The sequence below is a fragment of the Pseudopipra pipra genome, chromosome 3 (genome assembly GCF_036250125.1).
Source record: "Pseudopipra pipra isolate bDixPip1 chromosome 3, bDixPip1.hap1, whole genome shotgun sequence".
Lineage (NCBI taxonomy): Eukaryota > Metazoa > Chordata > Aves > Passeriformes > Pipridae > Pseudopipra > Pseudopipra pipra.
In genome coordinates this window covers 43,790,153-44,078,510 of record NC_087551.1, presented here as the reverse complement: position 1 = coordinate 44,078,510, position 288,358 = coordinate 43,790,153, and the positions used below count along the sequence as shown (strand labels likewise).

Here is a 288,358-nt window from a genome sequence, read left to right as displayed (position 1 = left end):
TGTTAAACTCCTTTCTTTCTGATCTCCCTGATATCCTTATTCCAGGCTCTATACCTTGGCTAGTTATATTCTGTTTAGGGTGGGATAGTCTCTTTCTTCCCATTAAAAGTTTCATTCTGAAGCTGGGAAACTTTACCCAACAAAAATTATGTGTGAATATTTTGGTGGAGGAAGTGAATTCTCATGAAAAGTGATGATGATGCAGCATTTCCTGACAAAACCTCCCCTACAGCTTTCAGAGCACTGTGGTATTCCCCTACTTTTGTGGGACATAGGAGTCAGCTCCTGCTATGGTCGTGGAACTGGGGGTAAGCAGAAGTCACACAGGGTCTACTCATGTCTCAAGTACATGGAGCTGGTGAGTTTGCCAGCTATTATTAGCATCTCTGTAGCTCTCCACACAGCTGCTGCCATCTCACAGCCTTACACATATGTCAGTCTGAAGGACTCACCAGCCTCCCTAAATGATCTCTCACCACTGTGTGCCTGGGAGAAGAAAACAGCTCAAATGAAGAGTATTAAAAATTTTCTGCTCTAGGTCAAAACACACTCCCCAAATTTATCCTAGCTCTTCTTCATTCTCTGAAATCACTTAGCATCCTCTACTGTGTTTGAGGGGTTGGCAACAGCTCTGAGGTAGGAGACTTGCAGTGAAGTGCAAGGGAGTAGCAGGTGTAGTATGTAAAGGGCTTTTCTGGGGTGCAGGAAGAAAGGTAGGAATGGGCAGATATGGCGATAGTGACTGGTGGAAATCAGGAACAAAGCCATATCTATATATAAGGCTAGCTTGACGGGACAAGGAGAAGAGAAAAACTTTGGCAAATTGCCTACTTTAGAAAGTCAAGAGTAGGCATTGCCTCTGGGATAGATAGAAGTGCTTCCAGAAAAGGCAACTGCAGAGATTGTGGAGCACTCAAAATGGAACCAAAGTAGGGATCAGTTGTAAATATGGTTGTAAAGAACTGAAGAGGCAGGTTTCCTGCAGAGGAAGATGAGATCTTGGCAGTTAATAGTAGTTATGGAAGGATGTCTAGGTGTGCTAGGGATGTTGCTTGCACACAGAACAGTGGGTGCCTTTTAAGGTGGTGGCACCTTAAAAAGAGAGAACCAAGGAGAGGCCAGGCATTACAAAGACTCTAGCTGCGAGTAAGAAAATGAGCTTCAAGGATATCGAATACCCTGGGCTGCAGACAGGCATGGAAAGGAGAGGGGCTTGAAGAAGCAGGTGTCTGGGCAGTACTTTGACAGAGGAGGTGGTAACTGTCAAGGAATCAGAGAATGTTTGCTGAAACAAATTTAATTTAAAAACCAACCACTTTTCCAATAGAAACGTTTTCTAGTAATGTATTGATTTCAACAAGCTTCTGGTAAGATGCAGGTAGTTTCTTTCTAGCCCACCTGGAGGAAAACTTATGGCTGTTGGACAGCTCTGCTATCCAGATGTTTCCAGAGCTTTTAGGCTTCCTGTTATATTCATAATATGCCATAGTTTGATTCCAGCCTCGTTTACATTGAGCAAAGGAGGTCTGTGGAGAGAAACTGCAAGTAGTTCTAACCCAAGCTAGGGCACCCACCTGATAGTGTGGTGTTGCGCAGAGGCAACAGACTGTGGCCCAAGGCATTAGTACAGGGTCATATCTGAGGTGATAAATTCACCCTTTGGTTCTCCTGGTTGCGCAACTGGTTGGGGAGTCACTGGACCCTGCTCCATTAAGTGGGATAGATATCTTCCTCAGCATTTGCTGACACCTCCTTGGCCACATGGCCACATGGCCACATGGCCACATGGCCACATGCAAACAGTGCAATGGTACAATGTGCCATTGCCAACACTTCTGATACAGGGGTAAAAATCACATTAATTTGTTGCACGTCATCAAAACTATTCACATTTTATTAATTAGTTTTATCTTTATAAACGTGTAATACAAGCTTTCTATGTAATTGCTGAGAAACAAATAACCTAACTGCCTCCTTATATCTCTGCTTGCACAGATTTACATAGCCATAGGAAAAAAAAAGGCCAACAAGAAGTTCATTGACACGTGGTCAAGGTTATAACTTTCCCTGCTAATCTGTCCCCAGAGAAGCTGATGTTCTCCTTCTAGAGAGTTTTGTACCCTGCTGTGATAAGGAGCCAGAAATTTTTAAAGCTCTTAAATCCTTTGAAGTCAGGAATGATGATGAGTTATTAGCAGAATATCCTAAATCTGGTGAATAATTTTTCTCAACTTCAATTGAAAGTATTATAAGATGATCTGTAAGTATTTTAAATGAAATCAAATGGAAAGGAGTGAAATAAAAATGAAATTAAATGAAATGAAAAAAAAAATCTTAATCTACTGCTGAGTGACCACTAATAAGAAGAAAGTGCATTGAACTTGTGTATGTGTGTTTGGATAATATATTTACTTTAATTCATAATTAAGAGATTGGAAATTAAAAAATAAGCAATAGAAAGTTACTGTGCCCAAAGCAGTCTTAGACTGGCCTCCATACCTTCATAGTATGGGTGGAACTCAGTAACTTCTTCTTCAAATCAACCAAAATCCACCTCCACTGAAGGGGAAGAGCTTTGGGGTTGGAAGGGGTATGGGAAGCATGACCATCGAAGAGCTCAATTCTTCTTTTCCACTACACCCATCACGCGCCAGGGCTATGTCAGGAAGAGTTTTCACTGACTGCTGAACCTGTTCATCTTTCCTTCATGTCAGATTCCTGGGCAGGGAGAACTGGAACAGTGATGGACTGGGTCAAGTAACATTGCTGTGAGGTGCAAATGGAAGACACTGAGATGTCATCACTACACTTGAAAGAGTTATTTCCCCGTGGTTTGTGTGAGAGATCCGTACTGAGATTTTATTATTAATTAGTGGTTGGGGTGAATAAGTTTATCTGCAAAATGTAGATCCAAATGAGAAATATAGAAGCTTCTTCAGCACATTTCTTTCAATAAAGGATTTTACTTTCAGTTGTAATTTTTTTCATTGCAATTGCATGGTTTTGTTTTAAACAGAGCTTGCACTTTGTTTTTCTGAAGCATTTAGAAGGAAATGTGAATAATGTAGCTGCTTATAACCAATAGTTTTCTGTATGCTGTACTTGAAAACTGAGAAGCAGACAGAATTACATGCACTTTAATGGCAAGTACATCCATCCTCAGGTAATGTTAGTGCTGCCTCTCAAGCACTGGTACAGAACTGCCAAATAAGGGAGGAGAGTAACTAAAGTCCAGTGCAGTGAAGTCCAGAAATAGATCTTGAAAACTGCACTTTGGTGAAATGAAGTTAAAAGTAGGCAACCACTGCTGGTAGTTCAGTTCAAAGGGAATTGTTTTAACACAAGAAACTGGATAAAATGTCACATTCTCCCAGTGTAGTCAAACCAGATAATTAATTGTTCCTTTTGGACTTAAATCTGTATTTTGGGTACTGATGGAACTAGATTAATTGTGGAAATGCTTTCTGCAGAAGATGGGTAGGTAGCAGGGAGTCTTCACAGAAATAAATAGACTTGCTAGGAACAAGGAACAATAAAGCATACCCAAAGCAGTGGAAAGTTTGAGATGAAACTGAGGGCAAGGCAGTGCTAAATGCAGGCAGGGAGATGATTTTCATTGAATGGCAGAGTTATCTTGCCTATGTACCCTTGCTTGCAGACACACTACTGAATTTAGTACTGTGGACTTAAAAGCTTAATCTCCATGGATGTGGGGTCATCTGCCCTGTCCTTCATTGCACCCCTTGATCTACTCCAGATGTATGCTTGAAGAATTTCCTAGCATTTCTCTCCTCATTGATCACTGCTGCTGGTAGAAAAAGAGTGTTGATTAAGAACTTTTATTGCTCATTTGTTGAATACAATTCAGTAGTAGTTATAAATGAGAGGCCAGAATTCTCCCCCTTAAAAGCAGTTGTTAGGACAAGTGAACAGAAGTGTAGAAGACAGCAATTTGGTTTCAGAATGGTTGTGTCACTGAAGAGCATTTTTCACACCTTGAAATACTTGTAGAAATGGAGTCTTGAGATTTCATGAAACAAAGGCAAGTTTTCAAATATTACTGCTTGCTTAATGCAAATTTAAAATCAATATTAAACACTAACTTGCACAGATTTTTAGGTAACAGCACAAACATTAATGATCCTCTTTCTCCTTAAGAAAACAAAACCAAGATGTCAGGTGTTAACAATTGTCAAAATATGGATTATCCAGTGTGACATAAAACTGGAAGAGCAATGAGTTCTAAAACAAAACACAGAGAAAGGTAGTATAATGCTGTGATTAAGAACCTGTACACCTAAGGGGTTTAAGAAAGGAACAGGTGAATCCAATATGAAAAATAATATAAAGTAACTCTCATTATACAACATTTGCACAAGTAGTGAAAATTATATCGTCCATAAAATGGGAGATACACATTTCTTGGATTTTTTACAGGAGTTTTTCACTGTCTTTCTTTGGGCTTTTCAAAAATCTTTCTTTTGGGGTCTGACATCTAAAAACTTAAGTTGTCAGCAGGAGAAGGGCTGTTCTTTGGGTCTCATGCTATGCTTCTTGGCATGATAGCTGAGTGTCTTTCAAAATGAGCAGTAAATGAGGTAACTAATAGCAGTTGGTTTAGGGTTTTTCGCATTACCATATGGAGAGGAAACGTTTGGGTGTGTGCTGATTATAAAGAAAATCCGTCTGCTAAACAGCACAATGCACATCTGAACATCAAAATAACAGCCCCCAGATATTTGGCTGGTGTCCATATGTGAAATTAAAAAAGCAAAATAAAACCTAGCTTTGTATTCCAGGCTTAAATACAATGAGAGCTCCAAAATATAAAGGATGGGAATGGGGGGTTGATGCAATTGTAATAGTCAGCCTTAGAGCTGTCTGTTTGACAGCTTGTACCATAATTTTCATGTGACACCATGGGAAAGTGAACACGTCACTGTCTTAATTTTTGGTTTGATTGTTTTTGAAAATAATTATTCTTGCATTTGAAGGTCCTGCTCATCAAGAGTTTCAAAACATTGCATCTGAACCTGCTTCAAGGTTAAGCAAGACTTGTCCTGAGGGGTAAAAACCAGAAACAGTTCTTCACTGGAGGCAGCAGCAGCAGATACAGAAATGTAATGTTAGCCAGAGCACTGTGTCATCGTGGTGCAAGAAATTCAGAAAAATGGAGAACACTAAATAGAAATAATAATGCAAAAATTGGTAACTTTAATGGATGACATTGTCCTTGAAGGCATTCTACATTTGACAAAAGAGCCAGCTTATATTTGACAGAGTCATGTCCTCCTTTATTACACAGAGCCATCACTGTCAATAATGCAAAATTCAGCCTCCCTCTGTGCTTAGTACAGTGTGAAAAGTTCACTCACAGGAAGTTCATTAATTCCAAAGAAGGACAAGTGTTCTCGTGAGCTTACTTATTACAGTTCTGCACAGCAGGAAGAGGCTTCTTCTCAGCAGATGAAAGCACTATTGCAAAGACTCAAAATCTGTTCCAGTGTTGTCCACATTTGTTTTTCCTTCTTTTGTTGTTTTCTCCTAATTCATCAATCTTTCAAACTTTGCAGCTACTTTTGAGACAGATGGGATTATACTCTCCAGGTAGCAACAGCCAAGATTACTCTTCTTTCCACCATTTTTATACTTCTTTCATAGTTTCTCATTTTCTTTATAATGCATTTATATAGAAAAATTGACAGATATTTTTCTTTTTCCTGTGGAGACCCTTTAAAAAGTTTAGCACAAGGTGATGCAGTTGCTCAATGGTATTTTTCTAAAGCCATTTCTTACCTATTTAATTGTACTTTCCAAATATCATGGGACATACCTGCAACAGATGCAAAGAAAAACAAAGAGGTGGCAGGTGAAAAATGAAACATGATGAAGAAAAAATGGATTATTCATATCTTGAACTGGGAAACTCAGGTAAGTCCCACATTATTACAAGCATTCTGCCTTTCTTTGAACCTCCTCACCCACTATACCACCAAGAGCAAGAGCTGCTTCAGCACTCCTTGAGCACAAATGAAAGCAACTGTGCCCCTTTGCCAGCCCTGAGACAGGCTGGTAGTGGTGGCTGAAAGCTCTTCAGCTGGAGAGATGCTCTTGAGTGGGTAATGGCTATTCTGTTCCATAAGTGTGCCAAGAGACATTGGTACTTCAGGGAGGCAATTCATGACTCACTTTAGTTGTCTGTTTAGGATGAAAAGAATGATGCCCTGACAGCGATTGCATCTCTTCACTGACTGTAATGGGGTCCTTGGGGAACTAACTCACACACAGAGCTGTGGCCGCGCTGCAGCTATTCGTAAGGACATCAGCTGAAATGCCTTGCTTTTTAAAGCTGGAATAAAAAGCAACTTATACAGTACAGAGAAAGCCTCAAGTTTCATGGGTCCAACTCACTATGGAGGGAAAACTTGCGCTTTTGTGGCAGCTCTGGCCATTTATTCATAGACTGCCAGATACAACAGTATTAATGAATTGATAATTCCCACAGATCAACATAGCCATTTTTGCTGATAGCAAAATCTTTATTAAGAAGTTGTTTCACTGCTCCCGTTCCATTTCTTCCTTCCTGCAGTCACCAGTCTTGGTGTTTGTTCTGTAGTATCTGTGATTTCCCAAACTGATCTTGAAAGCTCACCGTCTCTGTCTCCATTGCTACTCTTAGCTATTCTCTTCCTTACTTCAGTTCTTGAGTTCAGTTTCACAGATGCAGTTATTCTCTGCACCCTCTTAACTCTCAAGACAAATCCAGGCTGCTACAGAGGGATTATCTTTTCCCACTTCCAACTTAGATGACACTAGAAAATTTAAAAAAAAGCAAGGCAGCCATTCATTTAATTATTGGAAGAAAGAGGAGACTGAAGTTTCTCTGGATGTCCAAAACCCTTGTTTTGTTTCCTGAAGAAGTTGGGTTACAATGGGATAAGCTTTGAAAGTTCCTGAAAGACACATGAGAAATTTTATGAGAGCTGTGCTGGCACTCTGTGATTTCCAGTGGAGCAAACAAACACTCTGAGAGCTCCACACTTCTGAGCTGCAGTCTGGTTAATATCTTGGAGCTTCTGTTTGCACAGTTAGGAAAGCAGGGAATAAAATAAGAACATTCAAACTACTGGAAAATGTTTTGGGAAGTCTAACTGAATTTCCCATTACTCTGTTAAATATATTTCCAGCATCAAGCTTGTCCAAAGACCAAGAAAAAATATGTTCAATGCCAGTAATTTGCAGTGTATCACCTATTATTTTTCAGAACCAGATTCTGGGCATAAAAAAAATTACTTTTTTTTTTTCTTCTAGATCTAAGTAACAGGAAGTAACACCTGTTACTTAGGGTTAATGTGGGACCCTTAGTAAATTCTGGTCTTGGGAAAAATGCCAAGAAAAGTCATGGAGAATGAGAATGTTCTCCCTTCTGCAAAGACACATTACCAAAGATACAAAGGACAGCAGGTAGATTTGCCCCTCAGAATACAAGATTCATGTAAAGTCTCATCTGTAATCTGCTTTTCTCTTTTAGGTATCAGCAGTACAGCTGATGAGAACTTTTCTCATGAAACAAAGTTTGATCAGAAAATATTCTGAAAGGCTCTGGGTCAGTTTTATAAGAATACTATTTCCTCCGTATCTTTACATACAAATTCACTAATACTATGTCATTAGTTTTATTCTGAATTCTTTCTGTATTCCAAACTGGGTTCTCAGAAATTATATGTATATACATTCTATATTGTCTATAAACATTAGTGTCCCATGCCAGTAAGACTATGTAAGCATCAAGGTAGTGTTCATCCTGTGATATTTCAAGTATGCTTTATATGTATCAAATAGTGAAGATCTGATCTGGGAAATATCTGTCCTTGGCGATATTCAAAAGCCGTCTGTGCACAATCTGGCTCAACCTGGTGCCAAAGTCACCAAAGGTAACTGCTTTGGCAGTGGAATTGGACTAAATGATCTCCATGGGCCTTCTCCAACCTCAGCCATGCTGTGTTTCTGTGATACAATGTGGGCAAAGCTGTCCAAACAAAATCTCTATTGAATGGGCTCAAATATCTGTCATAAAAAAAACCAAAATGGGCTGGATCACTGCTTCCAAATTGCTGATACTTGGCTATTTCAGCAGCTGAACTGTTGAAAAAAGGTTTCCTTTTTCATGCTAAGAACCAAATATGTGACAGAAGGTTTTACTTCTGATTGGATTGCAACTCTGCCCAACATTATCAGGAGACAGGACTCAGCTCTTCTGCTCCTTACTGCTCTCATGCTCTGTAGTAATCTGGGCTTTTATGCAGGATCCTGTGTTGAATGACAAGTATCAAAGTCAAATTTCTGCTCCTTACCCCAGTGATGAACTTCAGCTCAGCTACCTATGCAAATAAGGCAACAGTGGGCTGGTGGTAGCTGTAGTTTCCATTCTGCTAAATTTATGTCCTTTATATAATAAGTAATGATAACATTTTATGTAGAGGAAAATTTTTATGTTATTTTACTGTTAAGCATGGAGAAGAAAATAAAACTGGATAAAATCCATGTGATTTATACTATGCTTATTAAAGCTCTAACTAGGGTAAGGCTTGAAAATTTTTGTTATTTTAATCTTTTGAACATGCAGAAGAAAACAAACTGGATAAAACTCATATGAATTATACCGTGCCTATTAAAATTCTAACTAAGGCAAGGCTTCAGTCATGACTTCAGTAATTAAGTACTAATCATAGTAGCCATAAAAAGGAGAGAAGAAAACCATTTTTTCACATACTTAAAAATGGTAAGATCATTTTTTCTCAAATTCTCATAAAAATATAGCCTTTGGCAAAAAGTCAAATTCTTAGTCTTAAAGGCTTTGGAATGATTGACAGAATTGACATGATCCATTCTTCATAAAATAATATGAAACAGTACTCACAGACCCTACAAGTACATCCACCTAGAGCAGGCTAAACCCCTCTATTTTTAAGTATAATTATCAGCTAAGCAAACAGAACAGTGAACTAAAAGGCCGAAAACTGATCCTTTCACCAACTGTAATCTGAGAATGAGATTAATTGTGTCCTTTAAACAAACATTGCATAATATAACATATATTGAAGCTCAAGCCATATTTTAGATCAGATATTTTATTTATGCATTACAGGATAAATATTGATTCTGGCTAGACTCCTGTGACATGAGGCCAAGTTAAAATGAGTCTTTAAGGAATGTGGGACCCTAATATCAGTCGTAGAATGGAGTAAAGTAGCATTTAGCTATGTGTCCTAGGTACAAGTGTGGACAACAGAATATCCAGCATATAATAATAATTCCTCAAAATTGCTTCCCAGTCTCCAATAACATGTCACCTAAAGGCAGCTTAAATCTTGAAGTGCTTGTATTTAACAGCCCTCTGAGAATTTCTCTTCCGTAAGGTTGTTGGTGCCCTTTGAAATCTTGGCTATCGGTAACACAGTGTCCTGTGGCAGGGTTTTCTTTAATTGGTTACATAGTTCTATGATGAATCGAGCTATGGTTACTCTTACTTCTAGCACGGAAGCTCTTCATTTATGTAATACTTGAAATTATAAAATTCTAGTCTAGATTGTAGCTCACCATTTAAAACACTTACATATGGATCATTGGTTACAGAACATAAACATCTTAGTTTAAAATATTGCTGATACACTTACCCCATCCTTGTGTATCAGATCTGCTATCACCTTTCCATTGCCTAAAATGACAATAAAATATTGTCTAGTTCATAGGATGGTTTGGGTTAGAAGGGACCTTTAAAGATCATCTAGTTCAACTCCCATGTTCTTCAAGCTGATCATACTTTTTAGGGAAAGGCAGATGCCTGAAAAAGCACAGTGAACACTTTTCTTAGAACCTGTTGCTCTGCTGCCTTTATCACACCGAGCCCATTGATCTGACCCTCAGTGACACTGCAATGAGTGCCCAGTCTGTCAGCCATCAAATCTCTTTTCAGGGCCCTGTCATCATGCTGATATTCCTGCTGCCTTCCCCCTTCTTCTGGACCCTCTATACTTTGATCTACATACCCAGGTCAAAGCTCTGGTGTTGCTGAAGTAAACTGAAAATGGACCATCACAGATAGTCTTGCACTGTTTCCCAAGTTTGTGTGTTCTAAATCTCCTCCCTCAGATTATTTGAAAAACAAACAAAACAAAACCACATTCTTCTGTGAATATTGTCATGTTCATTTATAGGCCAAGTATAAAGCCTAATTTCCCTTAATTATCTCATGTCCAATGAACATATGCCAGAGGCCAGGTTAACAGTGATGAAATTGGAATAGGTACCTGATGATATATGTTGCATGTTAGCTGTCTTTTGAGTCATCATTAAAAACAGATAGATTCCTTTATATTTCCTCTGGAGTCTATGGATTTCTAAGTGAGGTCAGTGAGACAGTTTGAGTCACTCAGTCAGAGTGACTGAGCTGCAGCTCATTTGGATCTTTTTTTCTGTGAAGGGCTGTAAAGGGTTGTTCTTTACCTTACCTGGGAAGGCCCTTTTAATTAAGAAGCACTCACAGATACAAATAATCCTTAAATAAGTAACCTGTGTCTTCCTCTGCTGCCCATGATTATTACACATCAACATGGAATTTTGGAAAGCAAAAGAGAAGAGAAAGGAATAGAAAAGTCTAAACCTGACTAAGCTGATGTGTTGGAAAAATCAGTGATTGCTGCTGACAGACTGGAACATAAAGACCTTTTTTTTCCTGTTTTTTACTTACAAGGAGACTGCCTACCCCACTACTCCTTGCACTCTTGAAGTATTTAAAGCTATGATGTCCTCTGAAGCCAGAAGAAATGATGTTATCCTAGCAAGCTTTCCTAAATCAGATATGTTTTTCTTGCTGCACAAAGAGAGTTGCCATAATAATGCTGATAATCAGAACATATATATCAATAGCAATAATAATGACAGTAACAATAACAATAATAATAGTAATTACTACTACTAATGTCATTATGATGTTGCATTTGCAACTATGAAGTCTTTATTTCAGGTTTTATTTGAGATGAATGAGAAAGGACAATGGCCTTCTTATTTGAAAATTAAAAAAGATCCCACCATAAACTTTGTCATAAAGCTGTCTAATTTCTTTTCATGTGCAATACTGTATGTTGTAGACTTCTCCCTTCCAACAAACTATAACCTATGTAGAGGGATGTGAATAATGTTTCCTGAGAAAGTAAAAAAAAAATTATTTGCATTAACCTTACAGTGTCAATAAGGGTTCTTTTTAAGTGGTGTTAGCTATTGGAGGAAGCTTTTTGAGGGAAAGCATAATTTGGAAATGGAGAAAGTGTACAAGGAACGGTTAATAGCAAGCACTCCACATTAAAATATAATATGTGTTGCAAATCCTGAGAGATAAAAGAGAGCTGTTAAAGCAATCATTTATTGAACTCTAATCGTGAATGCGGTTGCACAATACGCAGGACAAAAGTCGATGCTCCAGATAGGTGTTGGACTACAGCTGCCTGTTTAGTGGCTGCAGTGTATGTCAGGTGTTAATGCTAAATGTAAGACCTTTGACATACTGAGTAGTTGTTAATTTACTGAACAGTATTATAATTGATCACATACAGAGGAATCTAATAGCTGTGCTTCATGCTATGCCTTCTTAATGGAAGAATATATTTCCCGTTTTATTATTGAATTCCTCAGTCTTTTTAGAGTAGTGAAGTGTATTATATACCTAGAGACCTTTCTAAAGACTAAACTCAGGTCACTTCTTGGCTTGCTGGCAAAAAGTTTCTGCCGTAGTTAGGTTTTCATCCAATTATATTTCAAATAAATGGAAATTTTTCATTGATTTAATTGAAATCTGAATTAAATCTGCATTAAACACTACTAAGAAAGAAGCTCATGACACATTAGTAGCTCAATCTGTTTCAAGTATAGTTATCTTTTTGAAGACAGAATATCAACATCTGTCTCCATAGCTTTGGGTAATGCTGATGCATATCTACTTACAAAGGTTGCTTTGTTAATTCTCTGCCAGGCTTTATGCTTCTTTGCAAGTCTGCATCAAACAAAATCTGAATCATATAAACATGTATCATGGCTACTTGAGCCTCCTGATTTATTATTTTAGCCTAATAAAAATGGTTGTCATAAGGCAAACAGATGATGTTTACATGTGTCATTCCTAGATGCTGCTTTTGTTGTTGGTTTCGTCACTATACAGTAAAGCTACAGTTTAGAGCTGCCTTTGCCTTTGTTTCATGGATTTCTAACACGCCTCCCAACCTGTCTTGCTCTGAGATTCATTCCTGCTCACAGAAGCAGGAGGTGGACCCTTAACCATAATTTCACTGTTGACATCACTCAGTGGTGTCATTTAGTCACCTACAGGTAAGAGCTTTTTTGATGGGAATATTTGGGATCATCAGTGGTAGCTCTATGCATTAAGACACTACTGCAAGGAACAGACATTTATCTGGCTGGCATGAATGTGGAAAAGTGATGGGTAGATGTTCCTGCCCTGGACTTTAGTCTTGGCTACTTTTTCCCTCCACTCAGGTCTGCTCTGAAGTCAAAAGTGAAGCACTGGTCCCAAACTTTGAGACTTTCCCCTGAATGCTGATGGGAGCTCAAGGCAATTCACTATGCTGTGTGTATGGTAGTTAGAAATTTTCTGTGGGAGGGATATGTCTTTGCTCTGACTATGGAAGTCTACTGAGGTCTGCTCAGGGCCTTAGCCTCTTGAGCTTTTATAGAAGCTCAGAAGAAACTTCCCAGGTAAGCTTTAGCTACTCTTTCACAAGCACACCCTGCCTGACCACAAAAGGACTTGTAACAGCTGCTTGTACCATGAGGTCAGTGTGATGACCTAAAGGACGCCTCTGTCTTCACCAGAGTCTATGTCATGCCTTTCCTGGGGAGTGAAGGACCATCTCTGCAGCCTTATGCACCTGACAGAACTCAGCATATACAAAACTCGTGCAGTGACCGAGCAGCAACATTTCCCTCCAGACCAGGATTAAAGACTCTCAGACAGATTTTTTTCCCCTGCTACTGGCTGCTGCAGATAAAGATAGGACACAACTCTGAGCCTGAATATAGGAAGTGGTCCCAGGAATGCTTTTGTCCTGCCTGTTCCCTCCAGACTAGAAGAGAGGGCTTCCAAGAAATCTGCAAGGCACTTATGCAAATATTCTTCTTCAACAGTTAGTTCCCCACATAGCAGATGACAGCTTTTGCTACCTGCTCTTTGCATGTGTTGCATTAACATTTCTTTATATAGTTCACAAATCAATTAAATATTCAATACTCATAAAAATATATATGCTTATTAATCTAAGAGTGTTTTAATATATAAAATCTATTGTCTCTCATCGAGGCATTTCCTCAGAGCTGCTCTTTATCCCTCTCTTCAAAGTTATGTTTTTCATTTCTCCCTCACCCTGCAATTCTCCAACCTGGTAGTATTCAGGTCTGGGGAAAAGGATATTTTTTTGCATTTCTACCACTTTTCTTCCATAACTTGCTTTTATTTGGTATGTAATACCTTAACTAGAGATCACTCTACTCTTATCCTAGCCTACAGCTACTACAGGTTAGTGAGAACCCAGCTGGGAAGAAAGGTAAGTGTGGGGGTTAAGACCTAATGAGTGAAACAACAGTTTTCCATGATATGATCTGGTCTGTGTATAATAAAGCCTTCACTGAGGAGTTGTACTATTTAACCTGAACTTCTTTATATGATTTAGTAATCATACTTATTTGGAGTCTCTTTCAAATAATATCTACTCATAACCTTAAGCCTTAAGTATGTCATCAATTCATTGAGGAATAGAGTGATCCAGCAAAGCTAGTCCTGGTGTCCTCTGGTCAGTGACCACTCCTTCCTACAGCCATGAAGGATCCCAGTTACCAAGCACCTCTTGCTGCTGGTCACAAGACAGAGATTAAGTGTGAGAACATCACTGGAATTAATGAGGAGTGAAAAATATTATACTAACTTGGCACTCTACACTAACAGGGGCCTTTTTGTTGTCTTGTTGCACTGCCTTCTAGATCCTGGCAATTCTGATAAAGTCAGCAGTTACAGCTGTTATAAAATTGCTACATAAAATGGGAAACACAGGTTTCAAGCCATATGGTGAGACAGATTTGAAACTGGACTGGCCTCAGATGTCTGTGCTATCTTACCATTCATGGAGGAGGACTCCTCCATCACTGGCTGGAGGAGAAAGGCCTGGTGGACTGAACTTCAAAAGCAGTTCCTGAATGGTATCCCTAGTACATCAAGGAAAATTAACATCAGTTTAAGAATACTTTAAAATGGAATGGTAAAAGCTGAGGGTATTTAGGACTTTTGTCATTAACTATTTGTATTTACTCTTCAAAGGCAGCAGCTGTGGAGTTACTGTGATGCAGAACAGCCATAACTATTGACAGAGAATTACTTAAATGAGATAAATTGCTCACTTAAAGTAAAAGGAGACAGAAATTTTACCTTTTCTGAATGATATGTGGAAATATATTTCGTGAACAGATTAGTCAGTCTGGTGACCTGTGCTACTGCTGATTATTTTTGTCTTGTTTTGGATGTAAAAACCCGTGAACCTTACCCAGTGAAGCAAATCTCAATACAGGGAATGGACTCGACCTAGGCAATGTATAAAGAAAGATGAAAGCTGAAAGATCATGTTAGGATCAAAAAGGGGAATGGTGAAGATGAGGGAGTCTTGAGACTAAGAAAGAAATAGGGTAAAATAGAAAGAGGGAGAAGCTTTCATGTTTTTGTATCTCTGTTTTTCCTGACATCAAAGGATACTGGGTATTTTGATTAAGTCTAAGCTATAAAAGTTCCTCAGATTGAAGATTTGAAGAGACAGTTGTCCAGTATCAGGTACATCAAGTAGAATATGAATTCCCCTTTCCCCTCTAGGAATGAATCTGGAGGCATTGAATGGAATCTAATTAAGGAAGATGAGAGCCATGCAGTCCTGATTGAGCTCAAAATAATTAATTTATGAAATTACTCAAACCTGCTGACCATATAAAAGAAGAGAAAATCATGAGAGGATAAAAAAAGTGGGTTTTTAATTAAAGAAAAACAAACCTTTTGATGGACCAGGAGAGTAAGAAAATGGTAGAACATATAAAAAGGACGATGAGGAGGAACTTTATGGTGAGCACTTGACATTTGGCCCATGGTGAATTCACTTGAGTAGAGCCCCTTAGTAGAAAGCAGAGCACTCATGGGAAACAGGCCAAGAGCTAAGCAGGCACACAAATGTACTCACTGCCTTTGCTTTGGGGTTTACTTCTGTTTATGAAGAATGCACATTACCTGGGCATTGCAGAGGAATTTCAGATAGTCTGACACATATATCTTTGCAGAAATAATCTTCTGAATTCATTAGCAATGGGTTTCCTCAGGAAGAAAATGCAGTGCAGGAATTTTGTAATTTGTTAATGATGACATGCTGCATGAAGCAGGGAAAGACAGATGGGCAATTATGAGATACCTGTGTTCAGACTTGGGAAGTCTGATTATATGGCTACCAGAAGACATGCTGGGAAGCCAAATACTGATACAGTGGCTTTGTTAGCCTGTGTCTTGCAGGGTTTGAATTGCCTGTTTGGCATCAGCTTTGTCCCTGTGGAAGTGGTTAAATGTCTTTGCATTGGGCTTTCCATGTGCTGCTTCTAGGAAAAATTGTTTGCTAAGGCTCAGTGCTGTGCAAACACTGGAGCGAGGTTGGATACAGCACTCACCCAGAGCACTAGGAAATGCAGTACAGACATCTGGAGAAGCTTTGCATGGAACTATGTCTTGTTTCTCAGGGTTTATTAGAAGCAATACTACCAAAAAGAGCTCTGCTGCGAAGTTTACCCTGGAAGCAGCAGAAAAGCACTAATCACAGAGTTCTGTCTGAACTTTTGACTCTTGTTCCTCTGCTAGCTGTTAATCTTCAGTCTGGCTAAACTGCCCATAGAGAGTGGTGAACTGGGTATTTCAAGGGAAGAGATGCTCAGAGTATTGTTCCCTTCTCTATTTGTTTACATCAACTCATGTTACTATTCCCTCATCTCCATACTCTATGGGGGTAGGAGGGAATGGATACAAAGCTCTATGTCCTCCCATGTCCCACCTTTGCTTCCAGCCCTTTTCTTTCTCCACAATACACCATGTGGAGCTCAGTTAGCTCCCTTGGTCCTTCAGAGGGCAGCAGGAGCTGAAAGAATTACTGGGTCATGGGCCAAGATCATTGGGTGTTATTGGTGGTGCCCGTCTTGGCCTGGTAGCCAGATAATCAGCATCTGAATTAGCCCACAGGCCATTAGCCAACAGTTCTTCTTTGAACTTCCTAAAGGATTAATTTACAGTCATGGACTGGGACTCAACAAAATCCACAGAGAAACATTTTGAAATAAATTAAAGAAAAACACCCTGTAGTTCTTTTGCATGACTTTCTGCTCCTAATACCATGATATTTGAATAAAACTAAATGTCTTTGATAAATTAAATGGAAAAAAATCCAGTTCAAATATGGGTTTCAGAAAAAGAATTAAATTAAATACACAATTTTTACTTCGTGCTTAAGACCAGAGCTGCACACTTCCAGCTCCTGTACCACTATATCCGCTGATGTCTCATATGCTCTACTGAGCTAGTCACACTGATAATACTGATTTGTGCATTCAAATTCCTATACTGAAAATTAAAATGGCTTTTTTTTTGCATGGAATGCAAAAATGTGACACGACTAATTTTTTAATGCACCTTTCAATTTTCAAATGCCTCTTTAATCAGCTTTATTTAGCATATTTTACATTTGCATTTTATATTCAGCCTCATTTGTATTGGCATGTAACACTCTGTATGACGTAATAACTTCTCTCCTAAAGGCTCTAGGGCTTTGATTATTTCAGGGGCATAGACTAGAAGGAGATTAATGACAGGTTTGGAGGAAATAGGACATTTAGTGCATTAGCAAGAATCAGAAAGTCCTCCATAACATCAGTGAGTGTTTTCTGACATTCTTTGCTCCTTCCTTCCTGTTTCTTCCTCTTCCTCTTTTAATGTCAAGTTGTGTAGATACACAATGAGGCAACAGAAGACTTCTTGAGGTCACTGGCCTGGCTCCTGACATTTATATAATAATAAAGTTCTAGTCAGAGAATTCCAACTTTTTACAGTAATTTGACCAATATAGTTGGGAGAGCTCACATAAAACAAACAAGCAAGGAAATTTGTTTTGGTGTATTGTGATTTAACCCTAGCCAGCAATTAAGTACCACACAACTACTCTCTCACTTCCCCACCCTCCACTGCCCCTGGTGGGATCGGGAAGACAATCAGAAAGACATAAAACCTGAGGGTTGAGAAAAGAACAGTTTAATAACAGAAATAAATTATAATAACAGTAACAGTAATAATAATTAATAATAACTAATAATTATTCAAAAAAGAAAATGAGAATTAAAGCCAGGACCAACAAGTGATGCATGGTACAATTGCTCACCATCTGCTGACCAATGCAACAGCCCATGCCTGAGCAGCGGATGGCCCCTCTAGGCTAACTCCCCCCCATTTATATACTAAGCATGATGTTCTGTGGTATGGAATATCCCTTTGAGCAGCTTGGATCAGCTGTCCTGGCCATGCTCTCTCCTAACTTCTTGTGCACCTGCTGGCTGGCAGAGCATGGGAAACTGAAAAGTCCTTGACTTGGGATAAGCACTAATAGCAACAAGCAAAACATCAGTGTGTTATCAAAATTATTTTCATTCTGAATCAAAAACATAGCTCTGTACCAGCTGCTGAGAAGAAGATTAACTCCATACCCTCTGAAACCAGATGTTGGCTTGGGCAGTCTGTTAACACACATCTGACATCTTCAAGTTAGTGTAAGAAGATTATTTCTCCATCGTGTGCTGTGACATTCTCTGTATTTACTGGCTTATTCTTTCATATTATCTAGTGGAGTATTAACAGGAGGGAGAGGGTAGGTAACCATTGAAACTTTGGGAACTAGCCAATACATTAATAAAGATGATGAAAGCTGTGGAAAATTGCTTATTTCTTACTTTGTTCCAGAGTGGGGATTACAAGAATGGAAACTCTCCAGAGATAGCAAAGCTGAGGATGAAAAAAAGCTGTAAGAAGAAAGTTTAGAAGAGATGTGGAAAGTTTTGGGTAGCAGAAAGACCGAGAAGGGTATACTTCTGTAGAAGTCTAATCTGATGTTGTCATGAGCTTCATCCTGGTTAGAGAAGGTGACCGTCATGAAAAAGGCTGTGCATTTCAAGAGGGAAAAAAAAGATAAAGGAGAATTCAAGAAAATTTTGCTCCAGATTAGTCTGCAGCCCAAACAGTATTTTAGAGTAGTCAAGAAAATGAACCCTCAAATACTGAGGATTAGTTATTTTTTATCTCTATTTCAGTACTTCCTATATCGTAAATGCTAATAGTGTCATGCAAGCTGGTAAATAATTTGTTTCCTGGTAGTTGTCTCATACCTGTCATGTAATACTTACATAGTAAGTCATGTAATCCTTACATAGTAAGTCATGTGCAATCATGAAAGGCTCTTACCTGGCATTCTTTCATGTGCCTATACCCTGAGATAGCAGTTTCTGCCAGTCTTCAAAATATTCTCCAGCACTGATCATCTTGATGGGTCACCTTCACACCAGTATGCTGGGGCTAAAGCTTGCCTGGGATGTAGAAGGGACCTGGACAAGGTGTCCCTTCGTAAAAGTCCTTAACTTGGTCTCTGGCCTGCCTGAGCTCCTCTGAGGTTGTGTAGACAGGCCTTTGGTGAGCCAATGGCATGGGAGTATCTGGTCAGGGTATTATTTGGGCTCCCTCTCCATTGTTTTGCTGTGCCTCTTTGTGGGTGTGCAGACAAGCTTTTATCACATAACCTAAGACACCCTACTACCCTGGGCTGTGTTTGGAGGCTTTGACTCCACTCTGATCAGCCACATACTGAATTATTCAAAGGAGAAAATGCCAAATATGGCATTTTCATTATAGAGCCAATTCTGCTTCAAGCCCTACTTTTCATGGGCTCATTCGTAGAAGCCCAGAGAATGTCCTTACTCCTTCAGGCTTTTCTTTTTTTGCAGATGAATGATCAGGGGAGTTTTAACATACCTTCTTGAATGGATCAATCTTAATGGATCCATCTTAAAACTTATTAGATTATTTTAGAGGAATAATTTATGGAATACTCCTCCAGAGTTTTACTGAGATTAATGCAGATCATAGGAATCATTATAAAACCCCATCTCTTCTCATTTACCACATGAAAGCACAAATTTCGAGACTATGCTTTGTTGTTTCATTTAACAGGGAATGGATCTACATAAGCAGATCAGTCCACTACACAAGGGCCAGATGGCAGTGTCCTGTAGCTATCACAGAAAAGTCACCATCCTCCTTCTGTAAAGCTCCACAGTCTGGAAAGACCAGGTCTGGTAAGCGTGGTGTGGTGGTTTGGAAAAACCTTTCTCCCCTGGGGCTGGTGATAGTCTGCCCCAAGGGGTAGTGTTTTTTGATACTGGACCAATTAAAATTTGATGCACCCTGCGGAAGTTACATACAAAACGGGAAGAGAAGACGTTAATTTTAACTGCGTAGCTGGAAGCAGAAGCAGCCATACCTTGAAACTCCACATGTTAGAGGGGGGCCGGGGGACCAGGAGCAGCACTGAGTGAAGCCCCCTCTGAAGCTGGTGATCGAGGGGGACCCCGAAAGATTGGGAAGACCCCCTGGGTTGCATCTTCTTCCCCCCCTCGCAGTGGGGGGGAGAGAAAAGCAGCGGCAAAAGCAGCACAACAGAGAGCTGTGGCCGTGAGCCAAGACGGGCTTCTGGCCAAAAGACTGTGCAAAGGAACTCCAGGAGCAAGAGAAAATAGCAGATGAGCAGCAAATATGGCATGGACCAGACTGAGAGACGGAGGGACATCCAACAGAGAGAGAGAGAGAGAGAGGGTTGGAATTAGTTCTAGGGTAAGGACTAAACTAAAAGCCCTTAGAACTCTTTGACTCCAGGGAGGAGGGGTAGAAATCCCCAAAGAAGTCTCCTGAGAGCTCATCCCTGGGGACCAGAACCTTCACGGAGCAAGAGCAGGGGATAAAGACTTTAAACTTCAACTGCTTGCACTTCGTGCTGTAGACGTGGTGACACAGGTGTTCCCCTGAAACCCATGGTAACACCCTTGGATGAGGTGGCCGAGGAGCGAGAAGTGGGGGTAGACCCCCCACAACCCTTAGAAGAAAGAAGAATTCTAATTGAAACTGCTGCCTTAAACATAAGAGACACTTCCAAGTGCCACAGAAATTAATTTGGAAGAGCTGTGGCCTGAAAGTGAAAAAAAGACTTCTTCTTTCTTTCTGGACTTTTTTTTGAAGGAAAGGAGAGATGGTCTATGTATATATATTGTTTCACCAAAGAAGAGATAGTTAAAATTGTTATATATATGTATATATATGTATTATAGTATTTATTGTGTAAGTAATAACTTGTAATATAATTCCCTTCCCCCATACTGAGTTGTGCCTGTCTGAAAACTTCTCTACACACATTAGAACAAATTGTAAAAAAACTTTTGAAATTAGCTTTTTAAAATTGTTTTTCCAAACCTCCACACATGGGAAGCCAGAAGCCTTTAGAGGAACTGTGGTGGCTTGAACAACAAATACCATTAATCTGGAGATTATAAAATCCTTTAATCTGTTTTTAATCTCTGTGTTTTTTAAGCTGCTTCTTAGAAACTTTAAATCAACTGATACTTTCCGTCAGTCTCTTGGTTCAGTATTAGACAGGATCGGAGGGTCTTGTGTAATGCATATGGGGTGAGGTACACTGCTCCCATCTCCCAGCTCAGCTCTCATGGCAGGTGCCTATATCAAAGGCTCATATTTGTAAATCTTGGTGCTGCTACTTTTTTTGCTAAGAAATTTATCTCCTCTCAATATCACTCCTCATGACTTATGTCTTCTAATTGTTTTTTCTCCATTAATACATTTATTGATTTTTTTGTTTTTTGGTTGGTTGGTTGGTTTTTTTGTGGGGTTTTTTTTTTTTTTTTTTTTTTGGGTTTGGTTTGGTTTTGTTTTGTTTTGTTGGATTTTTTTTTTGGTTCCTAGGGATAAAACATGCCTCCAGAGAATAATTGGCCTGACTGCCCTCTCTTGCAAAAATACACAGGAAACCCTCTGCATTTTTGCTATCAAAATTTTGTTGGATTATTCTGTGATAAGTGAAGTGTAGGATTGAAATGAGCTGTCTTTCTGTTATGGAAATCCTACTCCAACGCTATGCTATTGCATGAGATACATTAATAATTTACATACCATTTTCTCTCTTTTTCCATCCTGAGGGAGGACTGTCCCAACTAATTTTTTTTTTTTGCCAGCAGGTAAAAATACCAATTAAACACATTTTCTTAGTTTCAGTCCACAACAGTTTAATGCCAAGGGAATGTAAGGCAAAAAAATAAGCAAGCTGCTTTTTGTTTTGCTAGGGTGACTGGTTATACCTCAAGAATCAGCAAAGGTGCTATTTCACAGTTCAGCAATTCTTAGCTAACATCAGTGCAGTGATGCAGGTGGGGCCAACTGGCTGCCCTTTGGCCCAGATCTCGTTCAGCAGATGGATCCAGGAAGAGCCACGTGTTATCCACTTGTTTCAGATCATGCCTGTACATAGGTAGTCTTTCTATGTTGATACGGCCATACAGAGAATAGGAGACGAAGGGAAAAACAAAAGATTTTGTATGGATTGAACAAAATTGAAGCAAAAATGTAGGGCTACGTCATCCCATGCCTCAGGGACCAGGTGTGAATCCCTCAGAGAGAGCAAATGGCAAAAGTACACAGGTAGGTAGTTGCTGGTCCTTGTGCTTCAAGTGCCTAACAGCCAGCATTCAAAAGCTGGAGATAAGAAAGCATGGTATTTAAGTGCTTGGCATAAAATTTTTGGAGGAGCTATTTTCCTGTTCCTTGTGACCCATCCATCCTTTTGACAGAGACTTGAGTACTAAAACCTAGCACCAGTTTTTCTGCTGAGGTCAGTGCACTCAGAAGCTCATCACCTTAAGTACATTATAAATGCTAATCATTGTTGCTGAGGTTATATTATTACCAACTGAGGAATGACTGATCAGTTGTTAAACAATGATTGAGCTCATTAAGGAAATGTATAAATAAGTTATTTTTGTGGAACCACCAGAAAAATAGAATTCTGTACCACAGTCTGAACAGTGGCCAAGGACTGCATGTGCCCCTGTGCCGTCCTGGGCGCCAGCTGGAGGAAGCAGTCTGCCACCCTCACGGGACTGCCCACAGCTCAGTCTCTAGCACACTGAACATTTCCTCTCCCAATCTCAACAAGTTTGATCTAACTTTGGTGAGATAATAGAAAAAAAGAAAATCCCAGGAGAGTGAGTACTGGAAAGAGATTAATTGCCTTTAGGATTTTGATTTTGACATTTAAATTCCAGTCTGCAATTCATGTAATTCTATTTTGTTATATTTTTTTTACAAACTCTGTGTTGTAATCATGCATTTTTGTTGGCAGTATAAGGTGATAGGTAAGGCCACACAAAAGAAGAAAAAGGCTCCTGATGGTTTCCTGGAAAAACCCATCACCAGGGGAGACATTCCCAGGAACTGATAAAAGGGTTAAAACAAAGAAAGGAGTGATATGGAGATAACACGGCCTTTCTTCCTGAACATTCTGGCCCCCGAACTTGGGAAGTGGACCCTTGGGCCTATTTCATCTGTCTATCACCCCAAAAATTAGTTTATTGAGTATAGCCACTCAAACTGCCTAAAGAAAAAGGTATAAAAAGATATTGGGCATGAGCAAAAATCAGGGAGAAGTTCCATCAATGCTGCGGAGGTAACCGAAGGGCTACCTTTCCTCCCTCCACCTTCTTGGAATGCCATGAGATTAGCGATTGCTTTATACATATGCACTAATTTTACTTTTGTTCCATACAACTTTAAAATTTTTACTTATTACTTCATTGTAAGTTGCTTTTGCTTTAGCGTGTGGGCCTATGCTTTATATTATTGTTATTACTACATACTATAAGTGTGCTTTTTTTGCAGTTGGACCCTATTCCAGGCACAACAAACCTCATATATTATCACAGATATGTATTAATAAACATGTTATTTTGTGAACTGTTGGAGTGAGTTCGTTTTCAGGTGCTGACAGTTTTGTTGACAGTGAAATAACTCATAGGAGAAACCTGCTGAGGAGTTTTTTTACCGCTGTTAAGTGCAGTCCCCATATAAAAGGTATCAAATGTCCTATCCGTCCTGGTGAATCTGTTAAGCCAAGGGTCTCATTAGGTGAGATGCTAAAAGACTGTTTTGGATGTTAAAAGGCTTTGATCTCCTGGAGGACAGTGATAGCCAAAAAAATAAATTAATACAGGTTGGACAGAAAATGCTTCTTTTCTGCTCCTTTTCATGTGACAGGCATGATATTTTGAAATTATCTAAGCCCTTTCTCCTAGAATGCAATTACATTTGGTTGTTTATCTTGTTTATGTTCAACTTTTATTGATTTCAAAAGGTCCAAATTACTCTTTGGAGTGGCACAGTTTAGAAAGAGTGATAAATTATTATCATAGGGTCCAAAAAACCTCCAAACAAACAAAACTCAAAAAACCCCCAACAAATCAAGCACCTATAAAAAGGTAACATGTGGGTTTCTTTTTCTACATAGCATTTCACACTGTGTCAGAGCCTGTGTGTGTGAGAGAGAGAAGTAGAATGGATAAGTCCAGGAAACATTTTACTGATCTTATAGATAAAGGAATAGCGGCTGCCAGTTTACTGCCTCGTGATGAACTGCTGTTTTCTTACAATGGAACTCTCTACCCTGTCACTATTTGTAGTCCTGAAACATTCAGAGCCTTGGAGTCCTTTGAATCCAGAAGTGATGATGTTCTTTTGGCAGGATACCCTAAATCTGGTGAATATATTTTGCTTTTTTGTTAAATAATGTAATATAATTGCAAATAGGTGGATTTGTATTAATATATGCAATATATATGATATAATATATATTATATTAAATAATTGTATTTAGAATGTTCACAAAATTTTGTGAAATGTATTTTGTTCTCAAAAAGCACAAGATAATTAATTATGAGGATTTTATGTAGGAAATTTTCCAAAAGACAGAAAAACAATCTGATTTCTTTTCTATAACATGTAAAGGTTTTTGTTATCTTTACTTTTCATAGTTATGAAGTTAAATGCATGAATTGGAGAGAATTAAAATACACTGATTTACACCACACATAATGAGATCCCTTGATATTACAGGATCTGCTGTCACATTTATCTTTGTAAAGTTAACAGCTTTGTATTTTTACACGGAATTGAGCTTTCCGTACCTTCCCATGCCGTGCAGCATTTTCTTTAGTTTGTTTCATATAGATGTCAGGAAATAGCTATCAAAATATTTTTTAGCACTTGAAATGATCACATTGTTCAATGCTTATTAGGAAATCAGGAGGAGATCTTTGCTAGGAGTGTAAGTTTACAACCTTTGCTCCTTTGCTCCTTCTGCCTGAGAGCACCCTGTGCTGCCCCTTATCAGAGCCACAGGTTTGGGTCAGATGTGTCTCATATCCATTTTAATCTAGTAGTTTCTCTCCTCCAGCAACTGGGTTTGCACTGTCTTAGAGCTGAAAGGATTGCAAGGTTTTTGATTTTTTATCATATTTTCTTTTTGAAGAAATGCTTGCACCAGACTGCAGTTGTTAAGACTGTAGTGAGAAAGATGTAGGAACCCAGTATCCAGAAGTCAGGAAATGGTAGACTAAAGATGGGAGTTCGCTACAGACTCTTTGGTATGTTTTGAGAAAAATATAATAAAAGTGTATAGGAAATGTCACTTCAGAGAATTTTTTTCCTATTGGCAAAGCAAATGAGTACATACAGCACAGAGGACCAAAGGTAGGACCCTGACAGGTGATTGTCCAGATAGTCAGCTGTGATTGTATCACATGAAAGGAGACCAGGTAACTCACCTCGTAGTACTACCTTCCTCCTGGCTTTCCTGGAAAATCCATTTCTGTTTATTCTAAAACTTTTACAAGAAATTCTGTATTTTTCCTCTTTCAGGCACAAACTGGCTAAGTCAAATCTTAACTGACCTGATAAACATATCTGAAAAGAAAACACAGGATAGAGAAAGCAGTGTGAATGATGAAGAACTAGAATTCCCCTACCTTGAAGTTGGAGATGCCAAGAAATATGAGGTGGGAACAGAATATGTATAAAATTATTGAAATTATGTGCTTCAAATACTGAATATATGGAGTGTGAAATATTCCACTGTTTGAAAAGAACTCTCCCACTTTTCTGTATATGGTATCTGGTCAGGATGAATCTCGTCATTGCCAAATGGTGAGGAATAAATGAACGCTTCAGTGAGTGACAGGAGCACTTACCCATTAGATACACAAGAACTGCAGAAATTCAACATAGCATCTTCTGTGTTAAGGAAGAGCTTCAAGAAATATCAAATAATGAAATACTAGCTTTTGTGTCCTTTACTAGCTCTTCCTCCTCACCCCTGCATCCAGTCCTTGAGATCCTTCAACTTTCACATATATCCAGTTAGAGTCTGTATCTTACCTTCAGTTTTGAGCCCTTGTCTAACAGAACATGTCAAATTCATTATCACTAAAGAGAATTAACAATGGATAGTCTTTCTCTAGTCACTCATTCTCAGGGGTTTTTGAAGATTAGAGCTACTCACAGCAGCCCACTAATATCCCAGGGTAAAACATACACACACAGAAAAGTACTTTTATCAGCCAATAACTTGATAAGTTTAGCAAGGCAACATTTTAGAATAGGCTGTTGGAAAGAATATTTGTACTAACTGAACTGTCCACTCTCCTCCTTCCAATTCCTAAAGCGAATGACCAAATTATCTTCTCCAAGATTTATGGTTACTCATCTCCGTCCTGAAAACCTTCCCAAGTCTATCTTCAAAAATAAAGTCAAGGTGAGTGCTGATTTTAATGTCTTGAAAGCAAACACTTCAACAGCTTTTTTTTTTATAGCCAATGAAGTACTTTTCTGCCAATTTTCAGAATCACTCTTATACGTAAGTGTTTAGCCTGGCCATTTCTACATGCCTGTTTAAGTATTGCCATTCATCTCACTTAACCTCTGTTTGTCCTTATTGGCACCTTTGTGACAGTCTCCATAAGGGAGTTGCAGGGCTTGAACAAATCCTCCAGAGGCAAAATGCATTTTGACACAGTTTCCCATGGGAGACATTTTGTGGTGTTGCCACAAGTGAGGGCTTCAGTGTGTCAAGTTTCAGAGAGAATTTGCATTTTTGTGATTTTTTCCTTGCTACCTAAATGATGAATTATGCTTGTATTGAGCAAAACATACTTAGATTCTGCATAATTAATTTGGTTAATCTGTATAAAATACTTTAATAATTAAAGGCAATCATCTTCACATGGTTCCAAAGCAAAGTTAAATACTTCACCTTCTTAATTTGGAATGAAATTGCTATGTCTGCAAGTAGCATACAAGATATTAGAAATTCCCCAACTGCAATTATAAAATATATTATTATTGTTTTCATGCTATAGTTTGTTACATCTTTCTGTACAAATAATTAATTTTTTTTTCTAGATATTGTTATTGATTCGTAACCCAAAAGATTTAGCTACATCTTTTTACCATTTTTCCAATGGCCTGGCTGTTCTTCCCTCCTATGAGACCTGGGATGATTTCTTCACAGATTTCATGACAAAGAAAGGTACAGTATATTATTCTGGCTGTGTCAATTATTCAGTGCTTTGTCTTTGTCTAAAAAAGCTTTACTTCAGTAAATCAGCTTCACTAGGAATTTTTGGTTTACAGTACAAAAGCAGAGATTAAAGAGAGAAAGTTAGACATTTGCACTAAAGTTTACCATACTTGTCTTACTGCTTGAGGATAAGTCCCTGTCAAAACTGCAGTTCCACAAGCTGCTTTAACTTGTCTAAACTGATATTTTTTCTGGAAGAAAAGTCCATCATCTTGTGTCCATACAGGGATATAAACACCTACATGCCAAATAGGATGAAAGGAATTATTTGGACTAAGTCTAATGCATTAAAAAGGAGAGAAAATAATAACACTAGTTTAAATTGCATAAGTTTAGCATAGCACACGGCCAGCTGAAGGGAGGGTTACACAAGGTTTCAAAGTGATTAAGGGAGTCTGCAAGATGGTTTGAGTACTGATAGCTCTTTGGTGGAGTCCCATGTGCCCTGAGATACTAACAAGTTTTACTGTTCCAACTTACAAATTGTATCATATCCCTGAGACTTGTGCATGTGCCAGAACAGCCTGGAGCAAAACCTATAATTTCCACAGAAGGGTGTAAACTCTGCCACAAGGCTGAGAGATCAACTTAATGAATAAAATTTAGTTTATTTTTTAAGGAGCTTGTCTAATGTTCATTTATGACATATCTTAGGATTCTTTTGTTCTATTTAGTGGTCTGGGGATCCTACTTCGAATACCTTTCCAAATGGAACAACTATGCTGATGAAGAAAATGTTATGACAATAACTTATGAAGAGCTAAAAGAGGTGAGGTTATCAATAATTACAAATATTTTATACTTCAAAGAGCATTTTTTCCTAAACCAAGTCACCATTATATTCATGTAGGGTATGCAAACTGTGGGGGATAGATTCTTATTTTACGTAAAGAAAAGGTAAAATGCAAACTCAAAAACCTTTTAAAATTTCACTTGAGAAAATTATTATTGTTTTTTATTTAGCTGTGCTATAAGCCCAAATAATTGTAAATCAAAATCCCCAATAATTTTCTGGGAGGAGCTTTTATATATTTAACAGTGTAGATTTTGTTCAGCTGTAAATGGTGCACAGTCTTTTGTAATCTATAGGGAAACAGCTCATATCTCCTCTAAAATAATTATGGAGAAGAGAAACACTATGTATTACTCTAGTCCTAATGAACTCTATTAATATTCCATATATGTAGCTAGCAGAGAGATGTAGGGAATTGTAAACGTCTTGGAAAGCAGTGTAATTTGCTTGAATGTCATGTGGTATGTTACATTCCTCTTTCCAGAATCCTGTCGTGGGTGTGAAAAACATAGCTGCTTTCTTAGGGATTTCAGTGACTGAGGAGGAGCTTCAGCTTGTGGTAGAGAGGAGCAGCTTTCAGTCAATGAAGAAGAACTCACAGAAGACCCATGGGGCATTAGGCAACATTCTCTTTCGCAAAGGTAGGAAGCTCCAAGCGGTTCAGAGGTAGAAATGTCACATTCTCAAGAACTCGGGCCATTCTTTGCTTCTTTTTTTTTGCACACATATTAGCATTGCAAGTTAGTATCAAGCAGGTTATCACTATTTCACTTGAGAAAGCTATTCAAGGAGCACTGGTGAAAAAGATACCCAGCAAGGCTCTGGCAACAGAGCAAATTTTATAGGCCCACAGACAGCTGTCAGGAAGGAGGAACTGTCATGTGTCTGAACTCCTCTTCACCTCTGTGCCTATGTCACTGATTGTTCAGCCATTAGAGGCTTATCCGAGCAGGCAGCACTGGGCCAAACTCAACCTGAGTGGCACGATCACACTTTTTAGGAGGGCCACTGCCAAACCCCTGTTCACTCTTACAGGTTAGGACTAAGTCAAGCATGCAAGAATCAGGTACACAGAGGAGGGGCAACAAAAGGGAACTATTTTTGCAGCACAGTGTAGGGGACACAGAAATGGGAAGGCCAACTGGCTGTCAATCTATTTATGCAGTTTACATTAAAGAAGTCATTAGATAAAAACTCTAGCTGCCAAAGGAGCAGAAACCCAGCTCTGCCTCCTGCGAGATAATTCTTAATCAATTCCTCATGATCTTTCACTTTGTCAGTCATAACTGACTGGAGTAGGGAACTGTAGGGGACCAGGAATTTAGGCTGCCTTTTTGAACACAGTCACCGGAAGAGGAGTATTCTCTTTTGCATTGTAGCAGTTTCGCAGATATGTAGCTCCATCGAGTTCACAAAATTATATTGGTGCAGAAATGAGTAAAGTTTTATCTGGAAAAATAGATCAACAGTATTTAGTGCACAAAGGAATAAGAATGACAGACGTATAGAAAATTTTTTCTTGATTTTCAAGTTTCTTTACTTCTCTGAAGGTGCTGTAAATGACTGGAAGAATCTTTTCAGTGAAGATCAGAATGAGAAAATGGACAAAGCATTTGAAGAATATGTAGGAGGAACTAAACTTGGAACAAAGTTAAAGTATGAAGTGTACTGTAAAGCCTGAAGAGTAATAAAATGTGGTCAGAACAAGAACTTCTCGAGGCACACACTGATAATCTGAATACTATATACTGGAAAATTAGATCAAATTATCAAAGCACTATTAGAATTACTGTAATAAACACATTGCAGCAGCCTTTATAGTGACAATGATGAATAGTAGGCTTTAGTTTTATGGTGAGATCTTTGGCTTGCTTTGGCTACACCCATTTGCTGCAAGATGTGTCAACTAATCATATTCACAAAAATTCAACAGCCCTGTTCCAGTAGCTGCCACCTGGAGGGAAATGACCCTTTTCTTTCTAGCCAAGCCCCATCTTTCTAGGCTATTTTGTAGTTATTTACTGTGCAGATAATTTTTTCTTCAAAAATGTTTCAAATCAAGCAACATCTTCACAGAAAAGATTACTAGCAAAAATATGGATCTGACACAAACCTAATGACAAGGATGTCTTCCATGACTTCAGCACAAACTGAATCAGAGCTAGAGAGAGAAGAAAGAAAGGGAATGAGGATCAGCATTCTTAAGGATTTTAATCTCTCTGAATGTAAAATGTGAGGATGGATTTCAGATTATAGGCTGGTGTCAACCGGAAAAATTCACTCAGAGTCACTGCTTTTATAGGAACATAGAACAGCCCAGGATGGAAGAGAGCTTGAAAAATGATACGATCCAACCTTTCATGAGAAAGGGAGCCTAGATGAGATTATTCCATCTTGAAGACCTCCAGTGATGAGGACAGACTCTACCGCATTTCTGGAGAGGTTGTTCCAGTGAATGATTGTTCTCACTGTAAAAAATTTTTTCTTATATTAAGATGAAACCCCTCCTCATGCAACATGAACCCACTGCCTGTTACCTTCTCCATATGGCTCCCTGTGAATAGAGAACCTCTGTCCTCTTTGTTGCTGCCCTTTACTGAAATACTGTGATGACGTTGTCCCTGAGCCTTCTCATCTTTGTGGTCCTCCTTTGGAACCCCTCCAGTTTGTCAGTGTCTTTCTTGAAAATGGTTCTGTTGAGAGAGTGGGAGTGCCAAGAGTGATGGTGTGAGACATTACTATACTCAGCTATATTGTACTGCCATTGCTATTTGGCTCTGTGGACACAGTATTTCAGACCTGTCCAGGGACTAACTGCACTTCAGCCACCTGTTCTGGGAAAAGAAGCAAAATTAAGTTCTTTAAGTACAGTTGAATTAAAAATAGGAAAAACCACACCCAATTTATAGATTCACCACTAAGCAGATAAGAAATAGAAATAAAATATACACTAGGGAATAATAAAGTGGCTTTTTGCTTCACTCTTTTAAAGCTTGTTGGTTCTGCTTGGACATATGTAGACATGTATAGTTTTGGGAAGAAATAGGAATGCTTAATATTTAGAAAAAATGAATGAATTCAAAGGCAGAGCAGCTGAAAATCCTGATGCAAGTCATCTTTGAACAGCTACAAATTATCTGTAAGAACCCAGAAAGGTACCAGATGCCTTGGAGAACATATGTAATAGCTGTGTTAAAAACTTGAGAAAGAATCAAAATAGAGCAGTCACCTTAACTTGATACCTGGAAATGCACTAGCAAAAATGATCAAGCAACCCTCCATGAAACATTTTGAGGATAATAAGGTAGTAAGTATAAATCATGTCACAGCTGTTTGTGTTCCTCCTTTAAAAGATAATTTACCTCTTGAATAAGCCATAGACAAGAGATACAATAGGTGACAGCATCAGAAAGGGTCTGAAATTATATGACAGAAGAGAAAATGTAAATCCAGAAACGTATGGCCTTGTATGTGGAGATGGCAATGTACAAATGTGGTTATAGAAATGAAATTGAAGTACTGAAGGTAGGTTTGTGTTCCTATCAATTCATACAACAGCTACAAAAGGCATTCAGAAGCAGGAGCACCAGCAGCAATACTTTCAGGAATATCCACTTGTTTACATGGATGTTATGAACTTGGTTGCATGCTCATGGTCAAACTGCATATACTGGATGACAGCAAAACTGGGAGGTCAATTAAAGCAGTATCCTCTAGTGGTGAGTCCTGGTCATATTCAACATTGTTCTTAGCACTGCTGGACAAACTAATATCACATACTGTGTCATAAATGATTGGCTTTTAAGACTGGAGATCAGAATAGACGGCTGAAAGTACTTGAGAAAATGGGGAAACATTTTGAAACAACATAGCAAATTGAAAAGATTAGCAAACACAAAGATCAGTAAAGGTAAGTGTAAAACACTACATTTAGAAAAGAGAAAGCAAAGGCACAGGTACTCAGTGGGGGTAAACCAGTGATACAGCAGTTGGCATGAAAAGACCTGAGGAATCACACTCAGCAGGAACTAACATGGTGACAGTGCTGGAAAAAAAATGGCCAAATCTTATTTAGGTCTACTGTAACAGGAGTACCATACCTAAAACACAGGTAATAATTATTACAGCCTCTGTTTACAGGTCAATCTTAACTGGAGAATGATGCTCTGCACAGACTGCAAAGAAATTTCATCTGTCAGGGAAAAGATAATCATGCTTGATACTTTAGCAGTACAAGGTGAGGGCTAGAAATTCACATAAAGTCCTTTCTAGATCTATACTTGCAAGGCATCTTGTAATATAGCAGACCAGCTTTCTGCATTCTTACTGATCCCCTGCCCGTGCCCCTTCTTGCATGAATTATATTTTCACCAAACACCTCAGTTTATGGAACAGGCAAAAGTCTATCAAGTCTGACTTCTTATGTGATAATTTTCCCCCAATTAGATCCACACCAGATTTTAGAGTTGCATTCTGGATTCTCACTGAATCCATTTGCAGCTGAATCCCATTGCAGCTTCATGGCAGCTTTTGGGTTTTCAGACACTGACACCACACAAGAGCCTTCCCTTGCAGTGAGGCTTTCCAGGCACAATGGACTTTGTGAAGTAAATCTGCATATCGCATTTATTTTAGTTAAGAAGGTGAAATCATTAATCTTAAAAAACTGTTACCTTTGTAGCATTTTTGGGTGAGAGATTATGTAGGTAGTTGTTACTGAGTCTGGAAACAATCTTTGCAAACACTGGATGCTACACGGCTTCCAGGGGAAAGACAAGCTCTCTGGGTAATTCCTCAAATAATAATACATCACCATTACTCTATTGAACTAGATTAAAATTAGTTGGAAAACACCTAAACTAAAATAAAACATAGACATGTCCTCACTGATCTGACAGAAAACCAGACCATGACCTGTTTCTGCAGTTTATCCTCTCCTGAGTCATCCCAAGGCTTGGGTTTAGTCTCTTTGTGTCCTTACAGTCTCACTCTGAAGGACCGAGCTATTGAAGTAGTAACACCTCACATGCTTTTGCCCTGTTGAAGATACACTGTGGGCCCTTGCATTTAGTGGAGTAAGGAGGTGGGAGAGAAGAGGATAAAGAAGGCAAGCTGCCATGTTAGAAAATTAGTGTAGGCAAGGAAACTTGATGGATGACTAACATTATGAGAGACTGAAATGTCAGCAGAGGTGAAGTCAGTGAGTGTGAGAATCAATTCAGAAAAATTTGGGAATCTCTTTTCGGGTTAAGATATAATTGTCTAACACAATAGGAGTGGCTTTCAAACGTTATTACTGCTAGATCCTTACCAATCTTCAAAATAAAAAAAAAAATTATCTTTCTTTTTGGTCTAGTCTTTTTTGTTACTTATGATTCCTGAAATGATGTATTTCCACTGAAGGGGATGCTTACATTGTATTTTTTGCTGTTTGCTTTAAGAAGATGAACAAACCAGAAAAATTCTATCAACCCATCTCCTACTTCATGTCTTTTCCCCAATCCATTTTTCAAAACAAGGCTAAGGTAAATCTTTGGCTAAGGTGAATTTTCTCTTTATGTTGTACTGCAAATGCTTTTGATATCAGCATTTCTATCCAAGGCAGATTTTCCTGTAGGTAACGGAACAACTCAGAGTTTTGCCTGGTGACCATATGAGCTGTGCCATATGAGTCAGTCACCTGCTTATCCTGAGACACTGGCTGTTGGACAGACAGCGCTGGGACTGGGACTGCCGGCATCCTCAGGGCACCTGGTTAGCCCTAGTCTCTCCAGAGAGACAGGGCTGCTCTGAGCCCTCACCTCTGCAGCTCCTGAGCAGACTGACAGGTGGCTGTGACAGCATCGAGCACCCTGCTCATAAGCAGAGATCAGAGTCTAAGGGTTAAAGGACCTGGAGGCACCTTTGTCCCCAGTAGCTCAGGTGACAAGTTGTTAAATTTCATGTCGAGGTCTTATCTGGTTCCCTCAGGATTCAGGTGGCTGGCTCCAAAGACAGGAGAAAAAAAGTTTTAATTTCTTGATGCTCTTTAGTATTGGCAAGGGGAAGGAAATTTTCCTTTGCAACTCAGAGTAAACACATGGACAGAAAACTGAAAACAATAACAAAAAGAAAGCTGGCAGAGAATATAATGTATGAACAGTCTCAAAGTTTTATGAGTAAAATAGCACTGCTAGAGAAAATATTTCCAATAAAATGGTCCATTTTGATGGTTCTGCATTTTGAGAAAAAAAAATTTAAATTATTGTTTGTAAGTAACTTTTATCGATCTTCCAAGTCTTATGGTTATGCTTTTGATTTTTCATCTCCTCATGCTTAATTAAACTTGTGTTTAGATTTCCTAAGTGAGTGTCTAACAGCCATTTATGATGAAAGAGACAAGTATGTGATGCAAGGGTTTGATATATGGATAGTGAACAGGGCTCATACTATATTCAAGGGCATGAAAAGAACAGTGAAAGGCCCTCTACAGGGCAATTAAGCCTTTCTATATTGTCTGTCTGTTTGGATGATCTGTGGAGATATCTACTTTTGCACCTCAATACTATTTATCTTCTAAAAAGGTATCAGCTAGAATACAAATAAAAGCCACATAAAGAACAGTTTCACCCAAAGATTAAATTATGGATGTTAGAAGAGAGAAATGGAACTGAAGTAATACAGGTAGAATTTGATTCACATTAATGCAGAACCTAAGTATTGATCTTCACATGAAAGTGACCCTCCTGTAGGATTTGGTGACGTAAAAGTCTCAAATGTGAGTATTTCATCATGAGAATTCTGACTTAAATGGTACTTGTCCTTAGCTCTGCAGATACTGCCTGAAGTGATGATGTTACAGGGAGTGGCTTCAGGACAGAGCCACCATCTGTAAGGAAGCCATGGTGGATGTGTATCCACCAACGTAGTCAATAAGCCAGGTTGAGATTCACTGTCCACATGTGCACTACATGCCACTTGTCCAGTTTGCAAATTGCATTGCAGTGCTCAACAGTTAAAGATATTTCAGGGATACCTTGCTTTTGTTTCATTTAACATTTTGAATGTTATTAGTTGTTGCCCCAATATATCCTCTTCCTAATATCGGCTGCAGCAAACACCCTATGCCTCCATTGTCAGTCTCCAGTCTTGTAATGTACAAAGGGGTTAACAGAGTACAGAGTTAATCAGTGACTTGTACCTTCAACCCTGAGTGAACACCCGGTCTGAATTGCTAACATGTTGCATAAAGCTTTCCTGCATTGTGGAAAGACAGTCTGTATTTGTTTTGGAAGAGTTACAGAAGGATACAAACATGACCAGAAATACTGAAAGAAACATTGAATTAATGGACAAATATCTTTCAGAGGGTGAAAAGATTGCCCCAGAAGACATGCTGTTTTCCTACAGAGATATTTTATTCCCTACTTCAGTTTGTAGCCCAGAGACTTTGGAAGCTCTGAAATCCTTTGAAGCCAGGAGCGATGATGTGATTCTAGTAGGCTATCCTAAATCAGGTGAGTCTTGTTTTTTTCATCAGTAGTCAAATACAAAGTGCTGCAATCTAGAAGTTTGAGCCATCATTTAGCACAGTAGTAATTCCCGAGAAAAGCTTATGGTAACATCAGAGTTCATAGGATCATGAATTGAAGTTGTAAGGCATATCTGGAGGTCAAACAATACAACCTCCTGTTCAAAGCCAGGGAAAGAGCTAACCTTCAAAGTTAGGTTTGGTTGTTCAAGGCCTTGTCCAGAAGAGTTTTGAAACATTTGAGGGTGGAGATTCACCACCTGCTGAAATCTTTTACAGTGCTTTCCTACGACAGTGTTTTTTTGGGGAGGAGTGGGGGGTTGGGATTTTGTTTGTTTGTTTGTTTTTACATCAATGCATTCATACATCCTTGTTGTGATAAAGGCACTGTCTTCATTATAAGAGCAATGGAGGTGTGCTTCTGCTTCTACTGAGGGATGGGATGTGTTTCTGAAGCAAGCAGGGTGGCACTTCATAGTATCTGCTTGACAGCTCTGTCCCTGTTGGCTTTTGTCATACCCTTGTTTATTATTGCCCAGTGTCATGACTTAACCTCAGCTGGCAACTCAGCCGCACAGGGGCCACTCACTAATTCAGTCCTGGCAGGATGGGGGAGAGAAACAGAATGGTAAAAGTGAGCGAAGTCATGAGTTGAAATACAGACAGTTTAGCAGGTCAAACAAGAGCCGTGTGTGCAAGCAAAGCAAAATAAGGAATTATTTCTTAGTGGCAGACAGATGTTCAGCCATCTCTGGGGCTCCATAACATGTGACGGTGACTTGGTAAGACAAGTACCATGACTCTTAACATTCCCCTTTGGGGAATATTCTTTAGGTCAGTTGGGGTCAGCTGTCCCAGCTGTGTCCTCTTTTAATTTCTTGTGCACCTTCAATCTGCTCTCTGGTAGCTCATTGTGAGAAGGCCTTGGCGCTGTGTAAGCATTGCCTGGCGTAACAAAAATGTCTCTGTGTTATCAACACTGTTTTCAGCACAAATCCAAAACATAGCCCCATACCAGCTACTATGGGGAAAATTAATTGCATTGCAGCAAAACCAGCACACATACTTGTTGAAAGGCTAAAGTACAATATAGAACAAAACTGGTTCACATGGAACCAGATTGACAATATATCCTGTCAGCCAGGTTTACATGGAAAAGTGCAGTTGAATGAATGCACTTCTGGTGTCCTTATCCTTTCAGGAACCAACTGGCTTGAACAAATGGTGCAGGAGTTGGCAGATGCCAAATATACAGAAGAGGAAAGAAAAGAGAGAATAAATGCTGAAAAGAAGGTAGAGGTTTTTCAGCGTCTAGAATTTGGAGATCCTGGAATATATGAGGTAAGCAGGAAATGAAAATATTGGCACTGCTCTACTTACAAGTAGTAATAGCTGAAAGAGAATTGCTGATCTCAGAGGTAATGAAGAGCCTAGAGCCTTAACAACAGCTATGTTCTACACAAGTAGCATGTGCTATTGCCCTTGGTGTCTCAATACAAAGGCATTCAGAGGGCACACAGGGCTGAGAAGCCAGAGGGTGCTCCTGCCCTGGAACCAGTGGATTTGATCAGTAAGACCTTTCTTTTGGGTGTCCTGTCCTCAGGCCTGTCTCATGCGAAATGATGTTTGGTGGCAGAGGCTGGCAGAAGCCTACACCACCAGTGCATGCATTCCTGTGAGTTTTCCAAGGGATAAGATCCTTATTCTTTGGACCCACAGTTCTGAAAAGGCACATCACTGAATAAGCTACTTCTGTCTTGTCACCTTTCTCCCTACTTTCTTTAAAGAGGATGAAGAAACTGCCTTCCAGAAGAATTATAGTAACCCATCTGACACCTCAACTCTTGCCTCCATCCATTTTCCAAAACAAGGCCAAGGTGAGTCTTGTCTTTGCAGCACACTGCAAAAGCTTTTTCACCTCAAATTAACTTCCCTCTGTGTGAGATGGGTTTTCTGCTTTTTCACTTGGGCTGGTCAATACACAGGTAGATTTCCAAGGTTTAAGGGACAGCTCTGTGAGCTAAGGCTGTGAAAAAACATCCTCTCCCAGCGGCATCTTTGCTGACTATTATGGCTTGACCCTGGCCAGATGCCAGGGGCCTATTAAAACCACTCCACTACCCTCCCTCCTCCCCCTGCAGCTGGACAAGGAGAGAGGAAGAAAAAAACAGCAAAGGAATTTCATGAGTAGAGATAAGGATTGAGAGAAGGCAGTGTTAAAAGGCAAAACAAACTCAGAGTGAGGATAAAACTTAAATTTTTTACTAACAGAATAAGAGCTAAAGAGTAAGAAATAAAACAGTCTTAAACACACTTTCCAACCACCCCTCCTTCCTTCCATGTTCTCCCTCCTCCCCCTGCATCAGTGCAGGAAGAGAAGTCTACCCATAGGGCAACAAGTCATCCAAGTCTGCTGCACCTGTGGGTCATCCTTCCGTGGGCTGCGGGGAGCAGCCTGCTCCACCATGGTCTTCACCACGGACTACAGGGGGGCTAAAGCTCTGAGTCCTTTCCCTGTCCTGTGGGGTCCTTCCCACGAGAGACAGTCCTTGATGAACCTCTCCAGTGTGAGTCCATCCACCCCTCAGGCAACAGTTCTGTTCAATCTGTTGCCCCGTGGACTACTTCCCCAAGGGGGCGCAGTCCTTCATGGGTTGAGCTGTACCGATGTGGGTCTCCCATGGGGGCCACAGGTCCTACCCGGAAAAAACTGCTCTAGCGTGGGCTTCCCTCTCCATGGGTCACAGATCTTCAGCAGGACTTTGCTCCATTTTGGGCCTCCCACAGGGGGTCACAGCCTCCTTCATGTATCTTCCTGCTCCAGCATGGATTCCTCCATAGACCGCAGGAGGGTTTTCTGCACTCCAATGGTTCTTTATGGGCTGCAGGGCCTTCAGCTCTAAGTCTTTGCCCTGCTTCTGGTGGAGGGGGGGGAAGGCCTCCCTGTCTGGCTGCACTGACCTTGGTGACTGCTCATTCTCCCACAATGGAACTTCTTCTGCCCAAGAACCTTCTCCTCCCCCGTTCTTAAATATATTATCACAGAAGTGCATCTCATTGGCTCAGCCTTGGCCAGCAGCAGGAAATCCCTCCCAGAACTGACTACCATTGGCTTTTCATAGGACAGTGAAAGGTTCTAGTAGCTTCTAACAGAAGCCACCCTGTTCCCCCCCCTCCCCTAAAACCCAGCCACAGGTTAAACCCATGACACTGGCTCAAGAGGGCTGTTGGTGGGTTTGTCTCTGGGTTAACTGTCCCTTCAAATCTCCTTCAGAAAGGTGCCTCCAGGTTTGTGTCAGACAACTGAGCAAGATGAGGAGTTTCTCTTTTTGTTTTGACTTGCTTCCAAGACCAGGGTACTTGTGGAAAAGCCACCACAGGCTGAGACTAAGATAATCTTAAATGGGAGTTGTTGCAGAGTGAAGCTGTGGAACTTCTACAGCTTACTTGTGACTCTCTTGTTCAGTAGCCCATGAGCTCATTTTTCTGGAGTGGAACTAGGTCAGAACTGTCCCAAGGGAGTCACTGAAAAGCTTCATTTTCAACCTGAAGCTCACATTAGTGGCAAGTAACCTGCCAAAGCTCTGATTTCTTCTCAAGAAAATGAAATTAGACCAGTATTATATAGTCTGGTGGGCAAGTAAATTTGCAGACAACATCAGTTTGGGTGGGAGTGTTGTTTTACTGGTACTCTCCGTAGAGGGATTTGGACAGATAATGGGCAGAAGCCAATTTTATGGGGTTCATTATGGTAAGTACTGGGTCCTACCCCGTAACAACCCCATGAAGCACTACAGGCTTGGGGAAGAGTGGCTGGAAAGCTGCCTGGTGGAAAAGGACCTGGGGGTGCTTGCTGACAGCCAGCTGAACATGAGCCAGCATTGTGCCCAGGTGGCCAGGAGAGCGAATGGCATCCTGGCTTTTATCAGAAATAGTGTGGCCAACAGGACAAGAGAAGTGATTATCCCTCTGTATTTGGCACTGGTGAGGCTGCACCTTGAATACTGTGTTCAGTTTTGGGCCTCTCACTATCCTGTTAGAAGGATATTGAGGTGCTGGAGTGTGTCCAAAGAAGGCAACGGAGCTGGTTAAGGGTCTGGAGCACAAGTCTTATGAGGAGCAGCTGAGGGAGCTGGGTTTGTTTAGCCTGGAGAAAAGGAGTGTCAGGGGAGACCTTATTGCTCTCTACAACTGCCTGAAAGGAGGTTGCAGCCAGGTGTGGGTTAGTCTCTTCTCACAAGTAACAAGTGACAGGACAAAAGGAAATGGTCTCAAGTTGCACCAGGGGAGGATTAGATTGGATACTAGAAAAAATTTATTCATGGAAGGTTGTTGAGCATTGGAACTGGCTGCCAGGGAAGTGCTTGAGTCACCATCCCTGGAGGTATGTAAAAAGTGCTTAGGGACATGGTTTAGTGGTGAACTTGGCAGTGCTTAGTTAATGGTTGGACTCAATGATCTTAGAGGTCTTTTCCAACCTAAATGATTCTGTGATACTATGACTCTATGTGATGTGTTGAGAAGATGGTGTTTTGGTCAGCCATCAAATCATAACCACATTATGTGTTTTCTTCCTCTAGATCCTTGTGTTAGTTCGGAACCCCAAGGACACAGCAGTCTCCTATTACCACTTCTACAACAACCTGACACTGCTGCCATCCTTTGCCTCCTGGGATGAATACTTTCAAGACTTCATGAATGGGAAATGTACTTTGCCCTGCATCCTCTGGCATTCCTCCTTACATGAGGGACGTACACAGAGACATGTGCATGGGAATCCTACTCTAACATACCTTGCCAAGGCACTCCCAGAACAGACAGACAGGCCCATATTATAGCAGAAACAGGGAGTACCAGAGAATCAGTTTTGCCTTCAACTCAGAACAGAGATCATGAAAAAGTTTTAACTTTTCCATTCCCACAGCAGAGCTTGTGGTTTGGTGCTACCAAATGGTCATAGGTGGGGCATTCTGCACTGACCTTAGGAGAAAGAACAGACATGTTGAGCTGGTCACTACTTCACCATCCCAGTGCCATGCTTAGAGAGCTGTCTTGACTGACTGATTTGATTTAGGGCCTGTTTTGGGGAGTACTCTACTCAGCTATACCTCTTCTTTCTCTGCAGTGGCCTGGGGATCCTACTTTGACCACCTAGTGGAATGGAACAAATACATCGACAATGAGAGGATCATGACAATAAGCTATGAGGAACTCAAAGAGGTGTGACATTTCATCCAACTCTTCCTTGATGAGTGTATTATGCAACCCTTCTGGTATATATGTGTGTGGGGAAGTAGAAACTCTTGAGTCAAGCCTGTCAGCCCATTTGGAAGGGTGTGCCTTTTCGGAGCTACTCTTATGTTTGGGGGAGGCCTATGTGGGTTAGAAGGAGGATATTCTTGCCTGTTCGTGAAAGGAGTCATATCTACCAGAGGCACACCTGCTTTGAGGAAAGAAGAAAAAGCCTTGAAGCTGAGGGCAGTATGTGTGGATTTCCTCTCTGTTAGAGCTCTTAGAATTCCTTGGTGACATATGTGGGAGACAGCCTCCTCTGCTGTACTTCCTACTGGATTCTGGCTCCATGCCACAGCCACACTGTCAAATCTTTTGTTTTCAACTCTGTGCTATGTGCCTTTGGGCAGGACCAGGTACAGGGGATGAAAAAGATTGCTGCCTTCCTTGGATTCTCCCTCTGTGAGGAAGATTTTTCGAGAATTGCCAAGAAGACCAGTTTCAAAGCTATGAAAGAGAAATCCAGTGAAACCCATGGAAAGTTTGGGGATGTCCTCTTCAGGAAGGGTAAGTCTCTGCAAATGGAGAATCTACCTTCTGAAGTATAACTCTAGAAGGAGTTTTGAATATGTTTCCTCACTTAGCCATGAACTCACTGGACTGTGTAAATTCTCTCCTGTAGCACCTGTACAAGTTTCTGCCAGTGATGGGATTTGGGGGCTGTTTGTGAGAAATTTGTCAGAGTGCCAGGCTTAGTGTTCTCAATCATTGCTTCCATGTTGCTCTTTTTTTGTGTAGCCCTGGTTAGTTAGGCAAGTGAGGTGCGAAGGTGCAGGCCAACGCTGGTGAGGTTATGCCAACAACTATGCACCAAGTCTGCCTGGGCTCTATGGTTACTCTGTGCAGAGGGGTTGTGGTGTGGCCTTTGCCTGTTGGTCAGGTGATAAGGCTGCACATGTCACTCCATAAAAGTCCCCTTCAGGAAGAGGTGTGCTAATGGGACAAGAGTCTCTTGAACCTCAAGGGAATGCATTGCTCACTGCTCTGCTGGCCTCATAGGCATCTTCTTGTTACCTATTCAGTGAGAGCTTAATGTCTCCTCTCAATGGATGTGTCAGTGGTGACCGCAGAGATGGTCCCTCGCAGACCTGGGGCCAGTGTCAGAGCTTTGGCAGCCCACCTGCTCCCCGTGGCATCAGGAGTCTCTGGTTTCTGAATACTCCGGGTATGGGCTTGCTTTAATCCCTTTCCTTCACCCCTCCTTGGAGGAAGAGGGATTTAGCCACTCTCCTCTCTACCACCTACCACATGAAACTTCCCTCTTCAGAGGAAGCCATTCATGAATGAGCTTTCCCTTGTGACAAAAGCAGATTCTCCTCTCTTCTGTGTAAAAGATTCATGAAGCCACCATGGAAGCCCCTCTGGAGGGGGAGGGTTGGCATGCAGGCAGCCCACCAGCAGTGCTCCCTGTGGTCTGGCTATAGCCTTTCATTCTGATCTTTGCTACCTTGCTTCTCCCAGGCAATCAGACTTCTCAGGGGAATAAATCAGATCCTGCCTTGTGTAGGCAATGACTCTGTCCCGTTGCTGTGTAGGTATTATTTTCTCCCAGGAGCATCTTCCTTCAGTTTTTTGTACTTGTTTTACACAGGGGTTGTTGGAAGCTGGAAAGATCTCTTCTCTGAGGCTCAGAATGAAGAAATGTACCGGAAATTTGAAGATACCCTAGGAGGAACAAAGATGGCAGCAAAGATAAAATATGATGTGTACTGCAAGGCCTGAAAATAAGCAGAAGAGTAGCATGACAGCAAGTCATGTTCCAAAGATGTTTCTCCAAACGTGGATAGTCCCCATTTTTCTTTCCCATGAGAGAACAGAAAAACCCCTTTAAGGACTATCTGGTATCTCCAAGAATTTGGGTGGTAATTCTTAGGTGGGTCCTGGGTCTAGGGCATGTGCTTTGCTTGACGTAACCAAATAAAATGTGTGTATACCTCGAGTGAATGCCTGGTGTTCTTCCGGGAGGGATGTGGTGCATAAACATCATAGCACCAGTCTAGTGGCCTCCCTGTGTCTGCTCCATGGCCTGAAATGGTTAATAAGGTCTCTGCAGTGCTCAGTGGTGAGGCAGAGAGACCAACACAGAGTCTCTCCTTCTGACACACAGTGGACTTTACATGGATATATGGTGTGGATCTAAACCCACAAATGTCTGTGTACAGGGAGAACATGATAGTCTGGTTTTAGATCTGACATGGCTACCATGGTGTTGACAGGTCAGAAAAGCCTTTGGCACTTTGGCTTCACACATTGATGAAGGGTGGGGCTTCTTGAGCTCTTACAGTCATGAACTCTTAAGCAACGAACAGCTATATGTTTTCTGAAGTGTTTTGCTCCCATTGGCCTCTCTGGGAAAGTAAGTGGCAAGTAGGAAGGACCATGACATTCAAATGAGAGGATCAGGGAAAGAAGCCCCTTGATGATCCTGTAACTAAATTAGCGCAAAGTGGCTTTATTCAACAATAAATACATTTATACTACATAGTTATGTTTTCCACACCCTCCTTGCTTATGTCAGTGTCCTTGCTTACATCTATGCAAAACTTGCTGCATGACCTTGTTGAGAAAATCTTAGATGATGCAGGACATATTCTGCATCAGGCCTGCTTGCACAATCCGGCCTGCGTGCCGGACGGCAGGGACCTGTGTTCTCCAGCAGCAGATGTGTGTCCTTGAGCAGCAGATATCAGAAAGCTGCATAGAGGAAAACAAAGAAGGAGGTTGTTATCCAGGATGTGAGAAACCAGAAGATGGGGGGGCCTGAAAATGTGCCTTGACTAGTAGAGCCAATAAAGTTACAGATATAGTGTGTGAAAGTGAATGTAACCAATAGAAAGTTAGAACAGAGCGTGTGAACCCTGTAGGACCCTTGATAATGTGTGTATTTTTGGAATAAAGTTAGAGCATTGCCTGTACCTCTATGAGGATGTGTCTCTGACTCTCGAGCTCGTTTTTTGCATCTTCTCCTTTTATCTGGCGCCCGAAAAGGTGATAAAAAGCGCGAAACGGTAGAAGAATGCGGTTAGCCGGTTGATCTCCGTGCGGTGAGACGCGGTCGGAGACGCGAGAGGCTGAGCCGGTTGATCTCCTTGCGGTGAGACGCGGTGGGAGACGTGAGAGGCTGATAGAAGCTGGACAGAGGCGTTTCGGTCGTGGGCCAGTCGGCGCGAACCGAGGTAGGAAGGGTCGCTACCTTCCCCCTGTCATTCGCTGCAAGCATGGAATCGGAGTTTGCTGCAGCTAAAAAGCTGCTGTTAGCTATCCTTGCTAAGCGAGGTGAAACAGTAGCTGAGAAGGTGTTTGACAAGCTTATTGCTTGGACCTGTGAAAACGGTCTCTTTAAAGTGCCCCCTCTCCTTTTCGCCTTTGAGGAATGGCGGGGTTTGGGAGATAGACTTTGGGACTTGATAACCCTCACTGCTACTACGAAACTTCTCGGCCGTGTAGGCATCCTGCTGAAGGGGGGAGTGCATCGCGGCCTGGCACACACTGCCCCGACCGAACCGTGTGAATTCGAACCGTGGCCGCCGCCACCCCGTGCAGAATCGTGGTGCAGACGAACACCAGAGAGCCGCTATGGCCGGGAGACCCTCACGGCGTAGCAGAGTAGGGCGAGGCAGCGCCGCGGGGGTAAAGCAGGAGCACCCGAGAGCCGGCAGGAGAGCAGCCCGGCCGCAGCGGTGCAGGAAAAAACCAGGAGCGACCCCAGAGGGAAACTGGGATGGAGCAACCCCGGAAAAGTATCACTTCTTGTTGAGAAGGGGAGCAGGCTAGAAGGCTGCTTTCCCGTGTTTCTGTTAACTTTCGTGTTGACTCTGTTGTCTGTCCGGTGTGTCGTTGTTGGCTCACGGTGTTGTTAAAAGCAAAATCTCTCTTTTTAGTCCTTCTACTCACTTGTACATAACTTAAACCCAAAGACTTGCGTTTACCTGCAAGCTAGTATGCAGACAGTTTTAGGGAGTTTTTCCGGGAAATTAGTATTTGTACGAAAATCTTAGTGAAATGCCTTATTCTTAGCTGTATTTAACCCCTATAAAACCCTTCTGAAAAAACATCGTATTCAGAAAACAAACAAACAGAAAACAAACAAACAAAAAAAAGCAGGGTTTTGACAAAGAGGATAAAAAGCCCTCTTGCAAAACTTTGCCTTTGCCTTAGCAGAGAAAGAGATAAGGTGTTAGTGGCTCACACAATAGAGATAGTTTGTTGCCGAGCAACGTAGGAGACCTCCTCTGGCCAAACTCAGAAAAAAAAAAAAAAAAAAAAAAAAAAAAAAAAAAAAAAAAAAAAAAAAAGGGGGGTGTAGAACCCTCCTGCTTTATAGAGGCTGCAACTTTGCAATCTTCTGATTGGGGAAAATTTGAAATTCTTTTGTGAAAATTGTTTAATAGTCTAGGCTCTATTTTGCAGAAATTCCACAGATTCATTCTGTAATCCGAACCCGTGAGATTAAACACTCCTGTTCATCTATTCCAACTTGGAGATTACATCTACATTCAACAGTAGGATGCTGACCCCCTGTATGCTGACTGCAAAGAGATTATGATTACCTGCAACCACGGCATAGCATGCAAGTGACCCTGGCTGACCCAATGAAGCAGGAACAGCTAGAGCCTATTCTGATCTCTTCACTAAAGATAGATATGGTTACAAAGATATTATTGTCTACCCTTTTACTATTAGTCCTTTGTTGTAGATATTCTATGTTGTTTTCCTTGTTTTTCATCAATATGCTGCTTAACTTGTTCAACAATGGCATGGTCCAACCACAGACCATGCAGTGGGAATGTATTTGTGCTTAATTGGATGATGCAAGCGCTGATAGATGGGGACTTCATCCCTGACACAATCATCTTGGTATAACTTGAGATTAATTGGTATTTTGCTATTAGTTGACAACTCTCCAAAAACATTTGACAGAAACAGTGAAAAAGAAGATGATGTTAAGACAGACCCCTGAGATACAGCACGCCACAGGCAAATCATATAAAGACCTGTCCTTGCACGGGACACTAAGCTCAAAGTCAACAAAGCTAAGCTTTTTATTTGTGCAACAACTAACCTAACAGTTTAATTTCAGTACAAAAAAAAAAAAAAAAAAAAGGGGGGGGAGAGTGAGGAAAGATAAGTTCATGAAATGGTCTTGCTGACTGTTACTTGAGGTTGCTTGCCTAAATAGCCAGAATTGTTTTAAACATGGTGGAGAAGAGGAGCTTTTGAAGTTTTTGTAGTGACTATTGACAAGTTCTCTTTGAAGTCCAAAAGCCCATTTGCATAGAGAAGTGTGTGTTTTGCTTTAAAAATATGAGTATATATTTATCTTTAAACTATAAGAATGTTTGTATGTATTTGGGTTTTGAATTGAACGTGAAGCAGAAATATGTTTATGTTTTAAACATAAGTTATGTTAACTTATGTTTAACAAGTTATACTTTCATAAAAACAAGAAATGCATAATTAGATCTTACTCAGATGAGGGCAAAACACAAGAATGATAATTTCTCAGTTCACAACCAGAAAACACAGCAAAATACAACTCAAAAGTATGTTTGTGTGAGAGCATGAAGTGATGGCCATCACGCATGAAAGTTGTGTGAATGTATGCATATGAATGTATGAATATATGATTATTAATATATTCTGGTTTTGCTCACAAATGCGTAAACCATATTACCTTACATATGCATAAGCACCTTTGGATAAAGAGTGGGAGGCACATAACCCTGAGTTAAATGAAGTTTCATTTGCAAAATAAAAGTTCTCAAGAACCACATGGAACAAAGAGATGAACCAAGCAAAAGACCATCAGTCAGGCCTGGATTGTGCAAAAGAAAAAGGGGGAATTGTTGAGAAAATCTTAGATGATGCAGGACATATTCTGCATCAGGCCTGCTTGCACAATCCGGCCTGCGTGCCGGACGGCAGGGACCTGTGTTCTCCAGCAGCAGATGTGTGTCCTTGAGCAGCAGATATCAGAAAGCTGCATAGAGGAAAACAAAGAAGGAGGTTGTTATCCAGGATGTGAGAAACCAGAAGATGGGGGGGCCTGAAAATGTGCCTTGACTAGTAGAGCCAATAAAGTTACAGATATAGTGTGTGAAAGTGAATGTAACCAATAGAAAGTTAGAACAGAGCGTGTGAACCCTGTAGGACCCTTGATAATGTGTGTATTTTTGGAATAAAGTTAGAGCATTGCCTGTACCTCTATGAGGATGTGTCTCTGACTCTCGAGCTCGTTTTTTGCATCTTCTCCTTTTATGACCTCTTGTCACAACCATTCTTTTGGGAAACCAGAAAAACTAAGGAAATGTCTGTCTGGCAAAGGGAATTCAGTTCCTTGGAAGAGGGATTTCTCTGACATATTCCCAGACAGATCTATCTGTCGGACACTTACACTGAACTAAGATTAAAAACAGAGCAATCAGCAACCAAAAATATAATTAAAAAAATTGGAAAATTGTTAAGTCCCTGTCCAAGTGGTCCTCAGGACTGCCCCCACCATGCCCATGACCCAGGATCCCATATCAGCCCCTGAGGTTGTCATCCCCTGCTCCAGTGATGCCTCAGCAGAATCAGACTTCAACTCCTCACAGTCTACGCTGTCTGGCCAGCAGCCCTGCCAAGCTGAACCCATCCACAGACCCACATGCCGACCAATCCTCAGCCCATCACTTTTTCCCAGGAAAGTGTTCGATGCCTTTGGCTGAGGCTTGCTGCCCTGGTGCTCCCAGCTGCCCTGCACCTGTCTGGAGGATGGGATGGGCACTAAGTGCTGGGCCCTGCCTCATGCCTCCCTGGCAGGAATAATGAGAAGTGCTGTAGATTTATCTTTGATGGGCCACTCACAACCTGCTTCCCAGTCAGATTTTCTAAATGTCTGTGCAAGAGCTGCCCATGTGAAATTGCTTTGCTTGGAGAGGTATGTTTGTTCGAACTTGACGATTCTGGGTTTGTAGGTTTTCATTTCCAGAAGAGAAGGACTTCATCTTATTCTGGGCTTCTGTGGATAAAAAGACACAAGCCACCATGACCCATAATTTTGGAATTAATAACATTTTGACCTAATACTTAGTACAGGTCCTTTTCTATTTACTACATGGTGATATCAAAAGCTATCTAGATAACAGAAAGCAGTGTGCAATCTCAGTGTCTACAAGGAGTTGGACAAGGAGTCGAACAAAGGAACAAGACTGACAAAAAATGGGAAACCATCCCTGAAATATTCAAAAGGCTTTTACTAAAATGAAAAGGGGACATCTCAAGATCTATTGGTTTTTTTCCCTGCAAAGACATTTTGCAACCTGAGGGGCCTTAGCAGCCCAGAAACTTTGGAAACTCTGAAATGCTTTTAAACCAGGAGTGATGATGTGATTCTCACCAGCTTTCCTAAAATAAATCTTTCTTGCTTGATGAAGTGTCCACTGCTGCAGTCCAGAAGTGTGTAACTGCACATGACAGAGCAATAATGCCCATGACAGGGTAATAGTGACTTCAGACTGCTGCGAATGCATAGGATCAGGAGTTGTTCCATGAAGGAGGGCAGAAGGACTTATGTTTCCATAGACTTCCTCTTGCAGGATGTAGGTCTTTCCTAGGTGCTGGCTGGAGGTACAGGCACACCTGCCACCCAGAATCTTGGACCCTTTTCCTCTCCCTTCCGATGCCTTTTAATCCCAGCATTTGGGATTACTGGTTACCTTTATGTTTTCTCCCAGTCACTTAGAGAAAAAACTTAACAGGTCATTTGAAGAAAAAATAAAAAAGAGGAGTTTATATTTGATCTTCATTACATCCACTTAATGCTCAACTTGAAATTTTTTTTCTCACACAGGAAAGGTATAAAATTGTGAGGTCTTATGTAAATATCAAAAGTGTTTTAAAGATAATTTGATCTCTGAGTTGTAACATCTCAAAGTTTCAACCAGTCTTAAAAGAACTGTGTTAGAAAATGCTTTATGTGACTCATTTTAAATGTAACATGGCCAGCATTCAACTCACTTAATTAGATGATGTGATGGTGAATGATGACTAAGCTTAGAGAGATGCAGCCTAACTTTTAGCTCAACAGAGGGAAAGGACTTCTGGCTTCTAAAACAACGTTTATCACAGAAATTATTGCAATATGACTTGGACAGATGAGCTCAGACTCTCCTGATTGTTAAAAGGCCAAAACTGGTTTTGGTTATTAGGAGATAATGTTTGCACAGAAATACCTCTGAAGAGCAGTAAAAGCTTTGGATGGGACTTGAATTATCTAGCCTGTGAAGACTGTCACTTTTAACTGATTCCTCCAATTTTTAAAATATTTTCTTTTCAGAAATTGATAAATTATACTTTCTTTTGACTAAGTTGTCATTCCAGGCTACTATCCATTTGTTTCTAGGCATATAGTAATCAGTCTTTTCTGATTTGTGAGATCTTCTAGTTTCTCAGCTGATGTTACCCGACCCTACTTAAAGGATTTCCTTCTTCTGACCTCTCAGCCTATTTGTGCTTCTGGGTGTACATGCTGGAAACCTTGACTATAATAAAAGTCCCTTCCTAAGACACACAATTCTTAATATTTTTCCTTGCTTGGTTTTTTAGTTTCATTTATAGTTCACGGAACTATCTGTTTCTAGTAAAATGTTTATTTTGTATTTGCTTCCAATCCCATTAAAGAGAAGAAAAAATTATCTTCCAGAAGATTGATATCAACCTCATGTCCTGCCCCATTTGTACCTTTTCAAATCAAGGCTGAGGGGAAAACTTTTTGCTTTAATCTGAAACTAGTTATTTATAACATTTTCATACAGATTAGCTTTCAATTTCCTGTGTGTCTTTTCTGAGTCTGTATGTAGGCTTTAGAGTGGTAATACATTTCTGAATGTGAAGTGATAATTGCTGTTTATAAGGATTAGGGACACACATTCTCTTTAGGCACCATAGGTTGTTGTTGCCTTCACTCATCTCTGCAAAAAACAAATGTTCCCTCAAATTTCCTTGGGGAGCTGCTCCCCGGCCTTTTTCGTCCCAAATAATCCAGACTAGGATATCTTTAAGCTAATTGTGAAAGGATCTTGAGTTGTCCATAGCTTAGAGGTAAGCCTAACTAGACTGTTTCTTTACAATGTACACACCATAATCGCCTAGAGGGCTATAAACTTCTAAAGGCTACATTTACCTTTAGCTAAACTAGGGCAATCAATATTTAAGATACAGAAACTCAGTTTCAACTGAGTGAGAACATAACAATATAACAGACCTTTCTACTCACAGTTCTTTGTCTCAGTCTAGCAATATTTTGTGGCATTTTGGGTTGCATCAGGCCCCACACAGGCTGAATATTCCTGAAAAATTTGATCTCATGGCTGCTCCAAAGGCTAGGCTTACTTCCCTCTTCTGACTGCAGTTGTCTGCTCTTTCTTTTGCATGAGCTCTTGTGTTTGTCTGACGCCCCCAGCTTTTTGAAGCAGCACAAAATACACACTTTCAGTGGCAGCAAGCTGTCAGATTGTCCCAGATGTCTTGCACAACCTCACCCTTGGTGCCTCTGAGTCACTAAGAAAGAAATTTTTCTATTGCTTCAGAGACTTGGATCTGTCATTTTCTGCTTCTTTCAGGCATCTCCTAATATCTGCCCTTCCCGCAGGCTTCCTCCCTATGCGGTCATGCCTCCATGCTCCAGAAAATTCAGAAGACTTTCCCAGCTCAGGGCTCTCCTTCACCCAGAGCAGGGCAGGCACAGCAAGGCAAACAGGCAACCCCCTGGCTGGCCACTGAAAGGGAACAGGGTAGACACAGCACTCTGTGCATGCACTGACATACAACCTCCCTCTCCCTCATGCCTGGACAGGGGCAGCAGTGGTTGTAGATATGCTGGAAGTCGTAGTATTTTGGCTAGAAGGGAAACTGGACTTGTTTCTCTAAGAGGAACTTTGGACCTAAAATCCAATGGTGATCATTTCATGTTTATTGCATTCCCTTTGTTTTTTTAGCAAGAAACACGTTCAATAATTGAAAAATATAGAATTTGTATCTTTGCTGTCAAGACACAGCTTACTAGCAAAGGTGTACATTAATTATTTTTCAAAACAGTATTGACAATTTAAAAAAATGTTAAAAATATATATTTTCTGAGTATTTAAGATATTTTTTCTGGCCGCTGAGTTGCATAATTAAGTTTTTTTCATATCCAGAACATCAAAGATAAAGCCATTTTTACGTCTACTTTTACTTGTGCTGCTAGGATGAGTACTTCACATCCTTATGTGAGAAGGTACTTCGTGAGAGGGGTACTTTCCATTGTCTAGAAAGATATTCTGATTATTAGTGTGTACAGGTAAAAATAGCTGTAGCTAAAGTGAGTCTAGTTTTTTTTGGCAATTAACAAAAAATTAGGACTTGACCTTGTGTTTGGCAGAAACTCTGTTTTTTGACATAGTGTTATTTATGTCTTTCCAACAGAAATGTATGCAAACACTTCATGTATTATTTCTAAGGTTCCAAAGGCAGAGATGTGATGAGGTTCTGCAGCGAACCTCTCCTAGCAAGTGACTGAGCCAGTGTTTAATGACAGGGGCTGGTTTTGTGCATTTGGCTTCTTCACTCCCACTAATGCAGTGCATGTTGGCTGCTGCAGCTGGAACCTGATGAAGGGAATTGTGTAGGGAGGCCACTGTACCCTCTTCAGTGATTCCTCTGTGCCTCACTACCTCTATCTGACATTCTGATGGCTGATAAGAAGCAACTCTGGGCTGCCTGAGCAATGTTCATTTATCAGAGAACTGCTCTGCCTGGGATCCAAGGGAAAAGGGAAGGATGGACTGAAACAGGTTGGATGTAGTCCTCAGACTTCTTGTTGGACAGTTGATGAGTAGGACTTATTTTTTGCAGACATGTAACTGTTTACAACCTGTGCAAAGCACAACATCACAGCAATCAGACTGGCGTAATTGCCTGGACATTTGCTTATATTAATAGAAACAAAAACAAACAAACCAACCCCATAAAAAATGTTAGTTATGTATGATTCAGTAAAAGTTTATTAAAGTCTTGGGTTCATAAGAAAAATTTTCACAAGCTAAGACTGGTTTGTGGTATGGACAGTTTCATTCATTCATTTTCATTGCTTGTAATAAAATATCAATTACCTATCTTTGAGGCTTTGTTGTTACTATTTGTAAAAATTCCAGAGACAAGACATGTTGAGTACTATATCCTGCATAAAATGGAGCAGTAAAATTCTTGAGTGGCAATTTTTTTGAGAGGAATAAAGTGTAACATGACAGTGAGAAAGACTGTTATCAGGAAAAAACTCACACTACATTAAAATATACAGAGATGGAAGGTTCTGAGAGAAAATGTTCTTACAGGCATAGATGATGATAATTATTTCACAGACATACATGCTAAAATATTTGAAGTATTCTTTTGGAAGGTTCTTCCTGAATTGAAATCTAATAAAGCACCTCCTGAGTATAATTCTGCTGGAGGAGAAGGAGAAGGAGAAGGAGAAGGAGAAGGAGAAGGAGAAGGAGAAGGAGAAGGAGAAGGAGAAGGAGAAGGAGAAGGAGAAGGAGAAGGAGAAGGAGAAGGAGAAGGAGAAGGAGAAGGAGAAGGAGAAGGAGAAGGAGAAGGAGGAGAAGAAGGAGAAGGAGAAGAAGAAGGAGAAGAAGAAGGAGAAGGAGAAGGAGAAGGAGAAGGAGAAGGAGAAGGAGAAGGAGAAGGAGAAGGAGAAGGAGAAGGAGAAGGAGAAGGAGAAGGAGAAGGAGAAGGAGAAGGAGAAGGAGAAGGAGAAGGAGAAGAGGAAGCTTTAACTGTTGCTTAATACTATTTTCTCTTCTACAGTGGCTGTGGATTTGATTTCACTGTGCAACTGAGTGAAACAGGCATTTCAGTGATGAATATCTAGAGTCAATAATCTGTGAGGAATCAAATGTAGTGGGGTTAATTATTTCAAATAAAGCATATTTCAACTTTTAGTCAGAGTATTACTAAAATCATGTACAGCAGGGTCATAATGACCCATTAAAGTCAGTTCAATGATGCTGCAAAACAGAAATAGTCAGGAAATTGCTGTTCCTGCAAGTAACATTAAAAGAATGTATATTCATGCAATATACATGTATATTTATACTGGCTTTTATTGAAACTTGAAATAACTTGAAATAACAAATTTTGGGGGAAAAAAATGGAAAACTTTGCATAAAATTTCTATTCAGTCAAAAAGCCTTTTTCTTCTTGGAAAATATTTTGGCAGGAGCTCTTACCATATACATTGAAATGCATTTTGAAACACTAAAAATTAGGTTTGAATATGACATAATTCTAATGAAATCCTTTGGAAAAAGAGGAATTTTGCCAACAAAAATGTAATAAAGAAGTTAGGCTTTATAAACAAAAGCACTTTATATTACAAGCCATATGTCCAGTGCCCTCTCTGATGATTCTTGGCATCCAAAGTATGCATACCTACACACAGATGTAAATCCCCAGTCTTTTGACCAAATCAGAACAACACTTAGAGGTTCACTTTTATTCCTAAATTATCTGGAATATGTTGGCCATGTATGAATACAGTCAGTGACCTCATTTTAAAAATTACAGAGCATTTATTTTCCATGGGTATCATTAGATGGTGATAGCATGGAATAGCTCTTAAAATCAGACCCGATAACATCATCATAAAGATACATAAAGATACTTTGGACAGAAATTTTGCCCAGTATAGCGTTATTTTTTTTAAAGTTCCAGTATGTTGTCATGGAATTTAAATTACAGGACTGAATTGAAGAGTTAACTATAAAATACATATCCTATAGATGGAGTTGAAAACTGCATTGCAGTAGTGTGAAATATTATACATTTGGCAAAAGTGCTTAGCTACTGCTTGCATGTGTCCTTTCCTATTGGTCTTACTCCAGATGAAAAATGTCTTCTAAGTGTTTCTTCAAGAAGTCTGAAATAGATAGACATACAGGGGATGCTACCCTGCCATCAGATAGCCTGCTTCCTTAGTTCAGTATCTCCCCATCCACTGGGGTCAGTTCCTTGGGAAGTGTGCTTTTGGCTCATACCCTATATCATCCCAGAAAACTCATTGTTACAAAAATGGAGTCATAAGCTGTGCCAATGAGTCTACCAGTTTCCTGGAAGTTAGTAGTAGTACAGTGTTTCCCACTTGCATCATTTTGTATGGACAATGTAGCCTTGCATGAGGGGAAATGTCTGCCCACTGCTTCCCTCTCTATTCTGCCTCTTAGATTTCCTCAGTGGAGCTGGGACCCAAAACCTGTGCACAGCAAGCCCAGGGAAAACTGTGAAGCCAACAGTAACGCTGCTAAAACTCTGCCAAAGGTAGAGCTAAAATATAATTCTGCATAAATTCTGCATCAGAATAAAATGCTGGGAATCAGAAGAGTAGCTAAATTCCCTGGGTTTCCTTGACTAGTGGAGATTGAAGCAGCTGCAAAGAAGACCATTTTCAAAGCTATAAAACAGAAACCCTCAGAAACCCAAAAGCATTTGGGAATATTTTTTTTCAGAAAAGGTGAGCTGACAATTCTTTGTAGGCAGCTGTAAAAAAATCTGTTCTGTTTCTTAGTACTAATATATCTCACAATTGTGCTTATTAACTCGCGTTACACAGAAAAATATGTGTATTCATTTACAAAATTATACCAAATACCATTGAGGTTACCTAGGTTCAGCTACTTAAAAGTTAGATATCTATGCCACTTATTTATGTGTGTTCCCAATGGAAAGAGGGAAACGTTTGCAGCAGAAAGTTCATTACTCTATTGTTAGACATCAGTGTTGGGGCATTGCCTCATAGAGGTACCCACTCTTCCCTGAGACTGTTTTGGTCTCTGAGGAAGTCTCATCCAAAATTACAACAATTTCTGTATCACTTATTTAAGAGAAATCTATTGAAGGGTTATGTTATGGAAAAATAGGCCATATTTAAAAATAAAAAGTCAGCTGAGCAATACAGATCAGTTACTGCAGATTCCTAGTGATATTAATTGTAGGTTTTCCTCACCAAGGCTAAGCACAAGTGACCTGCTCTATTTGACCTCGGTGGAGCAAGCTGGAATCTTACCATTTTGTCTGCTGGTAAATATGACATAAAGTTTCTGTGAACTAAAAGAAAAATCACTTGGATTTTTATATCCTGTTGAAAAATTCCATTTACTCCATGAATGTTATCTTTGCTTTTAGATGAAGCTCAGGCACATGGTGTGACTGTTGGGGATGGTCCTATGCAGGGCTAAGGGCTGGACTCAATGATCCTTGTGGGTCCCTTCCAACTCAGCATATTCTGTGATTCTGTATGTGCCTTATTGGATCAGAAGAAGTATTTAATATCTTGAATGGAGTCTAAGCAAGAATTAAAGTACACAAATGTAATATTTTTCATCCTGTAAACCACAGCTCAGGTGCTGCCTAACCCCAGAGGTGATACAACTCCATTTTTGTCTTAAAGGTCTCTAGACACCCAAACTCTTCTTCAAGATGTGCCCCAGAACTCTTCTGTCTTAACAGGCTCTGAGCCCTGGGGCTTCTTGAAATCATATACAGCTCATTTGAACTTCACAGTTAGATCTCATCTTTCCCTTATACTCAGCACTTTTGAAATATGAGTGCTCTTTATGAGTCTCCATCTGGACCTCTCCAGATGGAAACAGCTGAAAACGCTAACAATTTTTACAAACCTTTTGCAAAGCATGTAGTGTTGATTCTCCAGAACAGCATTCAGTACAATAAAATGCTTGCTAATTCTGGTCTGCCTACACAAGCCCAGGAGAACAATCTTTATTTTGCTAAAATTGTATATTTAGCCTGTCACTTTTAAAATGCTTTCTTCACCTCGGAATTACTTGGAGGCTGAAAGGCTCACAGCAGCTCTTCTAGTAATTGCAACCTGGCTCAAAGTCCTTGGCATTGGGCTGAGGAGAAATGTGCCAACCTGGGAAGCAGGGTCTTCTGGTGGCCTGAAGGGAAACATTGGCAGAAGGCTAAGGCACTATGGGGAAAACATTCGAAAGCTAATGGCATATGAAACAGTGCTTTATGTGTTGGTTAATATAGCACAGCATAATTTCGGTTTTCTCTGCAAAAATATTCAAGGGAGAAAAAAAAAGAAATTCCCATTTTCTTCCCTGAACTTAAGTTTACAGACTTCCCACAGAAACTTAATTTAAAGGCCAGTTATGAAAGCCAGCCTATGTTTTCCACAAAGTTGTGTCTGAGTACAATTTTTCAGCTGCTGCTTGTCTGGCATGCTGAGAAGAGCTGGGCAGTTCTACACAGGAGTTGCAGTTTCATCTCATTTAAAGATTGTTTGAGTAACATGCACTTGGGGCAGCATCTTAAGCCCTCTCTATAGTTACTGTAAAGCAGTAAATCCCACTGAGTCGCAGAGTGAGTCTGAATTTAGAAGCATCGAATCAACTTCTGGCCTCCACTGGCACTACAGCAACTATTTTTCTACTTGACATCCTGCAGATGCAGATGAAGATGGAAATGAATTCTGTCCAACTGTGCCCAGTACCAGCACTGGGCTCACCATATCATCATACCACTAGGAATTATTGATTCTGAAGTGAGTGAGTTTAAACTACTGGGATGAAAGGGAAAGCAGTCAGGCTCCACATGCATGAGAAGGCAGATCATTAGGAATTTTGTTGTCAGGAGACCAGAAGTCCAAAGTGTTTCTAGCTGTAAAGGTTACACCCCCTAATACATTTTTTTTTTCCGTCTTCCTGTGTGCCTTTTAATGCCACTTATCTCCAAGAACACATCGCTTAGAGTAAATCTTATCATTCATGTGCTTATTTTCAACTTTTTGGGCAGTATGGACTTTTCTCTATCAGCATAGACTCACTCTTTCACAAAGATATTTTCAGCTTACCATTAGAAATGTTCTTGCCTAGTTTTCTGCTAGTTGGGAAGGAAGAAAGGAGCAGGTGAAACATCCTTCGGGCTTCAGTGGATGGTCAACAATGGCTTCCACCTGTATGAGGAGTCACAGTTTAACCTGTGTGATGTACATATACACAAATGTGGAGCAAAAAGACTGTCAGACAAGTAAACTCAGCCGAAGAATCAGCTGGAACATATTACTTCAACACTTTTCTTTTGAAATGCACAGTTTTTGCACCACTGCAAAGCCATCCCAGTAAATCATCTTTGAAAACACATAGGGTATATCCAGATGTGTGTGCATTGTCAGATTTTACAGTTTGTGCTTCATTCTACTTTAGGGGCATTTAATCTGTACAGTCTCTGAAAGTCTTCTTGTGCATGCCCACACCTCTAGCTAACAGGGGGGATGAGGACCTTAGAGGCAGTGTCTTCTGAGAGGATGGCTTGCTCCTTGTCTTAGACACAGAAAATATATGCTGCTATAGCATCACTATGCCATGGGCAAGAAAACTTACCCCAGGATGTAGATCTCCCTGGATATCACTGAAAAATATTTGGCAAGGAATTGAATTGTGCTAGGGTTTATGTTGGAAGCAGTTTTGTAACTTAATTTTGTGCAGCTGAAGACATCACTTGAGACTCCTAGTGGGAATCAAAAGCTTGGGAAGGGTCTCCTAGCCCCACATGACTGTTTTAACCTGTTCTAGAATCCCACACAAACGCAGATAGGATAATGGTACTACATAGTCTCTATCCAAAAGGACTGTGATATTAACATTTGCAAACTAGTTTTAAAAATACCTTTGATACCGTATCTTTTACATTTTTTGTGTGGTTTTTTTTTTTGTTGGTGCTGTAACTAAATTTATCAGATGAGAGTTTTCATGGTATTAATAAATCCATTTATTAGCAAATATTGATAGAATATGTAGGCAAATGCAGCTTTCATTTTATCCCAGTTTTAAAAGATGATAGTATTCACTGAATATAGAAAGTGTTCCTAGAATTTTATAGGGATGAAAATAAAAGAGTTCCATAAAGTAAACAGGAGAGTCATATGAGTTATTGTAAAAGCAGAGGGAAATGTATCCTCTCCAGAGTCTTTGACTGTTTTTTAAAAAGTCAGCCCTATTGAATTCTGTAATGAGAACAGATATTTCTTGTTAAATATTTGCAGAAAAAAATATGTAGGACACAGAAAATTAGAAGAATTTTCAGCTGTGCTGTGAATACACAACTTCCACCAGCACTGATGGTAATGAGGGCACTAGCACTCTGGGGAAGCAAGCCCACTGAAATAGCTAGCCGAGCTCTCAGACAATAGCGAATCTAGTGGGTAATGCTCTTGTTTCTACTCTACCTACAGGCAACACCCGTTTGTGTCTCAGGGATCTGCATTAGTTTCAAAAGGGAGAGGCAGAAGCCCTTAGTGTCACTTCCATATCCTTTGATAACCTGCTGGCATTTTGATTTCAATAAAGACTTGCCTTCTCTGTGCTCTAGCAGTAGCAAAATAACCTGCACATTTTTTGATGCTTTTAAGAGATATCCTGTGCTCCTAAATTGTTCTCTGTGATGTCTCAAAAAGGACACCAGAGGGCAGAAATGATTGACTGCTTTCCAGAGCCAGACTGGCAGGGATGCGGAGCCCAGCGTGCCCCTTTGTCCAGGCATGAGCTATGTTTGGATGAGGCTGATGTGGCCAGTGGGGTGACTTTGCACGGACAGACCTCTTCCAGGCTGGTACGCTGAGCTGCTTCTCTACCGTTGCACTGGAGACAGGTCCTCCCTCACCTCCTCGTGACTAAACTCAAACCAGATGGTACCTCCCAAAGTGAACAGACATTTCTTTCTTCATTTAGTGCAAGAGTAATAGATACAAAATGTTAAAAATGCAAAATACAACAAGTGGCATGATAAATGTTGTTCTGTGTCAGAGTCACTCAAGTATGAAACGACTTGTTAGACACATCTTGATAAACAATCAGGCAGCTTTAAATAGCCTTACAAGGAAAAAAGAAATTAGTACATTTTCCCTTTGAAGTTTTGACAAGGGTAGCAATCACAGATTGCACTATTTTTACTAACCTCACTAAGTATTTACATGCCTTTTTTCCAAATGTTTACTTTTTTTTTTCTTTATCCAAGACAACTATGAGCAGACACTTAGTTACTCGCACTTTTGGGTACTCTGCAAACAGAAACGTTGGAGAGCCTTTTGGGTATATCCTTGCACTGTATTCTGCGTCACAGTGCAACATGTCGGCAGGATTTGCTGTGCCAAAAGTACCAAGAAGATTCTTCTGTGCTATTATTGTCACCAAGAATAACTGATTCTGTTGGCAATGGAAAATGTAGAATTTCAGCCATGATAGGTCTGATTTTTTTAATCTCATACTTGTACATGTATGTACAAGTATGGATGTATGGAGGGTACATGTGAGGAAAAATTGTAGCCACATCTGATTATCTTATGTACCATTAGATAACAGAAAATGCAGTGCTTTATAAATCTGTAATACCTAAACCAGAGGTTTTTGTAGGGCAAAATGAGTTTTCTCCAAGCCAGACTTGTACCATTGGCAGCTGGTGGCTCTCTCTTCGTAGATGAAGCCTACCATTTGTACTGCCTGTTCAGCCAAGAGCTGAGAAAGTACATCATGGATGTTGTTTCATCTCCAGATGTTCTGTGTGACAAGTCCTTGCCACAGCTCAACTGAAAATCTTTAAGGCCAAAGCAAGACAATCTAAAAGAGTGCTGCCAATTGTATGAAAAATGCTTGACGTATTTTACATAAATTTGAACATCTGTGATGCTCAAGGAAGATTTCATGGAGTTCTGTAAATCATAGAATTGTAAAATCATTTAGGCTGGAACATGTAATTAGCTTCACAACATTATTGCATTTTTATCCATGGTTTAAATCTAAGGAGGTTGGCACAGGAAAGATAAGCAATTAGCCCTTGGGAAAAAAATATTTTATGCCCAAGAGGGAAGCAGAACCCAAGCAAGTCAAGAAGTAAACCTGCCCGTATCTTATTTTCCGTGACATCATTTTGTGGAACTACTGTTTCCAATTTGGAGGAGTTGGCAAACAGTTCAGGGTTACAAAGGTGTTGTGCTTTACAGCAATAAAATGAGAAGGGAAATGCATTTCTTCCCAGATCTCCTTCTTATAGGTATCTAATAGCAATTGACAATTCCAATAACACAAAGCATAATTTCATGAAATTAATTTTTCAGGCTTCAGAAAGAAGGAGATAGTTTTAAAGACTGTGTTCTTCTTTTTAAAAGGGTATTTGTGTCTTTTACCTTCCAATTTTTGATCCTGTATGATACATTTAAAACATATTTTTAGCTTTTCTCCACAACTACTAGAATTAGAAACATCGCTATTGTTGAGAATGAGAGCTGAAATCCCTTTCAGAAAGGAAGTAGGGTTTTCTGGAAAAGGCAATTTCTATGAAGATTGTCACAGCCACCTGGCTCAGTATCATTTTTACTTCCCTAGGTTAGTGGAATAAAGTTTTAAAATGTCCCTACCTCTTCATGGGCAACATGGAAACTAAACAGGATCTTTCTGCTGCTTTCAGATCACATAGCTTCTAGCTCGGATGTTCAGTGCAGGTGTCTGGGTTCTAGCTGGCTGACTGACCGGGCTGGAGACATCTTCCATGTACATGACAGTCCCTCCTGGCCCTGGCAGACACTGCAATGCTCAGGGGCAGTGGCAACTGGAAGAAAAGCATCCTTCTGATATGGCTTGAGGATCCCATTCAGGATGTCCTAAGTTTTGTAGTACCACAGTTTAGGTGTCATTGATTTAGGTGAAGAAATTGGTGCTGCTCCTTATTAGAAGTTGTGCCTTATCACACCTGTTCAGTCTTTGCTGTTGCCTGGAAATGCACAGAAGCAACTGGGCTCTGAGCAGTAGAGGTTAACACAAAAGCAGCAAGTATCCTGCCAAACATTAAGACAGTCGTCCCAAGCTCAGGGGAATGCGGCTTTGTTTCCAGATCCTAGGCTGAGCTTTGAGGCTGTTAACAAGGAACAGATTTTTTACAAGTGTCGTAATAGTAAAAAGGCTTTCAAATTTGTTTTGAAACTTTTGACACCCACCTGAAACAGCATAAACCACCTAAGAACAGATGTGTAGGTCTTCCTGCATTAGAAGGAGTGGTCCCAATGAGATGGTTTATCAGTTGAAGGTGAAAGATGTCTGGATTAGCTGTCTGCTTCACACAGCTGTACTCAATTTTACCCTTGCTGCAAGGATGAAAAGAGGTGAGGCAGAGCAGTGGATATTTCTGTCTGAATTCAGATGCTTCTACACACTTGTGTGGTGGGGGAATGGGTAGTGTGGGTGAGAGGTCCTACAGACAGGACCAGGAATATCATGATAGTGGTGGATGGGCTCCAGGGCCCTTCTGAGACTTCAGAATTGCCATGATGGGCCAACAGCCCCCCACATCATTCTCAGTCTCACCAATGGCAAATGGCACCATCTTAACCTAGCTGAAAGAAGAAGGTGATTACAAATTCAGACCAACTTTCTGGAGCCAGTGGTCAAGGAGTGTGGTACAAAAGCCCTCTTGGAGGGCTGAGTCCCATTTTGGATGTGAGGCAGTGTGTACCCTTCTCAGACTGTTTGGGATGTGAGCAAATGATCTGAGCACAGGTGAGTTTTACAAAAAATGTCAGGCAACAGGCAAGCATGGTTACTTCTGTGAAGTTTGTGCACGTAATGCAAGAGCCCATACTAGGTTCACAATCGATTCACAATCTATTTGAAAGCATACTACCCAGTTTCAATAGTTGATAACTCCTCTGTTATCAAAATTTACTAATGAACTAACAGTACTTTGGGGGAATTTTGTGGGAAGGGAGTGATTGTAATTCAAAAAACCCAAAAGAATCAGAAGAAATGGCACCTAACGATTGGAGATAACATGTTTCACTGAGATTTTGTTTCTATGGAAGGGAGAGAAGCAGAGCTTAGTGAGGTAAACGCATGCAGTCTCACCAAGAGTTCCTCTGCAGGGTGACTTTCCAGCTCTGTCAGATGGAAGATGCTTTCTACGGGATATCTGTAGTTATATGATTTTTTTATACAGGATACACTTCTGCCTTCCTCATCTTTAAGATACCAGCCACCCATTAATAGCAGGAAACAAAGGTGAAAATATAGAGGTCCTGATTTTGTTTGTGATTTTTTTTGGAAGAAGAGTAGAACCTCTGCTGGTTTTTACCTGCCCTGGGCAGATTCCTGGTAACTTACACACCATTGCATGATGGAGATAGACAGAAAAGAAATTGCGGAGATGTATGCACTGGTCTGGAGAGGTGAAAACGTTGGTTTTACAGCACTGAGGACAGTGGTTGCAAACAGAGATGCAAGCTAGAAGAGACCAGCTGGTTAGTGGTGTCCTGCTTTTTCTGAGGCTCGTTCTGACTAGCTAGTGTCCAACATACACAGTAGCAGCAAAGTCATGACCAAGAACATAGTGAATTCCACTGGAGCTACTACTTTGTAGACTACACGATAAATTAAATTACAGATACTCCAAAATTTTCATTCTTTTTTATTAAAGATTGGATACTCCTTCAGATGTGGCAGCCTTTGGACGTTATAAGCCCTACATTCAGGGGTTAATTGATAGCCATTTGGAAGGCCAGACCTTGTCAATGCTGTTTGAAAAGCCTCCCTAAGCCAGGAACCCAAGTGTTGCTTTCATGTTCAGATGAGATGTGGGCACATCCCACCTGCGTGACAAAGATGCTGTTGCCCCTGTCCTGCCTTCGGCCAGTACTGCCTCAACAGAGACTATCAGATGATATACAAATGTTCACATTAGAAGAACTTCCCAGCCCCCCGCAGACCTAAACCATTATAAATAAAGTGGTATGACTGCATTAACGATCTTGACATTGTTGTTTGGCAGTGTGTAATAATGAGAAAGCATTTGAAACCGGACAAGCCAAAAGCACAGAATATTCTCGCCTTAAGGGTGTAGGCGCTAGGTGTCACTGCAGCCCAAGGAAAAGGCAGCATCCCAAGGGTCCCAGAAACTTCTTCCCAGGGAAGAAGTAATTTTTTTACATTTCAGAAAAAGTTGATTTTGATGATGGCAAAGAAATAAAAGAAAAATAAAATCATGTTATAAATACTAATTTAAGTATAAATATATGATTTTTATGTGAATAGCATCTTTTATTCAGAAGAGAAACAGATGATTCATATAGTAAATTGCTTTCTATTCTGTGATCGTATTTTTTAGCATACAGTGATAGACCTCTCATCTCGTTTCAGCTGAAGACTCCCATCTTGAAAAGGTCTGCTGTACTGGAACTGGTCAGTATTATTTCCCTAATTAGCAGCAATTTTGGATAACTAATATAACACAAATGAAACAACAAGTGGGGCACAAGAAATTAAGGAACACCATTATGTAAGTACAGAGCATACTAAACCATAAACAAGCCTATGGGAAAACAGCCATACAACTCCAACACCTCAAATTTCCTTGTTCACTCATATTTCTTAAACGTTTTAATCTTTTTCCCCCTATTACTTTCTCTCTGCATCCTAAATATCCTCATTTTTCCACTATCACAGTCTAAATGTGTTCTGAAATATTTGCAGACATTGTGACTTGCAAAATTGAGAGTGACAAGTAAGCAATACAAATTTATATTCACAGCCAGTGAATCTTTGTATTTCTTTATGTCTGGATTTTATTCTTTGCTGATTTGTAATGTAGAAGAGCAGTGTGAATGAGAAACAAAGTTCTGGCATTTTCTGTCTTTTGGCAAATGTTGGCTTCTGTCAAAAGAACCTCCCATAAAACCTTACAGAGCTCCCTTTTGAGTCCTTCCTGTGCCAATTAAGTTCAGATGAAATGTAGTGGCTTTCTATTTACTTTTTAAAAAATTTATTAAATGTGTCCAGACAGTCTCTGGCTACCATTAGAAATATAACAGACAGCTTATTGGTCTGTGTCAACTCAGCTCAGAGTCCCCTCCAGGATAAACTAGACATGTTCAGTACCATGTCCTTAGGCAAGGGCCTGAGCTAACAGATGAACCATGCATCCTGCCCAAAAAAATCAACAGTCTGGGATACTGGCAGAGCAATGGAGGAAATGATATTCAGAAGTAGACATCTCCTACTACTGAATAGGTAGGAGGCATTTCCATGCTCAAATGTTCCTGCTAAAAATGACAGGTAAAGGACTATCCCTGCTTATCTTCTGCAAAGAAAGGGAGGGGAACTGGGAGGTAGTTTGGTATCTGTCATGCTTTCTCCCAGCAGTGGGCTCAAAGATGAGTTCTGCATTGATAGGAGTACTTTCCACTGGAATAGGTGGGTAATTATGCATCCACAAAGGTTCCTTGCAGAGGTGAATCGCAGGATTGGGGTGTTGATTTTGCAGTTGCAAGGAAAGGATGCAGATTTGAGGTGCTGGGTGAGTTGCTCTTGACCCTGCTTTGAGTAAGGGAGCTGAACTACAGACATCTGCAACTCCCCATCTCAGCTATGCTGTGATCCAGAAAGTTTTTCCATTTCTAATTCCTAGGTTCATAGGTTATGTTACAGAGAAAAGACAGAGAAGTTTGGATTCTGGTTTAAACCTTTGCAGAGGAGAAAAAACAGTGAGTTCAAAGATGTTGTAGTAGGATCAAAGCACTCTAAGAAAAGAATGTGACCTCATGATGGCCTACCAAATTTGCTCTAGTTTAGTTTAGAAACTTAGTCTTTTTTCACCCAGTTACTTCAAGTGTAAAATTATCCTCTTAAGAATGGGTGTTAGCAGGTTGAAGAGCTGCAGATTGATAAATGCAGATGTCCTCAGTCAAGCCTGATGAGAGGCATTTACATGCCACATGGGCTGCCAACAGGACAATCTATCAACTCTGTAGGTGTCCAGACCATAACTGAAGTAAGCTGGCAGATGACAGGCAATTTTTCATAAGCTGTGAATAACAGGATCTGTGACACACATCTAATACCAGATGATGCATTTTCCTTATTGATGTTGTAAAAAAAAGGAAATAAAAATTTAAAAGTGAATGGAAAGTTTTAGGTAGCTGGAATTGAGAGAGAAATTCACATAGTTAACATTAATTTAGCTTAAACCAATGTTTTTCATAATAGGTTGTGGTCTTTTATGTCAAGGCCTACAATCAGGGTCCAGTTCCCTGAGTAAGATAAATGTTTCACAGACAACTTGAAACAAATTAATTCTCCTTCTGACATTCTTAGTATAGAGTAGGGTATAGAGTAGTGTGTTTGGTGCCATCCCATCATTCTCCTTTCTTCTCGTTTCTGTCCCATACTTCCTCTCTTCTCAGCTTATTTTCTTTCCTCTGGTCATGTTCATGTCTTTTCCATAAACTTCATGTTCTTTCCTCATTTTTCCTCTCTCCTTAAACATAAGCTCTCCCTCACCAGACCCAATTCTGTAAGAGTCTGAGTCTTGCTGAATCACTGATTAATATCCCCACAGACTTCTCTTGAACAATCATTTCCAACAGCACATCAGCACATCCTGACTGCCAAAGAAGCCATTTGAATGGAAACAGACTTCGACTTAACATGCCCAGCATGACACCAAACACATGTGATGTCATTCCACAACCACAGGATTTAGTGTTATTTTATTTTGATTTTCCCCAACCACTGGTACTGGACTAGCAACTTCACAAAGAACAGTTATTTAATGTCAGCTATGTCAGCCAGAGTGTCTGAACTAGTAGCTTGAGAAAGTTGTGATTTGATTTCACCCTGGCCAGCCTGAAAGTCAGTGTCAAAGCATCTGACATTACACATGCCCAGACAAACAGAAGACATAAACAGTGATTTCATAAAAAACACTGAACTGTTATAATAAGCCTAGGGACCAAAAGATGAACAGCAAAGGTTAAAGAGAGCATGTGGAAGACACTGTCTACTACTCTTCCAGGATAAAAGGGAAAATATTTGTCTTTCCTCTAGCTTGGAGCAAAACAGAGCTCTCTCCTTACTAGGTAGGATGAGCCTCCTATCATGTACACTATCATGTACTGCGTATTATAGAGTATTTAACCTACTCCTTTTCAATAACATACAGCACAGCAGCTGAGAAGATATAGGTCAAAGTGCAGTGAGACAGACATGATTCTGTCTTCTAATGGCTGCATATCTGAAAGAAGAAATGAATAGACCCTACCATGCTAACTTTCCAAAGAAAAATAGACACTGTCATTGGGAATAAGTGGGTGAGCTAAGGTTAAGGAAAATAAAATTGCTATATCAACATATTCTTCTCTGCGAAGAAAACCCAAAAAGAGCAGGCACAAGCACATACATGTACCATCTTTCCTTTGACTTCCTCTCAGGACACAGCTCCTTCCAGAGTCATCCCCGTTTCTTTTTTGTCTACCCATCCGGTCGCCAGGCGTACATATTTGTCTTGCTTGCTTAGATCCATTTTAATTAATACATAGAAAGTTTCTTCTGAGGTTCCTAGGTCAATAAAACATCTAATGAAAATATGACAGGAAATGTTTAGCTTCTCTTATTCAGCAAATCGTAGTCCTCCTTAATAAAAGCACAAAAGCTTTATTTGTTGTAAATGCTGTTCCATAAGGCTTCCTCTGCTTTTAGTCACAGAAATTCTATCTGCTGCCTTGTCTTGCTGTGCCAACCCTATGCCTCTGCCATGGCCAAACATGATATTCCCAATATTTATGATAGATTGAAACTACAGTGACAATAAGTTCAGATGTGCTCCAGGCATGCCTGTACAAACATCATGGAAAGGCTTTGAGAAAAATTCCTTTTAAATGTTTCCTCTGTCACTCTGTGTTTTAGACCATTGCTAACAAGTCAGGATATAAAGTATTTATTGTTCTGGACATGTTCTCTTATTGTCAGGCCATCCACAGAAATATTGAAGTTTTCACACTGATAATTCCCGCTGAATATACTTGCTTCAAAATTTGTATTCCATAAACTGCCTATCTGCAAAGTTTGAGCCTGGTTGTGACAGTCTTCTGGCATCATATGATATCATTGCTGTTATCTGGGTTTGATAAACAGGAAAGCATTTCCTGCAAGAACTGTTGCACAGGCATTTTTCAGAGTAGTCTCATGGGAGAATAGTCAACCAGCTTTACTAATTCCTTTTCTCTGGTATTCATGCCAGTGAAATGCAATCACTTCAATGTTTAAGAAAAGATTGAAATGTCAAAGGGAAATAGAAAATGGCATTGCAGTTATAAAAGATTCTTGGATTATTTTTTCAGTTCTGATTTTCTGGAATTCAAAATAGATTAATGAATTGGTACATGCCCACAAAGAATAAAATCTCATTTTAGTTGCTCACAGAACTGTAATATACCCTCACAGATTTAATTGGTGCTTCATATTTCATCTCAGGTTATCAACACTAGAATCTGTGGGACGGAAATAGGAATGCCATGGGTTTTTTTAAAGACTGATAGGTTTTCTGCTGAGTTCACTAGATGTACAAAGAAATATGCCAAACATCTCTGTATTTAAACCACAAATTTGCATTTTATCATTACCTCATTCCAATTTGCTTGTTTCCCTTTCTTTCTAGAGGCCAAATGAAAATTTTCTCTTATAAAGAAAACATACTTCTCATCAGAACGTTTTAAAAGCCATCAAAAGAAAGCATTATAATGACAATTTAAAAATACCTGCTTTGGTTAGAGAATGGACTATAATCTGTAAAAAGGAATTAATTGAATTATGAACCAAAATAAATAATGAATAAAAATACATTTTAAAGGTTCACATGAATTTGACAGCAATTTTCTATCCAGGTCAACATGTAAGACACTTGCAGTGTTGCCAGTTCACATAAATTAAGCTTTAAAGTTTCAAAAGTTGGTGTTCTGGTATGAAGCTTGAAGCTGGCCTATTTGCAAGCCTTAAGATGAAATATCACCAACATATTGAGAAGTGTCCACTGAGTATGCAAGCACAAAGTGTACAAGTTCTTCAGGGACAGAAATCATGCAATTGAGAATAGAAATAGTATCAGATGAATCAGTTTCAAACCAAAGTAACCCAACAGCAAGTATTTACAAATTCCTAAGTGGAGAACATGTAACATATTATCATTGAAAGTAGGAGTGTTAAAATCACTGGGTACTGCACTTGCCCCAAACAATATGAAAGACTGGTGCATAAAAGAGTTAAAAAACCTCAGAAAAGTGTGTGTCTTTCCCTTCTACAAGTCAGAGCAAAGGGAGAAGAGAAGTTAGTACAGGGCTATTACTATCCTATAGTATAAAGACACTGATCTCTCTGTCTGATAGAACGTCCATCACTAGAGCATGACAACAGCTAATGCACCTCTGCATTGGAAGTTGTGTTATTAATGGCCCTGCTAATAGCTGGTGACAGTAAGAGAGTGAATTTCCACAGTTCACAGCCCTTTGTAAGTCTTCTTCTGGAACATTTCTCTCCACTATCATCACCCAGACTCCCCCTCTGACCTCTTTATCAGTCAGTGAGTGGTACCAGAGGCTTAAGACACATAATCACTGCAGTGTGCCATGTGTGCTCTGCAGAGCAGCACAACACAGAGGGAAAAATTAGAGGAAAAAAAAAAAAAAAACAAAACAAAGCCCATTGCTTTTAAAAATGCAAGTTCCTGTTAATACTTTATGAGGTAGTGATAATATTTTCACCTTTTCCTTTTGTACTTACTTACTTCACATGAATTTTCATATTTCACCTTCAAGTGAATCTTCTTATTTACAGCTATGCAACCTGATCTGGAATTCACCACGGGCAGTGGAAATGCTGCCATCGACTTCAGTGAACTTCAGACCAAGCCCTTATCTACCTTAGAACTCTGTCTCCCTTGACTCCTAGCAATGAAATCAAAGTCCAAGCCTGGCTTATCTATTTAGTAGGAATACAAAAGTAACATTAAAAGAAAACATTATTATGTTTGCTTCCATTTCTCTCTTCCTTTCAAGAGGAAGAGAAGTAGTTGCTCATTTCAGCACATCTGCAATTAAAAGCAGTATCGCCAGCAACAGGTTACAGTTTATTTCAAGCATGTGTTGTATTCAGCAAACCTTAGAAAACAAGCTTTCTGCCCCTGCTTTTTGCTTCACAGACCAAGTGGTTGAATGAATCCCCATTGTTCGGTACAGATAATGTTATAGAGATGTTGCTAAAGACAGTACTGGCTCTTGGACTGCACTTGGTGTCTGCAGGAGCATCTGGAGCCTTCCAGGGCCTTTGGAGCCTTGCACTTGACTTTTCACAGAAACGTATCTAAATACAGTGATGCTGCTGGTGTCTGTAACTGGAAAGGTGGCTGTAATGTTGTAATCTCCTGCTCCATGTGAGACAGCAGAGGCATCAACTCTCACTACTCCAACTCTTGAAATTGCCAAAGCTTCTTTGAGACATTTCATTTACCATTTCCACTATTAAAAGTTTCTGTACTTCCACGGAAGCCTAAGTTATGAGATTAGCAAAACCATACTAAGTATCTTCTCTCTAAGAAGAGACAATATGAGAACAATATAAGTACTTGACTATCAATTCCTCGAGTAACATAGACTTTGAGTTTGCATTTGATCTGTTCAAAGAGGTTTAAAACACTTCTCCTTTTTTCTTCTTTCTTTTTTTTTTTTTTTCAGCAGCATGCAGGAATTTGTATTGCATAGAAATTTCTATAATTTCTATAATTAAAAGATCAGTGAAGCTTTTTTCAAGACTGCTTTACTGTAGAAGTAACTTCAATCTTTCTGTTACTCTTGGTGTTTTTCAGCCTTGAGCACTTGAGCACTTGAATGAAATTTATGTATAATTCAAATTCAGAAAAGCTGTTCAATTAGCACAATGCAAAGAACGGGCTGCAGAATATTGCTGAGCAGTGGTCAAACAGGAAGAATTTATATACTTTCCCCCTCTTTGTTTTGCTTTGATTATTAATCCTAGTGGTTCCTTTTGGCTTTGTTGGGAGCCCTGGGGAATCAAGGAAGTACCTTTTTCTTAGTTTTATTTTCCCCAAGAGTCCCAGGTTTAAGAATCAAGTCAATATATAATGCACTCTAATAAAAGACACGCAGTACCTAGAAGTTGTTCTGGAAGTACTAAGACTGGCTGTCTTCCCGAGAACATGTCATATAATTGAAGATGATTTAAATATTTCAGCAGTTGGAGGATCCCTTGGCCCTTTCTCCGTCTTATTTCTGGCCATCTACTTTAATGAAATTTGGAAGATCTTAATTTTTTCAGTTATTGTTTTTACTCTATCAATTTCATCAATGGATTCAAAGGAGATAGGGCAGGAGGAGTGGTGAGATGCAGAGACATGCAGATCATGACAAATGTCTCATTTCTCTAAGACATAGTAGAGAAAGTCATCTATCATATTATATTTTAAAGGAGTTTAGATTTCTGCAGATTCTGCATGGGTAGGATACAGCTCCTTGGACAGGACTGGCAGCAAGAAGCCCAAGATAAATGGTGGTTTTCAAGCCTAGCTTCTCAGCAGCTTCATGGGGAGACACAGGCAGCTGCTCTGAGCCAGCCCCTCCTTTGCCCGGGACTAGACCTTTCCAGGTGCTGCACATGCTGGCCCCACTCCAGCAAAGCACTTAAGCACATGCTTAACTTTCAACGCATCAATTACTCATGGAGAAGTCAAGCCCAGAGAAGCTGCTGCAGAGATAGTGGTGAAAAGGAAATGGGGAGGTGGTGACCTTATTGCTTCTCTTTCCCAGTGGACCTGTCTGCAGACATCATTCAGGGCCTGGGGTAAAATGATCGCAGAGGCTAATAGGTCAATGACCTGCTACTCTGTTGTTAGCCTAGCCCCAACCTTTACAAAAGAGAGGGGAAGGGAGAGGGGAAGATCTGTACAGTTTGTCAGATGTTATCGCACTTGATAAGACAAAGCTTTCCTTTCAGGAATTTTTTCTTCTCTGGTTTGCTATGAAAAAAGATGGCAACTTGTGGTGGCAAAGAGGAAATTCATAGTCTTTTGTTCTTCCTCTGCCACTCACATCTGTGACAGGTTTCCTTTCTCCCTTAAGCTATTCCAATTTCTGGCTCTGCATGTGTCAAAATAAGCTTCCAAAACAAATCATGAATGTATGGGGTAATTAAAGCTGTCATTTTGTGTCAGGGGAAGGCACTCCCCTTCCTCAAGAATAGTACACCTCCTTGACAACAGCATATTGTAGTGAGAATGAAGAATTTCACACTTGTTTCTTTGATTAATTATTTCTTTTTCTTTTCGCTTGAGGGATGGGATAAGGAAAAAAGAAGAATTGCCTTATGCTGCTGCCATATGAGCCCTTCTCTGTTTAAAAAACTCTTGGAAAACGGTGTTGAGAGGTAGACAACTTTGCATAAGCACTAAAACACACATAAGTGACCTTAGAGTCACCTCTTCAGGTATGTGATCTACCTGAATTTAAAGAAAATTTAAAAAAAAAAATTCAAAAGTAACTTTCAGAAAAATTGAAATACAGAAAATTGAAAGATAATATTTGTTTCTTAAGATCTCCAACAACATGAAAAAGTTTTTCCAAAAGTTTGGAGGAGTGTCTTTAAAAAGGCACACAGGCCAGATCCTCACTTTTCCAGGGAGTACCTCAGGGACACATCTGAAGCTTCCTTCACAAGACTAACACAGTAATGGCATGCTCACATATTCTCAGCTGTTCTAATAGATTTTTTTTAATGTGAGCGTTCTGTAATAATGGCAACATATATAGAGATAAGTATTTCAAAAACTCCTTCTTTTCATTGTGAGAGTTTAAGTGCACTCAAAAAGAAATTATTTTTCAGTCAAACTGCCCATCCTTTGTTTCATACAGCTGTGCCATACATGATTCGCCAATTTTTGTAAGTCAGTTTTCTCCAGGGCACATGCACACTTCACTCATGGGAAATTTCAATTAAAATGGAGTCAAAGCTGTGTTTTAGATGCAAAAAGAGCAAAATAGTTGGATAGGTATCTAAAATGTGTACTGCAGCATGAAAATGAGCTTTCTAATCAAGGTGCAGGACACCTGCACTCGGATTTGCTCTCTTACTGCTGCCCAATCCACTTTTGGTGAGTGATTTACTTCTAGTCCCTCTAGGTTCCCAGCTCCACAGTGGGAATCACTCTGACTCCTTACTCCCATCTTTCCTGCATATTTTGCAATGTGACATTTTATTATTGTGCTGGTAGTAACTACTGTGGAGCACTGGGCACGGAGGGAGGGCCTCTCTGAGGTGCAGTTCAGTGGAGGGGTTTGCTGGTGAACTCACTTTAAGGACTTCTGCCCATTTCACCTGCTTGTCCCTGCCTGTGTGCTGCATTTCACTGCCCTGCCAGTTGTTCCACTCTGAATTTTTCTAGAAGATCCTGAAAGCATATCAGGAAACTTATCTAGTTAAAAATAAGTCTCTCCTCACCAACATAATTTCTCATTCATGTCGATGTATCGATAAGGACAGTGTGGTCCCAACAACAGATCCTAACACAAGTAAGTGGACTGTGAGATGTAGCACAGGGGTGGAAACAAAGATTTTGAGATAAATTAGTTTAGCCATCATTTCATTTCACTGCAGCCTGAGTACAAGTTTTAGACTGGAGAAACATAAAGTGTGGTTATATGAGTCTCTGCTGCAAGTCCATTGTGAAATTTTGCCCTTCTGCAGGATTTCAAGTACCATGATAGCTCTTTGCAAACAGTGTGTCCCTAACACACCTGGCAGGCAAATACAGTATCCTCTTATCAGATGGGCAAAATGAGCTGCACAGTGATCATGACTGGCTCAGACATGTAGCACGAGCCAACATGAGAGGCAGCAAGAAGCAGAAAGTCCTATTTGGCTGGACTGGTGTTTGAACTACTTGGCTTCTGCTGGAAACTGATGGCCACTCATGGTAACTGCCAATACAAAGAAGCTTCAAGCAGCAATAGGAATGGGTGAGGAGTAGTAATGATACAACTTGCATATGGCTTTCATTAAATGAGTTTTTATTGGATTAAAGACATAATTTAGAGTCTACAGTAAAACTGCTTGAAATAGTTTAATCTAATCTTGAAGAGGCTTTTTGACCAAATCAAACATTTTGCTGTGAATTTTTCAACTCCACTGAAATTTCCTGAGGTATTCTGGTTTTGAGATGAACAATAAAAAATGTAATTTCAAAACAGTCATGTTTCTTAGTTTTATCACTGAAAATGAGATATATTTTATAGAAAATGTATGTTTATGCTTCTAAGAATAACTGTTATTTTTGCTAGTTCTTATCAGCAGAAGCTTTGTCACCGACTATCATGAGTGACTGACTGAACTATACACAATGTAAGAAGCAAAATGGTTTTCAGTGTTACAGTAGTCACAAGAAAATACTTATTCCAGTGATGAAACTAGTGGTGATCAACTTTTCCTGAAAGAAAGCTTCTTTCATGCTATATTTGCTCTCTTCAACCTTTAAAAATATTCTTGTTTTCATAGTAAAAATTATTATGTACAATCCAAATAAGATAATATACAGGATTACAGCTCTATTTCCTACTATATTCTTAGATGTTCACGTAAGTTTTCTGAAACTTTTCTTTTTGGGGATAAATCCACATAGGTAATCTCATGGATAGACACTGAAGCTATGCCTGAACAAGGTAATTAAAAGTTTGCCTTCTTTGAATAGTCAAAGTAGGAATTGCCTTACTAGGTTTTTGAGCTTGTCTGTGATTGCTTCAAAACCCAAACCAACTGAAATTTTAGTTGCACTTTCCTTCTAAGTTCCAACTGTTCAAAATTAGCTGGGTATCTCAGGCTCCAAAACTCACCTAGGCTGACTCCTCAAAGGCCAGAGAAATACTTTCTGATTATGGTTCCTAAAAAAAAAGATTGTTTATAAGCATGGAAAATAATATTCATATTTTAATAAATGATGAAAACAAGTTGTGAGGAAGGTTAATGGAAGGAATGGAGCTTGCAATTCTAAAGCAAAGAACAAAAAGCAAACCAGCAACACTACAAAAGATTCAGAAGTCCCATCAGACCAAAACCAAATGTTTTCAAAATCTGCTGAAACCTTCTGGTATAAAATAATTTCAAGTTTCAATGACAGTGTGGTTGGCAATAAACTGTAAATCATTGCACACAGAGGTTTCTAACTGGCAAGTGGCAAACACATGAAGGCTGTTTCTCCATGCTTTTGGCTTATTTGAATACAATTTTTGAAGTTACTCATAAGAAAACAAGATTTATATAATATTACTGTATTTCTCAGCCCTTTCAATCTCTCTGTTTTCCACTGGATAACTCCAGCCCAGGCTAACAGAGTGCTAGAGGCTTGAACTGATTGTGGTCCTAAATGGTCTGTGAATGTCACTGCCCAGGTACTGGAGAGAGGCTCAAACAGAGGCACAGAAGAGCTGTGGTGGGAGATTGACTGCATCACCTGCCACTAGGAACATTGGAGAGGTGAGACCTGTGGTGGTGCATGCAGGGAAAGTTGTGGCTGGAGCTCACAGATCACCAGACATGGGGTGTTTCAGCTGCAGAATTGAGGCCAGAGGCAGAGTCTGCTGCTTACTGAACAAAATCAGTCACTTATTTGGGGAAAGAATGTCTGCTCGCTGTTAGGTCTCCTTTTACTCTGTTGGTTTATTTTTTTCACTTTTCTCTCCTTTAGCTTCATCTTGACTGAAAAGTTAAAGAACAGGAGCTAAGCAAACGTACCTATGGGCACAAGGATGTGGGCAGTCAGATGGTTTTGTAACAGCTGCTGTATTGCTTTCTCCTTCACCTTCCAGGAATTCTTTATCCCTCAGTATTTCTACCAACAGAGTAAAAAATTAAAGCATATTCCCCCTACCTGCAGCAGTCACTGCTCCAGTGTAAGCCTCTAGTGGGGCAGAACCCTCCCAGAGATTCCTCCTGGAGACAAGAAGATGCTTGGCAAAATGTTTTTCATAATCTTCCTCTCTCTTAATCTTCTGTGACAACATTTCAGCCACAGGCAAGAAAAGACTTGTCTTCCAGCAGTGGATCCATATCTGATAGGGACAGGAATGGAGAAAGGTGAAAACATGGGGCAGTAATTACCTGTATTACACAAGCCTCTGAGGACTCTTCCATAAGGGCTCACGAAAGTCAGAGTTCCCCATCATACCTGGTGAATCAATTTTCAGACACAACCTGTACATCTACATCACCAACACTCCAATATAAATGTGTTTTGGTTGCTACCTGCTGTATGGTGCAGAACCATCTGCAGACAGGACAACATTCAGCACTGGCAAGTCATCTGAGTGTTTAACAGCTTCTCAGAAGATTTTGAAAAAATCTGATTCAGGTTCAGCCTGCAGCCAGTGATATTCCTCCTAACTCCTGACTCCAGCTGGTCAGGAGCTTCCTGCAATCTCACTGCCACATGCAATGAGTGTACGGTCAGGTGTGACTTCGAGGTACTAGTAGTCATGGGCAGGCATGGCAAATACCAGGAGCCTGAACCTTGCTTCAACCCATAGTGAACTCTATGCTCTAACAGACTGTTCAGAAAGTGTATTTATTGTTTTGGAGTGGGAATAATTATCACAGAGAAAAAAAAGATGACTGTGTACACTGATGCAGATTTAAATGCGGGCAAAGAGACAAGCAAGAGAGAAAGGATACTCCCCAGGAGCATTCGACTGAAGCTCTACATTAGGGGACAAAAAGAAAGTAGCCAGCTGAGATTGATGATGGAGAATGAATGTGGTTCGTATTTTATTAATAAAAGAGGTCACCCCACAAAGGAAATTCCCAACTTGGCCTGGTGATGTAGCACTAAGTGGTAATTGATACATAAAATGACAAAACCCATAGAGCTCTGGTTACACCAGAGTAGACACTCTTTGGGGCTTGTAATTACAGGGAGCTGGCAGACATTCAGATTTCATCTTTGAGTGAGAAAAGGACTTTCTGCTCTCCTGCCAACTGGGTTGACTAAGCTCAGTGCCAGGCTGGACATACCTTCCAGAGTATTTGCAAAGTAGTGTTCAGCTCTACCTCAGATTCTTTCACTCTCCAGGTTTCTGGAAATGAACAAATAAAATATTTGTAATGGCACCTGCAGCAGTGAGGCATCTTGGAGAGAAAAGCCAAGTCTTGCCTCTCGGTTAGAAGGCGGCACAGTCGAGAAAAAGCAATACCTCAGAGCTGTGTAGGAGGGAAACAGGAAAAATTTCATGATGACTGGGGAACAAACGATGTCTCAAGGACAGAAGATATTCCTGGACACAAGTTTGCTCTCTGGACCCATCCTAATGATGTGAATTAGGCACTGATGTACTAAACGATGGGGCAAACATAGTTTCTCAGATAGAAGGCAAATTGACCATGCTGTCAGGGGACATCTATATAGTCAAGACCTGTTGTTGCAAGACCTGGAAAGCCAGACCTGCCCTCTGTTGCTCTCTTCAGATTATCCCCGTACATTTTCCCTCTGATTTGTTGTATCAGCAGTACTAGGTCTGGCCTTGGAGGCCTATGCTGACTGCCAAGGTAGCAGATGATGAGCTATCTGATATTAAGTTTCTCCACATGAAATATGTAGAACCTGTGGGCAAAAGAGCAGTACCAATACTTCTTGGCCAAATTCTGCTCTCGGTTACACCAGAGGAATGTAAATGATGTCAATATGATTCACAGGAATTAAGGATAGTACATAGCTTGGGGTTTTTTTGAGAAGATACTTAGATTTTCATTGTATCTAAAAGGACTGACCATAGACAAATCTCAAAGAAAAGTAACACTGTTGTTTGTTTTTCTTCCCTAACTTCAGTGTCAGCCCCAGCCTAACAAAGCACCCTATAATATTTGCTTAGGCACTGAATTTGTTAGCTTAACTTATTTTTACTGTTTATCCCACATTTCTGTAAAAATGTGCTAAAAAAAATAATCTGTTAATGCCAAAAGTTCTCAAATACTCTTTTTCACAGGCATAGTGTACACTAAAAGGAGCTTGCAAGTATAGCTGTGCTGGAATTTTTATATCAATAAACCCCAGAGGGGTGGTGCAACTCCTGATGGTGCACTGGTTCCAAGGATGAAATAACACATCCTGGCAACCCAAGCAGTTTTCACCAGTAGAGCTGCAAGGCTTTTTTTTTTTTTTTTTTTTTTTTTGCTGAGACAGGATACCAGCAAAAACTTCTTCAGAGAAACCAAGCAGTGACTCTACGTTAGCCAGCTTCTTGGGATGCTCACCCAGCACACAGGAGACAAAGGTGTGCATCCCCGCTCTGCTCAAATCAGCTACATCAAATCTTAATCCCTCTCCTAGTGAAACATCTTCCCAGCTCTGGCCCTGCTGACTGCCAAAAGATCCTACTGTCCCTCTGTGCTCGTCTGTCAGAGCTGCTCCAGAACAGTTTGATCCACTTGTGGTTAGGATGGAAGGTGGGAGACGTGAGTGTCATTCAGGCAACACAGGGTGTCGAAGAGGGGGTGTCCTGTACCTCTGGACATCTCAAGCAGCAGTGTTTTGGCTGGCCTTAGGGGCAGAGTTTTCTGGTTTTCAGCCGAAGTGCTTGCTGGGGACTCAAGGAATCTTTCCTGACAAGGATATTGTTGTGACTGTTGTGCCCCCCATGAAAAGCACAGCTTTTTAAAAGTTCATGTGTACTGACACAAGAACATTCACGTTGTGCTTCACTGAAGAACTTCTGATCGACTCTTGTTGTGAGCTCAGGAAAGGCCAAATGACCTAAGGGTTATAAGGTGCCAGTTACAGATACTGTTTCACATTCTTTCTTAGAAGAATAGTTAGGAAACTACTGGATTTTCTTTCCCTACTTTTTTTCTGTATCTCTTCCAATGCAAAATACTTTGCTCTTCCAGTGGAAACCAATCATTTACTAAATATTTAGTGTAATTCCTGTCTCTGTCTCTCACATAGGCCAGTGTTTACACTTCAAAAGCAACAATTTTTTTCTCATGCCCTAGTCACTCCATAGAAATAAATATAAGCTGCAGAACCTGCACAAATCTCTGCTGAGACACAAAAGTTTAAACACCTTATGGATTAATGTTTATGGAGCCTGTCAGAGATTTAAAACCACAAAGAGAAAGAAAGGTTTTCTTCAGCTCTAAGAAATGAACTTTTTGTCTAACGTCAGCCCTACACTGAAAAAGCCTTGGTAGGTTGTTTGTCTAAGGAGACAGGTCCTTATTAAATTGTTCATGATGTCTTTCCACTTAATTCTTGCTATAAATTTGCCTCTTTGCCACACTCTTTACACTTTAGTTCAGCGTGCCCCAGAGACTTGCAGACCCAGCAGCTTACCACTAACTCAGCCTAAGGAGAAATGCTAGCAACAAAGACCAGCCTGCCAAAACGCATAAAACTTGCTGCTTTTTGCCTCACTTTTAAACAAAAAAATAATATTGTCTTTTCTCTAAAGTGGTAAAGCAACACACGCCCAAATGAGTTCTTGACATTACTCTACAGGATTTTTTAAGGGTTTCGAAGAAACCTTGGCACTTACCAACACGTTCTCCAAAATGTATGGTTGTTAATTAGTTTAGTAGTCAGCATAAGGAAAAACAAATGATGGCAGGAGGTGCAACTAGTGGCTTTTGGTAAGGCAATGGGAAGTCTGTGAAAATCACAGCTTCTGAAATACTGAATAAAGCCTGAAGGAAAGAATTGATTAAAAGATGAGAGGTAGTCATGTCCATTGCCATGTTAACCTACTGTTTTGCTGGCACCATGACTATGAGAATGTACCTGTACTTACCAGCTGGGCAAAAACAGTTAATGAAAATCAAAACCATGAAGAGAAATGGGCATTTTCCAAACATGTGGTGCTTTTTTTTCTTTCTTTAAGGTTTAACTGAGCTTCTTGCATTATTTGTCAATTTTTTTCTCTTTCTGAAGGGAGTTTAGTAAGAAAAGATGACTATCAATAGACTAAGGGCCATTTCTACCCATTGCAAAGCAGAATTTGACTAGGTCAAGCATAGAAATTTTTGCACAGCTTGCTGTTAATACCACTTTCCCACCAGAAATGCCTGTTCCTCTGCATACCCTTAGGAACACTCAAAAACTGACTGCGGAAATCTGCTGCAGACTCGCACCTTCCCTAAGGCCAGTTGGGTAGCCCTTCCTGCTTTCCACCAATTGTGAGGTCCTTTGCACCCTCTCATTTATATTTCCAGTATTTCACCTCTGCAGATGGGACCGTTGTTCGTAGTCATGAGTTATGTTTTCCCACCTAGAACAGAAGATTGTTCTGGCTTTCCTTGGACAGTCATTGAGAGCAGAAAGGAGAAAATGCACTTTTCTTCCCTGTTTGCCCATTATAAGGAGGGATAGGAGGGAAGGGAAGGGGTAAGGAACAACTAGGCTATGCCTGTTTACTTTCTACTTCCTCATTTCTTAGAAGGTATTAATGTCATTGCAAGGTGCCACAGTAACAGTCCTAGAGATGGAAGCCCTCTCTTTATGTAGGAGGCAGGAATGGTGTGGGAAGGGACAAGGATGGCTGCCCTGCATGCTCAGGCAGCTTCGCCTCCATCCTGTCCTGGGTTGATCTCTGCCAGTGGTGACAGTGTGCCTCTGGCCTATTTGGACCTTTGCATCTGGGCTGAGATTGCTCGGTGTGGTGAAGGCTTCACAAACACCTCGTACCCACAGACGACTGGCTTGGGACCATGGAGCTCTCTTTACATAGGGCTGAGGAAGAGGAATGAGAATGTAATGGGTTTTGGGTTACAACAGGCTTACAAATCTGAAATAGCAAGCTGGTACACAATACAAATATCAATACTAGGGACTAGAAATAAAAAATATTGATGAAATTTTGCCTAGTTTTTTATTCCACATTTAGGACTGCATGAAATTTCCACTGGTAAAATACCACACTTTTCCTGTGAAAACATTTCCATTTAACCTCTCAGGATTAGGTGAATAGGACCTCTTCCTGTTCTTTCGAGAAGCAGTGCATATGGGATGCTGAAGTAGCACATCTCTGAGCGTTGCTCAGGATCTTCCCAGTAAGAAGACATCCTACATTTTCACATTAAAACTGCTTGCTCCTTCTTTTATTTGTGTATATAAAAAAGTGCCTCCAAAAGATGAAAAGCCATAGAGCAAACAGGTAGTGATAGCAAAATAAGTTTGTCTAAGGAAAGGGAATAATAATAATATGAGATAAATACATACTACTTCTGTACCCAATGATTTAGAAGCTATTTTATGACTTAGACCTTCTGGTATTATTTTGTGTTCTTATTTTCTACTGCATCTTATGTCATCTATGTCAGCTACTCCCCTGGCTCTCAGAAAAGCATTTTACAGCCAGTATTTCACTTCATGTAATAGCTCTTCTCCTGTATGATTTTCATGGTTGGTGCAAATCTAGATGAAATGTAGGGGATGAATTTACCCCTCCCCAGACAGAGCTCCTCCAGCTGACATTCTCCACACTATGGTTTGTTTCCAAGAATCCTGAAGAATTTCTGCTCCAAGAATCATGCAGAATCCCATGATTGTTTCCAGACAACCAAGTAGCAGACTAGGTTTGTCAGCAACATTTCCAAAAGGCTATTTTTTTCTCTTTATCCTTCTTGCCTCTGTTGGTGTTCACATCCTTCTTGCCAACCCAGGTGCTCCTTTAACTCAGCAGCCAGATGGTTTCTCAGGGTTTGGTCCTGATCCCAAGCATACCATCCCAGATCACTGCACCTCTGGCCACAGAGTTGTGTGATCCAGGAGGGTGATTTAATGCGTGGTGAGTAAGTGAGGCATCAGCAAAGCCTTTCTCTACATTGCAACAAGCAGCCTTCTGAGAAGTCTAAAGAGTGTGCTGGCATTGGTTGGTAGGGATGGCATAGAAGAACTGTGTCTCTGGCAGGTGGGAAAAGTACTAGCACTGTTCTCATCACACAAGATGCAGACAGGGGTTTTTTTGCTGTTGTTGTTGCCCTGAAGAGGTTTAAGGCCTCTTCCTCATACTGACTGCTCACTAAGGTGTGATAAAACTCCACAAAGTAAGCTCTAATAATGAAAAATGCAGCATGCTGAAACTAGAAAGTCTAACTGAAGTGTGACGCTTTTCAAAGCTGTCTGTTTCCCCAAGGACAAAGTAACACACACTAGTTTGTTCCTTCGCAGTTTTGACTTCTACAGTCTATCTCCTCTCTAAAAGATTGGTTTGCTGACTTTATTTTTAATGATCAAATAATCTGTGGGCCTTGGTGTTTCGGGATGAGGGTTTGGCTCACCTGTGTAGTTCTCAAAAAAACAGATTTCAGCCCCTGATTCCCATAAACATTTAAAAATTTCACTCCAAGTTCCTCATGACACACAACACAGCTCAGTCATCAGCTGCTTGCTCATAGCTGTGTTAAAACTTAAAGAGGTTTGCAAAGACCATTTTCTACTATTTTGTTATTATTTACTACAGGTGCAGTCTCTGTCACTGACTGGGATTTCATGGTGCTCAACAACGTAGAAAACTAGAAGAGAAAGGTAGATCCTAGACACAACATAGAAATAACTGTTCTGTACTTGTTTGCATGTTTGTAAGCACCTGTGTATTCTCTAAGCATTGTAACAACTGCTTGCTTGAGTTTTAATATAATTTCCCATTATTTTTCCAAACTTTAAAAATTAATCAAGTGTTTGGTACACCTCAAGTGAAACGACAGAATGCATTTGCTTCTTGAGAAGTAGCAAACTTGAAAAGCAGGTGAGAGCAGAGAATCTGCTTGGTAATTCTTTGAAGGAGGGTACCAGAAATTCATAAGAGAAAAAGAATCTCTGTCTAAGAATTGCATTATCCTCTACCAAAAAACACCTGATCCTGCTATGAAAAGCAGACTCCTGAATGCTTACATACCCCCACTAAGTAACTTGGCTTGGATCTAGCAGTCCATCCCTGTTTTTACAGTACTATATTGAAACATAAAAGGATATGCTTTCTGTAGCCTTAACAGTCAAGAGACTGATAAGTCTTCCTTTCTCACAGTTAGAGTTTCCAGGATTCTTAATGGAACAATCCTGTTGAATTTAATGCAGGATGGTCAACCATCCATAGGATTCTAAAGCAGCCTGCACAGTTCTACAGCAGAAAGATGATTTTTGCTTTTTCTGACAAAATTAAAAACAAGAAAAGAAAGTATTCATACTCTAGTAAATTCTGCTGAATATTTCCTGTGTGTTTGGATTCACTGCTGTTAAATTATATAAGATTGCTTCATGAGACTCCCTCACCTAAGGAATGAATTGCTTTCCTCAGCAACTCTAGAAAGACTCATGTGAAGAGATGAATATGTTGACCTCATTACAAGAGTAGAAGTGTAGGACCTCAGGAAACTTTTGTACAAGGCATAATGTAGCACAGATCAAGTCTGGACATGGTCTGGTGTGAGCTGGCAGGTGGGTCATAACTGACCCCAATGTATGACTCAGAACGTGTCTCCCATTTTCCTCTAAAAATACCTACTTTAGGCTGAATTGTCTTCTGGGATGGGGGGCAAAGAAAAGAAAGAACAGATTTTAAGTGGTATTTTCAAGTTTCTTTTCAAAAAAAAAAAAAAAGCCAGGAAAATTAGAGTAGAGAAAATAATAGTTATTTTAAAACCATAATGCCAACAGTTTCTGGGCTCTAGGCTTGCCTTTTTGCAGAATTTTGACCTTTTGGCTATTGCTAACTCTGTGGAAGTCCACCCAAATTCAAGTAAGTAATAAACCCTCAAAAACCTGCAGCTTATTTTTATTAGATATATTTTTTATCAATTCTGAGCATGGATTTTTTCCTACAATGTCAAATCCAAACTGCTGTGTCATTAAGAAGGTCCTGATAGATAAACCAAGTTGACCATGAATTGCATTTGCCCAGCTCCATGCCAGCAGTGCACAGGAGGACACTGAGCTGAAGGCAAAGGGACTGAGGGTCCAGCAAGCTACTAAGATCATGGCAGAAGGGAGAGCGGGCACAGGCTTCTGATGAGGGGGACCAGACCTGAACTGGGAAAACAAACTGGGATGGACTGGAGAAGGTGGAACAGGACTGGAAAGATGATTCTAGGGAGCTGAGACTGACTGCATTGACAAGGCAATGGTAATGAGAGACTTGATGGGGGAAACAGCATTCTCTACATATGGTGAATAACTTTGAGGTAGGAAAGAGGCTAGTCGTAGTAACAAGAAAAAAAGCTCCTTCTGCCTCTGACAGAGATGTGAACATTGCCAAGTGTCACCCAGCTGAGAGGAAAGGGCTGTGAAGAACCAGGCTAGCAAAATATACTACACTGCCTACTACAGCAACTGGCAATCTGCTATCTCTGTGTGAGATGCTGCTAGTTTGAGGTCTGGTGCACTGAAGGGCCCCAAACATGCTCTGACCTGGGCAGTACCATATTAAAGCTTTATTTTCTTTTTCACATTTAAAAACCCCTGAAGATATTGCAGGCCATGCACACAGAGATATGTGTGAATACTTCTTTGATAATTGCATCATAAAGAACAAAACCTTTTGAAAAGGGGGCTTTTCAAATTCTTGTGAGTGTGGACATTCACTGAGACCTAGAGGTGCTGCAACTACTTTGTTGGCTGCATGCACTGAACATTGTAGAACCTGGAAAAGTCAACAGTAGGTAGGTCAGTAGGTCAGCAGTAGGTCAGTCTCAAGTAGGGCACTCAACTCTGGCTGTAATCAATACTTCTCTTCACCTTGGTTCACCATGCATGCAGCTAGTTCTCCAGAGAGCATGCTCTATCCTGAGTCCTGGTTGAGCCACATGTGACCATCAGAATCACAGAATATGCTGAGTTGAAAGGGACCCACAAGGATCATAAAGTCCAAGGATCATCAACTCCTGGCCCTGCACAGGACCATTTCCAAGCCTACAGGGATGTCAGATCTGAATGCTTGAGGAAATTGCCACTTGTGTGCTGGGAGCATGCCACTTTGCAGCCTCCCTAAAGCCCTTTCGTGCCAGGGTCCTCTCCCGCAAAGACGCATACACGGAGAATAAAGCAAGCCCTGATAGCTTCAGCGTCTCTGGTAGTAGAGACTACTTGACCGTGGGGATCTCTGCAGGCTGGCAGTGAGCTGCGGTTCCCTGGGGAGGAGCGGGGGACTCCAGCGACAGAATTGCAGTTAAAAGGTTTCTTTCGGGCAGCCGTGGAGAGGAGGTCCTTCACCTTAAGGAAATACTAACATATCGCTATTTGGCTCCTAAGAGAAGAGCAAAAGGAGCGCAGAACTGTGGGATGGAAGGTTTCGCCTGACACTGGCTGCACGCGTAGCGGCAGCCCCGCAGCCACCGGCATCTGACCGGGGTACCCCCGGGCCAGCAGTGCGCGCTCCCCGCCGTGCCGGAGCGCCTGGCTCAGCCCCCAGCGCTGTCCGGCTGCCCCACGGGGGAGCTGCTGCCTGGCTTTTGCCCCGGCCAGAAACTTGGATGCCGTGGCCCTGGCTCCCGCCCCGAGCGGTGCCCGGCGGGCGGCGAGGCGGGGCCAGGGCAGGGGCGCTCCGGGAGGAGCTCAGGGCTCACCAGGGCGGGGGTCGGGACCACCAGGGGCTGCCGGCATTTGTACATGTTGATTTAGCGTGAAGGGGTGTGGGGGGAATGAACCCTGCAGGGAAAGCAAGCCGCGTCCCCCCGGCAGCATCGGGGAGGGTTAATCAGCGAGGATCTGTGGGTCTGGGAGGAGAAAGGGGAGGCCGGGTTGGGGAGGGGGCAGGATAAGAGGAAAAGGGGCAGAGCGGCTCAATGAGGTCCACACCGTCAGCCTTCTTAGTCGCGGCAGTGCCTTCACGGGTGCTCCCGGTGTTGGTGGTGGGTCCTTCCTTCCCGTCCCAATCGTTTCCTCCCGCTTCCCCTGCCACAGAGGAGTCGGGGCTGGAAGGGAAAGAAACAGACCCCCTGGGCTAGACAGCTGCCCACCCGAGGCGGAGGCAGGCGCGGCGCCCCAGGGGAGGCGGCGGCGTCCGGCACATTCCCCGGCAGTGGGAGGGCGCCGGGAGAGGAGAGGCTGGGGAGCATCTCCGAGCCGGGGCTGACTCCCGAGGAGCGAGGGAGGGACACAGAGAGCGGGAGAAACCGCCGCCTCTCAGTTATACACCCGTCCCCAAATTTTAAGGACTAGGGCGGGGAAAAAGAAAACTGAGGACCTGAGCTGGGACTTCCCAGCCGGAGCGATTGAAAAGGAGCCAAAGCAGGCATCGGGGGTGGGGGGGGGGGGGGGCAGTGACATCCCAAGGAGAGTCCCCCTGCTTCGCTCCCCGCAGTCGCTGCGTGCCCGCCGCCGCCTCAGGATGTGGGTGCCGCTGCTGCTGCTGCTGCTGCCGGAGCTGCTCCCCGCCGTGCCGGCACAGAAGCTCTCCGCTCTCACGGTAAGGCCGCCCCGCCGCTGGGCTCTGGGCGCCGAGCGCCCGCCGGGTCGGTGTCCGGGGCTCACCTGAGCGGGCTGATGCGCCCGCCCGGGCAGCGAGGGGGCAACCCGCGGCTGCCGGGCCGGGGGCTGAGCCCCGCTTCGGGCGGGGGACGGAGCCCATCCCGGGCGGGAGTTCCGCCGCGGCTTGTCCGGCAGCGTGGGGAGCAGCCGGCACCGCCGCCCCGCCGGGCGCTGCCAGGGGAGAACTGCCAGCGGCAGCCAAATGGAAGTTTAGTGTGGGTCCCCGCAGTGCTTCGGTGCGGCGTTAATGCCCGTATTAATGCTTTTGTTTTCCCGGAGAGGAATAATGCTGAAGTGAGGTCTGCTTTTGGACCGTCTTGGTTTGACTGATTTTACTTTATTTTTAATTATAAAGCGACGTGAAACAAGCCTCTCTGGCTATTCCAGGCTCCACGATGCTAAACACGGAACTCTGTGTAGAGATGGGTGAGCCAATTCATTAGGCTTGCTAAATAAACCATAACCACTTTTCTAGCCAAGACCTGAGGTTTGCAGCTAATAGCTCAGTTCAATCTTCTTGTAGAGTTTGCAGTGTTTGCAAAGCTATAATTAATGCAATCTGTAGAAATAAAAACATTTTCCTTAAATGTGTTTTTAAACAAGTGCTTGAGTAAACATAACGGGCAGCAAGTACCTCTTTCAAGCTGTTTTTAAGTGTTTTGGTGAAGGCTGTGCCCTTAGAGTGTATTATGCCAAAGTTACAGGCAGTTGCAAAGTGAAATAGACCCTATTTTTGTCTCAGTCTTTCAGAAAATTTCTGTAAATACTTAAAGTTAGGATTTTATTTTTTTTTTCCTTTTCTTTTTGTAAGGTGCTATAGGGACAGCTCAAGGAGAGATGGCAATGAGGGATAGCTGAGCTGTTCATACCTGAAATTCTTCAGAAGAAGTTTTGCCTCTTTGTCTAGTTTTTTTCCTCCTAAATGATTTGTAGATTAGAAACTGCTAACTGAAAACCTTAAAGTAATGAGTTTACTCCATGAATTTTATTGTGTATAACATTTGAAAGCGTGGGGCAGGTAAAGTCAATTGATGTTCCTGTTTTATTTTTTAAGACCCTAATATGAAGCACCCTTAGACTGTCAGGTAATATATACTATTCTAGTTAACAGATTAACATTGCAATTTACTTTCAAGTTTGCTTTCACAAATATATAAACAGAATTTACAAGACAGTACGTGTTATATTCTCTTTTCTGTACATAAAAGGAGTTTTAAATAACAGCATGGAAGTAAACTGAAAATACTACCAAAACTTAGTTTGTCCAAATGTAAAATAAGAGTGATTGGCATTGTTGTATCATCTTTAGATGATACATAACCCAAATGTTGTCAAAGTCTTTTAACATATGTATATAAATCAATGCTGAATTAACTGTCATTCAGTGAGGGGTCGTCTGCCTTACAAAAGGGAACAAAAATCTGGCCAAGGGCACTTTGGCAAACTCTTTAAAAATTAAATGTCATAGATTCATGAGGATATATTTGACTTCACTGTTATCTGAGCGATATCTGAAGTCCCTCTCTTCCTTCTTTCACCCATCCAGAGTGTACAATATTAATTTCTGTACCTTATGGTAGTGTACATCTTTATGAACCATGATCAGAAAAGTCAATCCTGTTGTAATCCCCACCCTCTCTTACCAAAAAGGTAATGGTTTTGAAGACTTTAAGCATTCAGACTGAATTTAACTTGGACATTTCAGTAGGCATAGCTAGCCTTGTCAGTAGAGGACTGTAGGTAGTGAGCCTATGCTAGTTTTTCTGTTGCCTATGCTCTTCTTACAGAAATGGCTCACCCATACAAATACTAGACTACATTAGAAATCCTTCCATAAAACAAGTAATGAACAGGCAGACACTCATAGGAAGAAAACAACACACATACACACAAATGCACATATACATTCTACATCTTCCCACAAGACTACACTTTGAATGAGGCAGGTTTATTTCTACTATTTCTGTCCTTACCTATTTAAACAAAAACAAAAAAGCAGTGCTATTACAGCCACAAATACCCTTGAATAATTCTTTACTCCTGTAGCCATTTTGCTTATAGCTCACAGACTGTATAACCCCTGTCTCCGTGTACCTTTCTCAAATATTCATGGATATGTGCTTCATAATTATAAGGAACAACAAACCCAGGCTGTGTGGAAAGACCAAGAAAATATATGCTGTTTTTTCACCTGCTGTGCCAGTGTGTGATGACTGAGAATGGCCATTCTTTTCTACACAACAGGTGAAGATTTTATTTTTATTTGTGGTGTGAAGAATAACAAATAAAGGCTGATATTTTCATAAATAACCAGAGGCCATGGGAACAGACCGTGCTTCATTGTGGACCTGAGTTTCATAAAAACTACGGGATGATTACAGAGGGGGAGTGCTCATTCCTAATGATAGCACACTGTCACGGGTGTACTAATCTTTCCTGGTGGTGGCAATATCAAAGGCACAGTCTCCTTTACTGCAGTGGAAAATCTGACATTAGATGAACCTTAGCAGTGACATGATAATAAAATTAAAGTTCCCTCTAGCAAAAGCAACTTTAAAGTGAACATCATTTTCCAAAAGGTAAATACATGGATGAGACGTTTTTTTCCTTGCCCGGGTGTTGAACAGCTCTGGGCTCTAAGCAACAAACTGCATGATGGTTTGGGAGGGAGGGAGGGTATCAGTCTTTATATTTTTATGTTTTTCATCTGTCTAAACATATCTCTGGCCTGTTTTAACTTTATGTCCTCACTAGCTCCAGAAGAAGATCAAGTATTACTTTCAGAGAAGACTTTCAGTAGTTTGAAGAGCTGTATCTCCATTTAATTAGGAATAATATTTTTGCATTTTTCTTGGGCAGAAATGGCGCAATAACCACCCATATCTGTAGTCCAGGTGAATATGTAATTTTCAGATGTTGGAAGCTTTACAAAAGTCCAAGAGCAAGAAATTACAGAGTTTTCACAAAAATAAGAGCTTTGAGAGATTTCTGACTGCCATCTTATCAATGCAGTCTTATTTGACTGCAGGTTTGCAAGGAAAGATGAGCATATGGCTTCCTACAGCCTTGATAATAGCCATCAGGACAATTTCTTGCAGGCAGATGCATCAGAGTAGTCAGCAGGTAGTTGAAATGCACCAGCAGTTGAGAGTCTGGTACCTTGGTCTTTATGGCTATATTTAAAGTAAATGTGAGTGTTGTAACATGTCCATCTCTGCCGAAACTGTGGACCCAGCCAGAACTCATCTGACTCCCTGTCTGTGTGCAAAGGTAGAGAAGGAACATGAGAGGTGGGCAGATGCACATCTGAATCTTTACTGGAGAGCCATGATATGCACAAGAGTCTAAGAGTTTCAGAGTTTCTGTGTGTTCGTTGGGTTTGAGATAGGCCACAACTACGTGGAATTTGTACCAATCTTGGCCTCTTGTCATCAAAAGTTACTTTGCTGAAGCTGTTTCTGGACTCTCATCTCCTGAGTAGGACCATATTGCAATAATAGACAAAATGAAGGGAAACATAATATTCCTGTTTTGAATTTCTAACTGAACCATAGGGATGCATGTGAGAGGAGAGCATTATTTAGTGTTATATTTATTGTTATTTCAAATGAACAAATATTGGCAACAGAACAATGGCTTTCATTCTGGAAAGGTAGGCTGGGAGCTGTCTCATAAGAAACTATGAGATCTGGAGGGACTGTAGCCAATTTGGCTGCTCCTGGTTTTTTCTCCCCTTGTGTCAAATACAAATCTTATGTTCCAGAAACTATCTCAAGTAGCCTTGTCCTTTTACCTTGTTTATGGAAAGCCAGGTAATGCTTTGCAATTCTTGTAACACATTGTAGGAACATTTTTGCAATGCTATATTTTTATTCTGCTCTGTGAGATGCACCCATTCTTTCTGGATGTATGAAACCAATGAGAGCTGAGCCTTGTTGACATATTGTATTAGGACAATGGGCATATCAAGGATATAGGTACTTTTGTTTTGAAACACAGTGCTTTGAAGAAAGCTCATTTTGTTCCTTCAGTAAGTATGTTTATGATCACTGCACTTACCAACACACTTACTTTGGCACTGTTAATACTGCATTTTTGAAACCATCAACTTAGCTTTTATCTCAGTTGCAGTGTTGTGTGTGTGGATGTACTTTTATAAACAATAGGACACAAGTGTTTCTTATTTTAAAATCTTGATGACTTATAACATACCACAAACTATTTATTCTTTCAAAGCCTTGCTGAACCATGTGTTTCCCTCAATACAATCAATAGATCTTAAAAAGGAAAAAAGTTTGCTTGAAATCACCTCTTGAAATGAACACCTCTGCCTGTTAATAGTTCCTTTCATCGAAATCTGAATATTTCTGGGAACAATTGTTTTCTTTTTCTCCCTTGCCACATGCTTATGAGTATTCAATGGCATTTAATGCACTGGATAGCTTCCACAACACTCATCAATATAAGATGGACCACAAAGGTAGTTCAGTAAAGGGATCACGGCTTTCCAAGTTAAGGACCCCTTTGGATGGCGTCTGCAAACCAAAACATTTGGAAAAGTTATTCTAATTGTGACTGAAAAACCAAGACCATAAATAAAACTGTAAATGGCTCCAGATCCCAACAACATTGTTACTGTGAACGGGCATTGGTACAACCAAGGATACATCAACTCTGAAAATAAAACACTTTCAACAATGCTTCCTTGCAATAAACTCTCAAGACATTTCTCACTAAAGAAACAAACCCAAAACCTGTGGGAGTTGTTATTGAAAAAGTCAGCAAACTTTTGATCAGGGGTCAGAAGTAATTTTTGTGCATGCAGCCAACATAAGCTGCATCTTATAATGTAGGAGACATTAATGGAGATGGCAAGTTGACTGTACACTAGTAAGATTTTAAAACCAGAAGTGGAGAGTAGAAATGAATGTGAGTGGGGAGGGAAGAGCAGGACAGAAGAAACAAAATGAAGTAGATCATGCATATTATGGCCAGTTTTGATGCTTTCATTCATTCCCTATTACCTACTGAATACCTCGAGGAACATCTGTGTGTATTCCTTGACAGCTGGCAAACCTCAGGGTTTGGTTCATTTTGAGAAGCCTCCAAAGGTTCAGCTGCTATCCAAAACCTATCTGAACCCTGTTGGTTTGGAAATTGGGCTACGGATCTTTTCAAGATCTGGCTTGCTCAGGACTTTGCTCATGTTTCCATTTCTTCAGCCAGACCAGCTTCACCACAGGCACAGCCATTTTCATGATATTTTGGTACTTCCATTTCCTGTCAGGCCTGAGACCAGGAAGTGCAGAGGCGCCTGAAAATTAAAAACTGAGTAAGAAAGAGTTTGAATCAAAGACCTGTTTTTGAACAGCAAATGAAGGTCTGAGTTTGGTTCAGGAGTCACACTTTGTATCTGAACAAATTCCCATGTTCTTGGACAATTTGCAGAGTGAATGGAGGCTACCCTTGCAAAAGACTTCAGGGATTTCCAAACATTTTGTGTTTTCTTTAGAATCAAAATTCAACTGTGTCTTAATTTTCTGGTTGATTCAATATTGTTGTGAGGCAGATTTTTAAGGAGTTGACATAATAGATTCACGATAAAAGCCATTTCACAATGAAAATTTGGAATGCCTTCTTCAGAATTTATGAAGTCAAAATAGCTTTTGACTGTGTGAATACTGCCCTGGTGATGCCAATCATTTTGGTTTCAATGGCCCTCTGTAGTCTCATGGGATATGCTTCTGTTGACATTTCTTTATCCACTTCTGGTTATTAATTGCTAATCACCACCTTAATATTATCTACAGTGAGAGATAAAACACTTTCCAGTGCAACATTGGAGGTGAGCCTGAAAAGAAGAAATGCTTCAGGAAAAATTTACACTTTGCAATATGCTAATGTTACACAGAATATTTTATGACAAAAGAGAAGGAGGGATAACTTAAGATGTAGCAAGATATTGCCATAAGCAAATAAACTAAGCAGAGAAGAGAAAGTATAGCACAAATACCTGCATTTTTTTCCTTCACTTTTTTCAATCTTTGTCTAGCTACCCCATGTACAGAGCAAATTGGTCTGAATTACTGCTGTTGCTGTAGTCGTGGTGTTCATGGAACACGATGACACAAATTTTGGTTATGGGGAGGTGAAAGCCACCCAAAAGTATATGGACTGTTTTTTATATCAGTGTGGTAATGTTCAGTATCATAGGATTTCTTAATATGACTTTACCAAATTATCAGTGGTCACCAAGCAGCAAAGTTAATGTAGTGTCACTTCTTACCACAGAACCCGTGAAGTCGCTTGTGTGTCAGTGTCCCAAATGGAAGTTTTAGCCAGTCCTTGCAGAAGAAATCACTTTGATGAGTTAGTAACTGCCCTTCAGTGATTTTTTTCCCCCTGTCTAATTTATTACCTTTTAAAAATGACCACTAAGTGTTTCATCAGCTGTTGAAAATCCAGGCTAATAGAGAATGCAACCTAGAATTCTTGTTGGGACGGAAAGACAAACCATTTCCTGAAGGCAATCCTTTCCAGCTCTCTCCCTGGCTTGCTCAGTGTGCTGCTAGAAAACTCACTCAAGAATGTTTACCTCATACTTATCCAAAACCTAGCTTTTTTTTCTTCTTTTACTTTAGGCTGCTGCTTCTGTCATCTTCTGAGTCACTGAGTAAAGATCTTCTTTTCTTTTGGGTTACCTTAAATTTATTCTGAGGATGTAGTAATACATTTTTCTGTCTTTTAGGTGTTCATTTTTTAAACAGTATACAAATTAGCTGTCATACATATACTATAAATCTTTTGCTCTTTCCTAGAGCACCTAAAAAGTACTTACATGAAAACAAAGAAAAATTCCATTGTTCTGGAATGCTCTGTCTTTATTTATGTCATGGCTGCATGCTGTATTTTACAGATTTTTTTAGGATAAAATTGCTGCTGTAAAGTACTCACAGTTGTTTTATTTGGGCTAGATTTATCATACATTTATCGATACCCTTTTTTTTTTTTGAATTAAAGCAAGATACTGGCAGTGAATAAGCAGTGTAAGAGCTCAGGGGACATGTGTACATTTTTTGAAATGAAAGTAGCGACAGATAAAGAAGAATTTTAATGGTAATCAGGATGGACTCACAATGATCCAGGTAGCAAGCTGCAGTACAGAGAAAACCTGCAGACTGTAGGCACTGTAGATGTCAGGACGGGAAAGCAATTACTCGGTTTCATTATCTTTCTCTTGCTTTTATCTGGAGTAAAGCAGAAGAGTGGTGGAGTTTAGTTTGAGTAAAAGTCTGCCATTGAGTGTCATTACTGATTTGAAGTAGGGTTAGAAGGGATGGTGACATTTTGGTGAATACACAGACTGTTTTAACCATAACCACACAGACTATATTTTAACTGTAACATGTTTACTTGAACAGAATTGCTGTTAAATCAGACCACGTGTTCTGAAGTATCACAGAACAAAAAGTATGTGATTTGTTTGGGATCTAGATCATGCAAAGTAGAGAATTGCTTCCCAAACCTTTTTCTTTGCTAGGTGCTGCTCTCCACAGTGGCATCTTTCTGCTAAAGGTAAATATTAGAGTCTGTTTGGAGAACACAAGGTGGACATATGGCATTGACAGCATCTCAGAAAGATGGTGATATTAAAACGTGAAAATCTCTTCTCAGTGAGGCTGATATGTGTATGCCATGCTGATATCAGTGCACTTGACTTCATCCTGACTTTCTATAGGCATCCAAACACACTGGATTCCTTCTTGGGACTGTGAGGTGAACCTCATGGTCTTAAAAAGAGAGTTATTATTAGAAATAGGAGGACATTTTGAACCCGCCTTACAACTGTCTCTGCTTCAGTTGTCCCAGTTAATGTATTTGTCCTCATGCCCATCTGTGTAGGTGAAGAATTATTTAATGCATTTAATCTCAGTGTTTTAATCATTTCTTCTTCACTTTAGAATCCATATTGATGCCACTTAGTGAAGAAAAAGGGGTGCCAGTGAAGCTGACCCAAGCACTGTAAGGTTGTATTTGTCAAGTGCTGTAGTTACTATTTGCCACCTTTTTATGCCAATAGTGCTGTGTAATACTGCTCATGTCCAGAGAGCTGTCTTCCTGTGATCTGATGTGCCTGCTAGAGTGAAAAATCACTGAAGTAAATGTCACTTTTTAAAACAAAAATTTCTACCAAAGAAATGAAATCAAATAAGTGAAATCTGGTCCTGAAATAAGTATGCTACTTTGTAGTGGAGAATAGCACGTATTGAAAGGTACCTTGAAGAGAGTACAGGAATAAAAAAATGATTGACAACAAAGAAACTAAATAAGGCTTTGACTTGATCTTAGACTTATTTGTTTCGTAAATTAACTCTGTTGTGTAGGCTGATTTTTTTGGGGTAGAGAGCCACCGAAGACTGTAACACAAAATAAAAAGCGAGGGTGGAAGAGGGAGGGATTTCTACAGATATTTCTCCGTTTTTCCCCCTCTCCATTCCCTTGCAAATATAAAGGGGTGGCATCACTTGCACAGCATCCTGGCAAGGAGATCACCTTGTCTTCTTCCACGGCACTTCAGGGATCCACCACGGGAGGGAGTGCGAGAGCAGCGCGATCTGCACCGTCTTCTCTGGGAAGGGCTGAAAGGAGGGAAAGCCCTTGTTTCCCTGCCCAGCGGCGTTAGAGCGGAGGGGAGGAGGGAGAGAGCTGGGGACCTTGATTTTTCAGCACTTGACATTCAATTGCCCATCAGATAGGCACTCAAAAAGGAAAAATCTCAAATGGAGAAATTCTTCATAGAAACTATTGAAAGGTAGAATGCAGTTCTCTATTAAAGTGTCTCTATTATTCTCTATTAAAGTGTCTTTAATAACATGGCTTGCTTTGACGTTAATTAACCCTTTGCATTTGTAAGAGCTCAGAGCAGGATGGTGTGGACAAGAGGGAATATATGGCCTAACATATGAGCTGCTCTTGGCCGTGGAACACCAGGAGGGGTTCAGTCTGCAGAAAGCATATGGCCTGTAATTCCTTTGCATGCATCCATACTGTTTCTTTTCACAGCATTCGTTACATGGATTCTGGTGAGCCAGACAAAACAAAGTGAACAACTTACTTTTCACACTGTATTTAATGGGATTGTATTTCAGACTGTGTCCTCCTGGGAAGGCAGTTTTCAAGTATGCCAAATTTTTGATAGATTTCAGCCTAAGTGGATTTAGTTGCAAATCTGAACTTTGAACAGGAGGCTTTATCTTTCCGTCATGTTTACTCCTTGAAATGTTCCATAAATTCCATTTCTGAGAAAAAGGGAAAGTCCATTTCTGAGAAAAAGGGAAAGATTTTTTGAAAGAAGGGTCCATTTGGTAAATTGCTCTTCTGTTTTAATTTTCTCTTTTCCAGGTGCTGAATGACTTCAAGAGCTAAAGTTCTGTCATTGCTTTGTGATGGACTTCCATCAATTTGCAATAAAATTACAAGGCAATACTCATGCACAGATAATTGATTTCATTCTGAAGGAAAAATGGCAAAAATTGCTGCAATTAGTGCAGCAATTTTCTCCAGTGCAAAATAGGTATCAAATATTGCTCTTATGACGTATCAGTGTTTACATTCATTAGATGCAAGACCAGGAGAGATGTATGGCAATAAGAGAGTTGGAGTATTTCCTACTAGATAGCAAAGCCAGATCTGACACCAAGACTCAATGGCTGACAGAGATTGCTTTATGCATCCTCGTGGCTGGTGACAAACTCACAGAAGCTCAGTAGACACAGCCCTGCTGGTTTGATAGAGTGACTGGTGAATAATCACAGATTCACAATACATGTAGTACTGAGGTGAAAACAAAGAAAAGAGCTAGCTGCAACCCTGCTGGTAGGAGAAAGCCCAGAGGACCTGGAAGCTGATGTCCTTTGGGACTTGTAGTTGTGACTGGGCTCCCTCTGGTCTCTGCAGATTTTTCTTCAATATTCTTCTTCTTCATATAGTTGATCTATCCTTAATACATCTTTTTCCCCAGTGCTTGCATGCCTTATCTGTGTATAGACTGTAAGCTCTTTAGGTTTGTACAGTGTTTTGTGCAAAAGAACCTCCTTCCTGGTTAGCCTTCTTGGTCTACTATCATTATCAAATTCAGTAATAAACAAGAGTAAATCATGAATGACGCTTGCAGGGGAGGCTGAACACAAATAATGGATGATATACAAATAGTAGAGTTCATCAGACAGTTGTGGCTGCAGTCTGATTTTTTACATCCTCTACATAGCATCCAAGCTGGCTGTTCTGTATAGACTTTCATATATAAATATATATATATAAAATCGAAGGAATTAATTCAACACTACAGGAAGCAATTAGCAAAATTGTCTATTCCCTGGCCTTGTCATGCTGCTGGTAAAAGGGCTCTGCACAGTGCAGAGGGCCAAGTGTCATCTGGTTGGTATTTCCTGACTTATGAGAGCTTAGGGTTTCAACCTTATCATTGCACTAAAGCTGGGATTGTCAGGCTGTGGTATGTGTTTCCTTTCATACTGCAAAACTCTTTTCTCCCCTAAAGAAAAAAGAGACCTGAATCAATGCAGCCTGCTCTTTCCTGCAAAGAATAATGGGAATGTTTGGATGCCTCTTCCCAGTTTTTCACATAGGTCAGCATGGAGCTTGAAGTTTCTCTAACCAGTGCCCTTCTCTACCTTTTCTTGAAGGAGAGAAGAAGGTGGATCTGGATGCAAGATGCTTCCTTCTTGTGAAAGAACTGAGAGCTGTTCTCACTGTTACATTCCCCATCTCTTGAATATACTCTTTTTTTCAATAGCAGCAGCACCAAGAACCCTTTGGGAAACCTGGCCCAAAGGTTCTCTTGACAAACTCGAAGAGGTGCCAAGCATTATCAAGAAGCACAGATCTTCTTCCTGTAGGCTTCCTGGGGCTTCAAAATGTTATCCATCAGCTGCAATAAATTCTCTAGATTGCCATCTTCTATCTTAAGACTACTCATGTCAGTCATATATGTCTATGCAGGGGTAGACTCTGTGAAAAGCTTTTCTTCCTTTTATTTTCCAACAAAGCCCCCATAAGAGCTTAAAGTTCTTTTGGGCTTAATAACCAGAATATGAGATTTTTTTCCCCTGAACTTTAGGTAAGTTGATCTGATCGCTTTTATCTGCTATTCTTTTATGTGTTTTGCTCTAAAACAGGAAATGATGCATAGGAGTTTCACATTAGTTTTCATTTGACAAGATTTCTAAATTGTTAGGTTTTTACTTAACAACTTTTTTGTGTTGGAGATGCTGCAGGACAGCTGCGTGTGTTAGTTGATGAATTTGTATTATCTCAAGACTGAAAAGAACAAGAAGAACACCATTTCCCTTCAAATCTTAGGTCACTTCAGGAACTGCCACAGGCAATATTTGGTCTTATTTTAGTAGCTCTCTTGATTGTCATCCTAAACAATGAGAAGAGAATAGAGAGAGCTTTTACTGTCTGAATTGCTTATTATGACAGGAGCAATCAAAAAGTCACACAGTATCTCTACTTGTTACAAAAGTAAATTATTCCTTTAAAACTGCTGTCCTGTCTTCTCAGCACACCTGAGGGTGAGGAAACTCCCAGGTGAGATTCATTTTACAAGCATGTCAGGAAATCACAGTCTTTTCATACAAGTAAGAAGCAACCAGAAATGTCCAATGAAATTAGGAGGTTAGGAATAGGACTAATCACTTGTAAAAACTATTTCCACCTGACAGCAATTAAAGCAGTGTCAGAAATGCAATGAAATTCCCTCCAGGGATCTTCATAAAATTGAGTTAAACATTAGAATGAGTGTTCATGATTGATGGAAAAGTTTGAGAGAAATGACAAGTCTATCAAAGCTGAAGGGGGTCACAGTTCATGTTCTGCAGCTATTTTTTGGTATGCAGGATGTCTCTCAGGAAGAGCCCCACAGCTATCTGCTGTCAACACCACCAAAGCAGGTGTGCGAGTGTGTCTGAGAGAGGCAGAACTACATGCTTTCTCTTTCTCATACCTGATGTTTCTTGCTTGAATATAGGTCAACATCTTTTAAAACGTTTTGATTATTTTTTAATGTTTCTCATTTTGCTAGAAAACCACTGTTTAATGGAGTGAGATTTAGAAGTTGTTGTCAAAGTGTAATTGGAGATGATTACTTAATTTCCTATCAGTTTCTCTGTGACTCTGAAATGGCCTGAGGGCTTCATATGTCATATGTACACATTCTGTGTCCTGCATTGATTAAAAAGGGGTGTGATGCATGCCAGGTGTCTGCAAGGCGAAGTAGCATGGGTGAGGGGAAATGAGATGGTTTGCCCCCCCAGTACACTGTTTTGAGAAATCAGAAATGATTCTGCCTCACCATGCTTCAGTCCTTGATAAATAGGGTTATCGGGACTGTAGCTTCTGACTGTCTTGGCCCTCTGGAATATCAGTTTGCTTTTATGCACCCTCATGTGACTTGGACAGTAGAAATGCCTGAGATAGAGACTCAACTGAAGGGGAGATCTGTAGTCATGTCATGTGTGTCATGGATATAGGAGGCTGCAGGTTCAGCTGTACGTAGGTGCCAGAGTGTTTGTACAATGGCAATTCTAATATTCCAGAGTCTTTATAATGGGTGTGTCCAGCTTTCTCCACAAAATCCTCCTGAGTCCAGTGGGAGTTTGAGCAAGGTGAATTTGGGCATGTCTCTGTCCTCTTGGGTCTGGAACAAGAGAAACTATTTGTTCTCTTGAAAGTAAATAAGAAGAATAAACTTGACTGTGAGTCTACTCCATAAGGGCAGGAGTGTGCAGAGAAGCTTGGATATAATGGAAGCACCTGAAACTGATGTTGTCAATGAGCACGTTTGCATATGTAAGCCTTGGAGACATGATAAAATCTGTTAGTCTGTATATGTCTGGCTGGTGAGACTGTTCATAACAGAAACACGTTGGCAGCTTTTTGTACATATAGATAGAAGTTGATCAACAGGATACCACTGGGCATATACTGTATAGAGTACACCTCTTCCTAGTCTATGCTGCTACCAGATGCTACTTCACCATTACTTTCTTGAATTAACCCTGTCATCATATTTGTCCTTACATATCATTGGAAAACGAATGTGATTACAGAACTCAAAGGACTTAAAGTTCTGCTGAAATAGCCATCAATCTGTGGAATTAAACTTGTTAAAATCCTATCTTTCACTCTGCAGGGCAAATATAGCTCACTTTCTTAATAGGAGGTTGATAAGTTGGACCTAAATCCCAAAGCTACTATTTTAAGACTGCCAGTCCAATTTTTTTTTATTTTATTTTATTTTTTTTTTTTTTTTTTTGTGAAAATGATTGTTTCGATCTTGGCTGCAAAGGGAGAATCTCTTCATAGACACAACCATTCTTAAATGACATGCTCTATGAAGGCTCCAAAGACTTCTGGGAGCCAAAGATTGGCTGAAAGATACCTGAACATGGTGGAAGCACTGACTCAGGTAAAATAGAGATGGAAGAACTTGGAAAAGACACTAATCAAAGTCAACAGAATTAGAAGCTGTACTCATGCCAAAAATGAATGAAGAAAAAAGCTTGTGTCTCAATATTTTTTCTTTTTCTTCCCCCCCCCCAACAGTGGATTTGTTTCAAAGTAAAATGGGTTATAAATAAAATGGGCTGTAAATAACATGGACATATTTTTATTAAATTCTTTTCTTGTAAACAAGCTATAAGGCAATCTCAAAAGGATTCATATTACATCAGTCACATTGACTATCTGCACATACAACTCTTGCTAAATTAGAGCTATGTATGTGTATGGTTCATCAACACAATCATTAAGAAAAGCTCATAGAAGTGGGAGTGCTAAGATATCTGTTATTCATTCTGACTGCATTATATAGGCAAGCCCATTCAGTGTGCATTGATTTCACAATACACTTTTGTTTTCCAAGCTCATACCTCTCAATCAGTCCTGCTGTCCCCCATGGCCTGAAATCCTGCCTGAGCTTGATTGCAGTATATCAGGTGAGGCTCCTGCTGCTTACCTGCTGCTACCATAGTTGAAAAGCTCCCATGTTGTCCAGAAATGTTTACTCATTGTGTTAGAACTCCTACAGATGGCGTATGAAAGCATGGAACGTGGAAGTTTGTGTTTTCAACAGGCAGCCTCTATCTTAGCAACTGTATGATGCATGAAACAAGTTAATACTGTATTTCAGTTAAATGTGGCCAGTACTCCCCCATGTCCATTAACCCAAAGCTGTGAATGGTGCTATGAGAAGAAGGACTGGTCTTTCAGTGTGCGGGTCGCTTGTATTGTTGCAGCACATTGATCAAGGTTTAAGCCTTTTGTAGCTCAGAGATCTCTGCTGCTTACTGTTTTGCTTTCTCAAATAGCTGTTGACTATATGCTGTCTCTCAGATAGACTTTTTTCTTCATCGTGTTTTTTATGTCAAAGGTAAACACCCCATTGTATTATTGCTATTTAATTTTCCAGATTGCATTAGGATCTGTGCCATGGGAATCCATTTAACTGTTATGGTATTGTTCAAATACACTGTAGCTTGAATTGAACACTTGGCAGGTTTAGTTCGATGGCCTGTGAGTCCAGATGTTATCCTTCTTCTATGCATCACCTCATAAAATACATATCCAGTACTTGTTACCCTGGGGATAATTTATCAGCAGCACTCAACTTCATTATAGAGCCTTGTCTTACCCTGCGGAGAGTGGCTGATCTGTCTGGTGAAGTGCAGTCCCACTGTATGTAGTAGGTTGTTTAGGAATTTGTCTGGATACCCCCTCCTCCTAGAAAATATATATTAGGGATTGGGAGCTAGTCCTGAAGCTCTGATAAAGGCCAGATTGGTGACAGTGTGCCTACAATATCTCTCAGAACTAGAGGAGACCAGCTGGTTCAAAAAAATTTGAGCAAATATTTCTGCTTTATTCGTAGGTGACTAGCAAATCACTGCTGTGTTTCTCACTGGTGGCCTGGTTTGTTAGGAGCCATTGGAAACTGAGTTGGGGAAAAGTATGATTTCCTCACCTAGTCAAAGAGCATTTGTGAAAGGCCAAAAGTGGTATCAGCTATAAGATGGGTTGAAAAAATAGGAATAGAAGAGTTACATATATCCAAAGATAGGTACATATATATTTGAAAGATCAAAAAAGAAAAGCACGAAAGAAGAAGGTTTTAGTCAGTATCACATACAAGATAAGCATCTACCTCCTGGCAGCCTAGAGAAAATGCTCCCCTTTTGCCCCAGTAATGTACCTCCATTTACTGATTCTTCTGTTTGGTTGTTTGTTTGTTTTTTGGTTTGTTTAGTTTTTAACTAATTTCCTCATTTATGAATAGATGGCTTCTCATCTGAGATTTAAAAGAAATTATTATCAATAACAAAACAAGTGAAATCTTTGGTACCCAATCTGATTAGCTGAATGACTAAATGTTTTCTTTCATGATAAGAATTATGTAAGCAAAGCTACACGTGATTAAAAATGATGTTAGCATAAAGAGAGAAGGAACAAGAAATGTGGCCATTTTTTGCAAGTTTTTTAAAGGGCAATTTGCCTATGAAATGTTGCATTTTTTGAGAGAACAGTTCTTAACAAACATCTTTTTTAAAGTTGTCTGTAAACTTTGTAGATTTTATTGAAATCCTGTGTTTATAATGCTAATGTTTTTAAAGAGATGGAGAAGCAGTCACTGTATTGTATTCTAGAGATATGTAGTAATGCAAAAGAATTTTGTTTCCTAAAAGAGCTAGCAGAAGACAAAAATGCAGGAAATCTAGCAATTTTTTAGTAGAAGGGGTCTTTAATTGGAAGGAGCTTCTAGCAGCTGCAGTATTTCATGTGCAGTGTAACATAAATGCATTTACACGTTACTATAGTTATAGTTTTGTGGTGTATCAGTAACATGATATCTGCTAAACAGCAGATAAAAGTTTCATAAACTGATTGTACTTCTGTGAACCTTTTCTAACCTGAAAGATATTCTGCAAAATTAGCAAACTCTTCAGCTTCTTAGACTTAGCTCCTTGTTAATGATCACACCATCTTATTTCAATATTGAAGACAACACAGAAATACTCACTGTTACCTTTTTTCTCTTGAGAATTGCCTTTCTTCCCTTGAGAATTTCTTTTATGATTTTTAATATGATAATATCCATTTCTAATGAAAGATTTGATGTGCAGCAACAATGTGGCTCATTTAAAAAACGGTGTATTAAAAGTATAGCTTTAATAAAAAGTAGCAAAAACAGCCAAGGATTTTGCAGATTTTACAGAATACTTTTCAGCCTTGACATAGCTTATAAAACCAGGCTCTGTTCAGGAAACACTTGAAGACACAATGAGTACTGTTTAATTGTCATGCAAATGAAGGAAAATCTCCTAGGTACATCTGAAATATGGGCAAAATTGATATTTGAATTTTGAATCATTATTGACAAGAGACTGAGATAAGACAGGTCTAGTTGTTACTTTTGCTAAATTTCTTTCTGACCAGGCATATTAAATTGTTCACAGACAGCTGCAGATTTACCCTTGCAGAAACAGGAAAAAAAAAAGCCTTATCCAAACATGCCTTTGAAAAATCCCAAGCTATTTAATTTAAGTATTTTTAAAGGTATCTTTGGTGTTATATAGAAAATTGCTTCTTTTTCAGTGGACAAGCACTGTTCCTTTACATTTATATCACTTGCATGATCTTAGTGTCACAGTGACCTTATCCATATAAAAATCTTTAGTGTCAAAATAGTCCAATAGTCTTCTCCAATTACCCTAATTACCCAATGTCAAAACATCCCTGTAACCCAGTCTAAACATATTTGAATCCAACAAATTAGCACATGTAAGAATTTTTTCTCATATTATTCAATTAAAAATGAACTCCCCTTCCTCAGTCCAAAGCAAATCATTACACATCCCTCCCAGGGGACCAATTCCTTTCTACTGGAACCACTACGAATGCCTCTTAATATGGTAAAAAATGTAATGTAAAAGGCAAGAAGTCTACATTAGAGTGTCAGGTGCTGCAATGACCAGGGAGTGGTAACAGTGGGGGCTCTCTGTGGGCAGGCAGAGCCTGTCCACCCCGAAGTCAGGAGCAAGGCAGGCATGGGAGCCTGGGGATGCCCCAGCCCTAGGCATCAGGCACCTCTCTGGGTATGGGCCGGTCTTAAGGTGGGAAGTCACCTATAATTTGGGGTCTGGGTCTGAATGAGCAGAGCCTATGGTGAAGATGGAATGTGGCAGGAGTTGTGGATTAGGTAGAGGCCAAGCAGCAAGGTTTTAGCTGTAAAGCAGGTCCCATGGGTGGAGAAAACGCCAGCTGGGTTGTCCCCTCTCCAGCAATGCACGGGGGCCTCTGCAGGGACACCAGGGAAGAGGGGCTGCCTATGGACTGTGCTTTCTCTCCACTGACCCTAAGCCCAGACATCTAAACCTTTATGAAGGGCATGGTCTCAGGATCTGTACATGGAGATCCAACATTATGTTTAAGTGCTAAAATTCAAAATACATCCTGAAAAAAATCTGTATAATCTGTGAAGTGGTACTTCTGGTGGAAAATCCTAGCAACCAGATTTTTGGTCTGGGAAAGGTTACAGAAACCAACTTAAGGCAAGCACAGGCCAAGCTTTTGTTCCCAGTTTTGCTGGACAGGAACTGTGTTGGTTGGTGGCTGCATAAGAGCCCTAGTAAACCACCTCTGCATTCTAGTTGATGTTGTGTAGCATTGTCCCTTGTATAGAACAGCTTATGCAGCTTTAAATTGCTATGAAATACACAGGCAATAGAGACAATTAACCTCTGATTTGATCACATATGCTGTGCTGAAGTTGCTTTGCTGTTTGTGAATGAAGACTTTTCCCTTGGAGAAGGAGAATTACAAAAAGAAGCTAACCCAATACAAAACCTAAGGGTCTCATCATCCCCTAAGTCATGAAAAGACTGAATGGAGAATCTGGGGAAAACTATAGAAAAATGCAGCTCTCTGAATAGAGTACTGTTTCAGACAGACTGTGGAAGCAATGTGTGTCCTGCAGTCTTACAGCTAATCGCTCGGTATGTCTAGGGAACACTAGGCTTTGTAGGTTCCCACATCATATTGACTATTTTTTGCAAGACATCAGTAACCAGACTGTTAGCAACTGATGTTAATATATCTGACATGACAGCCAGCATGTAGATAAAGTTCCCCTATCCACAATCTCCTCAGGCGTGAGGAGCAAGCTATTACAAGAAATTAATAAATTATTTTCCATCTTGCTTTCCCTGCTTTCCATGCCATATAAACCGAGAAGTGTAAGTAAACCTTGTGGGAGCATGGGTAGGCTGCCAGAGACAGAAGCTGCAGAGGGATATGTCTATGTGCATGCCTGTGTACATGTGTACAAGTGAAGGAAGCAGGATCTGTGTTTTATAACTCTTTCTCCACTGCACAACTAAGTATTGATCAAACACTCCTGATTGTAGGAGACCACTGTAACTATGTCATCATGGCACAGTGCCCAAGCTACTATGGCTTTCAGAGCCATGCAACATTGAGTAAACATACCCACCTGCATCAACACTAATGTGACAGTACAGTTCTCCACCAGGCAGGGCAGGGATGCCATAGATTACCAAGCTTGTAAGTGTCAGACACATTTTTCACTGTTTTCAAATTTCAGAAGACTAAACTGAATTAGCAAGTTGCAGGTAACTAACAGACATGTGGCTTGCGTTCAAATGTTCAGACCAGAAATGCCTTAATGAAATCAGTTTCTATTATATTACGAGGTCTAGTCAAAAATAGCTTTGGACCACAAGAACTGATCTCATGTTGACAAAAGATCAAATTTCATGCCTGGTGTTTGCAGTTATGAAACTAAAGACACTTGCCAGCATCAGCTTTTCTGAGACAACAAGAAAACTCTGAAAAACATTTTCTCCTTACTGAAGAAAGAAAAAAAAGAAAGAAGTCTTCACTTCTCATTTCTTGCTGTAACAGAAATTATATTTTTACTTTATTGTATCAGGATTTTTTTCTGAACTTTGGGAGAAACCTGTACTCTGAAAGCACCTGCAAATTAATTTATTTTACTGTTATATCTGGTCATAAGTGTGGACACTAAAGCAAACTCAGTTACAGGATTTGGAGATGATTTTCCATTCACAGTTAATATCTTTGACCAACTTGAATGAATAAAATGATAGGAAGAATTTTACAGTCTTATAGTTTTCTTGGAAATTTCAATTACTAACTGCTTGGTTTTGGGGCAGAAGGCTTGTCTGACTTCCTTTGATGTCTTTGTTCAGGATAGGCATTAGTTCATGAAATAATTAAAATTTTATACAGGAACTACTTATTAAGAGTATATGTGGGGGAAAAATTGCATCAGTAAGTCCTATCTGCCATCACAATAAATGTGTTAACCTTGAGTAATCTATCCAGTTACTCACTGAGATTCTCTTTAAGTAGTAGAGATTTTGTCACCTCATTGCAGTAGTTTTGTTTTTTGACATAACGTAGTTAGAGGTATACATTTTACCAACATAAACTTCAGGGTAGCACATCAAATGGAGTGATTATATGGATTTAATGGGGGAAAGGAGGAATAAAACCTATTTTCCATTTTGCACCAGTTCTGTTTAATGGAGATATGTTGCAGCTGGGCATTTAGCTAGCTCTCTCCCTGGCTCTTTTATAGCTGGTGGTGTCAGGGAATCTGATATGTTAGACTGGGAAGGGTCTGAGTGAGCTGTTGGTGGAGCTGAGGTGTAGGAAAGGGTCTAGACTATCAGGGAGCTGAGGTGTAGGAAAGGGTCTAGACTATCAGTGCCTGTTTGCCTAAATACTGTGTGGGGTATTGGCTCTCAGCTGGTGTTTTTCACAGTGCTGCTGCTGACAACAGACTGGGATTTCTCAGGTAGACTTTTAATGAGTTGTTTCTCTGTGAATGACATGTTACCTCTGCTAAGGGGGCAGCTTCTTATGGTGCCAACAACAGTGTGTAATGCTTGCTACCTAAACCATCAAGGTAATATTAGATATATTCTGGTTTGAACTAAGTGTTTGAGCTAGACATGAAATCTAGTAGAGAGACCATCCCTAATGAGGGCTCTTCTTGAGGTGACTTCAAAATAATTCTTTGCCTAATGGGAAAGGAGCACGAGCTCTCCCTCTGCTCACCAGAGCTGAAAGCAGCCTGGGTACTACAACACTGAATAGGAGTAGTTTCTGTTTCTTCCATACTTATTATGCCTTTTGTAGGTGTGGTCTATAATCTGTTGCACAACACTGATGAACTGTAATTTAGGAAACAGTTTAATTCGTCAGGGAGGGAATCCTGAGGGTCAAAAAAGACTTTGTGTTTTTATAGTGCAGGAGCCTTGAAAATTTACATCGATATCCTGTCTGAAAATTAAACTCTTCTCATGATACCAGCCAGTGTCTTTCTGTCCCCTTACTGTGCAGAAGTCTCCCTGAGGGGAATGTCCATTTTGGTAGGCTCAGTCTCTTCTTTGCTTCTGTTACTACACAAGCACTGAGTAGCTATTTAAGCAGTGATATCTCAGAGGGAGCAGCTCACTTTGCAGTACCACTGAAGTGGCCTCCACACCCAGTCCAGTTCACATCTAGTGTCTTCAGAGTAAAGATCTGTGGGTCTCTTTGTGAGGTAGGACTCTCAAATATGAGATTGTGAACTGTGAAACTCCTAAAAGTGCTGCTGTGGAGTGATTTGTGTACCCCTTTTATGGCAGCAGTGGTGTCAAGGATCCTGGTGAACTGTGTTGTTGATCTTTTTTAACCTGGTGGAGGGAGCTGTTGTAATCCTGCTTGTGGGACATGGAGGAGACGTGAATTCATTGGAAAGAAGAATTGAGAAACATCCCATCTTCCCAGACACTTCCAAACTAAGTGCTTCTGTCAAGCTGTTTTTGCCTAGAGGCAGTAGAAACCTGTAGCTGTTTGGCAGGAACAACTGAGGATTTCTCCAGAGGAAATTGAAATCCTTCAACCTTGACTTTTTGGTTAGAATTATTCTGAAGGTAAAGCTCTGCTGCCCATGTAGTCCTCCCTCAGGGGGAACAGTGGGCGGGAGGAGAGGATTTATTAGGCAGGTTGTGTCACTCAATTTGAGCAACCACCAGGAAAATCTTACATGGTGGTGAACTCTTACATGAACTGAATTTTAGGTTGGATTTGATGCCAGCTAGCATGCCATAACATAAGCTTGGTGCTCAGAGCTCTGTGGTTGCTCTCAGAAAAAGTAATTTTCCTGCAGTAGCTCTGTGTATGATTCATTCCACAAGTTCATGGTTGGAGAACCAAATGTTACCCCCATTTCTGGGGATGGTGGGAAGGGGAGCATGTGAAGAATGTTGAAAAGTTGTTCTCTAAACCACATAAGAGAAACAGTGGAAAAAGGAAGAGTTACTTCTCAAGCCATTATATGCCCTATGTATGTTTCTGTGAGTTCACTCAAAATTGCTGTGGACACACTGCCAATATTCTTAACTTACGGTACTGCTGTGTATCTAAGTTACACAGCCTTTGTTGAATACTGCAGAATCCTGCATCAGTGAATTTGCAGCACATCTCCCAAAAGGAACTCTGGGGAATTCTGCTGAATGCCAGCCTCACACACCCCTCAAGCCCTCCACCTTCTATTTTACTGTTGTAATAAAAGCTATTGGGATATGTACATTAGACAGCATGAGGAAAATTTTTCCTTACTATAGCAATGAATCCTTATTCAAATGCAAGTTGTTGCAGAGTTGCAACTTGGAAGAGCTTGACCTGTAGTATTTACATAGGGGAACACAGTGATGGATCAGTGACATCTGCCATTTATTTTGTTTTGTGTGAGATACTGCTGTGTTTAGTGATGTTAAACAGCATTCCTCAGTGACTCTTGATGTGCCCATATTATTCAGCTAGTAGTGAAGCTGTTCAGTTACAAGGGTGAATCTAAAATAATTAAACACCGTAGAAGATCCTGTATGAAATGGCGGCTTTCATTATAAGAAAAAATTTAAAATATTCTAAGGTATCTGCAGATGAAGCTCGCATCTTTCCCAAAAGGAAAAGACAGATAACACTTACCAGTCTGTGCTCACTTCAGGATTGAGAGAATAAACCCTACTGAAGGTTGTATTACAAATAGGTCCTTGCAAGAGTTCATCAGCTCCATTTTTTTGGTCTCACATCCAACTGGCTTCTGAAACCATGAAGAGCTTACCTGTTTGAGAAGAAAAACACCATAGTTAGCAACACTTTACTGACTCCTGTAAACTGGATTGAGTTTACTAGTTTAGAAAAACTAAGATTGTAACCTTGGAGCTTTTCAATTAATAGAATCTAAAAGGGATAAAACACAGGATAAAGTAATAAATTGTTTCTTAGTTTGCTAGGAAAATTCCTGAAGCTGAATATTTTCACACAAAGTCTATTACCTGCACTATAACACATCAATTGAAATGCTGTAATAGAGTTTAAGTAATTTTCAGGTTTCCTGGATAGGCTTACAGTTAATGAAAATTCCAGGTGCTGCCTGGATCTTAGAAATAACAAGTTGCAAAATAAAGGCAAAGAGGATTTTATTATGAGTTGTTAGAAGTTCAGCCAAATATATATGAAGATGTCTTTCTGTGCTGAATCTACAGATCAGAGGAGGTTTCAATCTCAGAGTGAAATGATGCATAATTTATTGCGTTTGGGTCTGATTTTCTGCAAGTGTACTGTGTCTTACTAGGGCTTTTCCCTTGTAAATACAACAATTAGCCACTGGCTGGGCAAAAAACCTTGGACTCTTATCTTACCTGGTAACTTTCAAGTCTTGGTCTCATAAGGAAATGTCCTCGATTTACCATGCTGAAAAAGGGATGTTTGTTTAACTTTTATTTGTCCCAATTAATATGGTCCATAAATGTACTGATCAATCTAGCTAATGATTTACTCTTTAGGGAGTCAAATGAGCTTAAAACATAAACTGCAAATCTATCTTACCTGTAACCTGTAGGTAGGTATATTTCTATTGAGAAAATATGTGTGGGGAAGGTTATCAACTTACTAGAGGAAAATAATAATTAGATGAAAAAATGCTCTGGACTCAAGCATTTTAAGTACAGCTAATCTAAATTGTATAACTTGCAAGAAAAAGACATAACTGTGTATTCTGATAGTAGTTTACAATCACTTCTTACAGAGTCCAAAAACCAAAATTAAAAGGCAAGATGAAATTAGTCAGTTACTTGGAAAAATAATTTCAAGTGTATTAAAACATTTTACTCGCACAAGTTATCTTGTTTATTGACAAATAGCCAAAAAAAATTTAGATAGAGTTGAGTCTTCCAAGTATAACTGGTAGCTGTGGTGTATAAAACTCTTCTCTGCTCACATGGGTAACACACACGGACTATTCCTCTTCTTGGTTGTGTTTTTGCACACAATGACAGTGTGGAAAAATTGTTTTGTACCCATCAGACACAGACATAACTGGGACTCCATTTCCCTGGTCCTCTGAGTCACAATAAAAGACCACAGAAATTTTCATTCAGCCAGTTACCGTTAGTGTGTGAACTCGTCACTGTAGCTTTATTCACACAAAAGCAGTTGAGTCTCCTGTGTCAGAGAGAAGAATGTTTGCAGACATGCTTGGGTTTTCTTAATGAATGCTTATCACCCTTAAATGTAGAAGGAAATTTCAAGCAGTCAGAGATCAGAAAAATCAAAATCAGCTACTTCCTGAAGCCTGTATTTTGTCTGTGTATATTCTCTTAAGATATAGCTGGGCTGACAAAGGGACAACTGGGCTGACAGAGGATCACTTGGTATTTTTGGAAACAGTTGACATTTTCCCACTTATTTCAGTATTGACCTGAACCTTTTAATTAAGCTATAAGTGTCACTTGCCACTGTGGATCAAATATAGGTGAATTTTCCAACTCCTGTCTAATGGAAAAAAAGTTGCTTCCTACTTTTTAGCTACAAGATTGAAGAAAGATACTAATAATTCTGTTTACTGAACTTTACCCACTCTTTGGGTAAAACAATAACCCCTGTCCTTGTTGCCATATATTCTTTACTGGGACTGAATCTCAGCATACTGTCAGTGAAATAATATAATTTGTTTCTATAAATCTGACTTTGTATGATTTTCTTGTATTTAACATAAGAATCACAGTATGACCAATAGTAAGGCAAATTTCTCATGCACTACATTGGCAATGGGACCTTGACTAGGATACCCTTTAACTGAAATAGTTTTATTTCTAAATTTTTCCAGGCTTAGAGTTTTTCTGAGATACTCAAAAAGGCGGCTGTAGTGGGGCATATTGTTTGTATAAAGAAAAGAAACAACGCCCAATCCCACAAAACTACCAACAAACTTCTGATTTCACATGTAAACTAATTCTGAACAGGCAGATAAGAATGAAGATATGCACATAAACGGACTTGCATTGAAAGTCCCCATTTAACCAAAACCACCAGTTTTCCCCTCTTGTGAAAGCATTCAGTTTGTTGCTACAGAAGCTGTGACAGGTGTTGCAATATGGATCACTCCGAGGCAGTGGAGTTAATTTATGGATGTTTGGAAACAAGTACAGCTTTGGTAACTTTCTTTTGATGAATGGTGTCACTGTTGATGTGGAGACTCAAGAAACCACACTTCTGTTTACACATTTCATGCTTTGTGCTTAGATGACTGTAATAGGTATATCACTACTTGTTTTTAACCAAAATACATAGTTTTGTCTTATCTGATGGTTCAGATGGGGCTGACAAAATCAGCTCATGTTCTTGTAAGTGATTCTGTTTTTCTGGCTGACATATGGCTAGAGATCTGCTTTGAAGGTTGCTGTTGTACCCCCAGACACTTGTTCCTTTTGTTATCCAAGCAAAATCTCTGGAAACAGTGAAAGCAGTTGAGTGGAAGTGAGTAGGCAGGGTATTCTGACATTGGGAAAAGATGAAATACTGATTAGTTGTGAAAAAGTTGTGTTGAGAATAAGGGTGGCATCTAGTAATGATAAGTACTAACATCTGGCATAGAATTTCAGTTTTGGATTTTTGTTCTTCAGTACGGCCTGATAAAGAAGAGAATCTCAAGCTGTCTGACTATAGTACTTTGAAAACTTCAAATTGCTGGGTTGTCATAACTTAGAGTGAAAGGGAAAATGAAGGCTTATTCTACATATTCCCAATATTTCTGAATTGTCAACTTGGTTGGCAGCATATACCACCTCTGAGAGAAAACATCTGTGGCTGGAGTCAGTAGACCTTTAACTTCATTTGAAAGCACTTTCTCAAACTTGAAATTACTGGCCTAGGCTCTAGGAAAGAAACCTTTGTCCCACAACTGACTCATAGTTAACATATTTTGGCTTGGATACTGATTCTCAAGAGTGGGAAGATGATTTAATTTTATTACTGGGTTAATTACTTCTTATACAACCATTTTCAGTATATACATTTAAAAAATGAACACTTCCAAATTCACAAAAATTAGGCTATTAGGGAAGTAAGTATTAAGCGTGAACATATTCATAGATGGGCCACTTCTATTTTCATTCATACTGAAGAGTTTGTAAATCCATCTGATAAATAAGATTCAGCTTTTAAAAATAAAAGTATTTTGTGTTTTCAATTTTTCTAACTTTAGCTTCAAGTTATTTGTTCTTTGCCTTTGCTGGAAGTTAAGGCAGATCTCTTGAATAAGAAAGGTATTTTTTTTGTTTATTACTCCCTGTAAAGTTTTCTTGCCTTGCAAAAATATTCAGACTGGGTGAGTTCTGCTTTCTAATATATAAGCATTCAATGACTTGTCCTAATGGGATTACTGCTGCTAACAACATTAAAAGGAGTTCAATACCCCCCACAAATATCTGAGCAAGGAAACAGCTGAGGTTGATGGGTAATCTTCATAGAAACAGAGATATAACTTCAAGCAAAAACTGGTTTTGGAACCATAAAAAAATTTTTCATGCTGGAAATTGTTGGGTTGTCTCATAAGTGTCCCTACAGCTTAACTTGAAGTGAGTTCTTCTAATGATCAGGTATTTGTTGATACAGTAAATTAATGTTCACATCTGAGTTATGGTCAATGGAATTTATAATTTCAATGGAACATCAAGTTGGCACTTGCCTGTTAATGTTTATTTTCTATGTTTCTGTTTTAGACCAGTACTCATTACTGTTCATGTTCCACAACTTAATTTACCAGTTGCCACAAAGCCTTTAAAATCCAAAGTAGGTGCTGATGTATTTGGCGTGATATATTAGCTAAAATTACAGCAAATTATGAATTGCTACAATTTATATAGACAAGAGTCTGAATCAAAATCTTGGATCTAAAACACACCAAACTTGAGGAGGATTTGGATTCAGTTCTAAACTCTGTGGTTTAGGTTTTTCTTTAATCACATGGTGTTACAAACATCTATTTCATGTTTCTAAACTCTCCCAGCTGTGTAGAGTATTTGCTTGAGCACATTGGACTTATTTTTGCACAGATGTAAATCAGGAGTAACTTTGCTAAAGTCAGTGAAACTGGTGCCAGTAGATGATGTGTAACGAAAGGTCTGTGCCGTTTGTATGATATGTCTCTGTGCTACTAATATAGAAATTACATGTATTTATTGCATCAACTTTGGGAAGAAACTGTCTGCAAGTCTTTGCATGTGCAAGAGCACAATGCAGATGTGCTAGCAAACACAAAACCCAAATGGGTTGGAATGGCCGCTCTCTACAATGGACATTTGAGACCTTTTTTTTCAGGTAGTGCTCAGTGCCATTCCTGCATCCTCCTTGCTGTCTTTCTCCCACCTCACTGGTTTCTTCCAGGCTCTGCTACAACCAATCCATTCTCTTCACATGTTTTATAGCCATGTCCTGCTGCATCCTGTCAGATCACTAGATTTGCAATTGTGCTTTTTGCCTCTCATCTTTAAGGCTGTCACTCATCAGCTATTTGGAACCAACATTATACAAGCATTTGAGGTGAAGAGAATATAAGAGCTGGATCAAGTCTTGATTTTCACTCCAGTTTTCCCTATTGAATTACATAAAGGTTTCAACCGAACTTGAGCTGTAAAGAAACCCAAGCTTTTCTTTAGGTTGGACAGGGCTTGCAAAAGTCCTGTGTTTTTGTGTCTGTCATTCCCTATCCCTCCATCTTCATTATTCTTGCATGCATATCCAATTTCGGATTAAACTGTGGCTGTTCATGTGGTATTTCTTGTCCTGGCCAGAGATAGGAACTCAGGGAAGCATTGGGGAAAAATCCTCTTGTTGAGTGTTCCCCTGTAGATTTCCTGACTTGCTTAATCTAATCTTTGTTTTTAGATTCACGTTGCATGAAAATAAATTACCATTCCTTTACCTGTAGCTTTATTTGGACGCAATTGCTATTTTTCTGTTTCATCAAAGGAGGGGATGTGACTTACCTGTGCTAGTGAAAGTGGTCTGACTCGTATCATATTATGCCAGCAAGGAAAAGCTGCCTTACAGATTTTTATTTTCCAGAGATGACATGTGGTCTCTCCACAGCTGCAATCCCCCTGGAGGAAGATGGTCAGACTTCTCATTGGGGGTTGTTCATTCTTGCTTCTTCTAGCCAAGAACAATATAAACCAGGGTCAATCAAGGGTAAGATCCATGCAGTTACCAGTTCAGTAATGCTTAGCACAAAAATATAATCCACTAAGGGAGCAAGAGAGAAAAAAATGAGTTCCATAAAATGTCACATTGCATATTCTATCAGATAGAAGAAACTGGTACTTTGGGCAAATAATAAATTAGAGTGCAGGAAGATGATTAGATCTACAATCTCTTCTTCAGCAAGGTACTGGGCCTTGGCTAAGGAACATACAAATCCTGACACTTTCTTTTAAGTTGCCACTCAAGTTTGTAACTTTGAGGCAGGCAAAGATGAGCAATAATAGACTGCCTCCCCTTGAGAATAGCAGTATTTCAAAGCTTGCAAACTGTGTGAATCCTTGAATGAACAGTGAGGATCTTATTTTTGTGTACAAAAATACATGATTACAATACTATGCCTTTTGAGAGCATAGGTGAATTTTGTAACAGTTGTCGGTTGTTCTTTCAACCTCTTAAAAGCAGCTCAAACATACATCGTAGAAAAACCAAGTCTGTTTTAGCACTCTTTTTTGATATTCACAATACATTATGAATAATTTATCAGAGGTGGATTGACACCACAATATAAGAAGGATATAAAGGTGTTAGAAAGTTTCCAAAGGAGGGCTGGGAAGATGGTGAAGGGCCTAGAGGGGAAGCCATGCAAGGAGCATCTGAATTCACTTGGTCTGTTCAAGCCTGGAGAAGAGGAGATTTGAGGATTTGACCTCATAACAGTCTACAACTTCCTCAGGAGGGGAAGAAGAGAGGCATGCGCTGATCTCTTCCCTGTGGTGACCAGTGACAGAACTCGAGGGAATGGCCTGAAGTTGTGTTAGGGAGCTTTAGGTTGGATATTTGAAAAAGGTTCTTCACCCAGAGGGTGGATGGGACAGGCTTCCCAGGGAAGTGGTCACAGCATCAAGCCTGCTGTAAGTTACAGAAGCATTTGGACAACACTCTCAGGCACATGGTGTGACTCTTGGGGATAGTCCTGTACAGGGCCAGGAGCTGGACTTGATGATCTTGTGTGTTTCTTCCAACTCAGGACATTCTAGGATTCTATAATATTCAAGCTGACAATCCATTTAAGCTGTGCCAGAACAAAACTTTATATAAAATGTTCAGCTTATACATTACGTGTAAACAAAAGGAAAACAGAACTAGGAAAAACTCAAAGGTAAAAGTCAACCTACATGGTGATTAGGGAAACTTGTACAACCCCAAAACTTTAAAGCTAGACACCTTTAGAGAACAGTGTATATTCTCTCCCACTGACAACTGATACAGACCAAGTTTAAGTGTAAAGGCATAATCTTTGTTACTGAGAATCAAGTTTTCCCCAGACTTACTACTCACTCTCTGTCTACTGCAATTTTATATATGCTTAACAGTAGGTAACTTCTGGACTCCATCTCCCTTCTGTTGTCTGCACCAGATCATCCCCTACTTTATCTGGAGTTCAAGATTCATCTTAAAACCTGACATTTGTCTGTACTACTTCTGCAGGAATTGTTAGATATAGTCTTAAAATTTACTGGTTAAATTTATTCATACCATTTTTTTCTCTTTTTAAATAGTTTCTGTCACTTCCAGTGCTTCTCTTAATATTTTTTGTGTGTGATATTACTATTGCCAAAGAACAAGATCTTTGTTGGGTTCTTGTTCAGGGTTATGTCAGCTGTGCTGAGAGATCTCAGAATATCTCTTGGTTGACATGATTTTTAGATTTAGAAATGGGAAGAAAGAAGAATGTTTAGTAATGGGAAGCAACAATTTAAGAAGCTATGTATGCAACACATCTACCATATGAAAAAATACTGTATTTGTCTATTGTTTCTTTGGGTGTTCTCTGCACATGAAAACGTGATATTATGTTTCACTTCCATCCGTACAAGACTATTATGCTTTTGAGCTAGGGAGAAAGAAATTGTGTGATAAATGGAACTTGCTCTTTGGATTTGCCTTTTCTGAAAGGCTGGGACTGGAACATTGTTGCAAGAAGCAAAGCTTTGACTGGACTAACTTAAGCAATAAGAGTGAGCTGTTCTTTATCATATTAATTACAGTTGACTCATGTCATTTCACCTCCCAAAACCAATGATGGTTGGTTAAGATTATATCCAAATCAGTCATAAGTTACCAATGAATCAGTAACAGGGTATTTTGGGCTGGTATACAAAAACATGTCTTGCTCCATATTTAGTTAGCTTGGATCCTCTTGTGGTTCAACAATATTTTACAGAAACAAAACATTTTCAACTTCAAGCAGAGTCCAGTTTCCTTAATAAAACTTTTAGTGCAAGGAGAGCAAAGAGTTTAGTCAATTTATAGCTTCATTCCTTTAAGAGCAGCTAACAGACGTACATCTTGCCTACTCTGTGTCAAGACTTTCCACTGTCATTTATTTTGATTATCTAATAGCTGTTGTGATATTAAAAGCATGATGTGCAGCAGATGAATCATGATATCAGCTCCTTGTTGTGCTAATGGTTTCTGCTTTTCCAACTGTGAGCAAAAAAGATTGAAGTGTTAAGGTATGGAAACCTTGTTAAGAAACATATCTTTCTCGGTTGGAATATTTTCTATTTTTCTCAGGTAAGTTTGCAACTTGGTTGAAATATTGCTGTGGAGAAACATTACGGTACAGCTTTTAAAAAATTAGTGGTAAGGAAAAATGTTTAGATAAACCTTGAAAAATACACCTCTGCCTTAACAGTGTTGGTTTGCTGTAGAAATATTAATGTATCATATCTATTCTGTGTTTTCATGGATATATTAACAGTGATGCCATTGTTTCTATATGTCTGACAGCTACGTAAAGAAGTATCTGGAAACTGAGGTGCTCCTAAAGCTAAAAATCCCATAACTAAATAAAACACTATGCTAAGCTGACATAGAAAATACAAGTAATCAATGCTCCGCAATAAATAAGCCCAAGTGAACTAAAGTGAAAGTCAAGATTGTGGCCTCATTTAGAGCCTGATTTTGGGACTTTGGCATTTATTTAATGTTTTGCTCTTATTTCTTTTATCATTTGTGGTTTAGGAAATGCTTTACAAAGTCTGTGATTCAGTCAGTTCATTGCAGGTAGAAAGAGTAGTGTCCTGACTACAAATATTGCCTTGATTTTTAGGAAGACATGGCTGTTTTGAAAAGGAACATTGCAGTTATATACCTCTTACAACTGAATGTATTATTGTTCTCCTCTACTCTTCTAGGCTCAGAAGTGGAGGAGAACTGTGTGAGTACCTTGAATTCAGGACTTGCCCTGAAAGAGCTAAAAAATCAATCAGTAGCATGCTGTCGGGAGAACTAATAGTGTGCTGAGCCAAGACAGCTCAACCCATGCTTTTTCCTTGGAACATCATCCTAGATTGCATTAAAAATGACCTTCAGTGAAGATTTTTTTTTAATGGAAACAAAAAAGGTCATAATTTAGTTTACAAAACATCCTCAAATGTTTTTAACAGGAAAATCCACATACCAGTTTTGAAGGATTCATACCGTTTCTCTTGCTGGGTTCTTGCTTTGTTAATGAATTGGGCCTATTTCAGCCATGACTAAATCTTATGTAGGAAAGAACATTTGGAAGGATGACATATGTGGTTAAAAAAACAGGAATGAGTTTCTGGAGTCCTGTGTTTAATTCCCAGCATTGCCACAGACTTCCTCTGTGACTTTGAACAAGCCACCACATCTCTGTGACTAAATTCACTGTCTGTAAATTGATGCTAGTAGAATTTCTCTCTTTTAATGGCAAGTTGTGAGGAGAACATATATTTGGGTATCAACTGCAGCTGCAGAGGACTTAGACTTTTAACTTTCTAAAACATGTGAATCCAAAAGAATTATTTAAAGGTGTAGCCAGTTTCTATGGGTTGTTTTGATAATGGGAAAATGCCACGGAGTATTTGGAGTTTGCATCAGCAGTCTGTGGTACTTTGGCACCTCTTCCTGTCAGACGGCTTCACAGCATAACATACTTTCCTACCTGTGAACCTGAGTCCTAGCCAGTGATAATAAACCTATGACAGATGTGTCAGTCAGCTAATAACACTGCTCTAAATACATTGTGGGTGGAGCTGTGGTGTAGACTGCAGTAGTGATGGACCTCAGGGAACTTTAATTAACAGAGAGGCCTGGCCCTCAGGTGCTGTAAGAGGTGACTAGGGATACAAGCCTAGTGGATGACATCCAGCAGGTCAAGTGACAGACCATGCATTGACAGAAGGATAACTTAGTCCAGGTATCAAAAGCAATCTGTTCTAGGTCTGATACGGGACAGATTTTTTATGTCCCCAAGCCTACATCTTAAAGAGAAGGCTTCTCCAGTACTAAATATGGGCACACTGAATTCGCATAAAACTTTTGCTCTCCTGTTTTCTGAACAGTTAAACAGTGAGTTACATTTGCCGAGGTGTCTGAAAAATACCCTTGTTTGTCTATTCCAAGCCATATTCGTGGCTGAATATATTTGCACTGACATTTGTCATACTTATCCAGATTGTTTTTTAATGTGGTCAAGCACTGTCCACAGAGAGCATCAGTAGACTGTGGTGGGCAGCTTGTAATTCTCCTTAGGTTGCTGGCCAGACTCTCCCTACAAAGAGGGGTGGGGAATGACAATTGCCCTCAATCCAGTCACCTAATGTTCTTTTTCCTCAGGCAACAACACAAAGGGAGATAAAAATTCATCTCCTGTGGAATATATTCTTCTTCCTCTCTGTGAAGCAGTGGACAGGGAGAAAAGATCAAACTTTTTGTAAAATAGCTTCACAATTTCTTTTCTTCCTCCCATGTCAGTAAAACTTGGGCTGGGTAATCTTTTAGGACATATTTAAAAGCCAGCTGGTGTGGAAGGCAAAGAACAGCAAGGAACATATGTTCTGCTACAAAGAAAGAAGAGGCCACTTAAAATGTGACACAGAACTTGGAAAAATTCTGTTTTATTCTTGTAAATTGTCTGGTTTGGATCATGGTTTGTTGACCCCTTCTATCCACTACTAGATAAACACAGAATTTTTTTCAGATTCAAGGGTTTTTTGTTTTGAAAAAGTCCTCATAATAATTAGAATTAAATGGCTTCCTAATGGCTTTTTTTCCTTGGAAAACAATGGTTTAAATTAAAGGAAAACTGTTTTTGCTCAACATACAAACAAACATACAAGAGTTCCATAAAACCCCAAATTTGGGAGGAAATAGAACTGCCAGTGGTTTGAGAAAACCACTTACCAGTTCTTATGTCCCTATGGAAAGTGTTTTTTTCTCATTAGACTAGCTTGTTAAAACCTTATATATTCCAAATATGTACTATTTAACTTTTTGCTTTTAGCATGATTCCTCTTTTTAAAGATGACAGTATTTAAAGCTAGCGACATGTTGTTTTAAGATCAACAGTTTCACAAGAGCAAAATCTGCCTCCCAGACTCAGCTGCCTGCCTTCCTTCCCAAATACTTTGTTCTGAAGGAGCTGATGGCAGTGATAAATGTAAGAGAGTTAGAGCTCTGTAGTTATTGTCAGCAAGTTAGCTTTATGGCTTGGGGATTAGACCTTTGATGTCTTATCGAGTTTCTGCACTGCGTGAATCAGTTGCTTACTTGATTTAAATTCTAAAAAGAAATACTCTGTTGTGATATTGTCTCATACTGTGTCTTCGTCATTTGAGATGCCCTCTGTGTTCTTTAGTTCCCTAGGAAGAGAAGGCAGCAAGCCATATGGAGGGTGGCCAGTTGCTTGCCAATCGTGATAGGCATTAAATAGAGTTGCACAGAAACTCAGCCTGTTTAGCTGAACCTTTCTGTCCCCCACAAAGGGAGATTGTACCCTAGAAGTCTGCAACACAACGTCCAGTACTGTTTAACTTTAGCTTTTGAGGGAGTCCCGCTATTCCTTTAATAAACTATTTCCTTTTAACTGAGGTAAGTGGTTCTTATGAAGTTTTCTTTTTGACATCCCCCAGTGCAGCTGGACTGGTGTGGAGAGCTGGTAGCTGCTTCAGCAGGTGGTGGTGGGAGATCAGAGGTGAGCTGGAAAGGAGGTCCCCCTTTCATGATTCCAGGGATAGGAATTTTACCCTGGAGATGACCGTTTCAGACCATCTAGAAGCTCATATGCAGGGTTTTGCATGTCCTATGTGCTGGTTGAGGAGGTTTCTGGCCTTTGTTGCAGAGGTTCAACCTAATGCTTCTTGTTTTGAGTTATAGATCATTGCCTTTAGTTTTACTGTTTTAAGCTACCTCAGACACTTTAAAGGGTGTGTGCTGATATCCTTTAATCCTAAAATAAACCTCTCAAATATAGAAATGTTGATCTGATTTAGATTTTATTTGCATTTTAAAATAGTTTTTCAACATTTTGGAAGCCAAAGTATTTTTCAAATAAGCAGTCTTTGAACTACATTAAAAAGTAAATATGTCTATTTTCCCAAATTGTAGCTGAGGTTATAAAAGACACCAACCAGACAGATTAGCTGTGTGTAAGGAAACTAGCTAACAAGATGGTTGTGCTAGTCCACTTGTATTCTGAAAGATGGGTCAGTACTTATGAAAAGCTTAAGTAAACTAGAGGATAATTCAATACATAGACAATGCATCCCACTGTTTCTCTGTTTATTTTCTCCCTGTGTGACTTCTGGCAACTGAGAAGAAACACTATAAATGACAGCAACCCGCCAAAGAAAAGATTATGAATAACAATACCACAAGAATGAAGGGCATAAAGTTACCAGTGACTTGGGAAAAATGCAGAACACTGGACTCATGACACACTTAGCAACTAGTGGACTGCAGTACATGCAGAGCAGAATACCTTCAGATTAGAAACCCTTTCAATTTGAGTTTCAATTTAAATTTATGCAAGTTTGTCTTGTTTCTGGTAACCAAAAGTGAGTATATCTGTAGGTGTTTGACTCTGCTGAACCACTGTACTTTGCTGGTAATACTCCAAAACCAAGAGAAGTAATGCCACTGGACACTGACAAAATAAAATGGCTGAGATCTGTCTAGTTAGCAGTGGTGCACACCTTGTTGCTTTCAGCACTGTACTAAGACTCTCATGTTTTCCATCCCAATCTACAGTTCAATTTTCAGGCAATGTATACCCTTAGTTTAGATACCATTTAACATTTTTGATGTTGTAAAATGAAAGAAACCAGCTTTTTATGTTAATCTTCATGTGATATTATTATAATAAATATCACATGAAGATTTTTTTTAATCCCTGAAAAATCAGATAAACTGTTCTTTTGGAAGAAAAAAAATGCAGTCTATTTGCCCTGTGGTGCACTTTTATTACTCCTGAATATCTACAGTATTAAATATGTTGGCTGTTTTCTTCTACTGTGACCACACTAGGCTCTGTTTGCAAAAATAAGCGATTTCATGAAATATGGAGGAGCCCTCATCTTCGAGGGGAATGAATGTAGTCAGATAAAGGGTGTTTTAGTATCACTGATGGTCTTTGTCATGTTTTGAAAATTAAGACTATTACTTTATTTTTAGTTATATGGGGTCAAAGCCAACAAGTTGTTCATACATTTTTTCCAATGCTCAGACATTGCAGCTTCTGGCATGACTCATTTCAAGTGAGTGCTTTGTGCTTGCAAAGACTATATTGTAGAAGCAGTCAAATGAATCAGTGAAAGGTTCTTCTGAAAGGGTAATTCACCAGGGCTGAGAGCTACTAAATAGGACCCAAACCTGCTTCTATTGCTGTCTGTGTATTTACCTCAGTAGAGATGGAACCAGATCCTAGAACTGAGCTACTCAAGGGAATAGCCCTTCAAGAGATAGGATGCACTACCTTTAAGTTTCTTTTTAAGACAAAAGGAGAGAATAAACAGTAGATTTTGACTGCTTGTTCTTGTAGCATTTTCTGGCATTCACATGTAATAAATTGATGTCTATCCTTTTGTTAGAGCAAGAAAGACCATGTGTCACAGTTTGCTTCAATCTTAGCTCAGTCCTTCCTAGTTTACATGGCTGAACAACTTAGAAGTTTTGCCTTTTTTAGTAATTTGTGAAGCAGCAGTAAAAAGAAATGATGGATGTGCTGGCATTCATTCTCCTCCATCCCTCCATCAATACAGCAAAGTAGAGGTCACTTAAAAAAACACCTGTTAAAGCAATAAACATTTAAAAAATAACATGCCAAAGCAAAACATATCAATCAAAGCACAACTCTGTTTAATAATTTTCTGTGCTGGTCATAACAAGAGGAGACTGTAGTTTTGGCAGTGAGGCTCCAAAAGCTCTGCGGCACTCTAGGGCACTAAGTAAAGCACAACACTGTTCTAATTGATAGGTAGGTAACTAGAAGCTGACTTTGAGTACTGATCCATTAGTGATTAAAAAAAATAAAAAACACCACTACATCAGGAACAACAAACTCAAACCCCACCTTCCCACTTAGTGAAACTGCATACTCTAGTTGTTGATTTCAACCATCCTTGTTAAAGTTTATAGGAAAGAGGTCTGATATCGTAAGTTACACATGAAGAGTTACATGAAATATAATGAGGCAAAGGTGGTGGTGGTGGATGTCTGTTCAAAGGTTTAACAGGGTCCTTTTCAATAAAACAATGTCTCAGAAGGTACTTAAGGAAGCTAAACCTTAATGGTGATGTCTTGTATGTCTGTAAAAAGAAGGAAGTCCCAATTTGAAGTAGGCAGGTCTGAGTTTGTCATGAAACAGTCATAAAGGACTGTTTTGCTTCAGTGGGACAGCACAAGATGAACTAATCTGTTACAGATAGGTTAAATACAGCAGTTATACAGAGTTGTCATTTTGAAGGTATCTGCTGGTACCGTTGTAAATAACAACAAGGATAAGGAGAACTTAGGTTTTCCATACCATTCAGTGCTAGGGCTGAATGCTTTCCCATGGCATTGGGATGAGAGTGGAGTTTGTTCTGTAAATGTACCTTGAAATCAGAATATGTTGGGTTTGAAGGGACTCATCAGGACCACCTTCTACTTCATTCCTAGGAAGAAGAGTGATGAAATAACTATTGAAAAAATTAGTGGTGTTTTAATGAAGCAGACTAACCAAGACAAGACTAGCTGATTTGGGTGCTCTCTAAGGCAGACTATAACTTGTGGGTATTTAAACATCATTGCCTTTGTTTGAAATACACATGGGAATATGACTTTGCATATTAGAGCCTACATGTGTGGATATATATATACACAGTGGTATGTGTATATATATACATATATACATATATATGGGGCCTCTGGTGGTCTAGTGGTTAGAGTGCCTGACTCTCACCACTGCGACCCGGGTTCGATTCCCGGCCCCCTGGGCAGGTGGAGCTCGTCAGCCTTGGTAGGCAATCCACCTAAGAGAAGGTCACTCTAAACAAACCTACATCCTGGGGACCTCACTGCCACTGTCCAAGCTTTGCTCGGCCCCGGCAGATGAACCTCAGGACTAAAGGGTGGGCTCAGTTCAGCGCACGCTGTGTCTCACCCAAAAAATCCACTGCGCAGGCTGGAAGGGTTAATGACCTTTCCCAAAATCTTCGCTCGCGAAGACTGGCCATTATTACATATATATATATACACACATACATATGTATTATTATTGTCTAACTCATTTTCCCATTGTAGATAAGCCTGGAGGGAACAAAATATTCCTAACTTGGAGGTTTCCACATCTGCCTTTCAAGCTACTCTCAGACAGAAACAGCATGGCTACATAAATTGTTATAAATCAGCACATTTTTCAACAACAAAAAGCTCTTAGCACAGAGCCACTTCAGAACACACTGCTCCATAGTTTGTTCACAGACCTCCCATGCCAGCAGCAGGGAAGTCAGACTGTTGTATTCAACAGCTCACAGTAACCAGATGCAGAATAAAGAAATTGCCTTTCAAAGCTGTAGTCTTCACTAGGCTTTTCAGAGCCAAACAGTGATGTCTAACATCCATCTTTTCTCTTCTGCTTATTTTTCAGGCCTTTTTGGCCTTCAGCACTCCAAGATGAAGTGTTAGTCTCCTGTTTTGCAAGCAGTCTTGAATTTCATTTTATATTCTGAAACAGTAGTTTTATCTTCATCAGAAGGACACTCTCCATATATAAGGGGTCCACAAAAAGTAACAAATTAAAAACCTGTTGTCACTATGCTTAAATACCTAGCGTCAGTAGAGGTATATAGGTTAAGGAAAATTGAAGGAGTCTATGAATTGAAGAAAGGTTGAAAACCTCTGAAGAACTGTCCAAATCCATGAACCTTAAGGTCTGTTTTCTTCGTAGTGTACAGACTTGAAACTGGTCCCACAGAAGAGGATGGAGTTTCTATCCACAGACAGAAAAAGCAGTTTCTTGGTCTTTAGCTTTAGTAAGAGAACTTAGATTAGGGCAAAGAAAAATAGGTTTAGCATAGTTATGAGTTATGCTTTGTGTGCAGCCTGTTTGTATTAAGGATATCCCTAAAGAACTGCAAGAATTAGAGACAAGCTGGCCTGAATTAAAAAAAATAATATTAAAAAAAAAGAAGTTGGGGAACACTGCCCTGCCTTGCTCAGATTAATCAGACAGTAGCCTCTGACCAAAGACAATCCACAGCTGTGCATTATATTGTGAAATGTAGAATAGAACATTACTGCTTTAAAGGCTTTGAGCCAGATTCGATAACTAATCTCTACCCCCTCAGCCTAAGTGCATCTGTCGTCAGCTTTTCTTCCAATGGAGAGAGACATGAATGCTCCCCATGACCAGACTGTAAGACTGGTCTTGACTCTTCTTCTTTCTTTGAATGGTGGTTTAGCCTGTAGATGTATCCAGTTTTTGGCTCTCTAGCCAAGCACCTTTTTTCTTTCAGTACACTCTGATCTGCTTAGGTGGAATAAGAGTTTCTCTGCGCTACACAGTGTGGGTTCACAGAGTTGTGCATTTCCAATGCACAAATGTGCATATGTCTCAGGTTTATCTGAAGACCTTTTCTGTCCTAGCAATGATGTAGCTGCAGGATGTAGACCAGAGGGAATGGCACCGAATCCCTGCATAAAAGTGGATAGTGTAAGGTAAAGAGGAGATAAGTGTTATGCCATAGCAGTGAATAAACTTATATATGCATATTATCTTGGTAAATAGTTTAATATCACAGTAAGAAAATGATCGAATATCTACTCTTGAGGTACTGGAAAAACTTGCTCATTGACTGCAACATGTTGCTTGTGGTTGAAGAAATAAGCTGTCCACAGCCCAGATGTGGGACCAGTGATAAAAACAAAGCTGAAAGATAAACCAAGCAGAAGACAGAGCAAAAATGGAGCATAAATGTTTTCCTCCACTTTAAGCAAGGTTTCAGGTATCCACTACTTCGTATTCTGAACTTCAATAACAGAGGGATGAAAGATCACTGGGACCATTGGTGATACAGGGAGGCACGTTTCAACCAGTATTGAGTCTTTGGGGAGTGAGACACTGAAGGAAAATACTGAGATTCCATGATGCCTGACACATATGAAAGTAAATAATATTTCATCAATGCTTATACCTGTCAAGTGGGTACACATATCTAATTATTTTGGTTTTATTAATGAGGTAAACTTAATAATCAAAAATTTTTCTGATATGATCCCATTTTCATTTTTCTCAGAAATACTACATAAGAATATAAAGCACTGCCAAGTAGAGAATAGGAAGCCCTTTGGAAGTTGTGTATTGTCAAGTATAGTGCTTTGGAAAGGCTAAAATAAATGTTATTAAAATGTAAAGCAGATGATAAGTTAAAGCAACTAGAGTTAAGGAGTCATTCCTGTTGGTCTGTGGTATAATTTGTAGTTGAAACCAATCTTTTGAAACTGGACTAGGCTGGTTTCTGTGTTATTAGAGCAAAAACACACCTCTGTTAAAGTGGTTTGCTTTTTAATAGGATTTAACCATAATTGTCCAGTTTGTACTTCTAATTCAAAATAGTTCCACCTTGGTCGGCTATTGTTGGCTTAATTTCAGTTGCTACCAGCATTCAACAGAAATGCTTCTTTAAGCTTGTCTTTCAGTGAATCACGTTTATACCATAACAGATTTATTTGTTAAATGAATTCAAAGATAGAATTAGGTGAGCCAGTATTGAAGGTGAGTTACTTTCTGGTCTGTACTGAACCATCTTTCTCTCTAAACTGTCCTGTTTTGATCTAAGGGAATATTTTTACTGGAAACTACAGCTCTAAGATGTGCATCAGTATGATCCCAGTTTTCATGTCACTGACTCTGCTTGTTCCTGTTCAAACAAATAGCAAATCTCATGAGAAATTTCATAGCCCTTGCTTGTTTCAGCATTAGTTTTGATGTATTTGTTGATTCCTTTGGTTATGTGAGCAAGCAATACTGATTTGCACTTTTATCATCTTATACTGCTGTAGTAAAGATGATAAGAAGTAATTTCCCAGTGTCAATCACGTACTTTCTATCTGTTTCTTTTTCTAAGTACATTTGCTAGTCTCTCTTGCATGTTAGCATTCCTCACAGTTGCTTGCCTTTTTGTCCTTCCTGCTCTTAAATCCCGCAGTTACATTAGGTTGATGGAAATTGTTTAAATGGATAACCCAAATTCTCCAGTGAGGTTTGGCTAACCAGCAAGTTATTCAAGTGGTTTTGTCTCCCGGGTATGTCTTCATCTTCTGCTTTTCCAGGTTGCTTGAATATCCTTGAACCCATAATTTGCCCTAATCTCCTCTAAGGCTTTGAAATAATAAAATACTTAAATAAAACTCTTTGGATAAATGCCCTTTAAAATATAGCTTTATATGTGAACTATCATGCTCTCAAGGGAGTGGACTTTGTTCCTCAGATGATTAAGGGGATTTTCTGTCCAGTGTGTTACTGTGGTTTGTCCACCATGATCAGACATATCCATCTTAACTCCTGCAGCAGCTCAAAACAGAGCAGATGAGGAAACTCTGGGAGAAAAATGCTACAGAGACTAGGCTGTTGTGGTATGTGATTTTTTTTCTGCCGCCTGAGTTTGGTTCCCCGGTCTACTACATGATTTTCTGTGGGTCACAAAGCCTTCCTGTGCTTTTGAAAAATAATTCTTTGCTCAACAGGGATGTTGCTGAGGATAAATTAAGGGTGGCAAAGTGCCTAGCCGCTACAGAGGGGTAGTCGTATACATACAGAAAGGCTCTATTCAGATTCTGACTTCATAAAACAGAAAGAGGGAGGTCACTTGACTTGCCATCACCAAATCCACTGAGGAAATCCAAGGCAAAGCAGAGGACTGGATCCAATTTTTCTGCCAGAGGCCCCATGTGGTCCTTTTTTCGTTGAAAAGTCCTTTTTGTAGTCCTAGCTAGGCCTAAACCTGGAGTCCTCCAGATGCCTCCCAGGCAAGAACGAGAGGCTTGGAGGATCTCACCAGGGCTCCCACACTGCAGCTCATAAGGACGCCCACGCAGGCCCTGGAGACCAACATGATTTGTAGGTTGTTGAGAGTCATGGGTGCTTGTCTTTACTGTTGCTCATTTTATGGGTAAAGGAAGATGACTTTAGTTTTTCTCCCTTCCCGTGCTGCTCAGCTAATTATTAATTTCTGTCAGCAAGAAGGATCTGCAAAATAACACCAAAATATGGGGAGAAGGAGCATCTATCCTTCATTCTGGAACGCTGTAGTTAAATTCCGTGAAGAAAGATTTGGAGTTTGTGTGTAATTTGTGAGTAATTTGCTTCTGAAGCCAATTATTCTTAAAAATGAAAAGTTGCTCAAAAACATTGGGAAAAGGAAGCTTCCTTTTTTATCTTAGTGTACCACTGAAATATAAAAATTCTGGTAAAAATCCAGAATGACTATTATTTTAAGGGGATACCTTTGAGATAATCTCTCCATTTGGGGCATGCTCTCCAGAAAGACATCTGTATTTTCTCATGTTAAGTGATAGGAAATGCAAATAGACCATGGCTTAAGTATGAAGAGTATGGAGATTTATAACTCTCATTATACACTTTTTGTGTGTAATAAAATTCAGGAAAACTACATAGCAATTTTTTTTACTATTTTTTTAGCCCAGTTACTGGTCTTGGTCCTTTTTTTTTTTCTTGAAATTTTCCACCTACTTGTCTTAGTTTCTTATCTGAAGTTCAAAATTTTCTGTGTCTGAGGTTTATGATGATAAAGTAGCACCAATGAAAACAGTGCTTAAGCTAGATGAAGACCTTTTCTTGGGCACCTTTTAAGGCTCAGGAGAATGATTGCCTCCTGGTAGCTATATGTCATACTTGTTCAGAAAAAGCAAAAGGATAGAGAAATTCATCTGAGGACTTGCTTGAGTTCACCTTCTTCCTAATCCCTGCTTTTCAAGAGCTCAGAAGATAAAGTACTATCTTTGCTTTTGTCTGTCTTTGTGTTTGGCTGGCACATAATGGCATCAGAACCAATTAGTTCTTCTGGCAGCATATTTCAGGGTGAGGAGCTCCTGCTTTTCACGGTGCCAAGGATGATACCAAACTCACAAGCCTTGTCTGCAGTCTTGGGGGTGGAGAAATGAACGGTTAGGCTGGGTTCAATGTGGCTTTGAGGCAGAACTAAAAAGAGGAGCATTGAAATTCACAATGAGAGTATTTATGTTAAATCTTATTTGAGTCTTAGAACAGACTTTTCAGGTTTTTATTGTAGAATAGTTAATACATATCTAATAAAGTAGACAAGTTTCCATTGCTGTCTCATTTTTGTTACGAAGAATGTTTCTGCCATAACCATTTTTGTTGTTGTTGTTTTGAGCTTAATACTGATTGAAGGAGATTCAGAGACTTCCTAATTGTGATACTGCATTTCATGTATGTTATGGAAATGTTACAGTAACTGCCATTTCAAAGCAGCAACTGAACAACCCCAGATATAATGAATCAGCTAGTATTTGAATAGACTAAAAAAGGCAGAGCTTTCTTTTCAGTTTTGGGTAATATTTATGTCTTCCCTGGGAAAGGAAATCACAGAACAGTTTTCACATGGGAATAGCATTCCTACAGCATTAATTTTTTATTTTTCTAGTTTTTGAGAGTGGACCAAGATAAAGACAGAGAATGCAACCTGGACTGCGCAGGTTCCCCTCAGAAATCGCTCTGTGCATCTGATGGAAGAACTTTTCTGTCCCGGTGTGAATTTCAACGAGCAAAATGCAAAGATCCTCAGCTGGAAATAGCCTACCGAGGCAATTGCAAAGGTGAGGAAATCAAAGTTTCTCTTGATCATAATGAAAAATAATAGACGCTAAAATTGTTTTTGGAAATATCTTTGTGTTGAAGACTAGGAGTGTTGGACTTGAAGATTTTTCTAAAACAAGTAGGTTGAAATCCACCCTGTTATTTCTATAACACTACGCTATGGAAAGATAAATTAATCTTGAGTCTTCATCAAAATTATGACGCCCACACCCATTTATACTACAGTAAGTTACTGTTAAGGAAACTACATGGTTAGGTCCTTGTTCTGGACCATATTACCGGCAAGCTCAGAGAAACTCTTAAGATTGTTATCTTGCAAGGTTTCGGCACTTTGGTATTTTGAGTTAGAGATAGTCAAATTAAGTCTTGCATTTCCAAACTACAATCCTTTAGAGGGGGGTGGTGGTGAGGGGATTTCAATTAAAAGAAGGAGAAAAAAAAGCTTTGTAATGCATAGAGCTCTCACAGGCCATTCCTACATTCCTATCATCCATTCTTTTACTTCTGATCTCTGTTTAGAGAAATTGTATGACATGCAAACCTACAAAATATCCGTTGTCAAATCATTTCACTTTTAGAATAGCGTGGTGCTAGAGAATGCATTTCCTTACTGAAGTGTAAGGTGATTCCCACCACAATGATCTTCTTTCTAAAATGTAATAATAGCAGTGATCATAAAGATTTACTTTCCCTTTCTCTCTGTCTAAAGAGAGGGGCAGGGTGTGGACGTGGGGGCTGGGGGGGAGGAAAACCCCAGAGACCACACCAATTCAACCTGTAGGAGGCAATTTTCCACATCATCTCTCTCCATTAGCTCCAGAAAACCTCTGAAGCATCAAGACTGCTTCAAAGAGACATTCTGTCTCATCTTCTGCCTAGATGAAATAGTATCCTCATTCTTCAGCCCTTTCATAGTAAACCATTGTATTACCTGATGGATCTATTTACTTTGGTGAACAAGGATAACATAATGAAGCTACCTGAGCCAAAGCTTTTATTACACTCATGAATGACAGAGAGAATTATTGTGCACTTTGTATTTGTTCATTTTATACATTAGAACATTATACATCTTTATGGAAATTAGTTTTGAGAGTTTTTCTTTATTTTTTTATACCATATTGAAAATATTATCTGCAAGATTTTTTTTTTCATAAAGATGTGAATTGCTCTACTAAATGTGTCCTCAGTGATGCAGTCAAATTTTTCTGCAGTCAGTAACTGTAATTTGGAGAACTGCTCTTTTGCTGTTTATTATTAATGAACAGAGTGCCAGTACAATTGTAGAACTTGAATTAGACACCATAGGCAGTGCATTGTTAATAGCAAATACTCATTGTGTTCTCCTCAATCAAATATTTTTAATCTTACAATTAAATTAATACAAACATCACCCTAATGTTTAAATATTTTTCCTTTGCATGGTAATAGGCACATATTTGCCAATAACATACTTGGTCAATATCAGCGAGACTGATTTTCTTTTAATTCTACATTTTCATGGTATTTTTTATTCAGTCAAAGCAGTCTTAAATTTTGAAGTGACCAATATCTTTATTCCTACCCATGGCTGCAATCATCAAAAGTATTTCAAGCTGTAAAAACAAGTTTTAGAGAAGAGAAAGATGATTTGTTGGCCAAGCTGCAGTTTCAGTTTTAGCATTACTAGAGCTACTTCTGATAGTCTCATCAAAGGTTCTGAAAGAGCTAAATCCTCAGATTAAGACCTCTTTTGAGCCAGTTACATTTGACTGGGGAAATTTGTTTTTGCAGGTGATGCTTGATGAAAAAGCAGAGGGCTGTTTTAGTAGAGCTAACCAAAAAGTGATGATTTCATTTCAGAACAACTTTCAAGGTTTCAGAATTTGCTTTCATTCCATGTTGGAATGGAAGCAGATCCTGCTGGAAGTGTTCATCTGTCCCCCTAAAAAAACAGACACCCACCCTAAGTCCCCAATAAAGCATTGGTTTTGAAGCAGATTTCGAGGTTACTAGTGCAGGAAAAAGGGAAAGAAACACACGTTTGCATGAGTAAGTTCTGAAGGGAGAAAAGAGATTATTCCTGGTATAGGTCTCATAACTTTAATTCGGTGTCTGATATTCATTCGGTATTGTTCAGAAAAGGCAGTCTTAAATCTGTATCTGTCTCCTCCTTTCTTCTTTTGAGGTAAAAATCATTATTAAGCTCACAAAAATCTTCTCTGAAAATTAAATATTTCCAGGTTCCATTTTAATTAGTTGAAAATATGGTGTCTAGCTCTTTGTTTAGTTCAGTCTATTCAAAAGAAATCTAAAGACCTTGACAGTTTATGTTGACAACCTTTTGGAATAATTTTGAGTCCATCATTTCTTGTTTATATATACAGAACTGTGGTTTGTTTTTATATCCATAAGGAAGTTTGAACAGGCACCAGACTGGTGTCTGCTTTCTCTGTTTCTTTTTTCCTTAGAAAGCCAAATTTAGATTGACTCTTTCTCTTCTTTCTCCTCTTTCTCACCTGTTCTCAACATTTTTCTCATCTGTTTGGTTTTGATTACTTAAATACCAAAATTACAAAGGGATAGTTTGCTTTATATGTGCTTGCTTTCCCCTCTAATTCAAGTTTCATTCACAGTAACAGTGCTCAGCCCCGGTAATTCTTCAGCATTGCAAAGGAAACAATTTTAACATCCTAGACCTTAAAAGATCACAATAAACTGGTAGCATTTAAACCATTTTTTCCCTTGCACTTCTGTTTTAGTTCCTGATGTCTATAGCAGAGATCAAAACAGTTTAAACAAGCCTGAAAATGAATGAACTGTGAATCCTTCCACTCAGTTCTGAAAAACTCACCTTTGACAAAAAAGCATCAAAATAGACTGTTCTGATAGTGTTTTTTTCTGCAGACATTAGTTTAGTAATTTATTTTTTTTAACTCCACTTCCAGGCAATGCTGGAATCCATTGGTAAGCTTGGAAATGCTATAAGAAGTTAAAATCTTACAAAATTTCTAGCTTGCTTTTGCAGTTTCCAAGGTCTCAAAAAATCTGTGTACACTGTAGATGAGTATACACATTTTTGGATATTTTTCCAAAAAAAATTTAACTGTGAAGTTCTGGAGTTTTGCCACTTGCTCGACACAGACGTTTACTGTGCAACAAGATTATGAATCTAAAAAATAAATGTATGTTGACAGCTGAGAAATACTATTTGTGTTAGGTGGACTGTGAAAATATCACCTGTGATGGGGATCAACTACATGCACACACAAATGCTTCACAGTCCATATCTGGACCAGCATAGCCAAGGAAGCAAAACATACAAGAAGTGGAAAAGCAATATGATTGCTATTAAACTGCTCATAAAAACACAGGCACTATGTCTAACAAATTAATTAAACAGTGCAAGAACACAGTAGAAGCACCCACACATGTAAGGTGGTAGAGTGCTCACTGTTGTGCTTTGAGACCTGGCCAGGTAGTGCTTTCCCGAGGACTGTATCTGTCTGGCTCAGCAAAAAGATGGGTGAAGGACTGTTACCAGCAGACAGCATGCACAGAGGTGCCTTCTTTCAGGGACTTCAGACTGTTCAGCCTGAGAACTGAGCCTAGGTACTCTTTACTGGACTCTCCTGATGCATGCTAAGGAGGATTTATTCCTATGAGTAATATAAACTCAGGGAAGAGTCCTTTAGCACTCATTCCTACCACTACAGCTGGTGAGGATGGGACTGGAGAGCTCTGAATGTCACAAAAGGAAGGCTTTGTAACCTATAGAATAGATCCTTTGATATTCTTTGTTAGTGCATGCAAAAAGTACATCTTGAAGTTCCTTAGTCTTGAAAATAGGACCAACCATGCAGAAGTGTCATGTCTACAAAAAAACCCCAAATGATGCAGTTGGCCCTTATGAGTAGGAAGTGTTGCCCATCAATATGTTCTTCTGTAGGGCCAGTAGCTGGGGGGATTTTACATGATTTGGAACATAGTATGGATTACTCCAAAAGGCTGTGCTTGTATTGAAACTGGAATGGACGAAACATCAGCTAAAATCGTGTTCCCTAGCAGGCAGGGGAAAGGCATTGTTAAGTGAAGATCTGCTTCTTTATTTTACAAAATAAAGCTGAATATGTCACTAATTGCTATAGATAAGACTACTTGAAGCAAGTAGTTTGGTCTTTTTCATTGTGCATTTGTACAAGGATTTGGGATTTTTTCCCCTCTTTTTCTTTGTTAACTGTTCAAAATAACTCTGTAAAAAAAAAATAATTTGCTTATATCACTGTAGGAATTTTCTATTGTTATGAAAATTTTGCATTATCTATACAAAAGAAAAAGCGAGAATGCTTCAACTGAAAATGACAATGTAGGAGCTTTACACAGGGATATTTAATTTCTGAGGGGTTTGGAATTTAGCCTGGCTGACACTCAGAGTATGTATTCAGTATTTGCAGAGGTGGCCCCAACAGTGACTTACTGCTTTGTGAGTACACTAAGGAAAGCCATCATACAGAGTAGTGTCATTGTTATTCTATAACTATGTAGATCCCCTTTCTGCATTGGAAACCTCAGATAGCTCGTGTGTAGTTTAATTCATTTATAGTATGTTAAAGAGCCTCACTGTTTAAAAATGCTGTACTTTTATGGGCTATCATAATGAAAGGTACTATCTACAATCTCACAGTTCACATAAAGAACTGAAACACATCAAAATATGAGTGAGATTTCTCATAAAATAGGTATTTTACTATTTGTTTTCCTAAAAGAAAAAAATGCTCAGCACTTGTTTCTTTAAAGTAGGGCTTTCAGAAATAGTGAGAAGTTTAACCCATTTGAATTATGGGTACAATGATTTGATGAATGGATTAAGAACATGCTTAAACAAATTGAAATTATCTGAATTAGGGTACCTTTCTGTCCTTGGACAAACATGCTGATACGATTTTCTGTTTGTGAAGAGAAAGGAGGCATTGCTGGGTAGTAGTTGTTTTGAGCTCACAAATTAAGTTTGGTCCCATAATTCATGAATCCAAGCATAATTTGGGGAAACATTACTGTTGCCTTTTAGCTAAAGAATTGGGTTGTAAATTCTGGACATGGCTTCCGAGTGCACACCTTATCTAGTATTCCCATGGACTCTGCCATCCAGCTCTGGTTTACCTGTGAGCCAACCAGGTGTGAGCTTGGCATTTGCTTGCAGTACCTGAGAATGTCCCTTAGCTCAGTGTGTGGGCAGGGACATTGTCTTGGCCAGTGCACTTGCTCTCTGGAAGGCAACCTTATGGGTTGTGTTTAGGAGGCAGAATATGCTCCCAGGATGTTTCGTCTGGAGAGAGAAAAATGTAATGAGTAGGTTTGGTTCTTTTTCCAGCTGAAATGAGTGACAGTTGGACTGGGCCAAGGTGTCATTCTAAAACATAATCCTGAACACACTGAGACCTTGCGCAGTCTGCAGATTGAAAGCAGAACATGTCTTCATATCTTCTCACCTCTCCTTTTTCTCCTCTCCCTTTTCTTTTTGTTCTCATAGTTTATGAGGAAAAAAAAAAAAGAGTCATGCAGTTTTTTTTTATTATTTTGGAAAAAAAAGTATTGAAAAGAGATGTACTGAGAAGTGGTACTGGTTTTGGGGTTTGGTTTTTTTTTTTCAGGCATATTTTCTCACTGTAGACACTGTGTTTAGTATGCATGAAGACTGCAAGTTTCCAGACTGTGATGCTGGCAATCATGAGAGAAACACTTATCAGCTCCAACATCATTTTGGTTTTGAGTCTTCATTTAAATCGTGTGTCAAGCTGTTACATACACGTCAAGCTACTGTACTAAAATTGTTGAGAAACAAAATATTCAACAACTCAGTGAATAAAATTAAAATTTATGTTTCTCTGAAAGCAAGTGGAATTTAAAATACTCAATTTTTCTGGATAATATTTCACCGAGCACAATTTGCTAAGTAAGGCATATAAAAAGTAAGGACAGAAGTAAGGCATATAAGAGCATTCTTGGGCACAAAAAATGTAGCTTGTTAGAATCAAATATGCACTACTGCAATTGTAAGAAAGGAATCTTTTTGTTTTGTTTTGTGAAATTTTCATTTCTGCTCATGTATTTTCCATTTAAGTTTCAGATAACATAAAAAGGAACTTCTTAAAAGAAGTGAAGTAGAAAGTGCTAAAAAAACAATACTGCACTGAAGATTAGGAACCACCAACAGTTGCAAGCCTTCTCAGACTTTCAGTAAAAGAATTAGTAAGCTGGCTCATATTAGACTTCTCTAAGCTATTAGCAAATCTCTGCTCTACTCTGCTCAGAAAGTGTGGTGTAGCCTTTGGTATGCAAAAAATCAGAAAACTGTAACTTTAGTTTCTCTTGCAAGCATTTGATTCAGTTCTAGTCAGACTGTATCTCTCCAAATGTGACTGAGAGAAAACTGAGAGAAATAGTGTGCCAAGAGGAAATCCAGCACAGCATTCCTTATTTTATCTTAGAGCTTAGCTATCTAAATTGCTGTGTGGCTGCAAAATGTGGGGGGGAAAAAAAAAAAAGAAAACAACAAAGAAACCTCACACTGCTTGGGTCTGTTAGATGCCAATAGAGAAGAGTTTAGGCTAAGATTACTCTGCTGTTTTGTTCGAATCCAGAAAGCAGCAATAAAAATAAATAGTGAAGGAGTTGGCCAACCCTTGTCACGAAGCAGCAAGTCTTTGTTTTATGGCTCTGTCAGGCTAAATGTCTGTGCTGACATCCTTTCCAACCCAAGAGACTAATATCTCTGCATCTTTAAAACTGACACTTTCACCATTTATCTATCACTAGAGGCTACAGCTATTTATCTGCTTTGTTTTTAAACATGATCAGTTCTGCAGAATATACATTGACCTGGGAAATTATTGTGTTGTGAGTACTGTATGCTGTATAAACCAAATGGTGTCTTGTGTTCTGAATTAAACTTCTTTGTGCTAAATTAACTACAAATTAAGACCATTTGACTTACGTCACATCACTACAAGTTAGCAAAGGGGTATAGCAGTGGGAAAGAAGCACAAAAGTAGAAGTGAATTCTGTTTCATTGTTAGGACAATTCTGTAAAGTGCTCTGGTGGACAGCTAACTTTAAACAGCTTGTTGCACTTCATGTTTCAAAGTTTAAGGACAAGTAAGTGTATAAAGGTGTTCTGGCGTAATCGAGGTGCAACAAGGGAAACATACAGAGAAATAGGGAGAAGCTTGTGGATTATGTCTGTCTATACAAGGTCTGCTTGTTCACATCAATGTGACTTTAGAAAAGCTTTCTCTTTAGCGTAGGAACTTTTGAGTGTCTGTAGAAAGCTGTCAAGGGAACTTTTTCGTCAAATGAATAAGTTAACCAGTTTATATGTAATATTTACAAAGTAATAAATATTTCTTATCTGTTCAGCAGAATATTTCATCTATAATAAAATACTAAACTGTGAAGTGCATTTTATGCATAAATACATAGCAAGGTCATGTCACACACTTTGCTCTTTGGAAGCAAACAAAGTTTGCTCCATGAATTGAGACTGAGAAAGGTACTTTTATTCTTACTGAGATACATAGCAAACCAAGAAATACCAGATGAACTAAACTGAAACTCTTGCAGGAGATTTATCCATTCTTTTGGCAAGCTGTTTATTTTCCCAGAGAGAATCTGGGTTAGATCTCCCTGTAGAGCCCCAAAATTGCCATAAATTCAGTAGTATCGAATGTCACTTTAGAGATGGTGCTTACACCTTTGATGAGTTTGTGTCATTGTTTTAAAGATAAACTTCTACTTTGCAGTAATAAACTTCTCTCTGTATGATATATTATTCAAGGATTAGCCAGCAGAGTTGAATTTGATGGATGTTTTTTCCCCGAAGCTCAGTGTTTTTGGTGCTGTACTGTTGGAAATACTACCAATAAAATGAGATTGGTTCCAAGTCAGTCTGGTGCTATTTGTGAGATTAATTCTGTTTCCAAAATTTCCTATTGACTTCAGTGCTATCTTGGGAAGATTCTGCAGTAATGTACCAGCATTCACTTCACTTCATAGGTGAAAGTCTTCCTTGTTGCATATAGAATCTTAGCACAAAATTAAGATGTCTTTATATTTTGCTTGTGCTTTCTCTTCAGTGGTCTGCCCTGGAAGCCAAAATTGTCACCAGGGCAATTCAGAAAGACCTGCCCAAACAGCTATAACTCTGTACTCTCCTCAGCTCTGTGTTTCTGTCCACTCCCATACAACTATTTTTGTCTTCAGTTATACACCCCAAGATGTGTTTGTCTTATCAAACCTTTGGCTGCCTTTGCAGTCCTGGTGCTAAGTCACAGAGGGTACAATCAACACATTAACCAGCAGATTGTGTTTCAATGCACTGAGCTTTGTACCAACCAGTCTGACAGCTAATACCTTCCCGGAGAGCTGATTTAAGGTAAAATTCTTGCTCAATTTCTATGCCATGAGAGGGGTTTTTTTGTTTATTTTGGTTTTGGTTTGTTTTTTTTCCACAAGGTTCCCCACAATGTTCTGGGATGTAAAAACCCATTTACCTGGAGTTTAGAGGATAAAGTCTCACTGAGTTGCCATAATTCAAAATTACAGCTGGACATACATATCTTCAAAATTAGTTCTTCACATTGTATGACTATAAGCAAATAAGGCCTCATTTCAGCCAGCTTTTAACAGGTCTTAGGACTTAATGGCCTTTTCTCAAGATCATGGACCAGATTCCAGCTTGAGCCTACTAGCTCCCTTATTTAATACTTTAGCTAGGGAGTGAAATAAAGTGGGAATTCTAGTAACAGATTCAAGGCCCTTATTTTTCCACTAGACAGTTCCAAAGATTTAAACAAAAACAGATTTGAAAAAAAATACGTTTATAGCATTGCGCAGTGCTTGTCAACCTTCCAACACCTTGCAGCCTTGGAGTTCCCTCTACTCACAGGTTCTTACCAGAGGGACATTGCTCATCTCAAAAGAGTTTCGCCTGTTTTGGTCAGGGTCCATGATGAAAAATCAAAATCTGTGGGCTGATTAATCAGCACAGAGGTACCAGGTAAATCCTACCATTTTTCATTCTCAGTCTTCATTTTCTGAATTGATCTGAATGATTCCTGTTCTAGATAAAGAGCGAAGTTGAATTCATATGTGAGAGAGTTTTCTGGTATCCCCTTAGATGTCTATATATATGTATATTTATTTATTTATATAAATCCCAATCTGACAAACCATATAAGCCTACACTCATCCTACTAATTTGAGATTCATGTGAGTCATCTTCATTAGTTAGACTACCGCAAGGTGCACAGAGGGCCCTGTAGACAAGAATTATCTGGGTGCCCTCAAACGACTTTGCACAACAAATCCCAGATTTGGCTTTGCTGAATGATCACGAGCAATGGCCATGTGAAAGGTTTGTTTCCCTATGGATTAGGATCTTGACCATGACTTAGGTGTGTTAAGAGCTACAAGATTTCCCTACAGCTATCTCTTTTCTGGTATTTTGATGTGAGCTTATGTTTCAGCTTTTCTCCCAGGCATGTCACAAATTTATTTACTCATCCTTTTTCAGCTCTTATTTATATAACTGTCTAGTCCTTAAACATCTTGAATTCTTTTTCTTTGGAAAAATTGTCTGTAATTATACAGTAGATTTTGAAGATATTGCAACCAGGACACAGAGACAGATGCTCAGATGGTGTAATCTTAAAAATTTGTTACAAAAAATATTATAACTTCTTTTGTCTTCAGTGATTTATTTTATTTGGAAGGGATTTAGCTCCTCTGAATTAATAATTTAATTGGTCATTAATATTTTGAGTATCAATGTTTATATATGTCTTCTTTTTATCTTAATCACCCTAATACATTTCCTCTATCAGGTTTGGGTCTCATTTCTGTGCCATAGTTATTCTCCTGTGGTAATATCTTGGTAAAATAAAAAATGGAACTGGAAATAATATTTTGACTTTACACAGTATCAGATGCTTAACTTGATAAGAGATTTTCCTCATGGTTTTTTTTTCAGCATACTGAAGTATAATAATGCCCAACAGCTTTAAAATGTTTCCATGGTTATAAAATACAAAGTAAGACTTCAAATGTGAATTTTATATTCCAATAAATTTGGTAATTGTTGATTTTAAAGCATATTAGATCATCCATGAATAGGAGGCCTTTAGAGCATCGGGCTGTTTAGGAACAAGTTTGTGGACAGTTTTGGAGAACTTCTCTTTCTCCTTGGCATGTTTTCATGATAATTCAAATGTTGGAGATAATTTACAATCCTGCTGGTACTGTACCAGAGACCTTATGTGATGGAATTTATATCACTTTTCCTTTTAGACATTTAAACCACATGTCATTCTAGAAAAACGAGGACAGAGGTCCAACGAAGGAGTGATTTATTTTCAGTTAAAATACTAGCTACATTAAAACCACATGTTATTAAGTACTGTATAACCAAACCATGCTCAGAAGAAGGCTTACGACACCAAACCTTGCATAAAATGTTTCTTTTTTTTTACCCAAAAAACTTCGGCAGTGAACACATTAACAGACTTTACCTGAGCTGCACAGTACATTGGCTGTACTTTTCCCCTGATGAAACAAGCTATTAAAGTGCCAGAGTACAAGTTAATTCAGTTCCTCCTTATTTTTCTTTCTCACATTTCTGGACGCTTGAAGTTTTCTGATCATTTTAGGTATCATTGCATCTCTGTGAGCATCCCTCCTGAAAGAGCATAATACAATTAAACTAAATGCTAAAACTGAAATATAGTTTTTCATTTTTTCAAAATGAAACAATTTGTATTTTGGGTGTATTACCAACATGAACTCTCTAATGCTCCTGTTAGAAGAGTAAAGTAATGCACAGAAGTAAAGCACATGAATCCGAGACTAGGAGGGAAATATGAAGATTAGAATTAAGGGGCCCCAATTTTGTTTTCAGAATGTAAATGCTGAGGACCAGTTTCTTTCCTCATTATGCTACACTTCCACACCAGATTGCCTATGACTTGAAGGGATTTTTTAATGCTAATGTTACCAGGTGAGTTGTCAAAAGTTAGTAGAGATGACCAGTGAAGGATTTATCCTGTAAAAAACATCTCTGCTGTTCCAACAAGTTTCTGTGCTGGTTCTGTGAATGTACGTCTGGATCATACCGGCACAGAGAGGGTGCTTGGGGGATGAGAATTTAGCTGGCTCAGCTGTGTGCTCCTGGGAATGCCAAAACCCTGTCAAGTGTTGTTGCCTCACTGTTCAGATTCTCTTCAATGTGCATCTTGCATAGACTAGAAAGACTGTCCCTGTGCATTCAAAGAACTTGATAAGCATTAACGAATCACCCCAATACTCCTGTCTCACAGATATTCACTGGATAGTTTCTGTCAAACAGACTTTAAACAAAACAAGCATCAGAAGCAGCAAATTTCTCTGCTTGTATGTTTGAGATCATTCTAATTTGGATGTTACAGTCACATCTTGAAATCATTAATACTACCTTAAGCTCACTTACTATTCTCATTTTTCCTGAAATTGCTTAGCTCAAGCAATTTTGCATCAGCAGTTCTGATTCTGCGTCAGCAACATGCTAAAATTTGTAGTGTCTTTAAACATAAAAAAGATACAAAAGCTTATGTTATGTGTCTTTTTCAGCCCTTGGCTGCCTAATTGAAATAAAGTACATGTAATAGACAATATAATTTATTAGACAATAGAAACCCCACTGAATTAAATCTGGCTGGTTTGCTAACTTGTCTTGGGTACCAGTACCAGGTAATGAAGGAAATGGTGCAAGAAATCACATAGTGGACAAAAAAGGACCATGTGTTAGACTTGACTTGAGCCATGTTTAAATCATCAAATTTTAGCATATTATGAATTAATCATGTCCAAAATTATTATTGAATCACCATCCCAAAATGTCCCTGTGTGCTACAGTATAATTTATTTTTTTTTTGCCAGTTTGGTAGGGACATCTGTAGTCATAGGTGAGGTTGCTGCCTAACTGTAGTAAGCAGTGTGAAAATTCTCAGTAGGAAGTACAAGGAAGCTATGCTCTTGCTGCCTCCTTTGCCTTTCCTGAACCACCAGAAAGCTGGTGCTGCCATCAGCTCTGAAAGAATATTGTGCAATGGGTGCAATGTGGCAGCTATTGCTGTGTTAAATTGAGAGGAGAAACCCTGTTTGGGTTTCTGCTCTTCGGCAGCATTTAGAACTGAAAGGTTATATCTCTAGAGATTTCTCCATTTCGTTTCCCAATTATGGATTTCTGTCCAGAAATTATTATCCTTCACTGGTTTTCTTCCCTAAAAACAATGCAAGTGTTGGTACATTTTCCCTGATTAAAATTCTGTTTCTCTTTACATGAATCTCTTAGCCCTCTTCCTTTTTCAGAATATAGATGGTCAGCCATCTTTTCTTCATATTGCATCATTCAACTGACTTGTCTTTTTCTTTTCTTTAGATGTTTCCAGATGTGTGGCTGAGAGGAAGTATACGCAGGAACAAGCTCGTAAAGAATTTCAACAAGTGTTTATCCCAGAATGCAATGATGATGGCACATATAGTCAGGTTGAAAATTTTTCATTTAGTATCTTGCATGGCTGTAAAGTCAGAATATGTGTGTTTGAAAAGGGTAAAGAAGAGACAAATACAATGACGAGAAATGTAATTTCAATTTAAATGTAATTTGTGCTAACACTGACATCAAAAAAATTGAAAGAAAATCCATGTTATGTGCAGAGTCCTTGTTCTTTTTTTCAGACTTGGCCAGCAAAAGAGCCAAACATTACTATTGTTTGTGTAATACCTTCCCTGTTCTTCTAGGATGAGGCAACTGAGTCATTCTTGCAGCCCCCTGAATACAGATTAGATGGGAAAATACTTGGAATTTCTGATCTGTTCCTGATTTGAACCAGAAATCTTGCGACCAGAGTACATGTCTTAGTGCTAAAGCATGAATCATACAAGATTCTTCCCTATTCTCAACTGAATTTCTTTCCAAGCACATGTTCTGAGACTAATTTACTTAGCTTAGATCATGGAATTCAGAAGGGACACAGTTAGAAGCTTAGCCTGTGATACGTAGTCCAGTTAAGATCACCTTCTGCCACCTCTGTACTGCATTTCAGTTGTGGATTTGTGCAGAAGATGATGAGGGAAGTGATGTTGGCCCTTAGGAAATATAATGCAATTGATTTCTAAGTGGAATTCCAAGAGTTTCCTTTCTGACAGCTTGAGACATGAATAATGCTGGCAGAAGAACTCTGTCATGCTCCTTCAGTGGGTGGAACAATATGTTCTTTATGTGGAAAAAACCTCAAGATTGCTTGTTTCAGGAACAGTTTTTGTGTCCCTTGAGAAACTTCCCTGTGAGGTCTTTATAACACCTGCACCTCACTGATTTAAGATAGGGTGTAAACAACCACATGTTTCAATAGTTTTCTCTTCAATTTGATTCTGAAGGACCTACCACACTTTGCTTGAAATATGCTGTATGCTAAAAAACCATATGTAGGACTGCGATTAGGTCCAATTTGGTTTCCTCTTTTAGGTTTTGTCAATATAGTTTGCTGGATTAGTCTTTTTTACTCACAGGTGTGATTGCTGTGGGATTTCTGACGAGCTGCACGTGGTTCATGTTGTTTCTGACAGGTTCAGTGCCATAGTTACACTGGATACTGCTGGTGTGTCACTCCCAATGGTCGTCCTATCAGTGGTACTGCTGTGGCCCACAAAACTCCCCGCTGCCCAGGTAAATCTTGTTTGGCTGGCCAGGATATGACAGTGTGTCATGAATAGCAGAGTTTATCTGTAGCATCTTACTAGACTTAAGGAAAAGAATTCTTCATTGGAAGAGTGGTTAAGCACAGAAACAGGTGCTGGTGAATGGCCCATCCCTAGTGGCAAAATTCAGCTGGATGAGGCTCTGAGAAAGTTGGTCTGGCTTTTCATATAGACCTGCATGAAATCTAAGGTCACCATCACCCTAAACCTCCCTATGATTTTGACATCCCTCTACTTTATTTGTACTTTAATCTAGCTATTGAAGGGTTTTTCTGCAGTGGTTATTTGTACCATATTTATGTGTCCATATATGAAATCATGCAACTGACTTATGGATATAGTACTTTACGTTGAAACTCTCTTGCACATAAACTCATTGCAAAAAAATTTCAGAGGAATTTGCCTTTTTCAGATATTTAGAGTACAGGAAAAAAACCCATGCCAACAAAAAATACAGAGTGGGAATATGTGTTTGTAGCAAAGCCCAGTGAAAGAACTCCTACAACAGATTCCATGAATGACCAAATCCAGAGGAGAAATTAGAACAATAACAAAAAAAAGCATTAAGAACATAATGAAATCACTGTCTTACGAATGCATAATGAAAACCCTGCCTTGAGTGCTGCCTTTTGTCTTTCCTCAGGACAATTAACAGGTTCAGTCTTTTAGGGATTTGTTTCTGACCCTATTTCGTTAAAATTGAAAATAAATATAAATCCCAAGAGTATGAACAGTTGTCAGAATTGCTGTTGACCTCTCTTGAGATTGACAGAATTGCACAAAAATAACTCTACAAATATTTGCTCTCTATCTATTGCATTACTGTTTGTGCTGCAGCACCATTCTCTGTCAGAAGGCCAGAGAAATAGCTTTAAAAAGTCAATCCTGTAATTTGAATGGCACTGAAAAAGAGAGCGGATTGGGGCCTTTGAGGGAATTCATTTGGCCTGATCTACTTCAATCATTCATTGAGGTTTTTAATAAATAGATGGAGGAAGGTAGAGACCATTGAGAAAGTTTCAATAAAGTTTATAAAATGTTAATTTCACTTTTAAGGTCTTTCTTGTTTAAATGACTTGCTGAATCTTCCATGCATTTTGCCTGAAAGAATACTCTTCAGAATATTCCTTTTGATCCAGTCTGAAAAGTCACTGTGGAATGATAGTCAATTGTGAAAAATAATATAAAATTTTCAGAAACCTTAAAATAGAGGTAAATGCGCATTCATTTTAGTGTAATTTTTGCTTATGACTGGTTTGCATCTTCAGAAGACACATGGATATGTCTTCTTTAGTTGTGGATGCCCCAATCCTGGAAATGTTCAAGGCCAGGTTGGATGGGGCTCCAAGAAACCTGCTGTAATGGAAGGCATCCCTGCCCATGGCAGGGAGGCTGGAAAGAAATAAGCTTTAAAGTCTCTTCCAAACTATTCTATAATTCTTTGATTCTATAGCTAGGGTAAAGCTTTTGTGCTTCAATGTAATTTTGAGTAGAGGTGCTTTTACATACCCATAGCCAGGGCTTTCTGAAAGCAGGCCTTCATTGCTTTCTCTGCAAAATCCGCTGTAGCTTCCTTCCTTCCTGTCCTTTCACTGACATCAGTGAAAAAAGGGCTATGCTGATGCTGAAAGTTCAATAAATAGTTGTTTTTCAGATGTTTCATAACACATGCCGCTATTTTTGGCTCAAAATGTTGAGTAACTATACTTTCACTTTTTCTATTTGTACCTGATATTATTGAGAAGAAGCTGCAGTGTAGTTAAAATCTAATTAATAGATTAATATGAGAATTATTCTATCTCTACATTTTACAGAAATGCTAAGGTGAAGGTCATAGTAGCACTCAAATTGAATTTAGTAGCTCAGAGATAAATAAAGTGCTCCAGGGCCCAGGTGAGTATGCAGAGTCTGATTTTGCTCCATGGAAGACTGTGGGTAATTTTTCAGTTGTTATGACACCCTGTGGGATTACCTCTGCACATTTCCTCCCCTTCTTGTATCAGTGTTTTACTGTTCACTACTTCTCCTTTGTCCCTCAGGAAAGAAGTCCAGCTACAGCAGAGTTTGGAAGTAAGACTTGAAATGCTAGGGGATTTTGCAGTGGTATTGGCTAAGAAATCAGTTTTGAGAGATCTGGAAAAACCTTCTCATTCAGCAGAGAAGACAGCTACAGATTTTCTCAGAAAGAACCTTATTATGGTATAATAAGGCAAAACTTTGTTCTTATGTCGCAGAATGAAAGTCTGATACACAATTGCACCCTTCTCCCATTTCCCTCTATATATTCAAAATTGCCATCTGTTTAGGATAAGGAATTTTCAGGTTTTTTTCCCCCAAGAATGTTGATGTTTTCCAGATCACCACTGATTCCCGTTCCTGTATTTAGTACGACTATGCACAGGAATTACGATCAAAACTTCAGTGGTTCAACTGAAGTTAAGTAGAAGTACTCCTGTTTTAACTAGTATTTTAGGAATGCCATTTCTTCTAATACTGTTGTCTCTAGTCAGTCCAACACACTGCGTCATTTCTAGTCTTGATGAAGTAATTGCCTTGCTATTTTTGATGTTGCAGGCAGACCTCCTGCAATGGTGGCATCCTGACACCAGCATGTTTCTGCATTTTCACATGCTTCCATGTATTCTGTAGGCTTGATGCTATAGTTATTTTAAAAACTTTTATGCAAATATTTCAATTTACATGCACCATAACTTTTTCTCTCGGGATCACTTTTGCCACCTCTACCCTTAAGAGGAGAATGTGTACAGACATTCAAGATGTTTTTGTAATTATTTTCTCATTGGTAATGTGCTACCATGGAATGTGGGAAAATTCCTTGTTTTAATGAAAATGTTCAGTTAATTTTTGGTTCTAGGTTAGTTCTTCAGTAACTTCAGATAAGGTTCAAATATACATCCTAATCAACTGTGCTATTCCTAAATTATGGGATAATTTTTGCCTTTCATTTTCTCCCAGTGGAACTACCTTTGACTTTGGTGAATACCCAGAAATAAGAAAGAAGAGCATGGCAGCCTGTAAGAGTTTGGATTTTAATAGAGGAAATTTGCAGCAGAATTTAGGTTGGGCAGTTAAGACTTTGGTTTACTAGTTCCATCTCTTATCCATGCTTCACATTTACGGTGTGATACCAGATATGTGAAGCAGTCTCTACATTTCTCTAACTGCTAATATTGGTTAGCTGCATAATGTGATGGTTCCTAAAATTTGCTCAAGTCTGAAAAGTATCATGTATATTTTTTATGCATCAGCAATAGCTGTACGAGCCATTTTTTGCTCATTGGTTTGTTTTGGTTGCTCTTATTTAAGCTGTTTTTTCTGCTGGAGACAAAATATGTGGAAGGATGAAAGTCACAAGCAGCATTAAAAAATGCAGGACTCTTCAACTGTTTTATGTGAATCTTTGCTTTAATTACATCTTTACCTGAAAGAGGCTCTTCTTCTATACTTTCCAGTTTTTCCCACACCAACACTTGGTACTGCTAAGACGCACATGATAAATCCCAGAATGCCATTCTACTCCATGGAAATAATCTTCACTGTTGCAGGAGCAATGGGGAGAAGGAGAGTAAATCAAACACATTCCCATGACAGCATTTAAAAGAAAGCTCCTTAAAAATGATGAATGTCCCCTAGTACTTTCACTAAAGAACACCAGACATAAAAAAAGACATTTTTACAACTCTCCATCTCTGTTATCAGCACTTCAGGGAACTACAGAAATTCCATAGTCACTGAGTCCTGGGAAATAGGGCAGAAGTTGAGAAGCAGGTGTTAAATTATCATTAAAAAATACAGTGTTTGCCTATTGTTGGAGTTTTATGCCTTATTAACAATTTTGAGCTTCTGCCAGTGAGATTGCAGAGGTATGGAGACATGTTTATTTCCCTGTAAAGAAGTTTTGCTACCTTTTGATTATGACATAATCATGTTTTATGGCCTGAATTTCCCTTTAGAAATTCAGAACTCTTCCAGCCTGTATAGTATTATGATCAGATAATATGATGAAAACAAATATATTTGGGAAGGGAATGAACTTTTAAAATATACATTATATTGGTTTTGGTAGCTGAAGAAAAATATCCATCCTTGGATCATTCTTTCCCCATACACAGTACTTTGTCTATACATACACATTCAGACACACCTATAGGTGAGATAAAGGATAGCATGGAAAGTTTACTTATCTTGATATCTTCATTCAATTATTACATATGAAATATTCCTTGGTAGGAGATCAGAAATCATTATCTAAACTAGAGAATAATAGACTTTCACCTTCTCTTTTAAAGCCCAGTCTTGTATGCTCAGAACAATTGAAAATAGGTGTGCTGAAATCACAAACCACAAAACTCATATCATGTTCCCTGGAAGGGAATTGTGCCTTAGAAGCTGTTAGAGCGAAACTGGGTGGAACTGTGGGGTTTGCAATAAACTAAGGCATGAATATGTCTTCTTTTTAAAAAGGAAATTAAATTCATCATGGTCATAAATGGATAGATGGCTAAGCAAATTACAAGCTAGAATGATACTAAATTCTTCATTAAAGTAATGCTGCTGAATCTAATACCTCTCCTTGCCCTCTCCCATTCCATAGCATATTTATTTATGTGGTGATTTGGTTGCTTACAGTGTACTGAAAACTTGGAAGCCAATTGCATAGCCCAACTTTTAGATAAGTTAGAAATTGCCTTTGTTTCTTGCCTTGTGGCAAATGTGAGGATTTGTCAAGAGTATTGAAGATATAATTTCCTAAAAACTTGCAAATGCAACTTCCTATCACCACTGAAGCTAGAAGTATTTCTACCATAAATATATTCAGAAAATGGTTAAAAAAAGATAAAAATGCAATAGCTCCTCCTTACCTTGATTTTGGAGACAACAAGAACTGTTTATGCTGCATAAATTGAAAATTTCAGGTGAAACTATGTGAAGGGCACATGTTTTCCTTTGTAGGAAATTCTGTGAATATTTTTGTTAACTTCCTAAGACTGTTAAAAAAATGTTAGCCCAGTAAACCAAATTTTCTTAGCATTAATCTAATTTTTTTAGTGAAATTAGATTCACTATGATAAAGTTAGTCTTTGTAAATGCCGCTGTCTTCCCCATTTATCAATTTTCCATGAAAATTTAGGGTAAAAAAATGCGAGCCCAGAAAAAAGAACTTAATTCTCCCTGACTGTACATGAATATCGCATAGTCGTTCTCACCGTTTCACATATAGAGGGAGAAACTTGAATGTATCTGGAAAGATTTTTCTCCTTTTGGTTTAAGATGTGGAATATTATGTATGTTTCACCAAGGTGCTAAATCACTTAGGCATGAACTGAATTTAAAGTTCAACTTACACTAGTAGTTCTGAATGTACATAGAGAGACAACGCTGGTGCCAAACTGGGGCTTTACTTAACATGCTGTTTTTGGTGCAGGGGGGTATTTGTGGCATTCATCACACGTATTCCCCCCTGCTGAGACCTCATTTCTAGTCAACAAACTAAAAAATAGTTTAAATGCTTTAGTGTGGGTGAGAATCAGGCCTAAAATCTCTGGATTTGAAAGGAAATTATAATTATAAGCCTGTGAATCAAAACGAAATTCAGATACTACAGAGTTAATTGTAGCTGGATGAAATTTGAGGAAAGATTGGATCACTGGTATTTAGTGCAATTAGAAAAACCTGTAATTTTGTATGTAGTACTTCCGAAAACTGGAACATCTTATTTGAATTCAAGCTGAGCCTTTTATCAAATGCAAGCCAAGCACCAAAAAACTCAGATCTACTGGCTTCAGCATAAATGGAAAAATCTGCCTCTTCTTCAGAGTAAATAATATGGATTAGTATTGCAATCTCTTCTGAGCAAACTATCCCAAACACCTTTGGATATAATTCCTACGAGATAGCAATTTTATTTTTCCTGCCTGAGTTGATACTGATGCATCCCTAAGTATATTGAATTCCTGGTGACCCAAAGATAATATAATAAAAATACACTATTGACACAAAAGGAAACACGTCTAAACAAGAATATTTTTGATATGGTGAATCCTTCAGAAGGTAATACCAGCTCGGCTGCATTGCCAGTATTCTTTTACAGAGGCTTTAAAATCATCAGAGCAGATTTGTGACTTTAGGCATCTACCCTCTGGCAGATTCCTTGTCTAAATTTCCTGCTGAAGTAACCATTGGTTCAGCATTGTAGGCAAAGCCTGTGATTTAGTGGGTTCTCTTGTTTAAATTGTCCTTTTAGAACAGATTTATTGTGCTACAAGGTTTGGGATTTCTTTTACTTTGTTTTAAACAGAGTGAACGTAATTATTTCAAAGGGAATAAATTAGGAAAATTAAGGCAACCAAATTATTTCACACACATACAAGCATGTGCCAGATGTGTGTTGGGGTCTTTTATTGTTTCATTAAAGCAGGTGTATGTAAGAAGAGACTATGTGTTAAGAATTTATAGACTTCATGCTTTTTAAATTTTGATTACTCCACGTGGGCTCTTCAGAGAGAAAAACACCACTTTTAAAGGTGATTTTTAATGTAACAGAGACAAATAAATTGTTAAAAAGTGTCTAGGAGTTAGAATCATAAAAACAGGTGTAATAATGACACATAAGCCAGAAATAAGGAAATATTTCCATTTTAAAACCTAAAGCCTCCTGAAAAAAACTACTAAGAAAACTAGTAGATTCTCCATTTTTTGATGACCTGAAAACAAGTCTGGATTCTTGGTTGGAGTCCAGGCTGTAGAATAAGCTGTTAAAACCCATCTCTTCTAGTCTTCTTGACTCCCTTCTCACATCTGCTGTCTCTTTTCCTAAGGGCCACAGCTCTGGGGATGTGTCTGAAAACAGTTCAGGTTCAAACTCAGAATAAGGTGCTGTGTTTCTGCTGCCCCAGCAAACACACGTACTATCCCACATCAGCATAGGATTTCCACAAGGCTTTGTTTGAGGTGTTTAAAGCAGAAAGGGGCAGTTTTTAATCTGAGCCAGGACTGGGCTAGAGTCTGAAGAAGCCCCTCAGAGCAGCTGAGGTGTGTGGTCAAGACTTTAAGGGAGCATAAGGGGGTGGTTCTGGGGTGATGCTTCTTACTGCAGAACCTGTCCTTGCTGGGGCAGTGGGAAAGGGAAATGGTGACTCTGCAGCATGTGAGCATTCTCTTGCACTTGTCTATGTAGTGTTTAACGTTATCTTTTTCTCAAGTCCTGTGGTGGCCGAGAAGTAGAGTCTGACAAGTGTATGGATCGAACACAAATGTAGAAGTCAGGCAAAGCTAAAACCTCTGGTTTGCAAGGGAAGAATTTGCTGATATTTATTGCTGTAATATACAAAAATGAATCATTAGAGCTGAACTGTGTTTCTTAGATAACATATTAAAAGAAAAAGTAAAATTTTTCGATTAATTCCCTTTTCCAATTGCAGGTTCAGTGAGTGAGAAGCTGCCACAACGAGAAGGTGCAGGCAAAACAGGTAAATATCTTAGTTGGCTGTTAAACAAAAACTAAAATAGCTTTTGGGTAAACTACTGTGATTTTTCCATAGATCTAAATTATCACATATTTGTGATGTATTATAACTGCATATATAGTATATATACATGCATACATGTTATTCATTTTACTTTTGCATTGTAGAAATTTAGTAAACTTATGAGTATAAACATATATATATGTATGCATGTATTTATATATATACATAGGCACTATATTTTTCTAGTTTCAGTCCAACAGAATTTTCACTTCTGTACTGTTTGGAAGGTAACTTTCCTTCCCATAGCTGTACTCTGAAATATTTTCCCATACTGTTTTCTTGTTCCGGAGGAGAGATTATTCTGTCTGTTTCATAAAGATAACATTCTGCAGTATCAAAATCTTGGGAAACGGAGTCCTCAGTGTATTTCCATATCAATTGATGCTCGAGTCATCTTGGACCCAACACTTTGTTCTATATTGCGATTAATTCATCTGATGTCTTGTCTTTATGGCCAGATAATTGTTGTTGTTAGATACAGATCATGGCATATATCTTGTTGGAAGGACAAAATCTGAGATGCAACATAGCTGGTGGATTTAAATGAGGGAACTGTCTATGCTTTAAACAAAATTAAAACTTACACTCTCCAAACACTTGGAACAATTTTAAATACTGAATAGTTCTGTCAGTTACACTGCATAAATTAATTTTAAAGAAGCTACTCATTTTTATTCTAATATTTATGCTTATCTGTTTGGTACAGTGTAAATATAATTGAAGTATCTTTTTACAGGAGCTTTTGCAGTATTGCAATATACCCAACATTTAAATAAACTACAGTACTGTTAGGTTAAAAAAATGAGTACTTCTTTAAAGGCTAATAATTACAAAATGCTGGAAAATTGTTCCTTCATGTATTTCCAGACACACTGTGGGTTCCACTACCCTTAGGCTACCTATTTACTTTAGGTCAGAACTTTCATTTTCAGCTTTGAACTGAATGAACTATTCCATATATAAAACTTTTCTGGAATCCTTTATTTTTGTTTGTGGCCATGACAGCTGAGTTGCTGAACCCTGAATGAACAGTCACGGAAAAAGGAAATGAACACAATTTATCAACTCTCCCTTCTCATCACATATGTTTGTGTCTCAAGTGACACGATTGCATTTTACTCATGCCCTGTTTTTATTGTCCAGCACAAGCCTGCAGCACAAAGGGCCTCTGATCGGGTTCCCAGGTGGTCCCTGGTTCTTCTTAAATGCTGCTGTCTTCTTCTCTCCACCCTTCTTCCACTGCCTTATGCTTTAAATAAAGTCAAGTTGTTAGAGACATCTCAAACTCTGTAGAGACCAGGATCATCTGTCTACCTGTGCTTCAGCTTCACAATCAGTGTAGTAAAACATATTTTGTAGCTCAGCTTGCAAGGGTATAAATAACCATGAAACTCTCTGCTTATCTTTCCTCTGCATGTTCCGGTGGACTAACCAGGGATGCCTCTGTGGGAGTACCTACCCATATTGTAGCCCAGCAAACTTAGGCAGATTCACAGTGTTCTCACTGCTCACGAAGACATGCTCCAGACCTCCAAGGTGTGGTCTGGAGAACTCTACTCAAGACACTGAATAGACTTAACATGACAGTCTCATGCACCAAAATGTCTCATAGATATGGACCTGGCGAGCCACATCTGTTGCAGTTGTGCACCTTGCTTTCTCTGGGTATTCCAATACTAAAAGAAAATTTCCAGCTGCAGATATTAGAGCTCAGGAGCTTTCTTTGTATGTTTGTAAATTTAAACATTAAACTGAACAGAAATGAAACTTAAAAGCTAATTCCTCAAGTATCTCCTCTGGCTCCACAATTCTCTCCTCTATCCAAGGAAAATATTCAGACTCTCTGAAAAGCATAGGTGTCAGAGTTGGGATCACATCTCTCTTTTCTGATTCTTTGCTGACTGCAGGACTATGTTCTTGGTAACTGAACGCCGACAGCAAACAGAATTTAATCAGGTCTCTGTTTGAATATATGCATATATGGACTGGTATGCTTGTGCAAGCCAGGAAGGCCTATGCAATTAGTCTGTGAGATCTCTAGTTCATATAAATAATGAAATATCTGTTGAGTTAAAAAAAAAATAAATTGATAAACTGTTTTAAATGCTCCTTGAACAAAGTTCAGGAGGCCAGTTTTGATTGGCCTGATAATAACTGAAGTTGCACATTATGTCTGAATTTCAGGTAATAACATAAGACCAAATGTGTCACAAACTGAAATTTTGTACCAAAAGGCGATTTGAAAAATGTCATTTAAATGCAGGTCTGAGTTTCTGGCTTGGCTCTTGGTAATATCTACCTACCATAAATTACCCTTTGGAATTCTGGGTTTTCTGAATCACATACTGATTGATGATCTAAATATATGTCTTGATTTTCAGTACACTAGGATACTCGATGGCCTCTCTGAAATTAATCAATGGTCTTATTCCACCACCCAGAGGACACCACAAAAATGCCAGCAAAACTACTGAGAAGTGTCAGTCTCTTATGGCATTGGAACAAAGAACCCTGCCATTGTGTGGACACGAAGAACGAGCACTCTTAAAACAAATCTTTTTATGCCTTGGTTAAATCATTTTACACTGAAAATAAGTTCTTGTTGCTTCTGCTTTGGTTTTGTGAGAAACATGGAGGTCACTATTCCTTGGATGGAAATTCAGTTTTACCTGCTATCAATATTTACTTGGTATCTATATTTGCTGTGTACTAGGCTGTGACCTCTAGAGGTGAAGGTCAGAGTGCCCCCAAATCCTCTGAATGATTTGCATAAGGACAACACAGATTTAAGAAAACAGAAATGCAGACAGCAAAGAGAACAGTAGGCTCTTCTGAATTGCAGTAGCAAGAAGAAATGGAAAGAGACAGTGTGTTAGCCTTAAAGCTGCTACTCTCTTTTACCCTGGTAAGGCTATATGATAGAAGAAGCTTCTCAGTTGCCTTTGATTCTACCTTCTATGAAAATGACAGGAAAACAACCTCATAACTATTTTAGTCCAAGATCCAATTGTGAACTTGCAAGAAATAGTAATAAAATCTTTGCATTTACTGTTTACCTTAGTCTTGGAGTTAGCTTCATGCTACAGGAAACAGTAATGACTGGAAAATCTGTACTAGCATGGTCTCCTGAGTCATATTGACCCAATATTGTCAATAATTTTAAATAGCAATAACATAATAAGGTAAAGATGGATCTTTGGTACTGTTCTTCCTAGTAAATGTTAATTTAAATAAATTTTTTGTTGAATTTTTCTTTTCCAGCACTATGTCCACTGTGTTTTACTGACCTTATGATTTCTCACATCTTCTTGTCATTTTTGTAATTTTTCCTCCCTCTTTTCTTGCAGTAATTGTTGGTAGTGGATGGATGGAGAAGGATGACCAGAGGATAACGGTTGTGCAAACAGTAGTCTGGTTATATAATCTGTGAACCTTACTTATAAAATCTGCAAATCCTGCTTATAGAATCTGCTTAAAATAGATCCTTCTGTGCTAAAAAACCCTTTTATTTTAAGGCATCCAGTGGTCTGCAGCCACTCATTCTCCCCAGACTGTTTTTACTTTCACAGGTTTTACTTCTTCTATACATTTATCTAATTACTTCTTTATAGATGGTGATTTATCACTAAAATCTATAGGTATCAATGTGCAGTATTAGAAATTAAGAATTACACTCCAGAGAGCAACTTGATCACGTCATGCATCATGAAAGACCCTGCAATAAATTCATCAGCCACAACCTAAAAACCCATCCTTTTGTAAAATGTAGTCTGTATATGTAATAAATCTATGCTGTGTAGTGCCTATAAAAAATGTTTAAATTATTGTTTATTTACTGGCCGGGGCTATGTGCAAATCATTATTATCAATCATATATGTACACTTATTTAGCTTACTCTCATAATTGTAGTCTCCTTGCAAATCTTTTCCATTCTGAATTCAGATGATGCCTCAGCTCCTGCACTGGAGACTCAGCCTCAAGGTGATGAAGAAGGTGAGCAAACTTAACAGTGTGGTACTAAACTATGTAATTACGGACTATATGCTACAACATCAAATGCTACCTTAAGAGTATTTACAATTCCTGGGGTAGTTGCAAGAAATTGCAAGAAATTGCAAGCATCTGTACCTTGTTCAGGAACAGCAAAGACAACAAGCACAATAGAATATTTACTTACAAGCAGTGAATTTTATGGGATTGATTTGAGATAACAATTTAGCTGTGGAGACGAGCATCAGCAAATTTAGTTGTCACTACTGAGGGCAGATACAGGTTTTAAACTTGAGCCAGATACAGGTTTTAAACTTGAGCCAAAGTGCAGGTTAAAACTGTATGTTCAAATAAAGAAATTAAAGGGTAAATTCTACTCTCAACATATTGCCTAGTAGTATTACTGTTAAGGTTGATGTGTTGTCAGGCTTACTTGCCTCTTCAGAATTTTGGTGCTCAGTAACTGTAAAGCTCAAGACCTAAATTCAATAATAGTTTTATGTTATGGCTGCCTTACCACGCTCTGCAAATCTTGCAGAATCTGAATTTATTATATATTTTGGGTCCACACTAGGAGATTTTTATTCTAATTTTTATTCTAATTAACATAATTTTAGTCTAAAAGTGTTTCTTTCAACCTTTTGTACAAATAGGATAAGGAAGGGACTATTCATGCCTTTGTATGTATAAAAGTTTTGACTGTCCTAATACAAACCAGTGTACCTTTTCTTTTAGACCTATGTATCTATAAAACTAGCCACTTATTCAGTTGCTAGCCTTTAAAAAATGTTAACATTTATAAGTTATTTTCTATTGCCTTTTTTTTCTAGATATAGCTTCTCGTTATCCTACACTGTGGACTGAACAAGTAAAGAGTAGACAAAACAAAACCAATAAAAGCTCAGGTAAGAAACTTATGTTGCTCTTACTTTGTAAAGCTCCTGTGAAGACATGCATGAGGCCATTTTAATAACAATTATGCTTCCTCTCTCATTGTAGGATAGTGACTTAATGATTTGCGTGATGATGACTTAGTAAGCATTATAACTTCTTTTTAGAGAGGAGTGGTTTTGTCCAGACTTTATTTGCCTAAAATGATACTAGTCCACTAAAGTCTCTTGCACCTGTTATTGGGTTTGACATTTAATTTTTGCATCCTCTTTAGTTCCCTGCCTCTTTGTTATCTCCTTTTTTTTGGGTGATGTGTAGTAAAAAGGTGTTTGTAAAATGACAGTGTGGGTTACATTTGTTTGACGGTAAATCTTAGGAGGCAAACTGGAAAAAAACAAACTCCATCAGAAACCAGTTGCCAGCAAACAGGATTTGGAAAGACAGTGTTATCAGCTTTTTGCTACATCAGTCACCTGTGATTTACAGATGGATCACCAGCTTAGAGTGAATTACTGATGTTGCTTTTTAAAAATAATTGTTGAATTCTGGTTTTACTTATTTTCATCACTCTTCATAATTGAGCTTTGTAGACCTGGACTAGGAATGTCAGGTGAACGTCCTAAGACTGAAGTCTCTGTAATATTCAGATGCATTCAGTACTTTGGTGGATTATAAATTTTGATGCCTTCATCACTGTTTCTTCCTTTCAGTGGGATAAACTTTAAAGAATCTTCCTTGTCTCTTTTTCTCTGGAAAAATATTGAGTTTGAAAAGAAACATTAATGATGCAGGCTAATATTCAGTAAATCACCCAAAACCATGCTTGAAATCCAGTAGGAATTTAAGTTATGCTTTACACTAAGTACTACACTGAAGTATTTTACTGAATTGAGGCCTAAAAGGATTTTAAAAAAGGCAAACAGTCATCATAAGAAAGAAAACAAGGCATATCCTTACTAAGACGTTTACGGATTCCTTTATAAATGCTATTTTTAACATGAGAGCAATAATTATTGATACTTGTTCCTCTCTTTGATTCTTCAGAAGGTACTTAAAAGAAGGTACTTAAACACAGTGTAGACAACAGTTTGAAGCAAATACTTTTCATGCTGGAGATTTATTCTGTCATTTCTTTTGCCAGAGTAAGCAAGAATAGAATTCTTTTGGGATTTCTGTTGTGTAAAATTCATGCATAGAAATTAGTCACTTTTAGGAGTGTTTAATTTTTACAGTGCTAGAGACTTGATCTAAAGCAAGACTTGATGCACCTGCTGGAAGCCAAATCTTCAAAACACACACACACAAAATAAAAGTTGGATTTATTTCTGGGAACTTGTTACCTCCAGTCCATCTAAAGATATATTCACAAAAGAAGACAAACCAGAAGCATAGTTTATCTGTCTTATAACTGCTAGCCCATGGTGCATTAGCATCAAAAGCATCGTGTTGGACTTGCTAACAGGACTTGCTCACAACTGTAGTGCCATACCTAGATTAGCAGAAGTAAGTCAAGAGACACTATGTAGCCAAACTTGCTGTAATTTGTAGGTGTACCTGATGTGCCAGAAGGGACTACTGCACTCTCTGCTGTATCTTCTCTCGTATGTGTAAAATGACATAATCAATCTACGCGCTAAAAACATTGTTTTCAACAGTTGTGGTAGACAGTATCTCTCTTCCAGACTCCCAGGTATAATGTGTGTCAGTGACCGTATATTTACAAGTAGTTTTTGCTGGCTGAACAGCACTGATATTCAGTAAACATGTTTTTAAGGCCTTCAAAAAGCCAAGATTTTTCCTTTATTACCTGTCAGAGTTGTGCCAAGGGTTTTGGGAACATCCATAGGGAATGAACTCTGGACTGTTATGTGTACATAACAGGAAAGACTTTGTCACTGAATCCAGTGGATTGTAAACTAACTACCTTCCCACTTCCAAGCTTCAATATAAAGGATAAATATAGATTTCTTCTTTATTCAGTTTGCTTAGCAAACTCTGATTCAGGCTTGGTCATACAAACACCAGAAAGCTTATTGAAAAGTATTTGTCTGAGTAAAATGAGCAGAATTTATGTCTGCATAGGAACTGTGTTTATAAGACAAAAAAATGAAGCCAAATTTAGTTATAATAGGCTACATTTTCTTTTGTTGTTTTGTAGTATCCCAAGTGCTTTCAAAGAAATTCTTGAGCTGCAAATAGCGCTATCACCTAGCCCTGCCTATAGAACATAACTTTAACTAAAAAAGCAAACCCTAACAATTTCAAGCAGGCTACAAATATCCTACTTAAAAGCTGTCTCTTTTAGTCTGTATTGCTTTTTTTTTCTCTAGTTTTTACCTGAATATATGATCTAGTATGTCATGATCAATATACCATGGTCACAAAAAAACTTCTCTTGACCTGGGAAAGTTTTTTTGTGAGCTAAATATCACAGATGAATACATTAAATTTATTGTACCCATCCTGAAGTGATTTGCTTTTGCTACACTACAAATGATCTGCCAGTTACAAGTAGCCAGCAAAATCAGCATAAGCTTTCAGGCTTTCGAAAACAGAAAGTAATGGCTCAGGAAATTCTAGTTTATATTAGTTATCCAGTGCATTCATTTGATTAAATCAGCCTAAATTAATTTAACATGGAGTAATTTGCAAGATTTACATATGCAAGTCAAGGAATTAGTGTATTATATATCCATTTTTTATAATTACTTCCTAGTGTGTATTCTTTTTGTTGGCTCAGAGAAATAAGCCTTTGCTGCTCACTAAAGGTACTTGTGGAGTGGTATTTAATCTATTAGTTTTTGAGGACAAAATGTCACTCCTGGCAAAAACCCCATCAACTTTGGGTCATGGTACAATAACTCTGTTTAAAGTGGTTTATCTCCATTTTTGCTCTTTTTGTACATTGAAGATGATTTTCAGAATACTTTTTCTTTCCATAATTAGGAAAAAGTATGCACCTCATTGCTAAAATAATGTAGTTTTTGCTGAGATTATGTTTTATACATATGCATTAGTACCTTTGCAAATATTTTGTGAATATCCCCGCACTCCTCATTTCTTCCTCCATTTCACAGAAAATATTGTGGATTGGTCACATCAGATTGACACAAACAAGAATTATAGGAAGAGCTATCACAAATAAACAGAAAACATTGAATATGGGAGTATATGGGTTCCAATTAAGACATCAAAATGTAGCAGCCTACATGCTGCTGTCTCTATGTGTATTCAGTGTCTGAACTCCTGTTGTAGTTTGTGGAGATGTAACCAGTGTGGTCAGTGTAGCCTAGAGAGCCACCCACCAGGTCGTAACAGCATTGTAAAGCTAACTAGATAACTGGACCTCTCTAAGTATGGTGACTAGTTTAGCTCCCTAGCTGATATAAAGGTGTCTATGCTTTAGATGAACTTATTCACACACTGGTATCACTTGAAAATCTGGATGCTATTCTTTCAGAGCTTTAGTATTTTGTAAAGACCAGAGGACAGACGGTTTTTTGCCTTGAAGAAACTGGATATTTTGGACTATGTTCTTAGCAATTGCCAGTTTCTGTGGCTTCAGAGCTCGGTGCAACTTGAATGTGTATGGAGAAGACAGTGCAGATACTTTCTCATTACCTAACAGGGAAAGTTAGGTTGGACTGTAGAACTCTTAGGTTTTCCTTGCTACATCTTCTCTATCAGCAGTATATATACCTGTGGGATTCTTGGGAACTAAGCGTGACTTTTTCAGAGGATGTATGCCATTTTTTGAGTTTGAATATAGGCAAAGAAAGTGTAGTTTAATCCTTTTCACAATTCCCAGTGAAGCTTCAGATTAATTTTCTTAGCTTGAATTTAAGAGCCATTATTTTCTGTCTGTTGTGGAAGCACTTCCATGAAAATAAATAGGTTGAGTTTAACTGTTAATATTTCTAATGTTCAAAAAGATTCTTAAAGTGCGAGTAATTTCTAAGTAGAATCTGTACACCAAAGAACAAATCATACTTATTGTAAAATTTCATTAGTTTTGCAAATACAGGATACAAAAAGTCATCCATAATCTGAAATATAGTTACATAGGTGCTTAAGGACTTTAGAGATTCTAGTGATAATGTAATTCAAGATAAAGAAACAGGGTTGAATAATGTATTATTGGCTAAGACAAGGTACAGTTTCACCTATTTATTATTCAGTTTTATTCTCTTATTGTTAACACTTTAGTATTCTGTTTCCTTAAAAATTTAATAGTATGTCATTCTTAGCACTAATGATTCATATGTTCATTGATCACATATTTATCGATTGTATATTTAATGAGCATTATAAAGCGATTGTAAAATTGGTATTTGTTTTGTGGATAATCTAGTATGAGCAGCAAAATAGAAGAGAGGAAGAAATTGTTGCATTTCTTGGTAGTTACTGTACTTGATTGGATTCATGTGTTAAATTTTAAATACATTAAATGAGTGGGGAGAAACTGAATGTCCCTGTCAGTCAAGGGCAGAACTCCCAGACCATGTTTGAACCATTCATACTCTGACTACATGCTACTAGTTCACCTGATAGATCACATTTCATCTGGATCAGGCATAGACACGTGGCACAGTGTTTGTGCAAGCTTCATGCTTTCTGCTATCTTTATGCTTATGTGCTTTAGGCACGTGCTAGAGGGCAAGCCATACATGATCCAACACAAAATAAGGTCAACTCAAAGGAAGACCTGGTCTACCATTAAGACTTCTGAGGCAAGGTCAGGTTGTAAAAATTCTGAACACATCTATGCAAAGAGCACTGGATTCAGAATTCAATGTCTCCTCAAACTATGGCTTTAGTGACTTCACAGATGCCCAAATTTCAGCCACTGTATCTGGATATTCTGGTAATGTAAAATCATCATCATTTTTACTTCAGCTGTGCACACATGAAAGGAACACTTAGCTTTTTGTTTAATTTTCTGACACAATGGATTGTTTGTTGCTGCCTTTTTAATACAAACTATCAGTTTCAGGGCTTTAAAAATCTGTTACAAGATTTTATCAATTAGTCCCAGTGAGCTTGATCCAACAGGAGTTTCATTCTCAAAATACCATCTGGGAAAACACTGACATGCACATACATTAATGTAGTATGGACTGCCTGCAAATGCAAACGAAAACAGTTGGTATAATGTCTACTGAGAATACCTTCTTAGTAGACTAAAATTGTGAAATTTAAAGTGATACTGTAAATAACAATTATGTGTCTGTGTGTATACCAAATAGCTGCTTGCATTTATCTGTCTGTATAGTCTGAATCCGTTGGCAAAACCTGCAAGTGAGACTGACTAATATGACAGAATGACATTCTGAGAGTTGAATGCTGTTTTTTTGCCTTGTCATCTGACAGCTTTAAAGCATTTGTACATAAGAGTTTTTCTCACATGGAAACTATGTTGGTTGTCAATGAGGTTTCTGTCTTGGTATCTTGCTATGTTTTGTTTCTCAGAGGCAATTGTTCCAGTGGGATCCCTGTGCACAAATCATTCCCTGAAAGTTACCTTCTTATAAAGGACCAAGAAAAACCTTGTTCCACACTCCAGACTGAACCTGACTAACTTCCTCCTGCTATGCCTATCCTGACAGAAGTCAGTCTTGGAGTTAAAAAGAAATCTTCATGAAAAAAACCAAAACCAACATTTTCTTTCAGAGGAAATAAATGTAAGAGTTTGTGTGTCTGCCCAATTACATCAATTCTAATAGCCATTCCTTTCTGGGCATAGGAAAATTAATAACTTAGAGACAGAACACTGAGTAACAGCTCAGTGACTTTGTATTTATTCTCATTAATTGTTGCATTTTCCAGATGTTGCTTTTAGTATTGACTGAAGATAAACTACATGCAGTTGAAGTTGTGTGAGCTAGCAAGAAAAAAAATAAGATCCAACTGTGTGTTTCCATTTAAGTATTTATTACAAAATAGTTAGAAGTGTTCTTGAAGTATTTTGAATCAGGTTTATTTTGCAATGTGAAGATTTGAGATATGAAACCAGTTATAACAGAAGGAAATCAAAATGGATATCATAATTAAGTGAGAAAAGAACACAGGCAAGAGGGGGAAGAAAATATTTTAAAAGCTTGTTGCCTCTGTTTCAGCAGGGTTTCCTAGGAAGTCGTGTGTTGGCCTGCAGAACCCTGGCTAATCTTCCGTTCTCAAATTTGATTGTATTCAGCATAAAAGGAGGGACAGGCAAGGAGAAGTCCTACTTGCTCTTGCATTACGCATATATTGGACACTCAGAAATTGAGTTAAAATTAATATATAAAATATATTTGCATAGGAGAAGAGCCTGAGCAGAAGTGGTCCATTAGTTGCAAACCACTGATTTACCTAGGAAAACCAGAATTTTTTCCCTGTTATTACCTCATTTTAGCTGTAAAGACAGTGTTTCCTTCCAGCAATTAGTGAGGTGTGAGCCACACTCAAACATGGGATTTGCATTCCCAAACTTGTATTGTAAGGGCAGCCACTAGCTGTAGCTGGAGAAGTAGAAGTATGGTAATAAGCTGTTGAAATATATCCATCTCATGCCTTCATAGGGCCTAGTGTATCTGATATCATCATGGTCTAAAAGTTACAACAGACTACTGTAAATCTGTGATATTCTGGCATGGAGGTTTAATAATCCAGAGCACCTGAAATGGAATTGAGCTCTAAAAACCTCAATTCCAGTCATGAAAGGAAAGAAGTATTGATTTTAAATGTCTTCAAACATATCAGATGGTTATTAAGTTCACACACGGGTTCTGTCAATGGGAACTCAGTCCATTACAGATGGGCAATCAGTCTCTACCAAATTTTAGATGAGTTCAAGTCTATATATTATTGCTGTGAACTTCATAACTTGGACTCATCTGCAGGTCAACTCTCTACACAAGTAAAGGCACTAGCATTTTTCCATGACATCTACACCAAGTCTGAATGTTTTGTGATAACCACAGATCTGGCTTTTGGGCCTTGTAAAATCTGCAGGTGCTGAAAGACATCAGCTGGTGACAGAACATTTGTTTTTTGGCCTGTTGCCTCAGCAACCTGTACATGGAAGTCAAAGAGAAAAGCATTATGAGGGAGTTTAGTAAGAAAAACTGATAAAGGGGAAGACTGGAAGCTTCCAGAACAACAGTCTTATGGCTTTCTCAGACTCTATGGGTTGGCTCTGCTTGCTAATTCACTAGATGTTCACTTTAGAGTTCATGAATGAGCTCAACTATTTGGACTGAATGATAATTTCTGATTTGTATTTTACTCTTAAACCAGTGCTGTTAAGAAACTGTTGGGGAGGGAGATGTGTAAGGCACTGTCACAACTTATATCCGCTACAGTCTTATTTTTAAATATTTTGAAGAGTAGGAGGTAGTTCTCTTTCTTCTCTTTCATTTGTTGTTGTTTTCCTGGCAAGTACCACAATAGTTTCAGAGTAGAATTATTTTTGAATATTGGTGGCAGGATACCCCTTGGCAGCTGAAAAACTCAAGGCTTTGAAACTACTAATTTACACCATTAAGGCTAATCAGTAAATGGTTGACTTTGTACCTAATAGAGAACTTTGTTTTACTTTTCAACAGCAATTTTTGATAATATCCTATTCTTGATTTAGGTATTACGCAAAGAGAGAACAATACTCTTCACCCTCTTCACCTTCTTCACCTGTGAACAAAGTTACTCATCATACTCTGGTTCTCTTTCTTTTCCTTGCCTTGCTTTGCCTTGCCTGTCCTAAATTGGTAAAAGAAAATTACTGTTTTCTTTCAGTTCTTTCAGCCTCTTCCAAGAAGGTAAAACTTTCCAGACCTCCTGACCTCCTCACAGTGCTTGTATATTATGATTCATTCTTAATTTGTAGGCTGCTGGATCATGCTTATTTTAGAACTGTCCTATCTTTAATAATCCTTTTCACAAGAATTTCCATTTATCTTCATTTACTTTTACATATTAGTTCAAAACTTTTAGAAAGATCAAGCAGTGACATTTCCAGGTTTTTCCTTCCACTACAGGGGAAGATCCTCCCATCCTAAACCATTAAAAAATAGAGTTCTGTTTTACATCCAATTGATGTTCTTTATGCTCAGGATGTTCCAGGGTTTCATTAGACCCCCACTGTGGGGAAGAAAAAAAAAATCTGTTTTATGCAAGGTTGATAATTTCTATTTTACTGCGTGTGTTAAAATTTGATGCCAAAAGATAGTAATCTTTCCTGAGCATTTTTAATTATATCACATTACTTTCTGCAGCAAGTAAATGACATAAAAGTCCTCCTTGAAGTTCTTCTTTCGTTTTCAGACATTCACTCCCCCACCTACCCGCAGCTTTCTATGGTTTGCCAGACATCAGATTGCATAATCAGAAAAGCATAAATAAGCTCCATAAATCCTAAGAGGGATGTCAGCCTGTCTATATTTTAATGACAGATGTAAAAACAAAATCACATAAATCATGTCAATGCACAGAAATATATTAGACTGGATCATATCTAATGCCATAATCTTTCTGGAAAATACATAAAACTTTCAGTCAAGACAGTCTGGATCTGGCTATGGCTATACTATGATTGTTGGGTGGTATATAGAAGATAGATCTTCCAATGAGGTAAACAGTAAGAGCTGCCAGACCTTCCATCATCATCCCAAAGAACTGATAGTTAGGAGAAAATGCCTGTGTTCCATGCAGAGATGCAGTTTTCTCTTCTTTAAGTTAAATAACTGATTGTGCACCCTTCCAATAATTAAGCAAGTAGTGTTTGAAAAAGAAGCCAAAACCAGTTATGTGAACTGTGGAATTCTACTGCTTGATCTCCACAAAAAAATCTCTGACTGCTGTTAATGGAAATACAGACCATGAAAGGACCAGTGGTTACTTAACATATTGCTTGGTAGATCAGCTTATGGCTAGTCACAGTGGCTTAAATTTGGAGGGAATTTTACTTGAATGATTTATCATGTATGACTTCCAACATTCTTATTTGCCAAATAATGTATCTCTGAACAGAATTCCTGAAGAGACTGACAGCTCATGCTACAGTTCATGCATTGCTTAATTATTTTCAAAAAAATTCTTATCCTTTTCCTTAAATCTTGAAAAAATTTCCATGTCATGCAGAAACTTACAAGGCTTCATCATTAATTTTAGTGTTTTCCACTTGGTACAAAAGTAAGAGAAATTCAATTCCTACAGGCACTTACTTTTGTGCAATCAGTGTGCATTGGCCACCTGTCTGCAACGAAGCTATTGCATCAGTCCAACTCTTTACAGCAGTATCTGCTTTTAGGAACTGCTAAGGTCCCAGGTTAATGCTGTCTTCCACGGATCCTTTACCCTTGCCTGCCTTTAATTCAATGCAGTGGGTTTTTTGTTTGTTTCCGGTGTAGAGTCTCCTTTCCATGAAAAGCCACACTAAAAGTCATAATCAGAGCAAGGGAACTAGCTCTAGTCAAATTACATTGCTCAAGTACATAAACCCACTTTGAGATCTTTTCATCTGCAAGTCTGTCTATACCTCAAGTACCGTACTATTACTGGCTTGCTTTTCATTTTCACCGCACTCTGTCCATCATGCTCTGTCCTGTCTCAAATCAGATTGTTACAGATAAGTGCTCCCTGCACTCTGTACTGCCTAGGAATAACTGTTTAGGAGTAACATTGTTGTATTGTTACACTGCATAGTATTGTTGCCATAATTCTATGTTACTGGAAAAGAAGCAGTGATTTAAAAGACAGATCGCTGTTTTTCATTCAGCTATTTTTAATACCTGTTTTAGTTTAAAAACAGCAGGTCAAGTGTCTGCATTCAGCCACAAATAAAATTATGTTTAAATAAGATTAAGAATTTAAATTAAATTTCAGATCTTAAATTCTCTTGGTGTGTTGCAAAACACGAGAAAAAAGAGAGGACTAAGCTTAATATACCAAACTGGTTGAAAATGCAGCCTTCCATGGAACCATGAGATTTAATAGAAAACTTTTTAAAAAAAGTTAAGCATGTTCACTTAAAAAAAAAAGTATCTTCAAGACAAAAATTCAAAGAACAAAAGAGTAGTTCCTAAAGCTTAGTGGTTTTGGTTCAAAACTCAAAATTTTGATTGTTCACTATAATGTCTTGTTGGATCAGTAATTTTAAAACCTCATTAGTTCCTTCTTTTTTGAGGGCTGGAGTCCTTAACCTGACAGTACATGCAGGACATAAAGGGGTCCCCTTTTTATAAACTCGGAGATACTTCAGCCAGTTTGTAGGCATCTTGGATTTTGTGATTCTCTGTGAAGTTCAACACACAGAAACAGCTTGTTGTAGGGTTTTGTTTTGTTCTCATTTAAAAAATGACCTTTTTATCAAAACCAAACACTTTGAATGAAAAAAGTCTTTTCATTTAAAGACTTGGTTTTCTGGCAAAGGTAGTCACAAGGAAATTTTTCAATCAACTATATTATAGTCATAACAAGCTGTGAAAAAATTTGTATTTTTGCCACTTAAACTGTGTTACCTTGTCCCATTGTTTTCCAGTGAGATCTTAGTGTTATTTAAACTTACCACTTCTGTTCTTCAGTGAATAAAGACGACCTATGAAAGGACTTTTATTTCCTCTATTTGAATTAATGCTTAGGTGCAGTTTTTTTGCACTAAAATGCATTTTAAATACATAAATTCCTCAAATATGAGTGACCTGTATTGCTCTTGAAATTTTTCCAGTGCACCCGATTAGACCAGGGCAGCAAACTAGTTGAGGTTAGGTCAGGAAGCAGAGGAGTAAAAAGTCAAATTAATGCCTCTAGTGCTCCTGAAAGTTGAGATACAGTTTTAGCAAGAAAGATAGAAATTAGTTCAGAATTGCATTATCTGTTCAGGTTGAAACTGTAGGAAGGGTTGAGTGTCTTCCTCCATCACTTGGCCAAATTTTCACATCTGTATTGACATGAATTCTAAAAGATATAAGAGCTGACAAAGACTGATCCTGATGGTCATGTTTACTTGTTGTTAAGTTAATTCATCCACATACTCTGTTACCATGGAGAGTCTCAACAGAGTCAGGGGTGTGATTAGCTGCAGAAGCTCATGACCAACACATTGTCCTGTGCAGTTTACCCTTCTTTCAGGGCAGCACTCTGCCCAGTTATTCTGCCTGGAAAGAAGGTAGGAACCCTTTCTGTTTGTTTACTTGCCTAACTGCTTTGGGAAGCAGACCTGTAAGTAAATTCTGATCTTGTTTCCTCTCTGACTTTCCCAAAACTCCCACCACGTAGCTAAAGTCAAACTATCAGAAGGTAATGAGAAAATTGTTAATCTCATTGTTCTGTTTGGCTGAATAAAGGTCCTTCAGCTTAAGTGACTTACAAATTTAGTGTTCTAGCAATTTCTAATCAGGTTTAAAAAGCAATCTAAGATCATTTTTAGGACATGATTTTTAGTTCCTATGAGGTGACGCAACAGAGAACCAGCAAAGCCAAAAATAACGGTATAAATGTCAGTGGTTTGAAAGGTCAGTTCTCTCCATTTCCCTACCAACCTCTCTAGTACGAAACAGTGACTTCTAACATAGTAACACATCCTGTAGTTCATCCCTTTAACTAAACAATCCAATATAATAATAGCAAATGATTGTAGAAGAAGATGCTTTAGTTTCAGCAGACATGAAACCTCATTTTATTCAGAGCAGTGCAAATAGGATAACTCTGCTGCAGTTAGAAGGGCAATGCCACTGGAAGTCTTATGAGGAGAGATGCGAATCCGGCCTGGAGGGTTTCTTTGAATTTTCATTTAATTTTCTCTTTAAATGGGAACATTAGTGGTATGGCTCCGATGATTGTGCCATTGCCTCTCTTGGAAGCACAATCATTTCTTAAGGTAGTAGTTATGTAGTTAGTATGTAGTTAGTAGGAATCAGTGATAATAGGACAGTCCACATCAATCCAGCTCCTATTGCATAGCAGGAATACTTTGATGAATGTGCTGTCAGCACAAGGGCTTCTCTACTCCACTTGTATTGCCAGTTGAAAAGCGGAACAAAGTATTTTCTCTTTATTAGTTTACATACAACTTGATTGTCTCCAGATGATGTGTTTTGCACATTGAAACATATTTATATTCAGAAACACTGAATATTCATTAATACCTTCACACATGTCTGAGAATACGTCAGATAGCTAGTCACAGTGTTAGCTGTAAGGATGTCAATACACTTGTCAAAATGAGCCTGTTTGACTTCAGTTTGTAAGTGTAGAGCATCCCCTGTCCACAGAAAGGCTAGAGGAAAAATGCCTTACTTCAGATCTTTTTATTCCCCATATAATTGAGTAAGAAAGTTTGTGAGTCAGAACACTATATTTAAACTTAGTTTACCTTTTTTTTAATACGTGCTTTTATTGGAGCCTTGTGCAATGTTATTATAGTCTCTGTTATTCATCCTTAATGTTGGTTGCACACACAGTCCGTATTCTGTTTCCAGTCCTTTCTTTGCAGTCTTTCTCTTCTGTCAATAGCTGATCTTGATTGCATATTTCTCAGTTTTTTTCCTAGATATCATTCTTCAATCTCAAATGCTGATGGACTTTTCTTTGTAGTGCCGATTTCTCATCTCTCTTTTCTTACACCTTCTCTTTTTAATTATAGCAACCAGAGGCATAAAGTGGAGGAAGCTTTATGAGGAGAATAATCAAGGAATAAAGGCTGTAGATCCTGCTATGACTTTGCAGGCTGCGCTCTGAAAATACAGTGGCTCCAAACCCAAGCTGAGAGTTCTTAGGAGCATCCAGTTGAACAGTACAATGAATAGGAGAGAGGGTTTGATTCATAGATTGAGTAAGCTAGGAAAGGTGTCATGTCTTATCTGTGTGGGATTTCAGAGACCATTTCAGGGGTAATTTGTCCAGTTGTGGCATCCATACTGCAGAATACTGAAGGATACCAAAATGCAGGAGCAACTTGGTGTTTGATCCTAAAGATAGTAGAGTACCTTTTCAGTATTAATTCAGTACTTTTCTAACTAAGAAGGTTTCCTTAGTCAAGGCTATAAATTTTCTTTGTGGAAATTCGTTTGAGTTTTTAAAATAAGTCATAACACCAATGTTGGGCTGATTGACCAGTGCTCAGTCTCTGTTTTGGTCTGTATTTTGTACCAATATTATTTCCTCAAGATGTCATTGTGGAGACTTAAGCAACCTGCAAAGTATTGTATGTGAAAGTGCCAGATGTCAGCTAGTGGAGGGAGACAGCGTGGTTTCATTGCTTGCATTCGGGGAAGCTAGCCAGAAACTCCAGGGCTCAAACCCCGGCTCTGCTTCTGGGAGGGCTGTTGCAGTCTGGACAGATCAATGCAAGCAGAACAAAAAGCTTCATCAGACAGGTAGTTGACATAGTGTCTAGTAGCGGACTATGGAATACAATAATGAGCTTTACAGACTTATATAGTACAGGAGGTGGAACTGAAGAAAAAGGTGTTGCACTGACCAGTTGAAATAGTTGCATTTTTCTGAATGAAAAGGCAGAACCTAAACCCTTTTTATCAGTTTCGATTTTGCATGTAGACTTTTTATCTTTTGTTTTGTTCATTGGTCTCTGTGTTTTAGTCATGGAAATCCTGACACTGGATTAACACTCCTTTTCCTTGCAACTGATTGACAACTTCAAAGATTCCTCCCCTTCATTCTGCGAACCATAATTACCATTGTGTGATTGTAAAGTACATATGTAGAACACAAACAAAAAGAGGATACCCATTACTTTGGTGCAAGGGAGAATGTGTGTCTTCTCTTCTGTGTTATTTTTATCAAAATGAACACACATGTATGAGGCAAAATTATTGGTATTTCAAGGGTACTTGTTATGGGACTGTACTGCAGTTATTCTCAAATGTGACCCAAGGCAAGCAGGTTTGTAAATACAAAGGCTTTCCCACTCTTCTTTAGCCTGCAATTGCTCCTTATGACTGTTGAAAACAAGTACAACTAAAGCCCTTGTGGACTTCATTAATTATGCCAGTGGTTGATTGGTTTGTCACAGCAGGCTTTATAACAATAGGCAGATTTAATCGACAACAGCTCTGGTTGCAATAGCTTCACAACCTCCTGGGAGCATCATGCACTGAGCTTCCTTTTGCATTATTTTCAAGTCATCAAACAACATTTAATCTTCCCAAATTAAAAAACCCAAAGCATACAATGTATTATATGTAGAAACAATAACAGAACTGTCTTCACATAAGCGATAATAAGAATGTTTCCATATTAGGTGACTGAATGCCAACATTACCCTTTCCTGTGATGCTCATTTTCTGGTGAAGTTAAATATTTAGAATCTGTTTTATTTGAACGGTACTGACAAAACCAATATTTTGAATTTTCTCCCTTAGTTGTAGAGAGCTTCAAAATAAATAAGACCTGAGGTAGATGTGCATGTCTGTGTGGGGAGACAAGATAGGAGAAGGTCTGAAAGGCAAACAAGCTAAGCAAACACCTTGAAAAATAAAACTTTCTGAAACCTGTTCTTTACTCACACAATAGATTGTTGAGAAGTATTGGTGCAAGGCCTATTCCATTCATACAGGTCATTTGTGTGACATGTTAAACAATTAAAACTAATAATCTTCTGAAAACTTAAAGAAATCATACCTTGTAAAGGATTAAGGACTGCTAGTCACACTTTAAAACTCTCATTTTACTCGTTCAAAAGTCTGAGTTTGCTACCACGCTTCATCTAAGAAGCCTTTACAATTGTTCTGAATATTCTTGGGACTGAGTTTTCTGCTGGTGATCCCTACTGTGTACAGTGAAATGGTTCCAGTTTACAGGAGCAGAAATTTTGATCTGGAATTTTAATGATAGTGGGTCTTCATTCTTCAAAAGCACAGGGATGTTTCACTATCACACCATATTTAGCATTATCTATACTTCAGAGAACTACTTCTTTTTGAAAACAGAGATGAAAATGGAGTGGAATTGGCATTTTTAGTTTTAGTTCAGATTGCACTTGTTTTTCTCCAAAGTTTGAAGGTAAAGCCAAGCCAATGATTTGGCTTTGTTCTTGAAACCAAAGCATCGGCTGAGCTGTTTAACCATGGCCATATGAGAAAAGAGTAAGAAAAGTATATTAAAAGTTGTTGGAGCCAAAAGAATTAGTATTAGAATATTTTCACTGGTTTTTACTCTTCTTTGACTCATCCGCTTTATTGAACACTAAACTTTACCAAAATCAGTAAACAGACTTCTGTCTGATTCCTTTGCCTCTCCTGTTATGAATATTGACATCCTATATGCTTCATAAATAGTGTGCTTTGGATATAATGTGCTAGGGAGCAAAGACCTGTACAACACTTTATCGAAGATGAGCCTTTGGATTTGTGCAGGGTTAAGCAGTGCAATTCTCTTTTGACTAGGCTTCATGTTCATGTAGTTGAATCTCATACTGAGGACAAGAGTTAAGGCATTCTGGGAGCAGTGTGACTCAACAGATGATAGCACATTACTGAATCTGCTTGTTGCTCTGTTAAAAGACTTTTCATTGCACAACAAAATTCTTGTAATTAGAGACAAAAGCAACAATACGCATACTCATTTTCCACCTGCTTCTTGCCTTCTCTTTGACAAGAAAAACAAGATCAAGCCAGTATAAAAGTGGCCAATTTTGATTCATCTGTAATAAATTAGCTTTTAAGTGTGTAACTATATTCTTAGTATTACTACAATTTTTTAATGTTGAGATTGTTTAAACCACGTAGGTTTTAAGGGTGAGAGGCAGTGATGGTAGCATAAACTTTTGCATTATGGCTATCAAAGTAACAGTCCTTGAAACACTGAGGAAAAAAAGGAGGATTTCTGTTTCTGCAGCCTGTTAATCTCTGTATTCCTGCTCAGCGTCAGAGGGCCAAATCCTTACCATTCTGTAATGCCCATCCAGTCTGCTGTGAACTAAACAGAGCTGCATACAATACCGACCATTTTGTAAGACACTCTGAGACACGTGAAGGAGAACTACCTAAATGCAAAATAACATCTTCTTATTTTTTTGAACATATCTGCACATTTTTTTAACCGTGCACCTCAGATCACATTCCCATAAAACAGCCAGAAGTCCTCCTGGCTCATGCTGTCTTCTACAGCTGTAGTCAGGGTTCTATCTGTAAGGTGGTTGGAAAAGAGTTGATACTTAGAAAATCAAGCGTATTTGGAGTACAGTCACCTCACGCAGGAGTTAAGCAAAAAGGCTGGAAAACTCATGGTGCCAATAACATTAGCAGTGGCAGGAACAAGACAGAGGCTGCAGCCAGAGATGCCACTGTACACCTCTGAATACTTGACCTTAGGCACCCAAGTAATTTTCCTTTCAAAGTCATATCCATGCACTGATGTAAATATTTCAGTTTCCCAAATGGTGAAGAGAGACATCTTCTGTTTCACTTTGGGGAAGTGCTGCATTGATAAACATCCCTGTAAACTGGCTGGGTTATTTAAGTGTCAAAGCATGAATTTAGGTACCTGTTGGCCCATTTTGTTTTTTCTAATTTTTAGTAGAGCTATTCAAACAAATACTCTCAGCTAACCTGGCAAAGAGTTTCTTTTTCACAGCTCTGTGGAAAAAGTGAACCAGCTTTCTTTTAATTTCAAATCTTTCTTTAAAAACGAGAGATTTTTCCACTGGCAGGAGACTAACGTTTGCTGGTCAACATACTCATAAAGCAAGAATGGTAGATTTGCGCAATTTTGTTTAATGAATGAGCTTTCAGATTGCTATAACAAGCTGGCCAGCTAGCCACTGTGTTTGGGAAAAGTCAGTGATTTTCATTTGCTGTAATTTTGGGTGGTGGCTTTTTCGTTTGGTTGATTTTGCAGTTTGAACACAATGGTGCTGCTCTGCTCTGGTAGAGTGAAGGCAGCCATATGTGGCAATAATAGGTACCGATATTTCTTCCTATATAGGAAAATCAGATTTCATCCCATTTGGCAAATAACTGCTTTCAGATGTATCCTAACAGGATGGGACAGTCTTTTGCACAGTATCCCTGCTGACTTTAGGGAAGTCAAGTTAACAAAGTCAAGCAAGAGCACCCACAGGTGATAATCCATGCTCTTTCCTTGTGAAGCCTGATGTCATGTGATTGACCAGTTGTCTTTAAATGATTTTTATTTTGTGTAAAGGTCGTATTTAAAGATCCATTGTAGAGGGTAGGGTGTAAATAGTCCTTGGATCATGTTTGGCACTTTACAAAGGCTTGCTGCCACTTTCACACACTGCTGTTAATGATTAACAAAAATATGCTGCTCTCCGTTCACTCCTCTCTCACATTTCATAGACGGTATTATAAAACATTTGACTTGGGATGTTCAGGATACAAATTTTGTCTCTAATGCAAAATTTACCTTTGAAATAACATAGATCTATGCCCTAATATATACTAACTTAATGTTTCTCTGTTACTTATCTACAGTAGTATTAAATGCTAATATTGTAACATTTTGAATCAGATTGTATCATATTTGTAAATGAAGACTAATTTTTCTGTGAGTTTTCATCAAGTCAGTGGGCAGATCTCACACTACTGTTTTATTCAATTTAAACAAGAATGGCAAAATATGGAATAATATTTTGTTTAAAAGAAGTAGCTAATTTGATCCCTTAATCTGTTGAATGACCATGTGAGAACTCAGTGAGGAGAAAAAGGATCATAAATGAATAACTGAGTAATTTAAATCAGTTATAATTCTGAGAGAAGAGACATTTGAATACTTGCATAATATTTCTCATCTCTTTAACCAAGAAGTTGGGCTAAAATAAGCAAATATGCAGCAAAGAAACAACGAAACAATGCTAAAATAGAATTTTTTTTTTGTGGCAAAACAGGGGGGGTGTTTACAGTATTGTGATTACAGTGTTTCTCACAGTATTCCTAGTATTTCAAATTCTAAGAACATAAAGAATTACAGAGGTATGTGCAAAACTTTCCCTAAACCAGAAACTGAAAAAAAAATTCCATTAATTGGATTCAGATTAAAGAGCAAGTCATCCCATTCCATTTCAGACCTCTGTCTTACAGCCCCTCAAAATTTCTCCTGTTTTTAGAACCAGAATTTGTTTATTACAGAAATCTAGATTTGACATAGGGCTACCTGGTTACTCAAACCCAGGGTAAAAGTTGAGAAAATCTTGGTATTTGCTGGTAGATTAAATTGACTGTGATAATGTTCTTTTCAGGTAAAGCTAAATGGGAACTGGTGGTTCTCTGTGTTTTGGATCTTTTTTTTTGACAGGCTGAGTGCGTTTCCAGATGGTTTTCCTTGTGTCCTGCAATATCTTTGCATATGAAACCACATAGATAAATGAGAGCATCTGTCTGTGTGTTTTCCGGCTTTGGTCAGTGGAGTAAAGTACATAAATTAATTATTAAGGCTGTGTTGAAGTTCTGAGCTTTTTGTTTAGCCACAATCATCTACCCAAGCTCCAAAAGTCCAAAATAGCGTACAACTATACATCAAGAACTCTCTGAAAATGCACATAAGGGGCCTGCAATATTTGGTTCCCACAAGTTTTTTTCACAAACAAGAAAAAATATGGGTAGGAATGTTGCCAGCTTTCCCCAGTCCTTGAGAACCCTCATGCTGATGCGTATCTGAACCTAATGTAAATCAAAACACATGGCGCCAGATGCGTATTAATACTGTAATTTAGTCCTAGGTTTTGGTTGCCATTAGATGCTGGGTCTAAGGTTGAGTGTTTATTAATATTACCTATATGCTTACAAGCAGGACTTGGTCCATGAAGAAGTATTGGGTTTAACTGGAAATATATATGCACGTGAATATATTCAGCTGAGATGACGTATTGTCCATTGAATTTAATGGGTATTTTTCCATGGATTTCTACTGAGGGAGGACTGGGCCACATAAATACCCCTTGTTTGATTCAGGTTAATGAATGGTCTTTATAAGAAACTAGTAGCATGAGCAAATTACTTCTTGCATTTTTTTGTAACATTGAGCTGCACTTGATTCCTGTCAGAGTCGAGCTTACTTGAAACTGTCAAGAGGGGGCAGGCAGACAAATTCTTGTAAGAACAAGTCTTAAGAAAGATTGGTGTGAGGTGTCCATACCCTGGCCATAAGTGATGACAAAATAACTTTGTGTACACAAAGGGTAGGAAGTTAGTGTCTTAAGCAGCATTATACCACCTCATCTGTCTCTTCGGAGAAGGAATCTGTCACGCTAGAGAACAACTCAAAACCTGGAAAACCTGGAAAGAATATGAAGCCATGGAATTACACCTCTCCTTCAGCAGAGCAAAATAGTTTAGGGATTTTTTGTCATTTTTATTAGCTGTGCTTATAGCAGGAACAGATATGATGGATTCTAGGTGATGAAATTGGTCAGCTGCAGGTAAAGAACCTTCTAGTTTACCTTGAAGGTGCATGTTTTTTGGAGTTAGGAATAATGAGACCACTTCTCTAATGGACCATTTTGCCATTCAGTCAACATAAACTCCTCTGCAGGGAGAGCATACCTTGAATAGAAATTATCCCTCTTCCCACTGCCTTTCTAAAGGGAATGTTTTGGTCATATTTGGAAATACAATTTGGCTTAATCTAAGTGGAAATCCATACAATGAAACTTGAAGACTACGAAAACTAGTTAAAAATGTAAAAACATATTGTGATCAATTTCCTTGGGGCATACTAACTTTACTGGTTCAAGGAGGGTTCATCCTAAGCAAATTAATCAAACTCTCATTCTCATGAGATGTGAATTTCTTGGAGGGTTTTATGGCTGTCAATAGGATGACTATTTAGCCATACTAATTATGATGGTATTGAAATTAACTAGCACAAAGCTTCTGTAAATCAGTATTTGAAGTATTCTAAAGGAGTGCTTAAGTTAGGCTTCATTAATTAGGACAGAGAGATAACATTCTGACTAGCAGAAATTGTCATACAATTTAAGTCTCTGTATAGTGAAATTTGGACATGATTATATTCTGTCTGTATATCCTCCTAGAAATGAGGTAGAATTGCAATATTAACTGTCTGTAATGTTACACTCCATTCCTCTAGAACACACTTATCATTTTTTGAAGTATTTTTGTTCACGGGTTTCTCGTTACCTGATTTCTTTAGAAGACACTGAGCTTCAAGCCTTAGTAAAAGATCCATTTACCCTGAAAAACAGGCTTTCTATATTGTTCTTTCATGGCCTATTTATCGTAATGAGAAAAAGAGGGAGGAGGAACCAACTGAAAACAGAATTTCTTGGAATGGATTCTGTTTGTCATATACACATTGTAGGGTTAAGGAAATTGGAAGGAAATGTTTGTATAGTGGCAGGAAATGTTAAAGTACCATACAGATGCCTTTGTAATTTTCTGCAGATTTGACAAGTTGTTTCTGCAGAACACACTGAAATTTAGACATAAATACAGCGATTTATATTTACACAAAAAACGCCAACTCAAATCATTTGTAATCATGAAAGTCCACATTTTGGGAGAAGTTGTGATAAGACACAGCAGAAAAACTGCCAGAATTTCTGAAACAAGGGGCCAAAACATCTCCTGTTACAAGACTAACAAGGTGATTATCATAACTTACATAACACAGCACTTGGTGTTTCAGATGTGCAACAGAAAAATGCACAGTTTCATATATTATTCAGGATGACTTTTCCAGAAAAGTCACTGCATTTCTCCTCTAGGATATTCCCTAGTAAACATTAATTAACAGTTTAGGTAGTCCATCAGAGATGAATAAATAGAGCCTTTCATAAATAAGGATCTACGGTGTTATTACTACTGAGGCATTTTTCTGTTCATGTAAATGAACTCGATTCATTGAAAGGCAGACTGTCTTCTTAGGAATAACTGACAAAAAGAACTGACCGCAGATTTTACACAAAATATGAAACTTATCCACAGAGTTTGTCATTAGCTGAAGTATGTTTCTCATTGACAGAAGATGCAGCATTTCAGCTGGTTGTTTGTAATGAACTATAAAGGAATCTTGAACTAGAACACCAAAAAAAGCATTTAGTAATTAACCTTTAAAGTAAAAAGGGAAGAAACAGAATAGCACTGTGGTATAGAAAGAGTAACATACATTATATCTTAAGTAGTTTTTTAAATTCAGTCTTAGTTGTGAGCAAGAGTTTTATTTGTTCGTTCAAAAATGATGGTACAAAGGCTCTTGGTGTAAAACAGGCCAAAAAGATATACTTCATTACATGATTGAAATGTCTGTGTTGAATCACCAATGCTTATGAACTTAAATAAAATACAGTTTTGGGTAGGAACTGCAGAAATGTTTATTAACCTGAAATAAATTATCCCAACTGAGCTACAGTATGGCTGACTAACATGGTAGGCTATGCAGAAAGGATTTTTCAGCCATTTCTAATTATTTTTTTCACTAAGATGCTTGGAAAACATTTTTTATTTTCCAGCAAGACAAAACCGAAGGAACTAAGTGAAATAACAATAGTGTAAGCACATTCCTTGAGAAGAAGAAGCTGGAGTGTCAGTGCTTTTCTGTTCCCAGAGGGAGTGTCATTGTAGTAATACATGCCATAGAAAGTCGATGTATTTTAATAAGTCAGGTACTTATGCTACTTTTATTGTGGCATAGATCTTTTTCCATACTGTTCACTTTATGAACTTCTGGCATCCATCTGTTATGGTTCCAGTTCATAGTTGTCATCAGATTGTTTGGACAAACTGTCAGGCATTTTCTAAGTTAATGACATTTATCACTGGTTCTCCTGGGAAACGAACATTTGTTGACCGTGACTCCTCTGACATTACAAAGACAATTATTTGCAGCGATATGGTAGTTCTTGTGATAAGGGCTCTTAGCATCACAGGACTACAATTGCATCTTTCCACTACTCCTGCTGTAAATAATTGAGCGAAAAGTTTGAAAGGGAATGAATGATTCCCTCAGAGAGGAAATTACACAGAGAACGAATATTCTGGTTCTGGCAGGCAGGATTATAGATAAGCACTTTAGAGCAGTTTTCTTTGAGGTAGGAACAGTGTTCTAGTGGGGAAAACAAACAAAGAAGTAGTAATGGTGGCACAAATGGTCATGTGAAAAGTGTACAAAATCATTAGACTTCAGAAATTGCTCTCTTGGGCAGTCACAAGGCACATTGCCTGGTAGCTGATCTGAAGCTAATTAGCCATTGTAGAAGGGAGAAAAATGATAAGCTATTCTGCACTTTTGTTAGATAAAGTGAATGAACTGGGTTCAGCAGATTTGTAATAAAACTTAGTCATTTGGCTCATAGAGAACTTGCAAGCATGGTGTCCATCATATTAATTTATTTTTTCTATTTTTTAAAAAATAATCTAGATTTTATCTGACAACTAATTTAGGCCTAATGAGAAGTTCCTTTTCTTGTTACAATTTCCCATCTGTAGGGGAAGGCTAAGAAATTAAAAGTTCCAAGAAGGTGAAAGCCCTTCCTTTTTATCTTTAAACTTTCCTTTGATTACTGTCACTGTCTGCTCTGTTTCCAGTCTCACTTGAAATGTTAAGTTCAACCAGTCTTCTGACTGTCCCTCCTAAAGCCATAAGTCACACTTGCAACCTTCCTGTGACATGCTTCCCATAATGCTTCTTTTCTGTACTTTTGAGATTTAAAACCAGACATAAGGGAGAAAAAAGACCAGAATAAACCTGACCTAGTGCAAAAGACACAAATTTCTAGCTTGAGCAGCAGCTTGTGGAAAACCTTGCCTCAGGAAGTCCATCAGTAAAGACCATTTATGTAAATCTATTACACTAGCTCCTAAATCACCAGAACTCAGGCGACTGGACTGGCCTGTGAGTCAGCATTGCAGTCCTCTGCTGCTTGTTTCAATCAGTAGAAATTAGAGCTTTAGGGAGTATATCTTATGCTCACAGCTGAAACAGTCCATATCTGCTCCTGCACAGGGACTTTTCCATCACACCCTCTCCATTCTGCTACATTTTGTCTGCCTGCATGACCTGACTATGTAGTCTTTATACACCAATGTATTTTCTAAACAAAGCTGGAAGCATGAAAATGTATTGGATCTCTGGGTTTGGGAGAGATAATAATACTTGCACATTGAGATTGTGTTGCTGGTTACAAGGATGTACAACAAAAGAAGGTCATAGTAGCTAATGGCATGGTTCCAAGGTTTATCAGTATGAAAGAGAAATTAATTTAGCAGAGTTTAAGGACAAGTAATGATTTCTTCCCTCTCACTGCAGTTACTTCTCCAAGGTTGCTCCTTTTTACTTGATTATATACAAAATGCTAAAAGTGAACAACTAAGTTAAGTGATGTGTTTTCCAGGGTTGTCATACCTTGTTACTTGATAATCATCATAATCCAGACAATGAGAGAAAGATTTATTTTGGCTACTCTGAGACGATGTTGGTGACAGATTTCTAATTTGTGAAACCATAGCTATTTCTGCGAAGGTTTCAATGTGCAAATAATTATTTATTTACCTTTTTTAAAGGAGCATTTCTGTCCCCACTACACTGATTCTCTAAGTACAGTTTATTATCTAAACACTGGCACTTCGAGTGCTATTCAATCTCTGTTTATGCAGTGGATTGACCAAGAAAAAACATGAAAAATCAATCAACTTGTCTAAATGTCCTGTTCAAATATTTTGTGAAAAAAAAAAAGAGGAAAAGAAGTCAGCCAGACATGTTTATCTGTGCCTTATAATCAAGCTAGCATATGCTAAATATGCTTAGTTTTTAAACCTTTTACATGGATTGGAACAAAACATACTGTTTTGTAAACCAGGACATTGTATAGATGGAATTATGTGCCATTTAAAATATGACCGTGTCTAACTTCCTACTACCTTTTCCCCTGCAGCAGAAGTTTTACTGATTCTGGACATCTGAATTTGCAAAAAGCTAGCAAGGAGCAGTAGTATTCTGGATATAACTCGTGAATTTCTGTCTGCTGATGCCTACAATTTGCAAAGCATTTTCTGAACCCTGTGGATAAAAGTAAATGAGATTATACTAAAGCTGAAATTTGTTAAAATGTACTAGAAAATTCAGTCAGGATTCAACTTGTTCTTCTGTGAGTTGAACTGTGAAAAGTCAAGAAGCAAATACTTTAACTGACATGAAAGAAAAGCAAATATTACCCACAGATTGTTTTTATTATTGTAACATTAAAATTACTTTTCTTTATCTGAAGAGAATATTTTATTGATTGAAATTCTAGTAACTTCAAATTTTCCTATGAGTAATTTGTGTGTTTGCAGAGTGCTTAACATTCTTGTTTTTGAAATACTTCATTTTTTTTTTCCCCACTGGATAGTTTGGGAATTATACAGAAGCTGTATTATTAACCGTCTAAATTCACATGGTAAGAGACTGACTCTAAAATCCCTGGAGAAATAATGGCTTGACTAAATAGCCTGTCTCATTTATTATCTCTACATGGTCACACGTACCAGTTAAGTAATGACCAAAAGTCCTCAGCAGAGGTGTTATTTTACTGATGTTATTTTACTGGTGTAAACTGACAGGTATTCTCAGGCCCTGTGGTTTCTGCTCTTTCACTGCTGCCTCACAGTTTCATATAAAGGCTGGGAATGTGTAGATACATAAGTTTTTTGCACCTTCAGAAAGATCTAGGACATACTGATAGTATGAGATAAAAATGTATTACTTTTTCTTGTGGGTCTTTTCTCTCCGGAGCAAATGATACACTGCCAGTACCAGAAACACCAGTAAAGAATGTGGAAGAATTTTCACTGTTTTAAGAGGTTGTTCCAAAACTGGAAAGAAAGAGCAGAATATAAAAATCTAAATGAATATCTAGATGAACAATCCGTTTAAGGAATCCTAAGATGTTGGATTTTTACTGTTCCCTCTGAAAAGAATCAGTAGTTTAGGGACTGTGGAGTGGAGGAGGATTTTTTAAGGTCACAGAGAAAGTATTTGCTTATCCATAGATCAAGTATAGGAAAGGGGGTGCTCAAGATATTATTAGGACTATAAAATGGAATAGCTGCATGAAAAGGAAACTAAAGCTTCTCTACAGTATACAGCCTAAACCAGCGTAGCTGGTATTTGAGCTGTAGCACGCCTCTTCAAGCACAATCCTTATATGCAATCAAAGATATAAAAACTGTTTGATAAATCTAGGAGGCTCTTCCAGTCTAGCTTCTTCAGTACTTTTTCTTTTCTGTCCAAAAGCATCATCATGTGATCAAGAACTTCAGTCAGCCCTGGAGGAAGCTAAACAGCCCCAGAAAGACAATGTGTTCATTCCGGAGTGTGCTCAGGGCGGCCTCTACAAACCAGTGCAGTGCCATCCTTCCACAGGCTACTGCTGGTGTGTCCTGGTGGATACGGGACGTCCCATCCCTGGTACATCAACAAGGTAAGAGACTACACGTTCATTCTCAAAAGTTGCAATGAGAAGATGCCTTAGTGTCGATATACTAACATGTAGATTTCTATCGCTGGTGGAATTATGTCATATAGGTTTTTTCCACTATAAAGTGAAATATTTTAAGAGATATCAAAAGTTAAGGCCAGATGGCCATGGACCCTTTCACTGCAATGTCACAGGCAATTTTCTGTCCTAGTCATCTTCTTTACTTCTATTTTGTGCTGGGAAACCAAGACTTGGAGCAGGTAATGAATAATCCCAGAGGAAATCTCACACTCAGCGTGAACATAAAAGAGCCAAGTAAGATAGTCTATGACAGAAACTACTTCCAGCCTCTGAAATGTTCAGTTACTTTTCCAGCAACCTCTTCAACTATTTCGTATGACAGACTTTGATGGAACAACTGCTCAGGAACCCATAGAGAGGAAATATCATTTTAGTGTGTTATTAATAGAAGCTTGGAGTTCAGTCATCTCAGCTGAGCCAGATACATGATAAAGTGTTGTAAGCCACATAGAGCAGATGTAGGCAAGGCACATATCAGGTTCCAGAGGATGTTATTTAGGTTGGTTATTGTGGTTTGGCCCTTGTAGAAATGCTATAGATACTCATACAAAACTAGCAGGCAATATGGGTATCTTTTCAAGCTTAAGCAAAATAATTTTTTATCATTTATATAAGGTTTGTGAAAGAAACACACATTATAAGCCACTTGCTGTAAAATATTATATTACTGGGGAGGGTTTTTTCACATATTCTTCAAGTGCTGATTTACTGCTAGCTGTTTATACCACAGTCTAGACCATGACAATTACAATACCATCTGAAGTGGACTCAATGAGCCTAGATGTCTTTTCCAACCTTAAGCATTCTATAACGCTGTGACTTAAGTTACTATTGATCTACTGTTTCTGACAAGTTGAAGTCCATAAACTGTCAAAACAAAATAGTCCAAATTTGCTCCTGAAACTGCAGGATGAGTACGCATATTGTGTTAGGATCTAGAGATGTCCTCTAGAGATTCCAGAGGCTCTCTTTTATGCTCCTGCTCTGTTCTCCATCCCTAGGTTTGTTCACTGTTTCTTCCTTTTAGTGCTAATCCTTCTTTGAATTATAGTTTAAATAATTTTATTTCCTATTCCCTAATTTGAGTCCAAATCATCTTCTTGTGCTCATCAAGCAATGAGGCTTCCACTTTGGTTTTGGTTTTGTTGGGTTTTGTTTATTGATGGGCTTTTCTTGTTGTTGGTTTTATTTTGTTTTGTTTTTCTTTTAATTTTTTTTGTAGTTCTTATTAGTATAATTTTATTATAGAGTCACAGAATAGCTGAGAGAGGTGGGGACCCCTGATGATCCTCTGGTCCAACCCTTCTACTCAAGGCAAGGTCATCTGGAGTAGATTGCTCAGGATTATGTCCAGTTAGTTCTGAGTATCTCTAAGTATGGAGAATCCACAGCCTCTCTGGGCAGCCTGTTTTAGTGTTTGATCATCATTATGGTTAAAAAAATTTTTTTTTCTTACAATTACACAAAATTTTCTCTATTTCATTTTATGCCCATTGCCTCGAGTCCCGACACTGGACATCACCAAGAAGAGTCTGACTACCTTTTCTTTGTTTTCCTCCCTTTGGGTATTTATAGAGAATAATAAGATCCTCCCTGAGCCTTCTCTTCTCCAGGGCGATCAGCGTCAGTACCCTTTCCTTATTATGTCAAATGTTTCAGTCCCTTGACCATATTCATGGCCCTTTGCTAGGCTCACTTCCAGTATATCCACATCTCCCTTGTTTGGAGAGCTCAGAGCTGGACACAACATTGCAGATATGTCTCCTTCTCTCAGTGTGAATGAGAGGGGAAGGATCACCTCCCTTGCCCTAATGGCAGTACTCTTTCTAATACAGCTCTGGAGGCTGTTGGCCTTCTTTGCTGCAAGGGCACATCGCTGCCTCATGCACAGCTTAGTGTCCATCAGAAATACCAGGTTCTTGCTTCAAATTTGCTTTCCGGCTGGTTTGCCCCATCCCGTACTGAAGCAGGGGACTAATCTTCTCCAGGTGCAAGAATTTTGCATTTGCCTTTTTTTGAAGTTCATGAGATTCCTGCCAGCTCATTTCTGCAGCCTGTTGAAATCCCTCTAAATGGCAGCACAATCATCTTATGTATCAGTCACTAGTCCCAATTATGTATCATCTGCAAATTGCTAAAGTTGTTCTATCTCCCAGTATCCTGGTCATTAATGAAGAGGTTAAAGAATATTGCCTCTATGACCTTTGGGGAACTCCACTGGTGACTGGCTTCCAGCTGAAATTTTGCTGCTGATCCCAACTATTTGAGGCTGGCTGTTCGGCTAGTTTTCAACACATATCCCTGTTCATTTTTCTAGCACATACTTCATCAATTTATCTATGAGAATGTGATCAGACACAATGTCAAAAGCCTTGCTAAGATTAAGATAAATAATATCTGCCCTTCTCATTTTATCCACTGAGCAAGTTAGAGAATTGTAGAAAGCTGCAGTGCTGGCAAAGTATGATTTCCTCTTCATAGTTCTGTGCTGGCTGATCTCAATCACTACCTTCTTCTCCTTCATATGTTTCGAAATAGCTTGTAGGAAGATTTGCTTCATCACCTTCTCAGGAACTGACATAAGCCTGGTTGGTTTATTATTTGGCTCTTCCTTGCCCTTATGGAAGGCAGAAGTGACATTTGCTTTCTTCCAGTCTCCTTATACAGTTAGTACAACTTTTCAGATATAATTGAGACTGCCCCACAATGACATCAGCTGGCTCCCTCACCAATGGTGGGTGCATCCCATCAGGTCCCATGTGTATGTCCAGTTTGTTCAAATAACCTCTTCTCGACCTTCCTTGCTCTAGACTTTACTATTGGTCTCAGTGACATGGAATTCCTGAAGACTGCTCTTAAAAATAAAGATCAAGGAGAAGGTGGCATTAAGTACTTCTCTATGTCCTTTGTTACAAGCTCTCCTGTCCCACCTAACAGCAGGCCCACACTTCCTTAGTCTTCTTTTTGCTGCTGATACACATGTAAGAAGTCCTTCTCATTGGCCTTCATGCTCCTTACTAGATTTGCCTCCAAAGGGCTTTAGCTTTCCTAACCCCATGCCTGAATACTTGAAGAGTGTCTGTATCACCTCCCGCGTCACCTGACCCTATTTCTACCCTTTGTATCCTTCCTTTTTAAATCTGCATTTTGTTAGGTGCTCTTTGTTCATCTGTGCAGGCTTTCTGTCACATCCTGCACATCGGGATGAACTATTTATGAAACTGGAGGTGGTGATCCTTGAAAATGAAACAGCTCACTTTCCTATTCATATGTATAGTCTGAATGCACTATGTGCCATGTGACTCCTCCTGTCATATAGGCTGGAATTCTAGGTCTTCCCAACCCCTTGATGAACCCCCTATGGACCCTGAATCAGTCTCTGTCTTCTCTTTTTTCCTGTTTGGTCTGCTGGCCTCCTGTGTTTCTCAACTACACAGTCACTCAGCTGTGGGAGAAGAGGGAGCAGGAGTGTTTTCACTGTGCTGCATGCCTCCAAAGCTGGAAGGCTGGAAAATTGGATTCAATTATTCCATGCATATGGTTCAGACACAAAAGTGTTCTGCTTGATGACTTATACTAAAAAGATCAGCTGCTGTGGTCTTGACCATTCCTAATTTGTTCATCTTTTTTGGACTTATGGGCAGTTTTCAATAAAGCTCTGAGGAAGTAATATTTAATAATATCCCCGGAGAGGACATTTCTGAGCACAGATGGGTAAGTAGAGTACTCAGTTTTAGGAATTTCATACTAAATAAAGAATGACTGGTGTATTTAGGAATCTACAGTCTTGGTAAACAAGCAGGTGGAATTACTGCCGGGAGTTTAAAAAGAATGTCTAGACCTCATTTCTGAGAAAGATTTAGGTGGGCTGGAATCCCATAAATTATTTCTTTTTATTTTTCTGTATTGATAAAATTAAACTTTTTTTCTCTGGCAGAGGGAAATAAAGGGGGATCAGAATATGATAAGGATTATACAGTTGTCTTTTTGCAATTCTTTTTTATGGAATGGAAAGAGTGAACATGTGAGTCTTTTCTAGTTTAAAGAACCAGGGGCTTGTGCAAAATTGGGTGTCCTATCTTTCAGGTTTCCTCTCCAAAATAGAAATTAAAAGGTGTTAAAATGGTACTGCAGGAACTGATAGCATAAACACTCTTGGTAACAATATGGATTCATAGCATACTGGAATCTCTGTTCTGCAACTATGGATTAAATCACTAAGGGACAACAATGAAAGACAGATCTGGGAAGCTATTGCCAGAACAGCTTAGCATTTTGCATGTTGTTTCTTTTGAAAGTATTCATGAGGATATTTGTCAAATCATAAGGCTCTGAATAGCACAATAAATAAAGTTAGTCACATTAAATAAGACCTCCAAAATGAAGAGAAGTTATTAATACTCATTCAACTTCTAATACACTGTCATCTGAAAAAAAGACAAATAGTTATTTTTCAGAAAAATAATCTCATCCTAGAGTTAAAATAAAGATATGTCAATGAAGAACGACTCTAGGACATTTAAGACAGTAAAGCTCAAAAGAAATAGGTGAAGTTGTGGTATAAGTCTGGATTTTATGAAAACCTAGGGAAAACATCCATTTAATTAAGAGGAGGTAATGCATTTAAAGGGTAAAAACAACTATCCTCCCAAAAGGCTTATCAGTATGGTCCTCACCAGCTGGCTCTGAATGCCTCTTGGATATCACAGCATGATTCTCAGCCTTTTTTTGTTCAGTGGGGGCCATGAGGTTGTGTTCTCATATGGGACTTTTTAGCAATTAGGACCATATGAAAAGTAATCCCCAATCCACTTGCACAAAATTCTCTAAACTTAAAAAAAGATCGTAAATCATCTGTTTCATGAGGCTACCTACACTGTAGAATCCCTGTGAAAGCCTCCATCCTGTACTACTTTTACACATCAGTAAATCTCAATGCTTCCCAGCAGACTGATGAGAGGTACAAAACACCCTTCGTAAGTCCTTGCCAATACTAGATATACATTCACTTGTAGGGATTCTTTCCCCTTTAAAATTCAAAAGAGTAACTTGGGATGTCTTTTGACTACAGTTTAACCTGACAGTGCTCCATTCTGACATGCTATCCCTTTCCCATTCTTTCTCCATGAAAACTGGGGCAAGTCTGTTTTTCTTATCTGTTTTTACCATGGCTGTTACTGCATGGTAAATTTCTAATGACTCATTTTCTTTCTTCAGTTGCTTTAAAGAATTAAACGTAGACCTTTGACGTTTAAGCATTTAACAACTATCGGGCTTTAATAAATTTAGTTTGTATATTATGAACTACATGTGTATTTAACAAAAATATAGGCCAAAAGAGTAGAAGAGTAGAGGCCAAAAAATAAAATGTAGGCACAGAGCAGAAACACTAATGGAAGAGGATGGGGGGAATGTAGTCAGGTATCAGATTAATCGGGGACCAGGCTGTTTGCCAGATACTGCATTAGTGAGTATTGCTCACTAATTTCCCTTTCACTGTTTCCTTGACTGATTGAAGTGGTCATCCATCAGGTATCTGAATCCAACCCATGCTATCAAAGCACCTTCTATTCCTGCCATTCTTCAGGGAAAAAAAAGAGTGTCTAGCTCTCCCATGTCCCTAAAAGCAGCACTGTACCTTCTTACAGTAGATAGAATCTGATGAACCAGTGGTCAGTTTCATCAGATGATGTAGAAATATATTAAGCCCTCAACGGAAAAATAATATTGGGGGTTTTTATGCTGCCTGATAATTAAGATCAAAATATTTAGGTATTGCTCTTAGGAGCAGTCTGGCCTGGACCCAGGACATAGCTACCATTTAATGTTTTTAGAAAGAAAACATTGTTCTGAAAAGTTTGGACTAGTATATTTTAATTAGAAATTTTAGTGTGCCACTCAGTAAATGTCATTTTGATAGACTTAGAATAGTAGAATTTTAGTTATATAAAATATGAAATAATCTAGAATCAGTGAACAGGCATGTATGTGCACATACATGTACGTGGACGCAATTCATATTAGTAAGTATGTTTATCTCAGATTTGAAACTTTGTCTGAAATGCTGCATGCTAAATTCTGTAACTTCCAGCCACAATAGGAGAATATGACAATAAAATTTCTCAGAAAGAGATTCTGTCGATCTGACTTAAAAACTGTGATGCAATGACAGTGAGACGTAAAAAAAAGGTGAGATTCAGTATCAGATGCTCCCATGTCCCCCTGTCTTGCATAAAAGATATTCCTAGTGGTGTTGCATAAGTCAACATTTATTGGAAGTACAAATAGCACAGTTTCTTGTTACCAGTTCAATGAACAAAGTGACTTTAAGTAAACTCTAAGCGTAGAAGAACCAGAATATTTCAGTAGCAGGTGGAGATTCAGTGTTTTTCACCATACATTTGAGCAGTTCCAGGCCAATTTCCTTCTGGTAGAAATCCTATCAATTCTTCACTCTTGTTCAAAAAGTTAGCTGTGGCTAGTCCTTCTTACTTAATTTTTTTTTTTTTTTTTGAGAGGATACAGTAGCACATGGTTTTTGAGCTGCAGTAGTATCTAAGTAGAGTACTTGCCTTGCTGTGATTTTGAAATTGCTTTTCTGGTGTTTCCCAGCATGAATACTCTTTGTCATATTGTTTGTCTTTTTGGTTTTGTAGGTGGGGGATACAGCCTTACCTTTTTTTGATTTTTTTTTTTGTTTTCTTTCGTGTATTTTTCAAAATAATTTTTTATTATGAATTAATTTGTAACAGTTCCTTAGTTTTCTGCCCTGTAGAATGACCTTTGGAATAGATAATATTTTTTTACTTTGACATCAACCCTGGGAGAACAAAGATGTGGTGGTTTCTTTGAGGTAAGTGAAAAATAGGTAGATAAGTTTGCATCACCCTTCTGAGTGAAAAGCAGGATAATTCCCTGAATATAAGAAGGTACGAGTTTGGTTTGGACTACAAATTTGGAAATAAATTCCTCCTGAATCAAATTAACCTTGGCTGGTTTTATTCTCTCCCTGTTTGTTCTTTAGGTATGAACAACCTAAATGTGATAATGGTGCCAGAGCTCACCCAACAAAAACAAAGGATTTGTACAAAGGACGCCAGCTTCAAGGTCAGTGAAATTGATTTAGGTTGGTGCACTCAATACTTTGTTTATTCACTCTAGCAAATTAAAAAACAATTTCTTATCCTATATCAAAACAATGTATCTTTTAGATATCACTATATTGATTTGCCACTGGCTGAAGTCTTTAAATTTGGAGCAAAGTGTGTCAATATGGGTCTTGGGATGTTGTCGGAGAAAGTGAGGCTCATTTTTCTCTAGTTTAGTGGCAGTCACATTTACTTACTGGAATTATTCCTTGCTGTTGTCATATTAGGGAAATCAGCAGATACATCTAGAATAACCTGGACCACAATTCATAATCCTTGTTCTAGCAAAATTCATGGGAAATTGGCCTCTGTCTTCAAATCAGTCAAAAAGATGTGTCATCTTCCTTACTTTTTTCTAAGAGTATCCTTGTTAGTTTACCTTGGAATAATATATTTTTATTCTTCTCTGTTGTCGAAAAAAACCTTTTTGTTTATTAGTTTTTATAAATGTTACATTTTTTGTAAGCGCGGAGTTCAGCAATATATGTGCCACATAAATCCTCAGACATGTGAAACTTAGTGGCAAATGCATCTTTGGTGACAGTCAGAGTGATGATGTTTATCCATCATTTTGCCAGTCAGTACTTGCTTACTGAAGTTACTTACTGCTGTTGTAACTTCATGGAAGTTAGCAGGAATTTCAGGGATAATTTGAGAAAATATTTTGGACCTTATTGCAGCCTTTCAATACTTAAAGAGGGCTTATAGGTAAGATGAAACCAAACTTCTTAGCAGGGCCTCTTGTGATAGGAAAAGGGGTAATGGTTTTAAACCAAAAGAGGGTGATTCAGATTAGATATAAGGATGAAATATTTTATGATGAGGGTCGTGAAACACTGGAACACATTGCCCGGAGAAATGTTGGAGACATTCATGATCAGGCTGGAGCATCCTGATCTAGTTGAAGATGACCTGCTCCTTGTAGGGGGGTTGGACAAGATGACCTTCAAGGGTCCTTTCCAACCTAAATTATTTTATGCTATTTTACAATCCTTACTCCATGGAAACCGATGGAAAGTTAACCATCTTTGACAATTTATTTCACACAGCACTTGCATAGTTACAGGCTTGGATAATTACTTTATGTGTTTTTTTTCTGAGTGAAAAGAACTTGACTCAGAAAAGACTATAGCAGAGCAGAAGCTGAAGAAACAAGTTTTGTAGTAAAAGATATCACTTTCTGGACACTCCTACCTTTTGCTAAAAATTTTGAAAAACATTTGCTAGATGGAATCTTAGAGAGAGGATGGGCAGGTGACGGTTTTTAAGATTTCACATTTCTATTTCTTATCTAAATTGGTAATGCTTTTATGCAGTACAGTAATAAATATTTATCCAAAATCAAGATACAGTGCCAGTGAAACAATTAACAAGAATTTTTAGTGCTGCAAACTCCTATGTGATAATTAATTTTCATTAAGTTAGGCAGTGATATTCTGATTTTCTTTTTTTACATTATGGTATTTTGCATTATTTGAGCTTTAGTCCAACAAATCACTACATCAATGCAAGCTCATAATTGTAATAAATTATATGTATGACATGGATTTGCTCTCCCTCATGTTGCTTAATCTTTGACTTTCCAATGCTTTGTGTTATTTTAAAATAAGACAAATACCAAAATTTCCTAACATTTCTTAAATACTTGCAGGCTAGCTAGAAGAACCTCCTTCTTCTAGTCTGGAGTAGCACAGAATAAATACATACCTATAGAAGTAACAGGGGAAAGAGGCTACTTCCCAGTTGCAATTGTGTTAAGATGCTTATTTTTTTTCCTTTCTCTCTTTCTAAGCCTAAATGTACAAGTCCTCAAGTGGCGAATTTCTCTCTTAACATGCAAACACTGCATCAACTAAAAATGAATTGAATTTAATTTAGAGAGTTTTTTGAAAAAAGGAGGTTGAAAGATGATCTTACACAGGTGTGTCTCGTTGATAACAAGTAACACAAACTTGTGCAAATAGCCAATATTAATCAACTTTTTAGTAGAAATGAACCAGTGTTACTCAAAGATTCTATTTTAAAGTCTTGCAAAAGCATATTTGCATCATCTGTATTTAAATATAACATATAATTTCTCAGTGGTGCCAGGACTGAATAAAGAAAAAAGTAGGTTAATTGGATGCTTATTTTTAAGGAATAATACATTTTTGAAAGGATGGGTTTGCTTGTTTGGAAGACTATAGCCACAAAAAATGTAGTAGCCCTGGGTGAAACCGCTGTGACTGCCTGCTGTGTAAAACGAAGAAGATTTTAAAATTAATTACTTTACTGTTATGAATGATCTTAAATGGGATAAACCCCACCAGAAGATCCTCAAGTGGGTTAAATTGGCATAGTTCTCGAGCTACACTGGTTTATACCACCTGAAAGTTTGAACCCATTACATATTAAGACAAATGTTTTTAGCAATATTTTGCAAATAAATCAAGATACAATTTTTGGCAAGCACTGATATCTTGCAAAATTGTGGAAGGTAAGGGCACCTTGGAGTCTACAGCAAAATTCTCACTGATTTAAACTGAGCTAAGAATATGTCTTCATATCCTAAGGCTAACCTAATATAAAGCATCTGAAACTGAAGGCTAATCTGATGTTTGTAAGGACGATCCAAGCCACCTGTATCTCTTAGTTTGGGCTGGAAGTTACACAATAATAATTCTTCCCATTAGATTTCTAGTTGTTTTTTTAAAGCCAAAGCATTTTTCTGAGGTTACTTGTGGTTATGATCCTTCTGAGAAACTAGTTATTGCAAGATAATGAAGATGAACTCAAAAAGGAGTCTAGAGAACGTCACATACTGGGGAAATGGAAGGGTTTTTTACTTTTCTCATAGTCAGAGTTTTCAAACACTCGTATTTTGATCTTTTGTTCTCCTCTGTGTTATAAAGTAAAATGGGAGCCCTGTGATGAACTGACATATTCTGTAAAGAGTCTTGAATATTTTTTTCCTCATACTTTTGGATTACTTGTTTCAATAATCAGCTTTATACACAAGAGCATTTAGAAAGGTATAGCATGAAGGCTAGTTAAGCTAAACATATAGTATGATGGAATGAAGTGTAGGTGCCGCTGTATTTTCCTAAAATCAAGAGTGGTGATAGGTCAAATTCAGCCAAGCTTAAGAAGCATCAGTTGCTGAAACTGTAATTTTTCAGTCTGGGTCTGTGGGTGAAGGTATTCTCAAGCATTATATGTATTCACTACTTTTTAATAATCAGTAAAATATTTTTAAACACATATTCTCAATAAGTGTATATCTATTGGTAAATTATATATATGTACTACTGTAATAATAAGTTAAGTACATTGTAAAACATGTGCAAATACAGAAGTTAAAAAAGGATGAAATAAACATAACTTTATTTTTTTAATGTAATCTATTAATAGTGCAAAAATATTTTCTTCCTGCACTTCAGCTGTGCCTCTCCTGGGGTACATGCACCCAAGTTTGGATACAGTGGGTAGGCTACCTGTTCATAAAGCTAGTCTGGCCTCTGCTGTAAGCAATCTGGATAAAGGGACTTTGATATGTAGGAGAGCAAGACATGATAGCATACTGAGACAGTGCCAGACTACTCAGATAATTTGCCTCATGGGCAAATCTTCTTATTTAAAAAGTATGCATTGAATGCAAAAAGTCTGGTTTAGGCTCCTCTATGTGTGAGGGCTGGATAAACTTTGTATAATCCTTTATATCATTTAAGATTTTTGTATTCTTATTTAACCTGGGAATTTATCTGTTTTTCCTGTAATATAATTTTCATTACCCAGACCTGAAATTCGAAAAGTAATTGAAAAATTTTTTGAAGTATTATGGGAAATGTCATTTTGCTCACACAATATTTTTTAATTAGAAGTACCCTTATCTTTTGTGAAGGAAAGAAAACCAAAACCCAATAAAAAATGAGTAAATGGCTCAAAAGTTTCAGTGGGGGACACAATGCCAAGCTGGCATTTCAGACTTTCAGACTCTACTGTGTTGCTATAGTTTTGTGGCTTTGAATCAGATTCCTAATTTTGTTTGCATTTCATTTTGGTTTGTTTAAGTTTCTCCTTTTCTTTAACACAATATGTTTTTTTTAAGTCCCTACAGTTGTGATAGTTCCTTTCATATAAAGGGATAATTTGGGAGGGGAAACTATAGTCTGGAAATGACGGTGCCTCATAAACTAACAGTAATACAATCTACTGACTTGGTTGCAGATTCGTTGTCAATCTACTAAAACCCTGAAAGTCTCCCTTTTCTATTTTCTCTAAATAGCATAGCTCTTCACTGTTGAATATTTAGTTTTCCTTAATGCTGATCTCCTTTTACCAAGCTGGAACCCAGTAGAATGCATCTGTTGCATTAAAGTTACTGTAGATTTCTACTGGTGAAATAAAATCAGCACTTCACTCCTATTTTTGTCCTTTCTGGCAATTCCTTATTTCAGATGCTTCTCATTACAATTTTTGATTTTAGAGCATTTCTCAAAACAAGATGTAGTATTTTGGGGTTTTGATAGCACTGAGTTAATAAGTATCTGAAAGGATTCGATTTTTACTGTCTAAGGTTTAGTCAATGGCATAAGAAGGATCCAAATTAGTTTGCACAGCCTTTATGAGGAGAGATTTTGAATCTTATATTTGGACAAGAGTATAGACCATGCCCCCTTCTCTCCACAACACAAAACCAAAACGCAGTGCTTTACATGAAGGGCCTAAACTCTGCTAATCATTGTGTTGGTACTGTGGAGGTCTACAGTTTAGGACAAGCTTAGAACATTAAAATACATTACTAAGTTAAATGTCTTAATGCAGGTCTCCTGAATAGTCAATCAACTTACTTAACAGCAAAAAAACCCAAAAAAACAACTCTTAAACCCCTTCCTTTAATGTGAACTGCAGATTGTTTTCTAATTTCATAGCCTAATGAGTCAGCTCCTGTTTTCTCCTAGGGGCTTTTGTAAGCTTGGTTTAACCTTGTCATTCAAGCAGTTAATATTTTCTGCTGCAAATCATGCATGAGAGCTGTTTAATTCATTTGTTTATTTCATATTTGTGTTACTTAAGAGAAACAAATGTATTCTAACTGCCCAATTTTCTTCCTATTGTAATGGCTTTATTGTTTCTGATTGGGTAATCCTGTACTGACTCTGAACAGTTTATGTTTCATGGAGCAAAACTCATGATATAAGGTATGGGTGAATTATGTATGGATAAGTACTGTTTACTTTTGGTTGTTGGCAGTGCATCTTCTTTTTCCAAAGTTAAAGACCAATAGTTGGAAACACTCAAACCACGATGATGCAAGACCCACAGCCAAACAACCATCATGTGAAGTATTTCATTTAAAGGCACCTTTAAAAAAAAAAAGAAAGTGATAGAGGCTTAACTGCTTTTCCTTTTGAGGTACATTCTGTTATTTAGTGGTTCCAGTTTTGACCATTAGCATGTCAGATTTCATAAGGTACCAGACTATTTCTCAGCTAAAATCCTAAGGTACCTCCACTGCCCTGCCTCATCTTGCTTTCTCTGTTTCCTCTGTGTAGTCTGGTACCAGCAGCAAGTAGAAACTAATCTTTCCCTACTTCACTTTTCTTAAACATTTGAATGACTAAAACTTTGTGCTTTTTTAAAGGTATTGGTTAAGGTATAGTGCAGATTATATACACATGCCTGCCTTCCCATGAGCTTCAAATTGTTAGGTCAATTGGCATGTAACTGTCTCCGCTGAGCTGTGATTTAAAAGGATTATATTTTTATGATGTAACCAGCTTTTTGGCTGCATGAGCTAATATTCAAAATACCCCTTTCTGCTATTGAATCTTAAAGCTCCAAGTTGTCAACCAATAATTTCAAGTTTGCAGCTGTTTTGAATGAGTCTATAACCATCATCCTGAACCCTGCACTGCTTTATGTACCAAAAGGTTCTTGGCAAAAAGACTCTTTACGGATCAGACTTGCCTAGTGAAGTGTTTAAACTACGACCAGGAAATGAAGCAAAGCTAGTGTGAACTTTCATGGCAGGGATGGCAGAACTGAACAGCTGCATGACAAGTTGGTGGAGGGGACCTGCCTGGAGCATGGTGAGGTCTGCAGAGAGGACGTGAGGTTCAACAGCAAGGTGCAACTCCCAGAGCTAGAAGTTAGCAATGGAAGCTGAATGAAGCCCTCATAATCCAAGAGGGATTGGTGACCTGCTATGCCAATTAGACAACCATAATTCTGTGGACCCAGAAAGGATGCACCTGACAGTAATGAGAGACCTGGCAAGAGAGCTTGTAAAGTCCTTTTCAATCGTTTACTTGCAGTTGTGGTTAACTGGAGAAGTCCCAGTTGAGTGGTAATTTGGAAATGTAACACCCATTTTCAAGAACAGTCAGAAGGATGATCTGGGGAGCTACAGGCCTGTCAGCCTAACTTTTGTAACAGGGAAGGTCATGGAGCAGATTGTCATGAATGCCATCACACAGCACATGCAGGACAACTAGGAGGCCAGGCCCAGCCAGTGTGTGTTTATGAAAGCAGGTCCTGCTTGAGCAACCTGATCTTCTATGAGAAGGTGACCTGCTTAGTAGATGAGGGAAAGGCTATGATTTTTGAGTATCTAGACTTCAATAAAGCCTTTGACACCATCTTCCACAGAATTCTCCTGGATAACTTGAGGCTTTTCATGGCTTGGACAGATGCAGTCTTCACTAGGTTAAAAGCTCCCTGGATGACTGGGCCCAGAGAGTAGTAGACAATGGAACTAAATCCAGTTGGCAACAGGTCACTAGTGTGTTCCCCAGGGCTCAATACTGGGGTCAGTCCTGTTTAAGATCATCAGTAAGTTCCCAGATGCCACCTAATTAGGTGCGAGTGCTGATCTGATGAAGGATAGGAAGGCTCTGCAGAGGGATCTAGGCATGCTGGATCCATGGGCTGTGGACAACTGCATGGGATTCAAAAAGGCAAAGTGCCAGGTCCTGCACTTTTGTCACAACAATCCTGTGCATCGATATAAGCTTGGGGAAGAGTGGCTTGAGACCTGCTCAGCAAAAAGGGACTTGGGGGTGCTGTTTGACAGCTGGCTGGATATGAGTCAGCAGTATGCCCAGATGGCCAAGAAGGCCAATGACATCTTGGCCTGTATGAAGAATAATGTGGCCAGCAGGACTAGAGAAATGATAGTCCCATTGTACTCAGCACTAGTGAGACAACACCTCCTATGTGCAGTTTTGGTCCCCTCACAAGAAAGACTTTGAGGTGCTGGAGTGTATCCAGAGAAGAGGAACAAAGTTGGTGAAGGGTCTGGAGCACAAGTCTTATGAGGAGCAGCTGAGGGAGCTGGGGATGTTTAGCCTGAAGAAGAGGAGTCTCAGGGAAGACCTTATTGCTCTCTACAATTACCTGAAAGGAAGCTCTAGTGAGGTGGAGGTCAGTCTCTTCTGTCATGTCTCAAGCGAGAGGATGAGAGGAAATGGCCTGATGTTGCATCTGGGGAATTTCAGATTAAATATTAGAAAAAAATTTGCACTGAAAGACTGTTTTGGCATTGGAGTAAGCTGCTCAGGGAGGTGGTGGAATCACTGTCTCTGGAAGTGTTAAGAAGTGTCTGGATGTGGCACTTGGGCATATGGTTTGTGGATGGTTAGGTTGGTGATAAGTTGATGGTTGGACTAGATTGTTTTGAAGGTCTCTTTTGACTTTGATGATGCTGTGGTTCTGTGCAGAGGGGTGCTGGAGGGCCAGGAATGCTCCTTCTCAGTTCTGTGGTGCTGGAGAAGGAAGGGAAATTGCTGCTTCCCCTCCTAAAACAGTTACTATCTCCTCTAGTGTATGTAGTGGTGGCCTGGGGAGAGGGTCGGGCAGAGGCAGTACTCCTCACCACTACATAGCTCTATGGGTCAAGCCTCCATACAAAGAGGGAGATCTGCAGCTGTAAGTACTGAGCCACTAGTATGGCTTCAGAGCAGTTGAAACTCAAAAGAGGACTCTGTCTCTTAAACCTACAAGAGTTTCCTTGGGCTTTTGGATTTAGTAACTTCAATATTATTACCCTATGGTCTGAATGTATGAGCATATTTTAGTCTCCTGGTGGGCAGTTTTGCTCCAGAGGGCCTGCTCCAGTCCTGAAAGTTATTTTTCAAGGCTATGTGGATCATATTTATTTCCTTCACACCCTCTTCTGTCCATCTCCCCATCCTGATTTAACAACTAATGGTCTGGCCACTGTTGCTTTCTGTTTGCCTCAGTTTGTAGTAATTTCTTATCAAAATGATTAAGCCCCCCGCAAACCCAAGCAGAAATATTAATATCTGAAACAAGAAAAAATCTCAAGCATGCAACCTAAGAGCTGCTGTATCTTTCAGTCATGTGTGAATTTGTCTATAAAAATTACAGTAAAAGCATCTGTGCTGCTAGTAAAATGCCAGTGAAAGACACAGCTCTTTCATAGCTAACAAGAGAAAAGCTTGCTAATTAAAGGTGATGCTACTGGCTCAGCAGTAGCATTTCATTCATCGCTCTAGTTTGTATTAACCAAAAACTTAATGTTTATTTTAAAGGGCTGTATTAGGACTAACAAATACTGACGTAATTTGCTTCTCAGCATTTGACTATGCCAAAGAATATAAATTCTGTTTCTCGTGATGCCTTTAGGCATCACTCACCTCACTGGTTACTGTCCTTTTCCAGACAAACCCATTTTTAAGGACAGCAGCCCTGCCTGTTGTGCTGTTCTTTTCCATTGGGTCCATTACTGTCAGTGTGAGCAGTGGGGCACCTCCCAGAGAACATGCCCAGAAAGGGAGAACATTCTCCTGTGCCTGGCTGGCTTCCCAGGAACTTGTCACACAAGAGTCGTACCGTGGCTGTATCTGGTCCAGCATTTTTGAAATGAGTTTCTTATTGTGTTTTATGCCTTCTTGGCCAGAGAGTGAATAAGTGAGAGGATGCTTTCCCCCATCTAAGCCTTTCCTAAGTCTGAGCGTAAAGTTCCACTGACCCTCATGAAGGTGTTTTGATTCACTTGTCAATGATACAAACATGTAGAGAAATGCTGCCCTCTACACTTTATGATTTTGCCATTGATTCTGATAAAGATGGACGCTTTTCTTCCATCTTTATGAGGGAAATTATTATTTTAGATGGAATACATACATACATATATAATATATATATGTAAAAATACATATGCATAAAAGTATTTGATTTCCCATCAACAAGAAGCAATAAACTGTGAAAGCTTTTTTACCAAAAAGCTTTGGTGAAGCTAAAAATTACATTTCAGAAAGATATTTATTTCCTACTTTTAATTTCTCTATACATTTAAATTCATACATTTAATCCATAATATTATATTTACTCTCCTTTTATCTTTGGTTTTCTTCTAATACCAAAAAGACAAAGAGGGAAGTGAATTTATGTGAAATGTTTCAATGCAGAGATTAACCAAATCAAGAAATCCAAAAAACAGAGCAAAACAGTACATGTTAAATGGCTTTGTTTCTTTTAACAAGGACTCTTCAGAAAATACATGTCACTACTAAGAAAATCAAGATACTTACTGTCCTCTAAAAGAAATCTAAGGTTTACAGTGAAAATACCACAGACTCTTTTAAAACAGCTCTCATGACTGCAGATACTGAGGTATTGTCTGTGCCCAGCATAAAATCATAGCATAAGCAGAGTAAAACTTTGATCACATTGAAACCTAAAAGGGATTAAAATATTTGTCCTAACTGAATAAACTTTGATGCTGTATTCTTAAAGTTATTAAGCTTCAAGAAATGCTTTTGAAAAATCTTGAAATAATCTCTGCTACAGTGAAGACATAGGAGAGATATCTCATAATAACTTGAAGCAACTGGATTGCAGCTCTTGGGTGAGCAGTAGAAAAAAAACAGCACGAGAGGGGAAGATTGATATAGAATAACCTCAGTGTTTTCTGCCAGAATGCCTACAATCATTATCGTCTTGCAATCTGAAAGCTGTCAGGGAAAACTCATATGACTGAACGGAAAAGGCAAAAACCTTTTAGTCTGCCAGGGCTGTAATCATAATGAAAAATGACACCTGAACCTTATCATGACAGTGAGTGGGAGTCGCATAATAAGACACTATTTCCTCAAAGGCACATGGTATGGGGCTTCTCCTTTATAATCTGATATAAAAACATCTGAATAAAAACATGTGGTGGATTTGTAACACTGTTCCCTTCAAAATTAATATCTTGTTTTGTTGTGTTTTCATACCTGGATACAAGTTCTCCTTTATTATGTGGCAGAAACAGCTCTCATGTTTAATTTCTGGACAGGGAAAAACAAATATTTTCATTTCAGATTGAACATATATCTGCAGCTATGTTTTTGAGAGGGAACAGCAATGGTTAGGCATTTATTCCTTGTGTTTAGTCATTTGGAGAAGTGTTCCAATTTTCACAGTGAGTTCAATGGGATTTTCTGTTCCCATCAACTTTGAAAATATCCTGTACTTATAATAAACCACCCTAGAAATTTTGTGTTTTGTATCAAATAGTGACTTTTTGAAATGCAGTGTTATGAGGGTAGGGCTTGTGAAAAATTAAGCCACTGCAAGAGTTCACACTTCCTAATGTTTTGAGTAACTTAATGCATAATACAGAAATAACATCAATTTTGGCTGATGAGTAGTGACTGAAAGTGTCAAGCAATGAGTCTAGTTCACTTGCCAAGGAAAATTATCAAGGTGTAGTCAAAATTGTTGATGCTCTGATCTCTCATCAGTAGGTATATTTTTCTGAAGAAAATATTTTTATTTTAGCCTGTTGCAAAAGGCTAAAAAATTTCCTCCTCATGAGCTCTCAGTTGTGAAGGCCTAGATGTATTATTCAACTAAGGAATAACATAATGTATTTGAAAACCACTGAGAGTCTTGCATGCACTGTCATGCAAAATATTTAGCCGTCTGCAAAAAAAAAAAGAGATTACTTTGTTCATCTCTTTCGAGAAAAAGGCTGTCTCTGACAATCACGGTTTCCATTCAATGCTCACATTTTCTAAATATCAGCACGGCTTACCTAAAAAGACCAGTGGAACTGATCACCAGTATAAGAGGCAAAGTCAGCGTTGTATGTTCTCACTGACGTTAGCTTTATTTTACAAAGTAAAATATCATTATTGAACTTAATTTCCAAGTGAGGCTCAAAGGTAATGCCCGATTATGTCCCCCTAGTAATATTAGATCAAAAACATGATTAACCTTGCATGCTATGCCTTTGTGAGGAACTGCTGCAGCCTTGGTGCAGCCACAGATAGAGGATGCCATATCTGCTACTATTAACATGGAGAACCTGGAACCAGAGATGAGCTTGGGAAGTCTCTGTGGTTAATATTGTTAATTGTTTGTATCTTGGTAGTTTGTAGTCGTACAGTCTGGGATCCTGGCATTCTGAGCACTGTGCAAACACATAATAACAAAATGATGCCTGGAAAATTTGCAGCCTAGCTGACTGTAAAGCCATTTGGACAATGGGTGGATAGATGCCATCAACTGGAGAGGCAGTGAAAGTTTCTTCCAATTCCTCAAAGTGCTTCAGTCTGCCAGCATGTGTCACCTCCATTTCATACTGGCTGAGCCTAAGCCAGCTGGCTTTCCTCCAGGTCTTTTTTCGCATCAGGTATTTAGACAGCAGAGAATGCATTTTTCTGTACTCAGTGAAGAGATGTAGAACAAATACTGTTGTTCACAACGATGACAGTGTATACCAGACTACCTCAGTGGTTTTTAAATGATGTAATTCCTTGGTTAAATACAAATTCTAGGCCTTCACAACTGAGACCCCCCAAGGAGGAAATGAAATTACTCCATACAAACATCTGGGAATTCTTTCAAAGGATTCAGAATGCTTCACAAGGTTCAGAAATTTTCTTCCCTATAGCTCAGCAGGCGTGCTACTGTTCATAGATGCCTGATGTTAGCATATGGCAAAAATCCATGAGTAATTTTGGGACATGGATTAATCACAATTTTTGCCCTTTACACTTACGATGTTCTTGAATTTGTTTGCTATCTAGAAATGTCTTCTGGTAAAGCCTCTTATTCTGTAAGTCATCCACAAGCAATTCTTTGTAAATATCCCTAAAATACAATCCATGACCTGCTGAACCCTGATCCTGCAAACACTTACTCACATTCTTCTTGTGCTTAGTTCCATTAAAATCAAAGAAACTTTTACATGTGGTTGTAAAGTTAAGCCCAGGCATAAGTGTTTGTAGGACGAAGGTTTAGGTTGTTCCATAACCCTTGATATTCTATGTGATATGTAGTCTCTGTTTGTTAAATGAGACGCAGGCACTCAAAACCAGTGCAAAGTCAGGGTTTTTCAGTCCCAGGGTATTACTCCTGTTCCCTAACTGGAGAGTTACAGAATCCATCCTTACAAGTCTAAATTTTGGGTTATTTGAGTACATCATCCAGATTTGCTGTAGTGATCCAACTTGAAACTAGCTTTGGAGCACAGTTAAATACAAAGAAAAGGTTATTGAATCAAGTTCATTTAAAGAACAGAGTGAATATTCATCAGCTTTTTTGATGATTTCTTGATCACTACAGAGCCTTCTGTGCTGTGAACTTTATAATGGGGAAAAGTACTGATAAGCAGAGTTTCTAGGCTTTGTAGCCATCCAGAGTTCTAATGGAAAATGTTTACTAGAGCTGGACAGATTTGTTTGCAGAAAATAAACCCGGAGTTTGAAAATCTGCCTAGCTCACTGAAGAGAAAAACAGAGTCTAGGAACAGCTGTTGACTGGCATGTTCAGCTATGTAGTTAGCTGTATGTTGTCTACTATACATCCAGTGGTGAAAAGAATATACAGCATTTTGAATTTAACACATAAATTGCATTTGGCATTTGTTTCTACAATCTCACTTACTACTATTGCTGTGTCTCTCTTATTTTCACCATTTCAAGCAGGAAGGCATCATAAAAAGTTCCATCAGTTGTGTACCTACTGGTATATATGTGCATCTAGATATGATCACCAGTGACTCAAAAGAGTGACTCCTTCATTTATGCTGGAGATTTCCATCCTGTAATTTCACTTCAGAGAAGTGGTATTTAAATGGTCACGAAACAGGATCTCTGAACTACTGAAAATAAAAGATTCCTGATTTTCCATTAGGATATGTAACACATGTTTATACACTATGTTTTTCAATATATATGGTAACTGGTCTTTTAGGCCTTAAATGTAGAAAGTCAATTTGAAGTTAATTAGAGAAGGATTTTATTAGTTAGAATTTTTTCACCTGCTGAAATCTGTATAGCTGAATTCACAGTATCAAAGAAAGAGCTAGAAGGATACAAAAATATTCCTAATAAAAAGTTTACAAACTCTCTAAAATATTTATACAAGAGAGTTTTGGATTCTTTATTCCCCAAATAATGTGTACTTGTACAAGGTTGGTGATGGTATGTTGTAGAATAGTTTCTACTGGTGCTTGCTTGGGGGAAATGTGTGCTTGTAATTTCACCCACAACTCACAGTTTTCACACAGGAATAATGTGTGTCTGATTCCTGTAGATTAAAATTGTTTATATGATAGCTAACATAGCCCTAAAATTGAATCTGTGTTTGTACTAACATGTACATATACACACAGAGATCCTCTTATGCCTCTCAACTTACCCTCTTATGCAAGGATCATAAACAGGTTCTACTTATTAAAATATTCCATATATATTCTCAATAGTTTTCTCAGGTATTGAATTGAACTGAACCCATTCTGCAATCTGTATCCTATCTATGTTTGTAATGAATTTCTGTGATGTAACTTAGAGAAAGAAATCACAATTTTCCTGAGCCTCACTCAAGTTGACTGTACTATACAAATTTAAGAAAACAGTGATTTTTCTATGAGAAATTTAAAATTCATTGTGTCATAGTATTAAGGGAAAAAAAAGTAAATACATATTATGTCAATGCTTCCAATAGTTGATATCATCCAGATGATTATATAGATAACTGCTTGAAAGTAGCTTTATAATTGTATGCATGACAGTTACTTGCTCTAAAGATTTTTATTTTACTTCATCTATAAAACTGTATTTCAAATTCTGCTTCTAATTCATTGCTTTGAATTGAAAATAATCTCTCTGTAACCAGGCTTGAATTGGTACAAAGGACACTGATAATTAGGACAGGATGCCTACCAATCCCTACAAAGAGCTCAATACAGAGAACTCTGATATTTTCATTAGTATTTTTATTGCTTTTTATTTTGCAGAAGGGAAGAAATAAGTGAGATTCGGTAGCAGGTATTGTTAGAAGGTTTCATGTAGTGTCAGTATTTCAATCTATCGCGAATACTAACTTATCCTGGGGACCTGGAGGGAAGATGTCACATTCTCTGCTCTCAAAACTCCCTTGAGTGGAGATTTGTTCCTTTGCCTCTGCTCTCCTGCTCCAGAGTGAGACAGCTCAGACCCCAGATTCTGGTGGGGTTGCAGGAGTTTGGGATGACACTCTCTGTGTGCACCACTGTGCTGAGATAAGTTGAGACTATCAACTCCTTCCACACATGGCAGAGGCTGGCTTGCTCAGGCATGAGTCTGGGGCCGAGATGTGATGAATAAGCTCTTTTTATATTTTCCTGTCTGTGAGACCTAGCAGGGGTTTTGAACTATTTCCCCAACAGAAGTGGAATGAACTGCTCTGACCAGCCCACTTTTTGTGTTGGCACATGTATGTGCCTCCATTATTTGCCTAGAGTTTGTTGTGTGACACATTCCTCTGGGAGAGTAGAGTTACTCTAGGCTGTGTTGATGAGCTCAACAGCTTCAGACCATGCTGGGTTCAGTGCACATACGATGTGACTCCTTGAGCATATCCACACTCTCCATTTATCAGTGATTTCCATGCATCTTAAAGCCACTGAGTGGCAGATTACCATGTACAGCACTAGAAATGGCCGTATTTTTCACCTCTTTGTCTCTGCTCTGTGTACTTACCTTTCAGATTTCTCATGCAGACCTATTAACAAATTGGAGTTAACAATTGGAGAGAAAATTTAACTTTACAGCCATTACAACTGTGTCTCAGCATCTTTTGTCTTAGAAAAACGGGAAGATTGCTTCTGAAAAAATGTAGTTGATGCATCTTATGCTGTATGTATATCAAAGGACTTCTTTCTGTATACCGTGTGAGGTTTTTTACCCCCTGGCAAGCCAGGACACTTAGTTAATTAGGAACTTTTGGTAAATCTCTCCTTTCCTCCTTAAGAGTCTAGCTGGATCCAAGTTTTCCTATCAGGTTTGTGTAAAGCATACTTCAGCATAATTAGAACATTAATTATGCTGAAGCATTATTAATGGCTGTAGAAGTTGGAAGTCATCTAAACTGCATAAACAGCACCTCCAGGGAGTTCATGCTCTAGGTGTCATTGACATTGTCATATCAATTTGAACCAAAGTAATGAATAAAATCAATTAATACTATATATACAATCCTAATGTCAGATTTAAAAAAAAAAATATATTTCTCTGACTGAACTTAGTCTGGTTCCTACTGAATCAGAGGAAGCTAGTCTCTTTTATACAAAAATACTTTGTCCTCTAAATTCCTTGAAGTTTTACTAATTTTTCCATGAAACTTTAATGCTTTCCTATTGCAAGTTTTTTTTTTCCAAACACTAAAATGCCAGTATTTTATGAGTTATTTGAAATCATGTGTTCTGTATTGACTGTCCACTTTCTTTGACACAAATGATGATTTCATCCTTTGTCTGCTGTGTGTTTGTTCCTGCTTCTTGATCAAAAAAGATGAAGGCAAACAAAGCCACAACATCTATGTCTCACATGTTTACAAGCCCATTTCATTAATTCTATGAGCTGTCCAGGATTATATGTAGCATTTTGTTCACTACATAGGTATACACACAATTAGGTGTGATTGTCAATAGGAAAAGTTTAATCCATAAGGGATTACCTAAAATATAACTTAATTGAAGTTCCTATAAAAAGTTGATTTCTTAAGACGGGTATTTTGACTCCTGCATTAACAGGGTGCATGGTTCTGTTGGACCAGCCCACTTTTTGTGTTGGCACATGTGGTTGGCTCGTAGTTCCAGGCATGCGTCACACAACCTTATTACAAACTTGGCAACCAAATTGAGGAAAGAGATTAATGTGTAGTGCAGTGGCTGGACATGTAAGGTCCAGGAATCAGTCTTTAATTTACAGTTCTCTGGATGGCTTGGCAAAAAAAGAAGGTACACTGCTACAGTGCTGGCATTTCTGATGTTTAGAAAAACAGGGCTTGCTGTTCATCATGAGTTGTTTTTACTTTTGAAGTTCATTGATTTCCCTGACATGGGCAGGTGGCTTGGTGAAACAAGGGTTATTTGGGAAGGCAAGATTCTTCTGGGAGAGTGAAAACTGTATGGTTTATTCTACAGTGAAACCTTATTTTGTCAAATTCCTTAGCTGCTTGAGCCTTAAGCTTGGAGGCCTAGCTAAGCATTTGGGTGAATGCTTTGTTGTTGCTAGCTCTCGTTCATATCTGGCTGTAGGGCATCTTGCAGACAGGCTTCACTTGATAGTCACTTCATGTGGAAGGCAGAGAGGGAAGGAGGAATGTGAACAGATATACACTGCTCTAATTCTTTAAAATCTGGCCAAGAAAAGTTGCCCTGGGAATCAGGTCAGAAAACTCTGGTTTAATATGAGAGGCATGCATTTCATATCATAAAACAGTTACCTGAATGAGTCTATTAAACCTGAACCCCTCATTTCAAATCAAACCTGGTAGTCTGGAGGGAATGTGAAAAAAAAAACAGATTAGACCCACTGGATCTTCTCTAACTGTAATGATATAGCTGATACACAGAAAGTGAGTTGATTGTGGGGTAAAGTGAATGTCTTGCTGCTGAAGTTTTTCCTTCTTCTACTTTGAATTTCAGAAGTTGTTCAACTGTGAAGTAAGAGAAGGGTGCCTTGTATGCCTTGCATCTTAGATGGAACTTGTAGGTTGGTCTGTTTTCAGTCCTAACTTTGAGGAATACTTTTTTTTTTAAAGTATTTCTTTACAAATGAATTTAATATTAAAGTAAGGATTGTGCACAGGCTGAAGTTAAGTTTCTCCTCACAGATTTTTTTTTCTCTCAGGTGTTTAGCTTCAGCGCTTTCCTTTAGTAACATTTTTAATTTGGAGACAGGTAGGAATTAATTGGATTAATTTGCTTGTAACCAAACCAAAATTTGTACTTCTTTCTTCAACAGCAAAAGACTAATTTCCCAAGCCCCAGTTTCCTTTTTAGTGATTTATCTCTGTTTACAGATAAAGCAGAAGGCTGTGAGACAGGACAGATAAAGTGAGGGTGTTCTATGCTCATTATATTTTCATTAGAGTCAACAGAAAAATGCCTGTCATAAAAGAAGAGCAATTTATTCTTAAAATGTGTTTTGATAGGCAGGCATTTATATTCTTTTTTAGTGTTTCTTGGTAACCATTTCCAAACACATCAGTGACATTAATAGAATCTCTCAAATATTTGAGAGATGAAAAGTGATTCTTTTCATGCAGAAAAACCAGAAAACAAATTAACTAAGGATCACTAAAAAAGGATTGTAAAACTTGAATTTGGAACTCCCATCCTCTCCTCTTTCCTTGATAGATATTTGTATCTTTAAATATTCATGAAATTCATAGATCATATTGATTCTGCTCCATCAGAACAACCCAAAATACACTTGATATTACAGACAAACCTAGATGCTTTACTGAGTTGAGTCATTAAGCATAAAGTTTGGGATGTTTCTGAAGGTACTGTGTGAGAAGTCTGAGTTTCCTTCCTATTAAAAATTTAGACAAGTGAATTAAACTTTTCTCATGAAAATAAAAAAGTGACAGAAATGAAGCTTGTGAATGGAAATGTAGCTGTCAGATTGAGACAGAACCACTGAAGTACCCTATGCTTTTTGTTTCCCCTATAAATGATCTTTTTTTTTTTTTTTTTCACTTTGCCATGATGTCTGAACGTTTGATTCCCTCCAGCTGCCCTATTTTTTCCACTGTGCTCTGAATTCAACATTATTCCACTGGAAGTTGCATTGTCTACACTTTTTATGTCTCTTAAGTGAAACACTTATATTGAATAACAGAGAAGCTAAAGATTCAGTTTTCAATAGAATGGATTTAAAGTTAGAAAATAAAATCCAACAGACTTAATGAATTTCTGTATCAAAAAACAGGCTTCTCTTGTGTATATGCACTGCTGAAAAAAAATTTAAACAGTGGCTTATAGTATGGCAGAATGATAAAGTGCTGCTTAAACATCAGTTCCTATAACTCTGTTGTTTCATAAGGCAGAAAGCCTCGAGTCCAAAACATGCAAGGCAAAATACCTTTTTAGTGAGAATTTCACTCTTCAGTGTGCAAAGTGCAGTGGCCTTTATCCAGCAAAGCACCGAAGCCCATGTTTTTCTTTAAGCCCATGAATTCATTTGATCTAGTGAGAGCACTCTGTTGACACACTTGCCAGGCTTTTTGGAAGATGTTTTTTGCGTTTCTATATGACATGTGGGATTAAGCTCTGCCCTAAAGAACATGCTGTCCAGTCTGATGCTATTGTTATTCTTCTGAAGAAAAATGTTTTAATGTAGAAACAGAAGTGGTTTCTGACACTCTCTTTGTTCTTAAGAGCTTACTTACAACAAAAGGAACCCTTCTGTGGACACACAATAGTTCGCTGATTAGAGTACTCAGCTGAAGAGGAAAGAACCTAGGTTCAAATCCTTGATCTAAACCAGACAGAGCAGGGAATTGAACCTAAATTCTCTAGTGTGAGAGATTAGGATATTCCACAGGGATAACAGCAAGCCAGGTTTCAACTCCCTGCTCTGTCTGGTTTGGATCAGGGAGTTGAACCTCAGTCTCCATCTCAGCTGCGTGCCCTCATCACCAAGCTATTTGGCCAAGATGGGATGGGTGTTATGTTCTTAAAGAAAACCCCAAACAACAAACCCAACAACAGCAAACAAACAAACAAACAAAAAAAAAAACAAAGAAAAAGCATTAAAAAATTCATTTTGCACCAGAGTAAAATCTAAACTACCCAATCCTGACTATTTCCACATGACAGAATTGTTGTTTCCTGGCCAGTCCTAGGGAGAGCTACTTCGTGGTCACATACTGAGAGTGCCAGAAGCAATAGGAAGATATAAAAACCCTTTGTCCCTGCAAATGCAGCTAAAGATGAAGAGATTCAGCCATGTTATCCACATGACTTTGGCAGAAACAGAGAAAACAAAACCACCAGAAGCCAGTTCATGTGAATGCCAGAGCTATCTCAGTGAACCACAGCTTTGTTTGGAGGAAAATGGGGGAGGAAGATTAATATTGTGTCAGTGCTGTCAGAGGTGTCTGTGTCAGAGCACAGGCTGTCCCTGTGAGTTTGCTTGAAACTTCAAGCAGCTTTTTTCTCCACTGATTTCCATGCCTCTCTTCTCTCCCTTGATTTTCTACCTGCTTCTCTCTAATTTCCATACTTTTCTTCTCCTTTCATTTCCTTTACCATATATTCATGTCCTTCTGCTTTCTACAAAGAAATTGTACTGGCTTAAGCTTTAGTCTTTGCATAGTTCAACTTTGCATAGTTGAACCTTGCTGCAAAATCCTCTGCGAATGTGCTTATATCAGTTGACAGAAACAAATGGGTTTTAGCTGTTTATCTTGTCTTTGTAATCCACACACATATGTTGAATTTCTTAATCTAATCCCAGGCATTTTTAAAGGTTTAAGTGGATTTCTTTGCTCATTACCTTCTCTTTCGCCTCCTGATTTTAGCTAGCAGTAGACCACCTATTGATTTTTGACAATCTAGCATGTGAACCCTTTTATAGCCATTTGCAGAGGGCTTGTTTACTTCAGTCATGTGAAGCTCATGGATTGAAAGTCTGTGTCTGTTGGAATTTGCAGTGTTGAGTATCTCCAGGTATGAAGCGTGGACTTCTACTTCAGAATAAGAGTCTTTTACATTCATTCACTTGTAATGGAAAATGACCACTGTTTACTAAATCATTAAAATGTGCATATTTATACCAAAGAATTATTCACAGTAGAGTTAGAGTGGAAATGTGGGCTGTATGAATTATAATCAGAGTCATTATTTCAGTTCCATTCACCAACAAGCAAGCACTGTTGCAAAACGCGTGCCTGGAAATTAGGTTATTATGCGTGCCCAAGATGGACTCACTTTTGCTGGATATGAGCATTTGGGATGCTGCTGTTGTACACTCAGATTGCATTTTCCCCTATCCCCTGCAATACTCAGGGCACAAAGATACAATGTGATGTCTTCTTCCCATCTCTCTCCATTCACTCAGCAGCACAGAGTAAGATCCATGAGAATTTCCCTCGTGTTCTTCTGTTGCTGTGTTATCAACAAATGAGATTCCATGGCCTGCTCCAGAAATTGTACTCATGCACAAACTCCCATAATTGCGTACACGTGCTCAGTCTTGTAGCATGTCATGTCATGTCAGCCTGTGTATAAAATGGGGTCATGTTTTTTTGCATACCATGCCAGACTTCTGGAGAAGTATGATAGGGTATTTCTCTGTCTCTTTATTTCCTTCCAAGTCCCATGGTCAGTAACCTTGAGATGGTTTTCATATTTCAATAGCCTCTCAGCCCTTTCTGATGTCACCTATTAATACTAAGTGACTGACTCTGCGGAATCTGATTAGCATTTAACTTCATGATGTCTGCTGAAGCTGACATGATGTCTGCACAAATGCAAGGAAATCCAGGCCTCTGCATGGCTGCAGGATGTTCTTATTGGGTCCCTGACCAAATGCTGGATGTGCAGCACACAAGGGAAACAGAGCACACTGAACACAATGAAACTAGCATACAGTGTAGTGATCCAGTGAGGAAACTGCCCTCATAATCCTTAATGGAGTGCTATCATGGAATTGGATCTCCCTGCTGTAAAACAACCCAACGTACTTTGTAATCAAACCGCACACTGTAAACTGCATTACAGGAAGTCAGCTGCATTGCATCCTTCCTGGCAGACACTGTAGAACCATAATTACATTAATCTCCATCTTTAATTTGCTCCATTGTTCTTCTGTCATTGCAGGATCTTTGCTACCAAGAGAGATGTGTTCATTTCTTCAGTGCTTACTGTAAATTGCAAATTAAGGGTGACATGATTAACTCTCAATTGCCCTGTTTTTTGTGGGATTAAGTCAAACTCATAATTACTTGAACATTAGTTTATTGTGGTTTAATGAGATACACAGTACTATATTTGGCTTGGGACATCTGTTCCAAATAGAGGTCTATTTGCAAAGAAAGTTGGTTTGAGAACCTGCTGTAGCTACAGAGATCTCTGTCGACTCTGGGAAAGTGAGCTGGGTAATGGTGAATTAGGAATGGACCTTCATCTTTAATTTAAATGAATAGTATCTAATTATTAAGGCCTGCGCCTTATCAGTCTGTCATAGTATGCTCACCTCCTTCAGCAGGAACTAAGGGCATTTAATTCTTACATATATCATACCTTGTAAGACTTTCATACTGAGCAATTGTAAGGCTGTATTTATGTTTTTATATTAGTCATTTTACAGCTTTTTTAATTAGCAGAGGATGAGTCAGTGAGATTTGAAATGCCATTTGCAGAGGAAATCTATCATGTGTAGTGGAAAGTGTCCTGGAAGGCAAAACAACTGCAGATCCCAGATTAAATACTGCATAAAGAGAAAGGGAGATTTCTGTGATGCCAGGTTTCCAAGGACTGGTTCATTCCATAGTGTTCAAGTAATGTTTTAGTGGTTCTTTCTGATTCTTGTTTCACTTCAGTTACTTCCAACATTTACATTTTATAAACTTTTAATCACTGTTGTAAAAATCCATTCTGAGTTAAAATTCAGTATACAGTATATGTTCCAAGAAATAGACATGCCTGCCTGGCATTAATTCTAACTTCCCTCTGTGTTGGAAATCCAATTTCCAAATCATTCACTCGCCAGTTATGAAAGGGAGGAAGAAAAAAAAATCAGATAAAACTGATGAAAATGTGTCTTCTAATTCAAGTTCACAACTTATAGGTATCTGTATAAGCAAAACAAAAGCATGGGTAAAGATTCTGATACTTCACCTGACTGCTTCCGGTGTAGCTAGATCTTCTACTTCCTTTCTCCTCCTTCCTTCCCCCCCATCTTTTTTTTCCATCTCATTCTTTACCATCCAACAACATGCTTTGGGCCCTGGTAGCAGTGACTTAGATTTGCAGTTGGTGATTCTGCCACTGCTTTTATTCCCAAGATCAAGAGATACCAAGTCACTGCATCTGTAGAATGCTCCATTTGTGTGCCACAGTTTGAGGTTGCTCTGTACCATCTATATTTAAACAAAAAAAATCAACAAATATGCAGTGTTTCAAAGATGTATTTGAAAAAATCCATCATGTATATAATGCTCTTTGAGGTACTGAAAGGTATCTTTTAGGAGTGCTGGCCTTAGATTTCTATCCATCCTGTGTTATGACTGTGGACTAGCACGAAGGTAACACTGTGCACAGGAACTCTTCGAAAATTGCCCTCACATAAATATGTGCTGTTGGCCCAACAGCTCTGAATTTCCTTCATCTTTTTGATTTAATGACCATTGGTTCTTTGTGTCTAAATAGAGACTTTTTTGTGGCTTTAGATGAAGTGGATGCTTTTGGGATTTTCAGCTGATACTTCCATTGGTAAAAGGCTCAGTAAGAGATATCCAGAAAGGTTAAAATCAACATCAGTTTGTAGAAAAGGCTGTTTTTCATGAACGTTTCCAAGGACCAGGCTGCTTAGATTAATTAAATAATGTAAAAAACATCCCCACTAAGGCAAGTCCCCACAGTTCAATTTTTCCACCAGGAGACCAGAATTATGCACCTTATTTCTGAGGTCATTTCCATAATTGCAACAACATACATTTTTTTAATAGCTTTTCCTTTTTAATGGATATTTAAATGGAGGTAATTAAATATGTTTTTTTTCATACCCATCTCCTGAGAGGAAACATAACAACATGATGAAAATAAAAGTAAATGGGAAGTTATAAATGTCTACTGAAAATAAATGCATTTTTACTCCCTAAGCAGTACTGCTTGCTAATTGTTAAGACTCTCAGAGTGATAATGTGGAGATTCAGATGCTTGTAATACAGTATGAAGCTGGATTCGAAAATATTTCAGTTTAATAAGCTATTGTTGAAAGTGTTACTGCAGTCAGAAGTACCAGCTGTATATCTCAGGGTCAGGCAGTCATGAAATATGATATGTAAAGCAGATGTATAACCTTTTGAAAATCAGACCCAGTTGCTTTTCTCTTCTAGACATTTTTCGGCCCCTTTCTAATTTTGAAACTCTTCTCTCTGTGTCCTAATCAGTCGGATGATTGACTTCTGTCACTGGGCCAACACTTCAGTCAAATATATTGTTTTTCTTTCACTGGAGCTGGACCCACATGACTGTATTGTAGGTCATGGTAAACATAAGGCGACAAGCCTCTGAAGGTTAGAAGTTTGCATTGGCACAGACTGAACCTAAATGCTCAGAATTTCAGATCCTTCTCAACATACTGAAATGTCTCTGGCTTCCAAAAGTGGATTAAATATTGTGTAGGTACTGACTGACTAATAAAAACATCAGCTGCCTTGTGTCCATTGGACAGCAAAGAGGCAAGACCTTATCATCTCAGTTTTTAGACCTTTTTCCTGTTCCCACTCAAAGCTAGAATGGTAAAGGACTACAAGAGAATGTTTAAGAATGTCAAGTAAGGTCCAAAGACTTTCTCAAGTTCAGTTTTGATTTTTGGATGGCCCCTGAAAGGATTACAGTGTTCTAGCTGGTTCATCCCTGCCTGTTCTCACAGTGACATCTCTGAGCTGTTAGTAGCAAGACTTTCACTTCTCAAAAGCCTTTCAAACTCTCACTGAGGGAAAACCAAACTAAGAAGTGGTAATCAGAAGTTAGCCATTTCACACTGCCTATCTTATACTTTGATGTTCTGATTTTCCTTTTCTTGTTTAGCAATAATATTACTGGAACAGAAATAAATGTAATGGATTGCTTTTCCTATGAACAAATGCCCTAATCTAACTTTGTCACTCAGTTGCCAGAAAAAACCGTTTGTAGGGTCATGTGTTTCTGCTATGAATATTATCCCTTCTTTCCTCCACATTTACCCAAAGAATAAAAGAGTAGTTTAAGCCTAAATGTATTTATAGAACATACACATATAGAATTAATCACAAGTGGTTTTACACCAATTGGGAATATAAATTAGCTATCTGGGCTTCCTTTGTTAATGGGGAAGAAGAGAAACATTTAAAGGGAGATCCTATTCTATTCCTAGAAAAAAGATCTCAGGTAGTTGGGATGAATGCCTTCTGAATGGTTTCCTTTATACTGAGCTTAAATAACTATTATGGGTGAGACATCTCATTTCAGCAGGATCAAGTTCAACAAATCCCACTCAGTGCACTTTGGTATGATATAAATGCCTTGGATTGAAGGGTAGGGCCTAGGGAGAGCACACTTTTGTTAACTCTTTAGAGAGTGTGTGTGTGTGTGTGCGCGCGCGTGTCCTGACATTGGAACAGAAAGATAATTTTAAAATGTTAACAAAAATAAAGTTAAATATATGTTAGGAACTGAAATCTGCTTCCTGCCCTTCTCAAGAAATAGTACTTCTTCCCTGTAAGACATAGAGGTCAGGGGCTACAAGGCAATGGATCTGTAGCTCCTCTACAGCTAATATCTGTTCTATTCCATTTCATTATTTTTGGAACTGGGGTAAGGACATATAAAACAGTATTTGGTTTTGAGCTTATTTATTTCAAATAGTAAGAATATTTAAGAGAAAAAATAAAATATTTTTTTTTAAATAGGTAATATCTGAGGAATGAAAACACAGAGAAATGATAATGTCCTCAACCCTTTTAGAATGGAGAATGGAGACTAAGAGGTTTTGTCTGTGAGAGGTTACCAGGAGCTGTAGTGAGGGGAAAATTGCAATGAGCCATAGAACCATAGAATAATAGAATTGTTAAGACTGGAAAAGACCTCTAAGGTCATGGAGGCTAATCATTAAATAAAACTATAAAAGCACTGACTGTTGAAACCATGATTTTTAGTCATCATCAGAGTTAAAAATTTCACTTCCCAGGCTCATCTGTTGAGTTTTTTTTTTTTTTTCCTGGAAAGGGAGTCAGGAAAAGCTCAGGAAGTCCTCCAAAAAATGAAGAAACCTCTCTACATGTCTAGACAAACACAAACTTGTGGTTCATATGGATCAACAGGAATAAACTCATGAACTGTACCTATATGTGCGTATAGAATAAAAGTTCAAGAAAAAATATTTTCCATGTATTGTCTATTCTCCAAGGATAACCAGTAGCACTGAAACTCTTTGTTAAATTCTTTTTTTTTCTGTATACCACTATTTTTCAGTGAAGTCAAAGGTACAAAAGAAGCATGAATATGAATAGTTCTGATCATTCAGTTTTTTAGCAAACCAAAAGCTTATTTACAGTTTTCAGAGGTATTTCAATGGTCATTGTATTTAAGATCACTGCTAAGCCTCATGTTCATATTAACAAATGGGGAATAAAAAAGAAGCTTTAGATTTGCTAATTGGAAGTTGTCGTGTCTTTAGTAACTTGAGTAACTGATTGAAGACAATTTCCTCTCTTGCAGGAAGATTGATGTAAAATCCCTTTTAAAGTGCTTAATCTTATCTATTGTATTCCCATTTTTACAGAAATGAACTAAATGCTCTTCTAACCATGACTTCAGATGTGCTGTAAAAGATAATCTTCCAAGACTGACAGTAATAGATTGTTATGGACAAAGCAGTGAGCTCCAAGGCACTTGGGTGCATATTTTAAAAGGTTTATGGAAAGCCTCCCCACAGATTTAACTTTAAAAGTCCATTCTTAGTACTAAAAGTAGTCATACGTATAGTGAAATGTGTACATTTGAGATATATAATGCATAATGATGATTCTTTGATTTCCTTTATATTATAGTTTAAATGAGATGTTTGTGTATTCCTGTCATGTGTTGTATGTGTTTGTTGGTCTAAGGTTTACTCTGGGTAAAACTATCCTTAGAGCAAACACTCAGCTCTACATCTCTGAACCTGCAGGTTAACTCCATGTAATTTCAACTTCCATCCTTTAACAACAAATTACTATTTATGTAAGCTGTCAAATCCACATAGGACAGGCAGCTGCAGAAGAAACTGAAGTGTATAAACCATAGAGAGAAGCATAAGGCTCCCATAAGAGACTAGTTTTTCATTTTCTGTATTTAGCCCAGCAAGAGTGAATTATTCATTACAATCAAGCTAAAGCCCCTCCAGTCTTACCAGTTCATCCACAGATTTGTTGAAAATTAAAGCTCAGTGTGAAGCCTCCAGAGAATTAGTCTGAGTTAATAACACCTGTAAAGAACAGAGATTTCACTGTGAGGTAAATTGCTGTGTGATTGCCCACACATCAGCAAAAATTGTAATTGGGAGAAACTGAATATTTTCTCTGTATTTAACTGGTGAGGATTTTGTGGGGTGTCATTTTACATTAAGTAGTACAGTTATAATTTAGAATGTTTCACAGCAACTGATTGTGTTTATTTTAACAGCAATTTTTCTTTTCAATGAGAAGATTTCTATTACTGTTAGCTGCTATTGCAACTTTATGCAATACACGTTTAGGAACCTTTCTTATTCTTAGGGAAAATTGTCAGAGACAGGCTTTAAACTGTGGAATTTTCTCCCCATGATTTCTTGTGAATTTAGAAGTTGATACTTTCCCCTACCTAGCTGTATCTCATAAAGAGCAAGCTAAGTCAGGATTTTGATCTCTACATCTGTACCATATGTACACTCAGCAGCTCCCTGGAGAGCAGTAGAAACTACCTAAAGCATAGGTTCTTCTTTCTTCCAGATGTGTCAGAAATACAGTCATAAATAACATGAAAAATTCAGATGGAGCTCCTAAATCAAATAGGATATTAATATTATTATCTATCAAAAAAAAAAAAAAAGAGAAAGAAAAAAGTCAAATTTCCTTTTCTCAATGTTGTGCTGCATTGTTACATGCTGAGGTCTTATTTCCTGCATTTTCCATGAATCCTGTATTGATTCACAACTAATGTTTGTGGCAGAATTCAGGCTTCTGACTGATGATGGTAACACAGCTCCAATATGAAATGGATAAAACTTATATCATTCAAGATAGGTCTATATGGGAGAGCCTCCAACAGACTTCTTTTTGCCTGTCTTTTGAAGAGAACCAGCTCTGGTCCACAGTGCTATCCTTGGTAGCAAGATGTAGCACTGAGCTCAGTAGGTTGCTCAGAGACTTAGTTTCTTGTTTCATGCAAGCTAACACAACTGGATGTGCCTTCTGCTTTGGAACTTCTTGGCATCTGCCTGCTTGTCTCCGGACAAATGTGCTTTTGTGGCTTGCAAAGCTATGCGACCTCATTTAAATCATAATGCACAATTTATTTACACGGTTGTAGTGCCTGAACCTTATTTAACAGCAAGCTCTTTGCAGTAGAGAATATGCTTTTAAATTATGCACTGAATGCTGCCAGGAACCTGTTGCTATAGTCTTTTGTCCTTACCTATTAATCTCTTGCCACCCTTCTCATTTTTCTTCCTTACAAAGATCAAGTGCTTGCCTCACTGAACTTGAACTCATAGTCATAGCTGTTGGATTTTCGTTTTGTTTTGGTTTTTTCCTTTCTTTTTTCTCTTTTTTCCAGTTGTGACAGGAAAAAAACCCACACTGGTTAAAGACAAAGGGAAGAGGAGCATATCCAAGAGAAGGACAACTAGTTTTGTGTGTGTGCTTTTAGTGCAGTGAAACTTGCCTCAGTAAATTCCATACACCTTTTACAGTTATTGGAATAAAATGTCTCTGATGTGAAAAGCGAACACATAAGAGACGGGGAACTCATAACTACATGAATGTGCTAGACAATAATACATAGTGGGTGCTCCTGCTGTACATAACAGCTGAGCTATTCTTACTGCAACACAACTAAGGGATAATATAAAACAGGTTTATTTCCTTGGATTAACATGGGATATATTAAAATATAATTTTCTGGCCAAGGAGGCTTTTCAGGCTCATATAGTCCTGCTGCCTGCTCCAGAGGTTTCTGAGAAGTGTAATAAAATAACAAATCCCTACTGGCTGACTAATCTTTATCCACAACACTTCAAAGTATTTCCCTTGTTCACTTTAGAACAGAACTGTGGGTAAGTGGCTGCCAGCATAGAATTGTCTCTGAAAGTCCTGCCATGGACTCCAGTTTCAAGTTTCTAATCTCTATGGCACTGATCATGGATCATCCTAGAGTTTAACTCAGCTAATAGAGGGCTAGGGGAAGACCTGGTGTTTGGCTCAGGGCTCTAGGGAAGAGGAAACAGGTGTATTGTATAAGCAAACCTCCGTGTGTCAACATTCATGCACTTGTCAGAGGAATTTATGTGCTCCAGCTGTGCTGCTTGAAGAGGGGATCTTTCAGTATATATTTATCTGATGTATTAGGTATCTGAAACAAGCTGTCATTTTCTTTCAGAGAAAAACTTTGTAGCATTGGAAATGTAGTCATGAGGATGATCGAGCATCACCATAGGATCCCTTGGTATTAACCAAAGTAGCACAGCTGATTGGGCTAGGTGCCATGTAGTGGTAATTAACCCTTGTCTAAGAGAAAAGGGAATGAGGCAAGGAGTTAACTGTCATTTTACAGAGAGGAAAAACAATGCACTGAAAGAATGTGTGTTGAGAAAGCCAGTGCAAATTCAGAGGAGCAAAAGTAGAAATCTGAAAGAAGTCTTGTGCTGTGAGCTTCTAGACCATGTTTCAAACAGTTTCTAGACCATCTTTCAAACAGTCTGTGTTAGGTACAAACCTCTGTTGTTTCAAAGCTTTTATTTTCAAAATGACACCTATGGTAAAGATATCTCAATAAAAGGAAAAATAATGGCCAAAATTTAAAGAAAGGAACTCCAGGTATGCAAAACAGACTCCCACTTGCTTGAGTTCAAATGGTTGGTTGTTTATTCCTGCTCTGTTACAGATATATACCTGAATTCAGATGTGTATTTGAATCATGAACTTGTCCACAATTTATGGAAATTTGTGTACATGGAGTCACATCTATCTCTAAGTTTGAAATATTCTTGGAATATGAATCTTGTAAAAACAGTTAACAAGAAAAGAAAAAAAATCTGGTTTTCTAGGTTGTCCTGGGGCCAAGAAGAATGAGTTCCTGACTAGTGTTTTGGATGCATTGTCCACAGATATGGTGCACGCAGTCTCTGATCCATCCTTGTCTTCTAGCCGGTGGGTTTCAGATCCTTTTTATGTGTCTTTAAAAGGATTCTGGCAGTAGTGAATGAATTGTTGATGGGCTTGAGAAGCCTTCACAAAGGGTAAATTTCCAAGAACTAGGAGACTTTACTTCAAAGTTATCACTGTAGACTATATCCACTAGAGAGAGATGCACTTGATAGATGAATTCTCAGCAGCACAGATTAGGGTTTATCTGTAGCTGCTGGTGCAACTGTCTGTCAGGTTTTTTTCTCCTCTTAGGCTTTATTTGAGGAATGTGTTTTACTTTCCTGATTCGTATTTTGCCTAGTTGTTTGCAAAACAAGCCAATGCTATCAACAGTCACAGGTAGCATTAAAAATGCATAAGTACTGTCAAAATTTGGGCATCTGCAGGTCAGGTGTTTATCATCTGAAGAGGAGATGGCATTTATTGTTATAACTTATCCTGTAATTCAATACCTTCAGGTGTTTCATCTCTAAGAGTATCCATCATGGGTTGTAATTGGAGTCTAGGTATTTGGCAATGCTGATTGTTGATCTACTTCAGTTGATTACTTTACACATTTAATGCATCTGCTGTCTATGCAACTGTCTTTTTCGTTTTTTATTTCTCTCTTCATTTTTCTCTTTTTCAGGAAATTAAAGGGGAAAGCACTGTTTGCCAATGTGGTGCTGATCTCAACAGGGTTTCAGAGAGTTAACTAATATTCCAGCCCTTAGTGTAAAATTTAGGGTACAGTTGGCCAAAGAGAAAAAAGAGGGATTTACTACAAGAAGTTAGTGTACAAAAGCAGGGAAGTTTGTGTAACAATACATCTGATGGTGATGTAACTATTCTGAAATAAAGACACAAACCGAGGTTTATGTATCTTAGAATTAAGACTAAACTCTCTTTTTTTCCTGTTTCAGGGTTTCAGAGCCTGATCCAAATCATACTCTGGAAGAGAGAGTGGTCCACTGGTATTTCAAACAGCTAGATAAAAATTCCAGTGGGGATATTGGCAAGAAAGAAATCAAGCCCTTTAAGAGATTCCTGAGAAAGAAATCAAAGCCCAAAAAGTGTGTGAAGAAGTTTGTGGAATACTGTGATGTGAACAACGATAAGTCCCTGTCAGTTCAAGAATTAATGGGCTGCTTGGGAGTAACGAAAGAAGAAGGTAAAACAGAAACAAAGAAACGCCATAGTAAGAAACTTTTCTATCTGTCTTTTTCACTAAATACTTCAAAGCTGATGAAGCCTGATATTTATAAGTGCCAGAATCATACAAAATAAAAGAATACACCTGTCTCTAGCTAATGCAGCTGTTGCTAAAGGCAGATGGCAGGAAAGTTGCTTCTGTGTAGGCAAATCATCACTTTGCTCCAGCAGAATCAAAAACTTCCTGTTGATTCTGACCAATAAATGTATTACAGTAGGAAACCTCAGAGGATATGATAACATTAACAGTCATCAAAAAGCCAGTTTAATGTTATTACAGTACTATGTTCTGAATGAATGGAAGTATCACACCTGTGCTTTTTGGATTCCTGGAAGGAAGCATGTCGTTGAACTTTCTAATGACTTCTCATTTCTCAAATGTGGTTTAGAGATAAAGCAAGGAATGCAGTCATCTGCCAAACAGGTGGAACAACTGCTGATACATAGCCACCTTACCTTGCTGCCAAAGTGGTAGAAAGGGGAACAACTAACTACAGAGTATAATAGGCCCTGCAGGGTTCAATCATGCAATTCCTGAAAATGAAGAAGAATCTAAAAATAAATTGTAAACAACAGCATAGATCCCCATACAATTAATATGTACAATTAATATAGGCAAATTGGTTTGTCTGGTACCTTAAAATGAAGGGAGGACAGTAAAACAAAGGTGCCATTGGTTTTACTCAAGTCCAGAAAGGGAATACTGCAGAAAGACAGAAGAGCTCTACATTTTACTAGTAAATTGTCCATGACTCACAGAAACAGATCTCTCAAAACAAGTAACAATCAAATCCAGAATTTTTTTTCTGATGCTTTTTTTTTTGTGGACCTAATCATAATACCTTGCAATTTGCACTTAAATGATGGAGGTTAAAAAAATGTATATGAAGTGGATGACTGTTGTTATCTTTATGCTAAAAATGTGGAAAGTAAAATGCTTCTGTCCTGCTGCAACAGGCACTCCTTGGGCTAATTTTAAATAAAATTTGGGTCCAAAATCACTGCCCAGAAGGTAAAGGAAAGCCATAGCAAGACTGAAGGCAAACCCCAGTCTTTTCGGTGCACATTCCAGCAAAAAAACCCTCAAAGATTAGGATAAACTGCTTGTTTTGGAAAGGAAAGTTGTAAGATGCATGAAATCATGTAAAGATTACACAGAGATTTGGCTCAAGTAAAAATTATGTTCACTATAACAGGAGTTCTTTAACAGATCTTCTCCAAAAAAATCCCTTCAATAATGAGAACATTCAACTTTGGAATGAAAAAAATATCTCAGAACTTTGACATTGAAAAACTAATGGCATTCAGTTGGAAAAAAGTTCTAAAAATCATTGGGTTGCTTTACTGGAAATACATAGTTTTAAGGACAAGACAATAAAAATTACTGTTGTTGGAATATCATTATTCTGTTTTGTTTCTCCTTACTTGATAATTAAAATTTCCTTTCTGATAATCCTCCCACTTGCACAAAAAGAAATCAACTGGCAATTCGCTGCAGCTACAGTTACATTTCTAGGAAAAGATGAGACCCTCGTTTTCTGAGGTGTGAGAGCTCAGACAAGGAGGTGGTTCTGTACCATTTTGTTTGAATCCCAGGTGTCCGGTATGAGAACCATTTGAAGCAATATAAAAACCATACAGTTGCAAAGCATGCTTTCTGAGTGGAGTACTAGTTGCTGCAGTATTTCTCAAGGTCCAGTTTTGTTCCCCCTTGTCCCACTACAGCTTGACTGACTCGCAAACTGACATGGAAAACCAAAAGTGCGAGCTCCTCCCTAGCCTCTCAAATTTGCTTGTGAAGTTGAATGGGCCAACAGATTCATGAAGCTTGCTGGATTTTTTTTCCCCATTTTGAGTACTGTCTTGGACTTTAACACTAAGAAACTTAAAAAAACCCCAGTGATAATCTTGAAGTTTTACAGTTTAAATATGAACAATGTCTTTGGCTTATAGAACTGTTTCTTTACACTATCTTTAAGCAAAATGAATGCTTTCCAGACAGTCTGCTTGTCAACGCTTCTTTCTCACCAGGGATAATAGATTGTATTTACTACTAAAGATTTAACAAGTTTGAAATGCTCAGCAATGACTGGATGCAATCTCCTAAGCAAATGTCACATATTACCTGGCAAGAGATATTGTCATTTAACTTTCATATAACTCCATGAAAGAAGCAACACCTGTATGAGGAAAGAAAAAGGTGGACATTTCAATGAAAGATCTGAAATATTTTATTTCATTTATTGAAAGCTACTCTTAAAAAATACCTTTTCATAATGAGATCTTAAGTTCTTGGGGATGTTGCATACAACTTGCAAACCACACTTATAATGTTTTATTTTCCCTCCTTTAGCGGCCCCTAAAACCAACACTGAGAGCACTTCATCCAGCAGGCAGGTGAGTACTGGGGAGAGAAAGATCTCCATTTCTGCCTTGACCAGCTGACTTTCTTGGGGTTTTAGCAGTTAGCATTTCAGCTTCAAACTACATTAATCTGCTATTCTGCAGACTTGCCAGAAAAATGTACATCAGCATCCCAATTAACAAATTTTGGCTTACGTTCTATCCGGGGAAAGCTGAATCAGTCAATTCCAGGTGCAAGTAAATGTACAGAATGTGCACAGTTGATTAGGCTTGCATTTGAAAACTCCTAGGAAAGTGTAAGTTGACATATAGGTTATGATAATTTGATGACTGTAACTGAGCCCTCATGAGTCTTCTGCATTCCTGAATGACATCATTCCAATACACTTTTAAAAGTGCACTGCTTTATCTCCATTTATCTTTTGCTTTAACTGAATTTTGTCCATTTTTCTTCGTGTCACACTGTAGACACAAACTTACATTCACTGAAATTACTATTTGTGAACAAAGCCGTGGATTTCACATGCCCTGTGAAAATCTGTACATTTCACAAACCCCACCGAATTACTAAATGGTGGCTTTAAACACCTTTTAAAATCTTAGGGCAGAGAAAAGAGCTGTCACTTTCAAATGCCTTTGCTACCTGAGCAAAAGAAGGCTGAAGAACTAGGATTTTCATCAGTCTGCTAGTGTACATTTAAACTAAAATTGGCTTGATCTGCAGAATGATTGGAGCAAATAAAATGTCAGATGCCCTGACAACATAATCTGTGATTTGGGTTTGTATCGATTTTCTGCAAATACTTGATTGTGTTTTTTGAAATAACACCAGTGTATGTCATCCGTGGAGGTTTGGCTAGTCAAGGCATTCAGAGCTGCAAAAGTCACAAAAGTGGAGTTTTTAAATGAAGGACAGGTACATTTTGAAAAGGAGGGACTGAAGTGAAAGTTCAGGAAAATAGGTTAAAAATGGGTTTCTCATTTGTATGTGTCTATTTTTAGAATCATTAATTCTAAAGATTCAATTTTCTGGGCTACATAGGCATACCTTCCTAGTACTTTTGCATGGTTCTGAAGAAAGACTTGTAAGTTATTTGAATGGTCTAGTAAAAGAGTCATCTTCACACTGTTCTTACCTCACCATTGTATTAGTTAGAGGAATTGAATTATTAATTCCCACAAAAGCATCAGTAAATTATGAACTGGTTTAAAAAACACTCATGTAAACATAAGAACAGCTCAGGTAATCCTGCACCCGTAAAAATAGGAACTTGGCTAAAAATATCCCAAAACCATAGTTGTGGTAAATGTTGTCCCATCTATTGTAAAGCTAGATTAGTTTGTTAGAAATTAAACTCAAGGTGAACCTCCCCACAAGCCAAGAGAAATCTTCCTCTCATCGTTGCTCATCAGTTTGTTCCATTTTTCATCTCTCATTTGTTTGATGTTAGGTTCACACTTCCTAAGGCAAGCTCAACATTGGTTGTGGGTTTTACCAGAGACCTCCTACAAAACTTTGATGGAATATAAAATATTCTCACAGCTACAAGGATGTGATAAGTTTCTGTTTGTTTAAACAAATATTTGTGGTCTTAATTTTTCCAGCTTTCCCCACAAATTACTTATGCCTTTAAACAAGGCAACCTGAAAACTATTATCCTGTCGGAACTCAAAAACATGCAAAGGGGTTATTTTAATTATATTACTGGCACACGTGCATTTCACTTGAAGCATGACAAGCCCTCTCCCCTTTCTTGTAATCTGATCCTGAGCTGCAGAATCTGAAATAAAAGTATCCTTAGAACAGCTACGGTTTTTAATTTTGACCAATAATTTTGCTGACTCAGCATCAATTGTTTTAAGAGCTGTTGCTGACAAATGATAGCCTTAAATTAAGGCTGACTAAGCAAACCATCTGTTGGCAGTTTCATACTTGAACAATACATGACTGCAAATGCAGAAGGTAGTTTTCATCACAGGAGTTCTCACTTGAAAAGAAGTTATTGAAGAACATAGGAGCCACTCAAAGGAAACCACCCACCTGAGGGCATGATAAGATTTGCACCACTCAGGAGACACACACTCAAAAGCTCATTTTCTACTAGTTTATTGCAGCAGTTTAGTTATATATATGCTTATGTGTGCTTAGGGGTGTATTCCTGAATATATTTTTTCGCTATATGCACATCTGTGTGCGTACAGGCACATACAAGCTTACTGAAAGAAAGCAGATAGAGAAACATATACTAATATGCTAACTGAATATCAGCTGGGGTTGTTCCAAAAGAACAACGTGATGGGTCTGACAGAACTAAGGTAGTGGCCAGGTATGTTTCCCTTGCTCAGCTCCGCCCTGTGCAACAAACATACACATACATGCACACACGCTGTCAGTGAGACCCAGAAGGTGTTTTGCAGCCTAGCATAAAGTTTACAAGGAAACTATAGGTTGCTCAGGAGACTTTGGCCAGCAGCCCATTCCTTATACATCACATGCTATAGAAAGGTATATTGCACCAGGGACTTGCCCAGGCAGTAGCTAAAACTGTGTGTTCAACAGTAATAGATTTAAAGGGACCATAGGTAAGAAAGAGTAAAGATGTTGCTCATACCCTTGCTCATAGATGCCATGAAGGGAAGGGATTTTTTTTTATTCCCCATATATATTTGTGCAGAACTTGCCTTCTGATAGCGTCATGTGGACACTGTTGAGAAATACAGATAGATAGTTATACTGTATTAATGAAAAATATCATTAATGACACAAATTTTTCCAACTTCTTTCAGCAAGTTTCTAAGAAGCAAGGGTGAACACCTTACCGATCCAAGGCAGATCTCTTTGACATGTGGGAGATTTCCTCACCAAAAGGCAATAAAAACAACTGTAGTATTTGCACTTTGTACTTAAAAATGTAAATTCACTTTGTAGAAATGAAATATTTAAGCAGACTTTTTTTTAATCTGTGAAAATGTAATGACTAGTTTTGAAAAATTATCACATACAATGTATGTGTATTCTTTTGTTGTCTGAAATATGTAAAACATGTTGGAGATGTAAAAGTTTGCATTTAAATCATTTTTTAGAAAATAACTTTTTGGTAAAAAGTAGCATAGAAACCTGATTCTATGTATTTTGATTTCGATAGTATGCCTCGTTTTTCTTAAAAATGTCATTTAAGTAGAGTTATGCTGAAAAGTCTACTGTATTCTCAATTTTTTCCAAGCAGTGTTGAAAATTTCAGGTTTGTAGGACTGAGAGAATTATGTAAATTGCTGTTTACTTAGTTTTGCAGTTTTTTCATCAGTGGCAATATTTTATTTTGTTTTGTTTTTATTGTAATTATTAGGCTTTCCAAAGATCATGCAATGAGAATACTACCACTAATGGATTAAAAAAACAGTTATTCTACTTGGGATGTTTATAGAAAAATGTATCCTTTTATCCATTTTTAAAATTCCTTTTATTATAAATTTTAGTAGGATTTTTCTCCTGTTTGCTTTCACTTGGGTTATTAGTACAGCAAATCAAAAAGGAGTAAAGTGGATTGGATTGTAATGTCACTCCTGTCTGGTTCAGCATGGGCCTAAAAGCATGTTTCTGTGGTCAGTGCAAAGCAGCAGCAGAGTTTGTATGGGTCAGAATTTAAATCTTGCTATAGAGATGGGGAATGTCAAGCAGATGGTTCAACCTTTTTTCACCCTACACCCTATCAACTCTTTAGCTTGGCCTCAGGGTCCACTAGAGGTAAAGCTGAACAGCAGTTACCCTCAGGAGGGGCTACTCACATCACCCCTGCCTGAGACTTTTTCCTTGCTGTCTGAAAGAAGTTCTCACAAGTTCTCATACCTTCTCTGTCATTTTTCCCCCCGATGCCTTTTTTTTTTTTTGTATTTGTGTCTGAGGGGAATAAGAACTGGCAGATATAAATTTAGGGTAGGGTACCCAAGTGAAAAAAAGCACTGCTTTTGAACAATTGTGAGTTACAAGTAGCTGAATTGATCAATGCAGTGGTAGAAGGACTGCTGGCATCTAAGAGCTGACAAGGGAAGGCAGGAATGTTGCAACAAGCAGCGATTTCATTCTGGTTTGTTTAAACAATGTGTGGGATCTCACATGTGACTAGCTAATCATAATAGCACCCTGGCTTGAACTTGTACCTGGTGAAGCTTTTTTTTTTTTGCTAATAAAAATGTTTCATTTCAATTCTGACATATACTGAAGTGACAGGAAACACTGTAAGAAATGGAATCATACCCCAGAAATTACGTACTCTAAGCTTTGGCAGCAGGAGAAACCAAGATGCACCTGTGTGTTATCTTGTATTTTTGTTTTAAAAAGTATTTGTTATTCTTTGATACTGTTAAACTTTGAATTTAATCTTCTTTATAGATTAAAGGTCAGTATGCTATCAAACTATGCTGGTGATTTTTATTTTGCAACGTAGCGAACCATGTTGGGAAACAAATGCACGCACTGGTGACTTCACCACTGCATCGAGTTTACAAGAAACCTCCTGAGTGTACATTGTGTCAATCTTCTTTTCTTTCTTTGTCCCTTTGTGGAATTCTCTTCATGCCTTATTCATACCATTGCTTTCTCAAAATAGTAATTTTGAGGCCATACCCTTTGATGGTACTGTCTCCATATAGCTTCAGTTTAGCCTCTTGCCTTTTCTCAGAAAAGTGAGAGATGACACCTTTTCCCCTTGATGAGACTGTGAGCTGCTGGGCAACATTCAGCCTGGCTTGAAACAGTGAGAGAGAGGCAAAACCTGAGAATTCTCAGTGCCTGGTTAGGTGGTCACAGTATGGTTAACAGCAGCATTTTGTAAGAAGAATCTAATTCCACCACTGTGGCCTTTGGAGACAATATAAATGTAGGTTACCAAATATTTTGCCATGTTCATGGTTTGAAAATGCACCCCATTTACACTAAGAGGGTGGGTGGGGTGGCAGATTTGGACTAGCCATGTGATTATATAATGAGTAGCCTCAAATGGTGATGGAAACACAGATAAATGCTAAAGGCACTCTTAGGTATTCAAAGACTTCTATAGCACAGACTCATTTAATAACTCTACAGTGACTGAAACATGAGGTGTTTCCTTTTCGTACGTATTTCTGTCTCATCACTTTTATAGTTTATTTCAATTACCAGCAATTACACCACTTGAATATAAGTAGTACTGATTCTCATAGTTCCAGTTAGAGACCATACCCCTGATGAGATCACACTTGAAAGCCTGCTAAATTCACCTTGGGTTCCTGTATCTTCCATATATCCACAGGAAAGTTAAACTTGCATAAATTTTGGTTTTCTAGTTGTAACCAAGCATGGCCTTGATACGAAAAAGGAATCCATGTGAATAGGCCTTTAGGCTCACACTGCAGTACCAGTGTTTATTTAGTTACACAGTAATTAATTAGTTCTAGTTTTTATCCTATTCCATGTGCAACAGTTTAGTTTCAATTTTAATTATGTTCTTATTGAAAACACAAATTATATTCTGCTTCTCATTGACCAATATTTGTGCTAGTTCCAGCTATTGCTGAGCATATTTGTTTAGAGCTTTTATAAGGTTGTAAATAGAAGACTATAAGGTTTGAAAATTATGTATTTATTCAGTGATTTGTCCAGCCTGTTGCAACATCCATTAGTTAACGGGCCACACAGCGAGAAATGTTCTGTGTTTTGTCAACACTTTGAAAAACTTTCTCATTTTGTTTCCATCCCCAAATATAGGCCAATTTCATAGTTCAAGTTTTACCAAAACTACTTAATTCTCAGTCTTCTCCCAGTCTAACAAAATGCCTAGCTTTCAGATACTCATTTTGTAGAACTGGGACCTAGATGATGGCTCTGAATAAAAATTTTTCTTGCTGATGTCATTTCAGATATTAAAAGAGTGAAAGAGAGAAGACTTTAAAAATACTCGCTGCATATAAATAGAGTAATATGCTGTAGTTTTTTTATTTGAACCAGGCTTTTGCCCTTCACAAGTGCCATAAGCTATGGAGAAAGGAGGCATTCCTAGAAAGCTGGAAGGAAAACAAAAATATAAATTAAATCATTAAAAACATTTAATTGTGTCCAAGATTTGATATATTTAACTAATATTTTCCTTTTATAGTAGTAATAAAAGATGGATTAATGGAAGTTAAGAAATCTTTGCTCACAAAGATAACGCAGTTGTCCTTTTTAAATATTTACACTAGTGTATTACATAGCTAAGTTATAGAAATCAATGGGAAGAGTCTTTAGTACAATAAGTGAAACGTTTATTATTTTTGTTTCTTTAGGATGGCAAATTGATGTAATTTTGGGGTAATTACTTTGACATTAAATCGGAACCAACTAAGTTTAATGATGTCTTAAACATTAGAATGATTGTAATAAATTATTGATACAAACCATACTCTTTGTCCCATTTAATTGTTCCAGTTCAAGTTTTATAAGTGAAAATATGCCCTTTGTTTAAAAGGCATAAATAATACATTTTATTTTTTTCCTTAATCAAAAACTCATGTAGAAAACATTCAGAAAAACACATTTCTCTAGAACATCCAATGAGGGGGATAACAGGGAGACAATTCTATTTTTATCTAGGTTAACAATAGAAGTGCATGTATATACGTCCACTTTCCCTTTTTCATCATGCACTTTGTCCTCTCACTGCTGGTATACAAAGCTTTTTGGAAGGGAAGATAGTGAAATGAGAGTCCATTCTGTGCGTGTCTTTTCCATAAAATAGAGTCATCTGAGTCATCCTTTCCCTAGATACTCTCTTTACTCATTATCAATTCAATGCATAGGATTGCTTGCTTCGTATAAAATACAGAATCCTTCTCTGCACAGGCATGGAATCCATTCATGTCTAAATGGGGAGAAGAAAATCACTCATAAATGATCAGCACAGTCTATGAGATTGCAGGTGGACAGCTATAAGCTTTTATTAAACCAAAAAACCAGTTTATAAAGATTTACAAAGCCCACTCAGTAAGTGAAGTGCATCCATGAAGATTCCTATATTCAATCAGGAAAAAAAAAATGAAAAAAGTGGTGAATGAAGTTTCCATTGAGAAACATTTTTTCACTAAACCATGACTGACTAAGCTCATGTAATTGCGGTTTTCTATGAAACTTCACTTTTAAGGGATTTTTGATGGTTATTTTTATGTTGAAACTTCTTTTCCGTTGTCTAACAAGCATGAAGTGTCAACACAGAAAAGGCACATTTGAACACCAGTTTTGTCCCAAAATTAGATATTTTGAAAAGCAGCAGCACTCTTGCTTTTCCACAAATTTTAAAAAAAAATCATATTTGTTTAAAAGAAGTCAGGTCTCCAAACATTAATTTGCCATGCTTCATCTGAGTTTTTGAGTGCCTTGCTGTACCTGTATGAGGGAAAGAAATGCTAAATTTTCATTTAACAGGACTGGGGCTTGATGAACTGATGGATTTAGCACTGTATGCACAAGAAACATGAAGATAACTTCAATATGGGTAAGGGTACTTATATTAGTTTGTATCTATACAGCACAGTTGAAGAAGTGTGGATTAGTGACCCTCAGAAATATAAAGGAAAAACTTTTTTTCCAACTTGCAAAATAAGCCTGCCATGGGTTTGATTGCAAACACCCTCAAACCTAAAATAATCTAGTATATCTCATTTCACCCAAAGGCCCATGTGAACCACACTCCACTTTCAGCACTACCCAAGGAACATCTCTAGCTCTGTTGGTGTGCAGTTTCCCAGGTAGTCTTCCTGATCCACAGCTCAGGTACAGTCTTCTGAGACCCTCAGGCTGTGATACCAGTGGGACCAAGACCCAGAACAAAGGACACATGATGAGAGATACTGTAAATTACAGTATATTACTCCATAGCTCAGATTTTTTGCCCTGGTTGGTTGTGTTCCACTGAAAATTCCTGCCCTGTATCATAAACAACAAACTTTAAGAACTTGCTTCTTATTCCATCAAATCTATACTCAGAGTGACAGAACATCATGCTTCAACTGAGAGTCAATGTCAGTCTCAGCTGAAGGGCGTTCGAGAAATACTGTGGCCTCTCAATGGTTTCATGTGCTTGCACTGCCCAATTCCTCTTTCTGCTCAGCACCATATGATGGAGCAGTGCCTGCACACATCCGTTCTTTAGTGCTCTGCAGATGAGAGGTGTGCTTCTCCTTCTGTAGCATATTTCTTTGTGTTGAATGCTCAGCATTGAGGAAGGAAGTTTGTTCTCTATTTGTCTCTTGCTGTTATCCCAGGAACCTGAATTGCATCATTGCTGCTTTGTAGAGGTTTCAAGAAATGTTTTGCAACAAAAAATACGGGACAAAAGAGGTGCTGAAGTGAAAAAAAGAATATGCAATTTTAAAAGGGATAATTAAAAAATAAAAAAAAAGGAGAGAGAAGAAAAAAAATTAAGCAAAGGAAGAGAGAGAAGAGAGAAGTGAAAGGAGGATCATGGAGACACCACAGAGTGGTGAACTGAGGAAGGTGGCCAGAACTCTTTGCTGAAGCCAGATGTGGGAATGAAGAAGGAGCAGACAAAGAGAGAGAACAAGTAAGGAAGGAGAAATAGCAGGTAGAAATGGGTGGAATGGAAACAAAGCAAGGATAAAAATGGCAAAGATAGAAAGAAATAGAATGTTCAATAAGGCCTCCATGAGGAGGAGAAGTCAGAGAGGCCCAGGGGAGAAAAAGAAGAGAAGGGACACAGATGAAAGAGAGACTGCATATTTCCTCTTCCTGGGCACAGCATCTCTCTCACAGCATCACTTTCGACCAGTACAAGAGGTCCATATTGCCTTTGGATTGTTTCCCTGTCCATTCACAAGGTCTGAATTTGGTCCTCAGTATCGCAGTGACTCCAGTGCTTTGTTCTAAAAGACATTTTTTTCATGGCCAATCTCAAGGCTTCCTTTAGATCCAGGAAGTCTGAGCAACATTTAATGAAAATATGAAAGAGGAAACCAGCATATTTCTAAATTAAGAGCAGATTTGAGCAGGATGAGGAAATCTGAACCACAACAAAGATAAATTTCCTTTTGTTTTTCTTATTCAGTAAAGATGCAAGCAAAGGGTAATCAGATAATTTTTTTTTTTTGCTTTTTATTTCATTCATTGTATCAGTAGATCTTCTACAGGCTTGGATGATACCCTACAGTTTAACATTTTCTTTAATCAACACATTGGTGGCAAAGGATTACAATAGAGTTCTGGCTTTTCCTCTTTTTTTTTGTGGTTGCCTTTATGTTCAATCTTGGGGTGGCTAAAAGCTAATTATTTAAATATTTCTCAAAATCTTTAATCTTTAAAGGTGTGCATCTCTGTGAGAGAGGAAAAGGCGTGCAAGAAAGATGCTCAAGAAAATTTTGGAGCCCACAGAAAATATCACAGGTTCAGATTAGAAGTACTATCATGGTACCAAATATTTCCATGACCTGATGACAAGGAGTTTAACTTAATTAGCTTTGAATAGTCATCTGGAAAATTACTTGGAAAATAGCTAATGACACGAAATGTCTCACACTTCAGATTTTCAGCAGTGCAGTGAAGAAGGTGGAGGAACAAGTCACACAGTGTCCTAATGCAAATAGCAAATTGGCATAGCCTGGGAGGGCTCTAGGGAGAGGCTGGGAAGGCTGGTGCAGCTGGGATCAAGGGAGAGACCCAGCTACATGCCCACAAACAGCTTTGAGGAGGATGGGGAAAAAGGACCAGGTGAAGAAGAGGAGGCTCTAAGTATGTCTTACAACCAGCATCTGCTGCTCCATTTAAAACCCAGAGTCTTTTAACTGTCCAGAACCTATGTCTGAGCAGTAGGTAGCATAGCCAGTCTCTATTGATTTCTGGCTGGAAGGCTTTCACATTAAGCAGGCAGTACAACTGAAAAATGGAAGACAATGACAATGGGCACAGATTTCATGTTATTGTCAGTGTTCACAGATGGGAAGAGGGTGGAGTGACAGGAAGATTGCTTTAGACTCTAGTATGTCTGCTCCATTTTAACTTTTTAATATAGAAAGTTTCATTCTCTTCTGAAATCCATGAGATGTAATTTCCCAGGATTAAGTGTCATCTTCACAGTGAGAAACAGGGGTCATGACAGCACTATAAGTAAGATGTCTTTGAAAAGAGATGGTCCAAATGCTATGACTTTTTATTCAGAAACATTGAACGTTGCTTTTAATTAGAAGCTAAATGTATAAATGAATACTAGAGCATAGAGACTCAATCATCATATACCCTGTCCCCTCCCCCCCTTCTTCCTTTTAATTTTCAGCATCACTTTTGATGGATTTTGCTTAAGAAATTGTTTATTACAGCCTGAACCATAGAAATGAAACAGTAAGTTTCAGATTAATTTTCCCTGATAAGTCTTGCTTTAGTTTTTATTGTTGGTATATAGGCCCTATCACAGGGAAGTCAATAATGGGTACTTTAGCAACTTTGGTTGATTACAACTGTTAGTGTGTATTTTATTTTATTATTTTATTGTGTTTTTTCCTTTGGGGCTTGAAACAGTGTTTTGCATCATGAAGCACCACATCTGTACCAGTTGATCTCTATACTGTGTAGTGTTGTTATCTTCTTCTGGACAATAGAAAACACAGTTGAAAGAAAACTAAGAGGACAGATCATGCAACATCAGTATATTGGTGACAATGCTTTGCTGATGGTATTTTCACATTTTGCTCTTCGTGAATTTAGATTATAATTATCTTTCATCATAATTTGCTTAATCACTACTTTTTAAATAAGAAACAATGAAAACAGTCCAAAAATCACCTATTTTAGTGATGCCTTACAATCTAGGCAACATCAGTAAAAGCAAAATTAAATTCTGCCAGGAAATTCGTTGTATCTAAAATTTATTAAAGTTTGTCATCATTTACACACATTTCCATTAGCAAAATTCAGCTCATGTTGATCTACTACTTGGTTTCATCATGCTACAGGATTTCACAGAAGAGTTCTGCATTGTTTGAGTGTCTGCCATAAATATAAGGGAGTTGACTATTTTTGTCCTAAACCCCCTGTGTTTGTAGTCTATCATAAAATCATAAGAGATATATGTGGCTGACAGCCTTTGTTTCAAAGTCAGCAAGAAGTGGAATGAAAATGATTGAAGTGGAAGTGCAAAGGCAAAACTACATGTGGAAACTTGTAAAATGCCTTTTTGGACTATTTGTTAGCTTGCCTTTTAGTGAATTTTTGACTCAGTTTTTGAAAAACAATACTTAATAGGTAAGTAGGATATGTTTGCTACAGGAAAATGTGTACAGATGTTTCTGCATATAAAGATAATGTCCTCTGTCTTATAGCCTTTGAGAATTGCCTCCAATAAACAGTCTTGTAGTTAATAGCAAAACTTTTGTTTATTCAGACAACCTAACATTCAGGCAGATTTCTATTCCCACATAAAGAAACCTACCTTTCTCTAAAACACTGTGCAGACCAGCTGTGCTCTGGTTCCCTGGGAACGTTAAAGCAGTATTCAGGATCAGAGCCTGGAACTCTAATGAGCACAGTGTGGATTTAAAGAGTAAGCCAGATTTGAGAGGGTAATGGAAGCATCACTTTATCACATCCTGTTCCTATGAGAGCCAACATACAAATGCTCTCACAAGTGAGCTAAGATATTCTGAAATAAAAGTATGCCCAGGAACCAGGGGCTGCCAGTGAAGTGAGTGCAGGCTGGGAGCTAACCTGCTTGCAAAGTGCTGCTGCCATTTCCCTTTCCACCTCAGCCTACAGCATGGTGAGTGTGTTACACTCTGATACTCCATTCACTGTGGAGTTTCTCATGCTCTTTGCCTTAAAAACCTGTCAGGAGGGTGCTGCTAGATGGACTAAATGCATATCTGGTTAGGTGCTAGGTTTAAGTGTGGTGCTTTCAAAGCAGGGCTCCAGCACCATCCCTTCAGATCATGGCTTTGTGGGCTCAGACATGGAGTGAGACTCCAGACAAGCCCCAGCATGAGCCATTCCTACAAATGGTGCCTGGCTCAGAGCAGCCTTCCCATTAGGCTTAATAAGTATAGGCATAAATAAACAGATGAAACAGATGGGACACACTCTGAATTGCAGAAGTGCTTAAGGGTTGGCTTTCATGAGTGGGGAGGAGAAATGATCGTTTGCCAGGACTAAGTTAGGGCAACCAATAGTTAGAATTTAATTCAAAATAAGACCTCAGACAAGGGCATAGTTAGCCCCAGATGCAAAGGAATATATCTATGCTTGTTGGCTGACTTTCTGAGTAATGAGTAGCATGAATCCAAGATAGGGATTTCAAGAACAAGGCAATGCTGGTTTTATGGACCAGATATATTTTGTTAAGTTTAATTTTATTTTTTCTCATGGGTGAAGCTGGGATCAAAGTACCTAATGTGTAATACAGACATCTGTACTGATGTAATGGTTTAGACCATCATCAGAAGGAAAAAAACATTGTCCACATATTGAGAAAAGTCAGCAAATTATAAGTTTTACAGTGAGGGATCTAAAGAGAGTTGAGTTAGGAGCAAGTGCATAATATAAAATTTAGCAGTTAATCAGGAAATTAGCTTTATGTACTGTTTCTAATAGTGGATAAAATCTGTCCTGCTAAACAGAATCACAGAAGTTATATGCAATGATTATATGCTAGTTGAGTTTCACCATCCTTGTACAAGTCTTCTGAGAACCTATTTTCAGTAATAGAACAAGTTTGGCAGCCCAGACTATTCACACATCTGCTTCCAGGAGCGTGGTAAATCTGTAATTTGCATCACAAACTGGATTGCACATGTTCTAGAAAGTCTTGAGCACTGACTCTGAAAAAAAAATTTAATATGGATTGTTTTACAATGATTTACAGGTTTAATTTAGTTAGTTACTCTGAAAACAGAAACTTAATTAAATTCTCAGCAAATCGGAGAGACTGAAGTCTTACCATAAAGCTTATTGACTGCATAGAGTGATGGTGAAGTTTGTGGTGAATAGTTCTGTGCAAAAGTTTTGGTCAGGTTTGACAAAGCTTGTTGGCCACCAGAAGATAGAAAACAAAAACGGATCACTAACTTAAGTCTCAGCTGACTTGAAGCAAGTCTTGTTGCCTGCCTGACAAGCACATGCATCACACAGAAGATTCATATTTAGTTATATTCTCTTTTTGTGGTCTGGTAAAAACTGAAATACAAGATGTATAGCAGTAAGGTCTCAGTAACTTTCCAGGTTGCAAAGGGGTGTGAAACCTGAAGTGGTGTGCAAAACACTCAAAATTATTTCAAACAGGATTATGAGTGTAGTCAAACATGTAAAAAGAGAAGTAAAGCCAAGTCATTGCAGTGAAAATGCATTTTCTTTGCAGATTTAGAAGTTACACCTGCCATTTCTATTGCTCTGGGAAACATACTGGCACCCTCAGTGTTAATCTATTGTTCTTCTAATTTAAGGCTATAATCTGTATTTCAAAAGTGTGTAGAAACTCCCACCTACCTTGGTCACTAGGGCCACTAAGCATGGGAAATAATATAGTTAATTCCAACACTTTCAACATTACACAAGCCATTCACTAGATTGGAGTCAAATGTCTTGGCACCAGCAGGTGTCAAAAAATGTTATAGACTTGTGACTTGATAGCAATTCCATATGCTTCATCAGGCTGGTAACTTAAATATGGATTCAGGCAGTACTAATTTTCCTGAAAACATAGGGAATGAAATTTAATTTCACTGTAACATTCTTAAGACAAATGCTATTTTTTCATAATCTTTTTATGGGACTATTTTTGAAATGTCTTTATTAGAACAACATCAATTACTCTTTCTTTTTTCTCAGCTTGTCTTCTCTTTCAGAAATCAACTGTCCTATCAATTTGCTAATGCAGGGAACAGGATAAGAGACTTCTAAAGGAGTAGTTCCTAACCTTTTCTCTCAAAGGAGTTGATTTCTCTTGTTGAGTAAATACAAGGTACTATCAGTAGATCTTTCTTGACCGTGTTTTGCAGATTTCTTAGAAACAGTCCATGGACCATCAGAAGATACAGTTCACAGTTTGAGACTATCACTGTAGTGAGAGAATATTGATAGTATGTATAATATTACGTATGAATCCACTACCACTTAGTTTCATCTGCTAATACTTGTTCTTGCACCTTGGGAAAAAATCAGTTCTGCAATGAGGTCAACTGGAAAATCTGATTTCTCCCAGTTTGCAACTGATATTACAGCCTGGCAAATTTGTTCATTTGTGTTTTGGTATCTGTAGCAGTGCTGCTGATTGCCTGGATTACAGTGTGTTTGTATGTCCTTTTGAATCTGTCTCTGGTCACATGTAATGAATTGAAGAATTCCTCAGAGCTCTAGAGACCAACTGCTTCATCAAATAACATTACTGCAGATCCCAAACACAGAGATGTGCAAAGCAAATATCACCAGGTTCCTCGGGTGATTTTTCTCCATATTCACTGAAAGTTTATCATATCCAAATGTTTAGCTGGTAATTATATAGGTGGGATGTGGGGAAGACTTTCCATGTGCTTCTGTGGGGACAGAATTTCACTTCTTAAATCATGGTTGGTGTATCCCTGAAGATATTCACTGACTCGTACAGAATTCTGAGCCTGAAGGAATAGTGACTGAGTGAGGGTCTATGTAGATAGATGCCTGTGACAGGAAATCAGACTGTGGATTATGTGGCTCTTCTTAGCTTTCACAGCTTGTGAATTTCAAAATAGATACAGAGGAAGAAAGTTGAAGTACCTTTAATGCCACTCATTTAAAAGAACTGTTACACATAACATTTAATTAGAGTTGAGATTAACTTGTAGTACTCGAATCTGTCAAACTTTACTGATGCTTGTTTTCCAGGAGGAAACACTGGCTCCAATATCTAATTTCAGGCATGCTACTTTAGATTTCAAGTTTGTTCTATCCTCTCTTTAAAGTAAATAAAGATTAAAAGTTTGCACAACATTGAGCCATTTGGTTGTTACCAAAGCCCAATGGCACTTTTCTTTCTTGTTCATTAAAAAGTAGAAGTGGGGGAAAAAAATACTAGCCACTCTTGTTTTGACTGTTACTGTGAATCTTAAGTCTGTTTCTCATTTTATCTGTCTTTGCACAATGAAATGTAACTGTGTTGGGATGAAAGCTTTGAGAGACTATCCTGGGACCCACTGTCTTACAGAAATTGGGTTGGCCAAAGAAACTTTGCTTGTCCCCTTGCTCCCTGTCTGTAAGAAGTCAAACTTCCCCTTGATCCTACTGAGAGTTACCTATCAATGAAACTCAACAAACCAAACAGAAATTTATTGAAGCACTTTCTACACGAGACACTCTTTGGAAAGTCTTGCAGGTTCAAACAGTAGAGAGCCTAGATCTTGACTCACCCAAGTGTGTCTAGCTGGGAATCTCAGCCCTCATGTTACATTAACTTATTTAAGCATTTTCCAGGAGTGCAAAGAGGTCCTGACATTTGATGGAGAAGTTTAAACAAGTTTCATGAACCTAATATAAATAGACATAGAGAGAAGTAAGTACTGGAAGCAGGCATAAAAAAAAAAAATCTCTATGAGCAGTGGATGGGGATTGATTTCTGATGGTTTGATATGTATGATTCAATTTCCTGTTATCTAATAAGATACAATAGACTTGTGGAAACAATATCTTGAAGATCCTCACTCCTTTGTTCTGAAATTGTCTAGAGAGTTCAAAATTTATTAGAAATACACATAAAGACATCACACTTGCTTAGGAGTCCTGGGTAACAACACATGGGAAGGGAAAAAAAGTTTCAGACTTAGACACTTTAAAATAACTGTCTAAAAACATGCTCTGATACTCTAACTGTTTGTACATGAAGGCATGATTGAGTACTCTGAAAAAAACAGATCTCCTCTTGTGGTGCCTACCACCACAAATATGAAATCTCTGTCCTAAAGCATAAATCACATTCACAGATTGATTTTATAGCAAAATATCAAAGCTCAGCTTGCCAGAGAATGCTGATAATAGCATCTTTCAAAGCTTTCCTCCAGATGAAGCATCTGTCCTCCTGCTGGTGTGCCAGTGTCTATAAAATACACTATCACTAGCTCACAAATGATTTTTATTGTGTTAAATGAAACCAGAAGTCTGTTTAGGTTAGGTTATTGTTTCATTTATTAATATTAAGTACAATTTCTCAAACAGGCTAATAAATGAGAACTAGCTTGTGTGTTATATTTGAGCTTACTTTAGTGTTGTAGGGGAACAGTAACACAACAGTTCTTCAAAATTCACTTGGTTCAAACTGCTTAGGATCTTATTAGAGTAAAAAACCAGCATTGCAGAGGTGTTTGTAGTGATTACTTAGCAACTCTGGTGGAAGAAATATGTTGTTCTAAAGTAAAACTTTATTATTTTTCTCTGGCTAGGAGCAATCATATACTTTTGAAGTGCCTACATATTTTTCCTAACCAATACTAACATATAATTACACAATTTAGTTGAAAGATACCTTTCAACTAAAAAAGAAAAATAAAATAGAAAACCAGTATCTTTTCTGTATTTCTCTTTTCCTTCCCCATTTTGACATACAGTGATGAGTTTAGGTTAGTAAAACATGCATTCCTGCTCTGTTCAATGCACTATCTGCAAAATTATTACACGGTTATTTTGGAACATTCATGTTTCTCTTTTTTACCCTTAAAAACAGAGAAACTGTCACTAGTATGGGTTTCTTCAGTGTTAAAACTCCAAACATGAGTGTGTAAAAGATGTGTACTTTCTATATACATAACACGAAGGGACATCCTTATATCCAGATGTTTGATGGAATATCCCATTCTCTTCCCATGACAGCAGTGGAGCCATGGCACAGGACTTTATTGAGAAGCTGTGAAGAACACTGTGAATTACATGAGGAGCATGAGATGGTTAACTTTCCTAAATTTCATGTAGCCGTGTCTGGCTCATATCTACAAATTTATGCTATGTTACACCCAGGAGAGTCAAAATTATTCTCTGTCTGAGGCTTAAGGATTTTAGGACTGACAGGAGGTATATGAAGAACTTTGATCTCATGAAAATCCATAAGGGTTTAATGAGGGCTTAAACACAGCTTTTACCTGTCCAAGCAGAGAACTTAGTTCCAGCTTGTGCGCTAAATGCCTTGATCTTGGACTATTCATCTTGCTCAGTAGAGAAAAGGTTCACTACTTTCAGCAGGAGTAAGATCTAGTTTCTAATCCTGCTTGTGTTAACTATGAAATCAACTAATCAAGGATTTGGCTGGATGCAGCATTTTTGTGCTTCAGCTATAGCACCTCACAAACAGATTCCATGTTTACATCTGGTATACTAATCTGTAAACAGTTCCAGACAACAAATCTCTTCTTAAATCTTGTTAAGCTGGTGGAAATGACTGTTTTCCTACCAGGTGTGAAAAATCAGTGAGCATTTAGACTATAAAAGATATATAGAAGATCACTGCCACTGTTACCTTTCCTAATAGCTTATGAGAAGTTTGTCAAACCAGAGTGAAGGGAATCTGCTCAGCTAAATTATAAGAAACATCACCAATGCCACTATAGTTTTGGTTAAAGGTACTGAGCCAGTGACATGAGAAACTTTTTAACTTGAAATGGTCCATTGTCTTCTACTCTCTGGAAAACAGCAGAACTCTGCTGTTCAGCTAAATTAAACCTTAGGTTTAATTTGAATGCCTGATCATTCTTCTGTATCTAATTCTATTTGTGAAGAAAAAAGTCTCAACCCTCCATGACTACTAAGGACAGATCCTATGCCTGGTATCCACTCTAGCAATATGTTTGTTCCAGTGAAGAGAAGCCTCTACATAACAATAAGTAATTTTCTTTAAATGACGGTGTCTGCACTTTATGTATGTCCCTTCAGTAAGGACTATCTGAGAACATAGTTGCTTGGGAAGAAAAGGAAGCTAGACAGAATTAGGAATTTCAAGTCAATTCATAGAATGACTTTCTGGACAAGGAAGTGTCAATTTGGGCTCCAAAGGTGAGTATTTTATAACAATTTGGAACAAACTTGGTCAATGAGTGGTTTCCTTGCTACAAATAAATCCTACTTGTGACTCTCATTTTCTTTTCCAAGCTTCATTTCATCACTGAACACTAAGGAAAACTTATACCACAAAGCTTCCAGGTTTAAGAGTAAGAGAAGGGGAACAAGATCGACCCAGAGGAAAGGGAGAATAAGTCTTAAGGCACTTGAGAACAAGCTGAAAGCATGTATTTATGTGCACTTCCAAACCAAGTTTAATGCATGCCCTTCTGCAATATCATCAGCAAATCTGAATGCATTTTGAAACAAATTATGCTCTGCAGCACCTCAGCAGAATTAAGTGAAAATCACAGCTACATTCTGCATAGAAGGAAAGAATAAGTAGTCATGGAATTTGCCCAACACCATAAAACGGAAGCCTGGCTTTCTTTTGTCCACTTTGACTTCCTCCCTACCTGCATTTCAGTAATTAAGTGGAGCTAGAAAACATCATCTTTATTCTTGGATAAATTCTAATTTATAGATTTTGTACGTGGTTTGCTTAATTTCTGTAAATAGATTTGCTTAGGGAGCAGTAAACACATGAAAACTAATTTGAAAGCATAATCAGACTATGGAGAACACACTACAATTATTCTTTCCCAGACAAAACAAGCTTCAAGAAATTTCATGCTAGCCTTCTTCTGACGGGACAGACTGTTGTTGAACAAAAGGATTCTTTCTAAGATCTTCATATTTTCTTTCATATCTTGTTTGGAACAGTTGCCCTGATTCTTCTGTTGCTGTTCTGTTTGGAATTTTGTAAGATAAATTTTAGAAATGCAACGAATTAACTGCTCAGGAGCCTTTTTTCATTTGTACCATGAGGAGCATAGTATTTTCTCAAAGGAGTGATGCCATCTACATTGGTATTATAGTGATAGTAATCTTTTCCTCTTGTGTGTTTGCCTCTAACTACCAGATCTTCTCCCAAGACACATTTAAAGACGTATTCCTGCACAGTGTGGTTTTTTTATTACTAATCCGCAAAGAATTTTTATATTGTTATGGGGATACAATATACATATATGAGGAACAGAGAGCCAGTCTAATCTGAGACCTGTGGTTCAGATCTAGCACAGAAATTGACAATTTCCACTTCAGTCAGATTCGGGTTTGGTACAATAATCACAGAAACCAAATGTGTATGGAGCCGAATACAGACTTTGAGTATGAGACAAATACTGCTTCATGTTTGTTCTCAAAGGAGAAAAGCCTGTCACTTGCAAACAATTCTCTGCTGAAGTTCTGGCAGGTTTATTTTAACTGGGACAATACTGAACTCCAGCTCCACAAACTTTTGTCAGAATAAGTAATTTCATACTTAAACAGGAACAAAACTCCATTGTAGTAATAAGATTCTTTAATTCTTGTGTAACCATCAATACATATTATATTTTATTATAACAATTAGGACTAGAGAAATATGCTCTAGCCAAAAAAAAAAGCCATTAGGTATTATTGTTATTAATACTATCTGATTATGTGATCTGCAAAAATAATGGGTACATTCTAAATGCCTTGGATGAAAATATCGAAACTTGAAGGCATAAAGTTAGAGTTGAAGTTAAAGGCCTGATTTTTTTTTTTTTGTAGAATGCCAAGCTGTTAAACAAAGCCAAATGCTAGTAAGCTAACAACCTACCACCACAAGAACAACTTCAGAGAGATTTATTGTCCCTCTCTCTGAACCTTTTGTCTTTGAAGATGCATAACTTAACTCTGCACCATGGGTGGCAGGAGTGTGAGAGGGGGTGAAGGCTGCAGTAACTTTCCTCGTCTCTCTTGCAAGGCAATGGCACAAGAGCATCAGTAGCCTATAAGAGCTCTCTTCATGTTACGAAGAAGCAGACAAACTGTCTCCTCTTGTTCTAGTCACAGCATTGCTTTCTTAGGGAGTTGTTTTTTCTCAGCTTGAAACATTACAAATAATAAAATGGAGCATGTTTTTTCTAATCTGAAGTTCTTTGGGAGTGGAGGTGTTGTAAAAAGTCTTTCTGATGCTAAAGAATTATTCTCCTTTTTTTTTTTTTTAACTATTAGAACACAAGAAAGGGGGAATCACACTGAAGGAAAAAATAAAGTACAAGATAGGGAAAAAAACCCTCAAGCATTTTACTGAACAACTAAACAATAAAAAAAGTCAATCCTACCAAACCAAAACAACTTCTACTTTTGGTGTCTATGTGAGTTAATTTTGTTTGTTTTTCTGCTGGAGACCTTAAAAATATAACGAGGCAATTTTTCATGGTAACTGTTGGACAAAATCCCCTTTACTAGCAGAAAGATCACACTTGAGCTTTTTGACTAGTTCTGCTTCACATTCTGAAGATATAGCCAAGCCCTCCTGCCTGTATTTCATACTTGTCAGGAGCACAGGCACTCCAGGGAGAAATATTCTATAGTGTACTCTTTTTCTGGAAGTCATTCAAAACTGGTAGGAGGAAAACAGGCATCCTGCCATGAGCCAGCATTGTCCTCTCTCTGCTTTCCACATCTGGCAGAAGTATCTTCTACCACATCCTTTTTTACATTCCCATAGAACCTATGTGGAGGGTTGTTTTCTTATCATCATTACTGTAATCAGTAATATGAACTTCCTCCCCCTGTCCAGATTTCTCCTCTGAATACATGTTTACTAGTCCAAAGGTGCTTTCTGTGCCCATTCTTTTATACCACTGAGATGATTGCATTTATACTGTCTCGTGGGGGGGCAGAAACATAATAAAGTCATGACTGTACATTGCATTGAGACATTGAGAGAAAAATCAATAACAAAAACATGCTGTTATTAGCACGTGCATTGTAGTTTATAACAGTCCCAAACAGCAAAATTAATGGGATGAACAAGAAATACTGTACTGAATCCATCTAAAGGGGGAAATCCTGGACTTTCTCATAGCTAATATAATTCATTTTTTTGCACAGCTGTTCTGTAGTGTTTAGAAATTTGTTTTAGTTAATTCAAACACAGAGTAGACAGAGTACCTACAAATCTTCTTTAATTTGCACCACCTGCCTTATTTCCCTTGCCTGTGTCTAACTCCCCATAAACCTCTAAAAGATGTTTGAAAGTTGAGCTCTGGGTGGTTGACTAGACAATCTCAGTTGTGTGGGATGTCCTTGAATCTCAGTCTGCCTCAGCATGTTCAGGAAAGGTTTTGGGAACTATTTTTTGTCCCCTCTCTTAGGAACTTTATGCAATAAAAATATGTTTCTTGCTGGCATATATGATGTGCTCTGACTCTCCATCTCAAGGTATGGCCCTGGTAAATAACCTGTACTAGTGCCAAAAGGGATTAATCAATTGAATAATCAACAATATTGATAACATGATCACTTCAAACTCTGGTCTCTGTGCAAGCTCAAAGTCTTTCCTTTTCAGAATAATCAGAGAATTAAAAATATTCCAATTAGACAAAAACCATGGACGAGGACAAAGTATGGAAAACAATTTCTCCTTGTGGAAAAAAATATAAATTTTTCAAATACCCTTAGCAGTTTTTTTTATTAAATAATTCCTTAAAGCTGAACTTAATTTCACTGCAGAAGGAGGCATCCACTAAGAAATACAATTTTTCTTTAAAAAAGTTAGACTTATTTGAGTTTCTAAATTGTTTAAAGCAGAAAACTTGTCTCTTTTGAATGATGCCTTAAGGAGCTGAGAAAAAAAAACTCCAGAGCAATTTAATTAGAGGTGAAATAAGAAAAGGATTTAATCATGCCTCCAAAGCACAGAAGTTACAAAATGCACGTGCCCCTCTGCCTCAGGTGCTTACAATTTATAATACTGTTTGTCCAATCCCAGGTTTTTCCACCCTCTGGCTTTTGCCCTGGTCCACCCCTAATCCGCCCCTTGGCAATTGGGTCTGGGGTCATTTTCTTCATCATCTTCATCTTCCTTGGAGCACAAAGGGCACATGTGCACCCAGTTCTTGGCTGTATCTTGCGGTTTAGGTCAGAGTACAAGTGTTCTTAAGCAGAATAGGCCTGTCTGTAACAGACGACTAAATATTCTAATGGAATTTAGGAGAATTGATATGGTGAATTGGGGTAAAAGGGTTGGGATATGTGTGTAGTTACTGTGTTAAGGGTAAAGTAATAAATGCTTCTGCTTCTAAAACCTACATTTTCTACATAGCTACTTATAAAACTAATAAAAAATAGAAAAATCAAAAAATCAGAAAGACTCAAAATTAGAAAAATCAAAAAATCAAAAAGACTCTAAGGTATCATGAAGAATAATATGACTTGCTTCTACTTACCTCAGCACAGTCTTTTTCTTTTTTTTCCATAAGGTACTCAGGTGTTTGCCTTGTATTATAAATCATTCCTTTTACTCCACATATATTTCCCTAATTCTGTCTTTGGCTATCAGAAAATCATAGTCAATCTAACAAGTCAGTCTCTTGTCTATCAAGTCAATCTCTTTCAACCATTTCAGTGCCGTAAGCTTAAGACAATACCATGTCCTAGACCTAATTCCCATGATTTCTGTCCTGTTCTACAGTTCCTCTTATTTAGCCAAACTTTTTTAAGAGACTTTGTATCCACTGATTTTTTTTTTCTATTAAGGGTAAGCTATCTGTGATATAAACTTCTCTATCTTCTTACTTTGTCATATAATTTCTGATTTCTGAGTTCTATATCTTAGGAAGAAACCAAACATAAGTTAGGTCTGTGACTTGAATATTTTCAGATGTTGAAACTAGCCAATAAATTCCTCTTCACTCAGACCTGCTATATTTGTTATTCTAGAAAAGAATTAGTCACATATAACTTGTATGTGTGATATTCTGTAGCAGAGTCATATTTGATAGAATTTACATTTATACTAAACAGTAATGCTGAGGAAGTTTCAGATTTATGATTGTTGTTTTATGTACAACCAGAACAGTACAACAGAAACAAGCCATTGTATTGGAATGGTAAAATTTATTACAATTTTTTCATCATGTTTAGATGTTGTAAGTGGTTCCATGGCTGTAGGTAAGGTAATTAGATGAGTATAGTTTTAATATCACTGCATGTTGAACAGCCTGGAAAACATTTGACTTATATAATGCTTTCATCAATCTTTAAATAAACTTCAGTTTCACTCGGGATGGGAGTCGAACCTGACACCCTGATGCACTGATGCAAATGCTCCCATTTTCAGTTGTGCTTCTTCAGTTAATTGGGATTATATAGGTGACCTTTCTCTACATCTTGGCAGTTAGTGAGACTGACAAATGAATGCACTTTTTGTACCATTTTTGGCTTAAATATGAAAAATGTATTCCTCAGGATATCACCTCTCACTGTACTCTTCAGTTTCAAGTAAATGTTTTTTGTTTGGAGCTGTTATGAGAACACTACTCCTTCTCAATCTTTCCAAATGAGAACCACATGCTGGTGACTTGGGATCTCTTGGAGAACAGCAGTGCAGTTTCTGCTACATGATTTTGGCTGTTTGCATTGACAGGTATCTCAAGGGAAGTAATGAAAAGCTCAGAATGACAACTGTTCTACTACAAATATTATCAACTTGGGAAACAGGTTGGAGGAGAACATAATGAACAAAAGTAGTATTACCTAGCCTTCTATAAAAGGACCCTTTACATCAGGAACAACCTAAATATATTAAGCCAACATAAGCTGTGACAATAATTTATATTCCCAAGTAGACAGAGTATGCAGCTAGAGGTGAGACTTACATTTGTTTCATAAATAGAAAAGGGACAGGATGATTAAGATGCATGTATTTTATTTCCATTCTGACCTGCAGTGGGACTCAGAACTTCTCATTTTTATGTTCCTGAATTTGAATTTGCACACCTATTGCCAAAATTCTGTCTCCCAAAATTCCTTCCTCCTTCCCACCTTCCCCAAAATCATGCAAAAATGCCAAGCATTGGTATCATGTACAGATTGCCAAAACCGGGAAATACTGTGGTTGAGGTTGGTACTCAACCTGTTACTTTGATATCCTCAAACAATGGCCTTCTTATAGCCTTGCTAAACAGGGCTTTTGTGGGAGTGCCAGAAAGAGAGCACAATTCATCTGAGTATTAAAGCCATGCTTTAAAATGGAAATATTTATATGCTATATAAAATAATAATTTTATTACGCTCTCCTCTGCCCTATGTCTGTTCAGTGGATAATACCAGTTTTCCAAGAAGCAAATGTGTCTCATTACATTATTGCGCATGTGTGCGCACAAGTACATGTTTTGGTCCCACAGTTAAGACATGAGAGTAATTAATTCTAATTCACAATACCCTTTGAATACCTTTTTTTTTTTTTTCCAAATGGATCTCTTGCTTTGTCTTTTTAGTCAGTAAAAAATGAGTGGAAAACACCACTTCCACTTGGGAAAAACTTTGCTGAATCCAACTTGAACAGTATTAGAAGAAAGAATGTAAGACCTTTAAATCTGTAGCATAAACTGGAACCACTTGAACTATTAAGCATTTGGTAGAAGTGGTGTGTTAATACTTACAGCATGGACCACTGCTGGACAGCACAGCCTGGGGATTTTGTTAAACAACAGAAGAGTCAAAAAGTAATAATAGTTTCTATTCTCACCTCTTGAAGTATCTTTCTAGCTCATTCTGTTTTGTTTTGTTTTAGTAGTTTTCTTTCATAAGTGGGAATAATTTTTATTGAAATGAATTAAAAGAAATTTCAGTAATAATAATTTAACTACCCAAGATCTAAGATAACTGGAATAATTCATTTAGCTTAATAAATTCTTGTTAGACCCCCCATTGGAACAATATTATAAGTAGGAATGCAGAATAAAAAAATGAGAAAAGGAAATTAAAAGAAATAGCACATAAATTTTAACAGACAAAAGGGAATGGGAAAAAATTTATTCACTGTATTTGCCAGAAAAAGAGTAAGATTAAGTATTTTTAAAGCTTTTGCAAAATGTAAAGGCTATCTGAAAATGTTCTATTTGAATTAATTGAGGGGAGAAAAGAAAAGGTGATCTGGAGCAGATGAAGCAAAAGCATCTGTTTTTAATAGAATAATGAATTTTCTAGTAAAAAAAAAAATCTTATAAGATTAGATTTGGAGTTGTCACCATGTTGGTGGTGTGGTTCAGCTACTTCTGTATTTTCTGGCCAACATTAGGTTTGCAACATGAGAGATGGACCCTGTATGAAGCATACAACTTATGTTTTGAGAGATCTAATCTAGCCACTAAAGATGAAAGCAAATGAAATATCAAAAGTAATACATCAAGATGAAATTTCCCCCAAAAAACCAATATACAGGTTCATTAAGGGGTTTTTCACCTAGAATGAACATCAAAGCTTTGAGTAACACTTTTTTTTTCTCTTTTCACCATCAACATAACACTTGTATCTGAAAGGCCCTAGAAATGAGCACAGACTTGAGGAACTCCTTTGATACTTTCTCAGTAAAGGCAACGTCAGTGCTTTCAAACTTCTGTCAGATACTGGAAGACTATAAATGAGATGCTCAGGAAACTCTATATAGGACAAAAGCATGTTCTTGAAGCAGTTCAGCTCTTCTTTACAGGGTGGGAAGGTCATGACCAAGAAAAAATTACTCTGAGCCTTTCTTTAAACACTATCTACTACAGTTGGGATTGCAGTTATGTTTCTTGGCTACCTCAGTCAACACTGTTTGGAAGTAGGTTGCAAGGTAAAGGCTTTGTTTTAATTGGCAGTGTTGTCCAGGATGCAGAAAAGACAATGTGAATGGAATAGCAAGATGCAACGGACCCAGGGGAAGGTGCAACAGACCCAGGGCACAGGGAAGGTTACAGTTGCCTTGGCATCCACTACACTGGCTGCTCCTGCTGCTGGCATTCCAAATATTTCCCCCCATTTTTCCCTCTCTCTTTTATTTTGGAAATATTTCTTTTCGAATCAGAAACAGCTAATGAATAGAGGCACCCACAAATATTTACTAGGGCTGATAAACAATGGAAAACTCAGTGAACAATCTCAGTTTATTTTTACAAAGATGAAAAGCTGTTCATGTTTGCCAGGTCTAGAAGCCTCAGGCTGTCACCATTAAAATAGTAACAGCATCATCAGAATAAAAGGGACTCAAAAATTGAGCTCTGGACCTTGTATCCACTGCAAAATTCACCTTTTTAAAGTGAAAATATGGGTTTCAAACCACATTGCTCAAACATACACGAATGCCACAGGGTAGACTTTCAGTATATCTGTCTAACAGGCAAATATAAGCCTCTGGTTAAAGTAATTTTGAAAAGGACTTTTGGCTTCTTTCCTGTGAAGACAAACAGAGAGGTAATACTACCTCTTTTTCTGATATGAACACACTTTGTAGGAAAGCAGGGCTATGCACGAGTATTCACAGCTTTGAAAAGATTTTCCAGAATGAGAGAAGGTGCAGAAAAAGGTTTGAGATGAATGCTTACAAAATTACCATGCAAGGAGAGAAGTAAACAATACAATATCATAGAATATCACAGAATATGCCAAGTTGGAAGGGACCCATGCTGATCATGGAGTTCAACTCCTGGCCCTGCACAGGACCATCCTCAAGAGTCACATCATGTGCCTGAGAGTATTGTCCAAATGCTTCTTGAAATCTGTCAGGCTTGGTGAAATCTGTCAGGCCTTCCCTGCATCAGAAACAAATAAATGATATCTTCTCTTGGTAACAAGTGTGTATGGACAGTTACCTAAGTTAAACTAAATCCAAGTAAATTTTTGTGGATCTATTGGCTTATGTTTGGGCTTTCACCTGAATTTAGGATATTTTCAGATATAGTCCTGACCATGGTATCAGATCAGAAAATTAACACATAGTGTCTTCTAATACCATTTTTCCTCAAGTGCCAAGTAAAGACATCATCACCTTTGTTCATGTGCTTCATTTGAACAGCCTAATGAAGAAAATCAAGCAACAGCACTTACCAGCTGCCTGTAGGAGGTCTGGCTCAAAGGGGAATAGGAGTTAGGGAGATTAACAGAGGAGCTTCCTCTTGACCACTGCATTACAAGGTGATCCTGGCCAGGGTATGATACAGCGGAAAAGACTTTTTCCAAATGAAACTCTCTTCAGTATGATGTAGGGCTCTGACTTGTCATGATGTCACAATTTGTGTGCGTTTCTGCCCAAGCTTGGATAGAGAAATTATAGGCACTTAATAAAGCAGTTGCTTATGAAGCCAAGTATTTTTGAGAGCTGGTACGCACAATTACTGTACTGCAGCAAGGTCCCTGGCACTTGCCAGAAGCTGCTCTTCAACTGACTTCTGTGTTAGCAGACTGCCAACTGGGTTAATGGGATCAGGAGCTGGAGGGTTTGAAAGCTTTCTGGCCAGTCTTTCGGTAGCAATCAGGAAAGTTGGATTGTCACTGCCTTTTGCACTATGGTAAATTGTTGTGTTACTTCAAAACTTCCACTACTGTTAACATCTATTTTGAAATGCTACAATGGCTTCAGAATTAATTTTTGGAGTTTTTAGGATTTGCATAATCTTTTGACAATTTGCAAAATGGTAGGTAGATACTTGTGAAAGGTAATAGGAAGAATAGGACATGCTGTTTAAGCGTTGGACCAGATAAGCTTTTGAGGTTCTTTCTATCCTGAGTTTTCAATAATTGTTTCTAAAAGGAAACAGAAGATTGTTGGCAAAACCCTGCAAAGACCTGGGATTGATGATGTTTGAAATAGAATCATAAAATGGCATAAAAAGCCACAAACTTACTTGCTCTGCTGTGCTGGTACATATGGACCCTGAGGGAGAAAGCAGGTTTTGAAAAATAGATTCTTAAAGGCCTGAAATGGAGAGTTTTGTAATTCATATGGTACCAGAGTAACATATGAGACCCAGACAGTTTAAATACCACAGTGGTAGCATATTTTTCCCATGGTGCAGAGACTCTGCCTATCTGCAAAGTTCAAAATTTCATGCTGTTGCCCTGGGCATTTCTAGCTTGAACTGTCAAAGGGGCATGAAAGGACACCTTCATCTGCTGTGCCTGGCAACAACAAAGCTGCCCATTGCAACACAGCCAGTCTTGGAGGCAACAGGGCTACAGCTGTCCAGGCTTGTGCATGAGAGACCTGGGAAGTCACTACTTGAAGCCCACTTAAAACAATTTAATGATGTAAAAGGCTTTTAAAGAGCTTTCCCAGTTTCAACATCTCAACAGTACAGAATGAGTCAGCTGAATTACTTTTTTTTTTGGTGAATAATCAGTTAGTTGCCTCTTTTGTTTGTGTGGGTCTGTCAAACTACAAGGATAGAGGAGTTTGTTATTTTTGTATTATTTTTAATATAGAAAATGTGAATGTAAAACCAGCAGATAAAAACCTGTCATGCTGTATCTATGTAGTACCTGAAATTACTTATAGTTCATTAAATGAAAATGAATAGGTTGCACATTGACTGCAAGGTTGTTAGAATTGTGCGTATTTATTGTCTGTGAGACTAGAAAAAAACCTGAAGGGAAACCCTGTAATGATGTTCACATTCTTAAAATGTTACCGTGGAGAAAAATAATGGTTTTGCCTTCTACCAAGGAAAGGAACAGAAATGATGAACTGGATCTGTAGCAGGAAAGATTCAGGCTTGACACCACAAAAGCCTCTCCATTAGCACAGACAGTTAAGTGCTAAAGATTGCAGAAGAGGCTAGTGCATAGGGTCTTAATGAGCAGACTGTACATATTGTAGACAAAGTCAGTCCCGAGTGATTCTCAACTGGGCAAGGGGATGTAGCAAACATCATCTCATATTGCCTTGTATCCTCTTTTTCTACCACTTTATGAATCTTTTTTCTTCAAGCTTTCAGACTGTTAGACTTTATCTTCTGAGGCCTGCTAAATTTTTTATTTCTCCACCCTATCTCCCAAACAAGCATATCCAGTTCCAACCACAATCTCTAGGTCCTGGTACTTATTGCTTATTGGTATATCATCTTGTTCCAGAATGGCACTGCTGATTTTGTCTCCTGAATAACAAATAAATGTCATCATTGCAGAACTCACCAAAGGTTTGTGTAAACAAAAGAGGTTTTATGCAGATAATTTTTTCTCTTTCCTATCATAGAGCTTCCATTAGAGTGCTAGTGTAGATGCAGCACAGGCTGGGGTTGGGACTTTAACATCTTTATATTTTTTTTTTCCTCCAAGTTTACCTAGATAATGTTGCATATAGTGTAACCTGGCATTATATCCTTTCCAGAGCTCCTCTCAGAGGACCTGAACCATCAGTAGTAATGACTTTTTTTTTTAAAAAGGCATGTGGCAATAGGACAAGAAAAACAGCCTTAAGTTGAAGGAGGATAGATTTAGATTAGATATTAGGAAGAGATTCTTTACTGTGAGGGTGGTGAGACACTGGAACAGGTTGCCCAGAGTAGCTGTGGATGCCCCATCCCTGCAAATGTTCAAGGCCAGGTTAGATGGGGGACTGAGCAACCTGATCTAGTGGAAGGAGTTCCTGCCCATGGCAGAGGGGTTGGAGCTAGATGATCTTTAAGGTCTCTCCCAACATAAAGCATTCTATTATTCTATGATAGGAAAAATGCTGGGAGGACTAAGTTCATTCCAACTACTGTTATAATTATATATCATATAATGAAAGAAATACCACAGATAAATTAGTTAAAACCATAACTACCAGATACCATAGATGCTGACTTCTAACACTTTCATTAATAGCTCACTTGAACACTTAAAATTTCTACCAACCACTTTTTTTTTTTTTTCCATCACCAGCACCTGCTTATCTACTTAGGGTATTGTCATTAATAATAACTAAATATTCCTCTTCCACCTTGCATTCCTTCTTCTCCTTCCACCTTCTCCTTACTTGCTTCTAACTCTGTCTCCTCAAAATTTACTTCCCATTTCCTCTCATTTTACCCTCCTTCTATTTTCAGCAAGACTATAAGTTTTGTAATGCGAAAAGACAAGCTTTTTATTCAAGTATTCCTTACATGCCCAAGTGATTTGCACTTTAGAAGAGGGGGAAGAGTGCTTAGAAGATGGGGAAGAGTGCTTTGGATGAAATGCAAGCCCATGGAAGACAATAAGAGTTTTGCTATTAATTTCAATATAGCCAAAATTAGTGTTGTTTGTCCAAAACATGGTCATTTCCCTCTTATTTTTCTAAGTGGTTTCTCTTCTTAGGGATGAATAATCTTAGATTACATATGCTGGTCTCTGAGTATTCTTTTTATCATGATATACTGAAGAGGGCAAAAGATAGGCTCCTCTGTCTCTTCCTTTTGGATTTTTTGCTTTTTGTCATCATCTGGTAGTTTATCAGCACAATATATTCCAATCTTTTACTAGAACTATATTATTTCACTGCATTTCCCTGGATAGTTCTGGTCCCACTGCAAAAGATGTCAGTAGTCTTTTTGACTGTTATTTTTAATTACTTTGAAGTCTTGGGACACAAGGGTGCAGCAAATATTTGTTCCAAAACCTACATGCAAGATATTTGTCCTTCAGGTACAGCCTAGACCTTGCAGTTTTAAATTCAGGCTCTGCATTACACAGCATCACTTTTTGATGAATTCAGCACATTCCTGTCTGCAAAAATATTTTCCTTGACATCTATACACAAAAAAATAAGTGAATTAACAGAAAGACAGTACCTCCATAAAATGATAGTGGAAAGGTTATCTGATAGGGAAGGACAGGGCATGTCCTTTTTCTTCTTTCCTCTAATTTCTTGGTGGTTTTTATAATTCAGAACCCATCTCCATAAATACATCAATTACAGGAAACTGTGTATAGAGGTGATGTGAACATGGGTCCTAGTGGTTCACATAGCAGAGACAAACATGTATATGCCCAGCGTTATGTTATAAGGTATTTTAGACCAGGTTAAATTCTTTTCCTCCTCTCCTGCATTTATTATTATCTGGTCTTTGACATGACTTGACCTACAGTCCATTGTCTGTGCCTGGCTTTGTTTATCCCTGGCTGACAGCCTCCTTTGTTTTTTTTTCAAGGTAACATTGAAACAGAAATGCTGAGAAAAACAGAGCTAAGAAATTTTTTGCTCCCTCCCAACACCCCTGTGTAATAATAAGAAGCAATCACAGTACTCTCAGGATATTTGCCTAGGCTATAACTAAGAGAAGATTTTTTAATATGGACTACCTTGTCCTATTGCAATATTTTTCCTATAGCAACTTTAAACTACTGCATACAGTTAAGTTCATTCTTATGAAACAGGAATATTGAGATATGAAGTCCAAGGTTGAAGAACAAATCAGCTGAAGTAGCAAGAGCAGAATAGGAACAGTGAGATATTTCCTAACACAGCTGCAACCAGTCTTATGCACAGTTTTAGAACTGGTTTAATTCCTTTGGTGGTGTTAGTTTAAGCTGTTCCCTGTTATGGATGTGCATTTCTCTGACTCTTGTCATAATTTTATATGTTAGAATGAAAGTAGTTTAGGCTCAGTATTAGAAACTAAGAAGTGCACATTTCCATCTCAACATCAATTCCATATAGCCACAGCTATTAAAATATAGCGTATTTTTAATGACTGTGATACTTTTATACACAATTAGATGTTAACAAGCATATAAAGATTGATATTTGCAATTTGTCTTGAATCTTCAGCAATAAACCACTCCTCTCCATTCACATCTCTTGCACATTACAAAGTAAGGTTTTCAGGTGTTTTTGTCACTGAGGAATGTGACTAGAATGTTCCATTTCAATAGCATCCAAATGATTGTGGAATAAAGAGGTTTTTATTTCAGAATAGCATTTCTAATGGAAATTATTCCAGCATAGGTTTTCACACCGTATCTGTTTGATTCACTTTTCTCATACAAACTCTAGACTGAATGAGTTAAATCAGTATTCAAACTTTATGTATGCCAAATCCCAGACTTCTTTTCTGAAAATATAATGTATTCTGGAAAAAAAATGGACTGACTAGGTTATATTGCCCAGGACATTTTAGTCTTTATGTATTTCTATTTCACCTTTCATTTATTTTAACAGATTGCCTATTTGTAATTAGGACATCACTTAGCCAATTCTGAAAATATTTTTTATTTTAAGAATAAATACAAAATCTCTTAGCAGGAATATATAGCAACTCTCTCTCTTTTTTTTTTTTTTTTTTTTGCTTGGTAATCAGTCCTGCATTTGCCTGGCTGATTCAGGAATCCTGTGGGATAATCTTCTTTACAAAGCTTGATCTGTGACTTCTCTTTCTTAGTAACTACGTTAGCTCCAGAGGTGTGTTTTGGAGAAGAAACAACTCAGCTTTTCCAGACCTCCAAATCTGACTTATTCTGTACTTTGAGTAAGTGGTCATGTAGGCATTTATTTTATTAGACCTTGTTTATCTATTATTAACTGTTAACTATAGATGAGCACAGGACTGTGGTTTCGGTCTGTTGCTTTGTTGTTTTTTAATATAAACAGCCTTTTGAACATCATGCTTTGCCTTCCATGGGCTGGGGGTACAGAAGAAAATTAAACAAAACAAAAAATCAAAACAAAGAAACCACACCAATGAACAAAAAATAATGAAACACATGATGTTTTCTGTATGGAACTAACTGCAGACAAGTTCATTAATTAAATCATCATACATGAAATTTAGTGGATAGCAAAATTCAGGCTACTGGTAGTTTCTCACATTACTTGTCTTCTTTTATTTAAAATATTTAAGCATTCTCAGACTCCATTTCTTTCAGACTAGTGATAGTTTGAATAACACATTCCAAATGACATGAAGTTAACTTTGGAAAACAAGCCTGGATGAGTCTGGAAAACAAACCTATGAGCCAGACATCCCTCCTAAATCTGACTCCAAGTTAAAAACAGACTTCTGCAAGGCCTTCATCTACCAGAGCACAAACAGGCATTTAGCAGGGACCAGAATGTCAAGCACCTTACTGGAGTAAAGTTTTATGTCAAATTAAGTATTACTGTCCCTCAGGTACCTCCACATTTCTTGCCACTGAGAGTTAAATACCAATGGCAATGACAACCTATCCTGGAGGCTTGCTCAGGAGCAGTTGGATGTGTAAGATTTCCATACCACTTGCCAACCAAAACATGAAGGAAAAAGTGTCCACTTGTATGGTTAAGATAGTGGAGCAGGGGAGAGTCTAAAACAGCTTGGAAAAAAAGCAAACAGAAAACAACATTAATCTGAATGAACTGGGCATTGATGCAGACAAGTTGTGCTTACCAAATGGATGAATGACTGAAGACAGTGGGAAGTTAGGATTCATCGAGTAGATAATTTAGGTTGAAATCTGTAGGTTTTTTATCCTCTATCCCTATGAATTTTTCCCCAAACCAATATGAGCTACTGAGGTTTGGAGGCATTTGACACGTGCAAGAGTACTGTTTTTTAAGGCAACATCATGTTATATGCAGACCTGTGGGAAGCAAGAATCCCCAAGAATTTAAAGAAAAAAAAAAGGTTTTATTAGCTTTCCACACCAGTTTTGCAGACACAAAAAGGTTAGACCCTTCAGAAGAGTTTCAGATAGGAATACAGTTCTTCAGATGAATACCAAACCTTGTATTCTCTTCTATAAGGGAGTTTCAACAGCTGTCTTTTTCCGCATTGTCTTTGGAAGCTGATATTTGCTCTAACATGGAAGAAGCCAAAAATTCTGGAAGAGTTATTGCTGGCTCTCAGAAATGCATGGAGATAGACACCAGCTGCTGGGCCTCACCAGCTCTGGCTGGTGATTGAGGAACATATTCTTCCTTTGAAACTCTCTGTCCCTCCAGGACATTCCCTCAGTGTTTTTGCACCCCTTTTGAGCCCCTTTGTGGCCTCTCAGGGAAGGCAGCACACACACACTCACCGACACACAGACACACACAAAAAGAGTGTTCCAGGGATAGGTCAGCATAACACTCATAGTCTGTACAGGGAGAGGCTTAAACACACCCTCCAGCACACACAGAATCTTGCAGGCCTGAGCATGTTGATCAGGTTAGCGTGCCAGTAGGGATGCTTGGCAAACTCTCTGCAGCCTGTTTGCAAGAAGGGAGCTCACAATGCTAAAAGGTGCTCTTAATTTTTTTGCCAATGTCGCCACTTTTTTCTCAGCTACCAGACAAAATCCTCGGTGCCAACTGGGACTGAAGTTCAGATGCCTGCGGAGATATGTCTTCAGTGTCCAACTGGGTACAAGTTAAGTGGGACTTGTAGGAACTTCTCCCCTTATTCAATGAATCCCTTCAGTCTGGAGCTTTGAATATTGTCTACCCTTCTTTCAAAGGGTAGACAAGTGTCACTGCAAGGTGACACTGGTGTAAAGTCCCTCTAGCTACCTCTAACATGCAGAGAAGACAGTTGTTCTTTGTATCTTCCCTGCAACTGATAATATACAGGTAATTTAGGGAGTCAGGTTCAGTTATGCATCTTTTGTAACAGAGTGCAGAAGTAAGGGTTAACAAAACCACGCTAAAATGTTTGCAGTTTTTCAGCAGTTCTACATTTGAATTATTAGGTGCAGAGATTTACAAAACAGCAGTTAGCTTGTCAGTTCTATTTGTGCCCTTACTCTTTCTGAGTCTTTAGACCCTTTCTTTTACTCTCTCTGTATTTTTCTTCTTAATGGTTTCTTCATGTTGTTATTATTGTTACATTGGCTCAAAGGTAATTTTTCCTGGCAACACAACCTTTTATTTGGGGGCTTACACTATTGTTGTCTTTTGAAAGGATTTTCCATTCTGCTTGGTAATTTTAATATCTTTCAATTTTTTTTCCTTTTCATCAAGCAAAGACCATTTTGTTGTGGCTAACTTTCCTGACTATTGTACTGAAAAAACCAATAATATACATATATACATATATAAAATATATATATAAACACACATGTATATCTTATATATATGATACACACACATATATATGTGGAAAATACCTACATGTATTCTATGATTTTATGATTCTATGTAAAGTATATACATTTGAAAACCACAGACAACCAGGCTAGGGAAGTATAAAGGGAAAGGTGACCTGCAGCTGATTTTGTGCAAATCATAAAAATTACTGCCTCCAGTCCATTATTCCACCATTGTGTCGACAACATGGTTGTAAATGCTCTGTTCCTTGTTTGAGCCAGGGACTAGCAAAGAACAGCTGTGTACATCTCCTAAACCAGAACTGCTCATTTTCCTTGAAAAGGTCACTACTTGTTGAAACAGTTCAAGGGAACAATTAGATGTAGCAGTAACCTCTAGCTGGGAGTATGCGGTATGGGAAGCACTGAAGGAGTGGAGTGAGCTGACAGCTGTGAGTGGGATAAGTCGACTCATGTAGCTAATATAGATGCAGCCAGATGTGGAAGGATGGCCATCACCAAAATATCCTATCTGCAGTACTGGGCAGAGAAGCATGACTAGATGCTACTGCAAAAGTGCAAGACAAAGCTGACTCTTCATCCCAGTTTCATGGGAAGTGGGTCAGAGCTAATGCTTTCAAGTCCTAGACAAGATTACAATTTAAGTACTTTAATAAGAGCTTAGATTTTCTCTGGAGTCTGAGCCACCCAGCTCCCACTGAAAACCCTAGCCAAAGCTAAATGGATCTTTTTTTTTGCCAGACTGAACACTCAGACATTACAATGACAGTTGGAATAAATCCTAATAACATTGGGGTGGGGTGGGGAAGGGTAATGTGGTTTTTCAGAAATCACTATTTAGTACCTCTGAAAAAACAAATCATATCTACACTACTCACCCAAAACAACGTAATTGCAATAAATGATTCATGCTCTTCCACCTCATACTCAATCATGTTTGGCTTTTCTGCACTCAAATGGCAGAAAAGCGTTTATGAGGACAGCTTTCAAATTCCAGTAGATCTTTCACATCTCACTTTCTGAGTCACTTCAGAAATACTTGAATGCCATTGTAAGCAGAGCTACAAGAATAATATTCCTCATTTACACAGTGACTTAGCTTGAAGCATGAAACACCCTAACAAAGTCTTTATGACTCCTCATGTATTAGATTATTCATAATAGTCTAAGAATCAAGGCCTAAGAGTAAGGAAAGGCATAAGTTGGGTCTCTCCACTTTCAGTGTCTCTGTAGCTGTTTCAAAATCTGTTTCACACACAGATTTTGAAAAAAATAAGTAAAACACATTCACAACTGCTGATTGAAAGCAATTCTGGTGACATAAATGAGTCTCTATGATGCACAGAATGAAATTATTATGAGTGCAATGGGTTTTATGGTATATTTGAAGGCAGAAGCTATGACTTCACACCTGAATAGTTTTTCAAAGCTCCCCCAATGCACTGGAGAAGAGCACATCAGGCTCAGGTTGCCTGGGATTTATTCCTGAATAGACTACTGACTTTTCATTTTGTACTATTACATCTCAGTGTACATTGGTCTCCCACATTGTAAAAAAGGGTGAAGATATGGGTCTCCCTTTTTAAAGCCACTCAAGATGCACTGCTGAAAAGTATGCTTTAAGAATGAGGCCTTATTACTGAGTTCCATTCATGTGGTGGAAATTGCGGGACTGGGATTACAGATTCTTTACCAGGTATTTAAGTAACCATAAAAGCCTGAACTGGTCCTGACTGCTCCTGCCCTTATCTACAAATAGCTTCTGACAGTATTTGCAAGGATTAGTATTGCCTGTGTGGGATTGGACCCATTTTCAGCAAGGCCCTACACTACCCAGGAAATAACTGATTATTAGACATCCGCATGCTGACTTGCTGTCTTGTGATGTATTATTAGAGGCTGGTGCTTAACTAAGGGGTGCAGTGTACAAAACAATATTTAACCAGCATTTCTGATATTGCCCTGTATATCTACTACAGAGCCAACACTAATAATTTCATCACAGGTCATACCTTTTAACATATTTCTTATAGCATTGGGGCATGCAGCTCTGTGATTACAGTAAAATTGTTGCTGTCAGCCTTAAAACCAGCGAGTTCATTTGCAAATAAAAGCTTACTAATATGAATTTGAAAGATCAGAAGCTGGGAAGAATGAACATATCCCACTGCTTAGATTGTTCCATCTGGACTTGGAAAATCTGGGAACTATTCCAAGGTGTCCCAGTAGCTTTCTGTTTGATTCCCAGCCCATCACTCAAGTTTCAGAGATATATAAGCACCTAACAGCCAATGGAATGAGACGCCTAATCCAGTTTCAAAATCTGGGCTTTGTTTCTGGGGTGCAATTCCTTTTCTGCAAAGTAAGGATTCCAGGCCATTCATGTTTCACATAGTTTGGGAAAGGTTTAGGTATGAAGCCTAGCAGTGCAGGAATCCTCTCTGGTAATAGAAATTATATGCAAATTATGGATATTATATGGAAATTATATCCAAAGGTTATTAACTTAATTGGCAAAAATGTGTTCACCAGTATATGCTTGTAAATGTAAAGGTCACTGTCAGTGTATGCTGGTAAAAGTGAAGGTCACTGTCTCCAGGGTGAGGAGCAGTCATGTGAGGAGGCAGAGCTTCCATGTTTACCAAAGGATGGCATTTTTCTGCAAGTGCTTCTGCATGTAAGGAAGTCGGAGATACCCCAGATCCTGTGCTGTTGGAGGACAAGTCAGGGTCAATTGGATCCAAATCTTGGCCAAATACTGTTCACAAGAATTCTTTCCTCTGACATTTTCATATGTTTTTCTTTACCAGTTGTATAATAGATCTGAACCCTCTTTCTGCTGTTCTCATTTTATGGGCAGTGAAAGATCTGGCTCCCCTCCATTTTCAATTCCACAAAACTGTAACCATAACCAAGGACAAGTATGTCTTCCGCTATAGTACGATGTATTGTGTATCATATCATTATCTTTTGGGTTTTTCTAGCTAGCAAAATAATAATAATGCTTAGCACTGACATTGCAATTACCTCTCCTAGTCCTTTGTAACCATTGGCTAGTTCAGTGCTTCCCAAACTATAACCCATGCCCCAGGAGTGGTCTGCAGAAAGCTGTTGCCTCATACTGTTGAATACCCATATGTACCACTGGTGCACTGCTGATGACTGCTACATATCTGTTCAATTCAGTGATGCAGAATAGCAGACAGGAACCCCAGTCCATGAAACCAACTGGGGCCATCTGCCAAATTGCACTATGTTGATAACTTGACACCTGGACCTGTAACACTTCTTTCTTACACCACAGTAAAGGCATATTAGTTCTCACAAGAACAAGTGTTCTAGTGGCTTCAGTGATGTTGTGTGACCAGGAAAGTGAAGAGAAATGATCTCTAAGATGGCATGCTGGAGGGTTTTTATTGCTGATGCTATCTTCAGAAGAAATTGGAATAAGAAGAAATGTATTAAATCTAGGAAAGCATTTCATGTAAATGCAAAATTTTTGCATTAAAGTATTATTAGTAATCCATTTTTAAAGGGCTTACACCTGTAAAAATAACTATTTCAGATTTCTGTATATCCATCTAGAACAAAGACTCCAAACTGGGCCTTTTTAACAGCAGTCTATTCTAACAACCAGAACACAGTTGCTCATAGTCACCTTGACCTAAACAAGACATCTCAATGCTGTATATAAGTGGAATAGCTTCAACACCCTAGGATAAAGGCTCTCTACTGTCATGTGACAAACCTGGATTAAAAATTATCACTCTTCTTGATTTCCAGAACACAAAAAGATCAACCCAAGTCTCCTTAACTGTGGATATATAAGGAAGGCATAGACAAGAATGGGCACAAGCTATGAACCTTGATCATCTGTCCTGAGAAATTGTTAGAACAGCTCCTGGTATATAACTAGGCACAATCAGGAGCAAGCACAGGTCAGCAACCACTAGAAACAACCAGGCTGGATGTGGCCAGCCTATTTTGGGAAGTAGGAGTGGGTAGTCTAACATAATTGCTCTCAGGGCCAAAGAATGGGACCTGGCTGGTTTTAAATTTTTAATGCACATGTAGCCACAAAAATTTTGTGAGTCCAGGAAAGAGGAAGCTCTTCAAATCTCTGTCATCTAGACGTATAAACATCTCAAAGTAGGCTGTGCCAAACCAGGCAGGGCTCTGGACAAAAAGGCTGAGTTATGCCCTCAAGTCCTGTAATGACAATGCTAATCAAGAAATTAAGACCAGAGGAAGAAAAGAAGTGTACGAAAATTAGAACTTCAGTTCTGGATTTCAACACATCTTAGGAAGAGATGTGCTCAGGAAAACTTTTATGCATATGCCCTTGAAATTCATTCTTTTCCACACGGTTCTTGATGTTTTCCAACAACTGAGTGATGCATGGTACAGGCATGACCCAGGGATTAAAAGAAACAATTGGGTCAAATAAGTATTTTTGCAGAAAAAGAAGTTCCAAATCTCTTCCAGTCTCGAGGATGAAAAATTTCTGCAGAGTTCATCTTTTAGTAGTAATTCATTTAGGACCCTGCAAAACTTGATCATCTTTTTGCAGTCCAGAATATTTTCTGCTCTCAAATTAACGCTCTGAGATGTGACCTCTCAGAGCTTTACCATATAACAGCCACATTTCCCTTGACACGTATGAACATACACATTTGCATTGTTCTTATGCAAAACTGCATTGCTTTACCTTGCAATATGAAGTAATCTTTTGATAGTCTTCTTGTATATCTTCAAGCTGGAAAGAATATAGCAATTTGAAGCTACAAAATTAAGCTGGAAGTCCCAGGAGAAAAGACCGTTTTGTGAGGTTATTAATCCTTCCTGTTTCCACTCTGTCCAAAAATACTATAATTTCAGTTTTGATCACGACATTTCAACACTTCTTTCCCAATCAAAATCTTAAAGTATTCAAATGCAAGTAAAGGAAAATAATCAGGGGTGATCTCAAACTTGCATCCTCTTTTTCCCTCTACGCCCGCCTCAGGTCTTCGTACTGACCCTAGCCCTCTCCAATCCCCTTTTTATTTAACAAAAGAATATTTATTAGTTGCAAATTAAATTGATCCAGTAGTTCTAAACTTTTATAATTCTGAGGAGAGAAGATATTGAAACTGTAATTATTTGTAGAAAATAAAATAAAGGCTGTCTTGCATAAAAAAAACATTCTGGAAAACAAAAATTTAACAGAAATATTTTGACAACTAATATTTAAGTTCATTCCAAAAAATGTTCGTATATATGATTAGCTCAAATCAGAAAAATCTTTCAATGTATTCCTACAGTAAAAAGTCATTCATTGCAGACATTTTCAGAAAACCTTTTTAACAAATGTGAGATTGTAGTGGTTAAGAGTCATAGATGGGCATGACAAAGGAAGTGAACACAAGGAGGTTTGGATTATTGTTTTCTCTTCAGTTGTTAGACTTTAGTTTGTAGCAATTAAAAACCTTGCGGCTTTAAACTATCTAATTGAAGTCTTTCACCCTTGTAGTTTGGTACTTTTAAATGGTGATATTAGGGGCCCAGCAGATTCCAGGAATGCACTTTACAATACGATGCTGACAAATTCGTTCTAGCTTTCTATCACTCTCTGTAGGCATGAAATGGCTTTTTGTAAAATCTGTTAATTTTTTGCTCTGGTTTAGAAAAAATCTTTCAGAAATAAAAAGGGTGGCACAACTAAAGGCAAATGTTTTCTCTCCTCACAAGGAAAAACCTTGTCTTATTTTGTTGTTGTTTATGAGAGAGGATAGTAGAGAACTGCTGCTGTAAAAGGAGAGGAGGGGAGGGAAGGGGAGGGGAGGGAAGGGGAGGAGAGGAGGGGAGGGAAAGGGAGGGGAGGGAAGGAGAGGAATGGAATGAGTACCTATGTAATCTAAAGGGGACAAACCAAACTGAGGTGCCATGTAAACTAAGTAAACAGCAGAAATTCAAATGTTCTGCTTGCGGAAGAAGGAGGGCATGGCAGTTGCAGTGGGAGTCATCTGCCACCTACATTGTCTCTCTGTTCTCTTTGTAAGTTGTTCTGTTGTCCGCAGAGACAGCTCAGCAAAGCTGAACAAACTAAGTTCTCTTAAAAAAAAAAAGAAAAAATTCTCATAAAAGTGGAAGGTCTCAAAGGGATGGGTGTGGGTAATAAACCCATTGCACAGCTGGGTGACCTGCAGTCTGACATTAGTGAGGCTTGGAGACTGATGAACACTGGACTGGGGGAAACCTTTCTGATCAGGTTAAGGTCATTAGTTGCGTGTGAAGTAAAAGTTGTCTGTATTGCTCTTACTGCTGACATTTGTTAACTTCCTTCTTGTTAAGTATAAGACCAAGTTTAAACTCTCAAAGCTAACGTCTTTTCTGATCGCTTCCAGAGACAAAACACGGTAACAGATTTGCGTTTTACAAAACTTCAAGGCAGCAGCAGCAAAAGAATGAGAATCCAAAAATACTAAATTGAATGGAGAGTACTAAGGAATGCCACAGACTGACAACAGCTGCAAGTGATATATCCACATGACATATTGTGAAGGTGTGACCCTAGGGACCAAAAGCAACATGGTCAAGTTAGTAGTATTACTGTGGACATACATGTTACGTATTGATTTTAATTGCATGGAAACACATTTATGTGCCTCACATGCAATTAAAAGTGATTAAGTCCTGTGGATATGTGTAAATTTTGTTTTTCTTGGCTTCCTAGCATTTAACTTTTCAATCTTAAGTTGTAAGCTACTAGCTATATTTTTTAAAAAAAATCTAATACAGTATACATTGGCTGTTCCAGCATAGGCATGTATATGCACTATTTCCCCAAACAACAGACATATAATGAGACCTCTCATCTGCTAAAGCAGTCAGGCTTTTGGGAGTAACCAAACAGGGCATACCACGATATAAATGTAGATTTAAATGACCTGAGTGCATGTTCATTCACTTTAAATATTTGGAACATCTCAAATGTACCAAAGGTTAGACCACCAGATTTTTAAGCATATTTTTAGTGGTGAATTTTAGCTCCTGGATAAAAATTAAGAGATCTCCTGTGAAATCCTCTAGTGTGTTCTAGGGCTTTTGTGCTGATGGATTTCAGTTTTTAAATGGATGATCATTTGTTAAGAACAGACTCCATAAAGTACTAGCTGCAGCAGGGTTTGCCTAACTCAAGGCATGTATTTGGCACTCTGTTTTCATTTATACTACAAATGTATTACTAGAGGCATCCCAAGGTTAACATTACAGCTATGGGATACTATTCAAGCAGCATAGGAAATTTTGTCATTTGTCAGTAGTCCAACCCTGCATTTTCCTTTCATCTCCTTTGCAGCTGTCCATGATTCACAGAAATGTATTATTTCTATTGTAGAAAAAAGTATCATTGGTCTTTTGGATTAATCATTAAATGATATCTCCTGTTCCCAGAGCTACAGCTGACTCAGAAGCCTTTGAGAGTTCTTAAAGAACCAGTGCCTCTAGTCTTTTGGTTTTAAAGCTCTTTGTAACTGAGAAAAGTATCTTTTGGGTATATAATGTCTTATAAGTACACTGATGAGATGAAAGCCTTAAAAATTGATTTCTAAAATTATCAAAAGTCTCAAAAATCCTATGCGCATTGTAAGTGTTTATAAAAATAAGCCTTAAAAATAAGCCTTGCATGAGCAGAACATCAAACTGTATATCAATGTGGGATTTTTTTCAATACTGGCAGTTCAAAAATCCCTCTACACTAATTTAGTTCACCTTAATGAAGAAAGCATGCTGTACATATATAATTATGACAGATTACAGGAAAATCTCAGAAAGTGACTAATGTTTATGTCTGAAAAAGTTTAGAAAAAAACCACTGCAGGTTCATTTTTGATTCCAAAGAATGTACTTTTCTGCATGACTTATTGTGGTATATTTAAATAAATTGGCTGCACTAATTATGGTTTCATCAGAGATGGTGTTATTGTTCATTCTTGTCTGAAAGATCCAACAGGCTGAGCAAAAATACCATCTCTATTCATCTGTATAGTTATTTTCTCATGGGTAGGTATGAAGTTAGTTCCTGAGGGACCTCAGAAGTCAACTTAAGAGTGATTGGTGACCCTGTATGAGATTGCTCAGTACATATGTTAGTCACATATAAATTATATGCTCAATGAGTTTGTGTCCTAGCTGGTTTTATTCCTTCTCTGAGCCCATCTGAGAAACTAAAGAAAAAACAACAAAACAAAACAAAAACTCTGTGTTAATTTATTTATGTGAAAAGTAAAAGAGAATACCAGAAAGCAGGTAAGAATCTGTAGCAAAACTAATTGAAAAAAGGGAAGGCCATATGAAGAAAAATGGTGGAAATAAAGGTTATTTTTAGAGTTTACAGAGACTGAAATCTGGACATTTTTTGTTACACATTGTCTAACAAAATATGAAAGTTGAAGAAATATAAATGTAATTATTTTTTAATTTTCCTCACTTTCTTCCAGTTTTCTAAACCAATGAAAAAGTTTCCACTTAGTATGTAGACACACTATTTACATATTCACATTTTAGATGCTTACACATTTTCATTTTTCCTTCTGCCATTTGCAACCCTTGAAATATGACAAAGCTGTCCAAATAATCATCATCACTGTCGTCATCTTAAAATCCCCATTGTATACAGGTGAGTGACTTCTTAGCTATCTCTTTGTAAAAATAAATCTTGAGACTTTAAGAACAAGGCATGCTTCCCCATGTTTTAACCAAGCTTGTAATGACCAGAATCAGACTATCTATTTTTAGAACTGTGTCAAATGCAGGAATTCATTTAACAGAAATAATAACCTTCTTATTTCAGTTCAATATATTCTTCTTCATGCAGTTATAGAACATGCCATTCTTTATCCATAGTCTTGGAATATGATCCATTTACCACCATGGCTTGCTGCTAGTCAAAGTCAGGGATTTATGACTTTTGACATATAAGTATAATTCTGAGATATGTATTTTTGCTTTTAAATATAATATTTTATAGGTTATATCTTTAAAAGATGTTATGGTTTCTTTGTACCCAGCTTATAGTAAATTTCTCTTTCTTATCAGTATTTCCATTATCATTTTGTTACCTTAAAAATTGTCAGAAATAACTTCACATATTTCCTCAGAAAGGCAATACAAATGGAAAAAAATTTAGTGCTAGAGCTTCCTCTATGGACCTCCTCAGAAACCTGCCAACTCAGAGGTGACTTCCTGTGAACATTTCAATTACTGCTCATTTAACTAGTTTTCTATTATGGTTTTCTTTTTTTGATGTTGTATATTTGTTGGGTATTTTTATGAAGTGAACAATTAGCATGACAAATATTTCACAAAAGTTTGCAATATTGTATGAATTCTTGCATTTTAATCCATCGAAATGCAAAGTCTTTTGTGACAATACAATTTCCTGTAAAGACCATCTTAATTGACTTCTATCACTTTCTCCTGATCTTTCTTAATGAACTTCTTCATCAGTTGTTTAGATAGGCAGACTGGTGTTTAGGAAGGCAAGGATTATAACCAGTTCATTTTATTTATCTTTTATGAATATTGGCATGACATTAGGATTTTTCTGTTCTATTCAAACTTCCCTACTCTTTCCAAACTTACTGGAAAATAATATTCACAATTTAAACAGACGCTCAAACAGCTCTTTTTAAAATCTTGATGCAAGTTAACCTTTATTCACTGGTTAAAATGTCAAGTTTTAGCAGTTTTTGTTTAGTATCTTCTGTCAAAGTGGAAACTATTGCACCAGATTGAGATCTAATAGAAATCTGCCAAGAACAAATCATGCTTAATTTATTTCTCTAACACAATAACTGACCAACAAATACACTGATGACATTGTATGTTCTTGTTTTAATGAAGTTTTTGATCTCCTTTTGAGGATTCTAAGGAAATCTTGTGTGGCCTATAAACTACATGCAAAATCAAATATATAGCAGTTCCAGAGAGTTGCTAGCAATGGTCCACAGTCAGTGACTGAACATACCCATTTGCATGCTGCCCTGGATCTAGGTGTGTTTAATATTTTCATGACTGACTGACCCTCAGAAGGGAAGAGAGATTGTGTTGATCAAATTTACAGTCGATTGGAGACAAGAAGAGTAGGAAGCGAAATCAAAATTACCTAAGCCACCTTAAGAAATGATCTGACAAAAAGTCTGGATGGAATTCAATAGTTATAAGTTTAAGAAAAATCAGCCACACAGGTACAGGATCGAAAAAAACCGCACCAAATAAAACAAGAAAGTACCCATTTTTTCGAAGCCTATCTTGAGATTTGACTGAATCATTATTGAACATAAGTCAGAAATGTTCTGATGTTGTGGAAAGGCTAACATCACAGTGGGATGTATAAACTAGACAAGACGTAGGAAACAATCCTGCTCTTCTTAGTACTGCAAAAGCCTCATCTGTTTGTGTCTATGAGATATTGGGTGCTTGGGTTAGCACAACATTTTAAAGTACTGTAATAATTTATTTCTGTTTTTTTATCCAGAACTTTGACCTGAGAATTGTTATTGGTGCTGGTGGAGCATTCTAAAGACACTTTTTTAATAGCTGCATGAGCAATTTCACTTGGCTCAAACCAAAGACCTTCTTCCTCCTTTTAATTATACTCTCATTTTAATTACACTCTCATTTTAATTATGCTCTCTTTTTCCTACACAGTACATATTTGTCTTTAAAGCATTGGTATCAATAGAAAAGATATTCTTTGGGCAACAGGGACTGCAAATGATTGAAGTAAACAAGTTCCATTGCAAAGTAGAGAACCAGAATCCAGAGTCACACTGTGGAAATGTCATTAGTGAATGTGTGGTGAGAGCAGCATCAGAATGACCCCCAGGTTACACTACATTTTACTGAAGAGAAGAAGGCAAGAACACCGTGCCCAGACAGGAAAACGACACAAATTGAGGTTGTTCCTCTAATCCAATACACATGCAACTGCAGAGACTTTAGACACAAAGTCTAGAGGAAGCCACCTGAATGCACTGGTATTGCTTCTTGAAGAAATTCTGACTGTAGTTCACAACACACTAATATGTAAGTAATGTCATGTGTGGATCAGAAATTAAATTCAAAGTGAAAAGCCTCTGGTAGTCCTGAAAGCAGTTATATATAAATTAAGTGTAAGAATGAGCATAGTTACATACTTTCTCCTCTGCATGCTGGAACATTTGCCCCAATACAGACTGTTCCTACAGATGCTGTCAACTATTTAATAGTTATTGTAATAGAGTCATGCAAAGATTTTTAAGGCTACCTTGTAATTGTTGCAGTACCCCATTCAGCCATCAAAGTAGTCACAGTACTACAGTTATTGCCAGGATACACATACAATACAGGGAGAATGAACCATGGGTAATTTTTAATTCTATTGTTCAAGGGCTCAGAAGCAGCTAATTATTTCTTTTTTTGCATATTTTTGCAAAATTTTTACTCTGTAGCTATGCAATGCTTGACCTAAACTCCAGTACCAGACAGAAGTGGTATGACTCAGTCTGAGCCCTCAATGCCAGGAAGGCTGTGGGGGTCTGTGACCCAGAGGGAGCCCATCTGCCTAGTGATATGATTTGGCTCCAATTTTTTTTTAAAATATGTTTTATTTGAAAGAACCCAAATCGGAGGGGGGGAGTGGGGAGAAAAGGGAAAGGCCTAATTTGTTTAAAATTCTCCAAGAAAGAGAAAAATTATAAACCAGAATGTCACCAAAGCCTGACTGGCCTCATAAAAGTATAGGTATGATTTAATCTCTAATGTAGAGAGAGGTAAACACGAGAGGTGGGCCTGAACTCTAGATTGTGTCTTCCCAGCAAGATGCATGACTTCACTGAAATACTTTACAACAGAGGGGCCACAACAAACTTAAGACCAATCTAAAGTCCAAAGACAGGAGAAAGAGAAAGACAGTGTGCAGGTCTTCTCTGCACATATGTGTAAGTATCAGCTCAAACCCTTTATTCCTCCAGAAAGAAACATATCTGAAAAAAAATAGTGACTGCTGTACAACAGGACATGTGAACCAGTGTGTCAGTCTTTTTCATTCTACGTTTGCACATTCTGAAAAAAGATCCCAGCCTTCAAAAAAGCTTCTTTCCTTACCATGTAAAAGATACTCCAATTATTTTCTAAATTTCAGTCCTTTGCAAGAAACCCCTCACAAATATCAGTTTTCATACCCTTATGTTTTCAAAACATCAGCAAATGTGCCCATTTCCTCCTTGTAATCATTCTGCAGTCGGTTTTTACAGCTGACACAATTTATTTGCACTCAGTCAGAAAAAAAAACCAAAACAAACCACCAACAAAAAAGTCTTTCTTTTGGAAATGTATGGCTAAGACATTTAGAGGTGACTGACAATTCTCAGCACTGAATTTATTACATTGCCATACAGCCTTGAACAGTGAATGCTCAGCATTTTCTGAAAATGAGGTATGTGGAAAGTGTCATAAATTAAACTCCCCCAAATAAGTAGTTATTTGATAATGTACTGGTCAATTGCTGAAAGCATTGGAATACATAAGTACATACACACATCCATTCATATCAATAAAATATGTAGACAGATTATGATGACATGGGGAAGAAGAAAACTTTTATGAACATTTATTTAGAGTGTTTTATAGACAGCAACTGAGAACTAACATACTGCCACATATCCTATATTAGATACAGCAAGTTAAAAATATCCTAATTAAATGTGTTTTCCATATTTCTTTCCCACAGAATAATCATTATGCTAGAACTATTGCTCTTGGTCTTGCTCTTAGACAGAAGAGAACATTGCAACTCAGCAATTCCAGGAAAATAACCCTGGCTGTGATCTAGAGAAAGGAATGAAGAAATTAACTCTCTTTGCATAAAATGGAAACGGAGATGACTGTGTGTTCCATTGAAGCTGAGCATCAGAGTTGAAGACCCCTATCTACCCATACTTTGTCAAAAAAATGAAGCCCGTTGACTAAGTATTTTGGTTGCTTATATTCATTTATCTCACAGATTCTGGAGGAGGCTTGTATTACTGTAGGTTCTTTCTGACTATCAGGGGAGTAGAGCAGTAGCAAGTATCTAGAGCATCAGTGAATTTGCAACTGACACAATATTCCTCTGCAGTAATGGAACAGCATACTCTTTTACATATTTCCAAAGCAAATTAATCATAAGGAAACTCACTGCTTTCCAAACATTAGCATAGGCTTGTCACTAACAAAAAAAACAAGAGAAAAATTGTGTCTCCCTAATAAAATGTGTTTTGTTATCCCAGTTCAGGGAAAACCCTACTGAATCAACAGGATTTGACAAATATATTTAGTTAACATAATTATGCAAATACCCCATCCTGTGCTTCTGTACTGTACTGCAAGGAGCTTGCAGGCCAGGCCAGTGGAATGAAAAATAACTTCAGATCCTCCCTGTGATCCCTGGTTCCTGACTTCTCAGCAAGGCTGACTGAGCTGAAGCCTCCTTCTGGGGTTATGTCATCCCACAGGTTGCTGAGATTTGCTGTGTATGCCTGGTTTCATGCTTCTCCAGATCATGCTTGCTCTCACCTCCCCAGGTTTGTCATTCAGCGACTCAGTCCCTGGCTCACATCTTCTTTGGCAAGGGGATCCTCACATAGCCAGAGACAGAGCATTTATACCATCACAGCTCTTTCACAGCATGAAAAAACTAAAATGCAGTATGTATTTATGTCTCAGTGTTGTAACCCTTTTAAAGCAAGTAGTCAGTTTCCAGCTTTCCTTCTCCTTCTATGGCTACATCAGGTTTTGTAGCCTTTTCCTGGCTTCTTTGTTTCATGAAATCTGATGTGTAGTTTCTTCCCAATTCTTTTCAGCTTTCCAGTCTACCTAAACTGGCTTGGTCATCCAGCTCTTTTTCCTTCACAGAGACAAGGTCTTTTTTACAGAATGATATTTTGAACACACACTTCATTGTTTCGACAAAAATGAAGAAACATCCCCTCCCTGACCAAAATAATAATAAAAAAAATAAAAAAAGGGAGGGACGTACACATTGCTGATTTTATGAAAAGGAATGATGTGACATTATTTGAAAAATCAAGCCATATTCATGTTTCCAAGCCACCAGTTTTTAGAATGACTCATATGCAAACTCTGTTAGAACTGTCTGATTGAAGGGACTGACCTGAAACACAAAGAAAAAAATGGTTTGAATAAACACGGCACTCATACATGGATGGAAATCTTCCACTCCTTCCATCTTCAGGAGATAGGAGTGCATTTGAAGTAGATCTTCACAATTTCATTTTATTTTGTTTTTTTTGTTTGTTTGTTTTCTCTAATAGAAATGGAAGCAAGTAAAGACAGAAATGACAACAGAAACGAACAATCAAATAAATGTTTTTCTGCTGAGGTTATAGTAGCTCTTTTCAATTAGAATATTTTCAAAAGGAGTTCATGAAAAATTTCATTAAAACAAAATCCCTGTATAATTGTGCCTCTACCCCATATACCTGGAAAGAAGGATTGCTTTCATTCAAATATGAATATTTGAATATTCAAATATGAATATTTGAATATGTCCATTTTAATTTTATAACCATGAATGTTGGGAATTCTATAATTTCTGTGAGTCTATCTGTCCAATAGATGTCCTTGTTACAATAATCATCCCACCCCACATACTCTACATTTTTTTAAAAATCATAGACACGACAGACACAAAGAGCCCTTATGGAGATATTCTCACTTAAAAATGCCTACATAGAAAAAACAGAGGAAAATGAAGTGCTGCATTTTTGGCAGTGGCACAGAAAAACATAATTGCTTCACCGCGTTTTGCAAAAATAAGGAATTAATTTTTGCAAATAATCATAAAACCAGTTTTCTATTCTGTTTCAAGGAAGCCTGATCCAAACTTTGCTTTGCCACAGTCTTTTGTGGCAGAAGAACAAAGGTTGTTAAATGCTTAATTACCAGGACAGTACACGTGACTGATGGATTGAGTTGGATCAATGAAGCTGCAATTATTTCTCCACAGTGTGGCTGACTAAGACTGATACTTGGCCTTCACTCAATGGTTTTCATCATTCCACCAGAAATAAACAGAGCTCAGACTAATCTCAATGTGTTTGTGCATCAGTAACTTATATTACATTTGAAAACTCTTAAATTTATGCCAGTTGGTTGTAAAATAGAGCACAGTTTTGATTTTTTTTCCCTCTTGTCCTGCAATTTAGAATCAATGCGTGAACAATTTTCATCCTCCTTACAGTGCATGCTAATCCTAAGAACTGAGACCAAGAAATGTATGAACATCCTTTCCTTCATCAAAATCCTACTCTATTCTGTCCCTTTTGCAAAGATTAAAAATGGGACATGCAGAAAAATTAAGACATGAGTCCAGGTTTCATTTTCTCTGAACAAATACATTCAGAGACAAGAATTTGGTTAAGACCAAAGCAAGTTACTCTGTCACAAAATTTGGATCTGTATGCTAAACCTCCTACAAAGTCAGTGGAGACACATGCAACCACCAGCCCCAGTGCCGTGAAAGTGCCTGACTGCAGGATGGCTCAGAGTAACAGTGTTATAGTGATGAGGCTATATATCTCCCAGTTTAGAAAGGTGCATGTTCAGCCAGCTCAGAGGTCCAGCAAATGATATGGCCCTTATACCTGAACATCCTTGTCTGCTTTTAGTTCTCTACCCAATTTAGAAATACAACACTCCCTGCAGAAACAATTGTGGAAATACTGTCAAGAACATAAAAACTGTGATCTCTGTTCCTCCTTCCCACTGTGTCATCCAGTCTGGTTCCAAGAAGGATGAGACGAAGAAGAGATGATGAAAGTCTAGTTGCCTTTGATATACCAATGTGGCTAATAGCATAGCAGTTGTAAAAGTGCTGTTTCAATGACAAAACTCTTATACAAGATGCTCAGCATGGACATGACTACAGAGATACAGCAAGACGTAAAATAACAAATAGAGTTCATTAAACTGTCTTTACATACTTTTTTCAGATATGCACAATATATTTTGTAAAGAAGATCATAGAGTCATAATTAATTAATTTTAGGTCTTTTCTTAGTGTGGCTTACATGTGTTAATTCAAGCAAGGACAAGCAGAAGTCTTCTGAAGCACATCTCTGACTTTCTGACACAGGAAACCAAATCATCTGTCTTGTGAATAGTCTACATTTTTTATTGACTGATTTTCTATAATCTGAATGAGGTCTAGCATAACTGTCACATCTATTAGCCACTCCATAAAAGGCTGTTGTTTAATGTCACATGACTAAATAATTTCCATATAATGGAATACTTATTTACCATGTTCCAAAAGACATCTTGTTTATGTGTATTGGGTTAGTTCTGAATCTACTCTGAGTTAGCAATATCATGTGCTCCATATGTTTTTATGACATTTTTGTTCGGTTTAGGATTTATTTTTTTTACGATTAAGATTAATTCAAGAAGGGTTTGGTATGCAGGAAGCTAAAGAATACCATCTCAACTGGTTTATACTCTAGCTCGAAGTCATCAGTGGTCTACTCAAACCAGTTCAAGCAGGCTTGAAGGCAAAAGAGAACTGTCTGATTTTCGCAATGAAATACTATCTCTTACATACAGAATACAAATCATGGGGCTAAGGATAAGTCAAACTACAGAATAGGGAGAGGCAAGTGACGTAGGAAAAGAAGGAAGGTAGATATGTAAAGCCTTAGATATATTAGAACTAATATTTTAAATTTATTCACTACATTCATTCAAGACATTTTTTACAGGGCCAGATTGGATGGGCTTTTGAGCAACCTGGTCAAGTGGAAGGTATCCCCGCCCATGGCAGGGCAGTTGGAACTCAATGATCTTTGTCCAGGTTGCTTCCAATTCAAGCCATTTCATGATTTTATAATTCTAAGACTATTGTCTGGCCTTAGTACAAAACAAATCCAATTTCCTGAAGGAATGATTTTCAGGTGCTATAGCCAGATTGATTTTCCCAGTGAATGTGATTAACATGGGTTACCACAGTGAAGAGTTACAGACTAAGAGTGGGAGAATTGGAATTGGAACTTTGGTACAGGTTTAGGCAAGAGTCAGCCTTGTGGGAAATGTGTTACTGATCAAGGCTAAATAGAGGAATAAAAAGGATGCCATCCCTATTTCTTTAGGGCTGCTTCTTCATAATTAGAAAGTATTTTCAAGACACTTATTTCAGTGCCGGACTCAATAAAGTTACGTTTTCAGTACAATGGAGTTATTAATGTTGAAAATAATTAGAACTGAATTAAAAAAAAACCCACCTAAATCATCTGTTACTTTTTTTACTTTTTTCATTTTATTTAAATGTTAAATTCAAATATTTATTTGCACAAAAAGTGTACCTTTGATTTTTTAAAGATATGTGCTTATTTGAGGTACTTAGGAAATCTTCCAGCTAGCATCAATAATATGATGCAAGTAGTTAAAGTTATAAACTATGGGTGTAATAAGCTAGTCTTGGTCAGTTTGAGAAACTGGCACTCAAGCATTAATATATCTCTCTCTCTGGCTTGGTTTTCAGAATATTTTGGGAAATTGTTTTTTTGAAGTGTTCTAAAAAGTCTGAGAACCTCTTTCAATGTCAAATTTTTAAATTTACCCCCTTGAGAACTCCTGACTTTTTCTATACAAGCTGCTTAAGCCTCCTTTTAACCCTGAAGTAAGTCTATGATAGATAAATTAAATCAAACCAGCTGATATCACTTAATGCAGTTAGTTATGCACCAGAACTCAGTTTAAGGAGATGAAACTTAACCTTATAATTAAAAGCTTCAAATTAGAAACTACATAAAAGCAAAAAATATTCCTGGAGCAAATGAAGAACTATGGAAAGTATGGAGGCTTATGCAGTGTGGTGTTGCGAAGTCAGCATAGGTAAGTACCAAAGCATAAGCAAAAATAAAATAAATTATTGGGTATAAATTAGGCTTCTTTCAATTTCATTAAACTTGACTTTACTTCTTTTGTTACTTTTTGAGGAAGATAATGCAGATATTAAACAGCCAAACTTCATTTAGAATGAGCTTCCAACATTTTAGATTTGCTCTTCCACATCTTCAAAACTTCTTAAAATTTCTGATTTACAATGTGCCTCTCTTCCACATAATGCCCTTCCCAATGTCTTTATGTTTCTCAATTACTTGCAATCTCCCTTTATTTCTCATAAGGACTGGTTAGAGAACATATTAAGAGATATCAATCTAATGTAAAACAGATGACATGAATACCCACAAATGGCCAAAAAAAAAGGAGGATAGGGGACACAAAAAGAAAAATTACTATTGAGTTTTCTTCCCCTTAATTTTCCTTTTCTCTCCCTTAATTTTAATTTTCTCTGATAAAAAGAAAGAAATGGGGAAGATATTTTTGTTTAAACATTATTATATTTAGTCGGTCTTTCTCTGCAGATTACTTGTTTGGAATTTGTAATTTATAGTATAAATATTTTTATAATCTATACTACATGCCCTCTCTGGGTTATTTTAAAGGCTACTAAAATTAAATTTTCAATGTCTTTCCTCCAGCAATCAACTATTCAATTCTGAAAAACATAAACCTGGAAATGTGAAGAGTAGTATACAAATTAAGTCTCAATTTCTAGACCTTCGGAGTAGCTTTCCTGGAAATACTTTGAACATAGTCCCTTATATAAATGTAAAGTAACTTGATTTATGACTGAACCATCTATGTTATTTGCAATATTCTTTATTTCTTTGCTTCTATTTCTATTCATTTCAACCACTGAAAAGAGATAGTCAAATACAAGAAGACTTAATAAATGTCTTTAAATTCATGTTGCTTCACTTTACTCTGGCCTTCTATCACTTCAAGCTACTCAGAAACTCCTTAATAAATAACTTTCTATAGTATAAATTTTCTTTCATATCTATTACTATGATAATAGGATGTACATTTCGCATAACTATAGGCTTTTTCTCTGGATTAAAATTCCCCTGTTCAGAAAAAGCAAAGACATCCCCTGCATTAATATACCACAATATATTATTATATATATTCCAAAGAATAAATATTTTCAGAGGTATTCTTTCTGATTAGAAAAATTCTATGATCTACACAGATTTGAATTTTGCCCTTCAGAAGCAGAACAAAAGCCAAGTAACACTTGAATAAGCAACTGTAGAGACTAAAACAGTCAAATTGAAATTATACTAGATGATTACAGAGCTTTCCTCTGACTTCATCCACCTTTTTGCGCTTACGCTGGGCAGCAAGTGAGCCTGGTTGCTACCCTCAAGACAAGACAGAGAAAAAGTCAGGGTTAAGTTAAAAGAAGTGTTCAATTATGAGCATGAAGTGGAACAGAATTTGAGAATTTACCTACTGTAGTAGTGTTCAGAACAAGTTGTAACTTCCTTGTCTCAATAAGAGCAGCAATGTAAATCCTAAAACCTTACACAGTTTGCAAGATTGGAAATATCAGGGGGAGATTGTTTTGTTGTTTCTTTTTTCTCATTATTTCCTTGCATTATCAGTATGAATCAAATCATCTAGCTCTGAATTTGCCTTTCTAACTCATATAAGGTTGTGTACTGAATTAGCCGAACAACTAACATCACCAAGGTTTTCTTTTAGGATGAGCAGAGTGCAGTACTGAACCTCCATAACTGTTATATTTAGATTACTTATTATTATCTGAATTTTCAATCCCGTCATTTCCATTTTGTGGTTCGTGGAAATCCGGCAAGCAGTTTACCTGAGAGCTAGTCGTAGAGATACTATTCACTGTGAGACACTGAAGTGATGCTAAATCCATTGGAACTTTTTTTTTTTTTTAACTGAGAGGAGTCTTCCTAATAGAGGATATTTGCTGAAAATGAATAATGTAAAAGTAAAGCTGATATGGAAGATGTTTATTTGTTTCATGGTCTCTTGAACTTCCATATCCCTATTTTGCTACTTGTTGGTATAAGATTTAACCACAGACTAAACTGGTATTAATTTCCAGGTTATCCAAAGCAGATGCAAAAAAGAGAATGAAGAAGCAGCCATTATCGCCTACATGATGCCCAAGACAGCTTGGAATTTTTACAGTGATTGTATCAGTGTACAAACATAATAAGTGCTACAGAACAAACCAGAGGACCATCTAATTTGACCTTCTGTCTTCAACTGTGCTGGTGCCAGCCATCTCAAATGTAGACATAAAACCCTCTAATACAAAAAATTGTGCAATGCTCTGTCATAGAGGAAAATTATTTCTGACTCCAGTTGTTGCTCAATTATGTCCTGAAGCGTGAGGATTAATGGTTTTTGTGACTTTTGTCCCAGCATGAATAATTGCAGATGCCATTCTTATTCAGATCAATGGGTAACTCTCCTCTGAAGCTTCCTCAGTGCTTTTCCTTGTACTAATCTGTGGCCTTAAATGGCAGAAGATGTCTCACCATTTTAGAAACACATCCTAGACATATCCTACCATGCACCAAAGAAGTAGATTCTATCTTGGTGTGAAACTAAATTTATCTGCAGAGAAATAGTAACTAAGATGATGAGTTATGCAATCATTTGGCTGCTGTTCCTACCTACATTTCATTCAGATTAATGCATTTAATATCTTTATTAATATCCTAATATCTTTATTGGTAATCTGAATGAGAGGATTGAGTGCACCTTCAGTAAGTTTGTGGACAACAGTAGGGTGGGCTGGAGTGTTGATCTGCTGGAGGTTTGGAAGGTTGGGCAGAGGCATCTGGACAGTCTGGATTGGTGGGCCAAGGACAACTGTATGAGGTTCAATAAGGCAAAGCACCAGGTCCTGCACTTCAGTCACAACAATTCCATGCAACGCTGAAGACTGGGGAAAGAGTGGCTGGAAAGTGGCCCAGTGGAGAAGGACCTGGGGATACTGGTCGACAGCAGATAAACACAAGCCAGCAGTGTGCCCAGGTGGCCAAGAAGGCCAATGGCATCCTGGCCTGTATCAGAAATAGCGTGGCCAGCAGGACCAGGGCAGTGATTGTCCCCATCTCAGCACTGGTGAGGCCACATCTTAAGTATTATATCCAGCTTTTTGGGCTCTTCAGTTCAGGAAGGACATTAAGGTGCTAGAGTGAGTTCAGAGAAGGGCAGCAAAGCTGGTGAAGGTAAGTCCCCTGAGGAGCAGCTGAGGTAGCTGGGGTTTTTTAGCCTGGAGAAAAGGGGGTTCAGGGGACATCTTTATTGCTCTCTACAACTGCCTGAAAGGAGGTTGTAGCCAGGTGAGGGTTAAACTCTTCTCCCAGGCAACTGTGACAGGATGAAAGGCTATATCCTCCAGCTGCACCAAGGGAGGTTCAGGCTGGACATTAGGAAGATTTTCTTCATGAAAAGGGTTGTTAAGTATTGGAACAGACTTCCAAGGCAGGTGGTTGACTTACCATCCCTGGAGGTGTTCAAAAATGGCCCGACATAGCATGTAATGCCACAGTATAGTTGACAAGGTGATGATTGGTCAAATGTTGACTCAATGAATCTTGCATGCCTTTTCCAACCTAAATGATTCTGATCCTGCTGTCAGCCACCCTTGTCACGTTCCATAATGGCTGAAGGGTTGAAATAGGGTAAGTGGGAGAAGATGTTGGCCCAGGTTAGCTGTTAGCTCCTGTCTGGAAGTTGCATTAGATAACCATAACCTCACAGATACTATCAGCACATTTAACCAGTTAGGTGAGCAGGTAGTTCCAGGAGTGCTGAGACGGTCTTCTGTACATTTGTTGATAAGTCATGCCTAATCAGGATAGACAGCTCTCACCTGAAGAAGCATTCTGCTGCATCTGGTATTTTGTTTCCACTGCTAGTTATTTGCAATATCCATTTTAATATTATAAAAGTATCCATTAATAAGTTAAAAATATGTTCATCTGATGATTTAATCTAAAGAGACACTCCCCAAAAGGGGAAGGAGAAAAACCCCCTACAAATTACAGGGTGTCTTTGTGTCACCAAGGAAACTTTCAGCAAAGTGTTTACTGAGCCAGTTTTTACTAGGAGCACATGATTCCTGCCTTGAATAAAATTATTTTGGTTTTAAGCTGAAGCAAAAGAAATGAGCCCACTTTGTCCAAGAGTCATTAAAATGACTGGAATACTTAGCCAAATAGGCACACTAAATGGTCATGGTAGAAAGAGAAGACTAAGACTTTTTTTATGGACAGACAAAAGAAATTATGGAGCTCTCTGTAAAGGCAACATTTCTCACTATCCGTGAAATTACAGTTGCCACCTATTTTCCTACACATGATGAATCAGCAGGTTTCTGGCAGGTGCTTTAAGGAAACATTTCTGCATTCTCTATTCCTGTTAGAAGTCACTATTCAAAGCCATTTGGGTTGTATTTGGCAGCCACAGTGATTCACCAGAAAATGAAACACATTCTGAGTGTACAGAATACACTCAGGTCTACACACACGATGATTTGATCAGGAGAAAAATGGTACCAAAGTGAGGCCAGATGCTCTGAACCACTTCTGGAGGAGCCAGACTTCTGATCTAAAACAAACAAATGAAACCCCCATAGTATAAATGTCACATCAGAGAAAGAAAACTCCTGGGGAAAAAAAGTTTACATGCATAGAAAAATCACACTCGTTTTAAAAGTATTATCACATACCTCTATTAGGACACATGGAAGAAACCAACCATCTGAGAGCTAATCAGCAAAACTATCTTGTGCAGACACATGAAAATCTGAAGAAGAAATTGCACAATAGAATAGCTTGTTAATCATTCACCAACAAGTATAGTTGTGACTTCTTCACTCAAAAGCGGATTTTGGCACAGTCTTCATCAAAAATATGGTCAAAATTGGAAAGCAAAGTGAATGTGTGGAAGGTGCTAGCAAAAATAGGGCATCTTTGCTCTTGGATATAGAAGATTAATTTGGTCATACACATTGGGTGGAGAAAGGAGTTTTTCTTCTGTTTTGAAATAGGAGGCCAGTATTAACTGTACCTGGAGGACAAAAAAATATCCAAATGGATTTAAAAAAATTAATTTATTCACTTATTTGTTAAGTGATTTTCCAACAATATTTAAGCTTACTTTCTCCCATGATCAAAACCTGAGCATTTGCTTTCTGTTCCTTCCAATGCCTGTTTTGAGCAGTTGCTGTTTGTGAGTGCTATTTTCTACATGGGTTAAAAAGGCTCCAGTCAGGTACAAACACAAAGATGTTAATTTGCAAGCCACACTAGTCTGATATGGGCTAAGATAGTTTGTAAGTGACTTTAAAATCCTCTGTCAAAAGTCTTCTGTCTGCTTCCTTGCCAAAAGATAAAATGTTTGAGTAGGATCCTGCTTACATTTTTTCTAATGATTCTCAGCCCAGTAAGCGCTTTCTCTTTTCCCATTTGACATCTTTTCGACACCTTTCGAATTTTATGTTTTTAGAAGCCCTCCTCAACTTTGCCATCTTGCATGCTAAGTGTTCCCATTATAGATTCCGATGCTAAGATAACCACAACCACAAACACGATCCTTGCTTCTCCCTTTCTCTTACCAAGAGTCTTTCAGTAATACTTTTAGCAGAGCTAGAATTGGCACTTAATTTCTATTCCTTAAACAAACTTTAAAGAGATGGTACTCAGTTAAAATGCCCAGCATATGGATGTGTAAGTTTTTTATAACCTGACTTCTTTCTGATCTCATAAATTAAGGCTACCTTCTGTCAGTGGTATTTCAGAGAATAACAATAGTCATAGTTTGCTCAAGCTGGATACATACATCTGGATTTGAAAATTCTTAGTACAGACTGAAAGACTAGGTAAAATTTGAGCTACATCAATAGGTGGTAATGGCATAGAAAGGATTATTTGCTATCAATAGTTCAAAAATAGCATAATAGCTGAATCTAAATTGCAGATTTCAACTTTCTAAGTACTGTGTAAGTCCAGATACAAATAAATGCAGTTTATATAGAAAACTGTCTTAACCTGATTGTATCAATTTGGCATGCATATAATGCAGTTATTGTCAATGGAATTAGTTTTGAGCAGTTCTAATTTTGTTAAAATGGCTTGTAGCAGATATCACCTGGCTAAAGTATAATCACAGGTAGTCCATAAAGATTATATTTGAAAGACAGAAGGGAGGAGATATTATTTAACATGGGCTAGAACCTTTGTGAAATTCATGCTGATCATTATGTCAGCAGCCAGCCACAGTCACGTGGGAGATTTTATTAGGAAGTTTCATTTGCCTGCTGAAATCTCTACATGCTCCAACCACTACTAGTATAATGTGGAAAAGAGGAAGAGGGAAAAAATAACCCAGATATATATCTGTTCTGGATACTCAGATGAGGGATGCATGAGAAAGCACAGTTTTCTGCTTACCATAAAGATGGTTCTGCAAATCAAGGTTTCAGTTACGGATGTGTCTTTCAAAGCCTATTTATGGGAAAAAAAATTAAAATCATTGGTAAACCAGCTATTGCTGTGGTTTACATGTGGAACAGGGAGGCCAACTACACGAATAGGCCTAAAACATGCAGGAATTGGTCTGCAAGGCCACACAGTCAAAAAACTTAAATGCGTGTGGGTAAACCAAAGTCGAGCTTGTTTACACATGAATAAATTCTAATTAGAGAAATGGAAAAATGTCTGAATCTAAATTTAAAGTGGAGTCTGTTCATGAGAGTCATGGGTGACTAAAAGTAATTAAGGCCATCACTTAACTAAACAGATGTGACGGATTAACCATGTGTTTCTATGTTTGATGTAGATTTTTTGTTTTGGATACACTGTAGTTTAAAGCCCTTTAGTGCTGCCTGAGATACATCTGCCATTATTTTGATTTGGTATATTTCTCGTTGCAAATACATTTAGCACTAGTTGACATTTAGTTTGTCTAAACAATCGAAAGTGTTTACAAGGAAAAGTACTTGTTCAAGCTAGCTGCAGTACAGAGAAATACATACAAGATGTAAAACAAAAATGCTCAGAAAATAAAATACATTTTAATGCTTCCATTTACACCGATTTTTGCTAGAGATAGATTTAGATAAAGTTAAAAAAGGAAGCACATTTTCGTCCAACAACACTCCAAAAAAATTCACTTTTCCTCCAAAATAATACTGTATTTTTTAACGGTTGAGAACTCTTATTTTTGTTATTTCCAGCCCTCTAGAGCTCAGATGTGCTAAGTTCCTATCATCATACTCCACCAATACTCTACCCAAAATGGAAGGAGATAGAATAAATATTGTTTAGAATAAATATTATTTAACACAGTTTGTTCTCCTGAGCTTTGTGCTCTGATAACACAGAATTGCGCATGATAAACAAGCTCAGGTAATTACACGTTCAGATGCAGCTCTGTGAATTAGATTACGTTTCACACATACATTAAAATTGGAACATTTATACAAGGCTGAATTCCCTTCCTATTTCAGGAGACAGGAATTTCATGTATGTATTACTCCATTAGCTTTAATATTGTGTTGCTCAATTTACAGGCATGTGCACTAGAGACACTCCAGGTATATGCCTCTGTGGGTGTCTGGTTTCACACTTGCTGAGACAGTGGCAGATCTACTGTACACACAGTTGTGAAAGAATGTTAAAGATTCTTAAAGTTAAAGATGGAGAGTGTCATTCAGAATGCCCAGAGTCTCATTTTATGGTAATTGGACTTAAATATTGTGTTGCAAGTTCTCTGCATGCATCAACTGGAAGAAAAAATTGGTGAACTCAGTTTGCTTTTATAGACAGTTATGACTGATGTTGCTGTCTGGCTCCAGGCTGCCACCCTAGCATAGGATACTCCTGATCTGAAACAGTAAGTTGCCCATGAGACTGGAGACAACTTAATTCCCTACCTTTCACAGTTTTGTGTAGAAGGGCCTTATTATCAACAACTAGGTTGCACTGTCACAATGGACCTCAAAATTTCTGAATTATAGCCCTTTACACCTGCTCATCCAGAAGCTATGTTTAACAAGTTAATCTTTGCATCAGCATATTTTGGTTTTCATTTCTTTTAAACAATGAACACAACTAACATTTTAATGATTTAAAAGGAAATATATTTTTTGGATATTTATGATGAGTGCATTTCCTGCACTCTGCTCTTGGAATTTCCATGGGATTTACAGCATTTGTCTGCTAGAGAGTCACTCTCTAACCTTAGGTCACACAGGCTGCACCCATCTAGAGTCCTTAAATCAGTAGCTTTTTGAAGGCTAGACACCTGTGGTTTTCTTTGGACTGAAATATTCCTGTGAATCACAACAACTGAAAACAACAATTCATTTTAGCCATCAGAGCTGAACTCAATGATCCTTGCGGGTCCCTTCCAACTCAGGATATTCTGATTCTATGAATTCTCACCCTGGGAACCTTTTCTCCCTAGATTTACTCACTAAGGGCAGTAAAGTTCAGGAGGACAGCTGTCTACTTCAAATAACCCCCAAATGAACCTTTCACCTTCTCCATGGACTACTTAGAGAGCCTAAGGATGCAGACTTCAGCTATTGTTAGCTTTTGTGTTTTGTGTACTCATTGATCTCTCACATATAGAGAGTCTGGAATTCAGAGACATACAACAAATAATGTCAGCTAGCACAGCTAGAACAAAAAGGCCTAGGTCATCTTGTTTATCTTCTGCTTCTGCTTGCATGGGATTGTTTCCCACACAGTGCTTGAATATGTCACCCATAAAGGCAGCTGGTAAGAGCAGCAAATGAGTCTGAATCATACAAACAAGGGGGGAGGGAAACGGTGTAAACTTTGTAGTATAAGAAGAGGACATTTTCCCCAGTGTTTTAAGGACACATCTTCAATATGGTGTTTCCTAGCAACTGTAAATCTTGCAAATTTGACCTCAGTGACTGAGAATTTTCCAGGTAACACTGTAGCTTTATGCTCACAGAAGATGGAGTATCTTCAAGGAAAATACAGGTTAGGCAAAATTCCTTATGCTTAGCATAAAGTGAGCATACAGTGACAAAAACAGCCAGCCTACAGAAATGTTAGGTCTGGAATGACTTCTCTCCATTTTACTGAGATCAAGAATGCCCATTTAAACAGCCTTACATTGTTTGGACAAGAAGCAATAGATTCAAGCATGATGCTGAGTGACAGGCATCAGTAAAGTCAGAATCCTGGAATCAAAGAACTGACTATGTAAAGCCACATCTTGGCTTTCAACTTACACATGACAGGCAAATGAACCTCAGCCATTTTTGTAGTCTTCAAGCCATTCAACACCTATACAACATCTGGGGATCACTATCATTACATAATTCTTATTTTCTATCTTCTATCTCTCTTTTGGCTATATGAATGGTTCCTTACATGTTTGTGAAGACATCCGCTTTCATAGGACCTGAGGACTGTATTAGCCTCTGGATAGTCTATAACCTGACAAAATTAATTGAAATCAGCAAGCAGATTTTTCAAGATATGAAGCTATTCTATGCGTTAGAAGCTTTTAAGACTGATGCACTTATACACATACACAACCATGAAATACTATTTTTCTGATATGAATTTGAGTTAAAAAGAAGATAGAATGATTATGTTTTGCAATTTATTAATGTTTTAATACTACGCTTTACAAGCGTTAGACAAAGTTCACATTTCTTGCATCTCATTAGAGATGCAAGCCCAAAATTCACTCTAATTTATATGTAAAATTTTCTAGATAAGGGTTGCAGTATCTGAATCTTCTGTCATGATTGATAGCTGCCTTTCTCTCATTTGGTAAATGAGTGGTCAACACTTAATATGATGCAGTGAAGCACATCTTCTGACCATGTCTGAGTCTGGAAATGTAAATGGCAGCCCATTAGGAATGTCAGAACTGATTTTGCATTACCAGGCTTGTCAAAAGAGGCATGAAAGTACAAAGCAAGTATATGTACATAGTACAAAATGGTGATACAAATGCTGAGTTAACAGTTTAAAAATAATTCAGCTAATTGTTTATAATTTTGTTGATCTTAGGTTTCAGTATAGTGACCTATCTGCATAATTTTCAAAACCTGTTGTTTTTAAGTAGGTTGATATTCACAAACCCCTTAAAGATTTATAAACCCTAATGCTCTTGCTATTTTACCTCCAGTTTCTGACTACAGTAGTTTTTTTTTTTCAGGATGGGTGGAAAACATTGGGGTCAGGAAAGAAGAAGACCTTTTCTAAATTTTTATGAAGAAAATTACTTGAGTTGCCTATGGTATAAATGCTTTACCCTTGACAGACCATCATTCCTTGTCCTGTTGCAGTTGATATTAGGGAGTTTTTCTGCATTTAGTCTTTTTTATCTCTTAGGTTGTAAGTTCTCTGCAGGATAGTCTTTCTGGGGTGTTATGAGGTTCTTTCAGCTCTACAAGAACACATCATAATATTAGCAATTAGCAAAATAGTCTTATCTTCTTTCTGCATCTCGCTTAAGAAGTAATTTGGTTTTGAATGATGGCCCAGATCTTCTTGTGTCCAGTTCCATTCATTTCCGTGAAAATATTTACTTGTCCTCTAGAAAAGAATGGCCCCGATATAAAAACAGAGTTGATTTCTGAGCCAAATCTGCGGTCAGCTGTCTCTTTCTCCTGAAATCCATGAGAATTGATCCCAACATTAATCTCAAGCATAAGAAGTGGAAAGTTTTCTACAAATGATTGTGTGTGCCATGCGGTTTGGGCTTTCCATGTAACACATCACAAATTCTGGTAAAGGACTGTGGCCAAAAACCCAGTAATATTCCCTACACTGTTCTGTTTGACAGTTCACCCACTTTGGGGAGATTATATAGCATATTACTAGAACTGTCTATCTCTAGTATTTAACCCAAGTATCTGAGATTGTTTTCTTTCCTTGCTAAGAATATAATTAAGATTGCTGAAGAGTTTCCATGTTATGAATTTAAAATATAAAACCAAACGACATTAATCTGCCAGGAAATTATTGTGCCTGTTTTCTGACTTTCTGTTCATGAAACTCTCTCATGTTTGTCTTCCACACAAAAGCTGCAATAAAATGTACATTTTTGTGTTATGTTTAGAAATTGATATCTTAGTGGGCAAAAATTAGCTATAGACAAAGCCACTTGCAGGGGCTTCTGCCTCATGTATCCTTGGGTATTAACAAAGGGGAATATGGGATTATTATCATGTTAGAGAGGGAAATAGCAAAACATGATTTTGATTTTCTGGAAGAGAAGTTCTGAACAGTAAACTATCTTCTGAAATATCAAAGGACCTTGAAAATAAAGGAGCCCCAAGTATAATCTACATTGACTAAAGTGCAGCTGGGCTAAAGAGTGTTTTGACTTAACAGGGTTAAATCTTGGTATGTGTCTAATACCACTTTTGCCAACAAAACTAGAAGAGAACGCTTTTGAAACTTATATGGAAAGCACTGGCATGTTGCCTGCGCAGTAAAAACAATTCTGCATATGCATTATGTTTTTATGTAAAATGTATTGTTTATGCTTTGTGATGTGATTTAAGTTAGGAGAAGTACAGAAAAAGAACACTGTACATGAAACATTTGTACATTATTGAAACAGCAATGGAAGAATTTTTTTAATTATTTGTTTCTTTTCTACAATTTACTATGTGTTAGAAAATTTCTTCCATGTTTAAGTGCTTTGTGGGTGTCTGTACATTAATAGAACCAAGTGAAAAACATTCCTTTCAAACAGCAATATAGTGTGATCTGTTTCTAATTGTTTCATTATGTATTCATTTGTCTTTGCTTTTAACATATCTTTTTTACACATTTATATTTGTGTGTGAAAGCCATTTATAATTACTCTGTTGTATAGACATATATTTCATAACAGCTGAGGAGATGCATAACTAAAACTATGCTGAAAATCTCTATGTAGTGGGAGCTGCTTGCTGTTAGCCAGCTCAGACTATTTGCTCCTTGCAGAGCTATTAAGAAATCCTTCAGTGAAATAACTTTTCAGTGTGCCATGTTTATGTGACATGCAGATACCAATGGTGGGCTTCACCCAAAAGGGGCTTCCAGTTTCCGTTAGTTGTGTAGAATTCCCCTAAAAATTAAGGAGAGACATAGGGACATTGTAAGGACCATGTATTTTAGCTGTTCAGCTTATTGTGAAACAGTTATTTGCAGAAAGCAAAGTCTTTCCTTTGATGAGAGAAGGGGTTAAGATTGACTAATTTAGACCAGACACCTAAATTTTAGGCTGTCAGATTAAGGAGAGATGGATCCTGTCCCATCTGTTTACAATTAGTTGTGATTTTTGCCCTTTCTTCCTAACACAGTCAATGAGTGTTTCTGGCTAAGGCCCTGTTAGTTGTGCTTTAGCTTCCTAACAGGAGACCTGAAATGGCTGCCTTGAAAATAGATAAACAATAAAAAGAAAAGACCATGTTCCAGTGTAGATCAGCGAGTGCTACAAAAACAAAGAAAAGAAAACTTAGAAAAGTAATGAAAGCTTAAACTCATATGCTTAAATTATTGACATACTGGAACTATGTTTTATCCCAGTAAAAAGCAAAGCTGCATGGGGCAGACTCACACTGCTCTGAGGACATGTGCCAGCAGCAAGTCTGTACTCCTCAGCGAGCAGCTGACGGAGATAAACAACTAGCAAGCAGAAGGCTTGCTTGTACATATCTTTTTTTCCTTTAGAGCACTTGCTACTTTGGCCAAGCACTGCAACAAAGCCAGCTTCTACCTCAGATTTGGAAGGACCAGCTGTGATTTAGGCTGACCTCCCTGCCCAGCAGCCCAGGGTGGTGGTGAGCCCAGACAGGCAGTCTGAACATTGTACCCTGTGCTGAAAGGCTACACTGCTGGCAGTCCCCTGGGATCCTGCTCCTATGGCAGCGCAAGTGCACTGAAGCTATGGAGCATCCAGAACTGCGGGCTTGGAGATATTTTTTTACTTGGAAGAAGCTGGGAACTTGAAGGCATTCACTGTGCTGCTGGGATGCTGTGAAGAACAGAATAAATTTTGCTGTAAAAGGGGCCATTTGGGTAAATTCATCTCCTTCCCAAGTAATTTTTGAAAAGTCCTGTACACCTGCACCACAGTGGATTTTCTTAAAATTAAGTAAAGACTTTCTATTTCATATAGACATATGAAAAATGTATAAATATATATTTTAGAAGTATTTCTTCTAAAAGCACTTGCTCTTTGAATGGCTAGACCTAAAAAAATGACTTAAGTGTTTTTCTTTAAAACAAGCCAAATATTTTCAAAGCATCTGGTTTTGGTGAGAGCACACTGATCGTTTTGTAGAATATTTATATACATCTTGATGCTTATAGATTTTTTTAAAAGAAAATATTTATATTGTGGTTTCTGAATCAAAAAACATTAAGTATGTAAATAATGAAAGACTGAACATTTCTCTTTCAGTTTTGTTTTTGTTTTTTTTTTAAACTTAGGTAAATTTCTTTGAGATCTGGACTTAAATGTAAATGGAATGCGTTCATATGTAGGTAGCTGCCTTCAGATATGAAAAAAATAAAGACTCATTTGTTTGAGAGGGATTTAATACACTTTGATTGACATTGAATTATAGGCCTGAATTTCTTTAAAGTAAGCATAACTTAGAAGTATTTCAGCTGAATGTGGAACAAATGCAACAGCTGAACTGTAAAGAGCATACAAATAATTAACCCTTTCTCATATGAATGAATTGTGTGCATCTTTTTATGAAGTTCACAGTCATGTGAAATTCCTTTTTTTCTATAGTAACTGGTATGGAGGATAAAGGAGACACAGGAGGGATTACTTGCCTTTATTTTTGAGATGAGTGTGTTTTGAATTGTCTTCATAATCTTCAGTTTGTTCCAGATTTGTCAAAAAGATTTTCCAAGTTTTGCCGATCCTTGAAAAGAGCTTAGTCTGAATTCATTAAGTATAGACTGACTGTCAAGTTAATCTTGTCTCTGAGCTACACAGAAAGTTTACTGTTTTGTTCCAAACAATGGAAAACTCATGATGATGATAGGGTATTGCTTTGAGTTTTAGGGCTTGCATGAGCCCAGAAATCTAAAGTTAAACTCAGCAAGTGTGTGAACCCCAGTACCTGAAACAAAAAAAAAAAAAAAAGAAAAAATATATTGAACCCTGTGGATGTGAAACTGCCAAAGTTCTCAGAGGTACAATTATATGAAAAAGAATGTTATTGCAGCACCAGAAACATTCATGTCAGGAGAGTACCACTATTTTTAAAAGCATTGAACTGTCACATTGCTCTTGGAAAAGATTTCATGAATTGGTAGCTCTAATCCCTTATTCACATACCGTTCAAATATTTAAACTCAATTAAAAGGAAAAAAAAAGAAGAAGACAAAACCTGTATTTTTTTCTGATCTATATGGAATCTAAATAAGGTAACTAATGGCACATAATTAAAGGCATGGAAAAATGTTGTACTTGGATACGTTAAAAAGCTGCTTTGCATAGACACTTCATCCCTGTTTGATATATATAACTGAGCATTTTTCAGCTCCAACACTAGTTCTTGAATTCCCACATGAAGTGACAACTATAGTCATTTTCATATCTGCATTACCTTTTACAGGAGAGTGCAGATGAAAATATAAGCCTGATGGGTGGCTTAGTCTCTTGGGGTAGTGTAATGGTTTGCAGATTTTTTTTCAGTATTTTGTACACTTCAACTGTGAAATGAAAATGTCCATCCTCTAGTAATGGTTTGAAAACAAGAAAGTACATTTCAGCCTGAATACGTCTACTTGGATATAAATACACTTAGAGTTTATGGTTGTTTCCTTCAATTTTCCTATCCCTGAGAATGAAACAGTAATAATAATTAATTAATAGTGGAATTTCTAGGGAAAGCAGATGACCATTATATCTGTAAGGGAGTGAAAAGAGTCTGCAAGATAAAAATAGGGTTATCTTTCTGAAATGCTATTACTTGCATTGAAATAGGTGCCATTTGGATGACTAACAAACCCTTCTGCAGTAAACTGTATGTACCTTTCTGTGAGGAAGCTGACAACCCATGGTTTTTCTTTGGTTAGCAAGTTGCTCATTGCGATGGCTAAAATTTGCAAAAAACAAATGCAAACCCAAAAACAATATATAAAACCAAGTAGATCAAGCCACTGGGAAGGTGTTGGCAAATACTTTTATCAGTAGCATCAGATGCTTGAATGAGCACTATTTGCATCCAGATATCACAGTCTATTCTCCACACTGGCTAAATTCAATGGGAATTTCACCTGCATGTTTTGAAATATTGTAGGATTTGTCTTTCTTCATTTTCCTATGATATTCACTACGGAAAGAACCTCTCAAATAAAAAGAGCACAAAAAAATCTACATCAGTAAAAAAGTCTTTGTATTTGATTTAAGAGAATCCTTCAGTAGAACTGAACAGTATGCAGTAAATTTTGGGAGTAATAGCCTCCACGTTTTCAAAAAAGAAATAAACCCTAAACAGATTAGAACCATCTCTTTTTGTTTTGTAAACATCAACTGTTTGCCATCCTTCAGGTAACATTCCTCATCTTTCTCGGCAGCTATAGTGTTCTCACTTTTCTTTATGGTATATAATACAGCATACATGACAAACATGAGTGATGATGGCATCCAACTCACTCAACTTTCATTGACTGAAAACATAGGCTTCAAGTCAAAGCCACTTCCTTGCACTCCTAAGGTGAAAGAGAGAGGTGGACATCTGCCAAGGGTGATTTTTAGGCTTTCTTACATTTAAATGGGTGGGTCCTGACAAAACGCCTCTTTGTGTCTCCTCTGTTATAAAGAGAGCCTAGTTGACTAGCTTAGGCTAAATATTTCAAATTCAGCTAATTAATCATGTCCTGTCAGCCTAAAAGTGTAAGTGGCTGAGACTGAGTTTTCTCCCCTGTGCTGAGACACCAATTTGAAGCCACCTCACTGTTGATTTGCTTGTTCCTCTTGCTAGTGCTCTGCAGTATCTCTGGTGCCTTTAAGCACGCAGACAGAAGGAGCTTTCACCATAAAATATCATCTGATTGTTAGCAGCCATCTGTACCTAAATGGGACACTGACAATTTAGCTGCCAGGCACCTATTCACAGACATCTCACGTTTCATGTCTTCAAAATTGGTTAGAAATTGCCATGTTTTCATTCATTTTTTTTTTTATAGGAAACTTGTTCTTCATCTAA

The 288,358-nt window shown here is 38.2% G+C and overlaps 3 protein-coding genes and 2 long non-coding RNA genes across 9 annotated transcripts; all 5 read left to right on the top strand.

The window, feature by feature from the left end:
* The first annotated feature begins 23,656 nt into the window (after positions 1–23,656).
* On the top strand, positions 23,657–31,603 carry LOC135411416 (sulfotransferase 6B1-like). The gene is made up of 7 exons (XM_064648911.1): positions 23,657–23,984; positions 25,145–25,281; positions 25,947–26,036; positions 26,684–26,810; positions 27,536–27,630; positions 28,139–28,295; positions 29,205–31,603. Exons 1-7 carry the CDS (start codon positions 23,783–23,785, stop codon positions 29,333–29,335), a joined length of 939 nt encoding a protein of 312 aa, XP_064504981.1. The 5' UTR covers positions 23,657–23,782; the 3' UTR covers positions 29,336–31,603.
* Positions 31,604–34,860: 3,257 nt separating this feature from the next.
* On the top strand, positions 34,861–42,395 carry LOC135411415 (sulfotransferase 6B1-like). Its single transcript, XM_064648910.1, has 7 exons — positions 34,861–35,150; positions 36,366–36,505; positions 36,952–37,041; positions 39,745–39,871; positions 40,290–40,384; positions 40,807–40,963; positions 42,048–42,395. The coding sequence occupies exons 1-7, from the start codon at positions 34,949–34,951 to the stop codon at positions 42,176–42,178; spliced, it is 942 nt and encodes a 313-aa protein (XP_064504980.1). The 5' UTR covers positions 34,861–34,948; the 3' UTR covers positions 42,179–42,395.
* Positions 42,396–84,122: 41,727 nt separating this feature from the next.
* On the top strand, positions 84,123–223,749 carry SMOC2 (SPARC related modular calcium binding 2). Of its 5 annotated transcripts, none has more exons than XM_064648907.1 (13): positions 84,123–84,752; positions 127,444–127,615; positions 140,065–140,171; positions 141,255–141,354; positions 148,829–148,876; positions 152,847–152,930; positions 153,758–153,832; positions 179,004–179,190; positions 186,293–186,375; positions 215,681–215,783; positions 216,683–216,930; positions 219,325–219,370; positions 222,128–223,749. In XM_064648907.1, exons 1-13 carry the CDS (start codon positions 84,675–84,677, stop codon positions 222,144–222,146), a joined length of 1,350 nt encoding a protein of 449 aa, XP_064504977.1. In that variant the 5' UTR covers positions 84,123–84,674; the 3' UTR covers positions 222,147–223,749. The 5 variants fall into 5 exon arrangements, with proteins under 5 accessions (XP_064504977.1, XP_064504976.1, XP_064504975.1 ...); XM_064648906.1 differs by having other exon boundaries at positions 84,124–84,752; positions 219,325–219,368; positions 222,123–223,749; XM_064648905.1 differs by having other exon boundaries at positions 84,124–84,752; positions 216,683–216,957.
* A 34,254-nt stretch (positions 223,750–258,003) lies between these two features.
* On the top strand, positions 258,004–262,873 carry LOC135412510 (uncharacterized). The gene is made up of 3 exons (XR_010429708.1): positions 258,004–258,152; positions 260,601–260,758; positions 262,820–262,873. It is a non-coding gene; the product is annotated as an uncharacterized LOC135412510 (long non-coding RNA).
* Positions 262,874–264,886: 2,013 nt separating this feature from the next.
* LOC135412509 (uncharacterized) lies at positions 264,887–267,207 on the top strand. Its single transcript, XR_010429707.1, has 2 exons — positions 264,887–265,288; positions 266,969–267,207. It is a non-coding gene; the product is annotated as an uncharacterized LOC135412509 (long non-coding RNA).
* The last annotated feature ends 21,151 nt before the right edge of the window (positions 267,208–288,358 follow it).

Excerpts from the sequence above, each read along its gene's own strand:
- LOC135411416 (XM_064648911.1), top strand. The coding sequence starts at position 23,783 with ATGGATAAGTCCAGGAAACATTTTACTGATCTTATAGATAAAGGAATA. Across the intron at positions 26,811-27,535 it reads AGATTTCATGACAAAGAAAG|TGGTCTGGGGATCCTACTTC; the intron begins GTACAGTATATT and ends TGTTCTATTTAG. Across the intron at positions 27,631-28,138 it reads CTTATGAAGAGCTAAAAGAG|AATCCTGTCGTGGGTGTGAA; the intron begins GTGAGGTTATCA and ends TCCTCTTTCCAG.
- LOC135411415 (XM_064648910.1), top strand. The coding sequence starts at position 34,949 with ATGACCAGAAATACTGAAAGAAACATTGAATTAATGGACAAATATCTT. Across the intron at positions 35,151-36,365 it reads AGTAGGCTATCCTAAATCAG|GAACCAACTGGCTTGAACAA; the intron begins GTGAGTCTTGTT and ends TTATCCTTTCAG. Across the intron at positions 40,964-42,047 it reads GGATGTCCTCTTCAGGAAGG|GGGTTGTTGGAAGCTGGAAA; the intron begins GTAAGTCTCTGC and ends TGTTTTACACAG.
- SMOC2 (XM_064648904.1), top strand. The coding sequence starts at position 84,675 with ATGTGGGTGCCGCTGCTGCTGCTGCTGCTGCCGGAGCTGCTCCCCGCC. Across the intron at positions 148,877-152,846 it reads AGAAGGTGCAGGCAAAACAG|TCTCCTTGCAAATCTTTTCC; the intron begins GTAAATATCTTA and ends TCATAATTGTAG. Across the intron at positions 153,833-179,003 it reads CAAAACCAATAAAAGCTCAG|CATCATCATGTGATCAAGAA; the intron begins GTAAGAAACTTA and ends TCTGTCCAAAAG.